Raw genomic sequence first — 288,358 nt, 5'->3', positions numbered from 1 at the left:
ACCTCCTACAAGGTCCCCTCATATGGTGGTTCCCCTGGTCAGTCCAGAGGAGCCTATGCAATTAGGAGGGACATCATTTCGGGGGAGGGGACCGGTGGTGCGCCATAAGACAGGAAGGTGTTTCTTCTGCGGGAGAAAGGGACATTTTATTGGGGGGTGTCCATCCCGTCCCTTGCAGAGTGAAGAGTCGTCGGAAAACTGTTGATCCCAGGTTGTGTGGTGGACGGCAATCTGGGAGTAGGTATTTCGTCCCTAGGTTCGTCTCAGTTTCTCGTACCGGCGGAGGTGGTGGTGGGTACGAGAACTGAGAGGATATCTGTTCTTCTGGATAGTGGGGCCGGGGCTAATCTGGTTGATGCTCGGTTTGCCCGGGTTCAAGGTATGCGATTGAGTGAGTTGGCTAAACCCATCCCCATATTCTCGATCGATGCCAGGCCTCTCGGTCAGGGAAGTTTTTTGCAAGCTGTGCATGACGTAAAACTTCAAATGGGGGCGATACATAAAGAACTGTTGTCTTGCTACGTGTTGGAGGGTCTTCCCTCTCCTATAGTGTTGGGCCTTTCTTGGTTAACTAAGCATAACCCGGTTATTAATTGGCAAACCAGAGAGATAAGCCAATGGAGTAAATTCTGTAATAAAAACTGCATGAACACGGTCATCAGTGCGGTTACTCCTTGGGTCTTACCTCCATTTCTGGCGGACTTTGAGGATGTATTCTCGGAGAAAGGGTGTCAGGAACTACCTCCTCATCGCGAGTATGACTGTTCTGTAAAACTGCTCCCTGAGGCCAAGTTACCTAAAGCTAGGTTGTATAACCTTTCTGGTCCTGAGAGGCAGGCCATGAAGGATTATATTTCAGAAAGTCTGGCTAAGGGGCATATTAGACCTTCATCTTCACCGGTGGCTGCGGGGTTCTTCTTTGTTAAGAAGAAAGATGGAGGCCTACGCCCTTGCCTGGATTTCCGTGAACTTAATCGGATTACGGTCCGAGATCCGTATCCGCTCCCACTTATTCCCGATCCCTTTAATCAGATCGTGGGCGCCAAATGGTTCTCTAAGTTGGATCTCAGGGGGGCGTACAATCTGATTAGGATGAAGGAGGGGGATGAGTGGAAGACGGCGTTTAACACTCCGGAGGGGCATTATGAGAACCTTGTCATGCCATTCGGTCTGACTAATGCCCCGGCGGTGTTCCAACACTTTGTTAATGACATTTTTCGCCGCCTGGTGGGACAGTTTGTTGTCATATATCTGGATGATATCTTAATTTACTCGCTGGATCTGGTGTCTCATCAGGAGCACGTTAGGCAGGTGTTACAGATCTTGCGGGATAATAAACTGTATGCCAAATGGGAAAAGTGTGTGTTCGCCGTACAGGAACTCCAGTTTTTAGGCTTCCTGGTTTCAGCGTCCGGTTTTCGTATGGACCCTGGGAAAGTGCGGGCAGTTCTTGAGTGGGATCGGCCAGAGAATCTTAAGGCACTACAACGTTTCCTGGGGTTTGCTAATTATTACCGGAAGTTCATTCGTAATTTCTCGTCCATGGTTAAGCCTCTCACAGACATGACTAAAAAGGGGACGGATTTCTCTAGGTGGTCTGACAAGGCTTGTCAAGCATTCTCCTCCTTGAAAAAATGTTTTGCCTCGGCACCCATAATCATTCAACCTGATGCGTCACAGCCGTTCATTGTAGAGGTAGACGCTTCCGAGGTAGGGGTGGGAGCAGTATTGTCACAAGGTTCGTCCCCTGGTAAGTGGCATCCGTGCGCCTTTTTCTCTAAAAAATTGTCGTCCGCTGAGAGGAATTACGATGTCGGCAATAGGGAACTCTTGGCCATTAAGTTAGCTTTTGAGGAGTGGCGCCATTTTTTGGAGGGAGCAGTCCATCCGGTCACCGTCATCACCGATCACAAGAACCTGCTATATCTGGAGTCCGCGAAACGTCTGAATCCCAGACAAGCTAGGTGGTCATTGTTTTTTACCAGGTTTAATTTTGTCGTTACATATCGTCCTGGGTCAAAAAATGTAAAGGCGGATGCCTTATCTCGTAGTTTCCCTGGGGCCGGGAATACGGACGACCCGATTCCTATCCTTCAGGAGGGGGTGGTGGTTTCGGCAGTATGCTCTGAGCTGGAGGAGGAGGTATTGGAGGCTCAGGGGGACGCCCCTGTTGGACCTCCGGGGAGACTGTTTGTTCCAGATCAGTTGCGACAAAAGGTGATCGAGGCACACCATAACTCAGTTTTTGCAGGACACCCGGGGAGTAGAGCAACTGTGGATCTCCTCTCGCGTCGGTTTTGGTGGCCTAACTTACATAAGGAGATGGTAACTTTTGTCGCGTCCTGTGGGGTTTGTGCGCGCTCTAAGACCTCACATACCCGTCCGTCTGGGGCCCTCTTACCTTTGAAGATCCCGGAGCGTCCTTGGACTCATCTGTCTATGGACTTTATTACGGACCTCCCTCCGTCTTCGGGTAAAACGGTCATACTCGTTGTAGTGGACAGGTTCAGCAAGATGGCACATTTTATCGCTCTTCCGGCTCTCCCTAATGCTAAAACTCTTGCGCAGGTGTTCATTGGGGAGATTGTGAGGCTTCACGGGGTACCCTCCGAGGTGGTGTCTGATCGGGGGTCTCAGTTTGTGTCCAAGTTCTGGAAGGCGTTTTGTGCACGGTGGGGCATGCATTTGTCGTTCTCATCGGCTTTTCATCCTCAGACCAATGGTCAGACGGAACGTATGAACCAAAGCTTGGAGACATATCTCCGGTGTTTTGTGTCAGAGAACCAGGAGGACTGGGCTTCTTTCTTACCTCTGGCAGAGTTTGCTCTTAATAATAGGCGGAGCGAGTCCACTGGTAAGTCCCCGTTTTTTGGGGCATATGGTTTTCACCCCCAGTTTTGTACTTTCAGTTGGGGGGGCTCTTCGGGGGTTCCTGAGGAGGAACGATTTTCCTCATCACTCGCTTCAGTATGGAGAGGGGTGCTGAAGAATCTGAATACTATGGGGAACCGATACAAACGTATGGCTGATAGGAGGAGAGTGTCTGGTCCGGACCTAAGTGTGAACGATCGGGTATGGTTGTCTACCAGGAATATAAAACTTAAGGTTCCCTCCTGGAAACTGGGTCCCAGGTTCATCGGGCCGTACAGAATCAGTTCTATTATTAATCCGGTGGCATTCCGTCTTGACCTCCCCCCTACGTTTAAAATTCACAACGTGTTCCACAGATCGTTGCTTAAGAGGTATGTGGCGCCGGTGGTACCGTCACCTTTACCTCCCCCTCCAGTGGTGGTCAAGGGTAACTTGGAGTTCCAGGTATCGAGGGTCATCGATTCACGCTTTAATCGCCGGTCCCTTCAGTACCTGGTTCATTGGAAAGGGTATGGTCCTGAAGAGAGGATGTGGGTTCCTGCGTCAGATATTAACGCAGACCGATTAGTTCGGGCCTTCCACACGACTCACCCGGATAAACCTAGCCCTGAGGGTCCGGAGGCCCCTCGTAGAAGGGGGGGTACTGTCACGGGTGTGTCGCCACGAAGATCGTCATGATTACACAGCCTGACTTCTCGCAGCTGACTTTTTGGTGCTTTGTGTTTTTCGGCAGTGAGGGAGTTAATTCTCTCTCTCTCTGTGCTAGACGAGGTCCAGCCTCGCCCAGCTGCAATCAATGCTGCTGTAGTGAGACTCCTTCAAATGCCTGCTGGTCTGTTAGGGAAGTGTCGGTGAAAGCATTTCATGCAGACTAACAGAGCGGATCGTGGTATTTGGAGTTTCAGAGATAAGTGTATTCGGAGAGTTTTTTCCCTTCCTCGCTTTATCAGTTATCTCCTAATCTGTTGTTGTTCCCTCTGTTGTAGTTGTGTAGTTTTTGTATGCAAGGTGGTTTTGGTTTTTCCCTTGTACTGTCTCGTTCGTCTAAGTACTGTGTGTGGGCATATTATTACTTGTCCCCTTTTGTTGTGATCGGGGTCCTTCTCAGGACTAGATTACTTAGGTGCAGGGATCCTCAGGAGGTAGGGGTTACGCTGGCGGCCTGGACCTCTGTACCTTTAACAGTACCTCCAGGTTGAGGGATTAGTCAGGGCCCCAGCTTAGGGTCAGCTTAGGCCCCCTACCTCCAGTATACAGAGACAGCGTGACACCTGCTGCTCCCTACTACCACCCTCCCCCACATCTACCCCAGTGAGCAGCTGCTCAGTGAGCAGCAGACTCCTTTCCATATTGTCAATGGACAGTATGACTGAAGAGAAGGTAACGTGTAGGCTACACCTGGGAGTCATAGTGAGTAAATACTGGACTTTCCAGGCTGGGGCAGGGGAATTACTGGAAGAGCAGTGGTCAGTGAAGGGCAGAAAAAAAGTAATGGAGTTTTCAGGCCCAGCAACTGTACTGCTTTAAAGTCATTTACAAGTGAAGCACCACCACCAGGATATAAAATGATTCTGCCTCTATGTAAAACAGATGAAGATGTGAGTAATAAGTGTTGTGGCTGCTATCTCTTGTACAGGCGTTACACCAGTTTCATCAGTGTGAGGAGCTAGCCACGGACTAAAGACTATTGGACCAATGGACGTAGAGCAGAGAGCACGTCTCTAAGGGATACAGACTTTTTCCAGCACTGAGCACTGGTTATGTCAGTCTTATTGTTGTGTTTTATTGGAGATTTGCTTGCTCATGAGATTGAGGTGCACGGGTCTCTCCTGGAGAGCGTTCAGCATCGGGAATCACTGTTTCCATTCAGTAATAGTAAGCAGAGAAAGACATGCAAGCTGGATCTTATGTATCTGTGACACCCCAGGGGTCTGGTTGCCACAGTGATAGAGATATTACGTCTGAGAGCAGGTGGGAGGTCCTTTGGTCAGGGATCCTGTGCATGCCACACCTCCTGCCCAGTCTTGGGAGGGGAAGGACTTCCCCTATATAAACCTGGGGCTGAGGCAGGGTAGGGAGTTCTGAGAGGAGAAGACAGGGAGCAGAGCTGCTCTATGGGCTCTGCTCCACAGGCAGGCCCTGTCCAGGGGCCTGAGCCTGGAGTCCAGGAAGAGTAGAGACAAGAGCAGCATAGGAAGCAGCAGAGTCACAAGGAGTCAGGGGCTGGCAGCTAAAGAGCTCGCCCTGACTAAGAAGATTCTTTACCGGACCCGGAGTCCGAGGCTGTGGGGACTAACTTCTACCCAGCAGCAGAATCCGTCAGGCAGGGGATTTCAGGTCCTCTGGCCCAGAAGCCCGAAGGCACGGTCACACGCGTGGGACCAGCACCGCCATCGTGGAGCGGAAGCCATAAGAAGGCCCCGAGTCACCGGCCATACGGGTGAGCACCACACGGTACACTCAGGGACGTGGGCTACTTACATCAGCTTCTAGCAAGGTAGCCAGAAGAGTACAGTCAGTTTGTGAGGCCTACAACTACGCCTGGCCAGGGGAGATCCCATCTGCTCAAAGACTGACCAGGCCCCGTTTGCTAGCAAGTACTCCGGGAGGGTCTATCGTTGTTACCAGTAAAGACCCTGAACTACACCGTACCGTCTCTGAGTGGTTCCTGCTACCCCCATCATCCACGTCGGCTGCCCTGAGGCCATACCCCTCCCGTTGGGGGTTATACTATCACGCTGCACAATCCTACCACCGGCCTCAGCGGTCTGCCCTGCAGCAGCAGCTCCCTGGCTGCACTCAACGGGTGGCGTAGTCATCAACTATTTACTACTAATAGACTGCCGTCTAGTTTGACTCCCTGGGCACGGACCGGGTCACCGCCACGAGACTACAACCCTCCACTGATCCGGCTCCGGGTAGGCTCCCGCATGCGCAACGCAGCGCGACACAGGCCCAGGGGCGCGTCAACTTTGGCGTAGTCGGCAGGATTTCGTGCCCGCAACCACCGGGTACTGCGTGCCTGAAAAAGAGACTTTTCAAACTTACCAGTGGTGAAGATTCCCGCCATCTGTGAAGATTCCCGCCATCCGTGGAGTTTTCCCGCCATCCGGCGCCATCTTCTGCCTTCTTCCCGCCATCCGAGGAGTTTTCCCGCCATCTGGCGCCATCTTGGAGACGCCGCGCGGGAAGAAGATGGGCGTGGACTCCGAAAGCGCGCGAGAACTGAAGCCCCGCCTCACGTCCGGACGTTGCGTAAGGTCCTGGAAGGAGCCCAGCAGACGCCGACGTCACAGGAGCGCGACGCCAGGTCCTCTACCCCGACGATTGACTGCGGAGCCGCGGCCTACGGAAGAGGATCTCCGGAAGGTAGGCCACGGTCCACTAGGGGGGAGGAGGACACCAGGAACGGACAGCAAGATGGCGGACCGGCAGCAGACTAAGCTGCCCAGCATCGGCAGTGCCCCAGTCGTCGCCGGCCCCGACCAGCGCCGGGAGAAGACGCGTGACGCAGGAGCGGTCGCGGGAGCAGGTAAGAGGAGTCTCCCTGTCCCGGACGCTGCCAGCGTCAGCCTGCTCCCGGGCCCCCTGGTGGAGCCGCCGATTCCGGGCGCTGCAGACACCGACCTGCTCCAGCCCCCGCAACAAGCCCTGCGGCCAAGCCCTCCAGCCCTGGGCACTACCACCACCAGCCCGCGCCCAGGCCCAAAGTTGCACCCTCTGACCCCGGGCGTCATCAACGGCGACCCTCTCCACGCCTGGTCGCAAGGCCTGAACTCCCCAGGTGCAAAAGGACTGTACGCCCTCCACGTTAACCAAGGAGGAGCTGCAGTACTACCAATACGAGGAAAGCCAAGAGGACCGGACGGGTCTGAAGCCTACACACAAGAAGGAGCAGGAGGATGCCGTTACTGAAGTACGGTAAAGTGGAACTGTACATAGTTACCCGTAGGGGTACTTGTGTTGCTAATTAAAATATGGTCCCCGTTGGGACAAGTGTGAACTGTTCCCGTGTGTCCCCTATCCTTAACCAGGCTGAGGACTGTGAGCAGCCATCCCATCTCCCCACAGGCTGAGGACTGTGAGCAGCCAATCCTTATCCCCACTGGCCGAGGACTGAGAGCGGCCATATCTTGTAAATATTATGTGTTTCCAGTTATTTATAGGAGTCCTTGGTGGATTTACCGGGAATCCTTTGTACAGTTAGTGGAGCGTAACCCAGGATGGACTAAAAGACTGTTAAGGACTCGGGGTAGGACAGACCCCTACCTGGTTACGTCTCCCTGTTTTGGTGAAATGGACACCTTGCTTTCTTCAAAGACTGCACCCGGTTACGGACACGCCGTGACCAGCTTTATGCGTTTCCTTATTGTAATGTTATTGTTTATACTTTGTTATGTTACAAAAATATGTTTAGTCCCGGAGTACTAAATTTCACTAGGGGGGAATGTGACACCCCAGGGGTCTGGTTGCCACAGTGATAGAGATATTACGTCTGAGAGCAGGTGGGAGGTCCTTTGGTCAGGGATCCTGTGCATGCCACACCTCCTGCCCAGTCTTGGGAGGGGAAGGACTTCCCCTATATAAACCTGGGGCTGAGGCAGGGTAGGGAGTTCTGAGAGGAGAAGACAGGGAGCAGAGCTGCTCTATGGGCTCTGCTCCACAGGCAGGCCCTGTCCAGGGGCCTGAGCCTGGAGTCCAGGAAGAGTAGAGACAAGAGCAGCATAGGAAGCAGCAGAGTCACAAGGAGTCAGGGGCTGGCAGCTAAAGAGCTCGCCCTGACTAAGAAGATTCTTTACCGGACCCGGAGTCCGAGGCTGTGGGGACTAACTTCTACCCAGCAGCAGAATCCGTCAGGCAGGGGATTTCAGGTCCTCTGGCCCAGAAGCCCGAAGGCACGGTCACACGCGTGGGACCAGCACCGCCATCGTGGAGCGGAAGCCATAAGAAGGCCCCGAGTCACCGGCCATACGGGTGAGCACCACACGGTACACTCAGGGACGTGGGCTACTTACATCAGCTTCTAGCAAGGTAGCCAGAAGAGTACAGTCAGTTTGTGAGGCCTACAACTACGCCTGGCCAGGGGAGATCCCATCTGCTCAAAGACTGACCAGGCCCCGTTTGCTAGCAAGTACTCCGGGAGGGTCTATCGTTGTTACCAGTAAAGACCCTGAACTACACCGTACCGTCTCTGAGTGGTTCCTGCTACCCCCATCATCCACGTCGGCTGCCCTGAGGCCATACCCCTCCCGTTGGGGGTTATACTATCACGCTGCACAATCCTACCACCGGCCTCAGCGGTCTGCCCTGCAGCAGCAGCTCCCTGGCTGCACTCAACGGGTGGCGTAGTCATCAACTATTTACTACTAATAGACTGCCGTCTAGTTTGACTCCCTGGGCACGGACCGGGTCACCGCCACGAGACTACAACCCTCCACTGATCCGGCTCCGGGTAGGCTCCCGCATGCGCAACGCAGCGCGACACAGGCCCAGGGGCGCGTCATATCCATAAGGCCAGACACAAAATTGGTAATCAGGTAAATCAATCAATCCATTACTCTTGTTAGTCTCTCAGAGGCCTCAATTGAGTCATTGTTTCATATGAGACTGTACGTTCACTCTTGTGGTATGTTCATTTGTAAATGCCTGCTGAGTATATATTGCATCAGCCCACTGCAGTTTACTAATTACACAATTTAGGACAAATATGCTGGTTAGTTGAACAGTGAAGTATCACCTCCCCCCAACTTCTCCAATCCTGTGGAGGAATGTCCTGAATGGAAACTGTGGGTATAAAGTCTCTGACTCCCACTCCAGAGGGTCTCTTCAGTAACAGTCCAAAACACCATGGCTCCATCTGGTGGAATACAGGTCTGCTCTAGTGTTGAGCCACCCCCGTAGTGTTCGGGTTCGGTTCGTCGAACACCGGGATGTTCGAGGAACTGTTCGTCGAACTGTTCGTCAAACACCTTAGAACACCGTCGAACACCGTTAAAACCAATGGCAGGCAAACAAAAACACATAGAAACACATAGAAAACACCTTCAAAGGTGTCCAAAAGCTGACAAACTGCTCAGAAGACGCTCTCTTTAAAAAAGCCGGCCGGCAATTCAGCAGCGGCATACACCGGTACCCGACAATTTAGACAAGAAGGAATAGAGCATCACACATAGATTAGATAGATAGAAACATGTCAGTCACATATATATGAAGTACAGTGACAGTGTTGGTTACTGTACTTGTCATTTAGTGTAAAGGATTTATTAAAAAAAATATTAGTGTTTTCATGCACCGTCTCTTTAAAAAAGCCGACCGGCAATTCAGCAGCGGTACCCGACAATTTACAACAGAAAGAATAGAGATTCACACATAGATTAGAAAGATATAAACATGTCAGTCACATATATATGAAGTACAGTGACAGTGTTGGTTACTGTACTTGTCATTTACTGTTAAAATAAAGGATTTAGTCTCTAGCGGAGGTTAAGCAGACGGCTGTGGCAGATATTTGAAGCCTGGGAAGGGGGTAATACCCATGGAGCTTCCCAGGCTACTAATATCAGCCCCCAGCTGAATACCTAGCCTTTACTAGCTATTAAAATGGGGGACCCCCCCAAAAAATGACGTGGGGTCCCCCCTATTTTAATAGCTAGCAAAGGCTAGGCAGACAGCTGGGGGCTGATATTAATAGCCCAGGAAGGGTGCCATGAATATTGGTCCCCTCCCAGGCTAGAAACACCAGCCGTCAGCCGCCCCAGAAATGGCGCATCCATAGGATGCGCCAATTCTGGCACTTAGCCTCGCTCTTCCCACTGCCCTGTAGCGGTGGCAGTGGGGTAATAGGGTTGGGGTTGATGTCAGCTTATAATGCCAGCTGACATCAAGCCCAGGTTAGTAATGGAGAGGCGTCTATAAGACACCCCCATTACTAACCCCATAGTCAAAGTTAAAAAAAAACACAAACACCCAGAATAAAGTCCTTTAATTGAAATAAAGACACAATTCTTTATTGTTCTAAATTAAACCATACTTACCATCACGCCTATTCCAGGGCCCTGGTGCGGTGGCTCACTGGGTAATAAAGGGGTTAGGGCCTGCTTGGTATTATCAGCTGGCCCTAAGCCCGAAATTCATGGGGTCACGCCAATATTAGACATGACCGCCATGAATTTCTAGTAAAGTATTTAAAAAAAAACACAACACCCAAAATAAAGTCCTTTAATTGAAATAAACACACAATTCTTTATTGTTCTAAATTAAACCATACTTACCATCACGCCCATTCCAGCTGAAGCCAACGATCTCCTGCAATAAAAGAAAAATAATAAAGCAACATCATCCTTACCTTTCGATGGTTCCCAGGACAGCTCCAGCTCTGCTACATCGAGATGACAGGCTGGATCTGTCACGCTCTCTCTGTATACTGGAGGTAGGGGGCCTAAGCTGACCCTAAGCTGGGGCCCTGACTAATCCCTCAACCTGGAGGTACTGTTAAAGGTACAGAGGTCCAGGCCGCCAGCGTAACCCCTACCTCCTGAGGATCCCTGCACCTAAGTAATCTAGTCCTGAGAAGGACCCCGATCACAACAAAAGAGGACAAGTAATAATATGCCCACACACAGTACTTAGACGAACGAGACAGTACAAGGGAAAAACCAAAACCACCTTGCATACAAAAACTACACAACTACAACAGAGGGAACACGAACGGGAAAGGAGATAAATGCTAAAGCGAGGAAGGGAAAATACACTCCAAATACACTTATCTCAGAAACTCCAAATACCACGATCCGCTCTGTAAGTCTGTATGAAATGCTGCGAGAAGTCAGGCTGTGTAATCGTGACGATCTTCGTGGCGACACACCCATGACAGTACCCCCCCTTCTACGAGGGGCCTCCGGACCCTCAGGGCCAGGTTTATCCGGGTGAGTCGTGTGGAAGGCCCGAACTAATCGGTCTGCGTTAATATCCGACGCAGGAACCCACATCCTCTCCTCAGGACCATACCCTTTCCAATGAACCAGGTACTGAAGGGACCGGCGATTAAAACGTGAATCGATGACCCTTGATACCTGGAACTCCAAGTTACCATTGACCACCACTGGAGGGGGAGGTAAAGGTGACGGTACCACCGGAGCCACATACCTCTTAAGCAACGATCTGTGGAACACGTTGTGAATTTTAAACGTAGGGGGGAGGTCAAGACGGAATGCCACCGGATTAATAATAGAACTGATTCTGTATGGCCCGATGAACCTGGGACCCAGTTTCCAGGAGGGAACCTTAAGTTTAATATTCCTGGTAGACAACCATACCCGATCATTCACACTTAGGTCCGGACCAGACACTCTCCTCCTATCAGCCATACGTTTGTATCGGTTCCCCATAGTATTCAGATTCTTCAGCACCCCTCTCCATACTGAAGCGAGTGATGAGGAAAATCGTTCCTCCTCAGGAACCCCCGAAGAGCCCCCCCAACTGAAAGTACAAAACTGGGGGTGAAAACCATATGCCCCAAAAAACGGGGACTTACCAGTGGACTCGCTCCGCCTATTATTAAGAGCAAACTCTGCCAGAGGTAAGAAAGAAGCCCAGTCCTCCTGGTTCTCTGACACCGGAGATATGTCTCCAAGCTCTGGTTCATACGTTCCGTCTGACCATTGGTCTGAGGGTGAAAAGCCGATGAGAATGACAAATGCATCCCCCGCCGTGCACAAAACGCCTTCCAGAACTTGGACACAAACTGAGACCCCCGATCAGACACCACATCGGAGGGTACCCCGTGAAGCCTCACAATCTCCCCAATGAACACCTGCGCAAGAGTTTTAGCATTAGGGAGAGCCGGAAGAGCGATAAAATGTGCCATCTTGCTGAACCTGTCCACTACAACGAGTATGACCGTTTTACCCGAAGACGGAGGGAGGTCCGTAATAAAGTCCATAGACAGATGAGTCCAAGGACGCTCCGGGATCTTCAAAGGTAAGAGGGCCCCAGACGGACGGGTATGTGAGGTCTTAGAGCGCGCACAAACCCCACAGGACGCGACAAAAGTTACCACCTCCTTATGTAAGTTAGGCCACCAAAACCGACGCGAGAGAAGATCCACAGTTGCTTTACTCCCCGGGTGTCCTGCCAAAACTGAGTTATGGTGTGCCTCGATCACCTTTTGTCGCAACTGATCTGGAACAAACAGTCTCCCCGGAGGTCCAACAGGGGCGTCCCCCTGAGCCTCCAATACCTCCTCCTCCAGCTCAGAGCATACTGCCGAAACCACCACCCCCTCCTGAAGGATAGGAATCGGGTCGTCCGTATTCCCGGCCCCAGGGAAACTACGAGATAAGGCATCCGCCTTTACATTTTTTGACCCAGGACGATATGTAACGACAAAATTAAACCTGGTAAAAAACAATGACCACCTAGCTTGTCTGGGATTCAGACGTTTCGCGGACTCCAGATATAGCAGGTTCTTGTGATCGGTGATGACGGTGACTGGATGGACTGCCCCCTCCAAAAAATGGCGCCACTCCTCAAAAGCTAACTTAATGGCCAAGAGTTCCCTATTGCCGACATCGTAATTCCTCTCAGCGGACGACAATTTTTTAGAGAAAAAGGCGCACGGATGCCACTTACCAGGGGACGAACCTTGTGACAATACTGCTCCCACCCCTACCTCGGAAGCGTCTACCTCTACAATGAATGGCTGTGACGCATCAGGTTGAATGAGTATGGGTGCCGAGGCAAAACATTTTTTCAAGCAGGAGAATGCTTGACATGCCTTGTCAGACCACCTAGAAAAATCCGTCCCCTTTTTAGTCATGTCTGTGAGAGGCTTAACCATGGACGAGAAATTACGAATGAACTTCCGGTAATAATTAGCAAACCCCAGGAAACGTTGTAGTGCCTTAAGATTCTCTGGCCGATCCCACTCAAGAACTGCCCGCACTTTCCCAGGGTCCATACGAAAACCGGACGCTGAAACCAGGAAGCCTAAAAACTGGAGTTCCTGTACGGCGAACACACACTTTTCCCATTTGGCATACAGTTTATTATCCCGCAAGATCTGTAACACCTGCCTAACGTGCTCCTGATGAGACACCAGATCCGGCGAGTAAATTAAGATATCATCCAGATATATGACAACAAACTGTCCCACCAGGCGGCGAAAAATGTCATTAACAAAGTGTTGGAACACCGCCGGGGCATTAGTCAGACCGAATGGCATGACAAGGTTCTCATAATGCCCCTCCGGAGTGTTAAACGCCGTCTTCCACTCATCCCCCTCCTTCATCCTAATCAGATTGTACGCCCCCCTGAGATCCAACTTAGAGAACCATTTGGCGCCCACGATCTGATTAAAGAGATCGGGAATAAGTGGGAGTGGATACGGATCTCGGACCGTAATCCGATTAAGTTCACGGAAATCCAGGCAAGGGCGTAGGCCTCCATCTTTCTTCTTAACAAAGAAGAACCCCGCAGCCACCGGTGAAGATGAAGGTCTAATATGCCCCTTAGCCAGACTTTCTGAAATATAATCCTTCATGGCCTGCCTCTCAGGACCAGAAAGGTTATACAACCTAGCTTTAGGTAACTTGGCCTCAGGGAGCAGTTTTACAGAACAGTCATACTCGCGATGAGGAGGTAGTTCCTGACACCCTTTCTCCGAGAATACATCCTCAAAGTCCGCCAGAAATGGAGGTAAGACCCAAGGAGTAACCGCACCGATGACCGTGTTCATGCAGTTTTTATTACAGAATTTACTCCATTGGCTTATCTCTCTGGTTTGCCAATTAATAACCGGGTTATGCTTAGTTAACCAAGGAAGGCCCAACACTATAGGAGTGGGAAGACCCTCCAACACGTAGCAAGACAACAGTTCTTTATGTATCGCCCCCACTTGAAGTTTTACGTCATGCACAGCTTGCAAAAAACTTCCCTGACCGAGAGGCCTGGCATCGATCGAGAATATGGGGATGGGTTTAGCCAACTCACTCAATCGCATACCTTGAACCCGGGCAAACCGAGCATCAACCAGATTAGCCCCGGCCCCACTATCCAGAAGAACAGATATCCTCTCAGTTCTCGTACCCACCACCACCTCCGCCGGTACGAGAAACTGAGACGAACCTAGGGACGAAATACCTACTCCCAGATTGCCGTCCACCACACAACCTGGGATCAACAGTTTTCCGACGATTCTTCACTCTGCAAGGGACGGGATGGACACCCCCCAATAAAATGTCCCTTTCTCCCGCAGAAGAAACACCTTCCTGTCTTATGGCGCACCACCGGTCCCCTCCCCCGAAATGATGTCCCTCCTAATTGCATAGGCTCCTCTGCCTGACCAGGGGAACCACCATATGAGGGGACCTTGTAGGAGGTGGAGTCATCACAGGTGGTCGAGTTATCCCGCACCTCTCCCGAAGCCGTCTGTCAACGCGAATAGCCAGGGCCATAGCGGCTTCCAGTGACGCGGGAGAGTCATACTGTGCCAACACATCCTGTAATTTGTCGGATAAACCTTGACAAAACTGGCTCCTAAGAGCCGGGTCATTCCACTGGGTGTCCGTGGCCCACCTACGGAACTCCGAACAGAATTCCTCCGCCGGACGATCTCCCTGCTGGATCCTACGTAACTTAGACTCAGCAAGGGAGATCCGATCTGGGTCATCATATACGAGTCCCAGAGCAGCGAAAAACCTATCCACTGACTGGAGAGCCAGGGAGCCCGGGGGAAGAGAGAACGCCCAAGATTGTGGGTCCCCTTGTAGGAGCGAGATGACAATTCCCACCCTTTGTTCTTCACTCCCCGATGACCGAGGCCGCAGCCGAAAGTACAATTTGCATGCCTCCCGGAAAACAAAAAACTTGTCCCGCCCCCCAGTGAACCTGTCAGGGAGAGCTACTTTAGGTTCTGGTCCGGCTTGCTCCTGAGGATGCAAAACCTTGGACCTAACGTCCGCCAGCTCCATGGACAAACTCTGCAACTGCCGAGCTAGACCGGCTACTGGATCCATGGTAGCTGGAGAAAAACTAAGTGGGTCGGTGAAAATGTCACGCTGTCTCTGTATACTGGAGGTAGGGGGCCTAAGCTGACCCTAAGCTGGGGCCCTGACTAATCCCTCAACCTGGAGGTACTGTTAAAGGTGCAGAGGTCCAGGCCGCCAGCGTAACCCCTACCTCCTGAGGATCCCTGCACCTAAGTAATCTAGTCCTGAGAAGGACCCCGATCACAACAAAAGAGGACAAGTAATAATATGCCCACACACAGTACTTAGACGAACGAGACAGTACAAGGAAAAACCAAAACCACCTTGCATACAAAAACTACACAACTACAACAGAGGGAACACGAACGGGAAAGGAGATAAATGCTAAAGCGAGGAAGGGAAAATACACTCCAAATACACTTATCTCAGAAACTCCAAATACCACGATCCGCTCTGTAAGTCTGTATGAAATGCTGCGAGAAGTCAGGCTGTGTAATCGTGACGATCTTCGTGGCGACACACCCGTGACAGGATCGCAGCAGAAAGCTGCCATCCAGCCTGTCATCCCGCACACACTGAGAAGCGCAGGCATGCTTGCGCTCTTCATTGTCAGGCTGTGACGGCATCCAGATGAGCCGAGTCTCTCACGCTCACCGCATGCGCAGGAGAATTCTCCCACGCTGTCAGTGACGTGCATGAGGTGAGCTGAGTTCATTGTTGGCTCAACTGGTGCGTACTGTGCTGTCGAGACTACCCAGGAGAAGCAGTTGTTTGAAGAGGGTGGTGTAGATGATGAGGTCCTTGACCCATCATGGCGTGAGGGACAGGAAGGTGGTGGGAGCAGCTCTGAGGAAGAGATTCCCCGAACGGCCCAAAAAGGAGGGAGAGGGAGGGGGCAGACTTGGTTGCCTGTAGCCTCCACTTCGGCACCCATTAGGAGCATGGCTCTTCCAAAATCCAAAGCGGGCGCTCCCAAGACTTGCAGTGCCTGGTCCTTTTTTGACACAGTTGCAGATGACATTTGCTTTGTCAAATGCAAGCTGTGTAATCAGAAGGTGAAAAGAGGGAAAAGTGTCAGCAACCTCAATACCACAAATATGTGGAAACATGTGCGGACCAAGCACGTGGTGGAGTTACAAAAACACACTGAAGACCTAGGCCAACCTACAGCGCCACCTACCACCTCTTCAGCTCGTGTTGTAGCCTCTTCCTCCAGCTCACACACAGCTGGTTCGGCTTCCTCACAGGATCGCCATGGAAGAATCTCTGGCACTGTTGTACAGAGACACAGTGTAATTCCACCCACAGCACCACTTTCCCAGTCATCCTCACACTCCCAGGCCAGTCTACAGCCATCGTTAGCACAGGCATGGGAGAAAAGGCGCCCATACTCGGCAAACCACCCCCGAGCAAAGGCTCTGAATGCTGGCATTGCTAAACTACTGGCCCTTGAAATGCTATCATTCAGGCTGGTGGAGACTGACACATTCCGTAACTTTATGGCATTGGCAGTCCCACAATACAACGTGCCCAGCCGCTTTTATTTCAGCAGGCAAGCCGTCCCTGCCCTGCAACATCATGTGGAGGGAAAAATTAAACATGCGCTACAAAACGCCGTCAGTAGCAAGGTCCACCTGACCACCGATGCGTGGACCAGTAAGCATGGACAGGGACGATACCTTTCCCTCACTGCCCATTGGGTAAATGTTGTGGAGCCGGGTACAAATCTTGAGAGTGGCGCTGTACGTGTTCTGCCAACTCCAAGGATTGCAGGAATCCAGTCTGTACACATTGACTCCTCCTCATGCTCCAGTTCCTCTGAATCAGCGCTGCAGGAGCCGTCACGGTCTACCTCCACATCGACCCGTGAACGGTTACCTGTTATGATGACCGATATGAGCACAGCCGTGGCCAAACGTCAACAGGCCGTATTAAAATTAATTTCTTTGGGGAATCGAAGCCACACAGCGCAGGAGCTCTGGAATGCCATCAAGCAGCAGAGTGACGTGTGGTTTGTGCCAGCGAATCTCCAGCCAGGCATGGTAGTGTGTGACAATGGCCGAAATCTGGTGGCAGCTCTGGGCCTAGGCAACCTCACTCACATCCCATGTCTGGCACTTGTGCTCAACTTGGTCGTGCAGAGTTTTTTGAGCGACTATCCGGATCTTGATGCATTGCTTCACAAGGTCCGCATAGAGTGCGCTCACTTGCGGCGTTCGAGCAATGCAAGATCACGCATTGCAGCTCTGCAGCGCCGATTACGTCTTCCGGAACATCGCATCATATGTGACCTACCCACCAGGTGGAATTCAACGTTACATATGTTGGAGAGGTTGTGTGAGCAGCAGGCAGCAGTAATGGAGTACCAGCTGCAGCAGGCGCAAACAAGTCGCAGTGCGCGCCGTTCACACTTCACCACCACTGAGTGGGCCTCTATGAAGGACATTTGCCACGTTTTGCGTGCCTTCGATTATTCCACGCGGATGGCGAGTGCAGATGATGCACTAGTCAGCATGACTATCCCCCTTATCTGCCTGCTTGAAAAAACACTGCAAGCACTAAGGGACGAGGTTTTGGAAGAGGTGGAGGATGAGGAGTCACAAATGCCATCTGCTTCTCTACAGTCTGCGCAACGTGGTTCCTCACAAAGGCCTAGGCAGGGGACACTTTGTGAGGAGGATGAGGAGGAGTCAATGGATGAGGAAGACATCTGTCCAGAGGAGGGAGGTACACAATGCTCTAGTAGTCAGTATCTAGAGCGAGGGTGGGGTGATGCAGAGCAGGCAGAGATCACGCCTCAAGCAGGGGACAGCGTTTCTTGGCCAGTTGGCAGTCTGCAGCACATGGTTGATTTCATGCTGCAGTGCCTGAGAAACGACCGCCGCATCGCCCACATTCTCAACACGGCTGATTATTGGGTGTCCACCCTCCTAGATCCTCGCTACCGGGACAACTTACAAAGCCTCATAACACCGTTGAACCGGGAGCATAAAATGCGGGAGTACCAAGACGCACTGGTGCATTCCATCATGTTCTCCATTCCAACCGAGAGCAGTGCTGCTAGTGCTTTACAAAGGAGCTCAGTGCGTCGAGGCAGTGGAGGAAGCTCTGCACAAAGAGGGAGCAGAAGCAGCACCTCAGCACAAGGCAAGACCAGTATGGCCGAAATGTGGCAAAGTTTTGTGTCCCCGCCGCCACAAATGTCTACACCATCACAGACGGCTCCAGTCAGCAGGAGGCAACGTTTCCGTCAGATGGTGACAGACTACATGTCTTGCCCTCTTAGTGTACTCCCAGACGGCTCTTCTCCCTTCAAGTTTTGGGTCTGTAAGCTGGATACATGGCCAGAGCTTAGTCAGTATGCATTGGAGGTGCTAGCTTGCCCTGCTGCTAGTGTATTATCGGAACGCGTCTTTAGTGCCGCAGGTGGTGTACTAACAGACCGTCGCATGCGACTATTCTCCGATAACGTTGACCGGCTTACTTTTCTCAAAATGAACAAGGCCTGGATCTCTCATGAATTTGCCAGTCCTCTTCCAGAATAAATAATTGGTTGGCAACAGTATCCAGGTCTCCTGTTCTGTTCATGTTTCTACCACCTGAACTGTAATCCCTGAGCTCCAACACCGCCAGTTGGCGCTCGGAAGTGCCGTCTGCACAGTCAACACTTGCTGCCGTGTTATTGGGGTTCAGTAACGTCAGCTGTTCCCCTGCTGTGCGGACGGCAATTTCTCCTGCTCTGTCCACATTCTCACTACTACAGATTTGAAAGTTTCTCCAATTACACCTCTGGCTCCTCTGTTTTCAGTATTATCCCTGAGCTCCAACACCGCCAGTTGGCGCTCGGAAGTGTCGTCTGCACAGTCAACACTTGCTGCCGTGTTATTGGGGTTCAGTAACGTCAGCTGTTCCCCTGCTGTGCGGACGGCAATTTCTCCTGCTCTGTCCACATTCTCACTACTACTGATTTGAAAGTTTCTCCAATTACACCTCTGGCTCCTCTGTTTTCAGTATTATCCCTGAGCTCCAACACCGCCAGTTGGAGCTCGGAAGTGCCGTCTGCACAGTCAACACTTGCTGCGGTGTTATTGGGGTTCAGTAACGTCAGCTGTTCCCCTGCTGTGTTCACGGCAATTTCTCCTGCTCTGTCCACATTCACTGTGCTACTTATTTAAAACTTGCTCCAATTAGGCCTCTGTCTCCACTCTGTTTTTATTATTTACCTTGGGTTCCAGCACAGCCAGCTGGTTCTCGGCAGTGTCTTTGGCACGGGTACTCCCTCCTGCCCAGCCTGGTTCCAGCACGCCAGCTGTTTCCGGGTAGTGTCAACGTCACTTTGCCTCCAATGCGTTGTCCTGTCGTGTTGCGGTCGGGTTAGCCGACTCTATGGTGCCTGCAGTTTAGGTGACTCCTATGTGGGCTGCGGGATCTGGCAATGAAGGCTGGTTCCATAGTGCCAATAGGACAAGCACCCCCTGTAGGACTGTGGGTTTTGGTAACTGCGGCCGGCTCGCGGACTTGAACTTTTTTTTACATGGGTACCTTCTGCTACCCATCCGGGTTCCAGTACCGTCAGCTGGTTCTCGGCAGTGCCTTTGGATTAGGTGCCTCCTTCTCGGTATCCAAGTTCCACCAACGTCTGCTGGTCCTTGGTAGTGCTTTCTGGCACAGGTACCTCCTGCTTAGTAACCGAGTTCCAGTAACATCAGCTGGTCCTCGGTAGTTCCATTGGCTCTTGTACCTTCTGCTACCCATCCGGGTTCCAGTACCGTCAGCTGGTCCTCGGTAGTTCCATTTGCTCTTGTATCTTCTGCTACCCATCCGGGTTCCAGTACCGTCAGCTGGTTCTCGGCAGTGTCTTTGGCACGGGTACTCCCTCCTGCCCAGCCTGGTTCCAGCACGCCAGCTGTTTCCGGGTAGTGTCAACGTCACTTTGCCTCCAATGCGTTGTCCTGTCGTGATGCGGTCGGGTTAGCCGACTCTATGGTGCCTGCAGTTTAGGTGACTCCTATGTGGGCTGCGGGATCTGGCAATGAAGGCTGGTTCCATAGTGCCAATAGGACAAGCACCCCCTGTAGGACTGTGGGTTTTGGTAACTGCGGCCGGCTCGCGGACTTGAACTTTTTTTTACATGGGTACCTTCTGCTACCCATCCGGGTTCCAGTACCGTCAGCTGGTTCTCGGCAGTGCCTTTGGATTAGGTGCCTCCTTCTCGGTATCCAAGTTCCACCAACGTCTGCTGGTCCTTGGTTGTGCTTTCTGGCACAGGTACCTCCTGCTTAGTAACCGAGTTCCAGTAACATCAGCTGGTCTTCGGTAGTTCCATTGGCTCTTGTACCTTCTGCTACCCATCCGGGTTCCAGTACCGTCAGCTGGTCCTCGGTAGTTCCTCAGCCTTCTTGTACTTTCTGCTACATTTCCAAGTTCAAGCTTTTTGAAATGGTTCTTGGTAATCACTCTGGATCTCCCTGACGAGGACCCTGAAGACCAACCCGAAGAAGACGATGACCCCGAAGACGACGACCCTGAAGACGAGGACCCTGAAGACCACCCCGAAGAAGACGAGGACCCTGAAGACCACCCCGAAGAAGACGAGGACCCCGAAGACGAGGACCCAGAAGACCAACCCGAAGAAGACGAGGACCCCGAAGACGAGGACCCGGAAGACGACCACCCTGAAGACCACCCTGAAGAAGACCAAGAAGATGACCCTGAAGAAGTTGACCAAGAGGACAAAGAAGAGAAGACAAGTACCAAGATACAGAAGAACAAGAGACAGAAAACCAAGAAGCAGAAATACAAGAAGCTGCAGAACAAAAAGCGGAAGAACATTAAGCATAAGATTAAAATTCAGAGCAAAAGATAATATCTAAATTATAAGCAGAATATGACTAAGCAGTGTATGGGGGTGAGTCCGTTCCTCCTCGTGGTGCCCCTGGAAAAGACCTGCTGCTGCAGGCCAAACTGAACGCGGACAAATCCTGTTGTGAATCTTTTGTGACGGGCAGAACGAAAGGTGTAATGTCCAACCTTTTATAGATAACAACTACAGGAATGCCTGTCACAAATAAGAATATGATGAAGAAGAAGAATATGAAGAAGATGAAGAAGTAGAATATGAAGAATGTAAAAAAAAGAATAATACGAAGAAGGTGAAGAAGAAGAAGGTGAAGAAGAAGTGGATGAAAAAGATGCTGAGGATGATGAAGGAGAAAGTGTGGGAGAAGTAAAAAAGAAGGTGAAGAGCATGGAAGTAGTGAAACATAAATATCTGACAAAATATAAAAATACTTAACATAGTTAATATTTCCGTAACTCAGAACATCTTAAAAAAATAGTAATTCCTGCTATTCCATTTGATTGGGCTAAACCTCTATGCCTTTATTGTCTCCCCTACCTCCCCCAATACATTCTACATTATTCTTAGTTGTTTTCCTTCATGTAGAATTAACCTACAAGGAAAGAAAGGGTTTATTTTAATTCCGATATTTATGTCCCATTGACTTGCATTGGTTTCCGGTATCGGAATCGGCGATATCCGATACTTTTTCGGTATCGGTCCGATCCAATCCGATCCGATATTTCCCGATATCGGAAGGTATCGCTCAACACTACCTACAACGAAAGAAAGGGTTTATTTTCATTCCGATATTTGTGCCCATTGACTTGCATTGGTTTCCGGTATTGGAATCGGCGATATCCGATACTTTTTGAGTATCGGCCCGATCCATTCCGATCCGATATTTCCTGATATCGGAAGGTATCGCTCAACACTAATCACAATTAATGAGTGAAATGGGTCTATAATTTGTTACTAATTCTAGATCTCCTTTGGGCTTAGGAATTAGGGAAATAGTAGCCTGTAGCATTTCTGGAGGAAATTCTGTTTATAGATGCTTTATTAAAGATCTTAGCTACAGTGCATTGTGAAAGTATTTGGCCCCCTTGAACTTTTCTACCTCTTGCGACATTTCTGGCTTCAAACATAAAGATATAAAATTCTAATTTTTGGGGAAGAATCAACAACTACTGGGACACAATCGTGAAGTGGAACGAAATTTATTGGATATTTTAAACTTTTTTAACAAATTCAAAACTGAAAAGTGGGGCGTGCAATACTATTCGGCCCCTTTACTTTCAGTGCAGCAAACTCACTCCAGAAGTTCAGTGAGTATCTCTGAATGATCCAATGTTGTCCTAAATGACTGGTAATGATAAATAGGTCCTGGGACCTGTATTGTTCAACATCTTTATCAATGATTTAGTGGAAGGAATTGAGGGTAAACTGATTAAATTTGCTGATGACACAAAGCTAGGAGGGATAGCTAATACTAGAGAAGAGAGAGAGAGGATTCAAAAAGACCTAAATAAACTGGAGCAGTGGGCAGCAACCAACAGAATGGTTTTTAACAGGGAAAAATGCAAAGTACTACATCTGGGCAATAAAAATAAAAAAAGCATATACAGAATGGGAGGAATAGAGCTAAGCAACAGTACATGTGAAAAAGACTTAGGTATACTAATAGATCATAGACTGAACATGAGTCAACAGTGTGATGCAGCAGCAAAAAAGGCAAATACAATTCTGGGATGTATTAACAGAAGCATACAGTCTAGATCACGTGAAGTCATTATCGGTCTTTACTCCTCTTTGGTCAGACCTCATCTGGAATACTGTGTACAGTTTTGGGCACCACATTTTAAAAAAGACATAGACAAACTGGAGCAAGTTCAGAGAAGAGCGACCAGAATGGTGACTGGTCTGCAAACCATGTCCTATGAGGAACGGTTGCAGGATTTGAGAATGTTTAGCTTGCAAAAAAGAAGACTGAGAGGAGACTTAATAGCTGTCTACAAATATGTCAAGGGCTGTCACATTGTAGAAGGATCATCTTTATTCTCATTTGCACAAGGAAAGACTAGAAGCAATGGGATGAAACTAAATGGGAGGAGACACAGATTAGATATTAGAAAAAACTTTTTGACAGTTAGGGTGATTGATGAGTGGAACAGGCTGCCACGAGAGGTGGTGAGTTCCCCTTCAATGGACGTCTTCAAACAGAGGCTGGACAGACATCTGTCTGAGATGATTTAGTGAATCCTGCTTTGAGCAGGGGGTTGGACCAGATGACCCAGGAGGTCCCTTCCAACTCTACCATTCTATGATTCTATGAATAGAATCCACCTGCGTGTAATCAGGTCTCCGTATAAATGCACCTGCTCTGTGATAGTCTCAGGGTTCTGTTCCAAGTGCAGAGAGCATCATGAAGACCAAGGAACACACCTAGCAGGTCCGAGATACTGTTGTGGCGAAGTTTAAAGCGGATTTGGATACAAAAAGATTTCCCAAGTTTTAAACATCTCAAGGAGCACTGTGCAAGCGATCATATTGAAATGGAAGGCGTATCAGACCACTGCAAATCTACCAAGACTTGTCCGTCCCTCTAAACTTTCAACTCAAACAAGGAGAAGACTGATCAGAGATGCAGCCAAAAGGCCCATGATGACTCTGGATGAACTGCAGAGATCTACAGCTGAGGTGGGAGAGTCTGTCCATAGGACAACAATCAGTCATACACTGCACAAATCTGGCATTTATGGAAGAGTGGCAAAAAGAAAGCCATTTCTCAAAGACATCCATAAAAAGTCTCATTTGAAGTTTGCCACAAGCCACCTGGGAGACACACCAAACATGTGGAATAAGGTGCTCTGGTCAGATGAAACCAAAATCGAACTTTTTTGCCACAATGCAAAATGTTATGTTTGGCGTAAAAGCAACACAGCTCATCACCCTCAAAACACCATCTCCACTGTCAAACATGGTGGTGGCAGCATCATGGTTTGGGCCTGCTTTTCTTCAGCAGGAACAGGGAAGATGGTTAAAATTGATGGGAAGATGGACGGAGCCAAATACAGGACCATTCTGGAAGAAAACCTGTTGAAGTCTGCAAAAGACCTGAGACTGGGATGGAGATTTATCTTCCAACAAGACAATGATCCCAAACATAAAGCAAAATCTACAATGGAATGGTTCAAAAATAAACGTATCCAGGTGTTAGAATGGCCAAGTCAAAGTCCAGACCTGAATCCAATCGAGAATCTGTGGAAAGAGCTGAAAACTGCTGTTCACAAACGCCCTCCATCCAACCTCAATGAGCTCGAGCTGTTTTGCAAGGAAGAATGGGCAAGAATTTCAGCCTCTCGATGTGCAAAACTGATAGAGACATACCCCAAGCGACTTGCAGCTGTAATCACAGCAAAAGGTGGCGCTACAAAGTATTAACTCAAGGGGGCCGAATAATATTGCACGCCCCACTTTTCAGTTTTTAATTTGTTAAAAAAAGTTTACAATATCCAATAAATTTCGCTACACTTCACAATTGTGCCCCACTTGTTGTTGATTCTTGTCAAAAAAATTAGAATTTTATATCTTTATGTTTGAAGCCAGAAATGTGGCAAAAGGTAGAAAAGTTCAAGGGGGTCAAATACTTTCATAATGCACTGTAAATATGGCGTTAATAAAGGAGCAAAGAGTTTGTAGTACTCATTAATATACCCATTTGGTCCAGGGGATTTTTTTGGTTTAAGTGAATTAATTACCTCATGTATCTCCTCTTCTGTGAAACTATTGTTAAGATTAGTCAATTGTGTCTGAGTTACTGAAGGGAGATTAATTTGTGATAAGAATGCACTTATTATTTCTTTGGAAGGTTGGAATGTCTGTGGGTCAAAGTTTAAATTGTATAGATTATCATAGTAATCGGCAAGAGAGTCAACAATGTCTTTTGGATGAATAGCTGTAGAGCCATTTAGTTTTTTCATTTTGTTGATTCTATGTTTGAATCTGGCAGTTTTAACACTTTGTGCCATAATTCTTGTAGGTTTGTTATAAGAAGTGTAAAAATTTGCTTTTATTCTTTTTGTAAAGCTGTCATATTGAGAAAATAATGCATTTCTTAGGTCTAGTCTAATCTTGAGGATTTCCTTATGAATCGTTGAGGATGGGGTAGTGAGATTTTGCTGAATTTTTTCTTTCTCAAAAAGCTTTGACTGAATTTTTTTTTCCCCTATTCTCTTTTTTATTTTTGGGTGAAATTTGTATTAGTATTCCCCTCAGAACTGCCTTATGTGCATTCCATAACATAAATGGGCATATGTTTTCTATGTTATTTTCTTTAAAGTAATTCTCAATGTTGTTTTCAATATATTTTTTATATTTAGGGGAATGTTGGAGAAAAGAATTACCGTATTTTTCGGACTGTAAGACGCACCGGACCATAAGACGCACCTAGGTTTTAGAGGGGGAAAATAAAAAAATAAAAATTTAAGCAAAAAATGTGGTCATGATGCACTTTTAAGGGGGAGGGGGTCTTCTGCTGACACTGGTATAGGGGTAATGTCCCCCAATTCTGACAATATCCCCCATCCTGGTATATATGCCGCCCCCCTTCCTTTTATATGTGGTCCCCATCCCCATCCTGGTGTGCCTGGCATCCCTCCATCCTGGTATGCATGGCACCCCTTATCCTTATCCTGGTATGCATGGCACCTCTCATACCTATCCTGGTATGCATGGCACCCCTCATACCTATCCTGATATTCATGGCACCCATCATCCCTGTCCTGGTATGCATGGCACCCCTCATCCCTATCCTGGTATGCATGGCACCCCTAATCCCTGTCCTGGTATGCATGGCACCCCTAATCCCTATCCTGGTATGCATGGCACCCCTAATCCCTGTCCTGGTATGCATGGCATCCCTCATCTCTGTCCTGGTATGCAGGCACCCCTAATCCCTATCCTGGTATGCATGGCACCCATCGTCCCTATCCTGGTATGCATGACACCCTTCATCCCCGTCCTGGTATGCATGGCACCCCTCATCCCTGTCCTGGTATTCTTGGCACCCCTAATCTCTGTCCTGGTATGCATGGCACCCCTAATCCCTGTCCTGCTATGCATGGCACCCCTAATCCCTGTCCTGGTATGCATGGCACCCCTAATCCCTGTCCTGGTATGCATGGCACCCCTAATCCCTGTCCTAGTATGCATGGTCCCCCTAATCCCCATCAGGCTGCACATTAAAAAAAAAATAAACACTCCTACTCCCCTTTCTTCTCTCTCCTCCAGCGCTGCGTCCTGTCTGCCTGCACTGATCTCTCCATGTGAGTCGCACATGACGTCACTGCCATGCGCGGCTCACAAGGAGAGATCAGCTGCCGGAAGTCACTGCTCCCCACGCCGGGTCTGTGTGCGCGGGGAGCAGTGACTTCACTCTCCTTCATAGCCGGCACAATATGAAGAAGGGAATAAATACCATATAAATACCATAAATAGGTTGTGGGGCCTATTTATATGGTATTTATTCCCTTCTATGTGTCTATTTAGTCATATTAAGTATTTAGTTTAGCACTCTAATTTATATATATCCACTGAGATTTACTTATTTATAATTCTAGCTGCTGCTATACATATTTATTGCACTATGCACTTCAAAACATAGTCTGGATTTGACTTCAATCTGATTCCTATTGATTTATGCCCCACAGTTAATGAATTTGGGTATTTATTATATATTCTTGAGTCTGTTTTCTAATTTATGTGTATTTTTATTTATATTTGTATTTTTTTTTTTTTTTAAATCTATTAAATAAATATTTTAAAATAATTTTATGGTTATTCATTGTTTATTGAGTGTGTTTTGTATTTATGATAAATTAATATTCCATTATATATATGGTATAGTATTCTTGGTTAGTTGTGTTAAACAAATTATGTTGACTTTACTATCTTTTATTTCCCTCCAGGTTAAAAATCGTCTCTTAGGACTGTTAAGACCTTTCACATTTAATGTAAGCAGTTTTATGTCCATATTGAAAGAGAATAATATTAAACCACTGATTAATATATTAAAAAGTATGTTAGGATGTTAAAGAGTTATTCTTGAAAGGTTAGATTGTAATAAATTTACTATTAAACTTACTTATACTATATATATTTACCTATCACTTATAGTACACAAATATAGAAGAAATGCAGTAAAATATACGATTGAAGTCTACCTAAATAAAATACATAAACACATAAAAGTTCTCCAGGAGGAAACTTAAGGCCCCGTCACACTTAGCGACGCTGCAACGAATCCGACAACGATATGACCTGTCAGGGATCGTTGCTGCGTCGCTATGTGGTCGCTGGTGAGCTGTCAAACAGGCAGGCTCACCAACGATCAGGGGAGCAGCGACATCGTGGAAAGAATCTTTCCACGATGTCCTGCTCCTGGTTACCAGCCTGCTGAAGCAGGAACAGGCTGGTAACCATGATTAACAGCGGGTTACTAGGGGCACACGCGCACCTAGTAACCCGTTGTTTATCATGGTTACCACTCTGCCACGGTGAGGGGGAGGTTACCGCTCACTTTAGCAGGCTCGTAACCATGATAAACAACGGGTTACTAGGTGCGTGTGTGCCCCTAGTAACCCGATGTTTATCATGGTTACCAGCCTGATCGCTGCTCCCGCTGGTCACACACAGCGATGTGTGCTGACCAGCGGGAGGGCAACGACCAAAAAATGATCCAGGACACTTTGCAGCGTTCAGCGACCTCACAGCAGGGGCCTGATCGTTGCAAAGTGTCACACATAGCGACATCGTTGGTGAGGTCGCTGTTGCATCACCAAAACCGTGACACAGCAGCGATCTCGCTAGCGATCTCGCTATGTGAGACGGGGGCTTTACTCTTCAGGAAGTTCCTTCCTAATTGGGAAAAAAAGTTTGTGGGATTAAACTCCCAAGTCACATCTCCAAAAAAAAAAAAGAAGATATATTTTTAAACCAAAAAGAAAAACAGTTAGAATTCCGTGAAAGGAGACAGTCTTGCGAAGAAAATAAAAAAAAATAAAAAATAAACCTTCAATAAGATGCGTAATGGTAACAACTGGAAACCTAAAGAAGAAAATGTAGATGATCTTTTCCCTCTTAAGTCAGACTGGAGAATAACGACTGGAGGAAGGATGTTCGCTGTCTCCAATTTATAATAAAAAGTTTCTTCCTTCTTCATGCAAAAATATTGGGACTATTTTCCCTTTATAGGAGACCAAAAGTTTTGTAGGGAATCCTCATCTGTAAGTTATCCCCCTTTGGCGCAAATCACTGATGATATCTTTAAAGGACTTTCTGAGTTGAATTGTGTCCTTTGATAAATCCGCAAAAAGTTTAATATGATTGTATGGCTCAGGAAACTCTTTTCTTTTAGATAGTTTTACACTTTTTCTTTAGCATTATAAAAGTGTAGGCGAAGAATTGTGTCTTTTGGCACTTCAGAAAAAATTGACGATGGGCGAGGCAAGCGATGGATCCTATTAATTGTTAAGTCAAGTTCTGTAAGGGATGGGATGGACTTGGAAAGAAGGTTTTTAACATAGTCAGGAAGATTGTTCTGAGTAACTTTTTCAGAGATCCCTCTCAGCTTAATGTTATTCCTTCTATTCCTATCTTCGATATCTGCTAGTTTGGTACGAAGGTAGTGAATTTCTTTTGTGTGTCCTGCTGCTGATTGTCTAAAGTCATATACTTTTTTTGATCAAAAATAGTTCACTAAGTACCCTATATTTATTATGCAACTTTGCTTTACATTTATATTTAATGATGGTAGGGTATGAGATATATTTTTGTCTTTTGTAGGTTTTGCTTCTTTTTGCTAGTGTGAACATGCTCCTATTTCTTGCATGTCTACCATCTTAGACCTCAGTTCACATTGTTTGGTTTCTTGTCTTGTTTGCATTCTGTGCAATTTAAGGGTGTGGCATCCCCTTTGTTGAGCTGATTAGTATATATGTAGCTTACCACGGGCCTGGGTGGTCTGGAGTTGGGACCCGGTCCTATTTGTCTACCCTTTTATATGCATTACTTCAACTTTGATATACAGTAAGGTTTTTAATATAGGCAGTATAGGTACCGTCCCAATTTAGGGTCACCTTGCCGCTGGTGGGACGGCTTGTATACTTTTTTTGATCAAAAATAGTTCACTAAGTACCCTATATTTATTATGCAACTTTGCTTTACATTTATATTTAATGATGGTAGGGTATGAGATATATTTTTGTCTTTTGTAGGTTTTGCTTCTTTTTGCTAGTGTGAACATGCTCCTATTTCTTGCATGTCTACCATCTTAGACCTCAGTTCACATTGTTTGGTTTCTTGTCTTGTTTGCATTCTGTGCAATTTAAGGGTGTGGCATCCCCTTTGTTGAGCTGATTAGTATATATGTAGCTTACCACGGGCCTGGGTGGTCTGGAGTTGGGACCCGGTCCTATTTGTCTACCCTTTTATATGCATTACTTCAACTTTGATATACAGTAAGGTTTTTAATATAGGCAGTATAGGTACCGTCCCAATTTAGGGTCACCTTGCCGCTGGTGGGACGGCTTGTATACTTTTTTTGATCAAAAATAGTTCACTAAGTACCCTATATTTATTATGCAACTTTGCTTTACATTTATATATAATGATGGTAGGGTATGAGATATATTTTTGTCTTTTGTAGGTTTTGCTTCTTTTTGCTAGTGTGAACATGCTCCTATTTCTTGCATGTCTACCATCTTAGACCTCAGTTCACACTGTTTGGTTATGTGCCCACGATGCAGAAATGCTCTGGATTTTTCCTGAGCGTTTCGGCATCTCCCTCGCAGAAAAAAATGCATGCGGATTGTACATGCGGATTGTACATGCGGCTTGTACATGCGGATTGTACATGTGGATTGTACATGCGGATTTTACATGCGTTTTTCCTTCCAGGGACAAGCGGATGTGAAGCGTTCTTCACATGCATTTCCGCATGCGGGTTGACAAGCGCTTTCCAAGCGATTTTAGCATCACTTGGAAAGTGCTTGACAACTTGGTCACACTATATAAATCCATACAATTGGCATGGATTTATATAGTGTGACTGAAAGAATGTTTAAAAATAAAAAATAAATCTATACTTACCTTCTGATGGCCCCAGCAGTCTTGCTTCGCTCCGTCCTGGCTGCCGGCAGATCGCGGTACACTGAAGGACCTGCCGACATCAGCGTCGCGTGACCTGTCACATGACTAGGACGTCAGTGCAGGTCCTCCAGTCTTTCGCGATCTGCCGGCAAGGGAGGACGAGCGCAGCAGGGGCCATCAGAAGGTAAATATAACATTTATTTTTCCTTTTATTCTTTTTTATTTTTACAGTTTCTATGGTACCCGGGTCTGGATGAGAGTCTCCTCTCCTCTAGACCTGGGTACCATCCGCACATTGAATGCATGCATTCCACATGTGCTTATCTAGTGAAGCTGAATACATGCGTTCTAATGCAAGTCAATGGCGGCGAAAACGCCGCGCTTCCGCAAAATAATTGGTAGTCCTGCGTTTATTTCCGCAATGATAATCCGCAGCGGAAATTTCCGCAGCATGTGCACAGCACATGCGGATTATCATTGGGGAACATTGCAGGCCTTCTACCATGCGTTTTTTAAGCGGTTCTGCAGCGTTTTTGCCGCTGCAGAAACGCTTAAAAAATGCATCGTGGGCACACAGCCTTAGAGAAAGAAGAATTATTAATGATAGATTCATTATCAGATTCGGACAAAGTAGCTATTCCCTTTATACTCTAAGATTCTGGTTCTTTGCGCTTGTTGTTTGGAGGATTAGTCGCATCCATTTGCATAAAACCAGTTGTATCAAAAGTTGGAAAAGTAAAAATTGGTTGCCTAATGTTGCTGCTAGTTGTATTCTCATTTGCGTCTTTAGCTATTTTTGGATTCTCCGAGATAGTCTTAGATTCTTTAAATTTCTCTCTGATTAGTTGGAATCATTGTTTTGGAAGAATCAGTTTTTTTCTCAGAATAACTTTTATTTTTTCCAGATTTAATTCCTGGAGGACTTATATTTCTGACTATATTATTGGAATTACCTATGACCGATTAGGATGCATATTTCTGAGAGTATTTCTCCCTTTGTGGACGACTCTTGCTCTCATATGTAGGGGGCTTGCTGGTAGATGCAAAATTAGTTTTATCATTAACTATCCATTTTAGGATTTTATAACCTCTGGTTCTTTACCCACTCCAGTCAGGCTGAGTGAGAACCCGTCAGCTGTAACGGAAGCGGACATGCCTGCTGTTTTTGACAGATCTCAGAGAACAAGCGCATCACATATTTCTCAATCCACTGTAACATCTCCGCCTGCACCTCACTCATGGTCCAGCAGTTTGTCTGGTTCACCGTACTCTGCCCTCTATTAGCACTGCAGCCAGCCCTCTGTCCCACAGTTGTGGTCACGTAAAAGATTGTTTCCTCCTACACATGACAAAGCTAAGAGGTTGAACTCTACCATCTCCAAACTGTTGGCCACGGAAATACTGCTTTTCCGCCTGGTAGATACAGACGGTTTCCGAAAGCTGATGGCCGTCGCACTCCCCCAGTACCCGTTGCCCAGTCGCCATTACTTCTCTAAGAAAGCTGTGCCTGCACTACACCAGCATGCCGCAGACAACATCACCCGTTACTTGACTAAATCTATGTCTGCCAGGGTGCATTTCACCATAGACACCTGGACGAGTAAGCATAGCCAAGGGCGTTACATCTCGCTGACTGGGCGCTGGGTGACGCTGGTGGCTGTGAGGGCAGACGGGGAAGGGGCTGCTCCGCAAGTCTTGGAATCCCCAAGGCTTGCAGAACAAATCTCTGTATTTCCCACTTCCTCCACTGCTTCTGCTTCCTCCACTTCCTCTAAGGCCTCCCCCTGCGCACTCAACCTCTGCCTTAATGAGACACACGTTCCAACAGTGCAGAGCGTATCCAAACCACCTCTGTACTGCGCAGCCAGGGCTCACTGCAGTCAGGCAGAGATAAAATTAATATGCCTTGGAGATCGCCATCATACAGTTAAGGAGCTGAGTTTGAGCAATGGCTGTCTCCGCTGAACCTTGAGCCAGGGAAGGCCGTGTGCGATAAAGGTGCGAACCTGGTGGCGGCCCTACGCCAAGGCAAGCTCACACACGTGCCTTGCATGCCTCACATCCTCAACCTGGTGGTACACAGATTTCTCCGCTACTATCCTGGCCAGAATGAGCTGCTGCAGAAAGCACGGAAGCTGTGTGCTCACTTATGCCGTTCGCACCCCTCAGGTCATCGACTTGCATCGATACAGAGGTCTTTGTCCATGCCAGTTAACAGGTTGATATACAATGTGCCGACACGGTGAAATTCCACTCTGCACATGTTGCAAAGACTGTGGCAGCAGCAATGAGTCCTGACGCAGTATTTCATGTTGTATAGCGAGAGCCAACACAGTACGGACGTGGGGCATATCACATTCATGGAGTGGGCACAGATTAAGGACCTGTACACCCTTCTGCACAGTTTTGAAATGGCTACTAAGATGGTTAGCGTTGACGATACCGTCATCAGCATTACTATTCTGGTCATCTACATGCTGGAGCAGACTTTGAATAGCTTGTGGCAGGAGGTGGTTTTCCCAGAAGAAGAGGAGGATGCAAAAGGTATAACAATGTCTCAAAGATCCAGACTGTCATCACACAGGGGGGTGCCAAGGGTGGATGGATTACTGCTATCGAGGGGGGCTGGTGATACAAGTCAAACTGTTAGTGAAGGTGCAAGAGGCGAGGAAGAAATGGAGGAGGAAGAGGTGATGGGCGAGCAACAGTCAGGAGATGAAGAGGATAATCATCTCCTCTCTGTTGTTCGTGGTTGGCGGGAGGCGACGGAGGAAACAAGCATCAGTGTTACCCAGCCACCAACACAGCATGGCCTTGGACCTCAATGAAGAGCCCAACATATGAGTGCCACTATCTGCAACAGGATCCCCATATAGTTATGATTCAAAATAGTGCTGACTACTGGGTTGTTCAATCCACGCTATAAGTGTAAATTTTGCCAGATGCTTCCCACCCTGGAAATGGACCCATGAATGCTGGAGTATCGAAACACACTTTTACACAACCTTAAGAGAGGTTTTCCCCAAGACAGCAGTGAGGCGTACTGTGTGCATCGCACCTGTAGACTTTCAACCTCCGGCATGTCAATTCAGCAATGCCAAAACAATAGCAGCAGCAGTGTAAGTAGCAGTAGCAATTTCTGTGAATCATTTCACACATTTTTTGCACCAGCTTGGGCACCAGCACAACAGAGTCCAAGTCTGACACTTGGTGAACTACTGGAGAGGATGGTGCAGGAGTATCTAGTGCTCAATATCAATACTATTAGGGAGGGTTTGGACCCTTTTACATTTTGGTCTTCAAAAATGGATGAGTGGCCTGAGCTCGCCTGTCACGCCTTGGAGGTTTTATTATGCCCAACAGCCAGAGTTCTCTCAGAACGTGTCTTCAGTGCTGCTGGTGGTGTCCTGACGGATAAACGCAGCCAGCTGTCCCATGAAAGTGTAGGCCGCCTAACTTTCATCAAGATGAACAAGTCATGGATCTCCAAGGACTTTTGCACCCCAATCACAGACTGTACAGAGTAGGCGATGTTCTAGTTTTTAGTGTGCTGCATTGATCTCGTGTAATTGCAGTCTGTGATATCTTTAGCATGGCTTCTGTGCCTGCTGTTGCTGCTGCAGATGTTAACACTAATTTTTGGAAATGTGAACACTCCTGGTTGGGTCTCCATCTGCTGGGTTGGCTGTAGTGGAAGAGGTGTCGGTCCCCATTATACTATTTCCACTCTACTGAAATTGATGCCACTTTGGTGGTGTCAGCCCCTAATTTAGGGAAATGTAAACACTCCAGATTGGGTCTCCATCTACTGGGTTGGCTGTAGTGAAAGAGTTGTCGGTCCTAATTATACTATTTCTACTCTGGTGAAATTGATGCAACTTTGGTGGTGTCAGCCCTTAATTTTTGGAAATGTGGAGACTCCTGGTTGGGTCTCCAATCTGCTGTGTTGGCTGTAGTGGAAGAGGTGTCAGTCCCCATTATACTATTTCTACTCTAGTGAAATTGATGCCACTTTGGTGGCGTCTGCCACTCATTTTTTTAAATTTGAAGACGCCTGATTGTGTCTCCATCTGCTGGTTGGCTGTAATGGAAGAGATGTCGGTCCCAATTTTACTATTTCAACTTCACTGAAATTGATGCCACTTTGGTGGTGTCAGCCCCTAATTTAGGGAAATGTGAACAGTCCTGATTGGGTCTCCATCTGCTGGTTGGCTGTAATGGAAGAGATGTCGGTCCCAATTTTACTATTTCAACTTTACTGAAATTGATGCCACTTTGGTGGTGTCAGCCCCTAATTTAGGGAAGTGTGAACAGTCCTGATTGGGTCTCCATCTGCTGGGTTGGCTGTAGTGGAAGAGGTGTCGGTCCCCATTATACTATTTCTACTCTACTGAAATTGATGCCACTTCGGTGGTGTCAGGCCTGAATTTAGGGAAATGTGAACACTCCTGGTTGGGTCTCCATCTGCTGGGTTGGCTGTAGTGGGAGAGATGTCGCTCCCCATTATATTTGTAACCTGGTGAAATTGATGCCACTTTGGTGGTGTCAGCCTCTAATTTAGGGAAATGTGAACACTCCTGATTGGGTCTCCATCTGCTGTGCTGGCTGCAGTGAAAGAGGTGTCGGTCCTAATTATACTATTTCTACTCTGGTGAAATTGATGCCACGTTGGTGGTGTCAGCCCTTTATTTTTGGAAATGTGGAGACTCCTGGTTGGGTCTCCATCTGCTGTGTTGGCTGTAGTGGAAGAGGTGTCGGTACTCGTTATACTATTTCTACTCTTCTGCAATTGATGCCACTTTGGTGGTGTCAGCCCCTAATTTAGGGAAATGTGAACACTCCTTATTGGGTCTCCATCTGCTGGGTTGGCTGTAGGTCCCCATTATACTAGTTCTACTCTACTGAAATTGATGCCACTTTGGTGGTGTCAGGCCCTAATTTTTTTAATTTGAAGACTCCTGATTGGGTCTCCATCTGCTGGGTTGGCTGAAGTGGAAGAGGTGTCGGTCCTAATTATAACATTTTTACTCTGGTGAAATTGATGCCACTTTGGTGGTGTCAGCCTTTAATTTTTGGAAATGGGGAAACTTCTGCTTGGGTCTCCTTCATGTGTGTTGCCTGTCGCAGTAGGCCTTCCAGACCATCAGGCTTCCACTTACTTTCAGTCAACTGCCTTCCTTAAATTTTTGTACCAATACTAATCTATGAAATTCATATTTCTGCCTTCTGAGTGTGGCTGAGCATAAAAGCAGGTTGAGCTGTTGCATGTGTTATCAGGGCTCTCAGCACAGCAGGCCTACACCGATTCCTCACCCACCTTGTCTGAATTTGAAGTTCAATTCAAAGCTGTAAATGCTGGCCCAGACCCTGATACCTCATGCATGGCCCATGACTGATTGCTGCTGTGTCATTATAAAATTTGCACTGTGGGTCAATTGAGGCCACTTTCCTGGTGTCTGCGCCTAATTTGATCTGTTTTGGCAGCTTTTGGGCCCGTTTGAAAGTGTTGTGTATGCGTTTGGTTTTGCCTCCCCTTGAATCCAATGGTGTTCAGCTATGTTCGGCGAATATTAGATGAATAAATCGGTGAATATTGCAAAATCGGTGATCGTAACCGGAACCGAATATTGAAGTATTCGCTCATCTTTAATGGAGAGTAGTCATCATGGTGGAGACAGGGGAATGTTGATTGTAGGGAGCTTGGCACATATGGCAGACTTTATGTACTTCGGCCTTTACCGTGACCCTCGTGTTACATTCATCTTGGCCAAAAGAGAGAACTGGGTGTTCACCCTGATAGACAAATGGTACAAGGAGAACCTTGCATTTCTCCTTCCTGAGGTAGAGAGGCCTACTAAAATGGTGCTTTATCAGAAGGCCATTGTGGAAAATATGTTGAAAAAATTCCCATCAGACAATGCTAGTAACAGGGGGCAAGCTTCCTTGCCCAACCAAGGAGGAAAGGCAAGGGAGACACACACACACACACACCAGGTACAGATGAGGCAGGGGTACACTGTCAAAGGCCTGGGCCAATTTCATGACACCCTACCAGTGTCCATGCCCTGATGACCGGGTATTTATGACAAGGAGGGAAAGGTTTTTAAAGATGATCAAGCAGTACCTGGCTGACAGGCTCACTCTGATAAAAATGAACAAAGCCAGGATTAGCCCTGACTTTTCCACACCACCAGATGACAGCAGCACATAAAGAATTTTTAATCTTCAATATTTGAATGAGGCCTGCCAGTTGTTGCCTTCTAGAGTCAATGAATGACCCTGCTTATAGTAGTTTTTTCCTTTCTTTGCACTTTGAGTGTAGAAGTGCCACTACACTTTGTTCACAATATTTTAATGAGGCACTACAATTGGTGCCTTCAAGGGTGTATGGATGACCCTGCTTGTAATTTTGGGCAGGATTTGCACTTAGGGCATAGCCTTTATGAGTCTAGGAGTACCACGACATCGCAATTTGAACAGAATGTGTATGAGGCCCTCCTTTATAATATAATAATTTTATTTCTATAGCGCCAACATACAGTACAGACCAAAAGTTTAAAGATTTTTCTGTATTTTCATGACTGTGAAAATTGTACATTCACACTGAAAGCATCAAAACTATGAATTAACACATGTGGAATTATATACTTAACAAAAAAGTGTGAAACAACTGAAAATATGTCTTATATTCTAGGTTCTTCAAAGTAGCCACCTTTTGCTTTGATGACTGCTTTGCACACTCTTGGCATTCTCTTGATGAGCTTCAAGAGGTAGTCACCGGAAATGGTCTTCCAACAATCTTGAAGAAGTTCCCAGAGATGCTTAGCACTTGTTGGCCCTTTTGCCTTCACTCTGCGGTCCTGCTCACCCCAAACCATATTGATTGGGTTCAGGTCTGGTGACTGTGGAGGCCAGGTCATCTGACGTAGCACCCCATCACTCTCCCTCTTGGTCAAATAGCCCTTACACAGCCTGGAGGTGTGTTTGGGGTCATTGTCCTGTTGAAAAATAAATGATGGTCCAACTAAACGCAAACTGGATGGAATAGCATGCCGCTGCAAGATGCGGTGGTAGCCATGCCGGTTCAGTATGCCTTCAATTTTGAATAAATCCCCAACAGTGTCACCAGCAAAGCACCCCCACACCATCACACCTCCTCCATGCTTCACGGTGGGAAACAGGCATCTAGAGTCCATCCGTTCACCTTTTCTGCGTCGCAAAAAGACACCGTGGTTGGAACCAAAGATCTCAAATTTGGACTTATCAGACCAAAGCACAGATTTCTACTGGTCTAATGTCCATTCCTTCTGTTCTTTAGCCCAAACAAGTCTCTTCTGCTTGTTGCCTGTTCTTAGCAGTGGTTTCCTAGCAGCTATTTTTACCATGAAGGATTGCTGCACAAAGTCTCCTCTTAACAGTTGTTGAAGAGATGTGTCTGCTGCTAGAACTCTGTGTGGCATTGACCTGGTCTCTAATCTGAGCTGCTGTTAACCTGAGATTTCTGAGGCTGGTGATTCGGATAAACTTATCCTCAGAAGCAGAGGTGACTCTTGGTCTTCCTTTCCTGGGGCGGTCCTCATGTGAGCCAGTTTCTTTGTAGCGCTTGATGGTTTTTGTAACTGCACTTGGGGACACTTTCCAAGTTTTCCCAATTTTTCGCACTGACTGACCTTCATTTCTTAAAGTAATGATGGCCACTCGTTTTTCTTTACTTAGAATTTGTATTATGGCAAGAAAAAAACAGCTAACAGTCTATTCAGTAGGACTATCAGCTGTGTATCCACCAGACTTCTGCACAACACAACTGATGGTCCCAACCCCATTTATAAGGCAAGAAATCCCACTTATTAAACCTGACAGGGCACACCTGTGAAGTGAAAACCATTTCCGGTGACTACCTCTTGAAGCTCATCAAGAGAATGCCAAGAGTGTGCAAATAGGTCATCAAAGCAAAAGGTGGCTACTTTTGAAGAACCTAGAATATAAGACATATTTTCAGTTGTTTCACACTTTTTTGTTAAGTATATAATTCCACATGTGTTAATTCATAGTTTTAATGCCTTCAGTGTGAATGTACAATTTTCATAGTCATGAAAATACAGAAAAATCTTTAAATGAGAAGGTATGTCCAAACTTTTGGTCTGTACTGTATTTCACAGCACTTTTAATTGTAGAGGAGAATTGTACAGACAATAAAAGACATTACAGAATAACAATCACATAAATCTACAGATGTCAAGAGGAGTGATGGACCTGCTCGCAAGCTTACTATCTATGAGGAGATAGGGGAGACACGAAAGGTGGACGGTAACAATTGTTTGTATTGTAACTCTTTCGGCTAAAATTTCCCATAGACGAGCAACCAAGAATTAGGAATTGCTCAGTGAGTAACAAGCATCCGAGTATTTCAGTGCTTACTCCTCCCTAAAGAGCTTTCAAGTATCTCATTGATAAATTTCCAAAGTTGAGCGAAGAAAGGATAAAGGAAAGAGTCTTAATTGATTCATATGCTTCTCCAAGATAATGAGTTTCTCTGTTGCGGAGAAAGGAAAAGGCTGCATGGGTAGCATTTGCATTAGTGGTAACTAATTTTTTGGGAAACTCAAAAGCAGATAACTATGAAGCGTTGGTGGAAAGTCTCCTCAAAACCTATAAGGATCTGGGTTGTAACATGTCCTTTAAAGATTAATTTCTTACATTCGCTTCTAGACTTTTTTCCATCAAACTGTGGAGCAGTGAGGGACGAGAATGGTTAGAGATTTCACCCAGATATTGCAGCTATGGAGAAAAGATATCAAGGAAAATGGAATCCATCAATGCTTGCAGATTAGAGTTGGACAATTTTAAGAGTTGATCGGATGCAGAAGTACAAGAGACAAACAAAAGAGTTGTCACTGAATGAGGAGCAAATTTTGTAATGCAATTTCTGTAACTGTTTATAATTCACAATAGTGTTTACACAGATTTTAGTTACTTGAATTGTTGCCAAGTTTCCTCTAAATAAATATCAGAAAAATGGCATAACAAAATATTCTGCATCTTTATATTTGCAAAAGTAATTATGTTTCAAAGTCCTGAAACTTTTATGCATTAATTATATGTAGCAGTACAAGGAAAACTCTCGGATATCATAGAAACAAGAGACAACTAAAAAAATTCTTTGTCAGATTTGAATTCACGAGTTCAAAATCATTAAGAAATGGCTCATTTCATAAATGAACCTGACAACTTTTGAAAATATGTAAAAAACAGTGTTACATCTGAAAGATCCTTGAGCTAGTCAGGTGGAAGGTCCTCAGGATGTGCAGGTCCCGGTACCTTCCTCTTCTGCTCTACACCAATCGGTTAGAGAAGTGTGGTGCTGGAGGAGACAGAGAGCAGTTCTCTCAGTGACCAGGAAGGACACTGCCTGATTTTTTCCTCTGTCACTGGAAGCTGCCTCCAGTCTATAAGAAGTACTCATTTGTTAGCAAGATGTTTTTCTTGCTAATAGTGTGTCTTATAGTCCACAAATTATGGTAAGTTCTGAAGTAATTCCCTTTCTCATTTAATTATATGACTGTCTGGTATATGTTTTTGTACAATTTGTCAATAACATACCCCAATCAACGCTGTTGTCACAGTCCCCACCTCCAGACAAATCGAACATCACAAAGGAGCCAGAGAGCAGCCACAACCAAAGGCTTCCTGTTGATGTCCAATACGTCCGAAGGCGGGGACAGTGAAACTGGCACTGATTTTGCGCAGGGCTCAAGTGATGTAACAACCTCATGTGAGCTCCGGGAACGTGAGTCCTGACACCGCGGGAACGTGAGTCCCGACACCGCTGGAACGGCGCTGGCACGGGATCTGAGTATGAGTGTTTTCATTTCAATGAGGCCAAACATGGTGCAATTTTCAGTTAAAACATTTCCAAAATTCTGAATATGAAAAAGGCTTCTCCAGTGTATGGGTTCTCTGATGTTTATTAAGAGTTGATTTCCAAGTAAAACATTTCCCACATTAAGAACATAAAAAAGGCTTCTCCCCTGTGTGACTGCTCTGGTGACTAAGAGATTATTCCTTCACACAACATACCTCATTATGAACAGGAAAAAGGCTTCTCCCCTGTGTGAGTTCTCTGGTGCCTAACTAAATTTGATTTATCTACAAAACATTTCCCACATTCTGAACATGAAAAAGGCTTCTCCCCTGTGTGAGTTCTTTGATGTTTATTGAGAGTTAATTTCAGGGTAAAATATTTTCCACATACTGAACAGGAAAAAGGCTTCTCCCCTGTGTGGGTTCTTTGGTGCTTATTAAAGCTTGATTTGTGGTTAAAATATTTTCCGCATTCTGAGCAGAAAAAAGGCTTCTCCCCTGTGTGAGTTCTCTGGTGGCTAACTAGATTTGTTTTCCGGGTAAAACATTTTCCACATTCTGAACATGAAAATGGCTTCTCCCCTGTGTGAGTTCTCTGATGCATAACAAAATCTGATTTCTGGCTAAAAAATTTCCCACATTCTGCACATGAAAATGACTTATACCCTGTGTGATTTCTTTGGTGGATAACAAGCTGTGCTTTCCGGTTAAAACATTTCCCACATTCTGAACATGAAAAAGGCTTCTCCCCTGTGTGAGTTCTTTGGTGACTAAAAAGAGATGATTTCTTCACAAAACATTTCCCGCATTCTGAACATGAAAAAGGCTTTTCCCCTGTGTGAGTTCTTTGATGTTTATTGAGAGTTAATTTCAGGGTAAAACATTTTCCACATTCTGAACAGGAAAAAGGCCTCTCCCCTTTGTGAATTCTCTGGTGCCCAACTAAATTTGATTTATCTACAAAACATTTCCCACATTCTGAACATGAAAAAGGCCTCTCCCCTGTGTGAGTTCTCTGGTGGCTAACAAGATGTGCCTTCCGGTTAAAACATTTCCCACATTCTGAACATAAAAAAGGCTTCTCCCCTGTGTGAGTTATTTGGTGACTAACAAGAGCTGATTTATGGCTAAAACATTTCCCACATTCTGAACATGAAAATGACTTATCCCCTGTGTGATTTCTTTGGTGGATAACAAGATGTGCTTTCCGGTTAAAACATTTCCCACATTCTGAACATGAAAATGGCTTCTCCCCTGTGTGAGTTCTTTGGTGACTAAGAAGAGATGATTTCTTCACAAAACATTTCCCACATTCTGAACATGAAAATGGCTTCTTCCCTGTGTGAATTCTCTGGTGGCTAACAAGATCTGTTTTCTGGTTAAAACATTCCCCACATTTGGAACAAGAAAATCTATTCTCTGCTGGGTAAAGGTTTTGATATTTAAGAAAAGACTTTTCGAAGGGAAAACTATTTCCATATTCTGAAAGTGAAAATGGCTTCTTTGCTTTAGGAGCAATTTGTTTTTTAATGCTTATTTTGTGACTATGATTTTCCTTAGTAGTCAGCAATGAATCAGAAGACAGGACCTGTTTCAAAGGATCAGATGACAGATCTTTGCTGTGAAGGGATGATTGTACATTTGGAGTAATGGAATTCACTTCATTTGTATCCTGTGGGATCTCAAGATCATTTGATGTAAAATTTGAAGATGTCAGCTGTTCCTCTGATCTCCTGGTACAGTCATCTGCCAAGAATAAAAACAATTATTTATGAATAAAAATATCCTTCAATATTATATTTTTGAAAATTTCTACTTAACGTCTGTGAAATGGCAAGTTATGTAAAATATTGAATTATTCACCAAAACAATAACAGTTCACAGTCTAATAGAAAACCTCATAGGATGAACCAGTGGAGTATGATGTGTAAAACTGTTTGTTCATTCTGTCTCCCAAATATGGAATAAAAAGCCACCAAACAATGTTATGTAGTCAAAAATAATACCAATAAAAACTTCTACTCATCTCACAAAAAACAAGTCCCCACTCAGGTCCATCATCTGTCAATGGAAAAACAGATGTTTCCACATTATTAGTGGCTCAAAGGCTTTTGAAAAGCAACATGGCTTCCATAAACCAATCCAGCAATATCCACTCTCCAAAAAGCCAGATCTCCCCCTCGCTTTTGAGCCTTGCAGTGTGCCCAAACCACATTTAGCATCCATGTGTTTGGCACTACTATAGTGAGAGGAACCCACTTAATTTATGATGTGTCTCCTGGAGCAGAATCTGGGCACTATGTGATGGGTGTTAAAGTAGTATATTTGTAATTTTCACTCTCCATCATCCACTGCGTGCTAATTTCCGGAAAGCGACTGTGGAGTCAAAATAGTCACTACTCCTATAGATTATTTCACTGAGGGTTATAATTTCCAAAATGAGTCACTTTATGGGGATTTCTACTGCTCTGGTTTTCTGCCATTTTGTCATATTAGAGCTTCCGCAAATGGTTTGTCCCATTTCATCTGGATTTGCTCTTGGGACATCTGCTTCTGTCACCAGGAGCCGCCTTATTCATCCTGCAGGCGGCGCTGGTGATGGAGGAGACGTCAGAACCAGAAGTTGTAGGTGGCGCAGGCTCTGACTAACCAGGAAGATTAGGGTGCCTGGGACCTGTAGTACCATCCAGTCTGGCAGTATGGGTGTGTGTGCTGTCCAGCTGGAGTAATCTGCTCCCTCCTTCAGCCATTTGGAAAGCACCGCACCCTACTAAAGCTGGAAGCATATTGCTGGAAGCTGCCAGATACAGCCTTGTTCTCCTCTGGGTCAATCCTCTGTGCTCAGCTCCCGGCTTGTGTATTTGTTTCCTGTTGTGACCTCGGCCCGTTTACTGACTACTCTTGTGTCTTCTGATTTTGTATTTTCTCTGCTCTCCTGGTTCTGACCCGGCTACCTGACTATTCTTCTTCCCATCTCACACCACAGAACAGCCTGTAAATTTAGATTCTGACATTTTGGAAAGGCAATGGAGACCTTATTTTTAAAGACTACCAGGGAATTGCAGACTCACATAAGTGAGGCAGGCCGATCCCACCACAAATCATACAAATAGAATAAAGAAAACATGTTACATCCCCAAATATCAACATATGTATGAGGGGAGAACTCCAACACTAAATCAGAGTTGCACTCGTTTATGGTGGACCATTGGAGCTACTATGACTCCTGAGCAGAAGAGTAGAGAAAGAATTAGTGCCCCCATTTCAGGAGAGATTGTGCAGTAATCTGAATTCTTTAGGATTGAAAACATAATGTAATTTATGACGTGGAGTGAATCCATGAAACCAGGGCTGGAGCCATGCCAACACATCTCCTGCAGGCGTGAATAAATGTGCATTACAGCCATCAGCCACGCACAGCTTAGACATACAGTGGGGGAAATAAGCATTTGATCCCTTGCTGTCTATAATTTTAAGGGTAGGTTAATTTTAACATTGAGAGATAGAATATCCCCCCCCCCCAAAAAAAAAAAAAACAAGAAAATCACATTGTATAAATTAGATAATTTTTTTTTGCATTTTGCAGTGAGAAATAAGTATTTGATCCCCTACAAATCATTATGAGTTCTGGCTCCTACAGACCAGTTAGATGCTCCTAATCAACTCGTTATCTGCATTAAAGACAGCAGTCTTACATAGTCACCTGTTTAAAAGACTCCTGTCTACAGACTCAATTAATCAGTCAGACTCTAACCTCTACAACATGGGCAAGACCAAAGAGCTTTCTAAGGATGTCAGGGACTAGATCAAAGACCTGCACAAAGCTGGAAAGGGCTACAAAACCATAAGTAATACGCTGGGTGAGAAGGAGACAACTGTTGGTGCAATAGTAAGAAAATGGAAGAAATACAAAATGACTGTCAATCAACATCGATCTGGGGCACCATGCAAAATCTCGCCTCGTGGGGTACCTTTGATCATGAGGAAGGTGAGAGATCAGCCTAAAACTACACAGGGGGAACTTGTTAATGATCTCAAGTCAGCTGGGACCACAGTCACCAAGAAAACCATTGGTAACACATTATGCCTTAAAGGTTTAAAATCCTGCCGCGCCCGCAAGGTCCCCCTGCTCAAGAAGGCACATGTGCAGGCCCATCTGAAGTTTGCCAATCAACACCTGGATGATTCTGTGGGTTATTGGGAGAAGGTGCTGTGGTCAGATGAGACAAAAATTGAGCTCTTACAAATTAACTCAACTCGCCGTGTTTGGAGGAAGAAGGATGAGTACAACTCTAAGAACATCGTCCCAACTGTGAAGCATGGGGGGAAACATTATACTTTGTGGGTGCTTTTCTGCAAAGGGGACATGACGACTGCACCGTGCTGAAGGGAAGATGGATATGGTCATGTATTGCGAGATTTTGACCAAAAACCTCCTTCCCTCAGTAAGAGCAATGAAGATGGGTCGTGGCTGAGTCTTCCAGCAAGGCAATGACCCAAAACGTACAACCAAGGCAACAAGAGAGTGGCTCATATGGGACCATATGAGCACATTCAGCAGCACAGAAGCGAGAGAAGGTAGATCAGCCAATAAGATATCAAGGTTCTAGGAAGCCAACAGCATCATTACCCTCCGATTTCTCTTACTGGCCCATCACATTATTTTTCTTCAACTGATTTTCTAACTTGTCAGCACATTCTACATACGCTGTCATTTAGCTTTGTAGTTTACAGATCTGGGAACGTACCGGTCAGTGTCTTCTAATCCCAGGGGGTAGGTGGATCTCCCAGGTTGTAAGTTCTATAGAAAAGGGCTTTCAATGCTCAAAGCCATTGCAACAGTTTTGGGTGTAGGACAATTTTGTGGTCTTGTGGCAAAATAGTCATCACATAATTGTTATACGGCTGGACTACACCACCGATAAAGCAGCCACAGCCAGTGACTGAGAAGAATCTGTGACTTCTCTGCATTTAGTGGTTACTACTCACCTGGATAGTCATATGTAGGAGTCTCCTCTGTACACCGCTCATCACCCCTCACATATGTCTCTGTAGTATTAATATGGGGCAGATCTTCACCCTGAAACAAATATTGTAAAAGTCACAGACAGATGGAGAAGTCACCTCTATGATCATCTCTAATCCTGCCATCTCCACCGTTCTCATTACACAAGTATAAAACATATAATACTGGTGGATAAAACAAGACTGAACACAAGACCTTCACAGTCGTCTACACATCATAGGGGAGATCTCATGACACCTTCTCTCCATCTACCTGATGATCCTGAGGAACATTGGGATCTTCTTGTTTACAGTCCTGTGGAGGAAGAGGATGGGGACATCTCTCTGGTGTTGTCCTCTTACTGGATAGATCTGCAGGAAACACATACAGGGACTGAATTCATTCTTTACATACAGATATTTATAGGCTGTGTGTATTTAGTCCTGTCTATTACCTGATGTGAGGGGCTGGGGAACCTCCATCATGACGTCCTTGTACAGATCTTTGTGACCTTCTAAATACTCCCACTCCTTCATGGACAAATAGACAGCGACATCCTGACACCTTATAGGAACCTGACACATACAATGATACTGTCATCCCCCCTATCTCATCATAGCATTAATGTATAATGTCCCAGCATTCCCAGCAGTGTCACCTCTCCAGTCAGCAGCTCAATCATCTTGTAGGTGAGTTCTAGGATCTTCTGGTCATTGATGTAGTCATGTATCAGGGGGTGAGGTGGAGGCCCTGTGATTGGGCTCAGGGGTCTTCCCCATCCCTCAGACACAGGGGCCTGACAGCGCTCACTAGAGGTCTTCTTCACTACTGTGTAATCCTGGTTATGGAGAGACACATTAATAAATCTCACTCCAGACATTTCCAGAGTCCTCACCTCTCCAGTTCTGTCCATCTGTTATTCCCATAGATAAGAATGATGTAATGTGATGTCATCAGAAGCTCTCACCTCTCCAGTAAGACGGAAAAGGATCTCTAGGGTGAGGTGTAATATTTTCTCTGCCACCATGTCTCTTACCCATCAAAGATGGACATGGACAATCAGGAAGATTCTCTTCTATAGAAAATCTTCACTGAGAGGATCCGATATTGTAGGGACCTGAATGAGAAGAAGGGGAGTCGCTGTAACATCATACAATTACTGCAGATAATAAGGGGAAACATATGAGGGGATTTATTATTTTACAGTAGTTTTCTTCTTTACATCTACTAATAAAACCTATATATTTTAGGCTACACACAACAAGTAGGTTCTTCCTCGTCTCGGCAGCTGAATACGTTTCTCATAGACTCATCTTCCATAACGCTAATTCTCGTCTCATTTACAGACACTGGAATCGGCATTATCTATACTGCAGGAGATATTCATTACACGTGACATGAAAAATAACTACTTCATAACGAGGATGACATCATCTTCTACTACGGCTCTACAAACATATTTGGCCAGAGTTCTTCACTGACTACATCACCACCCGTCTATATGAATGTTTCCCGTCTTCCCCGGACTGTAATCTTCTATCACATTAGATCTCATGTCTGATTCACACACAGAAGTTTGAGGCATTTCTAAATCTTTTTTGTTTGTACAAACACCACAGAGAGAAATTATTTGATATCAAAGTCTCCATGTACAGTGTTTATGGGGTTTATTTCTGGCCTTAGGCTTTCCTATATTACAAGAAAAACACCAGAAAAAAGCAGATAATAAAATGTTTCAAAAGAAAATTGGCACCAACAATTCTGTGTAAAAAGAAAAAAACATGCAAAAAGCAAAAGACACATTTTATTTTTTAACACGTTAAAACATTTGATTTTTAAAAAATACTGTATTTTTTGGTCAATAAGACGCACCTAGGTTTTAGAGGAGGAATATAGAAAAAAAAAATTAAGCAAAACATGTGGTCATGATGCACTGTTAAGGAAAGGGGGTCTGCTGACACTGTTATAGGGGCAATGTCCCCCAATTCTGTTAATATCCCCCATCCTGGTATATATGGCCCCCTCCTTCCTGTTATATGTGGCCACCATCCCGGGCACTCCTCATTCCCATCCAGATATGAATGGAACCCCTAATCCCCATCCTGATATGCATGGCACCCCTCATCCTCATATGCATGGCACCCCAATCCCCCATCCTGGTGTGCATGGCACCCCTTGATTCATATCCTGGTAGGCTAGGCACCCAAATACCCCATCCTGGTATGCATGGCACCCCAATCCCCCATCCTGGTATGCATGGCACCCCTTGATCCCCATCCTGGCATGCATGGCACCCCTCATCCTGGTATGCATGGCACCCCTCATCCTTGTATTCATGCCCCCCCTCATCCTGGTATGCACGGCACCCCTTGATCCCCATCCTGGTATGCATGGTACCCCTTATCACTCTTCCTGATATGCATTGCACCCCTCATCTCTCTTCATGATATGCATGGCACCCCTCATCCTGGTATGTATGGTACCCTTCATCCCTCTTCCTGATATGCATAGCACCCCTGATCCCCATCCTGGTATGCATGGCACCCCCTGATCCCCATCCTGGTATGCATGGCACCCCCTGATCCCCATCCTGGTATGCATGGCACCCCCTGATCCCCATCCTGGTATGCATGGCACCCTCTGATCCCCATCCTGGTATGCATGGCACCCCTGATCCCCATCCTGGTATGCTTGGCACCCTCTGATCCCCATCCTGGTATGCTTGGCACCCCCTGATTCCCATCACGCTGCACACACAAAAATAAACAATTATACTCACCTCCTCTCTCCTCCAGCGCTGCGTCCTGCTCGGTTGCCGACACTCTCACTGTGTGAGCCGTGCATGGCATTACTGCCATGCGCCGTCACACAGTGTGAGATGCTGTGCCGGAATAGTCACTGCTCCCCGCGCCAGAACTGTGTGCTTGGGGAGCAGTTACCATTCACTCTCCTTAATAGCACGCACACTGTACCCGCAGCGCGGCTCCTGCTGCCACTCTGCGGTCTGTGTGCCCGATATTAGAGACCATGAATATGCACTACAACCCATGGGAGTGGATTCTAGTGAATATTCATGATCTTTAATGGCAGGCAGACAGACCGTAGAACGGCAGCAGGAGCCGCGCTGCGGCTACAGTGTGCACGCTATTAAGGAAAATTAATATTAATTGCTCTCCACGCCCATGGGCGTGGGGAGCAATGCATATTCATATTCTTTAGCAGCGGGCACAGCGTAGGCTGCAGCAGGCGGCTGCTGCCTCCTGTGATCCGCTCATCCCCCGCTGCCGCTCCCCCCACAGCCGCTCCCCCCACAGCCCACAGCCATAGGTATAGAGTATGGGCCACAGTTCAGACTATAAAACGCGCTTTCCTCCAAAATGTTGGTGGAAAAAGGTGCGTCTTATAGTCTGAAAAATACGGTAACTCTTGAGCACCAGAATATCGATGAACACCGCAGAGATGGCATAGGTGCAGCGGCACCTAATAATGGTGTTTGGGCCTGCAATGTATGAAAGTCTATTAGGTCGGGCAAGAGGAAGCGTCCAATAAGTTACGTTTTAACACCCCTATACACACAAAGAGTAAAGTGGCATGAAAGCACTGATTTTGGGTGGTTTGATCGACTATATAAAGTATTTGGGGGCCTCCTGACAGATGATGTCAAGGTAGAGAAGGATCTGGCATCATGAATTTCAGAGGCTAATCCGTTTGTTCTTCCTGTAGATAATCCTCACCTAGAGGAGTCTGGAGGCGACTCTCTCATACAGACCACAGGAAAGCTGGAATATTTCTGTGTATGGGGGAGTCGGGAGAGATAGCCAACTGCGAAATGACGGTTCAGCCAACACTTATCTCATGTGTATGGGGCAATTAGTATTACACTGACAGGCAGTGATGATACACCACACTACAGTAGTGCAGTGCATCACCTGAATAATCAGAGGCTTGTATGCTGTATGATTGCACTAATCAGAGTTGTTTAAAAAATGTTTAAAGTGAAAAAAAAAATCAGTTTTAGCAACAAGAAATATCCGTAACATTGTGCAATGAGTCTGTTATCCCTATGTTAATTAACTCACGTCCATAATAACTATATTATACTCAATTATCCTATACACATTCTATACACAGTGGTGTAGATAGAAATCACAGATCCCATAGTTTATGGGAGGTATGTATCACTGAGGTGGTTATTCTCTGTGATATAAACCATAAGCATTGCTCTAGTGCACATAGTAGTAAGAGGCTTGTTTGTGCATCCAGGTCAGGTTTACGGGCAGCCGAACAGATGTGCGGGTCTGGCTGCCCGCACACCCTACCCCTGGGTGTAGTTCACATTGTAAAATGTATTCTGTTTCTCTCACACATGGTCTGTGTGTGGACGTAAGAAGGCCTCCTGCGTGATGTCTCAAGACTGAGCTGGTATACTGGATGCTATCCAGCCTGTGTGACCTGGACTGTTTCTAAAGTGCCATTGTTGGAACTGTTTACTTTGTTTTGCCTGCATTGAAAGGCTGTTTATTTTCTTTCCTTGTGGCATGGTTTATGAAGCACCAATAAGCTAGCCTGGATGTTTAAATAGAAACTGTTCCTGTGATACCTCACCACGCACCCAAGTGAGTAGTTTTACCACATTTGGTGTTAGAATTGCGGGCAGCGTTCTCAGGGAACATGTGTGACTGCTACAGAGGTGCTGCATTTCCTGGGTGAAGGCAGTCATAAGCCAGAGAGCAATGTCAGACAGCATGGAGGACCTGATTAAACACCTGGTGCAAGCCCAGCAGCAGTAGCACCAACAACAGTAGCTGGCACAATAGGAGACAAATAAGCTGCTTATGCAACAGATCCAGCAACAGCAGCACCTAAAACAGCAGCATCAGTTTGAATTGCTCGCAGAGGCGGTTTGTGGCACGGCGGCAGCTCCAACTCCAAGGTCAGCTGATAATTATTCCATCCGTAAGGCTGTGAGGAGAGTTTTGGAGAAAATGACCCCGGGTGACGACATTGATACCTTTTTGAAAGTTTTTGAAAGGGTCGCCGAGAGGAAGAAACTCCAGTGAGAGCAATGGGTGGAAATGCTGGCACCTTACTTACCAGGGGAGCCCCAGAAGGCGTTCTATGACTTAGCCTTACAAGATGCCAAAGAATATGTGAAACTGAAAACTGAAATTTTGGTGAGCCTGTGAGCGACAATGACTGTCAGGCCACAACGGGTTCAACGCTGGGCGTACCACCGAGACAAACCCCCTTGCTCCCACATGTTTGATCTGCTGCATCTGGCCCAAAAATGGTTGCAGCTGGAGTCCTATACCCCTGCACATATGGTAGAGCATCCTGTGTGATGTCTCAAGACTGAGCTGGTATACTGAATGCTATACAGCCTGTGTGTTCTGGACTATTTCTAAAGTACCATTGCTGGAACTGTTTACTTTGTTTTGCCTGCACTGAACGGCTGTTTATTTCCTTTCCTTGTGGCATGGTTTATGAAGCACCAATAAACCAGCCTGGACATTTAAATAGAAACCCTAACCCTGTGATACCTCAACACGCACCCAAGTGACCAAAGATAGGGGGAACTGGTCTCAGTAAGCGCTCTTCAACAACCATATAACCCAAAAGAGGAAAAGGAATCAGGAGCGTGTCAAGATGAAATTAGAATTTTATTACAGAAAAGGTATAAAAACAGGCAATTTCCAATGGAATAAAATAAAGGGAGGAAGACGGTGACACCAAGTACTACATAAATCAGGGAGTATACGTCAGTAAGGCAGGGAACTGTGTGTCATAGACGGAGAACCAGGGTCTAAAGAATAATCGATATTAAGTAGGCAAAGCCTAATGCAAATGCAACATGGTTCCTCAAACAGTACACCCAAAAGGATCACAATAGGTACACAACACGATCCTATAAGATAATAAAGTGCCAATGCATCAATCAGGGAAGCAGCAATACATGTAACGTGCTTAGTGCATCATAAAGACAGTAATGTATATAACCCAAGCTCCTACACTAGAAATGCTCGCAAGGTGGCTATAGAAGATATACACAATAGCTATATATGGATAATCCAGTCCTAAAGCAGTTTATAAAGTACATGTGCATAGCTCAAATAGCAATATCAGTATTGGCCACATCTAAGATAGCACCAATCAAAGGTAAATGTATACATAGGCTGCTGTACAGATCTAGTATGTTAGCAATATGATGATTGAGGGATCAAGAGATTAATAGATATGTGTGTGTCCAAAACAGATCAGACAGTTCTTGGGGTTGTACTCATTCTTCATCGTCCTCGAAACATGGCGAATGGAGTGGATACCAAAAAGTTCTATATTGGTCTCATCTGACCACATGACCTTCTCACATGCCTCCTCTGGATTATCCAGATGGTTATTGGTAAACTTCAAACGGGCTTAGACATGTGCGTTATCAGGGGGACCTTGCGTGCCCTGCAGGATTTTAATCCATGACGGCGCAGTGTGTTACTAACAGTAATGTTTGAGATTGTGGTCCCAGCTTTCTTCAGGTCATTGGCCAGGTACTCCCATGTAGTTCTGGGCTGATTTCTGACCTTTCTCAAGCCTATCCCAGCCTTGTGCAGGTGTACAATTTTTTCTTTGGTGTACTTAGACAGCTCTTCGGTCTTGCCATAGAGGAGAGGTTGAAGTGTAATTGATTGTTTGGACAGGTGTCTTTTATTCAGGTAAAGAGTTCAAACAGGTGCAATTAATACAGGTAATGTGTGCAGAGTAGGAGGCTTCTTAAAGAAAAACTAACCGGTCTGTGAAACAGAATTCTTTCTGGTGGGTAGGTGATCAAATACTTATTTCATGCAATAAAGTGCAATTTAATTATTTAAAAATCATACAATGTGATTTTCTGTTTTTTATTTTTAGATTCTGTCTCTCACAGTTGAAGTATACCTACGTTAAAAATTACAAATTATAGACTTCTCTATTCTTTGTAGGTGGGAAAACTTGCAAAATCGGCAGTGTATCAAATACTTATTTTCCCAATGCATGCATGCATGTATATATACAAACTGTGGGGTTTAGTACTCACTCGGCTGCGGTTGAGGTAGGCACAAGGCGCGTTTTCATTAGAAATCCAGGTTGGTATATTTTGCTTGCATCAGACCTTCCAAGACCTGAATTGGAGGTAAGTTAGCAGCTGATCTCACCCAGCTCTTTCAGCTGCTCCTAAAACCCAGCCCCATAATCCGGGCCCATTAAACACTTCTCAGCAATATGTGTGCTGGAGCCTGCTTTTCAAAATCCTACATCCCTGAGGTTGGGCACCTCGGGGACATATACCTCCCATCCACGACCTGTCCGGCTGCAACCTTACATACCCCCCTTCTGCACAAACCGGGGGGCTTGGCACCTTCTGCCAACATACAATAGACCCTTGATAGGGCATCAGCATTCCCATGTTGTTTCCCAGGCCTATGCTCCACCTGAAAACTAAAATCCTAACTCATGGGAATGAGCTATGTCTAACACACTGCGTCTATAGGGCCCTGGCACCGACAACTGCTCTATTACCTGAACCCTTGGCTTGGTTACTCTGTACAGCAAATCCCCATTCACAGCAAAATGAGGGAACCGACTGTCGGCCCCCGGCTCCTGAGGCACTCCATTTAACACGGTAACATTTTGGAAGGCCACTTTCAGAGTTAAGTCCCTGAGTTGGGCGGTTCCGAAGTTTCCCTCGGACACTTCCAGCTCAGGGATATTGGCTTCAGGGGACGCAGTCTCATCCTCATCGCCAACAAACAAACACATGGGAAACTCGTCTGTTACGGCCTGTGGTGAGGTTTCTTCAGGGGTGATCTGGCGGTGGTCCGAGCAACCAGGTGTCCCCGCTTTCCCCTACATGTCCCAGAATAATGCAAAGTCCCGTCCGATTATTATCGGGTGCAACAAGTCTTTAATGACCCCCACTTCCTGAGCTGTGGTGCCACAGTCCGTGTTTACATCCACCCGAGCAACAGGGTAGTTTTTAGCATCCCCATGGACAAACTGGACACCCACCACCTTCCCAGGAACCAACCGATGAATGAGTGTGGCCCTTATCAGGGTCATCAAACTTCCTGAGTCCAACAGTCCAGACACTTGCACCTCTTTTACGGACACTGAGCACGCCTGAGGGCCCTCGCCATGTTGAGGAACCGCGATGCAGGCGGGGTAGGCCAAATAGGAGCAACGCCAGCCTATGTTGTAGTCCATTGGAAAAGAGTTCATGGGACACCGGGCAGCTATATGGTCAAAGATATGACACCTCCAACAGAGGATGGTATGGGACTGATTACCCAGCTGTGATTCAGCAACCTCCTGGGACTTTGGACGCCCACCCAGTGAGGATTTAGTCCCCTTCTTTTGGGAGCCATCCCCCCCTTTGTGAACCCCAGAAAGGTGACCTAACCCCGGCTTGATCAGTCAGGGAGCCCTCTACCGCCCGGTACCTCTCCACTAGGCCCACCAGGTCATCTGTATTTTGGGGATCTCTCTGGGCAACCCAGGACTGAATCGACTTCTGCAGAGAGTGGATAAACCAATTTATGACCACTCTCTCAACTATCTAGGCTGGGGAACAAGTCTCTGGCTGTAGCCACTTCTGAACCATGTGCAGAAGGTCACACATTTGTGACCAGGGAGGTTTGTCCCTGTGGAAGTCCCAGAGGTGGACTTGCTGTGCCCTGACTGCCAGTGTTACGCCCAGCCGTGCCAGGATCTCAGACTTAAGTTTGCTATATTCCTTAGCGTCTTGCAGGGCCAAATCAACGTACGCCTTCTGTGGTTCCCCTGTCAGATATGGCGCTAGAACCTCCGCCCACTGCTCCGGTGGTAGTCTCTCACGGTCCGCCACTCTCTGAAACACGGCCAGGAACACGAAACGTCATCCCCCGGAGACATCTTTTGCAACGCCCCTCTCACAGTTTTCCTCACCTGGGTCTCGTCACTTCATCACCTAAGTTGGAAGAGTGGCTACAACAGATCCCAGGAGCAACATCTGAACACTCTGTCCAGAAAAGCGCAGTACTGGGGACAAGTAAGATCATGCGCAGAACCCTCCAACTCCCAGAACTTAACAGCTCCTCCGTGCTGCCGGATAACTGTTGCTGGCTGGCGGCCTTCACCCAGGACATATATGGTTTCCTGTAGCAGTCACACTGCCTCTTGGGATTCGTGCGTTTGCTTCTAGCACCAATTATAGGGTTTAGTATTCACTCAGCTGCGGTTGAGGTAGGCACAGGGAGCGTTTTCATTAGAAATCCAGGATGGTTTATTTTGCTTGCATAAAAAGCTCAGGACACAAACACAAAATAGCCTTTTCCTGGCACAAAACAAGGTATAACAAAACAAAATTCAAAAATAACAAGTCCATACAAAACGGCCACAGACGTTTAAATGAAGTCCTTTTCTCTGCCTTCAGCAGAGTCTGATCAGCACATGCAAGGTCTGCTCACCTTGCAAAACACACAGACAGACTGAGACAGACACAGCTGTCTTAAATCAGTCCTTCCAAAATCTGGACTGGAGGTAAGTGAGCAGCTGATCCCACCCAGGTCTCTCTGCTGCTCATAAAACCCGGGCCTATTAAAAACTTCTCAGCACTATGTGTGCTGGAGCCTGCTTTTCTGAGTTCTACATCACCGAGGCTTGGCACCTTGAGGACACGACCTGTCCAGCTTACAACACACACACACACACACACACACACATATATATACACTGCTCAAAAAAATAAAGGGAACACTCAAATAACATCCTAGATCTGAATGAATGAAATATTCTCATTGAATACTTTGTTCTGTACAAAGTTGAATGTGCTGACAACAAAATCACACAAAAATCATCAATGGAAATCAAATTTATTAACCAATGGAAGCCTGTATTTCGAGTCACCCCCAAAATTAAAGTGGAAAAACACACTACAGGCTGATCCAACTTTGATGTAATGCCCTTAAAACAAATCAAAATGAGTCTCAGTATTGTGTGTGTCCTCCACGTGCCTGTATGACCTCCCTACAACGCCTGGGCATGCTCCTGATGAGGTTGTGGATGGTCTCCTGTGGGATCTCTTCCCAGACCTGGACTAAAGCATCCGCCAACTCCTGGACAGTCTGTGGTGCAACGTGACGTTGGTGGATAGAGCAAGATATGATGTCCCAGATGTGCTCAATCGGATTCAGGTCTGGGGAACGGGCGGGCCAGTCCATAGCTTCAATGCCTTCATCTTGCAGGAACTGCTGACACACTCCAGCCACATGAGGTCTGGCATTGTCCTGCATTAGGAGGAACCCAGGGCCAACCACACCAGCATATGGTCTCACAAGGAGTCTCAGGATCTTATTTCGGTACCTAATGGCAGTCAGGCTACCTCTGGCGAGCACATGGAGGGCTGTGCGGCGTCTCCCGACTATGTCACGTCTGTCACATGTGCTCAGTGTGAACCTGCTTTCATCTGTGAAGAGCACAGGGCGCCAGTGGTGACTTTGCCAATCCTGGTGTTCTGTGGCAAATGCCAAGCATCCTGCACAACCCCAATCTGTGGACGTCAGGCCCTCATACCACCCTCATGGAGTCGGTTTGTAACAGTTTGTGCAGACATATGCACATTTGTGGCCTGCTGGAGGTCATTTTGTAGGGCTCTGGCATTTTAAGGGTAGGTTAATTTTAACATTGAGAAATAGAATATCCAAAAAAAAAAAATAAAGAAAGAAAATCACATTGTATAAATTAGATGAATTTATTTGCATTTTGCAGTGAGAAATAAGTATTCGATTCCTCTGGCAAACAACACTTAATGCTTGGTGGCAAAACCCTTGTTGGCAAGCACAGCAGTCAGATGTTTTTTGTAGTTGATGATGAGGGATGCGCACATGTCGGGAGGAATTTTGGTCCACTCCTCTTTGCAGATCTTCTCAAAATCATTCAGATTTTGAGGCTGTCGCTTGGCAACTCGGAGCTTCAACTCCCTCCATAAAGTTTTCTATGGGATTATGGTCTGGAGACTGGCTAGGCCACTCCATGACCTTAATGTGCTTCTTTTTGAGCCACTACTTTGTTGCCTTGGCTGTATGTTTTGGGTCATTGTCTTGCTGGAAGACCCAGCCACGACAAATTTTTAATGTCCTGGCGAAGGGAAGGAGGTTGTCACTCAGGATTTTACGGTACATGGCTCCATCCATTCTCCCATTGATGCAGTGAAGTAGTCCTGTGCCCTTAGCAGAGAAACACTCTCAAAACAAAACACTTCCACCTCCATGCTTGACAGTGGGGATGGTGTTCTTTGGGTCATAGGCAGCATTTCTCTTCCTCCAAACACGGCGAGTTGAGTTAATGCTAAAGAGCTCAATTTTTGTCTCATCTGACCACAGCACCTTCTCCCAATAACTCACAGAATCATCCAGGTGTTCTTTGGCAAACTTCAGACGGGCCTGCACATGTGCCTTCTTGAGCAGGGGGACCTTGCGGGCACTGCAGGATTTTAAACCTTTAAGGCATAATGTGATACCAATGGTTTTCTTGGTGACTGTGGTCCCAGCTACCTTGAGATCATTAACAAGTTCCCCCAGTGTAGTTTTAGGCTGATCTCTCTCCTTCCTCATGATCAAGGATACCACATGATGTGAGATTTTGCATGGTGCCCCAGGTCAATGTCGATTGACAGTCATTTTGTATTGCTTCCATTTTCTTACTATTGCACCAAGAGTTGTCTCCTTCTCACCCAGTGTCTTACTTATGGTTTTGTAGCCCATTCCAGCTTTGTGCAGGTCTACGTTCTTGTCCCTGACATCCTTAGAAAGCGCTTTGATCTTGCCCATGTTGCAGAGGTTAGAGTCTGACTGATTAATTGAGTCTGTGGACAGGAGTCTATTATACAGGTGACTATGTAAGACAATTGTCTTTAATGTAGATAACGAGTTGATTAGGAGCGTCTAACTGGTCTGTAGGAGCCTGAATTCAATGGTTTGTAGGGAATCAAATACTTATTTCTTACTGCAAAATGCAAATACATTTATCTAATTTATACAATGTGATTTTCTTGATTTTTTTTGGATATGCTATCTCTCAATGTTAAAATTAACCTACCCTTAAAATTATAGACTGTTCATGTCTGTCAGTGGGCAAACTTACAAATACAGCAAGGGATCAAATAATTATTTCCTTCACTGTAGCTCATCACCCCAAGAACACCATCCCCACAGTGAAACATGGTGATGCCAGCATCATGCTGTGGGGATGTTTTTCAGCAGCAGGGACATGGAAAATGGTCCGAGTCAAAGGGAACATGGATGGTGCAAAATACAGGGATTTTATTGAGCAAAACCTGTTTCAGTCTGTCAGTGATTTGAGACTGGGATGGAGGCTCACCTTCCAACAAGACAATGACCCAACACATACTACTAAAGCAACACTCGAGTGGTTTAAGGGGAAACGTGTATATATTTTGGAGCATTCTAGTCAAAGCCAAGACCTTAATCCAATTGAGAATCTGTGGTCAGACTTGAAGATTGCTGTTAAGGACAGGAGAGTGGTAGCCGTGGCACTGCTGAGGAAATGGCACGTGTGCCCATTGGGAGGGCTCTGTGGGCCCCCTACGGTACATGTGCCATAGGTTCACAACCACTGGCATAGAACATCCATCCATCCCTGGGCTACAAGACAAGACCTTAGTCTCGATCCTATCCCTTTGACGACATTCCACAAAACTCCTGACTAAACATTGTGGCTTCTTTTTCTCCTTCACTGGGATCAGTCAGCCCTGTCAAAGCTAAGTGTACATTAGTGGAGGTATTTTTTTCAGGCCGAACTCATCACGTGGGACTGAATGTGAAACTCCCTGTGGTGACTGCTCCACTGGATCTACTTCCACACAATGGGCCTAGGGGCTGAGAAAACTATGGATTAAGGCCCCTGAGATAAGGTCACTGAATGAAAGCATTGATTCCTGAGGATGAACTGACGAGCAAAAAAAATCACTAATAAAACACAACAATAAGATCAATGGCACAGGTGCTCCGTGAGGGAAAAAGTCTGATAGTCTTTAGAACCAGGGCTGTGGAGTCAGAGTGGTGGAGTCGGAGCCCATAATGGTGGAGTCGGAGTAGGTATGAAATGGACTGACTCCGACTCCTAAAGTATATAATAAATTGGTTACAGTAGTTCAATGCACTTTGTGGGGAATATTTTTTCATAAGAATTTGGGAAAGTTATGAAATGTCCTATAAATGTCTGTCCTATTCCTGATATAATAGTCTAGACTTTTAGCTGAGATTAATCTGTGCTACAGTAATTTTATCACTTAAACATGAGCCATGTATGAGGGAGTCAGTGTCATGGAAATTGAGGAGTCGGAGTTGGAGGTTTGGCTTACCGACTCCACAGCCCTGTTTAGAACAAGGCCAGTTCCTCACACTTCTTCCCCACATTTTCAGCACGGACACGAAAGTAAGTGGTCTCACCTTTATGGCAATGAAACTTTGTATCATCCAGTTTCCTCAAAGCATATTCCATGTCACCCTTGTGAATAAACTCCACAATCCCCATTCCACCCTGGTGTACATCAGCATACTAGACATCTCCAGCTTCTCTCAAATGATCTTTCCGATCTTGCCAACTCCCCAATGGGGGGGGAAGCCCTGAGACAAGAATTCTGTATTTAGTTTGCTGGGGCAGGTGTCTGTTCCTCCCGCAGGGTCCTCCATATCCACCCCTTGATCTCCGGTTTGTCCTGGGAAACTCAACACGTACCCGATGAGAACCAAATTTGTATCCATTGCTACCAACCCCAGAGTGCTGACCACCAGCTAGGGGGATGGTCACTTGGCGGCCAGGTAAATATTGTTCTGGGGGGACAATATGTGGGCTGTCCAGGGTGATGGGAGAGTCAGTTTCCCGAAGTCTCTGGGCCTCCTCCCTAATGTCATTTACCTCACCCAGGTCAAATTCCTTCATGGTAACAGTCATTACATTTTGTGTATTACTCACCACTGGGGTGGGGGGTTAGTCTGCATGTTGAGATTGCTCTGCTCATTCTTGGCTGATGAAGTGTGAACCAGTCCTTGGCTTCAGGTTACGACATTGGGCCAGTGTCACACCAATCCTGCTCCTAGGTCAGGGGTCTCAAACTCGGCTGGGTATATGGGCCGCACATGGAAAAAATTTGAATTTGGGGGGCCGCATTCTTTGTTCAATGTGACATTTTTAGTGATACCATTTTTTTTGTATACACCTTTTGAACATTTTTGCCGTGTTTATTTTTTTATGGCTTGGGTCGTTATGGATGTGGCGATAATAAACGTGCACTTTTTTGTGTTTACTTTAGTTTACATATAAAACAGCATTTTTAGTGCCCAATATTTTTTCATGCTTTATTTTATTTTTTATTTTTTTTACAATTTTATTTCCCCCAATTGGCCACATATAGTAATATTGTCTTACAATTAGGATCATATAGTAATAATGGAAAACATCTTGTAGTAATGTTCCCCATCCAAGTCCCCATCTTGTAGTAATGTGCCCCATCCAGGTCCCCATCCTGTGGCTATGTGCCCCATCCAGGTCCCCATCCTGTGGCAACGTTCCCCATCCTGGTGCCCATCTTGTACTAATGTGCCTCATCCAGGTCCCCATCTTGGGGCTATGTGCCCCATCCAGGTCCCCATCCTGTGGCAATGTTCCCCATCCAGGTCCCCATCTTGTGGCTATGTGCCCCATCCAGGTCCCCTCTTGTGGCTATGTGCCCCATCCAGGTCCCCATCCTGTGGCTATGTGTCCCATCCAGGTCCCCTCTTGTGGCTCTGTGCCCCATCCCGGTCCCCATGTTGTGGCTCTGTGCCCCATCCCGGTCCCCATGTTGTGGCTCTGTGCCCCATCCAGGTCCCCATGTTGGGGCTCTGTGCCCCATCCAGGTCCCCATGTTGGGGCTCTGGTCCCCATCTTGTGGCTATGTGCCCCATCCAGGTCCCCTCTTGTGGCTATGTGCCCCATCCAGGTCCCCATCCTGTGGCTATGTGCCCCATCCAGGTCCCCATCTTGTGCCTATGTGCCCCATCCAGGTCCCCTCTTGTGGCTCTGTGCCCCATCCCGGTCCCCATGTTGTGGCTCTGTGCCCCCTGTGCTGTTCTTCACACACATAAAATAGAAAAAAAAAAAAGATGATTCTCACCTGTCCTCCGTTCCCTCGGCGGCCTTCCTGCAGATGTGGCCCGCAGGCACCACAGAGTCCGACCCCTTGACGATCCCGACCTGGTCCAGGAGGAGCCGCCGACAGCAGCGCTGCATTGCCGCACAGAGATTGTCTCCCAGCACAGCATTCTCAATGTCAGCCGCCGGCCAATCAGAGACCAGCAGCTGACATCTGCATATGGCAATGACGTCATACTCGCTGCGCCGACACGCAGATATCAGCTGCTGGCCTCTGATTGGCCAGCGGCTGACATTGGAAATGCAGTGCTGGGAAACAGTCTCTGTGTGGCAATTCAGCGCTGCTGTCGGCGGCTCCTCCTGGACCAGGTCGGGATCGTCAAGGGGTCTGTGCCTGGGGGCCGCATAAAGCAGCCTCAGGGGCCGCATGCGGCCCGCGTGTTTGAGACCCCTGTCCTAGGTTGTGATGTGGGCTAAAACATTCCCGGCATTCCCTGTCAAAGTGTCCCATACATCCACAATTATGGCAGCCTAAGTCCCCCTCGCCTTGACGCAGACCGTACTTGGGGGCTTGGGAAACTTCCTCATCTTTGTGAAGTTTGAAATCCCCACAGTTCCTCCTCTGGCCGATCCATGGGTCTCGTTGGCTGTACTTCCACATAGCCCTTGTCGATTATCAGACCATTCATCAGCCAATCTTGCAGCCTCATCCAGGCTGAGTGGTTTTCAATCCGCCACTATTTCTTTTAAGTCACCCGGGAGTTTAGACAAATTGCTCCAGCATGAATATATCCAAGACATGTTCTGCTTCCCGAGCCCTCAGTCCTTCTATCCACCGAGTGCATGCCATATGTAGTGTGTTAGCAAACTCCCGAGGCATGTGTGCACCGAGCTTCTCAGTCTCCTGAAACTTCCTTCTGGTAGTTTTCAGGTGTGACGGTATACCTCTCTAGTAATGCGCTCAATGTGTAAAAATCTGGGCCAGTCACTAACTGACACCTCATGCAGCAGGCAGACGTTCTTAAATAACCGGAGATGTTCATCAATATCCGAGGTGTCCTCACTGAACTGTGGTATATCCCTGTACCTTAAAGATGCAGGCCCCTCTCTCCTGTTATCCACTGTCCTCTGTGCTGGGGAGTGTGGGAGTACTGCTAAATGAACACCCAGATATTTGCTTAGCACTGCCGCCCACTCTATCTCCATGGCCCGCTCTCCTAGCACGTCCAGCATCCTCCTCAACTCAGTCAGTCAACCCTCCACCATCTGGATGACAGGCCTGGGCTGTGGTCCCTCCACAGATATGCCCTCCTCCACGTCTGAAATGACCTCCTCCTGTGGTTGTTCCCGGTCCCAGTCGTCCAAGCATTGTATAAGGGTCACCCGGCTGTCCTCCGGCAACCACTCTAGCTCTCACTCAGAGCAAAGGGCTCTCAGCAATTCCTTCCTGAGCCTCTTGTAGATTGAGTCTGCCATCTCTTCTGCCAAGACATCATTCAGTAAATTTCCCTGGCATCCTGTCCAGATATAGGTGATCCCACTGTTGCCACCACTTGTGAAGATTTGAGGTTGTGCATTGTAAAGATTCATCTAGGCAGGTTAACGGTTCATCAATATTGTATTCCTTACATCAAGGTTTTTACAACAACTCCAGGTAAATGGCCAGAATACAATTGTCTCAGTCCACAAGATCCCTTCCCTGGGACGGTAGTTCCATTGCCTTCGTACCAGGCGATAACCACTGTCTCCCAACTTTTTGTTGGCCTACAGCTTAAATATCTCCAGCCAGTATAGTCTGTATTCATATTCCATGATCCTCCAGACGACAGATAAAACGAAAGAAGCACAGGTATCTAGTAGCAACAGTCCATTAAGAAAGTTTAAATCCAAACGACAGATCCCACAACTGTAGCACGTTTATCCAGCCCAGTCGGTACTGATCTCCAAAACTCCATAGACCATCCATCCATCCTTGGGCTACAAGACCTCACTGAACAATGTGGCTTCTTTTTGTCCTTCACTGGGATCAGCCCCCTCAAAGCTAAGTGTGCATTAGTGGAGGTATTTTTCCTCAGGCTGAACTCATCACATGGGTCTGCATTTGCGACTTCCTGTGGTGATGGCTCCCCTGGATCTACTTTCCCCATCCACACAATGAGCCTAGTGGCTGAGAAAATAATGGCTTAAGGCCCCTGAGATACGGTCACTGAATGGAAGCATTGATTCCTAAGGCTGAACTGGCAAGTAAATAAATCACTAATAAAACACAACAAGATCGATGGCACGGGTGATCCATGCTGGAAAAGTCTGATAGTCTTTAGAACAAGGACGGCTCATCACATTGTCCTATTTGTTGTTTGCTTCATAACAAATAAAACCAAATGTTCACAGTTGTCAGCATGTTCTTAACATGAACTGATACAAATCCTCAAAAAAACAGTGAAATTTTAGGCTGTGAGGGAGCAAAACATGAACAATGCCAAGGGGGCAATTACTTTCACAAGCCACTGTGTGTATAAGATGCATAATGGGGGCATCATACTGTGTGGGGCATCATACATGTTGCATAAGGGGCATCATACATCCTGCATAAGGGGCATAATGGGGGCATTACACTGTGGGGGGGCATCATACATCCTGCATAAGGGGCATAATGGGGGCATTACACTGTGTGGGGACATCATACATCCTGCATAAGGGGCATAATGGGGGCATTACACTGTGTGGGGGCATCATACATATTGCATAAGGGGCATAATGGGGGCATTACACTGTGGGGGACATCATACATCCTGCATAAGGGGCATAATGGGGGCATCATACATCCTGCATAAGGGGCATAATGGGGGCATTACACTGAGTGGGGGCATCATACATCCTGCATAAGGTGCATAATGGGGGCATTACACTGTGTGGGGGCATCATACATCCTGCATAAGGGGCATAATGGGGGCATTACACTGTGTGAGGGCATCATACATGCTGCACAAGGGGCATAATGGGGGCATTACACTGTGTGGGGGGCATCATACATCCTGCATAAGGGGCATAATGGGGGCATTACACTGTGTGGGGGCATCATACATACTGCGTAAGGGGCATAATGGGGGCATTACACTGTGTGGGGGCATCATACATCCTGCAAAAGGGGCATAATGGGGGCATTACACTATGTGGGGGCATCATACATCCTGCATAAGGGGCATAATGGGGGCATTACACTGTGTGGGGGCATCATACATACTACATAAGGGGCATAATGGGGACATTACACTGTGGGGGGCATCATACATACTACATAAGGGGCATAATGGGGGCATTACACTGTGTGGGGGCATCATACATCCTGTATAAGGGGAATAATAGGGGCATTATACTGTGTGGGTGCATCATACATCCTGCATAAGGGGCATAATGGGGGCATTACACTGTGGGGCCAGTAAAGGGGCCCTGTACTATGAGAACAATACGTTTCCTCCCTTCCTGTCTCCATAGTTGGGTCGTATGTATCTATTACAGGAAACAGAACAAAAACCTTATGATTCTTATAAAAGGGCAACACAAGACCCCAAAAGAGTCTCCGTGCTGAAGGGGTTAATGCCCCCTGCGCCCAGTAATGGGGTCTCCACATACCTCCACCTGCAGAGCCGCCACCACATATATGGCTGCTCTGTGCGCACAGGAGCTGTGATGAGGTCACAGGAGGGGAGGAGTCAGGGGTCACATGATCAGGGGCCTCAGTGGATGCAGGACTCTGCTGTGCTGGTTGTCATGGTGCTGGATGAGCTGAAGTTTATGTGTGGGGTCAGGAGGGGTTTACAGTGTGGATGTAGCAGAGCCGCGTGTGTACGAGGTGTACGGAGCAGAGCCGTGTGTGTACGAGGTGTACGGAGCAGAGCCGCGTGTGTACGAGGTGTACGGAGCGGAGCCGCGTGTGTACGAGGTGTACGGAGCAGAGCCGCGTGTGTACGAGGTGTACGGAGCAGAGCCGCGTGTGTACGAGGTGTACGGAGCGGAGCCGCGTGTGTACGAGGTGTACGGAGCGGAGCCGCGTGTGTACGAGGTGTACGGAGCGGAGCCGCGTGTGTACGAGGTGTACGGAGCGGAGCCGCGCGTGTACGAGGTGTACGGAGCGGAGCCGCGCGTGTACGAGGTGTACGGAGCGGAGCCGCGCGTGTACGAGGTGTACGGAGCGGAGCCGCGCGTGTACGAGGTGTACGGAGCGGAGCCGCGCGTGTACGAGGTGTACGGAGCGGAGCCGCGCGTGTACGAGGTGTACGGAGCGGAGCCGCGTGTGTACGAGGTGTACGGAGCGGAGCCGTGTGTGTACGAGGCGTACGGAGCGGAGCCGCGTGTGTACGAGGTGTACGGAGCGGAGCCGCGCGTGTACGAGGTGTACGGAGCAGAGCCGCGCGTGTACGAGGTATACGGAGCGGAGCCGCGCGTGTACGAGGTGTACGGAGCAGAGCCGCGCGTGTACGAGGTGTACGGAGCGGAGCCGCGTGTGTACGAGGTGTACGGAGCAGAGCCGCGTGTGTACGAGGTGTACGGAGCGGAGCCGCATGTGTACGAGGTGTACGGAGCCGCGTGTGTACGAGGTGTACGGAGCAGAGCCGCGTGTGTACGAGGTGTACGGAGCGGAGCCGCGCGTGTACGAGGTGTACGGAGCGGAGCCGCGCGTGTACGAGGTGTACGGAGCGGAGCCGCGTGTGTACGAGGTGTACGGAGCGGAGCCGCGTGTGTACGAGGTGTACGGAGCAGAGCCGCGTGTGTACGAGGTGTACGGAGCAGAGCCGTGTGTACGAGGTGTACGGAGCGGAGCCGCGCGTGTACGAGGTGTACGGAGCAGAGCCGTGTGTGTATGAGGTGTATGGAACAGAGCCGTGTGTGTACGAGGTGTACGGAGCGGAGCCGCGCGTGTACAAGGCATACGGAGCCACGTGTGTACGAGGCGTACAGAGCGGAGCCGCGTGTGTACGAGGCGTACGGAGTGGAGCAGCGCATGTACGAGGTGTACGGAGCAGAGCCACGTGTGTACGAGGTGTACGGAGCGGAGCCGCGTGTGTACGAGGTGTACGGAGCAGAGCCACGTGTGTACGAGGTGTACGGAGCAGAGCCGCGTGTGTACGAGGTGTACGGAGCAGAGCCGTGTGTGTACGAGGTGTACGGAGCAGAGCCACGTGTGTACGAGGTGTACGGAGCAGAGCCGTGTGTGTACGAGGTGTACGGACCAGAGCCGTGTGTGTACGAGGTGTACGGTGCGGATCCGTGTGTACGGAGCCGAGCCGTGCGTGTACGAGGCGTACGGAGCGGAGCCGCGCGTGTACGAGGTGTAGGGAGCGGAGCCGCGCGTGTATAAGGCGTAGGGAGCGGAGCCGCGCGTGTACGAGGCGTAGGGAGCGGAGCCGCGCGGGTACGAGCTGTAGGAAGCAGAGCCGCGTGTTTACGAGGTGTACAGATCGGAACTGTGTGTACGGAGTGGAGCCATGTATGTGCAAGGTGTACGGAGCGGCCAATAGCAAAGCCCTCGAGGTGTGATGAACATACGAGCCCCTAAAATGACCCCATTTCGGACACTGTACCCACGAGGGAAGTCATCTGAGGGTTTAATGGGCGTTCTTACGTTCTTATCCCACAGGTGTCTCACTGATTTCTTTACCACTCGGTTGTGTGTAAATAATATTACATTTCCTCAGAGCCGCAGCGAGGGCTTCAACAAGGGGTGGACACACCGCCGATGCAGCCGCACCCCGGCCCAGAGGTGAAGGGGGGCCCATGCAGGAAGAAGGGTAGTGCTCTTGATGATTTTTGATACCCTGGGCAGAGTGCGGCCATTGAAAAATGGGGCATGTCATGCAGGAGAGGCCGCTGGCCAATGAACGCTTCCCCATCAGACTGATAAGAGTGCTCATTGACTGCTGTGTCTGTCCTCCTGCAGGGTCTTACAGTGGGTCTTCTGTCTCCTGCTGTTCCTTTCCCAGCAGAATTTCCTCTAAGAGTAGAGGGTTGGGGAGGAGAGTCCACAGCATTGGACATCACACAAGGGCAGGAAGGTGAAATCAGTCCTGTCTGCTGTGTCCTCCTCCTCCACAGTGGGTTCTGCAGCCCTCTCCAGAAGACAGCAATATCATAAAAGATTAGTATATGAGTGTATGTATATGTGTGCAGGGCTGGCACCAGGAATTTCAGGCCCCATGCTGGCAAAAACTTTTTAGGCACCCTGGAGACTCCGCCCAGGCTCCACCTCCACTCCTCGAACCTTCCACAGTCACACCGCCCACTCTTGGAAAAACTCCACTTCTGCACCACATCCTTATCAATCACACATTAAGGGTATGTGCCCACGCTCAGGAGGCGCCTGCGGCCCCGAAGCTGCGGGATAGCCGTGCGGCTTCTGCCCTCATTTTATGCAATTGAGTGGTGCAATTTTTTTTTTTAGTACATGTGGAGTTTCCTCATAGAAGTTAGACTGTGGAGAAAGTCCACATGTAGACCCGCAAGAGAAATTGACATGATGCGGGTCTGAAAGACGCGACGCATGCCAGTTTTCGTGGGTCATCCATTGGTGCACAGAGTCGCATAGTGGACATGGGATTTCTAGAAATCCTATCCACTATGCTGTAACACCTGGCCGCTGCAGGTTTGTTGTTGCATAAGCTGCAGTGTCAAACCCACAGCAGCTCCTGACCATGTGCACATACCCTGACAGTTCCCATAGAACACCAGATCACATACAGTGCCTTATGAAAGTGTTTGGCCCCCTTGAACTTTTCTAACTTTTGCCACAGTTCTGGCTTCAAACGTAAAGGTATAAAATTCAAATTTTTTTTCGGAAGAATCAACAACAAGTGGGACGAAATTTATTGGATATTTTAAACTTTTTAAAAAATTAAAAAAGTGGGGCGTGCAATATTATTCGGCCCCTATACTTTCAGTGCAGCAAACTCACTCCAGAAGTTCAGTGAGTATCTCTGAATGATCCAATGTTGTCCTAAATGACTGGTAATGATAAATAGAATCCACCTTGTGTAATCAAGTCTCCGTATAAATGCACCTGCTCTGTGATAGTCTCAAGGTTCTGTTTCAAGTGCAGAGAGCATCATGAAGACCAAGGAACACACCAGGCATGTCCGAGATACTTTTGTGGCGAAGTTTAAAGCGGATTTGGATACAAAAAGATTTCCCAAGTTTTAAACATCTCAAGGAGCACTGTGCAAGCGATCATATTGAAATGGATGGAGTATCAGACCACTGCAAATCTACCAAGACCCGGCCGTCCCTTTAAACTTTCATCTCGAACAAGGAGAAGACTGATCAGAGATGCAGCCAAAAGGCCCATGATTACTCTGGATGAAATGCAGAGATCTACAGCTGAGGTGGGAGAGTCTGTCCATAGGACAACAATCAGTCGTACACTGCACAAATCTGGCCTTTATGGAAGAGTGGCAAAAAGAAAGCCATTTCTCAAAGATATCCATAAAAAGTATCGTTTGAAGTTTGCCACAAGCCACCTGGGAGACACACCAAACATGTGGAATAAGGTGCTCTGGTCAGATGAAACCAAAATCAAACTTTTTGGCCACAATGCAAAATGATATGTTTGGCGTAAAAGCAACACAGCTCATCACCTTCAAAACACCATCCTCACTGTCAAACATGGTGGTGGCAGCATCATGGTTTGGGCCTGCTTTTCTTCAGCAGGGACAGGGAAGATGGTTAAAATTGATGGGAAGATGGACGGAGCCAAATACAGGACCATTCTGGAAGAAAACCTGTTGGAGTTTGCTAAAGACCTGAGACTGGGACGGAGATTTATCTTCCAACAAGATAATGATCCCAAACATAAAGCAAAATCTACAATGGAATGGTTCAAAAATAAACATATCTAGGTGTTAGAATGGCCAAGTCAAAGTCCAGACCTGAATCCAATCGAGAAACTGTGGAAAGAGCTGAAAACTGCTGTTCATAAATTCCCTCCATCCAACCTCAATGAGCTCGAGCTGATTTGCAAGGAAGAATGGGCAAGAATTTCAGCCTCTCGATGTGCAAAACTGATAGAGACATACCCCAAGTGACTTGCAGCTGTAATTGCAGCAAAAGGTGGAGCTACAAAGTATTAACTCAAAGGGGCCGAATAATATTGCACGCCTCACTTTTCAGTTTTTAATTTTTTTAAAAAGTTTAAAATATCCAATAAATTTCGTTCCACTTCACGATTGTGTCCCACTTGTTGATTCTTCCCCCAAAAATTAGAATTTTATATCTTTATGTTTGAAGCCAGAAATGTGGCAAAAGGTAGAAAAGTTCAAGGGGGCCAAATATTTTCACAAGGCACTGTACATAGCAGCAGCTTTTGTTTTGGACACAAGATTTTGTAAGCTGCCGCCACGACAAGGTAGACTCTTCTGGCAGGGCCCTACTCTACTCTAACCTATTAAACATTTCTTAAAATATCCAGTACTCTATTTAGGTATATTTTTCTTTAAAGGGAATGTGTCACATACATTTTTTCAAATAATATCACATACAAAGGGACAAAAACCGTCACACAATGGCTGGACCACATATTACCACCACATAGTAACCGAACACCACATACAAGGAACAAATACCACCACACCATGACCAGACCACATATTACTACATACAAGCAATACTATATACAAGGAACATAGAATTAAACCTCATACTCTTGTTCATGCATATTTGTATCCCACCCTGTATATAAACCGTTTATTGCAGGAAATTTGTGTGAAAACCACCGATGTTAGGAAATACACCCACATCTGATCTGGTGCAAAGCATAATATCCTGGCAAAGGATCATAGAGCCGCAGATATACCGAGCATTATCAATCATATCAACGGGAGGCAAATAGATGCATCATTGTAAAACAGACGAAAACAAGTATGTACAAAACACTTGTGAAATTACTGTAGAACATTGCAATGGTGAATCAGATTAGATGGAGCGTACAAATCCATGCTATCCAGGAGTTGGATGTATAACAGATCAATTGCAATGGGATACGTCTGCATAGAGTCTGATGCAAAACTTGATCGTGAGGCTATAGGTATAGCAAGCATTTCTATCTGTATCAATGAAAAACAGATTGTCATGGAAATATTGAAAATCTTTTCTTCTCCCCTGTCATAAATATTAAGAAGTCTCTCTCCCAGACTCCTCTTCCCTCCTCCCCTATAGTACTTGTCCATGGGAGAAGAGCTGACACTTTGGCCAGTGGCCTCTATGCAAATCAACACACACATGAGAAGGGCCTTGTAAGCAAATGCTGGCCCAAAAGGTGCTACCAAACCCAATTAACACAGGCTTGTGATAGATTTACAGCTAACTGAGAAGGTTGTATTCCCAGTGCTTCAAAGGGAATGTAACAAAGGCCTGTAGACGGCCCAAGCCAATATGGAATAACTAAAGTTCCATATGTCCGATAATAATGGGGCCTATATTTTTGATGGCAGGATCAGCTAAGGAATAATATGGATATTTTCCCGTCTCTGTAAGCCTCTCTGGGGAGCTGTGCCGCAAAAGTAACAAAATAGCAGACGGCAGCTATACCGTGTGTGGTCTCTGGAGAAAGGTAAAATCACAACAGAACATATGGAGTCACTTTTGGGCCTCTACGATCACCCCACGATAAGTTATCGCAAAAAAAAAGATATCTAATAAAAATATAAAGGCTAGAGACTAGCCCCCGTTATGTCATCACAGAGGGTATGTGGGCAGGTCTCCCATTAGGCATAAAAGAATCCACGGAGGATAGATCAGCACTTATGTTGGAAGTTACATATTTTGTGTAGCACGGGTCACATTCGCTGAACAGGATCGGAGTGCTTCCCTCCAACTATACTGAGTCGTCCCTGCGAGCTGTATAGAGAAAGTTGAGAATTGGAAGACAACAGTAATGTGTTGCCTGACAAAGGTTTTCTATAGAGTGTCATGTCCGCTTTATGAGATGTTACTATCCCTGTCAGGAAAATATCCAGAAATGGAGTGGAAATCAAAGGTTCACTGACAGTGGATTTTAAATTTAAGGAATAAGAATTCAAATACAAAACAAATTGTGACACTAACTGGGGGTCACCTCTCCATACCAAAAGTACATCATCAACATATCTACCAAACCAAAAACTGTGCTCAAAAAATGGATTATCATCAGAAAAAATGTAGATTTCTTCCACCACGACATGTACAGCATAGCCAAAGATGGTGAGAATTTGGAGCCCATGGGGACTCTAAGTACTTGTAAATAATATTTAGAATCAAACATAAAATTGTTGTGGGACAACAAATATTTTATGTTATAATGAACCATTTTAAATTCACAGAATATCCACTATATTTATTTAAATGGTGTTGAACGGCAATGATGGCCAATGCGTGAGGGATGGAGGAATACAGGTTGACAACATTGCTGGTGACAAACCTATATTCTTTCTGCCACACGAACCTGTCAAAAACCCTCAGGACAGACGTAGTATCTTTCACATAGCCTGGATACAAATGTTCACCAGCCATTGGCTTAAATTCTCATTCAATGAACCCATACCCAAGATAATAGGGCGAAGGGGGGGGGGGGAGATACCCTTTTGTGTTTTGGGGAGCCCATGAAAAATGGGATAATCGGGTAACTGCCAGCGCTGAATTTTGTTATTAAACCCCGACAAATAAATGCCTTCCTCCAGAATAGTGGACAACATTGTTTTATACAAATTGTTAGGATTCATAGAGACCACCGGAGCAGATTTCATATATCAATAGTTCTAATAGCACATACTCCGGGGCATCAAAACATTGTGTCCATAGAGAATAATGATCTCACACATTTTTCTTTCTTTGGTCTTGAAAAAGTTAATTATCCGATAAGGGGTGGAAACAGACAGAAACCCCTTAATATGCGTGAAGCCTTCTGGATCTGACGTGTAAATACTAAATACCCTTCGGGTAATGAATTTCCGCAATGACCTGTTTTACATCTATTGATGAAATTCATACTGGTTTATTCCCAGCAGACATCTATATGGTGACATTCCAGGTTTTCTGAATTTATTTTGTGTTTTTCCGGTTATTATTTGCCGGTGTACTTATTTGCCTTTCTGTATATTGCGCTATCATTGCTGATTCATCTTCGCAGAACGCACATAAATGATGCAAATATCTTAAAGATTTTTCAGCAATGACGGAGTATTTCCATTGCAATGTTCTGCAGCTTATCTTCCATTTCTCATATATTTATTTTTGTCAGTTTTTTCACAATATAATTCAATGATTTGTTTTTCGTTGATACAGATAGAAATTCCCGCTACATCCACAGCTTCACGATTAAGTTCTGCATCAGATATTTGTTTTTGTCAGTTGTATTATAATGTAATGACCTGTTTTTCGTTGATACAGATAGAAATGCTTGCTCCATCTATAGCCTCACGATCAGGTTCTCCATCAGACTCTATGCAGACGTCTCCCATTGCCATTGATCTGTTATACATCCAGCTCTTGGATATCATGGATTTGTACGCTCCATCTAATCTGATTCGCCATTACAATGCTCCACAGTAATCTGATTCGCCATTACAATGCTCCACAGTAATCTGATTCGTCATTACAATGCTCCACAGTAATCTCACCAGTGTTCTGTACTTGTTCTCGTCTGTTTTACAATGATGCATCTATTTGCCTCCCGTTGATATGACAGATAATGCTCGGTATATCTGCGGCTCTATGATCCTTTGCCAGGATATTATACTTTGCACCAGATCAGATGCGGGTGGATTTCCTTGTGAATTTTCTACTATGTAATCAATTTTGATTTGCATATTTTTTTTCCCCTTTATATGTTCATTGTTATAGGTTTATAGTTTCTCCATACTGGTTATTGTGCATATTATTTGATATTATATCTTTACGTGTGTCAGATCGATAAGAACAATATTTGTATTCACAATTTAGACACTGATGCGTTTTCTCTGTTTATTGGACATTGTTATTGCGATACTCTATACTGAATCTATCATCCATCTCATGCATACATGTTCCTGTCCCTCTATAATCAGTACATCCTCGCACCTTCCGTTGCTATAGTTGATGGCATTTGTGATGTTCGGACCCTGTGATCTCACACCTGTACACTTAATCCCGGTGTTGTGTTCCTATATGGGATAATCCCCTGGCAGCTAACACCAGTGGTCTTCACACAAATGTCCTGCAATAAACAGTTTATATACAGAGGGGGATACGGATATGCATGAATAAGAGTATGAGGTCTAATTCTATCTTATTTTTCACCATCATGGTGTTTTGCATTTCTGGCTTGTTGTGTGATGCTAATTGATTTCTCATTTCGTGTCATGTGACTCCATTGTGCCTGTATATATATATATATGACTTCATTGTCCTTTTCTCATCTGCTATAACTAAGGACACAACCCTAGCGCCAGAAACACATAAGAATTTTACATTTTTTGTTTTTTTAAATGATCCAATATATTTTTCTCATATTTTACCTGTTGGGGTGCTGATTTTCTCCTTTTCGTTTTCTTCATATGTCTGTGCTCACCAGCCGGACCGGCACCCTTCAGTGGACTATCTTCACCCTGTTTGGATTCTGCGTTGCAGCTCCCTAACCCTCCCTCCTGTTTCTTCACAATATTTTAACATGTATCCTAGGCCTCGATGTTCCCCATACAAACTTGCTGTTAGAATTGTTGAGACGGGAGAAAAAGGTCTGAGGAACGCAGACCGGAACGGACTGAAATATATAAAGAAGATCTGGTAAAATGTCCATTTTGATCACACTAATACGACCACACCAGGACAAGGGTTTCAAGTTATAATTCATTCGATTTTTAACCATTTGTTCAAGGATGGGGGATATCATTTAAACAATACAGATCATCCAAGTTCCCCAGAATTTGTATACCCAGGTACTTAATTGTGTCTTTTTGCCACTTAAAGGGAAAGTTAGAAGTTAGTTATTTTGTCAGTTCAGGGTTAAAAGTTATGTTCATGGCTTCTGTTTTAGAGTAGTTGACTTTAAAATTGCTTACATGGCCGAGTTATTCGAACTCCTTTATTATAGAGGGAAATGAGATCATTGGGTTTGAAACATAGAGCAACAGGTCGTCTGCATATAGAGCTAGTTTATAGTGATGTGAGCCTATAGTAACTCCACTAATATCTGGATTTTTGTGTAATGCTACCACGAAATGTTCCATCACCAATGTGTATAGGAGAGGTGATAAGGGACACCCTGGTCTCGTCCCCTTTTTAATAGAAAATGTGTCATATAGAAGGCCGTTTACCCTATCGATTTAGGGTCAGTGTAGAAGGATAAAATTTTAGATAACAAGAAAGAGTCCAACCCAATTTGTGGTAGGGCGCTCTTCAAGAAAGTCCAATGCACTGTGTCGAACGCTTTTTTAGCGTAGACAGAAACAAGGCACATTGGGAGCCCCTGTTTTTTGCATGTGAAATTAACATTTTATTTTTATTATCACGAGCTTCTCTGCCCTTAATGAAGCCAACCTGATCGTTGCTGAGGGTAGATAGGGGGAGAGCCGTGTTGTAATTACTTTAGAGAATATTTTGACGTCTACATTATTTAATGATATTGGATGAATATTAGGGCAGGTATTTGGTTCTTTTCCAGGCTTTGATAAAATCGTTATGTGAGCCTTAAGTGATTGGAGGCCAAAGGGGGAGTCTTCTGAGATATTATCAAACACTTTGGCTAAAAATGGTAATAACGGGGGGGAAAACATCTTATAAAATCTATTATTGAATCCATCTGGCCCAGGGCTCTTCCCGATAGGAGAAGCCAATAAATCATTCCCTATCTCTTGTTCAGTGAAAGCTTTGTCTAGTATCTCCTGCTCAGGGGTCTGTAAGGAAGGAACGGCAGTGTCCATAATAGATTTATCAATTTTTGTTTCAAGAATATTAGGTGGCATGTCGTGGTATTGTCCATGAATATTATATAGAGAACTATAAAAGAAACGAAATGCTTCCGCTATGTCAATGGGGTTATAAGTTTCTGGCCCGGGTGCCCCTTTTATTTTGGATACATATGTCCTTTGCATCTGAGGATGTAACCTTCTTGCCAATGAGAGACTACATTTATCTGTGAATTTGTACGAGTACCTTCACATGTGATCTTGGCATTTTGTATACGTTTGATCTAGTAAAGACCTTCCGTCCTTTCTTTTTTTCATTCAGATCATTTTTATTTAACAAAACAAAGAAAGACCAACATTTCTTTTTTTAAATAAACTTTGTGACAAAAAAAAGAAAAAGAAAGAAAAACCAGTAACAATGCAAGAACCGGTTTACAATGATATAAAACCCAATATCGCTCTATAGTACAATGGTTTGGAATAGTAATTTTACATTTGTACATAAATATCTGAATAATTCCTGACTGATTATTTTTTTCCCTATTGAGACATCAAAAGAAAAAGAATATATCTAAGAAGGGGCAATTGTGTGGACTGAGAAAATTATTATTTGCTGACACCTTGGATATAAGGATATAAATTCCTGGTTTACTGTAAGGAAATGGACAAACAATCCAGGATAGTATTTCTGTGAAGGTTCTTTGAAGCAATACCTGGTGTATTTAACCATTAATCCCATATGTGTATAGATTTCTTGAGAGCGTTCCTTTAATATAAGATCCACTTTCCAAGCATAGAGTGTTATTTATCCTGGATTTTAGTTCTGTTATGGTTAGGGGAGAATTGTTTATCCAATGTAGTGCCAACAACTTCCTGGCTTGGAATAATATTCTTGAGCTAGCTACTGCCATATGGGAGTCTGGGTCTACGTCCTCTCCCAGGAGTCCTAGGATACAGATTTTAGGTTCCAACTGAAGTTGTATCCCAAATACAGATAGTACAAGAGCGATCACCCCCTTCCAGTAGTCGCCAATATTTACACATTCCCACTTCATATGCATCAGGTGGGCATCAATTTGACCACATCTAGGACATGTGTCATCCGTTTGTATTCCAATTTTAAATAAAATACTTGGGGATCTATATACCCTATGAATGAGAAGAATTCGGGACAATCTTTGTGACTCTGACAATGAAAGTTTCGGTGTCAAATCCAGTATTTCCCCCATTGCTCCTCAGATAACGGACCCACATCGTCCTCCCATTTTGTCTTAACTATCAAAGGATATTTATCCAAATGTAGGGCCAGTAACTGCCTATAAATAAGGGTTAACAGACCTTTTGTATCCACTGCTTTAGCAATGGTATCTATTGGGTGATGTCTATCAATCAGTATGGCGTTTATTCTAGTACCCCTATCCTCCCACTCACTAATATTATTTAGTTTATGTAGCTCTGGTAAGTTAGAGTTGTGCCATAAAGGAGTATAGTTTGTGTACTTTCCAATCCCCAGAATATTTTTATCCCTATCCCACACCTTATATATTAACTTTAGTGTACGACATTTTGTCATTTTCTCGAGGAGGCCCTATATCTAGTACCGAGAATGGAAGCTTTCACTTGGTTCCTTCCATAAGTAGGTGCCCTGAAATTACACAATATTTATCCCATCCATGAAACTACTTTAGCTCCATTCTAGTGTTAAGCCGGTCTGCATATACCTGGAGGGAAGCAGATCATTTATGTTGTTTGTCAAGGAGATCAATCCGCTCAAGCAAATGGGGACTTTAGCTGTTCTCTCCTTTTTTTAGCTTTTGTCTAGGTTTTATTATTATCCCTCTGAGGACGCATGTGAGTGCTTCCCATTTAAATGGTAAGGCAGTTTCATCATGCTCATATATTTGAAGGAGTCTATAGTCTCAAGAAGGTCTGAGACACAGAGTGAGACTTTCGGCAGATTATCATTTAGGTTCCAACATCTGAAGCCTTGGTGGAGTCCGGCGTAGTCAGATCTATAATATAAAGGGAGATGCGAGTCTCTGTCTGAAGCCTTTATAGACAGCGCAAGCGCGACAAGCCTGCGCAGTCCGGCTCCAGACAGAAGCAGGCATGGAGCCGATACAGGTAAGAGGAGCGTATATGGTGCCAGAGATCACAGTATGCGTAGACACAGAACGCATACCGCGATCTCTGGCGCCATACTTACCTGACCGGGAGGAGCGTTGCCGCGGCGCCTTTCTTTGCCGGAGACCGGGGCAGGAGTGAAGGCGTCAGAGTCAGCATATGCGCATAGCGCTATCTGGCGCCATTTGCTGAAGACACATTTGCAGTGTGTCTTCAGCAAAATGGCGCCAGACAGCGTGGTATGGGCACGCGCTACTCCGGCGCCGCACTCCTCCCCCGGCCTCCGGCAGAACAGAACACTGGGCTGCGCTGGAGCACAGGGAAGAAAGGTGAGTATAAGTGCTTATTTTTTTGTATGTGTGCAGAGTGAAAGGAATGAGGGGTGCCATACATACCAGGATTGGGGGGCGAGGGGGCCACACATCAGGATTGGGGGATGAGGGGTACCAAGCATACCAGTATTGGGGGATGAGGGGTACCATGCATACCAGTATTGGGGGATGAGGGGTACCATGCATACCAGGATGAGGAATTGGGTGCCATGCATACCAGGATGAGGGGTACCACGCATACCAGGATTGGGGGGATGAGGGGTGCCATACATACCAGGATAGGGATGAGGAGTGCCATGCATACAAGGATTAGGGGGGTGAGGGGACCATGCATACCAGGATTGGGGGGGGGTGAGGGGTGCCATGCATACCAGAATAGGGATGAGGGGTACCATACATACCAGGATAGGGATGGGGTACCATGCATACCAAAATAGGCATGAGGGGTACCCTACATACCAGGATAGGAATGTGGGGTACCATGCATACCAGGATGAGGGATGGGGTGCCATGCATACCAGGATAGGAATGCGGGGTACCATGCATACCAGGATAGGGATGGGGTACCATACATACCAGGATAAGGATGAGGGGTATAATACATACCAGGATAGGAATGCGGGATACCATGCATACCAGGATGAAGGGTACCATGCATACCAGAATAAGGATGAGGGGTACCATGCATACCAGTATAGGGATGAGGGGAGCCATGCATACCAGGATGAGGGATGAGGAGTACCATACATACCAGGATAGGAATTGGGGATACCATGCATACCAGGATGAGTAATGGGGTGCCATGCATACCAGGATAGAAATGCGGGGTACCATGCATACCAGGATAGGGATGAGGGGTACCATACATACCAGGATAGGAATGGGGGGTACCATGCATACCAGGATGAGGGGTACCATGCATGCCAGAATAGGGATGAGGGGTGCCATGCATACCAGGATTGGGGATGAGGGGTGCCATGCATACTAGGATTGGGGATGAGGCGTGCCATGCATACCAGGATTGGGGATGAGGCGTGCCATGCATACCAGGATTGGGGATGAGAGGTGCCATCCATACCAGGATGGGGATGAGGGGTGCCATGCATACCAGGATAGGATGGTGGGGACAGGTTGGAGGCAGCACATACCAGCATGGGAGACCATATACCAATAAAAATGCTCGCCACCCGGGCGTAGAACGGGTTCAATAGCTTTTTACAATGGCAATGGCAAGGTTGGCAAAACTAGGACTATTCAGCCTGGAAAAGAGAGACAGTATAGAGACCTTGCCCGGGATTTGTTCAAAAGGAGGGATATTACGGTAACAAGAGGGCATTCACTAAGACTGGAAGAGAAACGGTTCCAGCACCAGCATAGTAAGGGGTTCTTTACGGTAAGAGCAGTGAGAATATGGAATTCACTGAGTGAGGAGACAGTAATGTCGGATTCACTAAACCAGTTCAAGCAGGGACTGGATGCATTTCTAGATACCAGGCAGATTTCAGCATATACTTAAAAATAAAATAAAATAGTAGGTTGATACAGGGATTTATTCTGACTGCTGGTTTCAGAGTCGGGAGGGAATTTTTCCTCAGGTGAAGATTGGCCAAATCATTTGGGGTTTTTGCCCTCCTCTGGATCAACTTTAGCAATTACAGAACTAACAGGTCGAACTTGATGGACGCAAGTCTTTATTCGGCTTTACTAACTATGTTACTATGATCTGACCATACAGCAGTTCCTACCTGAGATGTAGGTTGCCATGTAGGCAAGTGACGGCTAATTAAGAAAAGGACTATATGGCTATGCATATTGTGTAAAGGAGAATAACAGGTATAATCCTTTACGTCTGGATGTAGTATCCTCCATACATCGCCCAGTTGAGATCAAAGCACAATTAGCAAAGCTTTTGTTTGTGTTTTAGATTGGTGACTCCAGCCCAGGGACAGGTCTAAAGAAGGATCCAAGACAAAATTAAAGTCACCTCCAATGAAGATAAGGTCCTCCACAAAATATTTTAGTTTGTTTAAGTAATGACGTCATGTCTTAATTTGGTCACAATTAGGGAGATAGAAGTTTGCCAAAGTCAAAATTTTGGAGTATATGGGAGATCTTAACAAACACGAACCTCCTCTCCGTGTCAGACAGTGTTCCTACAATAGTATGCAGCAGTGATCTGTGGCGGCCTATACTCAGCACCTTAGACTTCAAAACTGCATTTTTCTGGGACGCCAAGATGAATAATATCTATTAATAATCTGAGGTACAGTATATGATCGCCTCTAAAGTGTGACTCCTGAAGAAAGAGAAAATGTACGTGCTGTTTATGTCTGTGATAAAACACTTGAGCTCCTTTCTCTGGAACATTAAGTCCTCTGACATTCAATGAACAAGTTTTGAGTTGTGCCATATTATATGAAAAAAAGGGGGAATGGAAGAGAGAAAGATTAAGAGAAAAGAGGAATTATAGACGGTAGATAGTAACGTCTACCTCTCAGTGTCTAAGAAGTATAGATTATGAATATATCAAAACAGTAGGAAATTGCGAAACAAGCAGATCCCAATGCAAGTCCCTAACTGGGGGTTGTCTTTACAGGCGCAAGTCAAACTTTCAGTTCTAGGGTTCCTATTAGGGGGAACCATGGAATATAAAGCAAGTAATGTAATACAGCCTGATATTACAGTAGTATCATGTGAACTCAACTTATATGCCGGTCTAAGATCTTATATGAACTTAGACATTCTATATAGTGGAAGAGTGGCACCTAAAACTCTATTTAGATATATCTAATTATATGCTTAACCCCTTTACAACCCAAGGTGGTTTGCACGTTAATGACCAGGCCAATTTTTACAATTCTGACCACTGTCACTTTATGAGGTAATTACTCTGGAACGCTTCAACGGATCTCCCTGATTCTGAGAATGTTTTTTCGGGACATATTGTACTTCATGATTGTGGTAAAATTTCTTCGATATCACTTACGTTTATTTGTGAAAAAAACGGAAATACGGCGAAAATTTTGAAAATTTTGCAATTTTCAAAATTTGAATTTTTATGCCCTTAAACCAGAGAGATATGTCACACAAAAGAGTTAATAAATAACATTTCCCACATATCTACTTTACATCAGCACAATTTTGGAACCCAAATTTTTTTTTGTTAGGGAGCTATAAGGGTTAAAAGTTGACCAGTGATTTCTCATTTTTCCAACAAAATTTACAAAACCATTTTTTTAGGGACCACATCACATTTGAAGTCACTTTGAGAGGTCTTTATGACAGAAAATACCCAAAAGTGACACCATTCTAAAAACTGCACCCTCAAGGTGCTCAAAACCACATTCAAGAACTTTATTAACTCTTCAGGTGCTTCACAGGAATTTTTGGAATGTGGAAGAAAAAAATGAACATTTAACTTTTTTCACAAAAATGTTACTTTAGGCCCAATATTTTTTATTTTCGCAGGGGTAACAGGAAAAAATGGACCCCAAAATTTGTTGTGCAATTTCCCCTGGGCACGCAGATACCCCATATGTGGGGAAAAGACCACTGATTGGGCGCACGGTAGGGCTCGGAAGGGAAGGAGCGCCATTTGACTTTTTGATTGTAAAATTTGCTTGAATAATTAGCGGACGCCATGTTGCGTTTGGAGAGCTCCTGATGTGCCTAAACAGTGGAAACCCCCCACAAGTGACCCCATTTTGGAAACTAGACCCCCCAAGGCACCTATCTAGATGCATAGTGAGCACTTGGAACCCTCAGGTGCTTCACAAATTGATTCGTAAAAATGAAAAAGTGGAAAAAAAATACTTTTTCATTATTACGGATCAATTTGTAAAGCACCTAGGGGTTCCAAGTTCTCACTATGCATCTAGATAGGTGCCTTGGGGGGTCTAGTTTCCAAAATGGGGTCACTTGTGGTGGAGCTCCACTGTTTAGGCACATCAGGGGCTCTCCAAACGCAACATGGTGTCCGCTAACAATTTGAGCCGATTTTCCATTCAATATGTTAGCGGACACCATGTCGCGTTTGGAGAGCCCCTGATGTGCCTAAACAGTGGAGCTCCCCCACAAGTGACCCCATTTTGGAAACTATACCCCTCAAGGATTCTATTAAGGGGTATAGCGAACATTTTGAACCCAGAGGTACGACACAGAATTTGATAACATTAGGTCATCATATTGAATAAGTTGTCACTGCTCTTGAGCGCAAGTGCTCGCTACTTGAGGTTGCATCGGGTACTCAGGTATGCACCATGCATCACGGGTGCTCAAGTAAATGCTCGAGTCCCTGCCCGCATGTTTCACGGTTATTAGACACCCACAAAATACATGCGGGGATCGCTCGTGCATGGCATGCAATCCCCGCGAGGTTTTTTTGGCCGCAAAGCATATGGGGCGGAGACTCGAGCACCCGCGATACTCAGTGCATACCCGAGCACCCGATGCAAACTCAAGTAGCGAGCACTTGCGCTTAACACTAGTCGCCATATCGTCATCTTTTTTTTTTTTTTTACATTGGAAAAAAGAAACAACCCCAACCCTAACATTAGCACAACCCCAACCCCAGCCCTAGCGTTTATTTTTTACAGCATTCCTCATGCGGTATAAGTGATGAGATTACTTTATTCTTTGGGTCAGTGCGATTACAGCGATACCAGAATCATATCGGGTTTTTATGATTGACAGCTGTCACACACTAAAAGACACATTTTTTAAAATCTAGTTTTTGCATCGCCATATTTTGGCCTACAGAGTCATGTGACGGCTCGTTTTTTGCGGGATGAGTTGACGTTTTTATTGGTGCCATTTTCAGGCACGTGACATTTTTTGATCGCTTTCTATTCCTATTTTTGGGAGGCAGAATAAACAAAAACCAACAATTCAGGAATTGTGTTTTTTTACATTTTTTTATTCTGCTCCGCGTGTGGTAAAATTGATATGGTAGCTTTATTCTTCGGGTCAGTACGTTTACAGCGGTACCACATTTATATAGTTTTTCCATGTTTTGGCGCTTTTACACAGTAAAAGCTATTTTATAGAAAAAAATATTTTTTTGCATCGCTTTATTCTGAGAGCTATAACTTTTGGATTTTTCAGATGATGGAGCTGTATGGCGGCTTGTTTTTTGCGGGATGAGATGACGTTTTCAGCGGTACCATTTTTATTTATATTCATCTTTTTGATCGCGTGTTATTCCATTTTTTGTTTGGCAGTATGATGATAAAGCATTGTTTTTTGCTTTGTTTTTTTTTTTTTTTTTTTACCGTGTTCACTGAAGGGGTTAACTAGTGGAACAGTTTTCTAGGTCAGGTCGTTACGGACGCGGCGATACCAAATATGTATACTTTTATTGTTTGTTTTTGTTTTTTTCATAATAATATTTATTGATGGGTACATTATATTTTTATTTTTAGTGGATTATTTTTTTTATATTTTTACAATTTTTTTTTAATTTTTTTTTCACTTTCAGACACTTTTTTTTACTTTTTTACTTTGTCCCACTATGGGACTTTCACTTTTTTTATTCTGATCGCCGGCATGGCACAGGAATGCAGCACCATCCCTGTGCCATGCAGGCTGTCAGCGCTGGACAGGGAGAAGATTGTTTGGAGATGCATTGCGCATGTCCAAGCAATCTTCCTGCTGTCTGGTGACCCGGATGTTGTCATGACGACATCATGTTGTCATGACGACATCGGGTCGTCATGGCAACACCCGGGAAGCCGCTTCAGACAGCGCTGGAAGCCGGAAGAGGAGGTGAGTATCGCCGATCACCTCCCCTTGCCCCCGCAATGCCGCGATCAACTTCGATCCCAGCATCGCGGGGGTTAATGTGCTGGGAGCGGTGCAGGACTGCTCCCTGCACATAGTATCGGGTGTCAGCTGTAACAATCAGCTGACACCCGGCGGCGATCGCGCCCGCACAGCCTGTGTGCGTGCGCAATCGCCATGACGTACTAATACAGGTCAGGCTCTTAAAGCCCAGGGCACTGACGCGTATTAGTATGTCATGGGCTTTAAAGGGGTTAAAGAAGTAAGTAAGCATCTGCAAACTGTCTCTCATCAGGGAAGACAAGATTCATTTCAGGAGCTCATATGATTGGCAGGTTCCTTTCCCATCTGGCTGCATCACCATCAAGTTCATGATCCATTGAACGCCTTCTGTGACGTGCTGGAACGCTCTGTGGCAATGGTGGAGCAGGTGGCCAGTCAGATATATGGAATGTCCAGGGCATCACAAATAGGTCTCATGTTGCTTGGATCTTTGAAAATATACAGCTGGAATGGGTACCCCCAGGAGTACATCAGGCCATTTTCCCGGATGGCATCAAGTAGTGGTTTCAATACCCTTCTTTTAGCAAGTGTCATTCAGGATAGATATGTGAGCAATTATATGCGTTTTCCATTGAAATCACCAGGACCCAACTCCTCTGCTTTACTCACAATGGCCTCTTTTACAGTGAAAAAATGTATGCGACAGATAATGTCCCTTGGATGCTCAGGATCTGGGCCATGATTGCCTATTGTACGGTGCGCCTTATAAATCTCCACCTCCTTATCAATAGGATCACCAAGGATACTATGAATAATGATCGCAGTGTTGGCATAATCACTTGTGCATTGATGCTTTCAGGTATACCCCTTATCCAGATATTATTGTGATTTAAACAGATGGTTTATTTACTGGTTGTGAAGATCGTGTCTTAGTTTCTGAGCATTATGATGGCCTCTAACTTGGACAACATTATCCTCTAATCTCTGTACCTTGTCAGTAAGCTGTGACAGGATAGAAGTGAGGGGAAGTATTTCAGTATTGTATGTGGTCTCCAGCCTCTGAATATATTGCTCCATATCTTCTTTAGTAGGGATAGACGCAATCTGATATACAAATAAGTTATGTTGTTCCCCATATCAGAATAACCTGTGGCTGTGGGGTAAATGTCCCTGTGAAGCAAGCACTGCTCAGCATGGGGGCTTTGGTGAGAGTACAGGGAGATTTATGGAGCTGTTTTCTTGTGAGGCCTACATTAAGAGAGAAGTTGGTGCAGGACTTACTGTCTGGAGCTGTCTGGCATCATGAGGGTTAAGGATGCTTCTTTTTCCAAGCTGAGCTCAGGCAGTAAGAGCTCCGGAGCAGTAAGATAAGACCTTCCATAAGAAACGCTGCATACCAGACATGCTGACGGAGGTGGAGGACCTCAGATTAACCTCTGATCTCTTCTTTCTTTTCCATATCGAAAGTCATGTTTGAGGCTGTAAATTGCTTATAATTCCCCAAGGAGCATGGTCTGAAGAGAGTGCTTTCAGTGTGTGCATTCTCTTGGTGCTATGTCCAGGCCATGTCCTTCCTGTTGATGTACAATGCGTCTAAAGGTGGCGTTGATTGGGGGCAGGATTGTGTGATGTAACAATCTTGTATGATGCAACATCCTTACGGAAACGCGAGTTGTGACACCAATGGAACAGCGCCAGAACAGTAAGTGCGTATGAGTGTTTTTATTTTAACAAGACCAAACATTAGGAATGAGAAGGAGTTGTCCTAGTAGTGGACAACCCCTTTATGAAGATACAATTTTCGGTTAAAAATGAAAAAGGCTTCTCCCCTGTGTGACCTCTGAAGTTTAAGAGTTGATTTCCGTGTAAAACATTTCCCGCATTAAGAACATGAAAATGGATTCTCGTCTGTGTGAGTACTTTGGTAACTAAGAAGTGATGATTTCTTCACAAAACATTTCCCACATTCTGAGCAGGAAAAAGGCTTCTCCCCTGTGTGAGTTCTCTGGTGCTTAACCAAAACTGATTTCAGGATAAAACATTTCCCACATTCTGAACAGGAAAAAGGTTTCTCCCCTGTGTGAGTTCTGTTGTGCTCAACCAAATCTATTTTTCGGCTAAAACATTTTCCACATTCTGGACAAAGAAAAGGCTTCTCCCCTGTGTGAGTTCTCTGATGTCTGATACAACATGATTTCGCTGTAAAACATTTCCCTCATTCTGAATATGAAAAAGGCTTCTCCTCTGTGTGAGTTCTCTGGTGCTTAACCAAATCTGATTTCCGGCTAAAACATTTTCCACATTCTGAACAGGAAAAAGGCTTCTCCCCTGTGTGAGTATTGATATGCTCAACCAAATCTGATTTCCGGCTAAAACATTTTCCACATTCTGAACAGGAAAAAGGCTTCTCCCCTGTGTGAATTCTCTGATGGCTGATAATACTTGATTTCGCTGTAAAACATTTTCCACATTCTGAACAGAAAAAAGGCTTCTCCCCTGTGTGAGTTCTCTGGTGCTTAACCAATTCTGATTTCCGGCTAAAACATTTTCCACATTCTGAACAGGAAAAAGGCTTCCCCCCTGTGTGATTTCTCTGATGGCTGATAAAACTTGATTTCTCTGTAAAACATTTTCCACTTTCTGAACAAGAAAATGGCTTCTCCCCTGTGTGACTTCTGTGGTGATTAACAAGATCTGATTTCTGGTTAAAAAATTTCCCACACTTGAAACAAAAAAATCTAGTTTCTGCTGTGTGAATGCTTTGATGTTTAGGAGAAGACTTTTCGAGGGAAAAACTATTTCCATATTCTGAACATGAAAATGGCTTCTTTGCTTTAGGAGCAATTTGTTTTTTAATGCTTATTTTGTGACTTTGATTTTCCTTAGTAGTCGGTAATGAATCAGAAGACAGGACCTGTTTCAAATGATCAGATGGCAGATCTTTGCTGTGAATGGATGATGGTATATCTGGAGCAATGGCATTCACTTCAATTGTATCCTGTGGGATCTCAAGATCATCTGATTTAAAAATTGAAGACGTGAGCTGTCCCTCTGATCTCCTGGTACTGTCATCTGCCAAGAATAAAACCAATTATTATTTATGAATAACATATCCTTAAAGTTTATATTGTTGAATATTGCTACTTAAACTCTCCGTAAAAATGTACTTTATGTAAAAGTATCATTATTTAGCAAGAAAACATCACAGAAAAAATCAGCCTTACCAACACCAAATCAGATAACAAATGCATTAGCATTTTAGTGTTGGTTGGGTGTACAGGGGTGTCTGTCCATGTGGGGTGCACTTATATAGTGCTGGGCAGCCTTCCTACCCAGTATGGACATCATCAGTATCCTAAGTCAGACACTGTGCATCAAAACTACCTGTGTGACTATGCAAGCTTCATCTGTGTGCATCTTTAATACTAGGCAACCACTCCCTCCATGAATTGGTACGATTGTGAGTGGTTGCTCCATAAGTATTTTGCACCTGCGCGGCCCCCACCTTTATCATGGGGGTCTGCGGCATCCTGCTAGTGCATTTGTTATATGATTTGGTGTTAGTAAGGCTGTATCTTTTTCTGTGATTTTTTTTTTTATTTTGCCCTATGTTAGCCGTCATTATTCACCAAGACAATAACAGTTCACAGTCTAATAGAAAACCTCATAGGATGAACCAGTGGAGCGTGGTGTTCAACTGTTTGTTAATTCTGCCTCCCAAATATGGAATAAAAAGCCACCAAACAATGTTATGTAGGTGAAATAATACCAATAAAAACTTCTACTCATCTCACAAAAAACAAGCCCCCACTCAGGTCCATCACCTGTCAATGGAAAACCAGAGGTTTCCACATTATTAGTGGCTCAAAGGCTTTTGAAAAGCAACATGGCTTCCATAAACCAATCCAGCAATATCCGCTCCCCCAAAGTCAGATCTCCCCCTCACTTCTGAGCCTTGCAGTGCGCTCAAAACACATTTAGCATCCATGTATTTGGCATTACTACAGTGAGAAGAACCCACTTAATTTATGGTGTGTGTCTCCTGGAGCACAATCTGGGCACTATGTGTTGGGTAATGAAATTATATATTTGTAATTTTCACTCTCCATCATCCACTGTGTGCTAATTTCCAGAAAGTGCCTGTGGAGTCAAAATAGTCACTACTCCTATAGATTATTTCACTGAGGGTTATAATTTCCAAAATTGAGTCACTTTATGGGGATTTCTACTGCTCTGGTTTTCTGACATTTGGTCACATTAGGGCTTCTGCAAATAGTGGGTCCCATCTCCTCTGGGATCTGCTCCTGCGACGTCTGCTACTCTCACCAGGAGCCGCCTTATTCATCCTGCAGGCGGCGCTGGTGATGGAGGAGATGTCACAACCGGAAGCTCTGGGCGGCGCAGGACTTGTCCAGCCACTAAGATTAGGATGACTGGGACCAGTAGTTGTCACGGGTGTGTTGCCACGAAGATCGTCACGAGTACACAGCCTGACTTCTCGCAGCTGACTTGTTGGTGCTTTGTGCTTTCTCGGCAGTGAAGGAGTTAATTCTCTCTCTCTCTGGGCTAGCTGAGGTCCAGCCTCGCCCAGCTGCAATCAATGCTTCTTTAGTGAGACTCCTTCATATTCCTGCAGGTCTGTTTGGGAAGTGTCGGTGAAAGCTTTTCATTCAGACTTACAGAGCGGAGCGTGGTGTTTGGAGTTGCTGAGATAAGTGTATTTGGAGTGTATTTTCCCTTCCTCGCTTTATCATTTATCTCCTTTCCCGTTGGTGTTCCCTCTGTTGTAGTTGTGTAGAAGTTGTATGCAAGGTGGTTTTGGTTTTTCCCTTGTACTGTCTCGTTCGTCTAAATACTGTGTGTGGGCATATTATTTCTGGTTCCCAATTGTTGTGATCGGGGTCCTTCTCAGGACTAGATTACTGAGGTGCAGGGATCCTCAGGAGGTAGGGGTTACGCTGGCGGCCTGGACCTCTGTACCTTTAACAGTACCTCCAGGTTTAGGGATTAGTCAGGGCCCCAGCTTAGGGTCAGCTTAGGCCCCCTACCTCCAGTATTCTGTGACAGTGTGACATTTTCACCGACCAACTTAGTTTTTCTCCAGCTACCATGGATCCAGTAGCCGGTCTAGCTCGGCAGTTGCAGAGTTTGTCCATGGGGCTGGCGGACGTCAGGTCCAAGGTTTTGCATCCTCTGGAGCAAGCCGGACCAGAACCTAAAGTAGCTCTCCCTGACAGGTTCACTGGGGGGCGGGACAAGTTTTTTGTTTTCCGGGAGGCATGCAAATTGTACTTTCGGCTGCGGCCTCGGTCATCGGGCAGTGAAGAACAAAGGGTGGGAATTGTCATCTCGCTCCTACAAGGGGACCCACAATCTTGGGCGTTCTCTCTTCCCCCAAGCTCCCCGGTTCTCCAGTCAGTGGATGGGTTTTTCGCTGCTCTGGGACTCGTATATGATGACCCAGATCGGATCTCCCTTGCTGAGTCTAAGTTACGTAGGATTCAGCAGGGAGATCGTCCGGCGGAGGAATTCTGTTCGGAGTTCCGTAGGTGGGCCACGGACACCCAGTGGAATGACCCGGCTCTTAGGAGCCAGTTTTGTCATGGTTTATCCGACAAATTACAGGATGTGTTGGCACAGTATGACTCTCCCGCGTCACTGGAAGCCGCTATGGCCCTTGCTATTCGCGTTGACAGACGGCTTCGGGAGAGGTGCGGGATAACTCTAACCCCTGTAATGTCTCCACCTCCTACAAGGTCCCCTCATATGGTGGTTCCCCTGGTCAGTCCGGAGGAGCCTATGCAATTAGGAGGGACATCTTTTCGGGGAAGGGGACCGGTGGTGCGCCATAAGACAGGAAGGTGTTTCCTCTGCGGGAAAAAGGGACATTTTATTGGGGGGTGTCCATCCCGTCCCTTGCAGAGTAAAGAGTCGTCGAAAAAACTGTTGATCCCAGGTTGTGTGGTGGACGGCAATCTGGGAGTAGGTATTTCGTCCCTAGGTTCGTCTCAGTTTCTCGTACCGGCGGAGGTGGTGGTGGGTACGAGAACTGAGAGGATATCTGTTCTTCTGGATAGTGGGGCCGGGGCTAATCTGGTTGATGCTCGGTTTGCCCGGGTTCAAGGTATGCGATTGAGTGAGTTGGCTAAACCCATCCCTATATTCTCGATCGATGCCAGGCCTCTCGGTCAGGGAAGTTTTTTGCAAGCTGTGCATGGCGTAAAACTTCAAGTGGGGGCAATACATAAAGAACTGTTGTCTTGCTACGTGTTGGAGGGTCTTCCCACTCCTATAGTGTTGGGCCTTCCTTGGTTAGCTAAGCATAACCCGGTTATTAATTGGCAAACCAGAGAGATAAGCCAATGGAGTAAATTCTGTAATAAAAACTGCATGAACACGGTCATCGGTGCGGTTACTCCTTGGGTCTTACCTCCATTTCTGGCGGACTTTGAGGATGTATTCTCGGAGAATGGGTGTCAGGAACTACCTCCTCATCGCGAGTATGACTGTTCTGTAAAACTGCTCCCTGAGGCCAAGTTACCTAAAGCTAGGTTGTATAACCTTTCTGGTCCTGAGAGGCAGGCCATGAAGGATTATATTTCAGAAAGTCTGGCTAAGGGGCATATTAGACCTTCATCTTCACCGGTGGCTGCAGGGTTCTTCTTTGTTAAGAAGAAAGATGGAGGCCTACGCCCTTGCCTGGATTTCCGTGAACTTAATCGGATTACGGTCCGAGATCCGTATCCACTCCCACTTATTCCCGATCTCTTTAATCAGATCGTGGGCGCCAAATGGTTCTCTAAGTTGGATCTCAGGGGGGCGTACAATCTGATTAGGATGAAGGAGGGGGATGAGTGGAAGACGGCTTTTAACACTCCGGAGGGGCATTATGAGAACCTTGTCATGCCATTCGGTCTGACTAATGCCCCGGCGGTGTTTCAACACTTTGTTAATGATATTTTTCGCCACCTGGTGGGACAGTTTGTTGTCATATATCTGGATGATATCTTAATTTACTCGCCGGATCTGGGGTCTCATCAGGAGCACGTTAGACAGGTGTTACAGATCTTGCGGGATAATAAACTGTATGCCAAGTGGGAAAAGTGTGTGTTCGCCGTACAGGAACTCCAGTTTTTAGGCTTCCTGGTTTCAGCGTCCGGTTTTCGTATGGACCCTGGGAAAGTGCGGGCAGTTCTTGAGTGGGATCGGCCGGAGAATCTTAAGGCACTACAACGTTTCCTGGGGTTTGCTAACTATTACCGGAAGTTCATTCGTAATTTCTCGTCCATGGTTAAGCCTCTCACAGACATGACTAAAAAGGGGACGGATTTTTCTAGGTGGTCTGACAAGGCTTGTCAAGCATTCTCCTCCTTGAAAAAATGTTTTGCCTCGGCACCCATACTCATTCAACCTGATGCGTCTCAGCCATTCTTTGTAGAGGTAGACGCTTCCGAGGTAGGGGTGGGAGCAGTATTGTCACAGGGTTCGTCCCCTGGTAAGTGGCATCCGTGCGCCTTTTTCTCTAAAAAATTGTCGTCCGCTGAGAGGAATTACGATGTCGGCAATAGGGAACTCTTGGCCATTAAGTTAGCTTTTGAGGAGTGGCGCCATTTTTTGGAGGGGGCAGTTCATCCGGTCACCGTCATCACCGATCACAAGAACCTGCTATATCTGGAGTCCGCTAAACGTCTGAATCCCAGACAAGCTAGGTGGTCATTGTTTTTTACCAGGTTTAATTTCGTCGTTACATATCGTCCTGGGTCTAAAAATGTAAAGGCGGATGCCTTATCTCGTAGTTTCCCTGGGGCCGGGAATACGGACGACCCGATTCCTATTCTTCAGGAGGGGGTGGTGGTTTCGGCAGTATGCTCTGAGCTGGAGGAGGAGATATTGGAGGTTCAGGGGGACGCCCCTGTTGGACCTCCAGGGAGACTGTTCGTTCCAGATCAGTTGCGACAAAAGGTGATCGAGGCACACCATAACTCAGTTTTTGCAGGACACCCGGGGAGTAAAGCAACTGTGGATCTCCTCTCGCGTCGGTTTTGGTGGCCTAACTTGCATAAAGAGGTGGTAACTTTTGTCGCGTCCTGTGGGGTTTGTGCGCGCTCTAAGACCTCACATACCCGTCCGTCTGGGGCCCTCTTACCTTTGAAGATCCCGGAGCGTCCTTGGACTCATCTGTCTATGGACTTTATTACGGACCTCCCTTCGTCTTCGGGTAAAACGGTCATACTCGTTGTAGTGGACAGGTTCAGCAAGATGGCACATTTTATCGCTCTTCCGGCTCTCCCTAATGCTAAAACTCTTGCGCAGGTGTTCATTGGGGAGATTGTGAGGCTTCACGGGGTACCCTCCGATGTGGTGTCTGATCGGGGGTCTCAGTTTGTGTCCAAGTTCTGGAAGGCGTTTTGTGCACGGCGGGGGATGCATTTGTCATTCTCGTCGGCTTTTCATCCTCAGACCAATGGTCAGACGGAACGTATGAACCAGAGCTTGGAGACATATCTTCGGTGTTTTGTGTCTGAGAACCAGGAGGACTGGGCTTCTTTCCTACCTCTGGCAGAGTTTGCTCTCAATAATAGGCGGAGCGAGTCCACTGGTAAGTCCCCGTTTTTTGGGGCATATGGTTTTCACCCCCAGTTTTGTACTTTCAGTAGGGGGGGCTCTTCGGGGGTTCCGGAGGAGGAACGATTTTCCTCATCTCTCGCTTCAGTATGGAGAGGGGTGCTGAAGAATCTGAATACTATGGGGAACCGATACAAACGTATGGCTGATAGGAGGAGAGTGTCTGGTCCGGACCTAAGTGTGAACGATCAGGTATGGTTGTCTACCAGGAATATTAAACTTAAGGTTCCCTCCTGGAAACTGGGTCCCAGGTTCATCGGGCCGTACAGAATCAGTTCTGTTATTAATCCGGTGGCATTCCGTCTTGACCTCCCCCCTACGTTTAAAATTCACAACGTGTTTCACAGATCATTGCTTAAGAGGTATGTGGCGCCGGTGGTACCGTCACCTTTACCTCCCCCTCCTGTGGTTGTCAATGGTAACTTGGAGTTCCAGGTATCGAGGGTCATTGATTCACGCTTTAATCGCCGGTCCCTTCAGTACTTGGTTCATTGGAAGGGGTATGGTCCTGAGGAGAGGATGTGGGTTCCTGCGTCGGATATTAACGCAGACCGATTAGTTCGGGCCTTCCACACGACTCACCCGGATAAACCTGGCCCTGAGGGTCCGGAGGCCCCTCGTAGAAGGGGGGGTACTGTCACGGGTGTGTTGCCACGAAGATCGTCACGAGTACACAGCCTGACTTCTCGCAGCTGACTTGTTGGTGCTTTGTGCTTTCTCGGCAGTGAAGGAGTTAATTCTCTCTCTCTCTGGGCTAGCTGAGGTCCAGCCTCGCCCAGCTGCAATCAATGCTTCTTTAGTGAGACTCCTTCATATTCCTGCAGGTCTGTTTGGGAAGTGTCGGTGAAAGCTTTTCATTCAGACTTACAGAGCGGAGCGTGGTGTTTGGAGTTGCTGAGATAAGTGTATTTGGAGTGTATTTTCCCTTCCTCGCTTTATCATTTATCTCCTTTCCCGTTGGTGTTCCCTCTGTTGTAGTTGTGTAGAAGTTGTATGCAAGGTGGTTTTGGTTTTTCCCTTGTACTGTCTCGTTCGTCTAAATACTGTGTGTGGGCATATTATTTCTGGTTCCCAATTGTTGTGATCGGGGTCCTTCTCAGGACTAGATTACTGAGGTGCAGGGATCCTCAGGAGGTAGGGGTTACGCTGGCGGCCTGGACCTCTGTACCTTTAACAGTACCTCCAGGTTTAGGGATTAGTCAGGGCCCCAGCTTAGGGTCAGCTTAGGCCCCCTACCTCCAGTATTCTGTGACAGTGTGACAGTAGTACCATCCAGTCTGGCAGTTAATCTGCTCCCTGCTTCAGCCATTTGGAAAGCACCGCACCCTACTAAAGCTGGAAGCATATTGCGGGAAGCTGCCAGATACAGCCTTGTTCTCCTCTGGTTCAGTCCTCTGTGCTCAGCTCCCGGCTTGTGTATTTGTTTCCTGTTGTGGCCTCGGCCCATTTACTGACTACTTTTGTATGAATTTGTATTTTCACTGACCTCCATGTTCTGACCCGGCTATCTGACTATTCTCCTTGCCATCTCACACCACAGAACATTAGATAACACCATGGCCCAAGCTTAGGGGTCTCTGTCTAAGTCCAAATCCATGTAGAGGGGTTAAAGGATGATGAGCAAGGCAAACCCTGGGATCTGGAAAATGGAGTAGATAGCACCAAGCCTGTTTGTGGTAGCCATCTTTTGAACTGCCAGGTGACAACGAACAGAAGAATTCCAAAGTTATCACCATATAAAGTGACACGCGTCAGATTTGAAAACTGGGCCCAGATAGGAACACAAAACTGGCTGCAGGAAGGGGTTAAATCAGAGTATTTTGGGTACTAACTACTATAGTCAAAACTGAGTGTATAGATCCTAACACATCTACTGAAATAATCAATCTCAACAGTCTCCATCAGTAAGTAGTGAGTAACTAGTGGTGAAACCTCTCTGGGGTAATTAGAGTATGGGGCTCGGTGGCTCTTCGTAATCTAAACTATCGTAAGGGACAATATTTTCTGTCAGATGATTTTCAAGAAGAAATATTAGACATTCAAAGAAAACTTTTTATAATAATGCAGAGATGAGGTGTCTTAAATTTATCTTAGAGATATATCGTGGCACAGGTGTAATGTTTTTTTCTGTTTAGTTTATCACAATCTAGTTTGAAGTTAGTCGGTTTTAAAAGAAACTGAAAAGTCAGGATAAAGGGAAACTCTGCTGTTATTGTACAGACATTCACATTTGGCCGTCACTGCAAATTTAATGTTGTAGATCATAAATGTGAAGTTTGGCCAGAAAGACTGGACCTGGTCTTGTAGGGACCATATGAGCACATTCAGCAGCGCAGAAGGGAGAGAAGGTAGATTCATCCAATAAGATATCAGGGATCTAGGAAGCCAACAGCATCATTACCCTCCGCTTTCACTTACAGTCCCATCATATTTTTCTTCAAGTGATTTTCTGGCTTTGTGGTTTACAGATCTGGGCAGGTAACGTCTTCTAATCACAGGGAGTAGGTGGATCATCCAGGTTGTAAATTCTATGGAAAAGGGTTTCAATGCCCAAAATCATTTGAACAGTTTTGGGTGGAAGAGAATGTTGTGGTTTAGAGGCAAAATGGTGATCACATGATAGTAATACAGCCGGACTACACAACCGATAAAGCAGCCACAGCCGGTGACTGAGAAGAATCTGTGACTTCTCTGCATTTAGTGGTTACTACTCACCTGGGTAGTCATATGTAGGAATCTCCTCTTTACACCGCTCATCACCCCTCACATATGTCTCTGTAGTATTAATATGGGTCAGATCTTCACCCTGAAACAAATATTGTAAAAGTCACAAACAGATGAGAAGTCACATCTATGATCAGTTCTAATCCTGCCATCTCCACCGTTCTCATTACACAAATAGAAAACATATAATACTGGTGGATAAAACAAGACTGAGCACAAGACCTTCACAGCCGTCTACACATCATAGGGGAGATCTCATGACACCTTCTCTCCATCTACCTGATGATCCTGAGGAATATTGGGATCTTCTTGTTTACAGTCATGTGGAAGAAAAGGATGGGGACATCTCTCTGGTGTTGTCCTCTTACTGGATAGATCTGGAAGAAACACATACAGAGACTGAATTCAATCTTTACATACAGATAATTATAGGCCGTGTGTATTTAGTCCTGTCTATTACCTGGTGATGTGTGGGGCTGGGGAACCTCCATCATGATGTCCTTGTACAGATCTTTGTGTTCTTCTAAATACTCCCACTCCTCCATGGAGAAATAGACGGTGACATCCTGACACCTTATAGGAACCCGACACATATAATGATACAGTCATCCCCCCGATCCTTTCATAGCGTTACTGTATAATGTCCCAGCAATGTCACCTCTCCAGTCAGCAGCTCGATCATCTTGTAGGTGAGTTCTAGAATCTTCTGGTCATTGATGTCCTCATGTATCAAGGGGTGAGATGGAGGCCCTGTGATTGGGCTCAGGGGTCTTTCCCATCCCTTAGACACAGGGGCCTGACAGCGTACACTAGCGGTCTTCTTCACTAATGTGTAATCCTGGTTATGGAGAGACACATTATTAAATCTCACTACAGACATTTCCAGAGTCCTCACCTCTCCAGTTCTGTCCATCTGTTATTCCCATAGATAAGAATGATGTAATGTGACGTCATCAGAATCTCTCACCTCTCCAGTAAGCCGGAAGAGGATCTCTAGGGTGAGGTGTAATATCCTCTCCGCCATCTTGTCTCTGTCCATATTCATCTTTGATGGGTCCATAAGGAAAATTCTCTTAAATAGAAGATATTCACTGAGAGGATCTGATATTGTAGGGACCTGAATGAGAAGATGATGAGCCTATGTAACATCATAAAAATCCTGTGTAATAATACAATTACTGGAGATAATAAAAAGGAAACATATGAGGAGATATATTATTTTACAGTATTTAGTTTTCTTCTTTACATATAGTAATAAAACCTATATATTTTAGGCCACAGACAACAAGCAGTTTCTTTCTTGGAGTCTGTAGCTGAACACATTTCTCAAAGACTCATCTTCCTTATTGCTAATTCTCGCCTCATTTACCGACACTAGAATCAGCATTAGCAATACTGCAGGAGATCTTCATTACACGTGACATGAGAAATAACTACTTCATGATGAGGACGACATATTCATCTTCTACTACGGCTCTTGAAACATATTTAGCCAGAGTGCTTCACTGACTACATCTCCACCGGCCGTCTATATGAATGTTTCCCGTCTTCCCCGGACTGTAATCTTCTATCACGTTAGATCTCATGTCTGATTCACACACAGAAGTTTGAGGCCGACACATGGTAAGGTTTTTATTATACATAGCAGGCCTATCCTGAATGGGTGCACCTTGCCATGGTGGGATAGCTTTCATGCTATTTTTGATCAAAAACAGTGTTGCGAAGAACCCTATTTTATTTAAATGCACTTTTGCTTTTTACTTATTTATTTATTTACAGCAGGGTTTATGACCATTTTTCTTCTTATAGGTTTTTTTTCTGATTAATGGCCCTAGTAAACATACATTTATGTGCTGCATGGATACCAACTAAAACCAAGCTCAAATTCTGTGTTTTTTCACGAGCACCATAGTGGCCGTGTGGGAAGACGCTATGGATGATACACCCCTAACTATCCAACTATCATTTGGTAAAAATCTCATAGGTCCTGGATTCATTAGTACCTGCACGAAGAATGGGGCTAAGTGAGTATTTATTAAAGGGAATCCACTCAACCGACTACCCCATGGCTGATTAAAGGGAATCTGTCACCCGCTGGGACTTATCTAACCTCTAATATGGGGATACAGGTGATAGAAATGTGAATCTATACTTACCTGTATGCCTCATATTAGAGGTCTGTTTGCTGTGAAATGGCTTTTTATTCAGTGAAGATTCCGATGCTTGCGGGCCGCGAAGAAGTTCCCTGTGACGTGCAGTTAGCATGTTCAGGTCCCGCGCACTTCACTTTTTACGGAAGGTGCAGCTGTACTGTGTACTATGCAGTCATAGTACTGCAGGGATCTTGTGTGCAGGTGCCGGTGAATCACGGTGAATTCCCGGCGCCTTGGCTCAAGATCTCTGCAGTACTATGGCTGCATAGTACAGAGTACAAGTGCGTCAGTACCATAAAAAGCGCGCAGGCGCGGGATCTGGACATGGCGAGTGCACGTCACAGGGCACTGTGACATGCAGGGAAGGGGGGAAATATTTTAATCAACACAGTAGGCGGGGATTTCTTCCCGTCTCCTGGCCAGCAAGCATAGGAATCTTCACTGAATAAAAAGCCATTTCACAACAAACAGACCTCTAATATGAGGCATAGATGTATAGATTCACATTTCTACCACCTGTATGTCCATATTAGAGGTCAGATAAGTCCCAGGGGGTGACAGATTCCCTTTAATCAGCCGTGGGGAAGTCATAAAACCAGATATGTATCAAGGTATTGTAAGGTGGCTAATGGCCGCGTAGTCGACGAGAGGTATGTGTCACAGAGATGGCTGGTCTCTGTGATGTAACCCGGAGTGTTTCTCTAGGGCACATAAGCACTAAGAGGATCGTTTGGTGCACCTGGGAGCCGGGTTATGGGTAGCTAGGAGAGAATGGGTGGGTCCAGCTACCCACATACCTCACCTCTGGGTGTGGTTAACAGCCTATAAAATGGAGGCAGTTGTTTGGCACATGGTCTGTGTGTTTGGAGGGAGAAGACCTCCTGTGTATGTTTGTCTTCAGACCAAGCCAGGACACTGGACGCTACTCCAGCTTGTGTGCCACACAGGCCTGGCTGAGCAGAGACCTGCTAAGGACATTTACTTTGTTTGCCTGATCTAAAGGCTATTTGCTTTTCTGTTTGGCTTCTGGGTTTATGAAGCAATAAACCCACACGAACTTTTAAAGGAACATGCCTCACGTTTTCCTCCTGTCGCACCCAAGTGAGTAAAACCTCTACAATTGGTGTTAGACGTGCGGGCAGTGTTCTCAGCAGAGATGTGTGACTGCTACAGGAAAACTTGCATGTCCTGGGTGAAGTCTGTTGCAAGCCAGCAAGCATCGCCATTGTAGCAACAGGAGACCAACAGGCTGTTGCTACAGCAGATCCAGCAGCACCAGCAGGAACAATGGCAGCAGATGCAGCTTCTGGCAACCGCCATCCAGGGCAGGAAGAATGCCCCAAACCTAGGTCCGGCTGATGACTCCCACGTCCCGAAGGCAGTAAAACGGGCTTTGCAGAAAATGACCCCTGGGGATGACATTGAAGGTCGTTGAGAGGGAGAAACTTCCGCCAGAGCAGTGGGCAGAGGTACTGGTGCCATACTTGATGGGAGAGCCCCAGAAGGTGTACTATGATTTAGCTTTGCAGGACGCCAAAGAGTATGCCAAGCTAAAAACTGAGATTCTCTTGCACTTGGGGGTGACAATAACTATCAGGGCACAGCGGGTTCAGTGCTGGGCGTATCACCGGGACAAACCACCTCGCTCCCAAATATTTGAACTGTTGCACCTGGTTCAGAATTGGCTGCAGCCGGAATCCTCTACGCCTGCGCAGATGGTAGAGCGGGTGGTGATGGACCGGTTTGTGCACTCCCTGCCGAGGCCCATACAGACTTGGGTTGCCCAGGGTGATTCCCAGAATGTGGATGAACTGGTCAGACAGGTCGAGAGATACCAGGGAGTTGAAGATTCCTTGGGAAGGCAGCCCACTCCATACTGGGGATCCAAAGTCCCTACGGGTGACGTTGTTTGCTGGAGGTGCCGCGGCCCAGGCCATATAGCCGCCCGTTGTCCCCTGATCCCTGAGCCGATGGATTGCAGCATAGGATGCCGTTGTTCATATTATGCTTATCTGGCCTGCAGTGTAAACTGTTCACCTAGCGAGGGGCCACAAGCATATCACGTGAAGGTGAACGGACGGGAGTTAATGGCACTGCTAGATTCCGGGATTCTGGTGACCCTTATGAGGACCACCCTTCCTCACCAAATGATCCCGGGGAAAAAAGTTGGCATTCAGTGCATTCATGGTGAGGCTAAGGATTACTCCATTGCCAGAGTGGACATTGAAACGGCCCACAGTACTGAGTCCCACGAGGTTGGCGTCGTTCAGAACTTATTGCACCCTATTATTATAGGCTGGGACTTTTGTTTGTTTTGGGATCTGTGGGGGAAGGGTTCCCGGCTTGCTGGCTCAGATAAGAAACCAGTTAACCTTGATGAGGTATCACCACATCCAGAGTCTGACAGGATTCCCTTTTGTGTCCTTGTGGAGGATAAGGAGGTAGCGCCCCCAGAGTCTGCCATTCCGGAGTTAGGAGTGACCAGTGAGAATTTTGGGTCTGCCCAGCATAGAGACCTAACTCTGAAGGAAGCCTTTAATAATGTCACTGTTATAAATGGGGTTGCACAGGAGCCAGGGGCTGACACAAGATTTCCCCATTTAACAGAGTACGGCAATAGAGCAACAAGCTAGCTCAACAGTAGTAAATACAAATGAAGTCCAGCAAAGCCAGGAGGGCGGAGCCGGATTAAATAGGCAAAATGGTCATGTGACCAGCAAACTAAATAAAACCTAACAGGAGAGTTGTAACAGTGGGAGTGGTTAACTGGCACATAGGGCAAGACCTGCAATACTTAAATATACTCGCTAAGGCCTTTGTCAAGGAGATTGTCAGACTACATGGTGTTCCTACTGACATTGTTTCTGATAGGGGACCTCAGTTCGTGGCTCGTTTTTGGCGTGCCTTTTGTGACAGGTTGGGAGTTCATTTGTCGTTTTCATCCGGATATCATCCTGAGTCTAATGGCCAGACAGAAAGGAAGAACCAGGATGTTGAGCAGTTCTTGCGTTGTTTTGTGGCAGACAATCAAGAGGGGTGGTCTGAGTTTCTGCCACTTGCTGAATTTGCTCTTAACAACCATACATCCTCTTCTGCTGGGTGTTCGCCTTTTTTTTGTTGTTCTGGGAGACATCCGTCTTTTTGGTCATTTTCCAAATTGGTTTCGGCTGTGCCTGAGGAGGAGAGTTTTTCCGGTGATTTGGAGAGAGTTTGGACGGATGTGCGTGGTAATCTTCAGGAGGCTAACAAAAAATCTAAGAGGTACTTTGATAGGAAACGGCAAGAGGTTTTGTTTGCTGTTGGTGACATGGTTTGGTTGTCCTCTAAGAATCTGCGATTGAGGATTCCTTCTAAAAAATTGGGTCCCAAGTTCGTAGGGCCCTTTAAGGTACTTCAGATAGTTAACCAATCTGCTGTTAGGCTGGAGGTTCCTACGTCCTGGAGGATTAATCCGGTGTTTCATGTTTCTCTGTTGAAAAAGCTGATGTGTCGGATGGTGACGCCTCTGCCACTGTTCCTCCGGTGGTGGAGGACGGGGAATATGAAATTTTCCGCATCCTAAATTCTAGACGGTATAGAGGGAGTTTGCAGTATCTCGTCGCTTGGAAGGGTTTCGGACCTGAGGATAACTCATGGGTGAGGGCGGATGATGTTTCTGCCCCCAGACTTGTCCGAGCGTTTCACAGGAGGTTTCCTGGTAAGCCTGGACCTAGGGGATCCGGAGGATCCTCTTAGAAGAGGGGGTACTGTTACAACTCTCCTGTTAGGTTTTTTTTAGTTTGCTGGTCATATGACCATTTTGCCTATTTAATCCGGCTCCGCCCTCCTGGCTTTGCTGGACTTCATTTGTATTTACTACTGTTGAGCTAGCTTATTGCTCTATTGCCGTACTCTGTTAGTTTTGCTAGGTCTTATGACCTCTTTGCTTTTTGTTGTGTGTTTGTCTTTGACTGCTACTATTTCTGCTAGGAGGTGTCCAACTAAATCCCAGTCCTTAGATCTTGTAGGGATCCCTCCCCCACATCTATAGGACTGCGTTCAGACTAGCCGAGGACTTTAGCGGGTCTGATCGCAGGATCAGGTTCCCCGTTACATCGTAGGGATCTAGTTTAGCACTATTGTAGGGACAGATCTCCTGCCTTTCCTTAGTCTCTGTAGCAGATCATAACACCCACCTCTCACTTTCGAAGTCACCTCGTGCCATTTGGCCATTATTGAAGTGCCGTTCGAGAGAATTGATATAGACTTGGTCGGTCCCCTGGTTGAATCTGCTCGTGGGCATGAATATACAGTCATATGAAAAAGTTTGGGCACCCCTATTAATCTTAAGCTTAATGTTTTATAAAAATTGGTGTTTTTGCAACAGCTATTTCAGTTTGATATATGTAATAACTGTTGGACACAGTAATGTTTCTGCCTTGAAATGAGGTTTATTGTACTAACAGAAAATGTGCAATCGGTATTCAAACAAAATTTGACAGGTGCATAAGTATGGGCACCTCACCAGAAAAGTGACATTAATATTTAGTAGATCCTCCTTTTGCAAAAATAACAGCCTCTAGTCGCTTCCTGTAGCTTTTAATGAGTTCCTGGATCCTGGATGAAGGTATTTTTGACCATTCCTCTTTACAAAACAATTCCAGTTCAGTTAAGTTTGATGGTCGCCGAGCATGGACAGCCCTCTTCAAATGATCCCACAGATGTTCAATGATATTCAGGTCTAGGGACTGGGATGGCCATTCCAGAACATTGTAATTGTTCCTCTGCATGAATGCCTGAGTAGATTTGGAACGGTGTTTTGGATCATTGTCTTGCTGAAAGATCCATCCCCTGCGTAACTTCAACTTTATCACTGATTCTTGAAAATTATTGTCAAGAATCTGCTGATACTGAGTGGAATCCATGCGTCCCTCAACTTTAACAAGATTCCCGGTGCCGGCATTGGCCACACAGCCCCAAAGCATGATGGAACCTCCACCAAATTTTACTGTGGGTAGCAAGTGTTTTTCTTGGAATGCTGTGTTTCTTTGCCACCATGCATAACGCCTTTTTGTATGACCAAACAACTCAATCTTGGTTTCATCAGTCCATAGGACCTTCTTCCAAAAAGAAATTGGCTTCTCCAAATGTGCTTTTGCATACCTCAGCCGACTCTGTTTGTGGCGTGCTTGCAGAAACGGCTTCTTTCGCATCACTCTCCCATACAGCTTCTCCTTGTGCAAAGTGCGTTGTATAGTTGACCGATGCACAGTGACACCATCTGCAGCAAGTTGATGCTGCAGCTCTCTGGAGGTGGTCTGAGGATTGTCCTTGACTGATCTCACCATTCTTCTTCTCTGCCTTTCTGAAGTTTTTCTTGGCCTGCCACTTCTGGCCTTAACAAGAACTGTCCCTGTGTTCTTCCATTTCCTTACTATGTTCCTCACAGTGGAAACTGACAGGTTAAATCTCTGAGACAGCTTTTTGTATCCTTCCCCTGAACAACTATGTTGAATAATCTTTGTTTTCAGATCATTTGACAGTTGTTTTGAGGAGCCCATGATGGCACTCTTCAGTGGAGCTTCAAACATGAGAACAACTTGTAAGTGGCCACTTTAAGTAGCTTTTCTCATGATTGCATACACCTGGCTATGAAGTTCAAAGCTCAATGAGGTTACAAAACCAAAAAATGTGCTTTAGTAAGTCAGTAAAAAGTAGGTAGGAGTATTTAAAATAAGAAAATGATAAGGGTGCCCATACTTATGCACCTGTCAAATTTTGTTTGAATGCAGATTGCACATTTTCTGTTAGTACAATAAACCTCATTTCAAGGCAGAAACATTACTGTGTCCAACAGTTATTACATATATCAAACTGAAATAGCTGTTGCAAAAACACCAATTTTTAGAAAACATTAAGCTTAAGAATAATAGGGGTGCCCAAACTTTTTCATATGACTGTATATTGGTTATCCTGGACTATGCCACACGCTATCCTGAAAAGATTCCACTGAGAAACTCCTCTGCAAAGCGTATAACCTGCACGTTGGTCCACGTGTTTTCCCAAACAGGCTTACCAAAGGGAGATACTCACAGACCAGGTAACTCCCTTTATGAGTAAGGTGATGAGGGAGTTATGCAATGTCCTGCAAATCTCCCAAGTGAGGATTTCAGTATACCATCCTCAGACAGATGGCCTTGTCGAACGGTTTAACAAGACTCTGAAGAGTATGCTGAGGAAGGTCATAGAAAGGGACGGCAGAAACTGGGACTGTCTCCTACCATATCTGTTCTCCATCCGAGAGGTTCCACAGGCCTCTACAGGGTTCTCGCCATTCGAACTCCTGCATGTCCGACATCCGCGGGGTCTCCTGGATGTCGCAAAGGAAACCTGGGAAGCAGAGGTCACGCCCCACAAGAGCGTTATCGAGCACGTCGCTCTGATGTAGGAGATGATTGCGAAGGTGATGCCAATCGTAAAATAACATCTCCTCCAGGCACAAGAAGTTCATGCCAGAGTCTACAACTGGTCAGCCAGAGTGAGGCAACTCAATCCGGGAGACCAAGTCCTTGTGCTAATTCCTACGGTGGAAAGTAAGTTCTTGGCTAAGTGGCAAGGGACATATGAGGTGTTGGAAAAAGTGGGTGAAGTGAACTACAAGGTTCATCAACCGGGACGACGTAAACCATACCAGATATACCACGTCAACCTCATCAAGCCGTGGCAAGACAGAGAAGCTGTGGATGCTAAATGCTTGCTGGGCAACCCAGAAGGTGACGTTGGCGCAATAGCGGAAACGCTAATGAAGGCTGAGAAACAGCAGTGTCGGGAGTTGCTGCAGAAGAACCAGGATCTGTTCTCGGAATTGTCGGGCTGCACAAGGTTCATAGAACACGAGATTCTGACGGAGCCACATGTGCGGGTGAACTTGAAGCCCTATCGGATACTGGAGGCGCAACGAGAGTTAATCTCCAAAAGAGGTGGCTCGTATGCTGAAGCTCGGTATCATTGAAGAATCCAAGAGCGGTTGGTCGAGCCCGATCGTCTAGGTCCCAAAGCCCGATGGTGAGTGGAGATTCTGCAACGACTATCGGAAGTTGAAAGAGGGCTCCAAATTTGACGCATATCCCATGCCACGCGTCAATGAGATGATCGAGAGGCTTGGGCCAGCAAGGTAAATAACCACCTTGGATCTGACGAAGGGATATTGGCAGATCCCCATGGCACAGGGAGCCAAAGAGAAGACTGCGTTTTCTACGCCGGACGGATGCTTCTAGTATATCCAGATGCCGTTTGGACTGCAGGGGGCCACTGCAACCTTCCAGAGAGCCATGGATCGCATCCTTGCATCCCATAAGAAATATACCGCAGCATACCTGGACGATATTATTATCTTTAGACCAGACTGGGAGAGTCATCTGGAAGAAGTCCAGGCTGTGTTTGATGCTCTGAGGAAGGCAGGGTTTTCAATAAACCTGAAGAAATGTGCCATGGGGAAAATAAGAAGCCAAGTACCTCGGATATGTAGTGGGTAGAGGCAAGATAAAACCCCAAATTACTAAAGTGGACCGCTGTAGAAAAAGCAAGTCAGAGCCTTCCTGGGAAACGTCAGATACTACAGAAAATTCATCCCAAACTTCACCATGATGGCCGCACCCCTGACTGACCTCCTTTAAAGGGACAAAATCAGCCATGGACAAGTGGACTGCAGAGGAGGAGATGGCCTTTCAAGAGATGAAACTGGCTCTGTGCAGGCAACCGGTCCTGGTTGCCCCGGACTTCAAGAAGGAGTTTATACTCCAGACAGATGCCTCAGATGTCGGTTTAGGAGCAGTCCTTTCCCAGGAGATACACAGGGAGGAGCACCCTGTCCTCTACCTGAGTAGAAAGCTGTCCTCCTGAGAGAAAAATTATTCAGTCATAGAGTAGGAGTGCTTGGCCATAAAATTGGCAGTGGACACCTTACCGTACTGGTAGGTCGAAAATTTAAATTAGTATCCAACTATGCCCCACTCAGATGGATAAGGGAAACAAAGGGAAAAATGCCAGGGTCACCCGCTGGTTTATAGCCCTACAGGACTTCCACTTCCATGTAGAACATAGAGCAGGGAAGCTACATGGTAAAGCCGATGCCCTCTCCAGAATCCCTTGTCTGGTAGAAGAAGGTCCCAAGCCCCACGGCTTAAGGCAGAGGGGGGATACATGTAAGGTGGCTAATGGTCGCGTAGTCGATGGGAGTTATCACAGAGATGGATAGTCTCTGTGATGTAACCCGGAGTGTTTCTCTAGGGCACATAAGCACTAAGAGGATCGTTTGGTGCACCTGGGAGCCGGGTTACGGGTAGCTAAAAGAGAATGGGCGGGTCCAGCTACCCACATACCTCACCTCTGGGTGTGGTTAACAGCCTATAAAATGGAGGCTGCTGTTTGGCACATGGTCTGTGTGTTTGGAGGGAGAAGACCTCCTGTGTATGTTTGTCTTCAGACCAAGCCAGGACACTGGACGCTACTCCAGCTTGTGTGCCACACAAGCCTGGCTGAGCAGAGACCTGCTAAGAACATTTACTTTGTTTGCCTGATCTAAAGGCTATTTGCTTTTCTGTTTGGCTTCTGGGTTTATGAAGCAATAAACCCACATGAACTTTTAGGGTATGTGCACACGATGCAGAAATGCTCAAGATTTTTTCCTGAGCGTTTCTGCATCTCTCTGGCAGGAAAAAACACATGCGGATTGTACATGCGGTTTCCTGCCAGGGACATGCGGAAATGAAGCGGTCTTCACTTTCATTTCCGCATGCGGGTTGACAAGCGCTTCCCAAGCGATTTTAGCATCACTTGGAAAGTGCTTGTCAACTTCACACTATATAAATCCATGCAACCGGCAGTGAAGACTTTAGGACCTTCCGACGTCAGCGTCACGTGACCCGTCACATGACTCTGACGTCAGCGAAGGTCCTTCATTCAACCGCGAAGTGCCCGGGAACCAAGCAGGAGCGCTGCGCGGGCCGTCAGAAGGTGAGAATATATATATTTTTTATTTTATTCCTTTTTTTTCAATGGTACCTGGGTCTGGATGAGAGTCCTCTCCTCCACACCCGGGTACCATCCGCACATTAGACCGCATGAAAAGCGCATCAACATATACAGTGATGCGGCTTCCATGCGGTCTAATGCAAGTCAATGGCGGCAAAAGAGCAGCGTTTCCGCAAAATTAATTGACATGCTGCGGATTTTTGAGCGCAGCGTTTACGCTGCGGAAAAATCCGCATCATGGGCACAGCACATGCGGATTTCAATTGGGGAACATTGCTGCCCTTCTACCATGCGTTTTTCATGCGTTTCCGCAACTGCAAAAACGCTGCGGAAACGCATTAAAAACGCATCGTGTGAACTCAGCCTTAAAGGAACATGCCTCATGTTTTCCTCCCGTCGCACCCAAGTGAGAAAAACCCCTACGATATGTATAAAGGAAAGGGTATGGTACTCAGAGAATGTTTCAATAATCCGCCTCAATGCGTTTCCCCAATAGATTCATCAGGAGGCTTGATACAGTGATGATAATTCATGATGTTCAGCATAGTGTGCCTAATAGCCAGGTGTCCATGTTTAAATAGCCCACTTCATCCAAAACCCCTCCCAGACTAGGAGGCCCATTTCCATTCCTAGAGGAGAATTGTCACAGGATATACAGAATGGAGTCTGTCTACAATAATGTACTGCACCTACGCTACTTCTCATGAGCTAGAGGTTCGATAATGTCCATCACCTAGTGTGCATGTCGGGAAGTGACGTGCTTTACACTGAAAAGCCAGATAAACTGATTGCCGCCGCGCCACTCATACCTGTGACTGTGCATGCCCATAGTTATCATTCCACGCAGGAGCGCCTCTAGGATCATTGTCCACAAATGCACATGCCCAGATGTCTGCATTCCACTCCAGAGCGCACATGGTATTGATTGCATTCCACCAACAGAAAAATCCTCTCTCTGAGATCAGCGTCATGGGAGACTAAAAACAAGTATTGCACATCCTCACATCATGCAACAGGCATGTAGATCTACTTTATCACTACAAAATATATGGGATGGTGGCCCACAGTATATTCCTAAATGGTCATATTTGACCCCTATTGCATAATTAGAGACTAACAAGTGTGGTGATCCTTGTGTATTACTAAACAGTGTTATGCACACGCCCGGGCTGACTGGCGTGTGCGTGATTTAGTGATTCCACTGTACCATGAACCAGAGAGTGCCTGGAGGGGCGTAACTAAGCGTCAACCCGATCCGACCAAGGTAGCACGATGGCTAAAGATGTCGTGCACCAGGGAGGAACCGAGCAGAGGGACCAGGTGCTACTCCAGGCCAGACTCCGGACACGGCTGTTGACCCACACCGGGGAATACAGGAACAGGCAGGTTAGGCTGGCACACAGACAGGTGGGTATTGGTAGGCACGGCTAGCATGCAGACAGGTGGGCACTGGCAGGCACAGCTGGAGTGCAGACAGGAGGATACTGGCAGGCACAGCTGGTATGCAGACAGGAGGGTACTGACAAGTACGGCTGGCGTGCAGACGGGGAGGTACTAGCAGGTTGGAGCACAGGCTGGATAGGGTCCAGTACAGACTGGGATTCAGGAACAGAACCGCAGATGAGGTAGACAAGCAGAGCAGAGAGGAACCGCTGGAGAGGTGGGCAAGGCGGAGCAGAGAGGTACCGTGGGAGCGGTGAGCAAGCAGGGCAGGGAGAAACCGCCGGAGCGGTGAGCAAGGCAGAGCAGGCAGGAACCGCCGGAGCGGTGAGCAAGGCAGAGCAGGCAGGAAGAGCCGGAGCGGTGAGCAAGGCAGAGCAGGCAGGAACCGCCGGAGCGGTGAGCAAGGCAGAGCAGGCAGGAACCGCCGGAGCGGTGAGCAAGGCAGAGCAGGCAGGAACCGCCGGAGCGGTGAGCAAGGCAGAGCAGGCAGGAACCACCGGAGCGGTGAGCAAGGCAGAGCAGGCAGGAACCACCGGAGCGGTGAGCAAGGCAGAGCAGGCAGGAACCACCGGAGAGGTGAGCAAGGCAGAGCAGGCAGGAACCGCCGGAGCGGTGAGCAAGGCAGAGCAGGAAGGAACCGCCGGAGCGGTGAGCAAGGCAGAGCAGGAAGGAACCACCGGAGCGGTGAGCAAGGCAGAGCAGGAAGGAACCACCGGAGCGGTGAGCAAGAAGGAACAGCCTGAGCGGTGAGCAAGGCAGAGCAGAGAGGACAGGGCTCTGTTCACACTGAACAGACTGGAAGGGTGAAGCAGAACCAGATACACACAAGGTACTTGCAATGAAGTAGCGAGTGGACTCCAAACTCACAACAGAAGTACAGAGACAAAGAGTAGGAGTTAGGTGCAGGTTCAGAGACTGGAGGAAAAGGGAAGATACGGACACAGAGACAAACAGGCTAGGAGAGTGTTCAGACAGGAACTGACACTGCAACAATATACAGGAGCGAGTCTGGGTATATGGCCCCCAGAGAGGCGGTCAAACAGGCTAGGAGTGTTCAGACAGGCCTGGGAAGTTATTGTGGGAGTAGATCCCACAGCACCCTCAGGTCCAGGTCGGTCAGGGTTTTCGGAGTACATTAAAGCTAAGGTCACTCTGATTGTCACAAGTTCCTATTACTGGTGTTATCCCATCTTTTTCTTGCTCTCTTGGTTAGGTATGGAGGAGTGTCTGTCTCTCCTTTGTTTCTGCAAACAATCGTGTGGAATCCAAAATGTACTGCGGGTACCTTTTTCCATGAATCTGGTGTTCATGTCTATTGCCTGTATATTAATATCTGTGACATTAGAGCAGTTTCATCTCAACTGTAAAAATTGGCCCTTGGATATTGCTTTTTTTTAAGGAGGATGGGGTGGTGGGTATCCCACTTCAATAGTTTATTAGTGCTTGTAGGTTTATGGTAGTGGAGTGTCCTTAGGGTCCCATCTCATACTTTCTTGGTTGGTACATCCAGGAAAAGGAACTGGTAATAATTTAATTTATTCTCTAACAAATTCAAGAAATTCTTCACTCGTCTCTGACCAGATGATAAAAATAGTGTCAATATATCTATACCACACCCCAATATATGGATGCCACCACATATGATCATCCCAGAATATTGTGGTTTCTTCCCACCAGCCCAGGAATAGGTTAGCATACAAGGAGGTACAGAGACTCCCCATCGCAGTACCCCTGAGCTGGTGGAAGTACTTCCTGTCAAAAAGAAAGAAGTTATGAGTAAGAGTGAATTTTAGAAGATCCTCCATGAAGTCATTATGTCTGCTACACTCTATTGATCTTGATTTCAAGAAATGTCTTACTCCTCTGATATCATCCTCATGCGGTATATTACTGTACAAAGCCTCGATATCTAGTAATGCCAGCTCCCCTACATGCATGTATACATGCTCGAGGGTCTACATGTAGGGGAGCAGGAAAAGGGAAACCAATCCCAGAGGGATTATTCCAACTGCAAAACCTCAGGTGGTACTTTGGGAACATTATACTGTGGAGGGGGGGCATCATACATACAGCATAAGGGGGGGCATTACACTGTGTGGGGGCATCATACATACTGCATTAGGGGCATAATGGGGGCATTACACTGTGTGGGGGCATCATACATCCTGTATAAGGGGCATAATGGGGGCATTACACTGTGTGGGGGCATCATACATCCTGTATAAGGGGCATAATGGGGGCATTACACTGTGTGGGGGCATAATGGGGGCATTACACTGTGTGGGGGCATCATACATCCTGCATAAGGGGCATAATGGGGGCATTACACTGTGTGGGGCATCATACATCCTGCATAAGGGGTATAATGGGGGTATTACACTGTGGGGGGCATCATACATCCTGCATAAGGGGTATAATGGGGGCATTACACTGTGGGGCATCATACATCCTGCATAAGGGGCATAATGGGGGCATTACACTGTGTGGGGGCATCATACATCCTGCATAAGGGGCATAATGGGGGCATTACACTGTGGGGGCATCATACATCCTGCATAAGGGGTATAATGGGGGCATTACACTGTGTGGGGCATCATACATCCTGCATAAGGGGTATAATGGGGGTATTACACTGTGGGGGCATCATACATCCTGCATAAGGGGTATAATGGGGGCATTACACTGTGGGGCATCATACATCCTGTATAAGGGGCATAATGGGGGCATTACACTGTGGGGCATCATACATCCTGCATAAGGGGCATAATGGGGGCATTACACTGTGGGGGGCATCATACATACTGCATAAGGGGTATAATGGGGGTATTACACTGTGGGGGCATCATACATCCTGCATAAGGGGTATAATGGGGGCATTACACTGTGGGGCATCATACATCCTGTATAAGGGGCATAATGGGGGCATTACACTGTGGGGCATCATACATCCTGCATAAGGGGCATAATGGGGGCATTACACTGTGTGGGGGCATCATACATCCTGCATAAGGGGCATAATGGGGGCATTACACTGTGGGGGCAGTAAAGGGGTCCTGTACTATGAGAACAATACGTTTCCTCCCTTCCTGTCTCCATAGTTGGGTCGTATGTATCTATTACAGGAGACAGAACAAAAACCTTATGATTCTTATAAAGGGGCAACACAAGACCCCAAAAGAGTCTTCGTGCTGAAGGGGTTAATGCCCCCTGCGCCCAGTAATGGGGTCTCCACATACCTCCACCTGCAGAGCCGCTACCACATATATGGCTGCTCTGTGCGCACAGGAGCTGTGATGAGGTCACAGGAGGGGAGGAGTCAGGGGTCACATGATCAGGGGCCTCAGTGGATGCAGGACTCTGCTGTGCTGGTTGTCATGGTGCTGGATGAGCTGAAGTTTATGTGTGGGGTCAGGAGGGGTTTACAGTGTGGATGTAGCAGAGCCGCGTGTGTACGAGGTGTACGGAGCGGAGCCGCGTGTGTACGAGGTGTACGGAGCGGAGCCGCGTGTGTACGAGGTGTACGGAGCAGAGCCGCGTGTGTACGAGGTGTACGGAGCGGAGCCGTGTGTGTACGGAGCGGAGCCGCGTGTGTACGAGGTGTACGGAGCAGAGACACGTGTGTACGAGGTGTACGGAGCAGAGCCGCGTGTGTACGAGGTGTACGGAGCAGAGCCGTGTGTGTACGAGGTGTACGGAGCAGAGACACGTGTGTACGAGGTGTACGGAGCAGAGCCGCGTGTGTACGAGGTGTACGGAGCGGAGCCGCGTGTGTACGAGGTGTACGCAGCGGAGCCGCGTGTGTACGAGGTGTACGGAGCAGAGCCGCGTGTGTACGAGGTGTACGGAGCAGAGCCGCGTGTGTACGGAGCGGAGCCGCGTGTGTACGAGGCGTACGGAGCGGAGCCGCGCGTGTACGAGGCGTACGGAGCGGAGCCGCGCGTGTACGAGGTGTACGGAGCGGAGCCGCGCGTGTACGAAGCGTGCGGAGCGGAGCCGCGCGTGTACGAGGCGTGCGGAGCGGAGCCGCGCGTGTACGAGGCGTGCGGAGCCGCGCGTGTACGAGGCGTGCGGAGCGGAGCCGCGCGTGTACGAGGCGTGCGGAGCCACGCGTGTACGAGGCGTACGGAGCAGAGCCACGCGTGTACGAGGTGTGCGGAGCCGGGGGTGTACGGAGCCGTGTGTGTATGGAGGAGAGCAGTGTGTGTGCAGAGCCATGTGTGTACGCTGTATACAGCTGTATACTCCCAGGTTCGATCGGAGACCCCGCGGCTCTTTATCAGACTGTAGAAGAACTGACACTGGACACTCGGTAAAACTGCGCTCGGACGTCTCTTGTTTCTCGCACAGATATTGATAACATAAGATGGAGTCAGACGAACCCTCCTACAAAACCTGATAACAAAGTCATTACTACAGGACTGGATGAGAAAGGGATTTATTCTACAAGAAACGCTGGGGCCACAAATGAGAGAATCTGGGCCTCGTGGCTGGATACTCCGGACCCCCAGCGTGTTAGGAGCAGACGGGGTCTTGGTCCCTGGAGCTTCTCTGCTCGGTATAATGAGACTCTGATCTTGTTCTTATAAAGAGGGTTGGAGTAAAATAGAAGCTGCCTGAATATGAGGACCTTGTCTGATCTCTATGTCCTTGTGTACAGAGCTATGGAGATAGCGCTATTCTCTGTATAATAGATGTGATGTCGCTGGAGCCCTAATATTCCTGTACAGGGGTCTCTGTAGAGATAATCTTACCCCAGCATTATGGATTGGGTGAAGGGAAAAGGGATTGGGGGCATTTTATTGTAATTTGCCTGTAATAAAAACTGTAATAAAATATAACTGATAAATAAAAAGTGTTTTGTTTTCCCCCCATGTTGTCTGTAGGAGGTAAAGAGCCGAGGCTGAAGATGCTTTATCTACAAAAGGCCCCACTATCAGTATTCGGTCAGTATCTTTTCTCAGGAGTGGGAGCCAAAACCAGGAGTTGGTGATAAATGCAGAATTGGTGACTTGTTTCCATTATACCTTTTCTCTGATTGCTCCTCACATGGTTTTGGCTCCCACTCCTGAGAAAAAATACTGACCAAATACTGATAGTGGGGCCGTGGCCAAAGAGGGAGGATTGGAAACTCCGAATGTCCTTGTCTATTTGGGGATTGGGAGTTAGGAAAAGGGGCAGGAGAACATTTTGGGTTTTGTTTTGGGGGCAAGAGATGCAATATTTGTCCATATAGTGTAAATATATGAATACAGTTCGGTCCAGAAATATTTGGACAGTGAATCTTCGTGGTGATTTCAGCTCTGCAGGCCGCTAATCTGGATTTAAAATGAAACTGAGATGTAATTGAAGTGGAGACTTTCAGGTTTAATTAAAAGGATTAAACAAAAATCTCCTGTGAAACGTTTAGAAATTACAACCATTTTTCTACGAAGCCTCCTCATTCCAGGGGTGCAAAAGTAATTGGAGAAATTAACTTTACCATAAATAAAATGCTCATTAATACTTTGTAGAGAATCCTTTGCAGCAATGACGGCCTGAAGTCTGGAAGCCATGGACGTCACCGAACGCCGGGTTTCCTCCTTTGTGAGGCTTTGCCGCCTTTACTGCAGTGACTTCAGTTGTTGCTTGTTTGTGGGTCTTTCTCCCTTATGTTTTGTCTTCAGCCTGTGAAATGCAGCTCGATGGGGTCGAGATCTGGTGACTGACGTGACCATTGCGCCATTACAGAATATTTCACTTCTTTACAGTAAAAAACTCCAGGGTTGCTTTCGCACTATGTTTTGGGTCATTGTCCATCTGTATTGTGAAGAACTGATCATGTGACTGCCTTCCATGTGATCTTCTCTGCCCAGCCACATGACCGTGACTATAATGATGTGATCGTACATCACTTCCCATTCTGCCACCACATTATTCATTATCATGTGTTTTTTTTTATGTGCCGAATCCGTCAGCACCTCCAGTATTGGCGCGTCAGCGGTGAGATGACTGCTTCCTCTCACGTGTTGGTCGCATCACATGAAAACAGCACCATCAATCATGCGCACAGGCACCTTGTTTTTAGAGGGCGGGCCATCTGAAGATAGCGTCTGAAGTCACTACCGCTTCTTGGATGATGTTCCATTCATTTTGTATGTGTAGGAATCCACATGCGTTACAACTTTTTTGATTGGGTCCTACATGTAAATAGCCTGGTTGTTCAGTCCACCATCTCCCCATGACGAAGCCAGGTGCAAAACGCGCGTCGGGTGTGTTTTTCCCTTTTGACTAGTGAGGTTACTTTATGCCACTGTGCATTTCTTACACTTTAATATTAATATAATATAATGATGGTCTGTTTCAATTCCATGAGAGCTCTTTTCCGCATTATGGTTTCACAGCAACAGTTTCCAAATACAAATGCCACACCTGGAATCAGCTCCAGACCTTTTACCTGCTTAATTGATGATGGATTAATGAGGGAAGAGCCCATGCAGTCAATGAAAGAGCTTTTGAGATAATTGTCCAATTACTTTAGTCCCATGAAAAAGATACTGCTCCATATTAAAGAGCTGTAATTCCTAAACCCTTCAATTAGGATGTGAATACCCTCAAATTAAGGCTATAGCCCCACTATCAGTTTTTGGTCAGTATTTTTTCTCAAGAATGGGAGCCAAAACCAGGTCACATGACCGTGAATCGCCAATGGGTTGGCATGACAACCTGGGGTTTGCAGGAGACCCCTGCGGTTGTCATTGCCAGGATGCTATGAACGCCGCCTAGCGGTCGGCGCTCATAGCCAGTGAGCATTTCTGCTACACACAGGTGATCTGATGATCGCAGCTTCTACTCTCCCATAGAGACTATTGAAGGAAGTGAAAAGTAAAAAAAAAATGCTTTTAAAAATATTTAAAAAATATAAAAGTTTAAATCCCCCCCTTTCACCACATTCAAAATAGAATAACAAAAAAAATAAAATATACAGATATTTTGTGTCGCTGCATTTAGAATCATCCAATCTATCAATATATGGGCAGCTGACCAGTGCTCAACGGCCAGTGGCGGCTGCCCCATAGTTAGCCCGGCTCCCGAAGTAACAAAGAGGGGTGGAAAGGTAGGGTAGCATGGTGGCTCAGTGGTTAGCACTGCAGCCCTGCAGCTCTGGGGTCCTGGGTTCAAATCCCACCAAGGATAACATCTGCAAGGAGTTTGTATGTTCTCCCCGTGTTTGTGTGGGTTTCCTCCGGGTTCTCCAGTTTCCTCCCACACTCCAAAAACATACTATAAAATAAGTAGAGGGGAGAGAGCGCAGATTGTAAGTGCAGTATCAAGACTCAAATATATATTAAATAAGTGCTGGTTGCACTCACCTTTATGATGTCATAATAAACTTGTCAATAATTCCAAAATAACCATAAGAAAGAAAAATGAGCTGCACTCACCAGTCCTTAAAAGCAGAATCTTTATTCCCTGAGGATAAAAAGTCCGGCAAGCAGGGAGAGCGGGGAAGAAAAAAGCCAACAACAGCTGTTTCACGTGAAGACGCTTCTACAGGTCTGTGTTACAAACCTTTTAGTAGCCATTTGTGCATGATGGGAGGATGACTTATAGCGTTTTGATAAAAGACTATCTCGTGTAAATTTTTGTGCTTTCTCAAGTGCGGTATTTAGTTCATGTCTAGGATAACCACGAGCAAGAAAGTTGTTTTTCAACTCAGAAGCCTGATCAAGAAAGGTTTGGTCAGAAGTATTCAATTTACGCAGACGGAGAAATTGGCTGTATGGAACCCCAGATTTAGTCTGCACTGGATGAGCACTATTATAATGTAACAAAGTATTACCAGCTGAAGGTTTTTTAAATAATTATGTGTGAATGGTATTATTTTCAATTGAAATGGAAACATCCAGAAAATCAAGAAAAAGTCCTCCAAAATTCGCAGTAAAATTCATATTAGCTGTATTTGTGGTGTTCAAAAACTGAACAAAAGCCGTAAAATCTTCTGCGGTACCCGACCAAGCGATGAAAATATCATCAATATATCTTAAAAAAGATCTAATACACTTAACAAACGGATTTTTGCAGGAAATAATAAATTGCGTTTCACAAAAAGATAAAAAAAATATTAGCATAGACACACGCTGCGGGTATTCTGGCGGTACCATTGGTTCTGGGACTGAAAACAGTTATTTGAGAGCACAAAATCAAGGCTTTCTAAAATGAGGAAAATTACTCACTTTTATTAGACTGCATCAGGAATTTTTTTACTGCCTCCAACCCTAGTGCTTTGGGGATGCGAGTGTATAAACTGGTAACATCTATAGAACATAGAGAAAAATCAGGTTGCCAGTTAACCTCCTTTAGACTTTTAGAGCAACCAGAAAACTATCAGTGTCCTTTATGAATGAAGGTATTTTTTGTAGAAACGGTTTTAAAAGCCAATCTATATATCTCGAGAGAGGCTCCAAAAGGGAGCCCACCCCGGAGACAATAGGGCGGCCTGGGGGGATTTTGGTACACTTATGGATTTTTGGTATAGTATACCAATAAGGCCTCAATGGGAATTCTGGCAGAAGCTTTTCAGCAGTAGATTTAGATAGAACGCCTTTCTCTACGTATTTTCTTAATAAAGATCTCAATAAATTTTTATTTTTAAATGTGGGGTCACTAGGTAAAGGTGTAGAAGTATTGGAATCTGCCAATTGCGACAATGACTCTGCCACATAAAAATCTTTATTAAGTAATACTATTTTACCACCTTTATCTGCTTTACGTACAACATCCTTCCAAGATTTAATTTCATTCAAAGCCGATTTCTCATTTTGTGACAAATTAGAAAGCGGGAGTACATAAATCAATGATTCAACCTCCCGGATAACACGATCCTGAAAGGTGTCAATAATATTACCAGTAGTGTTGAGCATTCCGATACTGAAATATCGGGTATCGGCCGATATTCGCGGTATCGGAATTCCGATACTTAATTCCGATACTTTTACAATATCGAATACCGGAATCGGAAGTTCCCATAATGCCTGGGCTCTGCCGTTTCTCTGAAGGATGACAAGCTGGATGGCAGCGCTCAGCTGCGATCCAGCCTGTCATCAGAATGCCATCCCAGCGTGGGAGAATTCTCCTGATTGTTTAAAAGCCGGCGCGCGGTAAAAAGCCGCCGGCTTTTAAACAATCACACAGCCCCATACTGCTTCCCCGCAGCCTCCCACCCCGATCCTCCGCTCCCCTCGCCACCTCCCATCCCGATCGTAAGTTAGGACCGGGCGGGGAGTGCAGCACAAAGGAGCGGGGAGCGAAGGACCCGGACGGGGAAGCCGGCAGTGAAAAGACTTCACCGCCGGCTTTCCCGTTCTGTGCTGCGCTTTCCCGCTAGTTATTTCAAATGAACAGCTGCGGTATCAGGTGATGCCGATCAGCTGTTCATTTGAAGTTGCCGCGGTGCCCTCAGAGGGTTCATGTGAGTTCATGCTTGACTGCATTGCATGAACTCACATGAACTTTCCCACGGCCGCACAGGTCAGCCTCACCTCCCAGACCATCAGCCCGTCATGATTGGTGTGTGTGGGTGTCTGTGCGATGTCTGCGGGTGTGTGCGGTGTCTGTGTGATGTGTGCGGGTGTGCGCGGTGTCTGTGCGATGTCTGCGGGTGTGTGCAGTGTCTGTGCGATGTCTGCGGGTGAGCGCGGTGTCTGTGCGATGTCTGCGGGATGTGTGCGGGTGTGTGCGGTGTCTGCGAGTGTGTGCGGTGTCTGTGCGATGTCTGCGGGATGTGTGCGGGTGTGTGCGGTGTCTGCGAGTGTGTGCGGTGTCTGTGCGATGTCTGCGGGTGTGCGCGTGCAGGCAGACATAGGTCGATGTGACACTACTACTCCCATCGGCCTATGTCTGTCCCCCGTCCACTCCTGCCAGCAGGATCAGCTCGATGGGAGCAGTAGTTCCCATCAGCCTGATCCTGCTATATAAATTGCCCTACTGTGTCCCCAATAAATGTTAAATACATGTCATTGGTGGCCAGTGGTTACCTACAATAAATTAGTTCATACATTACCTGTCCCCGCCGATCGCCACCTAAAATAAAGTAAAAAATAAAAAACTACACCTATACTCACCTAGACACCTAATTCCCCGAAGCCATCGATCTCCTGTAATAAAATATAAAATAATAAACCACAACCTTATCCTTACCCCTCCGTAGTAGTCCACGAGTGTCCCACGAAGATCTCCAGTTCAGAGCAGCCACATAGAATGTGACCGCTCTGAACCGCTGCCGCCGCTAGAATGACAGGGCCGTAAAGCAGCCCCGTCATTGCATAAGCGGGTTCGCCGGAGTTCAGGCAGCGCTGCTCCGGTCAGCTCCTTTACGGCCCTGCTGTATCGTGAGAAATTCCCACGGTACAGCAGTGCCGTAAAGGAGGTCTCCGGAGCTGCGCTGCCTGAATGCACTCCGGTGACCTCAGTCAGTGGCTCCCGCTGCCGGGAGCGGACGTATTCCCGGCAGTGTGAGCTTACAGCAGCCATGCACAGCTGTCACCATCTCCAGATGTGACAGCTGTGCATGGGAGATCAGCGCAGGAACGTGGACAGGTAAGTATTTTTTTTTAGTAAACTAAGAATTAAATAAAATGGTCTGTTTTATTTCAAATAAATTATTTTTTTCTGGGTGTAGTGTGTGTTTTTTCTTTTTAACACTTTGTAGGTTAGTAATGGGGGAGTCTTATAGACGCCCATCATTACTAACCTGGGCTTCATGGCAGCTGGCGCTGACATGAAACCCAGCCCTATTACCCCCTGCCACCGCACCAGGGCAGCGTGGAAGAGCGAGGCTAAGTGCCAGAATTGGCGCATCCTATGGATGCGCCATTTCTGGGGCGGCTGACGGCTGGTGTTTCTAGCCTGGGAGGGGGCCAATATTCATGGCACCCTTCCTGGGCTATTAATATCAGCCCCCAGCTGTCTACCTAGCCTTTGCTAGCTATTAAAATAGGGGGGACCCCACGTCATTTTTTTGGGGGGGTCCCCCATTTTAATAGCTAGTAAAGGCTAGGTATTCAGCTGGGGGCTGATATTAGTAGTCTGGGAAGCTTCGTGGGTATTACCCCCTTCCCAGGCTTCAAACATCTTCCCCAGCCGTCTGCTTAACCTCCGCTAGAGACTAAAATTATGGGGGATCCCACGCCAATTTTTTTTTAAAATAAATCCTTTATTTTAACACTAAATGACATTTGAGGAGTTAATAAAGATGCAGTCCCTAAATTATTATTTTTTTAATTAATTTTTCCCAAAAATTTTGACGTGGGCTTTGCTATATTTTTGTATGCCAGCCAGGTACAGCATCCAGCTTCTATGAACGCGCCATTTTCCGGGGTGGCTGCGGACTGCAATTTGCAGCGGGGGGGGGGGGCCCAGAAAGCTTGGGTCTCCCTGCGCTGCGGATTCCAGCCCCCAGCTGCCTAGTTGTACCTAGCTGGACACAAAAATAGGGCGAAGCTCCACGTATTTTTTTTTTAAATTATTTCATGAAATTCATGAAATAATAAAGAAAAAAAGGGCTTCCCTATATTGTTGTGTCCGGCCAGGTACAAATAGGCAGCTGGTGGTTGGGGGCAGCCCGTTCCTGCCTGCTGTACCTGGCTGGACACAAATATAGTGCAAAGCCCCACTTCAATTTTTTTTTAATTATTTCAGGAAATTCATGAAATAATTAAAAAAAAATTGATGTGGGGCTGCGTCCTATATTTGTGTCCAGCCAGGTACAGCAGGCAGGAACGGGCTGCCCCCAACCACCAGCTGCCTATTTGTACCTGGCCGGACACAACAATATAGGGAAGCCCTTTTTTTAAAAAATTATTTCATAAAATAATTAAAAAAAAATTGACGTGGCGCTTCGCACTATATTTGGGTCCAGCCAGGTACAGCAGGCAGGAACGGGCTGCCCCCAACCACGAGCTGCCTATTTGTACCTGGCCGGACACAACAATATAGGGAAGCCCTTTTTTTCTTAATTATTTCATGAATTTCATGAAATAATTAAAAAAAAAAATACGTGGGGCTTCGCCCTATTTTTGTGTCCAGCCAGGTACAGCAGGCAGGAACGGGCTGCCCCCAACCACCAGCTGCCTATTTGTACCTGGCCGGACACAACAATATAGGGAAGCCCTTTTTTTCTTAATTATTTCATGAATTTCATGAAATAATTAAAAAAAAAAATACGTGGGGCTTCGCCCTATTTTTGTGTCCAGCCAGGTACAACTAGGCAGCTGGGGGCTGGAATCTGCAACGCAGGGAGGCCCAAGCTTTCTGGGCCCCACCCGCTGCAAATTGCAGTCCGCAGCCGCCCCGGAAAATGGCGCGTTCATAGAAGCGCCATCTTCTGGCTCTGTACCCAACTCATCCAGGGCCCTGGTGCGGTGGCTCACTGGGTAATAAAGGGGTTAAGGCCAGCTTGGCATTATCAGCTGGCCCTAAGCCCGAAATTCATGGGGTCATGCCAATATTAGACATGACCACCATGAATTTCTAGTAAAGTATTTAAAAAAAACACAACACCCAGAAAAAAGTCCTTTAATTGAAATAAAGACACAATTCTTTATTGTTCTAAATTAAACTATACTTACCATCACGCCCATTCCAGCTGAAGCCAACGATCTCCTGCAATAAAATAAAAATAATAAACCAACCTCATCCTTACCTTCCCATGGATCCCACGACAGCTTCAGCTCTGCTACATCGAGATGACAGGCTGGACCGCAGCAAAACGCTGCCATCCAGCCTGTCATCCCGCAGACACTGAGAAGCGCAGGCATGCTTGCGCTCCTCAGTGTCTCTCTGTGACGGCATAAAGATGAGCCGAGTTCATGTCCAATGAACTCAGCTCACCTCATGCACGTCACTGACAGCGTGGGAAAATTCTCCTGCACTCAGCGCTTCAGCGTGAGAATTCTCCCACGCTGTCAGTGACGTACATGAAGTGAGCTGAGTTCATTGGACATGAGCTCACCTCATGCACGTCACTGACAGCGTGGGGAAATTCTCACGCTGAAGCGCTGAGTGCAGGAGAATTTTCCCACGCTGTCAGTGACGTGCATGAGGTGAGGTCATGTCCAATGAACTCGGCTCACCTCATGCACGTCACTGACAGCGTGGGAAAATTCTCCTGCACTCAGCGCTTCAGCATGAGAATTCTCCCACACTGTCAGTGACGTGCATGAGGTGAGCCGAGTTCATTGTCGGCTCATCTGGATGCCGTCACAGAGAGACACTGAGGAGCGCAAGCAAGCCTGCGCTTCTCAGTGTCCGCGGGATGACAGGCTGGATGGCAGCGTTCTGCTGCGGTCCAGCCTGTCATCTCGATGTAGCAGAGCTGGAGCCGTCGTGGGAACCATGGAAAGGTAAGGATGAGGTTGCTTTATTATTTTTCTTTTATTGCAGGAGATCGTTAGCTTCAGCTGGAATGGGCGTGACGGTAAGTATGGTTTAGTTTAGAACAATAAAGAATTGTGTGTTTCTTTCAATTAAAGGACTTTATTCTGGGTGTTTTTTTTTTAACTTTCACTATGGGGTTAGTATTGGGGGTGTCTTATAGACGCCTCTCCATTACTAACCTGGGCTTGATGTCAGCTGGCATTATAAGCTGACATCAACCCCAGCCCTATTACCCCACTGCCACCGCTACAGGGCAGTGGGAAGAGCGAGGCTAAGTGCCAGAATTGGCGCATCCTATGGATGCGCCATTTCTGGGGCGACTGACGGCTGGTGTTTCTAGCCTGGGAGGGGGCCAATATTCATGGCTCCCTTCCTGGGCTATTAATATCAGCCCCCAGCTGTCTGCCTAGCCTTTGCTAGCTATTAAAATAGGGGGGACCCCACGTCATTTTTTTTGGGGGGTCCCCCATTTTAATAGCTAGTAAAGGCTAGGTATTCAGCTGGGGGCTGATATTAGTAGCCTGGGAAGCTCCGTGGGTATTACCCCCTTCCCAGGCTTCAAACATCTGCCCCAGCTGTCTGCTTAACCTCCGCTAGAGACTAAAATTAAGGGGAACCCCACGCCAATTTTTTTTAAAATAAATCCTTTATTTTAACACTAAATGACAAGTACAGTAATCAACACTGTCACTGTACTTCATATATATGTGACTGACATGTTTCTATCTATCTAATCTATGTGTGATTCTCTATTCCTTCAATTCTAAATTGTCGGGTACAGATGCTGAATTGCCGGCCGGCTTTCTTAAAGAGACGGTGCAAGAAAACACTATTATTTTTTTATATAAATCCTTTACACTAAATGACAAGTACAGTAACCAACACTGTCACTGTACTTCATATATATGTGACTGACATGTTTCTATCTATCTAATCTATGTGTGAAGCTCTATTCTTTCTCTTGTAAATTGTCGGGTACCGGTGTATGCGCTGATGAATTGCCGGCTTTTCGCATACATTATACATTATTCTTAGTTGTTTTACTTCATGTAGAATTAACCTACAAGGAAAGAAAGGGTTTATTTTCATTCCGATATTAGTGTCCCATTGACTTGCATTGGTTTCCGGTATCGGAATCGGCAATATCCGATACTTTTTGAGTATCGGTCCGATCCAATCCGATACGATATTTCCTGATATCGGAAGGTATCGCTCAACACTAATTACCAGGACTAGTGGGAGGTAGAAAAGAAGACGAGATGCCGCCAGTGAAGGCTACATTCTCATTACCGGCAGGTAAATCAGACAACACATCAAAATCAGCATCAAAATCAGCAGGTGGAATAGTATTCAAATTAGCCAAAACATTAGCCGATTATATAGTAGATTACAGGGTTTTTTTAACGGAAGTTACAATAAAATGTCCCCAATCCCTTTTTTTCTTTCTCCTAATCCATAATTCTGGGGTAAGATTATCTCTACAGAGACCCCTGTACAGGAATATTAGGGCTCCAGCGACATCACATCTATTATACAGAGAATAGCGCTATCTCCATAGCTCTGTATATAAGGACATAGAGATCAGACAAGGTCCTCATATTCAGGCAGCTTCTATTCTACTCCAACCCTCTTTATAAGAACAAGATCAGAGTCTCATTATACCAAGTAGAGAAGCTCCAGGAACAAAGATCCCGTGTGGCCCTAACACGCTGGGGGCCCGGAGTATCCAGCCACGGGGCCCGGATTCTCTCATTTGTGGCCCCAGCGTTTCTTGTAGAATAAATCCCTTTCTCATCCAGTCCTGTAGTAATGACTTTGTTATCAGGTTTTGTAGGAGGGTTCGTCTGACTCCATCTTATGTTATCAATATCTGTGCGAGAAACAAGAGACGTCCGAGCGCAGTTTTACCGAGTGTCCAGTGTCAGTTTTCTACAGTCTGATAAAGAGCCGCGGTGTCTCGACCGAACCTGGGGGGTATAGAGATGTATACAGCATACACACGGCTCTATACACACACGGCTCTATACACACACGGCTCCATACACCTCATATACATATGGCTCCACTCCGTACACACAGAGCTCCGCTCCGTACATGCATGGCTCCATAGACACAGGGCTATGTACATACAGGGCTCCATAAACACACACGGCTCCGCTAAGTACACCTGGTACACACGCGGCTCCGCTCCGTACACCTGGTACACACGCGGCTCTGCTCCGTACACCTCGTACACATGCGGCTCTGCTCCGTACACCTCGTACACACGCGGCTCCGCTCCGTACACCTCATACACACACGGCTCCGCTCCGTGCACCTCGTACACACGCGGCTCCGCTCTGTACACCTCGTACACACACGGCTCCGCTCCGTACACCTCGAACACACACGGCTCCGCTCCGTACACCTTGTACACACACGGCTCCGCTCCGTACACACACGGCTCAGTACATGCACGGCTCCGTAGACACAGGGCTCCATAAACACACGCGGCTTCGCTCCGTACACCTCGTACACACGCGGCTCCGCTCCGTCCGCCTCGTACGCGCGCGGCTCCGCTCCAAACGCCTCGTACGCGCAGCTCCGCTCCGTACGCCTCGTACGCGCGCGGCTCCGCTCCGTACGCCTCGTACACACACGGCTCCGCTCCGTACACCTCGTACACACGCGGCTCTGCTCCGTACACACGCGCCTCTGCTCCGTACACCTCGTACACTCGCGGCTCCGCTCCGTACACGTCGTACACACGCGGCTCCGCTCCGTACACCTCGTACACACGCGGCTCCGCTCTGTACACCTCGTACACACGCGGCTCTGCTCCGTACACACGCGGCTCTGCTCCGTACACCTCGTACACACGCGGCTCTGCTCCGTACACCTCGTACACACGCGGCTCTGCTCCGTACACCTCGTACACACGCGGCTCTGCTCCGTACACCTCGTACACACGCGGCTCCGCTCCGTACACCTCGTACACACGCGGCTTCGCTCCGTACACCTCGTACACACGAGGCTCCGCTCCGTACACCTCGTACACACGCGGCTCTGCTCCGTACACACGCGGCTCTGCTCCGTACACCTCGTACACTCACGGCTCTGCTCCGTACACCTCGTACACGCGCGGCTCCGCTCCGTACACCTCGTACACACGCGGCTCCGCTCCGTACACCTCGTACACACGTGGCTCCGCTCCGTACACCTCGTACACACGCGGCTCCGCTCCGTACGCCTCGTACACACGGGGCTCCGCTCCGTACGCCTCGTACACACACGGCTCCGCTCTGTACGCCTCGTACACGCACGGCTCTGCTCCGTACACCTCGTACACACATGGCTCTTCTCCGTACACCTCGTACACACATGGCTCTTCTCCGTACACCTCGTACACGCGCGGCTCTACTCCGTACACCTCGTACACACATGGCTCTGCTCCGTACACCTCGTACACACACGGCTCCGCTCCATACACCTCGTACACACGCGGCTCCGCTCCATACACCTTGTACACACGCGGCTCCGCTCCGTACACCTCGTACACACGCGGCTCCGCTCCGTACACCTCGTACACGCGCGGCTCCGCTCCGTACACCTCGTACACACGCGGCTCCGCTCCGTACACCTCGTACACGCGCGGCTCCGCTCCGTACACCTCGTACACACGCGGCTCCGCTCCGTACGCCTCGTACACACGCGGCTCTGCTCCGTACGCCTCGTACACGCGCGGCTCTGCTCCGTACACCTCATACACACGCGGCTCTGCTCCGTACACCTCGTACACACACGGCTCTGCTACATCCACACTGTAAACCCCTCCTGACCCCACACATAAACTTCAGCTCATCCAGCACCATGACAACCAGCACAGCAGAGTCCTGCATCCACTGAGGCCCCTGATCATGTGACCCCTGACTCCTCCCCTCCTGTGACCTCATCACAGCTCCTGTACGCACAAAGCAGCCATATATGTGGTGGCGGCTCTGCAAGTGGAGGTATGTGGAGACCCCCATTACTGGGCGCAGGGGGCATTAACCCCTTCAGCACGGAGGCTCTTTTGGGGTCTTGTGTTGCCCCTTTATAAGAATCATAAGGTTTTTGTTCTGTTTCCTGTAATAGATACATACGACCCAACTATGGAGACAGGAAGGGAGGAAACGTATTGTTCTCATAGTACAGGACCCCTTTACTGCCCCCATTATGCCGGATGTATGATGCCCCCACACAGTGTAATGTCCCCATTATGCCCCTTATGCAGGATGTATGATGCCCCCACACAGTGTAATGCCCCTTATGCAGGATGTATGATGCCCCCACACAGTGTAATGCCCCCATTATGCCCCTTATGCTGTATGTATGATGCCCCCACACAGTGTAATGCCCCCATTATGCCCCTTATGCAGGATGTATGATGCCCCCACACAGTGTAATGCCCCCATTATGCCCCTTATGCAGGATGTATGATGCCCCCCACACAGTGTAATGCCCCCATTATGCCCCTTATGCAGGATGTATGATGCCCCCCACACAGTGTAATGCCCCCATTATGCCCCTTATGCAGGATATATGATGCCCCCACACAGTGTAATGCCCCCATTATGACCCTTATGCAGGATGTATGATGCCCCCACACAGTGTAATGCCCCCATTATGCCCCTTATGCAGGATGTATGATGCCCCCACACAGTGTAATGCCCCCATTATGCCCCTTATGCAGGATGTATGATGCCCCCCACACAGTGTAATGCCCCCATTATGCCCCTTATGCAGGATGTATGATGCCCCCCACACAGTGTAATGCCCCCATTATGCCCCTTATACAGTATGTATGATGCCCCCACACAGTGTAATGCCCTCATTATACCCCTTATGCAGGATGTATGATGCCCCCATTATGCCCCTTATGCAGGATGTATGATGCCCCCACACAGTGTAATGCCCCCATTATGCCCCTTATGCAGGATGTATGATGCCCCCCACAGTGTAATGCCTCTTATGTAGGATGTGTAATACCCCCATTATGCCCCTTATGCAGGATGTATGATGCCCCCCACAGTGTAATGCCCCTTATGCAGGATGTATGATGCCCCCACACAGTGTAATGCCCCCATTATGCCCCTTATGCAGTATGTATGATGCCCCCCACAGTGCAATGCCCCTTATGAAGTATGTATGATGCCCCCACACAGTGTAATGCCTCCATTATGCCCCTTATGCAGTATGTATGATGCCCCCCACACAGTATAATGTTCCCACAGTACCGCTTGAGGTTGGAATAATCCCTCTGGAGTTGGGTTTCCCTTTCCCTGCTCCCCTACATGTAGACCCTCGAGCATGTATACATGCATGTAGGGAAGCAGTCTTCACTAGATATTGAGGCTTTGTACAGTAATATACCGCATGAGGATGGTATCAGAGGAGTAAGACGTTTCTTGAAATCGAGATCAATAGAGTGTAGCAGACATAATGACTTCATGGAGGATCTACTAAAATTCACTCTTACTCATAACTTCTTCCTTTTTGACAGGAAGTACTTCCACCAGCTCAGGGGTACTGCGATGGAGAGCCTCTGTGCCCCCTCATATGCTAACCTATTCCTGGGATGGTGGGAGGAAACCACAATATTCAGGGATGATCATAAGTGGTGGCATCCATATACTGGGACATAGTATAGATATATTATCTGCTCGGGGACGAGTGAAAAGTTTCTTGAATTTGTCAGGGAACATAACATCAATAAAGTGGACCTTAGATTTATATCAGAGTTGCCTTTCCTAGATGTACTAATCAAGAAAGATTGCAATGGGACCCTAGGGACACTCATATATCATAAACCTACAAGCACTAATAAACTATTGAAGTGGGAAAGCCACCACCCCATGCTCCAAATAAAAAAGAAAAGAAAAACAATATCCACGGCCTATTTTTATGGTTGAGAGGAAACTGCTGTAATGTCACAGATTTGAATATACTGGCCATAGACATGAACACCAGATTCATGGAAAAAGGGTACAGACACTCCTTCATACCTAACCAAGAAAAAGATGGGATAACACGAGTAATAGGAGTGACCGTATCTTTAATATCCTCAGAAAACACTAGTATGTACTTGTAGTCAACCCGGACCTGGGGGTGCTGTGTGATCTACTCCCACAATAACTTTCAGAAAGGGTTGGTCAATTAGGGACCGTTTAGTGCAAGGGGACTTGTCTAGATAGAAGAATCTGCTGTTTCTTTAGATGTGGAGAATGTTGTACATAGATTTACATGGTCTCATCCAATTACATCTCGAGTTCCTCTACAGGTAAAACCTTTTTCCAGAGCCAGAGGGATTATTTCAACTGTAAAACTTCAGGACTTGTATATATGGCCACATGCACCTGTCCCCTAGATTATGTAGGCACGACCAAGAGGCAATCTAGGAGGAGGGTGGGGAGCACTTGAGAGATATACTCCATGGTCGAGACACATGAACAGGGCACATTGAGGTGAAACCAGAGACATCTCCTTTTGTATCATTGAGGTGGTTAAACCCAATGTGAGAGGAGGTGATCTCAGTAGATGTATCCTCAAAAAGGAAAGTAAGTGAATTTCCAGACTTGATTCATAAACCCCTAAGGGACTCGATAAGCAAATTTCCTATGCCTGTTTTGTGTGAATACAGTCCCATTCTGGATTACATTTTTGGGTTTTATACTCTAACCATTGTTACTCAGTTCCCTGTGAATCGGGTTCACATATTGTTTTACTTCATCGAGATATCTGAGCTCCTATATCAGAATTATTTCTTATCAGTTATATCACACACATATACTATTTAGTAATTAACAAGTGTGGTGATCCTTGTAGATCTCTAATTATGCAATAGGGGTCAAATTTGACCATTTAGGAATATACTGTGGGCTATCATCATCTCATATTTTATGTAGTGATGAAATAGATCTACATGCCTATTGCTTGATGGGAGAATGTGCAATACTTGTGTGACGATACAGCGTAAAATCTTAATTAGCCAGACGATTAGATTTGTTAATCCAAGACAAATACATTATTGTGTTTTATTAGAGATTGCTGGCTGTGTTTTACTAATGTTCTGCTTGCTCGTCCGTTTATGTACACTAATTTAACTTGTAAAGTGTCCAGCATTCCACTAATCTCATTAGTATCTCAGGAGCCTCTAACCATTGTTCAAGAAATTGTCCAGGCCCATTGTGTAAGTGTTGAAAGAAGATCCGGCGGAGCCTTCACCTCAGGGAGTCTCACATGTAGACCCAGTTGATGAGGTCACCTGAGAAAGATACCTCCACTAATGCACACTTAGCTTTGGGGGGGGGGGTGAGAGCAGTTCTGCCATTCAGGGGGCTGAGCCCAGAGAAGCAGAAGGGACATGTGTTTCTATAGTAGTCACACTTGAAACAGAGATTGGAGAAAGACTTTACAAAGAGAATGAGAGACATCCTTCAGGACAGCAGATGGATTGCATGGCATTTTCCAAAGAGGTGCAGTGTTCTATTCTAAATGATTCTATTCTAACGGTATCAGCCCTGACTGGAAAGATACAGATCTCCTCCATTTGACCATCAGAGAGACCATGGATACGTTTTGGGGAGACCAGGAGAGGACAAAGAAATCACCTGGCCCCATGGATATATTGTTTGGGGTTGGCAGGAGGGACCCACCAGTGTCTTCGCAACTTGTTTTTAGTCTCCCATGATGCTGATCTCAGAGAGAGGATTTTTCTGTTAGTGGAATGCAATCCAATACCATATGTGCTCCGGTGTGGAACGTAGACATCCTGGCATACGCAATCGCAGACAATGATCCTAGATATGTTCCGGCGTAGAACGCATAACTATGGGAATGCGCAGTCACAGATACCAGTGGGGCGGTGGCAATCAGTTTATTTAGTGTTTCAGTGTAAAGCATGTCAATTCCGGACATGCACACTAGGTGATGGACATTATCGGACCTCTAGTGCATGAGAAGTAGCGCAGGCGCAGTACATTATTGTAGACAGGCTCCATTCTATATATCCTATGACAATTCACCTCTAGGAATGGGAATGGGTCTCCTAGTCTGGGAGGTGTTTTGGATGAATTGGGATATTTATACATGGACACCTGGCTATTAGACACACTATGCTGCACATCATGAATTATCATCCCTGTATTAAGCCTCCTGATGAAGCTGTTGGGGAAACGCGTTGAGGCGGATTATTGAAACATTCTGTGTACCATACCATTTCCTTTATATATACCTTGATACGTATCTGGTTCTATTTAATGTATCAGTGTATTTTATACAGTTGAAACCAGAAGTCTCCATACACTATATAAAAAGACACATATGATGTTTTTCTCAATATCTGACATGAAATCAGAATAAACCTTTCCCATTTTAGGTAAATTAGGATTATCATAATTTTTAATATTTCCCAAATGCCAAAATAATGAGAGAGAGAGAATGTTTTAAGGCATCTTTATTACTTACTGCAAAGTCAAAAGTTTACATACATTTAATTAGTATTTGGTACCATTGCCGTTAACCCCTTTGTAGCCCAAGGCGTACTAATATGTATCTGTGCCCTGGGACTTAAGAGCCTAATACATATTAGTATGTCCTAGCTTTAATGCGGTCCCTCAACCAAAGTCGCGGTGATCGCATTAAATCTCCGGCGCCATCTTACTTCAGGGTAGATGGCGCCGTCATCCCAGGTTGTTTGCGCCGCCTCACCCACACACACAGGATTGCTGTGATTGGCTGTTCAGAATTGAACAGCCAATCACAGCATTTCTCACGGTTTCCGGCAATCAGATTGCTGGAAACAGTGATGTGCAGCCTAGGATCGGTGCTCATAAGAGCATCGATCCTAGGCTGTTGCTAAGAGACCCCAGCCCTCTCCCCAACCCGCTATGATCGGTGTGATCGCCAGTCACATCGATCGCACCGATCATACCGCGACTGCGCGGTGACCGGCTTGTGATCTACCTGTCACCGCCCCATGACCCCTTGTGATGTCAGCTGAGGCCCCAGAGCGCTCTGATTGGAGCGATCGATGATGACCTCGATCGCTTCAATCAGAGTACCTGAACACAGGTGACAAGGCGGTCACAGGGCGGTGACCGGCTTGTCACCTGCCTGTCGCCTCCCTGTGACCCCCTGTGATGCTGCCCAAGCCTTAGCCATCTCTGATTGGTGCGATCAATGTCATCATCGATCGCGCCAACCAGAGTGCCTGACCGGGAGGTGACCGGCTGGTGACATACAGAGCGGTCACGTTTGATCACCTCTGTGCTGGGCCTTGTGTTACCACAGGAGCACCTGTGACACCACAAGACCTTCTCACGTGCTCCAGTTGCTGCTGCTCCGGCGTCCTGCTGCGGTCTCCTGCGTCCTGGGTCTCCTGCTGCTGCAGATCTTGCTCCAGAACCTGCTGCTGAAAGAAGAACAGAGAAGACTTTGGTAAGTCCATCCCTGTTCTCCCCTCATCCACCCCAACCCCCCTCCCCCTTTTTACCCACCCTGCCCCCAGTTTTTTAATTTTTTGTGCCTTCTGCAGCGGCTGAGCGCTGACCCGTGACTACGTCACTGATCAATGTCGTGCTCGCTGCTTTTCAATTCATTTTTTTCATCCCTGTCAATTCTTTCTCTGCCCCCCTCCCCTCACTTTGTACCACCTCCGTGCGTGCATCCAGCAGCCACCGAGAGTTGATCGGTGACGCAAATCACTGATCAGCACTTGTGCTCGCTACTTTGCCTTTTTTTCAACTAACCTTTTTTCTTTTCTAGAGGGCGGTCGCGCTGTCCGATTTTGCGCCGTGCTGGGCCACAGAAGCCTGTGACACCACAATCGCCGCTCCTGCTCCAGAAGACATCTGATAGACGACATCTGAAAGTCGACAACTGTAAGTAGGATTTTTTGATCCCTTCTCATCCACCCCAATCCCCCTCTCGCCCTTCCCATCCCCCTTTCTGCCACCAAGTGCTGATCATCACTTCATCGCTCGACTGTTGTCCGTTTTTGTTTTTTTTTGCGCTTCCTGCAGCGGCCGAGCGCTGATCAGTGACCACAGATCACTGATCAGCACTCGTGCTCGGTGTTTTACACAACCTCGTCCTTTGCACCACATCCGCGCGCACACCCAGCAGCTGCCGAGAGTTGATTGGTGACATAGTTCACCGATCCACACTCGTGCTCGCTGTTTGCACCACCTACGGTAGTTCCTTTTTTCTCTTTTTTTTTTTCAGAAAAAAAAGTTCACACCAAGCGCACTGACACACATACACACGCTCTAAATAAAGTACTGACACACAGGCACCACATACATAACTAAAAAAAAAATGTCCCGCTCATCCCAAACTCACTATTCAGTGGAGGAGGCATACCCTTTTCTTGCCTCCGACACTGACAGCGAGGGCGAGGATCCCACCTTTCTTTATTTTTCTGACTCCTCGTCATCCTCCTCTTCCTTCTCAGGTCAAATAAATAGAAAATGAAAAACCAGCACTTATTCCAATCGCATACCTTTGTGCAGTCCAGTGAGCGTCAGTCACAAATAGCCAGGGATCGCTAATCAGCAGGTGCTCTGCCCAAAGAAAGATTTTTCCTTTGATATCCTGTTATCAGATAGATTATGGCACTCCAGCAAGCCATTGAATATGAAGATCCTTTATTCTTTACTCACAATTTTAAAACATGGAGTCGGGAAAGCGGGAGTCCTTCAGGTTCTGCTGTACCGCCACTCAGACGCCCCAGGAGAAAAGATGAACCAGTGCCCCCCCCCCCACTACTGACCCCATGTGGACCTCGGCCTCCAAAAATTATGAGCCACTGATTCCTGATTTTGTGGCGGAATCAGGAATCAAGTTTGACACCACCAGCCTCACAGAGCTAGACTTTTTCAAAGACTTTTTCTTTGAGGATTTTGTAAACCTCTTTGTGGGCCAAACTAATTTATACACTCATCAATTTTTGGAACAAAACCCCTCTTCATCATTTTCTAACTGGTCTCCTGTAGACGCAGTAGAAATAATGACGTTTTGGGGCCTGGTCCTTCATATGGGGATCCTGAAGAAGCCAGAACTTTGGCGATATTGAAGTGTTGACGTTTTGTATAACACTCCAGTGTTACAAATGGTCATGACCCGGAAACGTTTTCAGGCCATCCACAAGTTCTTGCATTACATCGATAATGCAAGGTGTCCGGCACGCAATGACCCGAACTTTGATCATCTTTTCAAAGTTCGATCGGTCATCGTCCACTTCAACAACAAGTTTGCTGAAGTGTACGTGCCCCAAAGGGACATCTGCGTGGATGAGTCCTTAATGGCTTTTATGGAGCGGCTTGGATTCCGGAAGTACCTGCCCAGTAAGAAGGCCAAGTACGGAATCAAGCTGTATAAACTTTGTGAGAGTACCTCAGGGTACACTCACAAGTTTAGAGTTTATGAACGGAAGGACTGCCGGATTGAATCCCCTGAATGCCCCCCTGTTCTGGGAGTGAGTGGGAAAATCGTGTGGGACTTGGTGCACCCACTGCTGGATAAAGGTTATCACTTGTGCGTGGATAACTTTTATACCAGTGTCCCTCTCTTCAAGTCCCTCTCTGCGCGACGTACCGCAGCCTCCAATACTGTCTGCAAAAATAGAGAGGCCTCCCAAAGATGCTAATTGGGAAGCTGCTCAGAAGGGGTGAGAGCAGTTCCCAATGTAGCGATCAACCTCTGGTGGTCAAGGACAAGAGGGATGTCCTTTTCTTGACCACCATACATGGTGATGGCAGCACCGTCAGCATTGTACAAGTTTCCACTACACAGGTCGTCAAACCAGACTGTGTAGTGGGGTACAACAAGTACATGGGGGGGAGTTGATCTCTCTGATCAAGTCCTCCAGCCGTACAGTAGTGCTTTAAGAAAGGCCAAGGTGTGGTACAAGAAGTTGGCCGTGCACATTATACAGATGGCAATGCACAACGCTTTCCTTCTGTCACAATGTGCAGGCCAGACTTCTACGTTGTACCTTCAGTTCCAGGAGGTAGTTATCAAGGCCCTGATATTTTGCACTGGTGACGGAGCGTGCCCCAGTACTTCCGGAACTGAAGGTCCTCGAATTGTACCAGACCAGCATTTCCCGGGGCAGATACCTTTTTTTCCGCTGTGAGGGAAGTCACAAAAGAAGTGCCGAGTGTGTTTATAAAAGGTGAATACGCCAGGACACCATTTATCAATGTGACACCTTCCCCGACAAACCTGGCCTGTGCATGAAAGAATGCTTCAAAAGGTACCATAGTTCCATGGACTACTAAATTAATTTCTGACGTATGACAACCTGACGAACACTACACAACTAACATAGTGTTCGCCAGTTTGTCATACATCAGTTGTGTAGTGTTCGTCAGGTTGTCCTACACAACTGACGTATGACACTACATTATAAGATTCACAAATCGGGTATCCGTTCCAAAAGGGGGCACTTGTTGGCCATTTCCACTGTTTAGGCACATCAGGGGCTCTGAGAACGTGACATGACGCCCTCAGACAATTCCAACAAAGTCTGCATTCCAAAGCGTCACTCCTTCCCTTCCGAGCCCTGCAGTGCACCCAAACAGTAGTTTTCTCCAACACATGGGGTATCAGCGTACTTGGGAGAAATTGCACAATAACTTTTGGTTTCCAATTTCTCCTGGTACACTTGTGAAAATAAAAAAAAATTGGGGGTTAAACTAAAATTTTAGTGAAAAAGAGTTAAATGTTCATTTTTTCCTTTCACGTTCAATTAATTGCTGTGAAGCACATGAAGGGTTAATAAAGTTCTTGAATGTGGTTTTGAGCATCTTGAGGGGTGCAGTTTTTAGAATGGTGTCACTTTTGGGTATTTTCTGTCATAAAGACCCTTCAAAGTGACTTCAAATGTGATGTGGCCCCTAAAAAAATGGTTTTGTAAATTTTGTTGTAAAAATGAGAAATCGCTGGTCAACTTTTAACCCTTATAGCTCCCTAAGAAAAAAAAAAATTGTTTCCAATATTGTGCTGATGTTAAGTAGACATATGGGAAATGTTATTTATTAACTATTTTGTGTAACATATCTCTCTGATGCAGTGGTGTACCGCCAATGGGGGCAGACCACGCCACTGCTATGGGGCCCGTGGCCGGAGGGGGCCGTGAGGGCCCCAAACAGCATGGGAACGAGGAGGATAGGTGAGTAAGAGGTTGCAGTGGCAGAGGAGCGGGTTGCGCAGTGGAGGAGCGGTGCACATGCTGCAGCCACCACGTGTCCCCGCTGCTAAAGGGCCATGAATATTCCCTCTTCTCCACTCCCATAGGCGAGGAGAAGACGGAATATTCATTCTCTTTAGTAGCGGGCACGGAGGAGCGCTGAGCCGCATCTCCTGCTGTCAGTGGAGAGGAGTGAATGTGCTGGCAGCAGCTCACCTCGGCTTCTGAGAGCGCGCGCTGCTCAGATGCCGACATGACCTGCAGCAGACAGGATGCAGCGCTGGAGCAGAGGTGAGGGAAGGAAGGTGAGTATAAGTGTTTATTGTTTTGTGTGCAGTGATTGGGGGGTTGAGGAGGCCACACATACCAGGAATGAGGGATTGAGGAGGCCACACATACCAGGAATGAGGGATTGAGGAGGCCACACATACCAGGATACTTGGATTGAGGAGGCCACACATACCAGGAATGGGGGATTGAGGAGGCCACACATACCAGGAATGGGGGATTGAGGGGGCCACACATACCAGGATACTTGGATTGAGGAGGCCACACATACCAGGATTGGGGGATTGAGGAGGCCACACATACCAGGATTGGGGGATTGAGGAGGCCACACATACCAGGATTGGGGGATTGAGGAGGCCACACATACCAGGATTGAGGGATTGAGGAGGCCACACATACCAGGATGGGGAAATTTACCAGTAGCTGCTGCATTTCCCACCCTAGGTGTATACTCAAGTCAATAGGTTTTCCCATTTTTATGTGGTAAAATTAGGGGCCTCGGCTTATATTCGGGTCGGCTTATTTACAATATTTGGTATTTTAAAATCAGTGAGTACGTGGTGCCCATAATACTGCAGGACTGTGGCGTGCATTATACTATATGGGGGCTGCATTTTACCCTATGGGGTGTGTAATATACTGTATGGAGGACTATGGGGAGTGCATTATATTCTATGGAGGACCATGGGAAGTTCATTATACTATATGGAGGATTCTGGGGGGTGCATTATACTATATGGAGGTTTATGGGGGGAGCATTATACTATATGGAGGATTATGGGGGTGCATTTTACTATATGGAAGATTATTGGTGGTGCATTATACTATATGGAAGGCTATGTGGGGCCATTATAATATTTTGAGGGCTATGTGGGGGGCCATTATACTGTATGAAAGCAATTATACAGTGTGAATGTTTGTGTGGGGTCATTATACTGTTTGGAGGGCTGTGTGGGGGCCATTATACTGTTTGGAGGGCTGTGTGGGGCCATGATAGTGTATGGAGGACTCTGTGGGGTTCACAGTTGGGGGATTATACTGTGTTAGGGTCACCATACTTTGCCGTGGGAGTTGAAGTGGGGTACAATAGTGTCATTATACTGTGCATGTGGAGGAATTCATCATAGGGGTATCATACTGTTTGGGGGGCACTTTTGTTGGCATCATACTTTATGGGGGCAATGAAGGAGGAATCTACGACTTCAGAAGGAGGTAAATTACTATGTAAAGGCTGGAAAGTTATGAGATCTGCTCTTCTGTGACGCAGACAAATATTTTTTTTTTTTGTAGAGGGGGGGGGCCCAATTAGAGCTTCTGCTATGGGGCCCCATGACTTCTATGTACGCCCCTGCTCTGATGTAAGGGCATGAAAATTCAAAGTTTGAAAATTGTGAAATTTTCAAAACTTTCCCCAAATTTCCATTTTTTTTCACAAATAAACACAAGTGATATAGAAGAAATGTTACCACTTTCATGAAGTACAATATGTCATGAAAAAACAATCTCGGAATCAGGGAGTTCTTACCTCATAAAGTGACAGTGGTCAGAATTGTAAAAATTGGCCTGGTCATTAACGTGCAAACCACTCTGGAGGGTATAGGGGTTAAACTGAATGATTTGGGTCAAGCATTTGGGATATCCTTCCACAAGCTTCTCACAATAGTTCGGTTGGAATTTGGGCCCTTTCCTCAATACAAAACTGGTGTAACTGATCCAGATTTGTAGACCGCCTTGCTCGCACCTGCCTTTTCAGCTTTACCCATAAATTTTCAATAGGATTGAGATCAGGGTTTGTGATGGCTACTCCAAAACATTGACTTTGGCAGCCACTTTGTTACCATTTTGGCAGTATGCTTCGGGTCATTGTCCATTTGGAAGACCCTTTTTCGCCCAAGCTTTAACTTCCTGGCTAATGTCTTGAGATGTTGCTTCAGTATTGTCAAATTATATTTTGTTCTCATGATGCCATCTATTTTGTGATGTGCATCAGTCCATCCTGCAGCAAAACAACTCCACAACATGATGCTGTCACTCCCGTGTTTCACAGTTGGGATGGTGTTCTTAGGCTTCCAAGCTTCTCCCTTTTTTCCTCCAAATGTAACAATGGTAATTATGCCCAAAATTTTAGTTTAATCAAACCACAGGACATGCCTCCAAAAATGAAGGTCTTTGTTCCTGTGTGCATTTGCCAACATTAATCTGGCTTTTTTATGTTTCTTTTGGAGTAATGGCTTCTTCCTGGCAGAGTGGCCTTTCAGCCCATGTTGATACAGCACTCGTTTCACTGTGGATATTGACACAGTCTCACCAGCTTCCGCCATCATCTTCACAAGGTCTCTTGCTTTTGTCCTTGGGTTGATATGCACATATCGGACCAAAAGCACGTTCATCTCTGGGACACAGAACCCGCCTACTTCCTGAGCGGTATGATGGCTGGACATTCCCATCTTGTTTGTACTTGCGTATATTTGTTTGTACAGATGAACGAGGCACCCTCGGGTATCTTGAAATTGTACCCAAGGATGAGCTGGACTTGTGCAAGTCCACAATTCTCTTCCTGATATCTTGGCTGATTTCTTTAGACTTTCCCATGATGCTACACAAAGAAGCAGTGTGTTTCAGGTGTGCATTAACATACATCCACAGATGTGTCTCTAAATAACTAAGATGTTGCCAAAAAACCTATCGGAAGCTTCCAAACACATGATATATGTAGCATCGGTGTCTCTGGTTCCTGCTCGGTAGAGACGTCGATCCACTCACCACCGCGGCTACGGTCCGGTGTCCCCTGCTACATCCTCTTGTCTCACTGCAGCGTCTTCCCAGGGTGCGTGCCCCGCGCACATATCCCCGGGCACTGTACTTAGGGCCCGCGCGCTCCCTCCCTCGGAAAGGGGCCGCGTGCCCCGTCCTAAAAAGTCACCGGCCAATGGCCAGAGGACTGCCCCTATTTAGGGCACCTCCTCCAAAACGGACGTGCCTGTGCAAAGTTGTGGTTTGTGTTCTAAACACTCTCTCCAGCCCTCAGATCCCAGTGCTGCCTGCCTATCAGCCGTGTCCGCCTGTCAGTCTGCCAGCCAAGCCTGCCCATTTACCTGCATTGTATATCAGCCGTGCTCTTCTGTCGTGCCTGTCGGCTTTGGCTATCAGTCCCGTGGGAGTCGCCTGCTCTCCCTCGAGGTCGGTCCCAGTGTGGCACCTGGTCCACCTTCCCGGTCCCTCCTTGGTTCACGGAGTCGATTAAGCCACCGTGTAGCCAGGGTCGGTCTGGGTAGGCACTTAGTTACGCCTCTCTGGTCCCTCCTCGTATCTCAGCACAGAGGTTCCACCACCTGGACCCGTAACAATATGATCATATGGGCAGTCCAAAATTGTTTAAAGGCATAGTAATCTTAGTGTATGTAAACTTTTGACTTTGCAGTAAGTAATAAATATGCCTTAAAACATTCTCTCATTATTCTGGCATTTGACAAATATTAAATATTATGGTAATACTAATTGACCTAAAACAGGAAAGGTTTATTCTGATTTCATTTCAGATATTGAGGAAAAACATGCATACAGAGAAGGAAATAATTATTTGATCCCTTGCTGTTTTTGTAAGTTTGCCCACTGACAAAGACATGAACAATCTGTAATTTTAAGGGTAGGTTAATTTTAACATTGAGAGATAGAATATCCAAAAAAAAAATCAAGAAAATCACATTATATAAATTAGATAAATTTATTTTAATTTTGCAGTGACAAATAAGTATTTGATTCCTCTGGCAAACAACACTTGGTGGCAAAACCCTTGTTGGAAAGCACAGCAGTCAGACGTTTTTTGTAGTTGATGATGAGGGTTGTGCACATGTAAGGAGGAATTTTGGTCCACTCCTCCTTGCAGATCATCTCTAAATCATTCAGATTTTGAGGCTGTCGCTTGGCAACTCGAAGCTTCAACTCCCTCCATAAGTTTTCTATGAGATTAAGGTCTGGAGACTGGCTTGGCAACTCCATGACCTTAATGTGCTTCTTTTTGAGCCACTCCTTTGTTGCCTTGGCTGTATGTTTTGGGTCATTGTCTTAATGGAAGACCCAGCCATGACCCATTTTTAATATCCTGGCGGAGGGAAGGAGGTTGTCACTCAGGATTTTACTGCACATTTCTCCATCCATTCTCCCATTGATGCAGTGAAGTAGTCCTGCGCCCTTAGCAGAGAAACACCCCCAAAACATAATGTTTCCACCTCCATGCTTGACAGTGGGGACGGTGTTCTTTGGGTCATAGGCAGCATTTCTCTTCCTCCAAACACGGCGAGTTGAGTTAATGCCAAAGAGCTCAATTTTTGTCTCATCTGACCACAGCACCTTGTCCCAATAACTCGCAGAATCATCCAGGTGTTCATTGTGCAGGCCTGTCTGAAGTTTGCCGTGTGCCTTCTTGATCAGGGGGACCTTATGGGCACTGCTGGATTTTTTAAGCCTTTAAGGTGTAATGTGTTACCAATGGTTTTGTTGGTGACTGTGGTCCCAGCTGCCTTGAGATCATTAACAAGTTCCCCTGTGTAGTTTTAGGCTGATCTCTCACCTTCCTCATGATCAGGGATACCTCACGAGGTTAGATTTTGAATGGTGCCCCAGATAGATGTCGATTGACAGTCATTTTGTATTTCTTCCATTTTCTTACTGTTGCACCAACAGTTGTCTCTTTCTCACCCAGCGTCTTACTTATGGTTTTGTAGCCCATTCTAGCTTTGTGCAGGTCTATGATCTTGTCCCTGACATCCTTAGACGGCTCTTTGGTTTTGCCCATGTTGTAGAGGTTAGAGTCTGACTGATTAATTGAGTCTGTGGACAGGAGTCTTTTATACAGGTGACTATGTAAGAAAGCTGTATTTAATGCAGGTAACGAGTTGATTAGGAGCGTCTAACTGGTCTGTAGGAGCCAGAACTCATATTGGTTTGTAGGGGATCAAAACAACCAATAACCGAAAGGCTCAAATATTATAGCATAGGTGTATCAGAAATTCAAAAAAACACAAAGAACATATAGTATACACCCTAAAATGTAACTCTTAATAGATATTTTAAAAGATAGTATCAATAAATCAAGGATAATCAGATAAAAGTATGGGGGAGGGATAGCAGTGGGATAGCACAAATGGCATTCAAACTCGCCCTATAGGGCCCTAAGGGAGGAATGCCCTACCTGACAGCGGAGTAATCACCCTAATGTGTCCCCGCTCCACGGAGGCTGTCCCTTACCTGTCCCTAAAGTACCCCTATACAGACATAAAAAACAAAAACCAAAGGCATCCCAATAATAGGAGACCAAACCGTCATTTCATAAAAATTAATGTGCTGTAAACGTAGAAAAAAACATGCATCAGTTATGATCAGGTGGGTATAGGATATCGGTAGTTCTCCATAAATATAATCAAAATAACTTATTGCAAAAACATCACCATCAATCAGTGTCAGTATGTCCCACAATATCAATATTATAGTTGTGATCAGATGGAAATAGAGGAAAACCCTATATCCCTATCTATAAATTTCTTACTGGAAAACTATAGGTCATAAAGAAAATTAGACTACAGATAACTTCTGTTAGTCTCTAATACAGTGCTGTGCAAATTAATTGGGACAAAGCATTTTTTAAGTAAAATCGTCAGTTGGTTACCAGTCAGTGATTCAAACCAGTTTTAACTGCTTTGAACATATGTTTTGGGGCTTTTTTACAGCTGATGGTACAGGGAGCTTATTTCCTGTTGATGGTATGATGAATTCATCCAATACATAGTCGTTTTAAAACGTTTTATTGTGCCATTCATACGTAAATTTGAAGGGACATTCCAACAAGATTTGGCTCCATGCCACAATTCCAAGTGTGTGAAGAAATTCCTGGAAGAAAATAAAGTAAAAGTGCTAGACTGGCCTGGCAATTCACCAGACTTAAATCCTATAGAAAATTTGTGGAGCATTGTGAAAAGACGTCTTGGCAAAATGGACTGTACAACCAAAGTACGCATGATAAACAGTGCCATACAAGTGTTGTTCCATGATGAAGAATTGAAGAATTTACGCAAAAATTTGGTAGAATCAATGCCAAAACACATTGAAAATCTCATATCTGCTAAAGGACGACATATTTCTTACTAAAATTAGTATGTAACAGTGCATTATAACATTTTCTTATTAAAAACTCAATGTGTTTTTTTGCTTTGTCCCAATTAATTTGCACAGTACTGTATCTTTGAAAAAGTTTCTTTATGACATACGGCGTACTGGGCTTACAATATATATCTCCATGACCATTCATGATATGTCCCTTAAATTCCCCCCTTTTGTTTTAGTGACCGTTGCTATTATATACACTATTTACCAGTTATTTCTCAAAGAACATTCTTATGTTTAGTATTGTGACTTTATTTGACTCTCATTTGGGGTGTTATAATTTGTTTTCTTTTCAGCGTTTGGTATAGCTTTCAATGTAATGTACCTCATCCTTTCTTGGGATAGCGGTCCCTATTTGAGTACTGGTGGCACGCATTTGCATTCCACTGAGATCGCGCGGCGGAAGTGACGTCTTTTGTTTGCCGCGGGCGGAAGTACTGGTGACACGCATTTGCGGTTCACCGAGATCGCGCTGCGGAAGTGACGTTTTTTCCATTGCCGCATGCAAAAGCTACAAGCGGTTAGTTTCTGCTGGAACGCACTCAGCTTTCCAGTGGTACCTCGCGACGGAGACCTTCCACCTGCGCCGGACACAGTTAACAGCTGTTTCAGCTCTAACCTAATACAGGGGGTTTATTAAGACTGATGAGTCGCCGGGTCTCCTGGCATGGTGACTCACCAGATGGGACATACTCATTTTTCCATTCAGCCCGATCTATTATGGTGTACTCCTGTGACTGTCCCCTGATGAGCCCCAACTGGGACTTTGACATATATTGGGATTATGAACCAACTGGCATCAGATAAGTCTGCAATTTAGCAGTTTGTTAATATATGATGGTTGTGACATGAATTTATTGAGAACACTGGTGAATACTGGTGGCCACTATATGACTGTTTGAGTGATCTACAGGTATCGTTCGGTCACTGTTTGTAATAATTGAGACGCATTAAAAGTTGGCTATCTCAAATTTTCTTTATGACCTATGGTGATCCAGTAAGAAATTTGACCTATAGTTTTCCAGTAAGAAATTTATAGATAGAGCAACTATAATATTGATATTGTGGGACATACTGACACTGATTGATGGTGATGTTTTTGCAATAAGTTATTTTGATTATATTTATGGAGCACTACTGATATCCTATACCCTCCTGATCGTAACTGATGCATGTTTTTTTTCTACGTTTACAGCATATTAATTTTTTATGATACGACTGTTTGGTCTCCTGTTATTGGGATGCCTTTTGGTTTTTGTTTTTGTTTTTTATGTCTGTAAAGTGCAATATTACTCAAAAAAGTAGTAAAAGGTGGGGTAACTGAATACTGCTCACCTTGCAGAAGTCTTGAGATTAAGCATTAGATAGTGATATGACTCCTGTGACTTACAGAGTCTTCATTTGGCTTGTAGCACACTTTGCCAGGAAAATCAGGTCTCCATATAGGAATATCCTTGCAGAAGTCTTGAAATTCACATACCAATAGAACTTTTGAGGCTTATGGAGTCTTTATTTGGCATGCAGCACGCTTTACCAGAAGAATCAGGCTACCATATAGGAAGATCCTGTTAAGGCAGTTAACCAAATAGGTGTGTTCTGGTTAAAGTATTGCGGCGCTTCCAGATAAGATCCAGTAGGTTTTTTCATCCAGAATTTATTTTTCAAAAGAATATAAAATATAGAATAGCAAGATACAACGCGTTTCGAGTCATTGCAGAGTCTTCCTCAGGTATAATTTTATAATCATATATCTAGAACTACCCTTCCTTAAATACACCTCTAAACTGAAAAGGTGAAAGAGTGACCTGCCTGGTTCCTTAATCACGTTAATTGAACAAGTTTGTGCGAATAATTGGTGTGACAGTCTGAATTTGTATCTGCTCTAGTAAAAACCGTTAAAAAGTGCCAACATATTTGAAAATGTAAATAATATATATAAAATAAAATACAAATAACAAAGAAAGGATCATACATTTTCTATTCTATCATTTAAACCATCTGGATGTAAACACCGCATACGATAAATCCAGAAGGATTCTTTTCTATTTAATATTTGAGTTCTATTCTGAGTGGAGGTTGGTATATGTGCTACAGGAGTTATTTGTACTTGGAATTTCCATCCGTGGGTATGCAATAAGTGACGTGATAGGCTGTGAGTTAAAAGTCCTATTTTAGCCTTATAGCGATTGTCCACTAAGGCGGTTTTGAAGTTTTCTAGTAGTACGACCTACATATTGTAGGCCGCATTTACAGGTGATAATGAATATAACATAAATGATGTTTTTTTGTACTGTAGGTATATTGATGACTTAGTCATCCTGTGGAAGGGTGATCAGAAAACGGCAGAACAACTTGTTCATGAACTGAATCATAACACATGGGGTATTCATTTTTCATGTAGTATGAGTACAAATAAAATTAATTTTTTAGACTTAGAAATCAGTTTTTAAAAAAACTCAATAATAACAAAATCATTTTTTAAGCCAGTAGATTCAAATGGATATCTGGAATTCAACAGTGCACATTTTCACAAATGGAAAACAAATATTCCCTATAGCCAATTTCTACATATAAGGAAAAATAATACATTATTAGAGGATTATAATACACAAGCAAAAATCCTCATAGACAGGTTTTAAAATAAAAAAATACCCGAATAAACTAATTTCTGCAGCATATGAAATCAATAGGAAGAAAATACAGAAGGATTGCCTTATGGCTATGAGTAATTAGGTAAAACCAGAAATAGATATCTCCTCACAAGAGAATAAATATAAATTTAATTTTATTACAGCTTTTAATAAGGAAAATGCCAGTATTAGAAAAATACTTGGCAAACATTGGCATATTCTGCAACAAGATCCTCTCCTAAGAGAATCCCTACCTGACCATCCGGGGATTACCGTATTTTTCGGACTATAAGACGCACCGGACCATAAGACGCACTTAGGTTTTAGAGGAGGAAAATAAAAAAATAAAAATTGAAGCAAAAAATGTGGTAATGATGCACTTTTAAGGGGGAGGGGGTCTTCTGCTGACACTGGTTTAGGGGTAATGTCCCCCAATTCTGATAATATCCCCCATCCTGGTATATATGCCGCCCCCCTTCCTTTTATATGTGGTCCCCATCCCCATCCTGGTATGTGTAACGGGTCTGGGAGGCGGAACCTCTGAGCTACTATACAAGGGGGCGGTCCTTGTAAGGGAGCGGGTGGCAACCAGGGAAGACGGGCTGGAGGACTCAGCAGGTGAACGGGACAGTCTCTGAGTGAACGGGACAGTCTCTGAGTGAACGGGCTGGAGGTCACGGCAAGTGACCGAGGCAGTCTCTGGATGAACGGGCTGGTGGTCACGGCAAGTGACCGGGGCAGTCTCTAGGTATAGGGTTGGTACGACCTGTGGCGGCTGAAGATAGACGTGAGCTCCCAAGTGAGCAGGCGAGAGTCTCTGGATGAACGGGTGGTCACAGCATGTGACGGCGGAGCCTCCAGGAAGACCAGCAGACAGGCAACAGATGAGCGCTCCCAGGTGAGCGGGCAGAAGTTTCTGGACAGGCGGGTGGTCACAGCACGTGACGGCAGAGCCTCCGGGTAGGCAAGCAGACAGGTAGCAGATGAGCGCTCCCAGGTGAGCGGGCAGAAGTCTCTGGACAGGCAGATGGTCACAGCACGTGACGGCGGAGCCTCCAGGTAGGCTAGCAGACAGGTAGCAGATGAGCGCTCCCAGGTGAGCGGGCAGGAGTCACTGGACAGGCAGGTGGTCACAGCACGTGACGGCGGAGCCTCCTGGTAGGCTAGCAGGCAGGTAGCAGATGTGCGCTCCCAGGTGAGCGGGCAAGCTGGTCCATAGACAGACTGACAGGAGTTGGAAGGCAGACCGTCGGACCTCAGGCAAGCAGGCAGGTAGCTGAAGTGCGCTCCCAGGTGAGCGGGCAGGCTGGTCCTTAGACAGACTGACAGGATTAGTAAGGCAGACCGTCGGACCTCAAACTAGCAGGCAGGTAACAAGTAATCAGGCAGGATTCTGGCAGGTAACTGGCAGGAAACTGGCAACGGGACCTGAGGGCTGAAGCACAGGTGAGACACAGGTGCAAACAACATTGCTCGGGCACCTCCATTTTGGAGGAGGTGCCTTATATATGGTAAAGTCCTCCGGCCATTGGCCGGGGACTCCTTAGGACGGCGCGCGCGGCCCCTTTAAGAGGGAGGGAGAGCGCGCGCGCGCGCCCTAAGCACAGTGGCCGGGAAGGAGCGCGCGCTGCAGGCAGAGCGGGAGAGGGACGCCGGGCACGGAGCAGAGCGGTGAGGGGAACAGCGTCCCTGCCTAGCAGAGGGCAGGGACGCCGGCACTACAGTATGCCTGGCATCCCTCCATCCTGGTATGCATGGCACCCTTCATACCTATCCTGGTATGCATGACACCCATCATACCCAATCCTGGTATGCATGGCACCCATCATACCCAATCCTGGTATGCATGGCACCCCTCATCCCTGTCCTGGTGTGCATGGCACCCCTCATCCCTGTCCTGGTATGCATGGCACCCCTCATCCCTGTCCTGGTATGCATGGCACCCCTCATCCCTGTCCTGGTATGCATGGCACCCCTAATCCCTGTCCTGGTATGCATGGCACCCCTCATCCCTGTCCTGGTATGCATGGCACCCCTCATCCCTGTCCTGGTATGCATGGGCCCCCTAATCCCCATCAGGCTGCACATTTAAAAAAATAAACACTCCTACTCACCTCTCTTCTCTCCTCCAGCGCTGCGTCCGGTCTGCCTGCACTGATCTCTCCATGTGAGCCACGCATGATGTCACTGCCATGCGCGGCTCACATGGAGAGATCAGCTGCCGGAAGTCACTGCTCCCCACGCCAGGACTGTGTGCGCGGGGAGCAGTGACTTCACTCTCCTTCATAGCCGGCACACAGCGGAGCCGCGCTGCGGCTGCTGCCGGCTGTCTCCTGTGCACGCTCATTAAAGGGCATGAATATTCACCCCCTCCCCACGCCCATAGGCATGGAGAGAGGTTGAATATTCATGCCCTTTAACAGCGGGCACAGGAGATAGCCGGCAGTAGCCGCAGCGCGGCTACACTGTATACCGCTATTAAGAAGCATGAATACTCAGTGCTCCCCACGCCTCATGGGCGTGGGGAGCAGTGAATATTCATTTTCTTTAGCAGCGGGGACAGTGTAGGCTGCAGCGGGCTCCTCCACCGATACCGCTCCCCCCCACACCCCACATAAATATACACCCATTGTACACCCATATACAACATTCTGACTATAAGACGCACTCCCCATTTTCCTCCAAATTTTTGGAGGAAAAAAATACGTCTTATGGTCCGAAAAATACGGTACCTTTCGAAGGGGAAAAACCATTCGGAATCTGATAGCTCCTAGCAGACTTAAAAATATTCCTATTCAGTTTGAACAAAGAGGAACTAATACAGCTATAACAGTGGGAGTGGGAGTATTTAAATGTAGAAAGAAACTCTGCTGTTGCTGTAGATGTATTACACATGGCTGTAAGGAGATTATATCTTACAGTACAGGTGAAAAGTTTTTAATTAAACAACATCTTTCTTGTCAAACAGTCTATGTTATATACATTATCACCTGTAAATGCGGCCTACAATATGTAGGTCGTACTACTAGAAAACTTCAAAACCACCTTACTGGACATCGCTATAACGCTAAAATAGGACTTTTAACACACAGCCTATCACGTCACTTATTGCATACCCACGGAGGGAAATTCCAAGTACAAATAACTCCTGTAGAACATACACCAGCCTCCACTCAGAATAGAACTCAAATATTAAATAGAAAAGAATCTTTCTGGATTTATCGTATGCGGTGTTTATATCCTGATGGTTTAAATGATAGAATAGAATATGTATGATCCTTTCTTTATTTTTTTTTATTTTTTTTTATATATATATTATTTACATTTTTAAATATGTTGGCACTTTTTAACTGTTTTTACTAGAGCAGATACAAATTCAGACTGTCACACCAATTATTCGCACAAACTTGTTAAATTAACGTGATTAAGGAACCAGGCGAGTCACTCTTTCACCTTTTCAGTTTAGAGGGGTATTTAAGGAAGGATAGCTCTAGATATACGATTATAAAATTCTACCTGAGGAAGACTCTGCAATGAGCCGAAACGCGTTGTATCTTGCTATTCTATATTTTATATTCTTATGAAAAATAAATTCTGGATGAAAAAACCTACTGGATCTTATCTGGAAGCGCCGCAATACTTTATCCAGAACACACCTATTTGAATAAGGGCCTATAGGGTGAGTTTGAATGCCATTTGTGCTATCCCACTGCTATCCCTCCCCCATACTTTTATCTGGATTATTGTCCTTGATTTATTGATACTATCTTTTAAAATATCTATTAACAGTTACATTTTAGGGTGTATACTTTATGTTCTTTGTGTTTTTTTTTGTAGGGGATCAAATACTTATTTCTTACTGCAAAATGAAAATGTATCTAATTTATACAATGTGATTTTCTTGATTTTATATGGATAGTCTCTCTCTCAATGTTAAAATTAACCTACCCTTAAAATTATAGACTGTTCATGTCTTTGTCAGTGGGCAAACTTACAAAAACAGCAAGGGATCACAAGGGCTTCTGAGGTACAGCCAGCAGTGAGTGGGGTCACCATTGTTGAGGGTGCCAATCTCCGCAGCTAGGCAGTATCAGCTTTGTTTAGGTGCGGGATAGGGTTAGGTAGTGACTGTACCAATTATTCAGCAGCATCATTGTTTACATCTATTTATATACATCCACAACAAGCCATTCAGCTTGTAATTTTGCTAGTTTTAAGAACATACAGTACAGACCAAAAGTTTGGACACACCTCATTTAAAGATTTTTTTTGTATTTTCATGACTATGAAAATTGTACATTCACACTGAAGGCATCAAAACTATGAATTAACACATGTGGAATTATATACTTAACAAAAAAGTGTGAAACAACTGAAAATATGTCTTATATTCTAGGTTCTTCAAAGTAGCCACCTTTTGCTTTGATGACTGCTTTGCACACTCTTGGCATTCTCTTGATGAGCTTCAAGAGGTAGTCACCGGAAATGGTCTTCCAACAATCTTGAAGGAGTTCCCAGAGATGCTTGGCACTTGTTGGCCCTTTTGCCTTCACTCTGCGGTCGAGCTCACCCCAAACCATCTCGATTGGGTTCAGGTCTGGTGATTGTGGAGGCCAGGTCATCTGGCATAGCACCCCATCACTCTCCTTCTTGGTCAAATAGCCCTTACACAGCCTGGAGGTGTGTCTGGGTCATTGTCCTGTTGAAAAATAAATGATGGTCCAACTAAACGCAAACCGGATGGAATAGCATGCCGCTGCAAGATGCTGTGGTAGCCATGCTGGTTCAGTATGCCTTCAATTTTGAATAAATCCCCAACAGTGTCACCAGCAAAGCACACCATCACACCTCCTCCTCCATGCTTCATGGTGGGAACCAGGCATGTAGAGTCCATCCATTCACCTTTTCTGCGTCGCACAAAGACATGGTGGTGGGAACCAAAGATCTCAAATTTGGACTCATCAGACCAAAGCATAGATTTCCACTGGTCTAATGTCCATTCCTTGTGTTCTTTAGCCCAAACAAGTCTCTTCTGCTTGTTGCCTGTCCTAAGCAGTGGTTTCCTAGCAGCTGTTTTACCATGAAGGCCTGCTGCACGAAGTCTCCTCTTAACAGTTGTTGAAGAGATGTGTCTGCTGCTAGAACTCTGTGTGGCATTGACCTGGTCTCTAATCTGAGCTGCTGTTAACCTGCGATTTCTGAGGCTGCAGACAGGGATAAACTTATCCTCAGAAGCAGAGGTGACTCTTGGTCTTCCTTTCCCTATGCGGTCTTCATGTGAGCCAGTTTCTTTGTAGCGCTTGATGGTTTTTGCAACTGCACTTGGGGAGAGTTTCAAGTGCTGCTTTTTTCTTGCCATAATACAAATTCTAACAGTCTATTCAGACTTTTCAGAGATTTTTACCACATCATAGTTGGATAGTTAGAGGCGTATCATCCATAGCGGCAGCCCACCCTGCCACTATGGTGCCCATGAGAAAAACAAGAATTTGAGCTTGGTTTAAGTTGGTATACATGCAGCACATAAATGTATGTTTACTATGGCCATAAATCAGAAAAAAAAATACAAGAAGAAAAATGATCATAAACCCTGCTGTAAATAAATAAATAAAAAGCAAAAGTGCATTTAAATAAAATAGGGTTCTTAAGAATACTGTTTTTGATCAAAAATAGCATGAAACCTATCCCAGCCATGGCAAGGTGAACCTATTAGGGATAGTCCTACTCTGTTTAATATTAAAAACTTTACTATATGTCAAAGCCTCAAACTTCTGTGTGTGAATCAGACATGAGATCTAACGTGATAGAAGATTACAGTGCAGGGAAGACGGGAAACATTCATATAGATGGCCGATGGAGATGTAGTCAGTGAAGAACTCTGGCCAGATATGTTTCTAGAGCCGTAGTAGACGATGAAGATGTCCTCATGATGAAGTAGTTATTCCTCATATCACGTGTAATGAAAATCTCCTGCAGTATTGATAATGTCCATTACAGTGTTGGTAAATGAGACGAGAATTGGCTTTATGGAAGATGAGTCTATGAGAAACGTGATCAGCTACAGACTCCGAGGAAGAAACTGCTTGTTGTCTGTGGCCTAAAATGTATAGGTTTTATTACTAGATGTAAAGCAGAAAACTAAATACTGTAAAATAATATATCTCCTCATATGTTTCTGTGGCATCCCGGTACCCGTTCTACTGCTGCTAAATGAGATAGTTGTAGTGTGATAGTAGACTTGTTCCACTGTGGGCACTGTGAGTTAGGGGATATAATACATTGCATTGTAAATTGGACTTTCCTGCCATCTACTGGCCAATATGTGTATATGAAAGGCAAGTGATTATTCTCCTCACAATAAGCTGCCATAGACACGGCTGGGAGGAGTCTCTCAGCTCAGGGCTCGCACACTGACTGAGCACTGGTACAAATCAGTAGTGGGGGGTTCAAGCTGCCTAACGAAGATATAGGAGACAGACACTATTTCTCACAGAAGAGTTTCCATGCCAGTCCACGCTGGGGGACATTTTTCTCCACATAATCTCCTTCACAAAACACAAGGCTCTTCCAGTCAGGAGAGATACCGCTGTTCGTGTGCTCTCCTGCACGCTGGTTATCCTGTTTGCTTCTAGCCGGGACCAGATCCACGTGGCTGCCACACCATCGACTACCCCCTGCGAAAGGGAACGGTGGGCTAAAAACTGTGAGCACACCCAGACTTTAGTGTGTTTCCACGGAGAGCCAATCTGTGAAGGTCCCTCCATCAGTGTAATATTTCTTAGACTGCGCATAGCATTTCCTCTACTAGCAAGTCAAGAGAACTCTGCTCCAGCCGCCCTGAGAGGCCATAACCTCGCTTGTCTCATGTGGAGAGAACCATTACTTTCATATGCACAAAATACTGTAACCTTTGCCTTCAAGAGAGACTGTACCCCGTTACCTCCTTCAGTAAAATTGTTATATTTTACAAGTTCACCTGCGTGTCTGGCTGCGTGTGATTGCACAAACATCACGGGCACTCCAAACTTGCACCCAGACACCACAACTACAGGAGTGCCCCCTGGGGGTCCTATACCATCCACAAGTGCCACCTCCCGCTTTTGACAATTGCTGTGGACACTAGGGAAGTGTTTAGGGGTCCATAAACCCACTTCAACTACTGTGACATCATTATCTGTTGCCTTTGAGACTACATTTCCCCTTATTATCTCCAGTAATTGTATTATTACGCAGGATTTTTATGATGTTACATCGGCTCATCATCTTCTCATTCAGGTCTCTACAATATCAGATTCTCTCAGTGAAGATCTTCTATATAAGAGAATTTTCCTGATTTACCCATCAAACATGGATATGGACAGAGACAAGATGGCTGAGAGGATATTACACCTCACCCTAGAGATCCTCTTCCGGCTTACTGGAGAGGTGAGAGATTCTGATGACGTCACATTACATTATTCTTATCTATGGGAATAACAGATGGACAGAACTGGAGAGGTGAGGACTCTGGAAATGTCTGGAGTGAGATTTATTAATGTGTCTCTCCATAACCAGGATTATACAGTAGTGAAGAAGACCTCTAGTGAGCGCTGTCAGGACCCTGTGTCTGAGGGATGGGGAAGACCCCTGAGCCCAATCACAGGACCTCCACCTCACCCCCTGATACATGAGGACATCAATGACCAGAAGATCCTAGAACTCACCTACAAGATGATTGAGCTGCTGACTGGAGAGGTGACACTGCTGGGAATGCTGGGACATTATACAGTAAAGCTATGAAGGGATTGGGGTGATGACGCCATCATTGTATGTGTCAGGTTCCTATAAGGGGTCAGGATGTCGCTGTCTATTTCTCCATGGAGGAGTGGGAGTATTTAGAAGGACACAAAGATCTGTACAAGGACGTCATGATGGAGGTTCCCCAGCCCCTCACATCACCAGGTAATAGACAGGACTAAATACACACGGCCTATGATTATCTGTATGTAAAACATGAATTCAGTCCCTGTATGTGTTTCCTCCAGATCTATCCAGTAAGAGGACAACACCAGAGAGATGTCCCCGTCCTCTTCTTCCGCAGGACTGTAAACAAGAGGATCCCAATGTTCCTCAGGATCATCAGGTAGATGGAGAGAAGGTATCATGAGATCTCCCCTATGATGTGTAGACGTCTGTGAAGGTCTTGTGTTCAGTATTGTTTTATCCACCAGTATTATATGTTTTATACTTGTGTAATGAGGACAGTGGAGATGGCAGGATTAGAGATGATCATAGATGGGACTTCTCCATCTGTCTGTGACTTTTACAATATTTGTTTCAGGGTGAAGATCTGACCCATATTAATACTACAGAGACATATGTGAGGGGTGATGAGCGGTGTAAAGAGGAGATTCCTACATATGACTACCCAGGTGAGTAGTGACCACTAAATGCACAGAAGTCACAGATTCATCTCAGTCACCGGCTGTGGTTGCTTTATCGGTGGTGTAGTCCGGCCGTATTACAGTCGTGTGATCACCATTTTGCCTCTAGACAACAACATTCTCCTCCACCAAAAACTATTCAAATAATTTTGGACATTGAAAGCCCTTTTCTATAGAACTTACAACCTCAACAATCCACCTCGCTGACCATTACCTGCCCAGATCTGTAAACTACAAAAAATAAAATAAATAAATAAAAAGATTATTATTATTAACTACAAAACCAAATGACAGCGTACGTAGAATGTGCTGACAAGTTAGAAAATCACTTGAAGAAAAATATGATGGTTCTGTTAGAGAAAGCGGAGGGTAATGATGCTGTTGGCTTCCTAGATCCCTAATATCTTATTGGATGAATCTACCTTCTCTCCCTTCTGTGCTGCTGAATGTGCTCATATGGTCCCTACAAGACCAGGTCCAGTCTTTCTGGACAAACTTCACTTTTATGATCTACAACATTAAATGTCCAGTGAGGGACAAGTGTGAATTTCTGTACAATAACAGCAGAGTTTCCCTTTATCCTGACTTTTCAATTTCTTTTAAAACTCATATTTCTTCTTGAAACTCATCTGACAGAAAATATTTGCCCTTACCATAGTTTAGGTTGCCAAGAGCCACCGAGCACCATACTCTAATTACCCCAGAGAAGTTTCACCACTAGTTACTCATTTTTTACTGATGAAGACTGTTGAGTTTGGTCATTTCAGTAGATGTGTTGTTGTCTATACTCAGTTTTTGACTGCAGTAGTTAGTGCCCAAAATACTCCTGATTTAACCCCTTCCCACAGCCAGTTTTGTGTTCCTAATCAGGCCCCATTTTTTCAAATCTGATGTGTGTCACTTTATGTGGTGATAACTTTGGAATTCTTCACAAAGGATAATAGGAAACAAATGGATCTTACAAATTATTTTGCATCTTCTCTTTATTCCGACAATACCCTATATACGGTTGTACACTACTGTCTGGGCACAAGGCAGGTTAAGAAGGAAAGGAGCGACATTTAGCTGTTTGAATGCTGATCTTGGTGGATTAGTTTGCAGACACAAAGTATCGTGGTCACTTGGTAGCTCAAAAGATGGCCACCACGAACAGGTTTGGCACTATCTACTCTGTTGCTTTGCTCATCATTCTTTAACCCCTCTACATGGATCTGGAGTTACACATAGACCCCCAGGCTTGGGCCATGGTGTTACCTGTTCTATGGTGTGAGATGCCAAGAAGAATAGTCAGGTAGTTGGGACAGAACCAGGAAGGCAGAGAAAATACAAAATCAGAAGACACAAGTAAACGGGCCGAGGTCACAACAGGAAACAAATGCACAAGCCGGGAGCTGAGCACAGAGGACTGAACCAGAGGAGAACAAGGCTGGATCTGGCAGCTTCCGGCAATATGCTTCCAGCTTTAGTAGGGTGCGGTGCTTTCCAAATGGCTGAAGCAGGGAGCAGATTACTCCAGCTTGACAGCACACACACCCATACTGCCAGACTGGATGGTACTACTGATCCCAGCAACCCTAATCTTACTGGCTGGACAAGTCCTGCACCGCCCAGAGCTTCTGGTTCTGACGTCTCCTCCATCACCAGCACCGCCTGCAGAATGAATAAGGCGGCTCCTGGTGACAGAAGCAGACATCGCAGGAGCAGGTCCCAGAGGAGATGGGACACACCATTTGCAGAAGCCCTAATATGACATAATAACAGAAAACCAGAGCAGTAATAATCTTTATTTTTTTTATATATATATAGCGCCAACATATTCATCATCGCTGTCCCCATTGGGGCTCACAATCTAAATTCCCTATCAGTAGTATGTCTTTGAAGTGTGGGAGGAAACCAGAGAAACACGGGGAGAACATACAAACTCCTTGCAGATGTTGTCCTTGGTGGGATTTGAGCCCAGGACCCCAGCACTGCAAGGCTGCAGTACGAACCACTGAGCTATCGTGCTGCCCTAAGCCGGGCAGCACGGTGAAATCCACATAAAGTGACTCCATTGCTCCATTGTGTAATTTTAATTCCCTCAGGGAATTAATCTAAAGGGGTAGTGACTATTTTGAGTCTACCGGCACTTTCCGGAAATTAGCACGCAGTGGATGTTAGAGAGTGAAAATTGCAGTTATGCCATTTTATTGCCCAACACATAGTGCCCAGATTGTGCTCCAGGGGAGACACACACCGTAAATTAAGTGGGTTCTTCTCACTAAAGTAATGCCAAATGGATGCTAAATGTGCTTTGGCCACACTGCAAGGCTCAGAAGCAAGGGGGAGATTTGACTTTGGGAGATCGGATATAGCTGGATTGGGTTATGGAAGCCATGTTGCTTTTCAAGAGCCTTTATGGAAACCTCTGTTTTTTCCCTTCTTCCATGAGAGCACCACCTGAGAGAGGGTATCCGCCCACCAAGGGTACACGCGGGAGTGCAGTGGTATTATGCACCCCGTGGCTGAGCGCGCCAGCAAGTGGGACTTCCGGGGCTGCGCACATGCAGGGCACGTTTCAAGAGGTTCCGGCGCGCCCTGCTGATGTAGCGTGCCGGGACCAGGACTACACACGCGCAGGGCGCATGTCAGTTTCTGGCGCACCCTGCTGACGTTGCGCGCCGAAATGCTGGGCCATGGGGCTGCGCACACGCAGGGCACGTGTCAGGAAGTGACACGCCCTGCGGCAAGAGCCGCAGTCACCAGAGCAGCAGCAGCAGGGGCCACCAAAGCAGCCTCAGCAGCAACAGCAGCTCAATCAAGGCCACAGCAGTGGCAGTCGGACAAGCGGCAGCAAGACCAGCCGGAGGAGCAGGGCAGGTCGCGAGTCCACCACCTCCAGCCGGGAGCAATCATATGCATTGATCCAGCCTTAATCTCCGGTACCCTGAACGGCAGAGTAGTGAGTGATCTACGTGAAAGTTCACCATAGTAGATGGGTCCCTTTTTTTTCTATGTATTTTTTCTACTAGGAAACCCCCAAAAAGTGTAGTGCCAAGAGGAATAACAAGGAGTGTGCGCTGTGCGGGGTTAATTTTCCCAGCATACTAAAAAGCTTAGCCCGAGTTGTATCCGAGAAACCATATCACAGGAAACACCTAATTTTGCTATGGATTTAAAATCTTTAGTCCAGACGGAGGTTAGGGACTCCCTAAAGACGTTGGCTACACGTAAAAAGAGTAGGAAGCTGAGACGTCATACATCAGACTCAGAAGAATCTGTAGTATTCCAGGGCAAGGGGAAGTCTATTTCCTCTCCTACCTACTCGTCATCCTCATAATCATCATCTTCCTCAGTTAGCGATACAGGAGGTAGGCCGTGTTTTCCAGTGCAAAACACGGATAAGCTGATTAAAGCCATCAGAACAACTATGGGCATAGCCGATACCAAGACCTCTAGGACTGTTCAGAACATCATGTTTGGGGGTCTTGATCAGAAGAAGAGGCGCACATTCCCCGTCAATGAGAGGATCGTTCATCGACAGGGAATGGAAAAGACCTGATAGGAGAGGGCAGTTACCATCACCTTCAAAGAGAAGATACCCGTTTGAGGAAGAAGAGTCAACCAGGTGAGGTAAAACCCCAAAAATTGACGTGACAGTATCAAAATTCTCTAAAAAAAAATCCACCCTGCCGTTTGAGGATTTAGGAGCTTTCAAAGATCCTCTTGATAAAAAAGCGGAAACCTTATTAAAACAAACCTGGGAGTGACCAGCGGGAGCATTGAAACTGGCAGTCGCAGCCACTTGCACAGCCAGGTAAATGATGGTCTGGTTGCAGCAGCTAGAAGACCAGATTAAAGGGGACATTCCAAGGGAAAAAATCCTGGCCTGTCTTCCGCTAATGCAGGGGGCGGCTGCCTTCCTCGCGGACGCGTCGGCAGATTCGGTAAGGCTGGCCGCCAGATCAGTGAATTTATCCAACGCAGCTCGCAGAGCTCTGTGGCTCAAGAGCTGGTCAGGTGATGTACAGTCTAAGATGAAACTGTGTTCAATCCCGTGTGAAGGGGAGTTTCTTTTTGGCTAAGCTCTGGATGACATACTGGATAAAGCCGCAGATAAGAAACACTGGTTTTCCAGTGTGTTGATGCCTCAGTACAAGACTTCCTTTCGTAAAAGGAAGTATAGCATAGGTACATTTTCCAGAGACCAGGGCAGATGGAAGGTCAAGGAGTGGAGGCTTCATGTTCGGAGGCCCTTCCTCTGAGAACAGAAAAACCCCTAAGTGATGGGCCTCCGCAGGTAGGAGGCAGACTGTCCCACTTCTGCCTACCTGGGAAAAAATTACATCCAGTGCCTGGATATTAGGGATTATAAAGACAGGACTAAGACTGGAATTCAGATCCATTCCCCTGCAGACGTTCATGATTTCTTCTCCCAGGATGCCCAGAGAGCAAACAGCCCTGGAGCAAGAGGTATTAAACTTAGTGGAAAAGAAGGTTCTGAGAGAGACTAATAAGCGAGCAGGGGAAAGGATTCTATTCGCCCCTTTTTCTGATAAAGAAGCCGGATGGCTCCTTTAGGATCATAATCAACTTGAAGGGCCTAAACAACTTTCTAATCTACAGACCCTTCAAGATGAAATCTATAGTAGAGACCAAAAGTTTGGACACACCTTCTCATTTAAAGATTTTTCTGTATTTTCATGACTATGAAAATTGTACATTCACACTGAAGGCATCAAAACTATGTATTAACACATGTGGAATTATATACTTAACAAAAAAGTGTGAAATAACTGAAAATATGTCTTATATTCTAGGTTCTTCAAAGTACCCACCTTTTGCTTTGATGACTGCTTTGCACACTCTTGGCATTCTCTTGATGAGCTTCAAGAGGTAGTCACCGGAAATGGTCTTCCAACAATCTTGAAGGAGTTCCCAGAGATGCTTAGCACTTGTTGGCCCTTTTGCCTTCACTCTGCGGTCCAGCTCACCCCAAACCATCTTGATTGGGTTCAGGTCTGGTGACTGTGGAGGCCAGGTCATCTGGCGTAGCACCCCATCGCTCTCCTTCTTGGTCACATAGCCCTTACACAGCCTGGAGGTGTGTTTGGGGTCATTGTCCTGTTGAAAAATAAATGATGGTCCAACTAAACGCAAACCGGATGGAATAGCATGCCACTGCAAGATGCTGTGGTAGCCATGCTGGTTCAGTATGCCTTCAATTTTGAATAATTCCCCAACAGTGTCACCAGCAAAGCACCCCCACACCATCACACCTCCTCCATGCTTCACGGTGGGAAACAGGCATCTAGAGTCCATCCGTTCACCTTTTCTGCGTCGCACAAAGACACGGTAGTTGGAACCAAAGATCTCAAATTTGGACTCATCAGACCAAAGCACAGATTTCCACTGGTCTAATGTCCATTCCTTGTGTTCTTTAGCCCAAACAAGTCTCTTCTGCTTGTTGCCTGTCCTTAGCAGTGGTTTCCTAGCAGCTATTTTACCATGAAGGCCTGCTGCACAAAGTCTCCTCTTAACAGTTGTTGTAGAGATGTGTCTGCTGCTAGAACTCTGTGTGGCATTGACCTGGTCTCTAATCTGAGCTGCTGTTAACCTGCGATTTCTGAGGGTGGTGACTTGGATAAACTTATCCTCAGAAGCAGAGGTGGTCTTCCTTTCCTGGGGCGGTCCTCATGTGAGCCAGTTTCTTTGTAGCGCTTGATGGTTTTTGCAACTGAACTTGGGGACACTTTCAAAGTTTTCCCATTTTTTCAGACTGACTGACCTTCATTTCTTAAAGTAATGATGGCCACTCGTTTTTCTCTACTTAGCTGCTTTTTTTCTTGTCATAATACAAATTCTAACAGTCTATTCAGTAGGACTATCAGCTGTGTATCCACCAGACTTCTGCACAACACAACTGATGGTCCCAACCCCATTTATAAGGCAAGAAATCCCACTTATTAAACCTGACAGGGCACACCTGTGAAGTGAAAACCATTTCCGGTGACTACCACTTGAAGCTCATCAAGAGAATGCCAAGAGTGTGCAAAGCAGTCATCAAAGCAAAAGGTGGCTACTTGGAAGAACCTAGAATATAAGACATATTTTCAGTAGTTTCATACTTTTTTGTTAAGTATATAATTCCACATGTGTTAATTCATAGTTTTGATGCCTTCAGTGTGAATGTACAATTTTCATAGTCAAGAAAATACAGAAAAATCTTTAAATGAGAAGGTGTGTCCAAACTTTTGGTCTGTACTGTATAATATCAGCCATAAAGATGTTGTTCCCGGGTTGTTATATGAGTGTCCTCGACCTGAAGGACGCCTATTACCACGTCCCAATCCATACAGGATACCAGCAGTATCTGAGAGTAGCTGTGTATATCCTCAATCATGTGAGGCAATTTCAGTTCACAGCTCTGTCCTTTGGCCTCTCCATGGCTCCAAGAATCTTTACGAAGATCATTCTGGAGGTAATGGCGCATTTGAGAGAACAAGATACTCTAGTTGTCCCTTACCTGGATGACTTCTTGGTAGTATGCAAATCAAGAGAGCATTGAAAACTCGCATTGACAAGAGTCAGAGCCAGCCTGATCAATCTTGAATGGATACTGAATCTAGAGAAGTCAAGCCTGGAGCCTTGGACGGTTCCGTCTTTTTTAGGGCTTATCTTGGACTCCGAGGGATAGACTTGTCTGCTACCGGAAGACAAGAAAAACAGAATTACGTCCCTAGCCTCAGGAGTAGTCAGGAATCCATCCATGACCCTAAGGAAAGCAATGTCTCTTTTAGGTACAATGACATCATGTATCCCAGCAGTCCCGTGGGCTCAGATACACTCCCGATATCTGCAGCAAGATATACTAGCAGCGGAGAAACAACTCAGGGGACACTTGGACAGGAAGATGACACTTTCCAATACAGCCATCATCTCAATCGCATGGTGGCTGGATTGGGAGAACCTGTCACAGAGAGGTCTTTGGTCATATTAGGTCAGGGACATAATTACAGAGTACTCAAGCTGAGATGGCTGGGAGCACATCTGGGAGATCGTGTAATACAAGGAGTCTGGTCGGACAGCGAGAAAGCCTTCTCCTCAAAACATGAAGGAGCTGTCGGCGGTAAATAGTGCAGTGATGAAGTTCAATTCCCAACTACAGGGACAACACATCCGAATTATGTCAGACAACAGTCACCTATTTCAATCATCAGGGGGGCACGAGATCCCGACCTCTCCTGTTAGTGAAAGAGCAGATTCTACAGTTTGCAGAACAACATGAATTTATGCTCTCAGCTCTGCATATAAGAGGCAAAGAAAACTAAAGATCAGATTTTTTCTGTCACCCATGACTGCACAACGAGAGAGGGGATCCGCCCTTCAAGGACAGGAAACCTTCAAGATAAAAAGGGCGGCTTTCTGCTGCGATCCAGCCTGTCATGTCAGTGTAGCAGAGCTGAAGCCGTCCTGGGAACCATGGAAAGGTAAGGATGAGGTTGGTTTATTATTTTACTTTTATTGCAGAAGACATTGGCTTCAGCTGGAATGGGCGTACTGGTAAGTATGGTTTAATTTAGAACAATAAAGAATTGTGTCTTTATTTCAATTAAAGGACTTTATTCTGGGTGTTTGTGTTTTTTTTTAACTTTGACTATGGGGTTAGTAATGGGGGTGTCTTATAGACGCCTCTCCATTACTTACCTGGGCTTGATGTCAGATGGCCTTATAAGCTGACATCAACCCCAACCCTATTACCCCACTGCCACCGCTACAGGGCAGTGGGAACAGCGAGGCTAAGTGCCAGAATTGGCGCATCCTATGGATGCGCCATTTCTGGGGTGGCTGACTGCTGGTGTTTCTAGCTTGGGAGGGGGCCAATATTCATGGCACCCTTCCTGGGCTATTAATATCAGCCCCCAGCTGTTTATCTAGCCTTTTATAGCTATTAAAATAGGGGGGACCCCACGTCATTTTTTTTTTTTGGGTCCCCCATTTTAATAGCTAGTACAGGCTAGGTATTCAGCTGGGGGCTGATATTAGTAGCCTGGGAAGCTCCGTGGGTATTACCCCCTTCCCAGGCTTCAAACATCTGCCCCAGCCGTCTGCTTAACCTCCGCTAGAGACTAAAATTACGGGGAACCCCACGTCAATTTTTTTTTTAATAAATCCTTTATTTTAACACTAAATGACAAGTACAGTAACCAACACTGTCACTGTACTTATTATATATGTGACTGATATGTTTCTATCTATCTAATCTATGTGTGATGCTCTATTCTTTCTGTTCTAAATTGTCGGGTACCGGTGTATGCCGCTGCTGAATTGCCGGCTTTTCATGTTTCACGGTGAGCACTTTTCCCATCAATTTGGGCAATCACTGTAATGCCACAACCACCATGGCTGTGACATTACAGTGAGTGGCAGACAATCCCTGCATGATTGGTGCTCTAAATAGCGCCAAACATGCAGGCTGGGGACCCCAGCTCCTGCTCGAGCATCTCGAGTACTGAGATGCTCGGGCGAGTACCAAGCAGTGGCGAGCATGCTCGCTCATCACTAATAACAGTATTACTGTGAAAAAATCCAGTTACGCTTTTGGTGCACGAACAGTTATCGAACATAACCTCGAACAGCCGAATTTTTTGCAAATCGTTCGTGTTCGTCGAACGACTCGAACACCGCCCAAAACAGCTTGAATTTGAGATTGGCGAACAGTTTGAGTCTAACACCGCTCATCTCTACTTTTCGCAAACAAACGAAACAGAAAAACAAGGATCTTCTGCTCCTTAAATCCAACAGAAAGACCCTATGCAGTAGATGCATTACAAATACCCTGGAGCTTTGGCCTAGCCTATGCTTTCCCCCCCGTTAATGTTAATGCCAACGATTTTGAGGAAGATCCGGGAGGAACAGGCAAGGGTCATACTAATCTCCCCATTCTGGCCCAAGAGACCCTGGTTCACCTGGATAAAGAGGATGTCCCAGTCAGATCCATGGGTCCTTCCAGATGCTCCAGATCTCCTTAAGCAAGGCCCAGTCTTCCATCCTCAGAGGTCGGGCATTTGATGGCCTGGAGTTTGAAAGGTCGTTACTAATCCAGGAAGGGTTTTCTCCAGGTCTAGTCACTACTCTGCTCAAAAGCAGGAAGCCTGTGAGGACTAAGATCTATGGTAGGACATGGGCAAAATTCCTATCTATTTTGGCGCACTCTGCTAAGGTTAAAATTCCTATTAAAGCTATTCTGGAATTTCTTCAAAGTGTCTTAGATATGGGGTTGGCTACCAGTACCCTTTAGGTGCAAGTATCAGCACTTGGAGCTTTATATAACTATAATTTGGCAGCAGATAGATGGGTTATCAGGTTTAAAAAGGCGTACGATAGATCCAGACCTATTGCTACCCCGAGAATGCCTCCCTGGGATCTAAACCTGGTCCTGGAAGCCCTGACTAAGTCTCCTTTTTGAGCCCTAAGGAAGCGTGAAAGAAAGAACTCTCACTCTGAAGACAGCGATACTGATAGCGCTAACATCAGCCCATAGAGTTAGTGACTTACAAGCTCTGTCAGTAAATCATCCTTTTACACAGGTCACTGTAGATGGAGTTGCGTTAAGACCAGACCTGGCCTATTTTCCGAAGGTGGCCTCCAAATTCCATAGAACACAGGAGATCATTCTCCCCTCATTGTATCCTAACCCAAAAGATTTAGAGGAACAGAGGCTTCATACTCTAGATGTTAGACTGGTTTTGGTTCAGTATTTGGAGGTAACAAGGCCTTGGAGGAGAAGTGATGCCTTATTTGTCTCCTTCCAGGGAGCTAGTAAGGGACTTAAAGTTACAAGGGGAACTATAGCTAGATGGATCAGGGACGCCGTTAGCTTAGCATATTCCCCTAGTAATGTGCCGGTTTCAGAGAACCTGAAGGGCCATTCCACAGAGCTGGTGCAGCCTCCTGCACTGAGAAGGCGGAAGTGTCCATTGATAACATATGTAAGGCAGCAACATGGTAATCTCCTTCTACCTTACCATTACCGGCTTGATCTTTCTTCATCTGCTGATCTATCCTTTGAGAGAAAGGTGTTGCAAGCGGTGATCCATTCCTAAGGTGTCTGTTCTATATAAATCTCAGGTGGTGCTGTCATAGGAGAAGGGGAAAAAAATCATAGTTACCTACCAGTAACGGGATTTTACAGAGCCCATGACAGCACCCTTGTATACCCCCCCCCCCCTTTTTTTTGATCACTTATGGTGTTCTCTATATATGGGTGTATAGTCAGAAATGTTTTATTGGTGGTTGTTGTGTACTAGCATACTGTCTGGAGGTCCTCTAAAACAAAACTGATGCGGAGGAGAGGTACCGCCTTTTTTATTAAGCAGGTTTCCTGTCCTTGGTGGGCGGATACCATCTCTCAGATGGTGCTATCATGGGCTCTGTAAAATCCTGTTACCGGTAACTATGATTTTTTTCTATTTACAGACGATGGACCTGAGTGGGGCTTGTTGTTTGTGAGATGAGTAGAAGTTTTTATTGGTATTATTGTTGCCTACATAACTTGCTGGCTTTTTATTCCATATTTGGGAGGCAGAATGAACAAACAGTTGAAAACCACGCTCTACTGGTTCATCCTATGAGGTTTTCTATTAGATTGTAAAATGTCAGTGTCTTGGTGAATAATTAATTCAATATATTTACATAACTTGCCATTATTATAGACAGTTTAAGTACAGTAGAAATTTAAAAAAATATAAAATCCAAGGATATTTTATTGAAAAATAATAGATTTTTATCTTGGCAGATGACTGTACCTGGAGATCAGAGGGACGGCCGACATCTTCAATCTTTAAATCAGATCTTGAGATCCCACAGGATACAATTGAAGTGAATGCTATTACTCCAGATATACCATCATCCCTTCACAGCAAAGATCTGTCACCTGATCCTTTGAAACAGGTCCTGTCTTCTGATTCATTACCGACTACTAAGGAAAATCATAGTCACAAATTAAGCATTAAAAAACAAACTGCTCCTAAAGAAAAGAAGACCTTTTTAGAATATGGAAATAGTTTTCCTCTCAAAAAATCTCTTCCTAAACATCAAAAAATTCACACAGCCGAGAATAGATTTTCTTGTTCCAAGTGTGGGAAATATTTTAACAAGAAATCAGATCTTGTTAGACACCAGAGAACTCACACAGGGGTGAAGCCTTTTTCATGTCCAGAATGTGGGAAATATTTTAAACAGAAATGCCATCTTGTTAAACACCACAGAACTCACACAGGGGAGAAGCCATTTTCATGTTCAGAATGTGGTAAACATTTTAAACAGAAATACAGTCTTGTTATACACCAGAGAACTCATACAGAGGAGAAGCCTTTTTCATGTTCAGAATGTGGTAAACATTTTAAATGGAAATACAGTCTTGTTATACACCAGAGAACTCACACAGGGGAGAAGCCTTTTTCATGTCCAGAATGTGGGAAATATTTTAAACAGAAAGTGCATCTTGTTAAACACCACAGAACTCACACAGGGGAGAAGCCATTTTCATGTTCAGAATGTGGTAAACATTTTAAACAGAAATACGGTCTTGTTATACACCAGAGAACTCATACAGAGCAGAAGCCTTTTTTCTGTTCAGAATGTGGTAAACATTTTAAATGGAAATACAGTCTTGTTATACACCAGAGAACTCACACAGGGGAGAAGCCTTTTTCATGTTCAGAATGTGGTAAACGTTTTAAACGGAAATGCCATCTTGTTGAACACTACAGAACTCACACAGGGGAGAAGCCTTTTTCATGTTCGGAATGTGGTAAACATTTTACACAGAAGTACAGTCTTGTAATACACCAGAGAACTCATACAGAGAAGAAGCCATTTTCATGTTCAGAATGTGGGAAATATTTTACACGGAAAGCAACTTTTAATAAACATCAGAGAAGTCACACAGGGGAGAAGCCTTTTTCAAAATTCAATTTTTATTGAAAGGTTAAATAATTTTCAATTACAAAAATACAAAAAAAAAAGAATAACCAGGACAATATCAGCATCAGTATATCATAGAATATAAGTATAAGGTCCAATAAAACATCAAGTTATAGGAAGAAAAAGGAAGGAAAGGAACATTTTACGCCAACAGTATTACAATTATGAAGTTACTAAAATCCAATGGAAACTATACATAGTGCAGCCAGGCCCGAACCAATGCAGAGCACAATCCGGACGGAGAAGACACGCAGCAGAGAAAAGGGTGGGTCACATTAGTGTGATGTAAGACGGTAGGCATCGGATTCCTGGAATTCAATCCAGTCTCTCCAAGTCTCACAGTATCTATCACAATCAGTGGGGGATCGGGCAATCAAATGTTCCATCCTATTTAGAAGAGCTATGTCACAGAACCACTCCTCCAGAGTAGGTGGAGAAGTACTTTTCCAGTGACGAGGAATGATATTCTTAGCAGCCTATATAAGGTAGCTTACTAAAGACCTTTTGTATTTGGTGAGACTAGTTGGAATCATAAAGAGCAAAAGAGATTCAGGAGAGTCGGGCAGAGAAGCATTTTTCATGTTCAAAATTTGGGAAATCTTTTAACCAGAAAGCGCATCTTGATAGCCACCAGAGAACCCACACAGGGAAGAATGCAGCAACTACACCCAATTAGTCTCTGTACAGACAGGCCCTAGCTGCACAACTAAAAATAACACCTCAGACCTAACTCCCTAATAAGTCGTTGAGGAGTTTCTCTTACCTCCTGAGGAATCAGGGGGGGAGGGGGGGGGCAGCAATACACTGTCAACAAGGGGAAAGAAAAGTGTGAAGATATGAAAACCCTGAGTGAGAAACTAAGACACATTCATATAGGGCACAGAAGGCAAGCTAATGAGAACCAAAAATAAAAGGAACAAGTATAATCTCCCAGAAACCTAACATTGTTAGAATGAAAAGGTACTGGGAGGGAAAGAAAACAGACAAGGAGGATTGTTTCACCTTTGCGGTGAAACTTACAAAATTCATCCTCACCCACAATTATTTGAATTTGATAACATTTATCTACAGGAGACTGGTACAGAAATGGGAAGTAAAATGGCTCCATAGTACGCAAATCTTTTTGTGGCCAAGCTTTATAGTGACTTCTTGTCCTCATGTCCCATCAGGACTCTTGCCTACTACTGTTACATTGACGATATTTTAATCATCTGGACAGAATCTCAGCAACAGCTTAAGACATTCCATGAACACTTTAATCAATTTCATCTCACCATCAACTTAACACTCAACTACTCCTGTACTGAAATTAACACCTTGGTGGCCTCAGAAAGGCCTTTTTGAACGAGAGCTACCATACAAGAACAATTGTAAACCAGATTGCAAGAGCCACCATAATATTATGGAATCATCTCCTACATTTCAAAACTAAACAAGAAAGCAATCTGGTGTCTCTAGTAGTCACCTACAATCCAAATCTGGAGATGCTAATGGGAGCTGCATGGAAATTACAACCATTATTACAAAAAGATGCTGATTACAATCTATATTTCCAGACCCAGCACTTCTGTGATTTAGGCAGCCCCCAAATCTAAGAAGCATCATTATCAGAAACTCCCTGTCCTCTCCAACAGCTACAGGAACTTTTCCCTGCAGCCAGAAAAAAATGTAAAACCTGTCTATTTATAATGACCACTGACAAGATAAGGATTCCCAACTCAAATCAGGAGACAACCACAAGATCCCAGGTACTTTCAGCTTCATCACTTCTAATGTAGTGTACTTAATTATATGTACCAAATGTCCAGCTGGCGGTCTGTACATAGGGGAGACAGGGCAAAAACTTAGAACAAGGATGAATTTTCATCGCCACACAATAAAAGAAAAAAGAATAGATCTACCTGTGGCCAAACATTTTTTATCCCTGATCACAGCATCATGGACATGAAATTACTTGTATTAAAAGGGAACTTCAAATCTCAGAGAGACAGAAAAATGTGGAATTACAAACTTATGACAATCTTTGACACACTCACAGATCAGGAGTTAATGTGTCACATGGATTTATGTCAACTAAGAAACGTGCTCCTCAGACCGTTTTGGGCGTCACAATCATGGACCAGACCTCAATCACAGGACAATAAAACTTTCACACTCCTTATCAATGAACTGTTCCAATATTCATGGCCACAACTGCTTCTCCCTCTCCCATGCTAATAGTTCTGCTTCACGCAACTTGTCTTATCTATTGCATTATTCCTGTGCCCTGTTGTGTATAAATATATGACACTTCAGATTTTGTGTTATACTGTGTCTGAAAAGAGACCTGAGTAGTCTTGAAATTTTGCAATTTACCATCTTTTCAGTTAGCCAAAGGTATCAACTACTGAAGACTCTCAAATTTTAATATTTTTCTCCAAACAGCAATTTTAAGATCTCTCCACAGGTGTTCAATGGGATTTAGATCCAAGCTCATTGGCGGTCACTTCACAACTCTCCAGCACTTTGTTTCCATCCATTTCTGGGTGTTTCTTGATGTATGTTTGGGGTCATTGCCATGCTGGCAACCCATGACCTAGAACGCAAACCCAGCTTTCTGAGACTAGGCACTACATTGCCACACAAAATCCTTTGGTAATCTTCAGATTTCATGATGACTTGCACACAGTGAAGGCACCCAATGCCAGAGGCAGTAAAACCACTCCAAAACATCTTTGAACCTCCACCATATTCCACTGTAGTTACTGTGATCTTTTCTTTGCATGCTTCGTTCTGTTTAAACAGTAGAACGATGTGCTTTTACCGAAAAGCTCTATATTGGTCTCCTCTGTCCACAAGACGCTTCCCCAGAAAGGGTTTTAGCTTACTCATGTACATTTTGGCAAACTGCAGTGTAGCTTTTGTATGCCTCTGTGTCAGCTGTGGGGTCCGCCTTATTCTCCTGCCATAGCGTTTCATTTAATTCAAATGTTGACGGCTGGTTCACGTTGGCACTGAAGCACCCTGAGCATGCAAGACAGCTTGAATTTCTTTGGAACTTTGGTGGGGCTACTTATTCACCATCTGGACTACCCTTTCGTCAGTTTTTCTTCTGTCCACATCCAGGGAGATTAGCTACAGTGACATGGGTTGTAAATGTATTGATTATGTTGTGCACCATGGACAAAGGAACATCCGGATCTCTGGAGATGGACTTGAAAAATATCAAGAATTTCAAGATTAGAACAATTTTGGTTCTCAAGTCCTCAAACAGTTCTCTTCTTCTCTTTCTGTCCTCCATGCTTAGTATGGCACACGCTTGCACACAATGCAAAGATTGAATCAACTTCTCCCTTTTTATCTGGTTTCAGGTGTGATTTTCATGTTGCCCACACCTGTTACTTGCCACAATTGAGTATGAACGAGTTTCACATGCTTGAAACGAAGTTGTTTACCCACACCCCACAATTTTGAGAAAAGGTGCCAACAATTTTGACCGGTCCATTTTTTCTGGTTTTGTGTGAAATTATGTTCACTTTGCCTTTTTTTATCTGTTTTTTTTTGTGTTATTCACATACACATAAAGGAAATAAACATGTATAACAAAATATGTGTAATTGCAATAATTTTCTGGGAGAATTACGTCATTTTCTGGAACAATTTCAAGGGAGCCAACACTTTGACCATGACTTGTTTTTGTTGCAGCATTTCATCCTCTACATGTTCAGCTATATTAGAAGGCTTGTAGCAAATTCCAATTAACAGCGTTACATTATTGGCATTTCCTTGTACATTTACCCATACTGACTCTACATTGTCGAAGCTCCCCTCCAATGTCGTCATTTAGCACAGGTCTTAAGTTGGATTTAATGAAAATACCCACCCCTCTACCTTTTTATCTTTCCTAACCTTTTGAATGTAGTGTAATCCTCTGTTTATCACTCAGTCGTGACTTGCCAGCCAGGTTTCCGTAATGCCCACCACATCGTAATCTGTGGCTGACATTAAGAGTCTCTAATTCATTAATTTTGTTTGCAAGACCTCTTGCATTTGCCAGCAGACATTTAATACTATTAACTATTTATTACTCCTTCTTGCCTCCTTACTTTCCTTGAATGTCCCAGCCCCCTAAATCCTCATTGACCCCTACTGTCTCTCTCTCTGTCTACTCTATCCCCATATTTTCACAAAAAACCTCCCTCCCCCCAGATCCCAGTTTAAAAGCTCCTCCATCCATCTGACCATTTTTCACTGCAGCACATCTGCACCCCCCCAGTTGAGGTGCAGCCTGTCCCTATCGTAGAGCCTGTAGCCAGCAGAAGTAGGCCCAGTTCTCCATGAACCCAAACCCTTTATCCTGCCACTTATTTATCTCCTTAAGTTCCCGCTAACTTTCTAGTGACGCTAGTGGAATCGGCTGTATTTCTGCAAACACTACCTTAGAGGTCCTGTACTTCAACTTCTCTCCTAATTCCCTGTGACCTTCCACCTTCCTCTAACTTTGTCATTGGTACCAATGTGTACCATGACTGCTGGGTTTTCCCCAGCCCCACCCAATAATCTGTTTATCTGATCGCAGGAAGATCCCCCATATTAACTTGGGAGCTACCTTAAGGACCATAATATTTCCACTTAACGAGATAGTGCAGACAGCGCCTGACCCACCTGGAACTAAGAACTCGCTCTACCTCATACTCCCGACACCCTTCCAAATCCACCTTATTTATGTCTTGAGGTCCCCTCAAATTTTTTTAAAAGAGAAAAATGGAAAGAATTATGATTTTCCAGGTAATAAGTTGCAACTTAACTGTCACATGATTTAAATTTGTAATAATTTTATAAGGACCTACAAATTTAGGTGCAAACTTTCTATATGTGACCTTTAAGCGCAGATATTTTGAGGGCAACCACACAAAATCCCCCACCCTAAAGATAGAAGCTTTCCTACGTCTGCAGTTAGCACCACTTTTGGCCTGGTCACTAGCTACCAAAAAATCCCTTTTGTCCTCCCTCCAGACCTTAATTAATTGGGACAAAATCTCTCCTCCACTGGCAGGGATGATTGTAATCCTGAAATATTCCCAAACTCTAGATTAAAACTACAGCAGCTAAAAAAAGGCAAGGTCCCGGTAGCCTTTGAGGAACGGTTATTTAGAGCACGCTTGATAAGGGGCAGAGATTCCACCCAGTCTTCCTGATTAGAGGAGACAAAACATCACTAATACTGCTCTATTTCCTGGTTCATCCTTCTGGTTGACCATTAGTCTCGATATAAAAACTGAGAGAAAAAAGCAGCTTATTACCCAATCTGGAGCAAAAACTAGCCAGAAATTGAACCGCTGAATCAAAAATTATATTTTTGGGAACACCATGAAATTTAATCTATGAGAAATGAACAAAGTTGCTAAGATCCTAGCAGTTGGCAACTTTTGAAGCAGGACCAAAAGAACCTTTTTGCTCAAATGTTCCACCACCACCCACACGACAGTAATACCACCAGAGTTAAGCAAATCATTGACAAAGTCCATGGACAAGTGGGTCCAGGGCTGCAACGAAACATCGTTAGGGAAGAGATAACACACTGAGCTTGATGAGAGGCTTTAGCCTTGGAACAGACTTTGCATTTCCAAACATACTCTCCAATATCCTTAAGAGCATTCTGCCACCAAAAGGACCTAGAAAGAGATCTCCAAGTGGCAGACGAACCCGCGTGCCTAGCTAAAAAGGAATCATGTTCTTCATCAAAAAGATCTACACGTAAAGAGGGCAGTACATAAAGCTTGTTCATAGGTAAACCTTCCTGCACATCCTGAATGCGCTGCCTAAGATCTTTACCCACCCCTCTGTGACTGGAGAGGTGGATGGCCGTATATGACCCTTAGGGCTCATACCCATATGTGTGTAAAAAACGTTTCGATATATGGACCGGAAAATCGGATGAGTGTCATGCGATTTTCATGAGGACAATGCGATTTTTCGCACCTAGCATCCATATGACATCCGTATGCAATGCGTTTTGCTTTCTCTGCAACTATTATTCGATAATCATTTACAGTGTTATATGCTACAGAATAGTAATCTATCCGTAAAAATTGGATGCCATATGGATGGTCCATGTGCCATCCGTTTTTTTTCTCGCGCCCATTGACTTGCATTGGCGAGTCTTGTCCGATATATGTGGCAAATTGCAGCATGCTTCGATTTTTTGTGCAGATGAGCAGGGACTCATAGATTAACATTGATCAGAGTGCGATCCAATTTTTTATCGGATTGCACTCATCCGTTTTTCACGCAGATGAGTATGAGCCCAATGCAAGAAAAACAGACTAGAGCAATCCGATAATAAATCGGATTGCACTCTGATCAATGTTAATCTATGAGGTACATCTCATCTGTGATTTTTTTTTCTCAGCTGAAATCGGACTGAGAAAAAAATCGCAGCATACTGCGTATATCGGATGAGACTCACCAATGCAAGTCAATGGGACCAGCCATATGCCATCCAATTTTTATGGATACATTATCATTCTGTAGCACAGAACACTGTAAATGGTCTTGTAAATGATGGCAGAATAATAGTTGCAGAGAAAAAAAACGCATACGGATGTCATACGGATGCTAGGTGCAAAAAATCGCATTTTCCTCTCATGAAAATCGCATGGAACTCTTCCGTTTTTTCGGTCCAGAATACGGAATTTTTTTGTTCACACATGTGGGTATGAGCCCTTAGCCGGAGTCTTCTGAATATAGTTTTTCAAGGCCGCCCTCCCTGGAAGGGGTTAAACATACGAGATTTCTGCATTTTAGCTCCTGGTATGAAGTGGATAGCACAGTCATATGCCGCCATATAGTAGACGTCAGGTAACTGGTAATAATCACCTCATGTGTCGTCTATTTGTCTCCAAGCAGGAAAATCCCACGTTACATCCACACACAAAACTGTAGAAAAGGGGTAATTGTGCCAGTAGTGAGGGGCAAATAATGCCGGAAATGTCACTGACTGCGGAGAAGTTTCTCCACCGGCTCTGCAGGTGGAGGTATGTGGAGATTTCCCATTACTGGGCGCAGGGGGCATTAACCCCTTCAGCACCGAGACTCTTTTGGGGTCTCTGTGTGGTGTGAACAGTGAGGTAACAGCTGTGGACAGAATGCGGCTTATCTGGTTCCCGTCCACATTAGATACATTCAGACGACTGCAGGATGAAGGACAGAAGCCCAGAGAAGTCCTCACACAACGCCATTATTCATCTCCTAGTTCTATCACAGAATACTGTATGTGGCAGGTACTTGATGGATCTTCTGCTTTCTGGACCGGTTCCTCCTGTAAGTCCTATTAACCCTTTCTCCCCAGAGCCTGTTTGTTCACCTTCCTGAGCAGCATCACTTTATGAGGTAATAACTCTGGAGCTTCAGCGGATCCCAGTGATTCTGAGATTGATTTTTCTTGACAAATTGTTCTTCATGTTAGTGGTAAATTTAGGACGATATTTTTTGCTTTTATTTGTGAAAATATCAGAAATTTGGAGAAAGTTTCACAATTTTCAAATTTTTTATTTTTATGCCATTAAACCTAAGAGTTCTGCGACACAAAATAGTTAATAAATAACATTTCCCACATGTCTACTTTACATCAGCACCATTATTGAAACATATTTTTTTTATGTTAGGAAGTTAGAAGGGTTAAAAGTTTATCATCAATTTCTCATTTTTCCAATGTGTGGTGAGCACCTTGAACCCCCAGGTGCTTCATGAGCCGTGAAAATAACAAAAAACTAATTTTCCTCACAAAAATGTTTTTAGCCCCAATTTTTTTATTTTCACAAAAGTTACAGGAGAAAATCGACTCCAAAATTGGTTGTGCAATTTCTCCTGAGTAAGCTGTTAACCCTTATGTGGTGGAAAACTAATACATTGCGCGGCTCTGAAGGGAAGGGACGCCATTTTGGCTGGAATAGATAGCGGACGCCATGTCTCATTTGAAGAGCCCCTGACATGCCAAAACAGCAGAAACCCCCTCAGGTGACCCCATTTTGGAAACTACACCTCTAGAGGAATTCAACTAAGGGAGTAGTGGGCATTTTAACCCTCAGGCGATTCACAGAATTGTATAACATTGAGCTGAGCAAAAGAAATATTACCATTTTTCCACTAAAATGTTACTTTGGCTCTAAGTTTGTAATTGGAGAAAACAAACAATAAAATTTATTATGCAATTTCTCCTGAATACGTCAATACCCCATACTTGGTCAAAAACTACTTTTGAGGCACCGTGCATTAGCTCAGAAGGGAAGGAACTCCATTTCACAGTGCAGATTTTTCTGTTATGGTTTGTGGGTGCCATGTCACATTGGCAGAGCCCCTGAGGTTCAAGAATACCAGCAGAATCACCCTTAAGTGAATAGAAGAATGGTAGCACTTACCATAAGTATGCGGGATCTGCAATATTTATTTGGATAAAGACATAAAGGAACAGCGGTGCAGGAGGAGTGCGGGAGAGAACGTTACTGGACTACGGCCGTTTCACGCTTTATTTCGCTTCTACGGGTCTACATCCATATAATGTACAGCGGACCTGTAGAAGCGCAATCAAACGTGAAATGGCCGTAGTCCAGTAACGTTCTCCTCCGCACTCCTCCTGCACCACTTCTCCTTTATGTCTATCCAAATAAAGATTGCAGATCCCACATACCTATGGTGAGTGCTACCATTCTTCTATTCACTTACTGCATATACATGGACTCTGGGTATTAGCACCGCTGACCCTAGGCTGATCCTGCAGCAAATCTCTCCTGAGGACGTCTGCTCTGGATGAACAAGTCCTGGTGCTAGCTTAACTCTTTCATAGACCCCCCCTTAAGTGATCCCATTTATAAACGACAACTCTCAATGAAGACATCTATGGGTGCAGTGCTCATATTGACACCAGAGGTGTGTCACAGAATAGTATGCACCATCACTGCAATGCATCACACCAGTGTTACACTGACATAAGCCTCTTAGACCATGCTACTGGCATCTTACAAAAAAATGAAGGTTCTTAGCACATAAATTGGCAAATTTATGTATGCCCATCAACCACTGCAAGGTGACCTCCGCATGATGGGTAACTATCCTCCTAAACATGCTTCTTTTAGGCTACAAGCCTAAGAACCTTAATTTTTTGTAAGTACATTTTATTTAGCAATAATGCAGTTTAGCTCTTATGTTCTCAGTGTTTGCATGCGTCTTGGCCCTTACAGTGTGCTGCTGTGGTTTCTTATTATATGTTATGCCGTCATTGCAGCGTGCACCTGTTCACACTATATGGAGGTGCTGGTCAGGTTTTTTGTTTTCTTGCAGTTTACCATGGAGTTTTGACTGCCTCCTTTTCTGACTCTGCACTCCACCCATCAGCCCAAGGGTGCTTTTAATTAGTGTTGGTTTCTACCTGCCCACTTAAAATTGTAGGCTTATAGCACAAGAGAGGCACGTTTAGGAGGATAGTTACCCATGCTACTGGCATCATCTAAGCAGACCACTGTTGCTGGCAGACTGGATGTCATCATGACGACCTCGGGTTGATTTGATAACCATAGGGCCCTCTCGATGACATTCTGGGGGCAATGATTGGACAGGAGAGGGAATCCCTTACCTCTCCTAGCCTACTAAATATTGCGATTGATATCGATCGCAGCATTTAGTGGGTTAAACCACTAGGTGCAGGCACTGCACCTGGCTATGAGAATTGTGGCTTGGCTATCATGTAGCCAAGACCCCGGCAGCGATCACGCTGTCACAGCTTCTGTGCCACGCATGATAGCCATGTCGTACCTATACAACATCAGTCGGGAACCCCATCCGATCATGATGTATAGGTACGTCAAATGTCATGACGGGGTTAAGGATTAGGTGATAACTAATCGCAGCCTTCAAACTAGTTCTTTGTTCTCCTTTTAATGCATGGGGTGATACAGCATTCAAATGTGCCAAAACAATAAAACTGTTCTCCAGCAATGTGATAAAGATGGCCTTTGTCACATATTTCAGAGTGCAGTCTGTCCTAGTCACGTGTCAGGATGGGTTGCAGAATGAAGAAACACAGCTTGAGAAGTGTCTCAACTTTCAGAGAAGCAGCATCATGAACAAACAAATCTCCGACAGCCAAAGAGCAGGGCTGTGACATGAGAAAAAATAAATCCCCCCGCTGACTGAGCACAACAGGGGTTTTTCTTCTGCTTCATCCTCCTCTATGCTTAACTGTATACCCGTTCTGCTCTGTCTGCCTGACGGCGTTACAACAGGGAATGGCGACGGACTGCGCATGTAGAACTGAGTCTGGAGAGAAAAAAACCCTGTTGTGCTCAGTCAGCGGGGAGGTTATATTTGTTCTCATGTCACAGCCCTGCCCAGTGGCTGAGTGACGTATGGTTGTTCAACAATTACCCCACGCTGCTCCTCTGACAATTGTTGCCTCTCTTGAGCTGTTTCTTAAGTCTGCAACCCATCCTGACACATGAAAAGGATGGGTTGCAGTTTGAAATATTTGATGAAGACCATTTGTAAGCTTCGTTTATACGATACGGTTTCCCTTAATAGTGAGATCTTAGTATTATGTATACCTATCCATGTACTATAGATTTGAGTTACTGCAAATCATGTTGGCTAAACATACTCATCAAAATTGCTAAGAGGAGTATTTTTACCCCTCTGTAAAATATGTAGCATGACCTCTTCCAGAGCCTGTCCTATGGAACAGTGGGGGTACCACCAGTCAGACCCTCAGCCAAAAGAAACTTATGTCACTTTACAATAAAGCTGTAAAAAATGTTTCATCCCATATGATCTCTGCAATTAATCAGGCTGCATGGGGCACATGAAAGGCCGGAATACACCGGGAATCACTGGCAGGACCTAACACCTTGGTTGTATAAGCGAATATCATGGATGTTTTTGTTGTTGTTTTTAACAGGTACTCCTAAAGACAGAACAATTGTCAGCAAGATCTGAACGACTTAGTGCAGGTCTACTGGTGAGGACTTTGCTGCAGATAGTTTCTGCAACAAATCACACTGTGTGAACGCACCCTGATAATGATCCAACTGGCAGTTACTGTTCTTTAACCCCTTTCCGACGAGGTCAGTAATAGTACGTAGCTGCGCCCTGTGACTTATGGACCAGCTACGGACTAATACGCATAATGCGATCGCGCCCGCGCTCAAGCGCTGCGGGGCGATCGCCGCCGTGTGTCAGCTGATTGTCACAGCTGACACCCGGTGCTATGTGCCAGGAGCGGTCAAACATTACTGCTGTCACTTTAACCCCCGAAATGCTGCAATCAAAGTCGATCAAAAAACAAAATACTAGAGCTCCAAATCATGTCTCTATTAAAATGAGGCATAAATAAATTGTTTAAATTGTAATTTTATTAGGTATAAATATAAAACATACAAAAAATAAGCAAAGGTATCAGAACATGTAGCAATCAAATAGCAAAGCATATGACAGAATAGATTTTAAGTATATAGTGTTTTATAATCATCCCTAGAGGAGTATAAATGCCAATAAATATAAAGGAGCAGGATGTAAAAAAGTATTAGAAAGTGCTAGTGCATAGATATCAGTACTCAATATATATGATAGCAGCAAAATTAAACAAAGTGCAAAGTGCCAATGTGTGTCAGAACATAAATAAGTAATGAATAAATAAGATGCAAGTGCCTAAATTCATTTACATTTAACACATACTATCAGCTAGTCAAGATATTGCACATAGGGAAGTCTGAAAAAAAGAGCAAATTTATCAAGTCAAGCATAATGCCACTTACATATTGTAGTTGAGGAGCCTTGCTATCTGGCCACCACCCCCGAGGGTGGTGGCCGGATAGCAATCAATCAATCAACATTGATTTGATTTCTTCCTCAGGTCATCATGTGATAAATAAATGTTCACTGTTTTTCTACACCTTCTCATCGTGGTTGTAATCATGACAGCACCCGCCACAATGCCTTATTTTCTGATTTTTTGCCTCGCAACAGCTTCTATAAAGGGAATTTTGAGGAGAAGTTGCCTAAGAAGATCAAAGGGAGGCTATTGGAGAGCAATAAAAAAAAAAGGTCCCAAAGTTCCACCAATTGAATGTAAGGAGGGTGCAATGAGCCACCTCCTGTAGGAAGGTCTTAACCTGTTTGTGAAATGCTAGTATATCATGAAAGAGTATGGAAAGGGCAGAAACCTGTCCCTTCAAGTAGGAAAACTTTAGCGTAATATAAGATCTTCGTATAGTGGAGGATCTGGAAGTGGAGGGCTTTGTGGCCTTAAAATGGGTGTGTGAGGACAGTCTAGGTTTGAATGAGGGCTGCCTGGAGTTAGAGGGTCGAGAGGAGTTTGTCGTCTCTGTAGGAATAGGAGTCACGAGAGGAGAAAAACCTCTGGGAGCACCTATATGGCAGTGAGCATAGAGGGAGCCGGGCTAAACACATGGGAGGTATTTGTCACAGCGCAAACACAGACATTAAGTAACTAGAGCCACAGGAGGCTGCATGTGGGGCTCCTAGGAAGAGGACATGGTGCCTGGAAAATTGAAAATAGGCCCAAAATGGCACCTATTGCTACCAGTAAAGGTGCAGGCATGAAAGCATGCTACTGTGTCCTCAAATGGCAAAGGTGACAGATGGCACCTGGGTCTTCTGTTTGGATGCTTACTTAGGAAAGGAAGAGTGTGAGAACAGGAGAAGAGAGTCAGCAAGAGAGTCTGCAGCAGAAAACCCAGGAAAATAAGGCTCTTCCCAAGTAAACCCAGTGAAAACTGCTTGAAGGGAGAAAAATGCCAGTCTCTTATTCCACCCCCCACCCTCCCTTCGCCTCCGTCATACCACTCTACCACTGCACCCAAGCCAGGTGGGGGAGGTGGGAGTGGTATCATGCCACCCTATAGGCGGAACAAGATTTCTGACCTAGCCGCAAGAAAATAAACAGCACAGCCAAAGCAATGAAAGAAACTTTAAAAATTCCCCGAATAATTCATTTAGAAACAAAGCAAAAATGCAATGGTATTGATCAGCCAAGATCGCAAGGAAAATGCACACATGGGATGCAGCAGACCCCCTTACTAGAAGAGGTAACACAGGTGCAGAATACTGATGAACAACCATTCTCAGCCTCCTCATCCATTGAGGGGGCGATTGCCTTGCATTAGAACTGCACATAGATGAACTTGCAATATTGTGCAAGTCACACACATGTAGTACAGTGCCTAGCCAGCAGCCAGGACCTGGGTGGGCCCCGTACCACCGATAACACTTCCTCGAACTTCACAAAAAAGCACATGAACCCCGGAAAAAAGCCGCCGAGAAGCATCAAGAAAGTACAGAAAGAGAGAAAAGAATGGCCCAACGGGAATAGAAAGTTGGGAGACCCTCAATGGACAGACTCAAGCAAGCCAATAGAAATAAAGAGAAGGGGAGGGGGAGTTTGAAGGGATTATACTCATCTACTGTATCTGATGTCATTGGATGCTCACAGGGTCACCGCTTCCGTGACCTCACATGGATTGTGGAGACACCAGCACTCCACTGCGGTAGCAGTCATGGTGGACAATGGCCAGTGATGAAATGTAATTCGCAGGGAGATACACTACAGTGAAGTGAAAGGGATGGTGAAAAAAAGATGGAGGAAATCCGCACCACCTGGGAAAAAAATTGTGTAGAAGATTCAATGCAATTTGTGCCTAACTACTATGGACACTGGGCTAAAATTGAGCTGCACAGTGTCTGACTAGGGAATGTAGCCCGTTATGTGGAGCAACATTTTTTTAATGCAGTTTTGAGCCTCCAGGTGACACTGTGTGTACCCACGGTTCTGTGTCCCCCAATACTATTAACAAGAAAAAACATTTTTTGTTCAAAACATGACTCACTCCTCACCTCTCAGCCCCTTCAGGCAGATATCCATGTAAATAACATTAATCCCTTACTTCAGATAACCAACATCACCCCCTTTCCTGTGACGTCCCCACCCCGCCACGTAAGTAACCTCACCCCTTCCCTTCACATAAACACCACCTACCTGCAGCCTCATGCAAGTAACATCCCCTTTCCTGCGAAGCCCCCAGCATGCAGCACCATGCAAGAAACAGCCAGCAGCTGCTGCCCTGTACAGTCTCCAACATGCAGCCCTATGCAAGCAACATCACCCCTTCCTGTGCAAGCCACCCAACATGCAGCATTGTGCATGCAGTATCAGCACAATCCCTGTGCAAGACCACCGACATGTAACATCACCCCCTTCCCTGTGCAAGCTCCAAATTTGCAGCTCTTTACAGGCAGAATTGCCCCACTGCCTGTGCAAGCCCTCCCATATGCAACAATAGCCTTTCCCTGTGCAGCCCAGTCAACATGCAGCCCCGTGCTTACATCCTCCTCCTCCCTGTGCAAGCCCCCCAACATGCAGCATCAGAATATCCCTTATAAAAGTCCACTGACTTGAAGCCCCATGCAAGAAATATTAACCACTTTTCTGTGCTCTCAAAATACAGTCTCGGACGACTCACACATAGGACGCAGTCAGACAGCCGTATAAATCATGCATAGTGTAGCGTCGGCGTCCCTGCCTCCTGCTAGGCAGGGACGCTGTTCCCCTCACCTCTCCGCTCCATGCCCGGCGTCTTCCTCCCGCTCTGCTGGCAGCGCGCGCTCCTCCCCGGTCACTGTGCTTAGGGCGCGCGTGCACTCCCCCTCTCTTAAAGGGGCCGCGCGCGCCGCCCTAAGGAGTCCCCGGCCAATGGCCGGAGGACCTCTCCATATATAAGGCACCTCCTCCAAGATGGAGGTGCCCGAGCAATGTTGTTGCAAAGCCTTCACTCTGCTTCAGCCCTCAGGTCCCGTTACCAGTCACCTGCCAGTTTCCTGCTTGTTACCTGCCAGTCACCTGCCAGATTCCTGCTTGTTACCTGCCAGTCACCTGCCAGATTCCTGCCTGTTACCTGCCAGTCACCTGCCAGATTCCTGCCTGTGACCTGCCAGTCACCTGCCAGATTCCTGCCTGTTACCTGCCAGTCACCTGCCAGATTCCTGCCTGTTACCTGCCAGTCACCTGCCAGATTCCTGCTTGATACCTGCCTGATATCCGCTTACCTGCTTGCAAGCCTGCGGTCCGACGGTCTGCCTTCCGACACCTGTCAGTCTGTCTATGGACCAGCCTGCCCGCTCACCTGGGAGCGTCCACCTGCTACCTGCATGCTAGCCTACCTGGAGGCTCTGCCGTCACTTGCCGTGACCACCTGCCTGTCCAGAGACTCTTGCCCGCTCACCTGGGAGCGCTCACCTGCTACCTGCCTGCTAGCCTACCTGGAGACTCTGCCGTCACTTGCCGTGACCACCTGCCAGTCCAGAGACTCTTGCCCGCTCTCCTGGGAGCGTCCACCTGCTACCTGTCTGCTAGTCTACCTGGAGGCTCTGCCGTCACTTGCCTTGACCACCTGCCTGTTCAGAGACTCTCGCCCGCTCACATGGGAGCGCTCAACAGCCACCTGCCTGCTGTCCTTCTACCCAGAGACTGTCCCTGTCACTTGCCGTGACTACCCGTCCTTCTACCCAGAGACTGTCCCTGTCACTTGCCGTGACTACCTGCCCGTCTTCCCTGGGAGCCACCCGCTTCCTTACAAGGACCGCCCCCTTGTATAGTTGCTCAGAGGTTCCGCCTCCCAGACCCGTTACAGTTTGCTCGGGCCATGGAACCCGGTGGCACCCAAGCTCCCTCGCTCTCGGACCTATGTCATGAACTGTCCCGTCAGAGGTCCCAACAGGAGTCCATCCTGAGTCACCTGCGGAATGTCAACTCTCGCCTGGACAATCTGACTGCTCCACCAGCAACCACCGCTAGTGTCTTGACTCGCAACCCGGCAGCGCCGCTGCCCACCAATACCATGGTATCCTGACCCCGGCTTTCTGCACCTCCTCGCTTCGGAGTTGACCCCGCTCAAGCTCGGGGCTTCATAAACCAGTGCACCCTGCACTTTGAACTCTTGTCCCACCAGTTTATCTCCGACCGGTCCAAAGTAGCCTTTATCATGTCCCACCTCACGGAGGAGGCTCTGGCTTGGCTAAATCCTCTATGGGAGAGAGGAGACCCCCTGGTGTCCGACCTGCCAGCCTTTCTCACGGCTTTCCGGAAAGTCTTCGACGAACCCGGACGGAGGACCTCATCCGCATCGTCTCTGCTACGCCTCCATCAAGGAAATCTCACCGTGGGCCAATATGCCATACGGTTCCGTACCCTTGCTTCGGAGCTGGCCTGGGATAACGACACCCTGGTGTCTGTCTTCTGGGAGGGTCTGTCCGGCTGTATTAAAGATGAACTCGCCGGTCGGGACATTCCGACCCATCTCGACGACTTAATAACACTTGCCACTCGGATTGACATCCGGTTCCAGGAGCGCGCCAAAGAGGTCACCCGTGAGAGGAGGTTTCCACGTCTAGCCCCTACCTTCCAGAAACCCGTCACTCCCTCCGTTACTCCCCAGGCACACTCACCTGAGCCTATGCAGGTCGACCAGACCAAGATGGTCAAAACCCGTCAAGACTTACGCCGTGCCGAGGGGAGCTGCTTCTACTGTGGCAGTAAGGAGCTCCGGATCCGTTCCTGCCCAGAGAGGTCGGGAAACGCCTGTGTCTAGGATCGCTCAGAGAGGTCACCCTAGACAAAAGTAAACCCTCTCCATCCCTGATGCTGTCAGTCTCTATCATCTGCGGAGAGAACCGCTATTTTGAACTGGCTCAACTTGACTCAGGAGCTGCTGGAAATCTCATCTCTCAATCCCTGGTAGAAAAATACCACATTCCCACCAAACCTCTGGCCGTACCTTTATCTGTCGCCGCCGTGGATGGGGGTCTCTTACCACATCCCATCCAACTCATCACCGAATCTCTAACTCTACAGGTGGGAATGCTGCATTCTGAGAGCATCTCCTTTCATGTTCTGCCTGGACTCTCTCACGCACTCTTGCTAGGCCTACCTTGGCTCCAGAAACATGCACCCGTGCTTGACTGGCAGACCGGAGAAGTCCTTCGCTGGGGACAGGACTGCCATAAGACTTGTCTAGTTCCCGTTCATCCTGCTCGTCCTTCTCCTACCCCAGTCAATCTACCCGGTCTACCGGTTCCCTATTGGTCTTATGCGGATGTCTTCAATAAAAAAGAAGCAGAGACATTACCCCCTCATAGACCATACGACTGCCCAATCGACCTGATACCCGGCTCTACTCCTCCCCGTGGGCGTATCAACCCTTTGTCCGCTGCAGAGACCCGGTCCATGTCAGAATATATTGAGGAGAATCTGGCCCGGGGATTTATCCGGAAATCTACCTCCCCGGCGGGAGCAGGCTTCTTCTTCGTCAAAAAGAAGGATGGCTCACTCCGTCCATGTATAGATTATAGAGGTCTTAACCAGATTACAGTGAAGAATAAATACCCCCTCCCGCTCATTCCTGAATTATTTGACCGTCTGAGGGGGGCTAGAATCTTCACCAAACTGGATCTCCGTGGGGCGTATAACCTGGTCCGTATCCGTCAGGGGGATGAGTGGAAGACGGCATTCAACACCCGGGACGGCCACTATGAGTACCTTGTAATGCCCTTCAGTCTCTGTAACGCTCCTGCCGTCTTTCAAGAGTTGGTCAATGACATCTTCCGTGACCTTCTCTACTCCTGCGTGGTGGTGTACCTGGACGACATCTTGGTCTTCTCTCCGGACCTTCCTACTCACCGGAGGGATGTTCGTCAGGTCCTGCTCAGGCTCAGGCAGAACCACCTCTATGCTAAATATGAGAAGTGCATCTTTGAGCAGACCTCTCTTCCATTTCTGGGCTACATAATCTCTCAGACCGGCCTACAAATGGATCCTGAGAAACTGTCTGCCATCCAGAAGTGGCCCCGACCAGAGGGGTTGAAGGCTATTCAGCGGTTCCTGGGCTTCGCCAACTATTACCGCCTCTTCATACCGCACTTCTCTTCCCGGACTGCCCCTATTTCTGCGCTCACCCGTAAGGGTACTAATCCCAGAGAATGGCCGCCCGAAGCTGAGGAGGCCTTTCTTTCCTTAAAACAGGCTTTCTCCTCCGCCCCGGTGCTGCATCGTCCGGACGGCAACAAACAATTCTTCCTAGAAGTTGACGCTTCCTCCTCCGGAGCCGGGGCGGTACTTACCCAAAAGTCATCTTCCGGAAGAATGGTAACCTGCGTTTTTTTCTCCAAACTCTTCTCCTCTTCTGAGCGCAATTATTCTATTGGAGACCGAGAATTATTGGCCATTAAGCTGGCACTGGAGGAGTGGCGTTACCTGCTCGAGGGGGCTCTTCACCCGGTAAAAATTTACACAGACCACAAGAACTTGGCCTATCTCCAGAACGCCCAGAGACTTAACCCGCGCCAAGCCCGGTGGTCCTTGTTTTTTGCCCGCTTTGATTTCGTTCTTCATTTTCACCCGGCTGACAAAAACATCAAAGCTGACGCCTTGTCCCGATCCTTCCTGGTGTCTGATCTTGAGGAGGAGCCTAAACACATCATCGATCTCGCCAGAGTAATGCAGGTGGCCCCCATGAGTCTAAATCGTCTCCCTCCCGGTAAGACGTTTGTAACGGTACCTGATCGGGAGAAAATCCTACACTGGGGTCACTCGTCTAAGCTAGCTGGGTACGCCGGTCAGAAAAAGACCCTCCAGCTTATTACCCGGCACTACTGGTGGCCTACCCTGCACAAGGACGTTATAGACTTTGTTTCTGCCTGTGTGTCCTGCGCCCGCAACAAGGTTCCGAGACACCTGCCAGCCGGTCGCCTCCTTCCTCTTCCAGTACCTACTGCCCCCTGGCAGCATATAGCTATGGACTTCATAACTGATCTCCCTGTCTCTGCCGGTTGTACGGTCATTTGGGTGGTTGCTGACCGTTTTTCCAAAATGGCTCATTTCATTCCCCTGCCAGGCCTCCCGTCTGCACCCGAGCTGGCTAAAGACTTTATCCGCCACATCTTCCGTCTCCATGGCCTGCCCCTCCACATCGTGTCGGATCGTGGGGTTCAGTTCACCTCACGCTTCTGGAGAGCCACATGTAAGCTGCTAGACGTCACCCTGGACTTCTCCTCCGCTTACCACCCACAGTCCAATGGTCAAGTGGAGCGGATCAATCAGATCCTGACCAGTTACCTCCGGCACTTCGTTAATGCCCACCATTCAGACTGGGTGGATCTCCTACCTTGGGCCGAATTCTCTTACAATAATCACGAGAGCGAATCTTCCTCCAAATTCCCTGTTTTTTGTAGTCTTCGGTCAGCATCCTCGGATCCCATTTCCCGTCTCCACCTCGGTGGACAATCCGGCTGCGGAATCTCTCGTTAGCAAATTTTCCTCCATTTGGGAGAGTACCCGATCCGTACTCCTTCAGTCGTCCGAGCGGATGAAAAAACACGCTGACAAAAGACGCCTGGATCCTCCACAATTCCGTCCTGGAGATAAAGTCTGGCTCTCGTCCAAGTATGTCCGGCTCAAGATTCCTTCCTACAAGTTAGGGCCTCGGTTCATCGGCCCACTGGAGGTTATCAAACAGATCAACCCGGTGGCCTATAAATTGAAACTCCCGGCCAACTTGCGGATCCCTAACTCCTTCCATGTATCTCTCCTCAAACCCGTGGTACTTAACTCTTTTTCCAAGTCTACAGGTACGCCTCCTGCTCCGGTTTCCGCTGAAAACGAGTTTGAGTTAGAGAACATTCTGGCCACCAAAAGGGTAAGAGGAAAGACCTTTTTTCTAGTAGACTGGAAGGGGTTTGGTCCTGAGGAGAGAACGTGGGAGCCCCGGGAGAACATCCATGCCCCTCTCATCCTTGGTAAATTTCTGTCTGGCCTAAAAAAGGGGGGGCCTAAAGGGGGGTACTGTAGAGTCGGCGTCCCTGCCTCCTGCTAGGCAGGGACACTGTTCCCCTCACCTCTCCGCTCCGTGCCCGGCGTCTTCCTCCCGCTCTGCTGGCAGCGCGCGCTCCTCCCCGGTCACTGTGCTTAGGGCGCGCGCGTGCGCTCCCCCTCTCTTAAAGGGGCCACGCGCGCCGCCCTAAGGAGTCCCCGGCCAATGGCCGGAGGACCTCTCCATATATAAGGCACCTCCTCCAAGATGGAGGTGCCCGAGCAATGTTGTTGCAAAGCCTTCACTCTGCTTCAGCCCTCAGGTCCCGTTACCAGTTACCTGCCAGTCACCTGCCAGATTCCTGCTTGTTACCTGCCAGTCACCTGCCAGATTCCTGCTTGTTACCTGCCAGTCACCTGCCAGATTCCTGCCTGTTACCTGCCAGTCACCTGCCAGATTCCTGCCTGTTACCTGCCAGTCACCTGCCAGATTCCTGCCTGTTACCTGCCAGTCACCTGCCAGATTCCTGCTTGATACCTGCCTGATATCCGCTTACCTGCTTGCAAGCCTGCGGTCCGACGGTCTGCCTTCCGACACCTGTCAGTCTGTCTATGGACCAGCTTGCCCGCTCACCTGGGAGCGTCCACCTGCTACCTGCCTGCTAGCCTACCTGGAGGCTCTGCCGTCACTTGCCGTGACCACCTGCCTGTCCAGAGACTCTTGCCCGCTCACCTGGGAGCGTTCACCTGCTACCTGCCTGCTAGCCTACCTGGAGGCTCTGCCGTCACTTGCCGTGACCACCTGCCAGTCCAGAGACTCTTGCCCGCTCTCCTGGGAGCGTCCACCTGCTACCTGTCTGCTAGTCTAGCTGGAGGCTCTGCCGTCACTTGCCGTGACCACCTGCCTGTCCAGAGACTCTCGCCCACTCACCTGGGAGCGCTCACCAGCCACCTGCCTGCTGTCCTTCTACCCAGAGACTGTCCCTGTCACTTGCCGTGACTACCCGTCCTTCTACCCAGAGACTGTCCCTGTCACTTGCCATGACTACCTGCCCGTCTTCCCTGGGAGCCACCCGCTTCCTTACAAGGACCGCCCCCTTGTATAGTTGCTCAGAGGTTCCGCCTCCCAGACCCGTTGCACATAGATCGAAATGCAATGATTGGACTGGCTGGCAGCTCTCCCGACACGAGCGTGACAACTTCATGTATTCCTATAGAGCTGTCACACTTGAGTAGGGAGAGTCGCCGTTTAACATTGCACTCCGATATACGTCCGATTAATATGGCTGTCAGACTGCGTCCTTAGTCCCATATTTAAAAAACAGAAAGACATTGTTCCCATCTCCTTACAGCTCCATGATGCAACGCCTTCCTCCTCTCATTGTCAGTATAGAGAAGCCTCATCTCCAGCCTTCTATCTCCAGCGTTAACACGCCGTTTGAACCCATTTTCTGCAACACTCACGGCTTGTTCTACCGACTCCGGCACGTGTCTATCACCTCTAGTTGCAGTTGTGACTTCTTCAAAGGACCCCTGGAAGCAGCACGCGTATATCTTCATTTGGACTACCATTTTCTCTTAGACAGGTAGGAATCACTCTTTTGGTATTTTGAGTGGTTTGCAGCGCATCTCTTTTCTTTTTAGCATGCACAAAGTTATCTTCACATGAGTATGATCAGGTCACTTACCAAGGGACCCGACACGTGTTTCACCACAGACGAAGCTGTGGTGAAACATGCGTCGGGTCCTTTGGTGGGTGAGCTGATCATTCTCATGTGAAGATAACTGTATGTGCATGCTATATGAAATCCCTTATATTACTTAGCAATTGAAAGACACTTAGTAGGAACATTCAATATCCCATCTTCCTTTTATTCATACAACATCTTGAACCTCAACAAACAAAATCTGTATATCACCGAAGGTAGATGCAGCATTAGAAGTATGGGGTGTACTCACTAACAAAATAAGTTCTATGCTAACTGCGCTCTATAAAAGCGCCTATAGAAACTTTAGAGCAATAAAATCCAGATTTTGAACTTAAAAATTGGTAACTTTTGGGTATTACATCAATTGGAGATTTGTATAAAAAGGAGGAATCAACCTCCTTCTCTTCATGTACAATTAAATATAATCTACCATATAAAGACTACTGTACAGTGGCATGCAAAAGTTTGTGCACCCCTGGTCAAAATGACTGTTATTCTAATCTCTTAAAGGGCTAAAGTTAAAGATGACACATTTCCTGTGTGTTTTAGGCAAAAATATATATACTGTATATAGTCATTTTTTTTTCAATTTAACAATTACAAAAATGAAAATGGGTTGATGCAAAAGTTTGGGCACCCTTGAAAATTTGTGTGCTCAGATAACTTTGACCAAGGTTTCAGACCTTAATTAGACTGTCAAGGTTATAGCTTGTTCACTATCGTCATTAGGAAAGGCCAGGAGACGCAAATTTCGCAGCTTTATAAAAATCCAGCCTTTTCTAACCTTGTGCTAAAAAACAGCAGCCATGGGTACTTCTAAGCACCTGCCTAGTACACCAAAAATAAAAATGGTGGAGGCGCACAAAGCAGGAGGCTTTAAGAAGATAGCATAGTGTTTTCAAGTTGCCCTTTCCTCAGTTAAGAAATGACAGTTAACAGGAACAGTGGAGGTCAAGATAAAGTCTGGAAGACCAAGCAAAATTACAGTAAGAACTACTAGTAGTATTGCTAGAGAGGCAAATCAGAACCTCTGATTGACTGCAAAAGATCTTCAGAAAGATTTAGCAGACTCAGGAGTTGTGGTTCATTGTTCTACTGTTCAGAGACACATGCACAAATATCACCTTCATGGAAGTTTCATCAGAAGAAAACCTGTTCTGCATCCTCACCATAAAATTCAACATCAGAAGTATGCAAAAGAACATATAAAACAAGTCTGATGCATTTTGGAAACAAGTCCTGAGGAACGATGAGGTTAAAATAGAACTCAAAATCCACAATAGACTACCCCTAAAAAGGCGCAAGATAAAGGTTTCACAACTGCCCTGATATGAACACCACTGAACATATGTGGCTAGACCTCACAATCGCAGTGCATGCAAGACGACCCAGGAATCTCACAGAACTGGAAGAATTTTCCAAGGAAAAATGGATGAAAATCCCTCAAACAAGAATTGAAAGACTCTTGGCTGGCTACTAGGTAGTAACCATGCACAGTGCCCAAACTTTTGCATGGACCCATTTTACTTTTTGTAATTTTTAAAAAGTAAAAGATGACATCACTGTCCCCAACTTCGGACAAATCAAACATTAAGAGGGAATCGGAGAGCAGTCAAACCCCTGGCTTCCTGTTGATGTCCAATACGTCCAAGGTGGGGACAGTGAAGCTGGCGCTGATTGGGCGCAGGGCTCGTGTGATGAAACAACCTTACGAACCCCGGGAACACGAATACCGACACCGCCACAACGGAGCTGGCAAGGAAGGTGAGTATGAGTGTTTTTATGTTAACGAGGTCAAACATGAGGAATGACAAGAGATTGTCCTAGTAGTGGGCAACCCCTTTAAAAAGTTTTTGTACATTTTTATGTTAAAACATATCCAACATTCTGATCATGAAAAAGCCTTCTCCCCTGTGTGACTTCTCCGATGTTTATTAACAGTTGATTTCCGTGTAAACCATTTCCCACATTGAGAACATGAAAATGGCTTCTCCCCTGTGTGAATTCTCTGGTGTTTAACAAAATCTGAGTTATTGCTAAAACATTTCCCACATTCTGAACATGAAAAAGGCTTCTCTCCGGTGTGGGTTCTCTGGTGCCTAACCAAAGCTGATTTATCGTTAAAACATTTCCCACATTCTGAACATGAAAAAGGCTTCTCCCCTGTGTGAATTCTCTGGTGTTTAACAAGATTTGATTTATGGTTAAAACATTTTCCACATTCTGAACATGAAAAAGGTTTCTCCCCTGTGTGGGTTCTCTGGTGGCAATTAAGATTTGATTTTTGGTTAAACCATTTCCCACATTCTGAACATGAAAATGGCTTCTCCCCTGTATGGGTTCTCTGGTGTCTTACAAGATCTGATTTCTGGTTATAACATTTCTCACACTTGGAACAAAAAAATCTATTATCTGCAGTGTGGAATTGTTCAAGTTTAAGAAAGGACTTTTCGAAGGGAAAACTATTTCCATATTCTGAACTTGAAAATGACTTATTTGCTTTATGATCAGTTCGTTTTTTAATGCTTATTTTGTGACTTTGATTTTCCTTAGGAGTCGGTAATGAATCAGAAGACAGGACCTGTTTCAAAGGATCAGATAATAGCTCTTTGCTGTGAAGGGATGATGGTAAATCTGGAGTAATGGCATTCACTTCAATTGTATCCTGTGGGATCTCAAGATCATCTGATTTAAAAATTGAAGATGTCAGCTGTCCCTCTGATCTCCTGGTGCAGTCATCTGCCAAGGATAAAAACAATTATTATTTTAGAATAAAATATCGTTGAATTTTATATATTATGACATTTCTACTTAAACTGTCCGTAAAAACGGCAAGTTATGCAAAAATATGGAATTATTCACTAAGACACTGAGAGATTACAGTTTAATAGAAAACCACATATAATGAACCAGTAAAGCGTGGCGTTCAACTATTTGTTCATTCTGCTTCCCAAATATGGAATAAAAAGCCACCAATGTTATGTAAGCTAAAATGATACCAATAAAACTTCTACTCATCTCATAAAAAACAAGTCCCCACTCAAGTCATTCATCTGTCGGTGGAAAAACAGGTTTCCACATTATTAGTGGCTCAAAGGCTCTTGTAAAGCAACATGGCTTCCATAAACCAATCCAGCAATATCCGCTCTCCCAAAGTCAAATCTCCCCCTCACTTCTGAGCCTTGCAGTGTGCCCAAACCACATTTAGCATCCACGTATTTGGCATTACTATAGTGAGAAGAACCCACTTAATTTACGGTGTGTGTTTCCTGGAACACGATCTGGGCACTAAGTGTTACATAGTTACATAGTTTATAAGGCCAAAAAAAGACAAGCGTCCATCCAGTTCAGCCTATTTCTTGTGCACTGCAGCTATTCCGCAGTTGATCCAGGGGAAGGCAAAAAGGCCAATTTACATCATTGAGGAAAAATTCACTTCCTGACTCCAATCTGGCAGTCAGATTAAATCCCTGGATAAATTAACTATCCCTAAGCATAAGATGTAATTTTATTGTTCTCAAGAAAGGCAAGAAAATGTTGGGTAATAAAATGGCAAATGTACAAGATTCATTCTCCAACATCCACTACGTGCTAATTTCCGGAAAGTGCATGTGGAGTCAAAATAGTCACTACTCCTATAGATTAATTCACTGAGGGTTATAGTTTCCAAAATGGAGTCACTTTATGGGGATTTCTACTGTTCTGGTTTTCTGCCATTTTGTCATATTAGGGATTCTGCAAATGGTGTGTCCTATCTTCTCTGGGATCTGCTCCCATGAAGTCTGCTTCTGTCACCCGACGCCTTATTCATTTTGCAGGTGTCGCTGGTAATGGAGGAGAAGTCAGAACCAGAAGTTCTGGGCGACGCAGGCTCTATCCAGCCACTAAGAATAGGGCGTAAGATAACACTAAGAAAATGGAGTAGATAGCGCCAAGCCTGTTCGTGGTGGCCATCTTTTGAGCTGCCAGGTGACCATGAACAGTGCCTCCAATACATTGTGTCTGCCAACTATTCCAGCAAGATCTGCATTCATATAGCTAAATGGCGCACCTTCCCTTCTTAACCTGCCATGTGCCCAGACAGTAGTGTACAACTGTATATAGGGTACTGTCAGATTCAAGAGAAGTTGGAAAATAATTTGTAAGGTCCATTTGTTTCCTATTATCCTTTGTGAAGAATTCCAAAGTTATCACCATATAAAGTGACAAACGTCAGATTCGAAAAATGAGGCCTGATTAGAAACACAAAACTGTCTGTGGGAAGGGGATAAATCTGAGTATTTTGGGCACAAAATACTGTAGTCAAAAACTGTGAGTATAGACAATAACAAATCATAAAAGTTAAGTTTGGTCATAAAGACTGGACCTGGTCTTGTAGGGACCATATGAGCACATTCAGCAGCACAGAAGGGAGAAAAGGTAGATTCATCTAATACGATATCAGGATTCTAGGAAACCAATAGATCATTACCCTCCGCTTTCTCTTACAGGCTCATCATAATGTTTTTCCTCAAGTGATTTTTTAACTTGTCAGCAAATTATACGTATGTTGTCATTTGGCCTTGTAGTTCACAAACCTGGGCAGGTAACGGTCAGCATCTTCTAATCCCAGGGGGAGGTGGATCCTCCAGGTTGTAAGTTCTACAGGAAAGGTCTTTCAATGCCCAAAGTTATTTGAACAGTTTTGGATGGAGGAGAATGTTGTGGTCTAGAGGCAAAATGGTGATCACACGATTGTGATACAGCCGGACTACACAACCGATAAAGGAGCCACAGCCGGTGACTGAGAAGAATTTGTGACTTCTCAGCATTTAGTGGTTACTACTCACCTGGGTAGTCATATGTAGGAATCTCCTCTTTACACCGCTCATCACCCCTCACATATGTCTCTGTAGTATTAATATGGGTCAGATCTTCACCCTGAAACAAACATTGTAAAAGTCACAGACAGATGGAGAAGTCCCATCTATGATCAGCTCTAATCTTGCCATCTCCACCGTTCTCATTAAACAAGTATAAAACACATAATACTGGTGGATAAAACAAGACTGAGCACAAGACCTTCACAGCTGTCTACACATCATAGGGGAGATCTCATGACACCTTCTCTCCATCTACCTGATGATCCTGAGGAACATTGGGGTCTTCTTGTTTACAGTCCTGTAGAAGAAGAGGACGGGGACATCTCTCTGGTGTTGTCCTCTTACTGGATAGATCTGGAGGAAACACATACAGGGACTGAATTCATTCTTTACATACAGATAATATAGGCCGTGCGTATTTAGTCCTGTCTATTACCTAGAGATGTGAGGGGCTGGGGAACCTCCATCATGACGTCCTTGTACAGATCTTTGTGTCCTTCTAAATACTCCCACTCCTCCATGGAGAAATAGACAGTGACATCCTGACATCTTATAGGAACCTGACACATACAATGATAGTCATCCCCCCGATCCCTCCATAGCGTTACTGTATAATGTCCCAGTATTCCCAGCAGTGTCACCTCTCCAGTCAGCAGCTCAATCATCTTGTAGGTGAGTTCTAGGATCTTTTGGTCATTGATGTCATCATGTATCAGGGGGTGAGGTGGAGGCCCTGTGATTGGGCTCAGGGGTTTTCCCCATCCCTCAGACACAGGGTCCTGACAGCGCTCACTAGAGGTCTTCTTCACAACTGTGTAACCCTGGTTATGGAGAGACACATTAATAAATCTCACTCCAGACATTTCCAGAGTCCTCACCTCTCCAGTTCTGTCCATCTGTTATTCCCATAGATAAGAATGATGTAATGTGACGTCATCAGAATCTCTCACCTCTCCAGTAAGCTGGAAGAGGATCTCTAGGGTGAGGTGGAATATCCTCCTTCCTGAATAGGAAGATGATGAGCCGATGTAACATCATAAAGATCCTGTTGAATAATACAATTACTGAAGACCATGGGGGAAAACATATCAGGAGATAGAACGTGTAGTTGTTGTATTCTCCAGTCTTGTATGGATGGAACACCAGTTGAATTGCTGACTATGACATCTCCTTCATGCACTTTTCTGTGTTTGTTATGCCAGAACTGTTGGAGGATTATTAAAGGTGATAGTTTTCCCACCAATTAGAGGGGACACCTGTGGATATCGGTGTTTTTGTACCTGCTAGAGTTCTGGTGATTTACTAGTTAAAGTGCTCTTGTGGCAAAGTGGACGTTGGACAAACATCACGATCAATTACAATCAGACTGAAGGAACATCGTCCTCTATTCGGCTCTATGATTCTAGGATGAAATCCACTGCGGCCGCTGCTAAAAAAAATTGAAAAAGAGCAGAAGTTTGGTGAGACCACCGTGGCCAGACATTTCTCGGAGATAAAAGTTCTGATGTGCGATGGTCGGTGTTAGAAGAGGTTCTATAAGACAGTGTTCCCCAACTCCAGTCCTCAAGGCCCACCAACAGGTCATGTTTTCAGGATTTCCTTAGTATTGCTCAGGTGATGTAATTATCACCAGTGAAATCCTGAAAACATGACCTGTTGGTGGGCCTTGAGGACTGGAGTTGGGGAACACTGCTGTAAGACCCAATACGACCGGCCAATCACAGTAATGCCAGTATCCAACATGGCTACCGGATTACTGTGTATGGCGCGCAATCCCCGCATATTTATTGGCTGTGTAACAGCAGCAATTATTGTGCTGGACGGAACTAGGAGAGGAATAATGGCGCTGTGTGAGGACTTCTCTGGGCTTCTGTCCTTCATCCTGCAGTCGTCTGAATGGATCTAATGTGGACGGGAACCAGCTATGCCGCATTCTGTCCACAGCTGTTACCTCACTGTTCACACCACACAGAGACCCCAAAAGAGTCTCCGTGCTGAAGGGATTAATGCCCCCTGCGCCCAGTAATGGGGAATCTCCACATACCTCCACCTGCTGAGCTGCCACCACATATATGGCTGCTCTGTGCGCACAGGAGCTGTGATGAGGTCACAGGAGGGGAGGAGTCAGGGGTCACATGATCAGGGGCCTCAGTGGATGCAGGACTCTGCTGTGCTGGTTGTCATGGTGCTGGATGAGCTGAAGTTTATGTGTGGGGTCAGGAGGGGTTTACAGTGTGGATGTAGCAGAGCCGTGTGTGTACGAGGTGTACGGAGCAGAGCCGCGTGTGTACGAGGTGTACGGAGCAGAGCTGCGCGTGTACGAGGTGTACGGAGCAGAGCCGCGTGTGTACGAGGTGTACGGAGCAGAGCCGCGTGCGTACGAGGTGTACGGAGCAGAGCCGCGTGCGTACGAGGTGTACGGAGCAGAGCCATGTGTGTACGAGGTGTTCGGAGCGGAGCCGCGTGCGTACGAGGTGTACGGAGCGGAGCCGCGTGTGTACGAGGTGTACGGAGCGGAGCCGCGTGTGTACGAGGTGTACGGAGCGGAGCCGCGCGTGTACGAGGTGTACGGAGCTGAGCCGCGCGTGTACGAGGTGTACAGAGCAGAGCCGTGTGTGTACGAGGTGTACGGAGCAGAGCCGCGTGTGTACGAGGTGTACGGAGCGGAGCCGGAGGTGTACGGAGCGGAGCCGCATGTGTACGAGGTGTACGGAGTGGAGCCGCGCGTGTACAAGGGGTACGGAGCGGAGCCGCGCGTTTACGAGGCGTACGGAGCAGAGCCGCGCGTGTACGAGGCGTACGGAGCGGAGCCGTGTGTACGAGGTGTATGGAGCAGAGCCGCATGTGTACGAGGTCCCAATTTAGGGTCACCTTGCCGCTGGTGGGACGGCTTGTATACTTTTTTTGATCAAAAATAGTTCACTAAGTACCCTATATTTATTATGCAATTTTGCTTTACATTTATATATAATTATGGTAGGGTATGAGATATATTTTTGTCTTGCTTCTTTTTTGCTAGTGTGAACATGCCTCTGTTTCTTGTATGTCTGCCATCTTAGACCTCAGTTCACATTGTCTGGTTTTTTGACTTGTTTGCATTCTGTGCAATTTAAGGGTGTGGCATGCCCTTTGTTGAGCTGATTGGTATATATGTAGCTTACCACGGGCCTAGGTGGTCTGGAGTTGGGACCCGGTCCTATTTGTCTACCCTTTTATATGCATTACTTCAACTTTGATATACAGTAAGGTTTTTAATATAGGCAGTATAGGTACCGTCCCAATTTAGGGTCACCTTGCCGCTGGTGGGACGGCTTGTATACTTTTTTTGATCAAAAATAGTTCACTAAGTACCCTATATTTATTATGCAATTTTGCTTTACATTTATATATAATTATGGTAGGGTATGAGATATATTTTTGTCTTGCTTCTTTTTTGCTAGTGTGAACATGCCTCTGTTTCTTGTATGTCTGCCATCTTAGACCTCAGTTCACATTGTCTGGTTTTTTGACTTGTTTGCATTCTGTGCAATTTAAGGGTGTGGCATGCCCTTTGTTGAGCTGATTGGTATATATGTAGCTTACCACGGGCCTAGGTGGTCTGGAGTTGGGACCCGGTCCTATTTGTCTACCCTTTTATATGCATTACTTCAACTTTGATATACAGTAAGGTTTTTAATATAGGCAGTATAGGTACCGTCCCAATTTAGGGTCACCTTGCCGCTGGTGGGACGGCTTGTATACTTTTTTTGATCAAAAATAGTTCACTAAGTACCCTATATTTATTATGCAATTTTGCTTTACATTTATATATAATTATGGTAGGGTATGAGATATATTTTTGTCTTGCTTCTTTTTTGCTAGTGTGAACATGCCTCTGTTTCTTGTATGTCTGCCATCTTAGACCTCAGTTCACATTGTCTGGTTTTTTGACTTGTTTGCATTCTGTGCAATTTAAGGGTGTGGCATGCCCTTTGTTGAGCTGATTGGTATATATGTAGCTTACCACGGGCCTAGGTGGTCTGGAGTTGGGACCCGGTCCTATTTGTCTACCCTTTTATATGCATTACTTCAACTTTGATATACAGTAAGGTTTTTAATATAGGCAGTATAGGTACCGTCCCAATTTAGGGTCACCTTGCCGCTGGTGGGACGGCTTGTATACTTTTTTTGATCAAAAATAGTTCACTAAGTACCCTATATTTATTATGCAATTTTGCTTTACATTTATATATAATTATGGTAGGGTATGAGATATATTTTTGTCTTGCTTCTTTTTTGCTAGTGTGAACATGCCTCTGTTTCTTGTATGTCTGCCATCTTAGACCTCGGTTCACATTGTCTGGTTTTTTGACTTGTTTGCATTCTGTGCAATTTAAGGGTGTGGCATGCCCTTTGTTGAGCTGATTGGTATATATGTAGCTTACCACGGGCCTAGGTGGTCTGGAGTTGGGACCCGGTCCTATTTGTCTACCCTTTTATATGCATTACTTCAACTTTGATATACAGTAAGGTTTTTAATATAGGCAGTATAGGTACCGTCCCAATTTAGGGTCACCTTGCCGCTGGTGGGACGGCTTGTATACTTTTTTTGATCAAAAATAGTTCACTAAGTACCCTATATTTATTATGCAATTTTGCTTTACATTTATATATAATTATGGTAGGGTATGAGATATATTTTTGTCTTGCTTCTTTTTTGCTAGTGTGAACATGCCTCTGTTTCTTGTATGTCTGCCATCTTAGACCTCGGTTTCACATTGTCTGGTTTTTTGACTTGTTTGCATTCTGTGCAATTTAAGGGTGTGGCATGCCCTTTGTTGAGCTGATTGGTATATATGTAGCTTACCACGGGCCTAGGTGGTCTGGAGTTGGGACCCGGTCCTATTTGTCTACCCTTTTATATGCATTACTTCAACTTTGATATACAGTAAGGTTTTTAATATAGGCAGTATAGGTACCGTCCCAATTTAGGGTCACCTTGCCGCTGGTGGGACGGCTTGTATACTTTTTTTGATCAAAAATAGTTCACTAAGTACCCTATATTTATTATGCAATTTTGCTTTACATTTATATATAATTATGGTAGGGTATGAGATATATTTTTGTCTTGCTTCTTTTTTTGCTAGTGTGAACATGCCTCTGTTTCTTGTATGTCTGCCATCTTAGACCTCAGTTCACATTGTCTGTTTTTTTGACTTGTTTGCATTCTGTGCAATTTAAGGGTGTGGCATGCCCTTTGTTGAGCTGATTGGTATATATGTAGCTTACCACGGGCCTAGGTGGTCTGGAGTTGGGACCCGGTCCTATTTGTCTACCCTTTTATATGCATTACTTCAACTTTGATATACAGTAAGGTTTTTAATATAGGCAGTATAGGTACCGTCCCAATTTAGGGTCACCTTGCCGCTGGTGGGACGGCTTGTATACTTTTTTTGATCAAAAATAGTTCACTAAGTACCCTATATTTATTATGCAATTTTGCTTTACATTTATATATAATTATGGTAGGGTATGAGATATATTTTTGTCTTGCTTCTTTTTTGCTAATGTGTACGAGGTGTACGGAGCCGAGCCGCGCGTGTACGAGGCGTACGGAGCGGAGCCGCGCGCGTACGAGGCGTACGGAGCGGAGCCGCGCGCGTACGAGGCGTACGGAGCGGAGCCGCGCGCGTACGAGGCGTACGGAGCGGAGCCGCGCGCGTACGAGGCGTACGGAGCGGAGCCGCGCGCGTACGAGGCGTACGGAGCAGAGCCGCGCGCGTACGAGGTGTACGAAGCGGAGCCGTGTGGGTGTACGGAGCGGAGCCGTGTGTGTGTACGAGGCGTACGGAGCGGAGCCGCGCGTGTACGAGGCGTACGGAGCGGAGCCGTGTGTGTGTACGAGGCGTACGGAGCGGAGCCGCGCGTGTACGAGGCGTACGGAGCGGAGCCGCGCGTGTACGAGGCGTACGGAGCGGAGCCGCGCGTGTACGAGGCGTACGGAGCGGAGCCGCGCGTGTACGAGGCGTACGGAGCGGAGCCGCGCGTGTACGAGGCGTACGGAGCGGAGCCGCGCGTGTACGAGGCGTACGGAGCGGAGCCGCGCGTGTACGAGGCGTACGGAGCGGAGCCGCGCGTGTACGAGGCGTACGGAGCGGAGCCGCGCGTGTACGAGGCGTACGGAGCGGAGCCGCGCGTGTACGAGGCGTACGGAGCGGAGCCGCGCGTGTACGAGGCGTACGGAGCGGAGCCGCGCGTGTACGAGGCGTACGGAGCGGAGCCGCGCGTGTACGAGGCGTACGGAGCGGAGCCGCGCGTGTACGAGGCGTACGGAGCGGAGCCGCGCGTGTACGAGGCGTACGGAGCGGAGCCGCGCGTGTACGAGGCGTACGGAGCGGAGCCGCGCGTGTACGAGGCGTACGGAGCGGAGCCGCGCGTGTACGAGGCGGAGCCGCGCGTGTACGAGGCGGAGCCGCGCGTGTACGAGGCGTGCGGAGCCGCGCGTGTACGAGGCGTGCGGAGCCGCGTGTGTACGAGGCGTACGGAGCGGAGCCATGCGTGTACGAGGCGTACGGAGCGGAGCCATGCGTGTACGAGGCGTACGGAGCGGAGCCATGCGTGTACGAGGCGTACGGAGCGGAGCCATGCGTGTACGAGGCGTACGGAGCCGCGCGTGTACGAGGCGTACGGAGCGGAGCCGCGCGCGTGTACGAGGCGTGAGGAGCGGAGCCGCGCGCGTGTACGAGGCTTACGGAGCGGAGCCGCGTGTGTGCGGAGCCGCGTGTGTACGAGGTGTACGGAGCGGAGCCATGTGTGTACGAGGTGTACGGAGCCGTGTGTGTACGAGGTGTACGGAGCGGAGCCATGTGTGTACGAGGTGTACGGAGCGGAGCCGCGCGTGTACGAGGTGTACGGAGCGGAGCCGCGCGTGTACGAGGTGTACGGAGCGGAGCCGCGCGTGTACGAGGTGTACGGAGCGGAGCCGCGCGTGTACGAGGTGTACGGAGCGGAGCCTCGTGTGTGCGGAGCCGCGCGTGTACGAGGTGTACGGAGCGGAGCCGTGTGTGTACGAGGTGAGCGGAGCCGTGTGTGTACGAGGTGTACGGAGCGGAGCCGTGTGTGTACGAGGTGTACGGAGCGGAGCCGTGTGTGTACGAGGTGTACGGAGCCGCGCGTGTACGAGGTGTACGGAGCGGAGCCACGCGTGTACGAGGTGTACGGAGCGGAGCCGCGCGTGTACGAGGTGTACGGAGCGGAGCCGCGCGTGTACGAGGTGTACGGAGCGGAGCCGCGCGTGTACGAGGTGTACGGAGCGGAGCCGCGCGTGTGCGAGGTGTACGGAGCGGAGCCGTGTGTGTACGAGGTGTGCGGAGCCGTGTGTGTATGAGGTGTACGGAGCGGAGCCATGTGTGTACGAGGTGTACGGAGCGGAGCCATGTGTGTACGAGGTGTACGGAGCCGCGCGTGTACGAGGTGTACGGAGCGGAGCCGCGCGTGTACGAGGTGTACGGAGCGGAGCCGCGCGTGTACGAGGTGTACGGAGCGGAGCCGCGCGTGTACGAGGTGTACGGAGCGGAGCCGCGCGTGTACGAGGTGTACGGAGCGGAGCCGCGCGTGTACGAGGTGTACGGAGCGGAGCCGCGCGTGTACGAGGTGTACGGAGCGGAGCCTCGTGTGTGCGGAGCCGCGTGTGTACGAGGTGTACGGAGCGGAGCCATGTGTGTACGAGGTGTACGGAGCGGAGCCGCGCGTGTACGAGGTGTACGGAGCGGAGCCGCGCGTGTACGAGGTGTACGGAGCGGAGCCGCGCGTGTACGAGGTGTACGGAGCGGAGCCGCGCGTGTACGAGGTGTACGGAGCGGAGCCGCGCGTGTACGAGGTGTACGGAGCGGAGCCGCGCGTGTACGAGGTGTACGGAGCGGAGCCGCGCGTGTACGAGGTGTACGGAGCGGAGCCGCGCGTGTACGAGGTGTACGGAGCGGAGCCGCGCGTGTACGAGGTGTACGGAGCGGAGCCGCGCGTGTACGAGGTGTACGGAGCGGAGCCGCGCGTGTACGAGGTGTACGGAGCGGAGCCGCGCGTGTACGAGGTGTACGGAGCGGAGCCGCGCGTGTACGAGGTGTACGGAGCGGAGCCGCGCGTGTTCGAGGTGTACGGAGCGGAGCCATGTGTGTACATGGTGTACGGAGATGAGCCGTGTGTGTACGTAGCAGAGTCGTGTGTGTACGGAGCAGAGCCGCAAGTGTACGAGGCGTACGGAGCGGAGCCATGTGTGTACGAGGTGTACGGAGATGAGCCGTGTGTGTACATAGCAGAGTTGTTTGTGTACGGAGTGGAGCCGTGTGTGTACGTATTGGAGCCGTGTGTGTACGGAGCGGAGTCGTGTGTGTACGAGGTGTACGGAGCGGAGCCGCGTGTGTACGAGGAGTACGTAGCGGAGCCGTGTGTGTACGAGGTGTACGGAACGGAGCCGTGTGTGTGTACGAGGCGTACAGAGCGGAGCCGCGTGTGTACGAGGTGTACGGAGCGGAGCCGCGTGTATACGAGGCGTGAGGAGCGGAGCCGCGTGTGTACGAGGAGTACGGAACGGAGCCGAGTGTGTGTACGAGGCGTACGGAGCGGAGCCGCGTGTGTGTACGAGGCGTACGGAGCGGAGCCGCGTGTGTGTACGAGGCGTACGGAGCGGAGCCGCGTGTGTACGAGGCGTACGGAGCGGAGCCGCGTGTGTACGAGGCGTACGGAGCAGAGCCGCGTGTGTACGAGGTGTACGGAGCGGAGCCGCGCGTGTACGAGGTGTACGGAGCGGAGCCGTGCGTGTACGAGGTGTGCGGAGCCGCGCGTGTACGAGGCGTACGGAGCGGAGCCGCAGGTGTACGGAGCGGAGCCGCGCGTGTACGAGGCGTACGGAGCGGAGCCGCACGTGTACGAGGCGTGAGGAGCGGAGCCGCGCGTGTACGAGGCGTGAGGGGCGGAGCCGCGAGTGTACGAGGTGTACGGAGCGGAGCCGTGTGTGTACGAGGTGTACGGAGCGGAGCCGTGTGTGTACGAGGCGTGAGGGGCGGAGCTGCGAGTGTACGAGGCGTGAGGAGCGGAGCCGCGCGTGTACGAGGCGTATGGAGCGGATCCACGCGTGTACGAGGCTTACGGAGCAGAGCCTCGTGTGTACGGAGCGGAGCCGCGTGTGTACGAGGTGTACGGACCGGATCCGCGTGTGTACGGAGTGGAGCCATGTGTGTACGAGGTGTACGGAGCCGTGTGTGTACGAGGTGTATGGAGCGGAGCCGCGTGTGTACGAGGTGTACGGAGCGGAGCCGCGCGTGTACGAGGTGTACGGAGCGGAGCCGCGCGTGTACGAGGTGTACGGAGCGGAGCCGCGCGTGTACGAGGTGTATGGAGCGGAGCCGCGCGTGTACAAGGTATACGGAGCGGAGCCATGTGTGTACATGGTGTACGGAGATGAGCCGTGTGTGTACGGAGCAGAGTAGTGTGTGTACGGAGCAGAGCCGCAAGTGTACGAGGCGTACGGAGCGAAGCCATGTGTGTACGAGGTGTACGGAGATGAGCCGTGTGTATACATAGCAGAGTTGTTTGTGTACGGAGTGGAGCCGTGTGTGTACGGAGCGGAGTCGTGTGTGTACGAGGTGTACGTAGCTGAGCCGTGTGTGTACGTTTCGGAGCCGTGTGTGTACGAGGTGTACGTAGCGGAGCCGTGTGTGTACGAGGTGTACGTAAATGAGCCGTGTGTGTACGGAGCATTGTCGTGTGTGTACAGAGCGGATCCATGTGTATAGAGCCGTGTGTATGGAGCAGTATGTGTACAGAGGGGAGCCGTGTGTGTACGGAGCCATGTGTCTGCGGAACAGTGTGTGTATGGAGTCGTGTGTGTATGAGGCATACGGAGCAGAGCTGTGTGTGTACAGAGCCGTGTGTACGCTGTATACAGCTGTATACCCTCAGGTTCGGTTGCAGACCCCGCGGCTCTTTATCAGACTGTAGAAGAACTGACTCTGGACACTCGGTAAAACTGCGCCCGGACGTCTCTTGTTTCTCGCACAGATACTGATAACATAAGATGGAGTCAGACGAACCCTCCTACAAAACCTGATAACAAAGTCATTACTACAGGACTGGATGAGAAAGGGATTTATTCTACAAGAAACCCTGGGGCCACAAATGAGAGAATCCGGGCCCCGTGGCTGGATACTCCGGGCCCCCAGCGTGTTAGGAGCAGACGGGGTCTTTGTCCCTGGAGCTTCTCTGCTCGGTATAATGAGACTCTGATCTTGTTCTTATAAAGAGGGTTGGAGTAGAATAGAAGCTGCCTGAATATGAGGACCTTGTCTGATCTCTATGTCCTTGTGTACAGAGCTATGGAGATAGCGCTATTCTCTGTATAATAGATGTGATGTCGCTGGAGCCCTAATATTCCTGTACAGGGGTCTCTGTAGAGATAATCTTACCCCAGCATTATGGATTGGGAGAAGGGAAAAAGGGATTGAGGACATTTTATTGTAATTTACCTTTAAAAATAAAACTGTAATTAAAAATAACTGATTAAAAACAGTGGTTTGTTTTTCCACCATTTTGTCTGTAGGAGGTAAAGAGCCGAGGCTGAAGAAGTTTTATCTACAGAAGTCTACAAAAGAGGGAGGATTGGCAACTCCGAATGTCCTTGTCTATTTTGGGATTAGGAGTTAGGAAAAGGGGCAGGAGAACATTTTGGGATTTGTTTTGGGGGGTAGGGGCAAGAGATGCAATATTTGTCCATAAAGTGTAAGTATTAGTAATGAGCGAGCATGCCTGCCATTGCTTGATACTTGATCGAGCATCGCAGTGCCCGGGTATGTTTACTACTCGATCAAGTATAAAACCCATTAACGCGATGCGGCAGGCAAATCACAGTAATTCCAATAGCCAAAATGGCTACGTCATTACCGTGTATGGCAGGCAATCCCCGCGTGTTTTTTGGCGGTCTAACAGCTGCGAAACATGCGGGAGGGGGACTTAAGCACCCACGATATTCGATTGAGAACCTGAGCACCCTGATGCTCGATCAAGTATTGAGCAATGGCAAGCATGCTCGCTTATCACTAGTAAATATATGAATACAGTTAGGTCCAGAAATATTTGACCAAATCTTCGTGATTTCAGCTCTGCAGGCCACTAATGTAGATTTAAAATGAAACAACTGAGATGCAATTGAAGTGGAGACTTTCAGGTTGAATTAAAAAGGATTGAACAAAAATATCCTGTGAATCGTTTAGGAATTGCAACCATTTTTCTGCAAATCCTCCTCATTTCAGGGGCTCAAAAGTAAATGGACAAATTAACTTTGCCATCAAATGTTCATGTTGAATACTTTGTAGAGTATCCATTGCAGCAATTACTGCCTGAAGTCTGGAAGCCGTGGACATCACCAAATGCGCTGGCGTCACTATCCCCGCTTTCTGTCGAATTGAACATGAAGAAGTGTGGGCTGCAGCTGATCTTTGACTTCCTCTTTGTGTTCAATTCGTACAAAGGCGGGGACAGTGAAGCCAGCTATGATTGGGGTCCTGGCTCACGTGTCACAACAACCGCATGGGAGCCCAGGGATTGCGACTGCCAACACCACTGGAATGGCGCCAGCATGAGAGGTGAGTAGAAGCTTTTTCATTTTATCTGGGCCAAGCATGGGGTATGACAAGGAGTTGTCCAAGTAGTAGACAACTTCTATAAACCTATGAAATGCAGCTCAATTGGGTTGAGATCTGGTGATTGATGACCATTGCAGAATATTCCACCTCTTTGCTTTCACGCTATTTTTTGGGTCATTGTTTATCGGTACTGTGCAGCACCATCCAATCAACCTTACTGCATTTGGTTGAATCTGAGCAGAAAGTATCGCCGTGTACACACAGAATTCATCCAGCTGCTTCTGTCTTCAATCACATCATCAATAAACACTAGTGATCTCACACCATTGGAAGCCATGCATGCTTGCACCATCACACGGCCTCCACCATGTGTTACAGAGGATGTGCCGTGAATTGGATCATGAGCCGTTCCAAGCCTCCTCCATACCTTCTTCTTCCCATCATTCTGGTACATGTTGATCTTCGATTCATTTCTCCAAAGAATGCTTTTCCAGAACTGGACTGACTTCTTTAGATGTTATTTGGCAAAGTCTGGTCCTTGTATTTTTAAGTCTGATTAACAGTTTGCACCTTGTGGTGAACTCTCTGTATTTGCTTATTTACTCTCATGAAGTCTTTTCTTTTATGGTGGACCAAGACACTGAAACACCTTCTTCCAGAAAGTGTTATTCACTTAGGTTGATATTGTGGAGGGGTTTTCTTTACCATGTAAAGGATTCTGCAGTCATCCACTACTGTTTTCTTCAGTGGACGTCAACACCTTTTTAGTTCCAAAGCACACCAGTGCATTTTTATTCGCAGAATGTACCGTACTGTTGATTTGGCCACTCCTAACATTTCTGCTCTTTGGTGGATTTGATCTTTTCACTTCCATTGAGAGCTCCTTTCTGTGTTATGGGTTCATAGCAACAGCTTCCAAATACAAAAGCCACACCTGGAATCAGCCCTAGACCTTTTACCTTTTTAATTGATAATAGATTCATGAGGGAAGAGCCCAAAAAGCCAATGAAAGAGCCTTTGAGATCATTGTCTAATTACTTTTGATCCCTTGAAAAAGATGCAGCTCCATATTAAAGAGCTGGAATTCCTAAACTCATACTCAAATTAGGATGTAAATACCCTCAAGTTAAAGCTGAGAGTTGGCACTTTATTAAGACCAGATTGATTTTATTTTTGTATCTTGAATATGTTTCGGTAAACAGTGAAAATGCCCAAACTTGTGTCAGTGTCCAAATATTTTCTGGACCTAACTATCTAAAGGGTGCTATTGAAGTGAAATTCTCACCAGATGTTGGTAACAACCCATCCAATCCACGCAGGCAAAGAAATTAAACCAAAGTTGGCCATAAATTAAAATATGTATTATAATGAGAAATGACACAGGGAAAAAGTATTTAACTTGCTTACTGAAGTTTATTTAATACTTTGTACAAACGCCTTTGTTGTTGATGTCAGCGTCAAGATTCCTCCAGTATGGAGAAACTAATCGCATTGCTCAGTAGCGATTTTGGCCCATTTGTCTACACTAATACTCTTAAAATCCTGAAGGTCCTGTGGGTTATCTTCATCATCTTGGTAGATGGCAGCAGATTTTTATCAAGAATGTCTCAGTACATTTGTCCATTCATCCTTCCTTCAATTATATGAAGTTTGCCAGTGCTATATGCTGAAAAACAGCCCCACACCATGATGTTCCCACCTCCAAACTTTGGTTTTGTGTTTTTGGGTGATATGCAGTGCCTTTTGGTGTCCAAACATGGTGTATATTATGGCATCCAAAGAGTTCAATTTTGGTCTAATCTGACCAGACTATGTTGTTGAGCAAACTTTAAACATGGTTGGATATGTTTTTGTTCAGCAATGGTTGTTGAGTGCATTACTTATAGTTTTCTTTGACACAATTGAACCTGCTTTGCAGTCTAGCTAGATCAAATGCAGAAGTTCTTCTGATTTACTAAGGAGGTACATAACATTTATAGAAAATCTCTTGGAGTATTTCCAAGGGTGCATCATCTTTAATATAATTGTTTAGCCACAATTATTGCCTTATATGATCAGAGGCAGAATATACAGTAAGTTCCTTAAAAGTCACATAGCATAGGTGTGGTGCAGGAAGCCAGCGCCATTTTGAATATCTTCATATAATATTGATATCTTTAACAATTCCAGTTCTTTCTGTTGCTCTCCTCAGATAATTCTTGGCTCTTTAACAATTTTTTGGATAATTCTTTTCACTCCTCTGCCTGAAACCTGGTTGTGGCTGGTTTATGGTGAAATGATGTTCTTTCAAATACTGGATTATTGCCGCAACAGTACTGTACGGTACCGTACTTTAGTAGTTCAGAAATTCTTCTGTAACCAATGCCACCAATATGTTTTGCAACAATAAGGATGCAAAAGTCTTGAGACAGCTCACTGGTTTTACTCATCATTAGATATTTCTTGTATGGCATTCTGGTGAGAATTTCATGTCAATAGCACCTTTAGAAATATACTTACATAGAAATTTGGTGAAGTGTTCAATACTTATTTCACCCGCTTTATAACAATGTGAAATATTGACTGTACATTGAAGATTGCTTTTTGGATTAAAGATAGTAGCAACTTCATATATTTTTAATTCTAATATACTATATTTTTCAGACTATAATACACACCTAATCATAAGACGCATCCAAGGTGTGAAGACCCAGGGTCTTCCGTGAGCAGAACACTACTCAGACAACACAGGGTAATGATAAACAGTGTGGCAATAATTTATTGAACCACCAGCAATCACATATAGAACAGTCCCAGCAAATTCACGAGATAGTGCAAAGTACAGATTCTCACCCTTCCACTGGCCCGCCGGATATAGAGCCATGTGATATGTGGCCAGGTGACCTGATGTTCCACCTGGATTCTTCAAATAGTCTCTGAGAGTTCAGCAATGGAGCAGTTCTGTATTTTTACAGCCAGGGCTGTGGTCCCTTAGGCTGTCATCTTGTGATGTCACACAGAACAGACACAGAGACCCCCTTTTAATAGTCCACATTTGTCCTTTCAAGCCATCATTCATAGGTCAAGGGTCGTGATATTAATTCACAATGCTCAACTATCCACAGCTCATCCCCCATAGTGTTGACTGGCAAACACCCTGCAATGGTATTTAACTTATCTAGCAAACATCCATTGTTCCAAGGCCCTGTATTGTAAAAGTGGCAGACAATACTTTGTAAGAGTTGATATGAGTTGAGAATAGCAGCCATTCATCAATTACCACCTCAAGTGATCAGTATTCAGGGTTATACAAACAATTGTCAGTGTTGAGCAACCAAAGAAGAACACAGGTTTAAAAGTCAACACAACAATAAGGGGGTATGGTTCCTGGCCATGAAATGTATGTCTGGCATAATTAAAAAGCTGTGTCATCATACAAGGTTTAAACAGCAGGAAGAAGGAAAACATTTTTTTCTACTAATTAAATATTTCTCGATGGTGTAAAGTGGAGGAGTGTGTAACGACTCAGCGCCACTGGAAATTCTGGCCACTTGAATATTGCAATTTATTGTTAGTGTTCAGCATCCCTTTTTGCAGCATTCTGCTGTTTTGATCCTTATATTTTAATGATAGTCTAATAAAATGTGCTTTTATATTAATGGATCGCTTCTGTGCTCAGACTAATTATTATGGGAGGGTATTATTCCACAGGGCTCATGTCTCATTGTTTGAGCATTTAATCAGTTTACGTAGTTGGTATAGCAGGGGATCTCTTGTAAATCAACATCTAGCTGGCTTTAGTACAATATGCAATTAGTGCAATTAGCATAGTATCAAACATTGTTTCACCCTGAATCACTGTCCTTGAATAGCCAAAGAAACACACATACAGTCACAAGTCAACACAAACACAATAGTGTATTTCTCTTGGCTTAACAAATCTAGATGTCTGGCTGATTAAGATTAGAAGTTGTTTCATCAAAATCAGGAAGGACAAGGTCTCATTGTTCTCCTCTGTCACAGAAAGCTACCTCCAGTCTATAAGATGCACTCACTTATTATCAAGATTTTTTTCTTGCTAAAAGTGTGTCTTATAGTCGAAAAACAAAAAGTTTTAAAGTAATTTCCCTTTCTCATTTGATTATACAACTGTCTGTTATATGTTTTTGTACAATCTGTCAATAACATATATAGTTTCTCCACCGTCTTGAGTTATTTTTGATGGTCAACAAAATGCGATTTTCCAGTAATTCATTTTTCACACTTAAGGTATAATAATGGATTCCCTCTGTGTGGGATTTTTGATCTTTAACAGGGTTGTCCAGTACTTGGACAACCCCTTCTCATTCCTCAAGTTTGGTCCTGTTAAAATAAAAACAATTATACAAACCTCCCATGCCTGTGCAGTTTCAGTCGTGTAAGCACTTCTGTTTCCGAGGCTCATGTGATGTTGCTACGTCATGTGAGCCCTGCAGCCAATCAGCACTGGCGTCATTGTCCCCACATTCGGACACATCGAACAAAAAGAGCAAGCAAGAAAGCAGCAGCAGCCCTGGCTTCCTGTTAATGTTCAATACGTCCGAAGGCGGGGACAGTGAAGCCGGTGCTGATTAATCGCAGGGATTGTGTGATGTAATAACTTCACTTGAGTCCTGGGAACACGAGTGCAGACACCCCTGGAACAGCACCGGCATGGAAGGTGAGTATGAGTGTTTTTCTTTTTACGAGGCCACACATGAGGAATGACAAGGGTTTGCCCTAATAGTGAACAACCCCTTTAAGAAAATACAATTTTCAGTTAAAACATTTCCATCATTCTGAACATGAAAAAGGCTTCTCCCCCGTGTGAATTCTCTAATGTTTATTTAGAAATGACTTCAGTGTAAAACATATCCCACATTAAGAACATGAAAAAAGCTTCTTCCCTGTGTGAATTCTTTGATGACTAATAAAAGAAGATTTCTTCACAAAACATTTCCCACATTCTGAACATGAGAATTGCTTCTCCCTTGTGTGGGTTCTCTGGTGCCTAAGAAGGTGTGAGCTCTGGTTAAAACATTTCCCACATTCTGAACAGGAAAAAGGCTTCTCCCTTGTGTGGGTTCTCTGGTGGATATCAAGATACGCTTTCCGGTTAAAACATTTCCCACATTCTGAACAGGAAAAAGGCTTCTCTCCTGTGTGGGTTCTCTGGTGGCAAACAAAATGCCCTTTAATGTTAAAACATTTTCCACATTGTGAACAGGAAAAAGGCTTCTTCCCTGTGTGGGTTCTCTGGTGGTCAACAAAAGTGGATTTCTGGATAAAGCATTTCCCACAGTCTGAACAGAAATAAGGCTTTTCCCCTGTGTGAATTTTCTGGTGCCTAACGAAAGTTAATTTGTGTTTAAAACATTTCCCACATTCTGAACATGAAAAAGGCTTTGCCACTGTGTGAGTTCTCTGGTGCTTAACAAAAGCTGATTTATAGTTAAAACATTTCCTACATTTTGAACATGAAAAAGGTTTTTCCCCTGTGTGAGTTCTCTGGTGGTCAACCAAAGCTGATTTCTGGTTAAAACATTTCCCACATTCTGAACAGGAAAAAGGCTTCTCCCCTGTGTGAGTTCTCTGATGCATAACCAAAGTTGATTTGTGTTTAAAACATTTCTCACATTCTGAACATGAAAAAGGCTTCTCCTCTGTATGAGTTCTTTGGTGCCTAACCAAACTTGATTTCTGGTAAAAGCGGTTGCCACATTGTGAACAGTAAAAAGGCTTCTCCCCTGTGTGAGTTCTCTGGTGGCAAACCAAATCTGATTTCTGGTTAAAACATTTCCCACATTCTGAACATGAAAAACGCTTCTCCTCTGTGTGAGTTCTTTGGTGCCTAACCAAATTTGATTTCTGGTAAAAGCGGTTTCCACATTCAGAACATGAAAAAGGCTTCTCCCTTTTCTTCGCTGTGTGAATATTTTGATGTTTAAGAAAATTTTTTTCAAGTGGAAAACAGTTTCCATATTCTGAACGTGAAAATGGCTTATTTGCTTTAGGAGCAATTAGTTTTTTTAAGCTTATTTTGTGACTTTGATTTTCCTTAGTATTCGGCAATGAATCAGAAGACAGGACATGTTTCAAAGGATCAGATGACAGATCTTTGCTGTGAAGGGATGATGGTATATCTGGAGTAATGGTATTCACTTCAATTGTATCCTGTGGGATCTCAAGCCCATCTAATTTAAAAACTGAAGAAGTCAGCTGTCCCTCTGATCTCCTGGTACAGACATCTGCCAAGAATAAAACCAATTATTATTTTAGAATAAAATATCCTCAAGTTTTATATTTTTTTAACATTTCTACTTACACTGTCCGTAGAAACGGCAAATTATGTAAAACTATTAAATTATTCACCAAGACAATGACAGTTCACAGTCTAATAGAAAACCTCATAGCATGAACCAGTAGAGCGTGGTGTCCAACTGTTTGCTCATTCTGCCTCCAAAATATAAAATAAAAAGCCACCAATGTTATGTAGGTGAAAATAATACCAATAAAAACGCCTACTCATTTCACAAAAAAAAAATCCCCACTCAGGTTCATGATCTGTCAATGGAAAAACAGAGGTTTATACATTATTAGTGGCTCAAAGGCTCTAGAAAAGCAACATGGCTTCAATAAACCAATCCAGCAATATCCACTCTCCCAAAGTCAAATCTCCCCTTCACTTCTGAGCATTGCAGGGTTCTGAAGCCACATTTAGCATCCATGTATTCGGCATTACTATAGTGAGAAGAACCCATTTAATTGATGGTGTGTGTCTCCTGGAGCACAATCTGGGCACTATGTGTTGGGTAATAAAATGGCATATTAGCAATTTTCACGCTCCAACATTCACTGTGTGCTAATTTCTGGAAAGTGGGTGTGAAGTCAAAATAGTCACTACTCCTATAGATTAATTCACTGAGGGTTATAATCTCCAAAATGAAGTCACTTTATGGAGATTTCTACTGCTCTAGTTTTCTGCCATTTTGTTATTTTAGGGGCTTCTGCAAATGGTGTGTCCCATCTCCTCTGGTATCTGCTCCTGTCACCATGAGCCACCTTATTCATTCTGCAGGTGGTGCTGGTGATGGAGGGGACATCGGAACTAGGGTTGAGCGAGTATATTCTGTCCGAGTATGCTCGGGCCGAGCTCCGAGTAGTTACAGCTGCTCGGTGATATGGTTGAATCGCTCCCGCGTGCATGATTTGCAACTGTTTAACAGCTTTATTACATGTGAGGAATGTGTAAGAAATAGACATTCCTCACATGTAATAAAACTGTCAAACAGTCACAAATCATGCACACGGGAGCGATTCAACCATATCACCGAGCAGCTATAAATACTCGGAGCTCGGCCCGAGCATACTCGGCGAAAGGGTTAATTGAACATACTCGCTCAACACTAATCGGAACCAGAAGCTCTGGGCGGTGCAGGCTCTGTCCAGCCACTAAGATTAGGGTGCCTGGGGTCAGTAGTACCATCCAGTCTAGCAGTATAGGTGTGTGTGCTGTCCAGCTGGAGTAATCTGCTCCCTGCTTCAGCCAATTGGAGAGCACCACACCCTACTAAAGCTGGAAGCATATTTCCGGAAGCTGCCAGATCCAGCCTTGTTCTCCTCTGGGTCAGTCCTCTGTGCTCAGCTCTCGGCTTGTGTATCAGTTTCCTGTTGTGACCCCGGCCCGTTTACTGACTACTCTTGTGTCTTCTGATTTAGTATTTTCTCTGCCCTCCTGGTTCTGACCCAGCTAACAGACTATTCTTCTTTCCATCTCACACCACACAACAGCAGATAGCACCGTGGCCCAAGCCTAGAGGTCTCTCTAAGTCCAGATCCATGTAGAGGGGTTAAAGGATGATGGGCAAAACTGTGACTATAGACAATAACACATCTACTAAAATGATCAAACTCAACAGTCTTCTTAAGGAATAAAATGAGTAACTAGTGGTGAAATCTCTCTGGGATAATTAGAGTATGGGGCTCGGTGGCTCTTGGCAATCTAAACTATCGTAAGGAACAATATTTTCTGTCAGATGAGTTTCAAGAAGAAATATTAGACATTCAAAGAGAACTTTTTATAATAGTGCAGAGCTGAGGTGTCTTAAATATAGACCACGAGCATTCATAAGAGGTAATGGAGATCTTTTTTGAAAGACTACCAGGGAGTTACAGACTCACATAAGTAAGGCCGGCCGATCCCACCACAATGAAAAGATCATACAGAATGAATGTGTAAAAAAGACATAGAATAAAAAAACATGTTACATCCCCAACAACAACGTATGTATGAGGGGAGAGCTCCAACATTAAACCAGAGTTGCACTCATTTATTTTGGACCATTGGAGCTACTAGGAGTCCTGACCAGAAGAGTACAGAAAGTATTAGCGCCCCCATTTCAGGAGAGATTGTGCAGTAATCTGACTTCCTTAGGATTAAAAACATAATGTAATTTATGACGTAGAGTGAATCCATGAAACCAGGGTTCGAGCCATGCCAACACAAATTGACACTTGTCCCTCACTGCACATTTAATGTTGTCGATCATAAAAGTGAAGTTTGGCCAGAAAGACTGGACCTGGTCTTGTAGGGACCATATGAGCACATTCAGCAGCACAGAAGGTGGATTCATCTAATAAGATATCAGGGATCTAGGAAGCCAACAGCATCATTACCCTCCGCTTTCTCTTACAGGCTCATCATAATATTTTTCTTCAAGTGATTTTCTAACTTGTCAACACATTTTATGTACACTGTCATTTGGCTTTGTAGTTTACAGATTTGGGAAAGTAAGAATCAGTATCTTCTAATCCCAGGGGGTAGGTGGATCTTCCAGGTTGTAAGATCTATAGAAAAGGGCTTTCAATGCCCAAAGTCATTTGAACAGTTTTTGGTGGAGGAGAATGTTGTGGTCTAGAGGCAAAATGGTGATTACACGATTGTGATACGGCCGGACTACACCACTGATAAGTTCGGCACTCCATACATGAAAATATAAGAAATATTGTATCTAGACTAATGTCACTTTGAAAAATGAAGGTTTTTTGCGCATAATTTGGCCATACAGGCTTACAGCCCAAGAGTGGCATATCCAGTGGTAGCGTAGCGTAGTTTCCCATCATACGAAGGTGACCTTGTCGTGGTTGATGGGCACACATAAATTGGCCAAATTATGCGCAAAAAACCTTCATTTTTCAAAGTGACATTAGTCTAGATACAATATTTCTTATATTTTCATGTATGGAGTGCCGAAGTTCTTTTTGCAATTGAGATTACTCTTTTCTTCAGAGCACCCGAATAGACCAGTGAGCGACCCCTCTCTTTTTTCTATTAATCATTTTTGGGATCCCGCTCCTGGAGCATTGCAGCAGGTACGTGTTCACACTATTAGAAGTTTGACAGCCTTTTTTCTGACCATGTGTCCCTCCCATTCAGTCACAGGTGGTTTTAACTAGCTCTACCAGCCCATACATTGTAGGTTAAAAGCCCAAGCAGAGACATATTGTCCATACAGGCTTACAGCCCAAGAGTGGCATATCCAGTGGTAGCGTAGCGTAGTTTCCCATCATACGAAGGTGACCTTGGTCGTGGTTGATGGGCACACATAAATTGGCCAAATTATGCGCAAAAAACCTTCATTTTTCAAAGTGACATTAGTCTAGATACAATATTTCTTATATTTTCATGTATGGAGTGCCGAAGTTCTTTTTGCAATTGAGATTACTCTTTTCTTCAGAGCACCCGAATAGACCAGTGAGCGACCCCTCTCTTTTTTTCTATTAATCATTTTTGGGATCCCGCTCCTGGAGCATTGCAGCAGGTACGTGTTCACACTATTAGAAGTTTGACAGCCTTTTTTCTGACCATGTGTCCCTCCCATTCAGTCACAGGTGGTTTTAACTAGTTCTACCAGCCCATACATTGTAGGTTAAAAGCCCAAGGAGAGACATATTGTCCATACAGGCTTACAGCCCAAGAGTGGCATATCCAGTGGTAGCGTAGCGTAGTTTCCCATCATACGAAGGTGACCTTGTCGTGGTTGATGGGCACACATAAATTGGCCAAATTATGCACAAAAAACCTTCATTTTTCAAAGTGACATTAGTCTAGATACAATATTTCTTATATTTTCATGTATGGAGTGCCGAAGTTCTTTTTGCAATTGAGATTACTCTTTTCTTCAGAGCACCCGAATAGACCAGTGAGCGACCCCTCTCTTTTTTCTATTAATCATTTTTGGGATCCCGCTCCTGGAGCATTGCAGCAGGTACGTGTTCACACTATTAGAAGTTTGACAGCCTTTTTTCTGACCATGTGTCCCTCCCATTCAGTCACAGGTGGTTTTAACTAGCTCTACCAGCCCATACATTGTAGGTTAAAAGCCCAAGCAGAGACATATTGTCCATACAGGCTTACAGCCCAAGAGTGGCATATCCAGTGGTAGCGTAGCGTAGTTTCCCATCATACGAAGGTGACCTTGTCGTGGTTGATGGGCACACATAAATTGGCCAAATTATGCGCAAAAAACCTTCATTTTTCAAAGTGACATTAGTCTAGATACAATATTTCTTATATTTTCATGTATGGAGTGCCGAAGTTCTTTTTGCAATTTACACCACTGATAAAGCAGCCACAGCCGGTGTCTGAGAAGAATCTGTGACTTCTCTGCATTTAGTGATTACTACTCACCTGGGTAGTCATATGTAGAAATCTCCTCTTTACACCACTCATCACCCCTCACATATGTCTCTGTAGTATTAGTATGGGTCAGATCTTCACCCTGAAATAAATATTGTAAAAGTCACAGACAGATGAGAAGTCCCATCTATGATCAGCTCTAATCCTGCCATCTCCACCGTTCTCATTACACAAGTAAAAAACATATAATACTGGTGGATAAAACAAGACTGAACACAAGACCTTCACAGCCGTCTACACATCTTGGGGAGATCTCAAGACATCTTCTCTCCATCTACCTGATGATCCTCAGAAAAGTTGGGATTTTCTTGTTTACAGTCCTGTGGAAGAAGAGGATGGGGACATCTCTCTGGTGTTGTCCTCTTACTGGATAGATCTGGAGGAAACACATACAGGGACTGAATTCATTCTTTACATACAGATAATTATAGGCCGCGTGTATTTAGTCCTGTCTATTACCTGGTGATATGATGGGCTGGGGAACCTCCATCATGACGTCCTTGTACAGATCTTTGTGTCCTTCTAAATACTCCCACTCCTCCATGGAGAAATAGACGGTGACATCCTGACACCTTATAGGAACCTGACACATACAATGATACAGTCATCGTCCCTATCCCTTCATAATGTTACCCTATAATGTCCCAGCATTCCCAGCAGTGTCACCTCTCCAGTCAGCAGCTCAATCATCTTGTAGGTGAGTTCTAGGATCTTCTGGTCATTGATGTCCTCATGTATCAGGGGGTGAAATGGAGGTCCTGTGATTGGGCTCAGGGGTCTTCCCCATCCCTCAGACACAGGGTCCTGACAGCGCTCACTAGAGGTCTTCTTCACTACTGTGTAATCCTGGTTATGGAGAGACACATGAATAAATCTCCCTCCAGACATTTCCAGAGTCCTCACCTCTCCAGTTCTGTCCATCTGTTATTCCCATACATAAGAATGATGTAATGTGACGTCATCAGAATATCTCACCTCTCCAGTAAGCCGGAAGAGGATCTCTAGGGTGAGGTGTAATATTTTATCAGCCATCTTTTCTGTGTCCATATCCATCTTTAATGGGTAAATCAGGAAAATTCTCTTATATAGAAGATATTCTCTGAGGGATCTGATATTGTAGAGACCTGAATGAGAAGAAGATGAGCTAATGTAACATCATAAAAATCCCATGTAATAATAAAATTACTGGAAATAAGAGAAAAACATGAGTAGATTTATTATTTTACAGTATTTAATTTTTTCTTTACATCTAATAATAAAACCTATATATTTTAGGCCACAGACAACAAGCAGTTTTTTCCTCGGAGCCTTCAGCTGAATACGTTTCTCAAAGACTCAACTTCCATAATGCTATTTCTCGTTTCATTTACCGATACTGGAATCAACATGAACAATACTGCAGGAGATATTCATTACACGTGTCATGAGAAATAACTACTAAATGATGAATCTACTACAGCTCTAGAAACATATTTGGCCAGAGTTTGCCACTGACTACATCTCCACCGGCCGTCTATATGAATGTTTCCCGTCTTCCCCGGACTGTCATCTTCTATCATGTTAGATCTCATGTCTGATTCACACACAGAAGTTTGAGGCTTTTATAAAAGCTTTTTTATTTGCACAAATATCGCGGACAGAAATTATTTGATACCAAAGTCTCCATGTACAGTGTTTTATGGGGTTTATTTCTGGCCTTAGGCTTTCCTATATTACAAGAAAAACACCAGAAAAAAGCAGAAATTAAAATGTTTCAAAAGAAAATTGGCACCAACAAATCTTGTAATAAAAAAACATGAAAAAGCATTAGATACATCTTATTTTTTTAAATGTTAAAAAAAAAAAAAAAAAAAAAACCTGTTTTGGGCATCAGAACATAGATGTACACCTCAGGCACGGCACAGGTACGGTTGCAACAAAAAAAACTGGCAGCTTAACCACTTGTTGCTGTCAAAAGCAAATCTCAGAATGTTTGACAGAGTTTGGCCCAATACCCCTCCTTCCCCAAGTACTCGATAGCATGGGGATGCCCAGTTACTACGATACTTAAATGCCTAATAATGGTGTCTGGGCCAGCAATATACGAAAATCTATTAGGCCGGGCCAGAGACAGCGTCCAATAAGTTACATTTTAATGTCCCCATTAGACTAAAGTGGCATGAAAGCACTGATTTCGGGGGGTTTGGTAGACTATATAATGTGTTTGGGGGCTTGCCGACAGATGATGTCAGGCAAAGAAGAATCTGGCATCCTAAATTTCAGAAGCTAATCCGTTTGTTCTTCCTGTAGATAATTCTCCGCTAGAGGAGTCTGGAGGTGACTCTCTCATACAGACCACAGGAAAGCTGGAACATTTGTGTGTATGGGGGAGTTGGGAGAGATAGCCGTCTGCCAAATGACCGATCAGACAACACTTATCTCATGTGTATGGGGCCATTAGCATTACACTGATAGGCAGTGATAATACACGGCAGTACAGTCGTAAAGTGCATCAACAGCACCAGCAGCACTACCATCAACAACAGTCGCCATAACAGTAGACAACAGCAGCAGCAGATGATTTACTCACAGAGGCGGTTCGTGGCACGTCAACGGCTTTGACTCCAATGTCAGCTGATGATTTCTCTGTCCCGAAGGCGGTGAGGAGAGCCTTGCAGCAAATTTCATCGGGTGGTGACATAGATGCCTTTTTAACCGTTTTTGAAAGGGTCGCCTATAGTTAGAAATTCCTGCCAGAGCAGTAAGTGGAAGTCCTGGCGTCAAACTTAGCGGGGGAGTCACAAAAGGCCTACTATGATTTAACCTTACAGGATGCCAAAGAATATGAAAAATTGAAAATGGAAATTTTGGCGCACTTGTGAGTGGCAATGTCTGTCAGGGCACGACTGGTTCACCGCTAGGCATATCACCATGAAAAACCCCCTTGCTCCCAAATGTTTGATCTACCTCACCCAAAAGTGGTTACAGCCAGAGTCCGCTACACCAGCACAGATGGTGGAGCGAGTTGTAATGGACCGGTTCGTGCACTCCCTTCTGAGCCCGATGCAGACGTGGGTTGCCCAGGGAGATCCCTGGAACAACTTGGTGGGACTGGTCGAAAGATATCGGGGGGGGTCGATGGGTCCGTGGGAAGGCAACCCATTCCATACTGGAAAGTGGATGTATAAAAGGGGATGGGGCGTCCAAAGTCCAAGGGAGCGGTGGAGGTCATGCAAAAGGTATCAGGGATGTAATTTGCTGGAGAGGTCACGGCCCAGGTCATATAGCTGCCCAGTGTCCCCTGACCACCGAGCAAATGGACTGTAGCATGGGATGCCGGTGTTCATTCTAAGCATATCCAGCTTGCAGTGTGGACTGTTCTCCAGGCAAGGGGCCCCAAACTTGTCCTGTAAAACTGAATGGCCTGCAAATGACTGGACTACTAGACTCAGGGAGTTTGGTGACCCTCGTGAGGGCCACACTCCTTCTCCAGTTGATTGCCAGGAAGAAGGTGGGCATCTGCTGCATCCACGGGAATGCTAAAGACTATCTGGTGGCCAGAGTGGTCATTGAGATGGCCAGAGGTACTGAATCCCATGAGGTCGGCGTGGTCCAGGATTTATTGCACCCAATTATCGTTCGGGACTTTGTGTTGTTTTAGGACTTGTGAGGGAGGGGCGGTGACCTCGATTATTTGGGTAAGAAATGGGTTGGCCCTAAAAAAGTCTCACCAACCCCAGAGTCTGACGAGTTTCCCTTCTGTGTAAAGGGCCAGAGAAAATTTGGGGTTCACCCAATATAGGAACCTAACTCTAAAAGAAGCATTCAATAAGGTAACCATTATAAATGGCATATCACAGGAGTCGGGGGCTGACACCAGGTGTCCCTATTTCATGTTGAGTGGGGACTTATTGTACCGGGTTACTAAGGTGAGGAAGGAGATAGACTAGCAATTGTTGGTACCAGGACCCTATAGACAAAGGGTGTTGGACAGGGCCCATTCACATGTCTTGAGTGGCCATCTGGGGGTGGACAAAACTCAAGAACGGGTCATGCAAAGGTTCTATTGGCCCAGATGTCACCGTGAAATCCTAAGAAATTGCAAGTCCTGTCCCACCTACCAGTTAAACGTTATCACCTCTCCCTTCCAAAATCCTTTTGTGCCACTATCCATCTAGGCAGTGCAACAGAGAAACCACATTGAAATTCTATGTTGGCTGGACAGACCACAAGGTGACACTAAGAGTGTCACCGTGGCAGAAACAATTTCACCAGAAACAACAGTGCCGAGAACTGCTTCAGCGGAACCAGGACCTGTTTTCAGAGTTGCCAAGATGTACGCAGGTTGGTGAACATGGAATCCTGACGGGATCACATGTGCAGGTGAACCAAAAGCCGTATAGAATCCCCAAAGCCCGCTGCAAGGTGATTTTAAAGATAGGGGGCTAAATTTGACGCATATCCGATATTGCGCAACTATAAACTCATAGAGAAGCTAGGACCAGCCAGATACATCACCTCCCTGGACATAATGAAAGGTTACTGGAAAATTCTCTTCTCTCAAAGTGCCAAGTAGAAGACAGCCTCTTACAGTGACCGGACGATTGCTTCCAGTATAGCAGAAGCCCATTCAGGCTGCAAACAGACCCAGCTACCTTCCAGAGGGCCATAGACCTGCCCTTAGCCCCTCACAAAAAGTATGCCGCAGCATACTTCGACGGTATTGTGATATTTAGCCCGGATTGGGAAAGTCATCTGCAGGAGGTCCAGGCCGTGCTGGATGCAATGAAGAAAGGGTGGTTTGTCATAAACCAAAGAAGTGTGCCATCGGGTAAAAGGAGGCAAAATACCTGGGCTATATTGTCGGAAGAAGCAAAGTAAAGTTGCAAGTGAATAAGCCGGAGGCAGTCCAAAATTGGCGGAAACCAGTCTCCAAGGAACAGGTGTTCGGACATTTCTGTGAATGGTGGAATACTATCAGTGGTTTATCCCGAATTTTGCCATGATAGCCGTACCCCTGACCGACCTTCTTAAGGGGACAAGTCGTCAATGGCCAAATTGTCTCCTGAAGCAGTCATGGCATTCTCTGAGTTGAAGCTCAGGGATACAGGTCTTCATCTTTCATGTGAAACAGGCCTGGAAATCTGCATAGTAACGCAGATGCCCTGTTTAAACTTCCCTGTTTGATAACTGAAGGTGCGAAAACCTACAGCTTTGGGCAGAGGGGGGTAAATGTGACAAAGTCACTGGCAAAGTACTGGAGGGGAGATATGTAGCACTGAGATTGTTAGCTTCAGTAATAAAAAAATAGGAAAAATGTTCCAGCACACGAAGTGATAAGGGGTTAGTCAGCAATCTTTAGTGCTAGGGTGATTAAACACCTATAGAGAGGGAGGAGGTCAAAGGATAAATTCCCAGCCTTTTAGAGCATTTGGTGTCGGATGGACCTGGAGGTGAAAGCTCTGAGCTGCTTTGTCATGTGAAGGAAAGCTAAACATTGGGTTTGTTTCTGAAGCGGGTTGTTACCCGTAGCAACAGGTAACCCGTTGTTACCGGTTGTGTTTTGTTTTCCTGTTAGGCCGGGAAGGCCGTGTTTGTTTTTGCTAACATTACCGTGGTTTATGCAGCACTCTTAATAAACCCAGTAGAAGATTTAAAGAGACTGTGTTCCTGTATCTATCTCTATATGTGTTAGCGCCATGCCGGATCCCCGCTCTAAAAGGCAGGGATTCCGGCGTGTCAGGTCACTCACCCGCTCCGCAGCTGGCGCTTTCCTCCCCCATGCTCTGCCTTTTTCCAGCAGAGCTTCTGGTCGAGTCCTTAGGGCAAGCGCGCGCACTTGCCATTACGTCCCCAGCCAATGGCTGTGGGACATTACATACAGTTGTGCTCAAAAGTTTACATACCCCGGCAGAATTTTTCCTTTCTTGGCCTTGTTTCAGAGAATATGAACGATAACAAAAAAACTTTTTTTCCACGCATGGTTATTGGTTGGGTGAAGGCATTTATTCTCAAACTACTGTGTTTTCTCTTTTTAAATATTAATGACAACCCAAAACATCCAAATAACCCTGATCAAAAGTTCACATACCCCAGTTCTAAATACTGTGTATTGCCCCCTCTAACATCAATGACAGCTTGAAGTCTTTTGTGGTAATTGAGGATGAGGTTCTTTATTTTCTCTGATGGTAAAGCTGCCCATTCTTCTTGGCAAAAAGCCTCCAGTTCCTGTAAATTCCTGGGCGGTCTAGCATGAACTGCGAGTTTGAGATCTCCCCAGAGTGGCTCAATGATATTGAGGTCAGGAGACTGAGATGGCCAATCCAGAACCTTCACTTTGCTCTGCTGTAGCCAATGAGAGGTCGACTTGGCCTTGAGTTTTGGATTGTTGTCATGTTGGAACGTCCAAGTATGTCCCATGCGCAGCTTCCGGGCTGATGAGTGCAAATTTACCTCCAGTATTTGCTGATAACATGCTGCATTCATCTTTCCTTCAACTTTTACCAAGTTTCCTGTGCCTCTGTAGCTCACACATCCCCAAAACATCAGCGATCCACCTCCGTGCTTTACAGTAAGAATGGAGTTGCTTTCATCATAGGTCTTGTTGACCTCTCTCCAAATGTAACATTTATGGTTGTGGCCAAAAAGTTCAATGTTGGTCTCGTCACTCCAAATTACCTTGTTCCAGAAGTTTGGAGGCTTGTCTCTGTGCTGTTTGGCGTATTGTAGGCAAGATACTTTGTGGCTTTCTTCTGGCAACTCAACCATGCAGCCCGTTTTTCTTCAAGTGCCTCCTTATTGTGCATCTTGAAACATCCATACCACTAGTTTTCAGAAAATCCTGAATTTCAGCTGATGTTACTTGTGAGTTTTTCTTTGCATCCCAGACAATTTTCCTGGCAGTTGTGGCCGAAATTCTTGTTGGTCTACCTGACCGTGGTTTGGTTTTTACAGAGCCCCTGATTTTCCATTTGTTAATCACAGTTTGAACACTGCAGACTGGCATTATCAATTCCTTGGATATCTTTTTGTATCCCTTTCCTGTGTTATACAGTTCAACTACCTTTTCCCTTAGATCCATTGAAAATTGTTTTGCTTTCCCCATGACTCACAATCCAGAAACGTTAGTGGATGGATGAAGGATGCAAGAGTCTGTCTAGATCCCAGAAACGCACTCAGCTTTTATGCAGACACTCTGATTACAAGAAAACAGGTCACAGGTGAGGATGTTACCTTTAGTAGCCATTCAAACCCATTTGTGTCAAATTCTGAGCATGTTATCAGGCCAAAATCACCAGGGTATGTGAACTTTTGATCAGGGTCATTTGGATGTTTTTGGTTGTCATTAAGATTTAAAAAGAGACAACACAGTAGTTTGACAATAAATGGCTTCACTCAATCAATAACCATGAGTGGAGAAAACGTTTTTTTGTTATCATTCATATTCTCTGAAACAAGGCCAAGAAGGCAAAAATTCTGCCGGAGTATGTAAACTTTTGAGTTCAACTGTATACCGTATATTGCTTCCTCCCTGCTGGGGAGGTGCCTGAGCAACCTTCCTGTTCTACAGTCTATGTTGTAAAGGTTGTGTACTACTTTATGCTACCAAGCCTGCTGCACTCCGGTGCAAACCAAGCCTGCTGCACTTTAGTGAAACCTTGCCACACTCCGGTGCTACCCACCCTGATGCTCTCCGATGCTATTCTGTGTGCCACTCTTGTGCACCATCCTACCTGACCACCTGGGCCACCTCCCTCGGGTCGCGGAGTCATAGAGCCGCCGTGCATCCAGGGTCAGATTGGGTCAAAGCCCCTCCAGGCACTCCTCGGTCCGTGGCACAGTGGTTCCACAAACCACGTTCGTGACAGTTTGCTCAGGCCATGCACTCCGCTGGACCCTGGATCCCGTCCGATCAGACCATGTACCAAGAGCTCTGCCAACAGAAAGGCGTGCAGAAGAAGTTGTCAATGCAGTTACAGTCCCTGACTACCAAGTTGGAGGCCATAAACATCTCTCCAGAGTCCCCCCATTTTTAAGGAGCCATATCTTCTTTGGAACCTTCTCAGTCTGTTTGCTTAGCTCGAGGTTCAGGCCCCCAACTCGCCCCCGACTCGCCGCTCCACCACGCTTTGATAACAATCCGAAGCTCTGCCGAGAGTTCATCAATCAGTGCTGGCTACATTTTAAACTTCTTCCTCACCTCTTCCCTTCGGACCGAACAAAGGTAGCATTCATTATGTCGCACCTTGGAGGCAAGGCCCTGACGTGGTTGAACTCATTATGGGAGAGAGAGGACCCGATCATCTCCAATTTTCCGGCATTCTTGGAGTCTTTTCACTAAACATTCGATGAACCCAGGCAGACCACCTCTTCAGCTTCCGCTCTTCTCCGTTTACGTCAGTCCAATTCATCTGTGGGACAATATGCGGTACGCTTCCGCACTCTGGCATCTGAACTCGACTGGAAAAACAAAGCTTCGATGGCGACGTTCTGGGAGGGGCTTTCTGGAAATATTAAGGATGAGCTAGTCGGTTGAGACCTACCAACTACCATCGAGGACCTCTGAGAGCGTACCTAAGAGGTGGCACATGAGAGAGGATCATGCTGCCTGGCTCCAACCTTCCAAGGGCCGCTTGTTCCTCCGTCATCCCCTGTCGAGGCCTCACCTGAACCCATGCAGGTCGACCGCTTTGCACTCGCCAGTGACAGAGGGATCGCCGCGCTAAAGGCCAGTGCCTGCATTTGGAGAAATGGGCCACTTCATTCGCACCTGTCCTGTGAGGCAGGAAAACACCAGCGTCTACGGTTGGTAGGAGAAGCCTCCCGAGACAGAAAAGACACCTCTCTACCCCTGACCCTTACTGTGGCTGTGTCAACCAGTGAATCTCAGTTTATGGAGACTGCGTATTTGAATCCCGGGGCAGCAGAAAATGTTATCCTCCTGGCTGTAGTGGATCGCATCCAAATCCCAGTTCATCTGCTCCAAAACCATCTGGCAATAACATCTGTCAATGGGAGAACTCTTCGGGAGACGGTTCGTCTGGCTACTGAGCCACTTGAAGTTCATATCGGGGTGCTTCATACTGAGAAGATAGTCTTCTATGTTCTTTCCCACATGTCTCACGCCTTTCTCTTAGGCTTACCATGGCTATGACAACATGAACCTGTGTTGGACTGGAGGACTGGAGAGGTGCTCCACTGGGGACATTCCTGCCATGAGAAGTGTCTGAACAATGTACGTCCAGCTAGGGCGCTGTCTTCTCCAGCTTTGCGGCCTGGTCTGCCGTCCAACTATTGGGCCTTTCCTGATGTATTCGACAAGTAGGAAGCAGAGACTTTGCCGCCTCACAGGTCGTATGACTGCCCTATTGACTTGATTCCCGGATCTACACCCCCAAGAGGCCAAATTTATCCACTGTTTCCAGCTGAGACTCAAGCTACGTCAGAATACATTCAGGAGAATCTGGCCAGGGTTCGGAAGTCCTCTTCTCCTGCTGGGGCCGGATTTTTTTTTGTTAAAAAGAAAGATGGACCGCTCCGACCCTGTATAGACTATCGGGGCCTCAACCAAATCACGGTGAAAAATAAATACCCTATCCCACTAATCCCTGAGTTGTTTGACCAATTAAGGGGTACCAGGTTCTTCACCAAATTAGATTTAAGAGGCACCTACAATCTAATCCGCATTCGCCGGGGAGATGAGTGGAAGACAGCCTTCCGCCCTCTTAAAGGGTCAGCGTGTGCACTTGCTATTATGTTCCCAGCCAATGGCTGTGGGACATTACATATACACTACCGTTCAAAAGTTTGGGGTCATTTAGAAATGTCATTATTTTTGAAAGAAAAGCACATTTTTTTTCAATGAAGCTAACATTAAATGAATCAGAAATTCACTCTATACATTGTTAATGTGGTAAATGACTATTCTAGCTGCAAACGTCTTGTTTTTATTGCAATATCTACATAGGTGTATAGAGGCCCATTTCCAACAACCACCACTCCATTATTTTAATGGTACATTGTGTTTGCTAACTGTGTAAGAAGGCTAATGGATGTTTAGAAAACCCTTCACAAGTATGTTAGCCAAGCTAAAAACGGTTTGGTTGATTTGAGAAGCTATAAAATTGACCTTCCTTTGAGCTAGTTGAGAATCTGGAGCATTACATTTGTTTGTTCTATGAAACTCTCAAAATGGCCAGAAAAAGAGAACTTTCATGTGAAACTCGACAGTCTATTCTCGTTCTTAGAAATGGAGGCTATTCCATGCTAGAAAGTGCCAAGAAACTGAAGATTTCCTACAAAGGTGTGCACTACCCCCTTCAGAGGAGAGTAGAAAGAGAAGTGGGAGGCCCCGCTGCACAATTGAGCAACAATACAAGTACATTAGAGTCTCTAGTTTGAGAAATCGACGCCTCACAGCTCCTCAACTGGCAGCTTCATTAAATAGTACACGCAAAACGCCAGTGTCAACGTCTACAGTGAAGAGGTGACTCCAGGATGCTGGCCTTCAGGGCAAAGTGGCAAAGAAAAAGCCATATCTGAGAGTGGCTAATAAAAAGAAAATATTAATATGGGCAAAAGAACACAGACATTGGACAGAGGAAGATTGGAAAAAAGTTTTATGGACAGACGAATCAAAAGTTTGAGGTGTTTGGATCACACAGAACATTTGTGAGACGCAGAACAACTGAAAAGATGCTGGAAGAGTGCCTGATGCCATCTGTCAAGCATGTTGGAGGTAATGTGATGGTCTGGGGTTGCTTTGGTGCTGGTAAAGTGGCAGATTTGTACAAGGTAAATCAGATTTTGAAAAAGGAAGGCTATCACTCCATTTTGCAACGCCATGCCATACCCTGTGGACAGCACTTGATTGGAGCCAATTTCATCCTACAACAGGACAATGACCCAAAGCACACCTCCAAATTATGCATGAACTATTTAGGGAAGAAGCAGGCAGCTGGTATTCTATCTGTAATGGAGTGGCCAGCGCAGTCACCAGATCTCAACCCCATTGAGGGGTTGTGGGAGCAGCTTGACCGTATGGTACGCAAAAAGTGCCCATCAAGCCAATCCAACTTGTGGGAGGGGCTTCAGGAAGCATGGGGGGAAATTTCTCAAGATTACCTCAGCAAATTAACAGCTAGAATGACAAAGGTCTGCAATGCTGGAATTGCTGCAAAGGGAGGATTCTGTGACAAAAGCAAAGTTTGAAGGAGAAAATTGTTCTTTCTTATAAAAATCATTATTTCTAACCTTGTCAATGTCCGGACGATATTTTCTAATCATTTTGCAACTCATTTGATAAATAAAAGTATGAGTTTTCATGGAAAACACAAAATTGTCTTTGTGACCCTAAACTAATGTATACTGCTTCCTCCCTGCTGGGGAGGTGCCTGAGCAACCTTCCTGTTCTACAGTCTATATTGCAAAGGTTGCATAGCACTCCATGCAAACCAAGCCTGATGCACTCCGGTGCAAACCAAACCTGCTGCGCTCCGGTGCAAACCAAGCCTGCTGCACTCCGGTGCAAACCAAGCCTGCTGCACTCCGGTGAAATCCAAGCTTGATGCACTCCGGTGAAATCCAAGCCTGATGCACTCCGGTGAAATCCAAGCCTGATGCACTCCGGTGAAATCCAAGCCTGATGCACTCCGGTGCAATCCAAGCCTGCTGCACTCAGGTGCAATCCAGCCTGATGCTCTCCGGTGCTATCCTGTTGTTATGATCTGCAACATGAACTAAGGAAAGATAGGGGAAAGCTGTCCCTACAGTAAGACTAAGCTGAATCCCTACGAAGTAGCGGGCTGCCTGTTCCTAGCTAACAGACCCGCCTCAGTCCTCGGCTAGTCTGAACGGAGACCTATAGCATAAAGGGAGGGGTCCCTAAAAAAACTAAGGACTGGAACAAATGGGACACCTCCTAAACAGAGAAGTTGTTGCAAAACACAAAAAGACAAACTGACAAAAAGGTACTAGAGGTCCCAGAAGGACCAAGCGAACTGACAGAGAAAGGCACCGAAGCACCTGGCTAGAGAAACAGTCAAACACTGAAGTCCAGCACAGCCAAAAGGGCGGAGCTGGAATATAAAGGCAGATGATCACGTGTCCACAAAAAACAAGATGGAAAAAACAAACAGGAGGGTTCTAACACCTGTGTGCTGCTAATGGGCACCATCCTACCTGTCCTACTGGGTCCTGGGTGCAGCTGCTGGGCGGCCATTGGCCTGTTCTGGAGTATCACCTAGGCCTCCGCCCTCGTCTATTCTCGGATCGCGGAGTCGTAAAGCTGCCGTGCGTCCAGGGTCAGATTGGCGAGGCCCCTAGTTACACCACTCCAAGCACTCCTCGGTCCGTGGCACAGTGGCTCCACAAACCACGTTCGTAACAATATGCAGCCAAGTGAACTGATCTACTACTATATATATTTTAATTTTTTTTTTTAATATTATAAATAGAAGGCAGCACTCTAAAACTTACAAAATTGAAATAAAGATGGACTTTATTATGCCCAAATGGCAACTTTTTGGTTCATATAACCTCTCTCAAGCCAATCGTTGTCAATTGGGCTTAATAAATTCCACCTCTTTTATTTTTGGGGGGCTACTCAGCAATGAGAGTTGACTGTCTTTGAGGGAGCTATCAGTTTACATGTTATCTCTGCTTCCCTTGGAAGCATTGAGTGTAGGACTATACCTTGGCATCCTCTAGGATTATATCTGCATATTGTTGCCTGGTCAACCTCACCTAGGGGTAAAAACATTTCTATCGAATATTTACATGATATCTCAGCTCTATTGCATTAAGTATCTGAGCATTATTTGGACCATAATATTTTTATGATGATGTTTAAACTTGAATGTATAAATTTCTGAATACTACCTGCTGCAGTTATCATTGAGATTCACCTGAGGCCTTTATGCGGCAAATGTTATGCGTATCCATTGTGGAAGCTGTATAAACACCAAATATCTATCTGGGACTCTCAGACTTTGAGGTCCTACAATGACTTGACTTCACTTCAGGAGATGGGGTGTCATGACAACATCCGGGTCACCAGACAGCAGGAAGATACTTTGGTCATGTGCAGTGCATGACCAAAGTGTCTTCTGCATCTGCAGCGCTGACAGCCTGTATAGCACAGGGATGGTGTTCTATCTCTATACAGGTGATCAGAGTAAAAAAAAGAGAATGTTCCATAGTGGGACAAAGTATAAAAGTAAAAAAAGTGTTAAAAAATGAAAAATAAATAAATAAATAAATAAATAAAAAAAATAAACTACCAAAAATAAAAATATAATGTACCCATCAATAAATATTTTTATGAAAAAAAATAAAATAAAAGTACACATATTTGGTATCGCCGGGTCCGGAACGACCTGACCTATAAAACTGTCCCACTAGTTAACCCCTTTAGTGAACACGGTAAAAAATAAATATAAAAAACGAAGCAAAAAACAATGCTTTATCATCATACCGCCAAACAAAAAATGGAATAACACGCGATCGAAAAGACAAATATAAATAAAAATGGTACCGCTGAAATCGTCATCTTGTCCCGCAAAAAAACAAGCCGCCATACAGCTCCATCAACCGAAAAATAAAAAAGTTATAGTTCTCAGAATAAAGCAATGCAAAAAATTTTTTTTTCTACAAAATAGGTTTTATTGTGTAAAAGCACCAAAACATAGAAAACTATATAAATGTGGTACCGCTGTAAACGTACTGACCCGAAGAATAAAGCTGCCTTATCAATATTACCACACGCGGAACAGCATAAAACCAAACAAACAAAAAAACAATTCCTGAATTGTCGGATTTTGTTTATTCTGCCTCCCAGAAATCAGAATAGAAAGCAATCAAAAAATGTCACAAGCCTGAAAATGGTACCAATAAAAACGTCAACTAGTCCTGCAAAAAACGAGCCATCACATGACTCTGTCGGCCGAAATATGGAAAAATTATAGCTCTCAAAATATGGCAATGCAAAACCTAGATTTTGCAAAACAAAATGTGCCTTTTAGTGTGTGACAGCTGTCAATCATAAAAACCCCATATGATTCTGGTATCGCTGTAATCGGACCGACCCGAAGAATAAAGTCGTCTAATCACTTATACCGCACGAGAAACGGCGTAAAAAATAAATTCTAGGGTTAGGGTTGGGCTAGGGTTAGGGTTGTGTTGGGATTTTTTTCAAAAGTAAAAAAAAAAAAAAGATGACGATATGGTGACTAGTGTTGAGTGCAAGTGCTCACTACTTGAGTTTGCATTGGGTGCTCGGGCATGCACTGAGTATCGCGGATGCTCGAGGGACATGCTCGAGTCTCCGCCCCATATGCTTCGCGGCCCAAAAAAACTTGTGGGGACTGCCTGCCATGCACGAGCGATCCCCGCATGTTTTTTTACGGGTGTCTAATAACCGTGAAACATGCGAGCGGGCACTCGAGCATGTCACTCGAGCAGCCGCGATACATGGTGCATACCTGAGTACCCGATGCAAACTCAACTAGTGAGCACTTGCGCTCAAGACTAATGACAACTTATTCAATATGATGACCTAATGTTATCAAATTCTGTGTCGTACCTCTGGGTTCAAAATGTTCACTATACCCCTTGATAAAATACTTGAGGGGTGTAGTTTCCAAAATGGGGTCACTTGTGGGGGGTTTCCACTATTTAGGCATATCAGGGGCTCTCCAAACGCGACATGGCGTCCACTCTCAATTCCAGCCAATTTTGCATTCAAACAGTCACACAGTGCTCCTTCCCTTCTGAACTCTGCCATGCGAACAAACACTGTATTTTCCCCACATATGGGGTCTTGGCGTACTCAGGAGAAATTGCACAAAAGTTTTTGGGGTCCATTTTCTCCATCTACCCTTGTGAAAATAAAAAAATTGGGGCTAAAACATCATTTTTGTGGAAAAAGTTAGATTTTTTTATTTTCACGGCTCCATGTTATAAACTTCTGTAAAGCACCTGGAGGTTCAAAGTGCTCACCACACATCTAGATAAGTTCCCTGAGGGGTCTAGTTTCCAAAATGGTGTCACTTGTGGGGGGTTTCCACTGTTTAGGCACATCAGAGGCTCCCCAAACGCAACATGGCGTCCGATAATTATTCAAGCAAGTTTTACATTCGAATAAGTCAAATGGCGCTCCTTCCCTTCCGAGCCCTGCCATGCGCCCAAACAGTGTTTATTCCCCACATATGTGGTATCTGCCTGCTCAGGGGAAATTGCACAACAAATTTTGGGTTTCATTTTTTCCTGTTACCCCTGTGAAAATAAAAAAAATTGGGCCTAAAGTAACATATTTGTGAAAAAAGTTAAATGTTAACTTTTTTCTTCCACATTTCAAATATTCATGAAGCACCTAAAGGGTTAATAAACTTCTTGAATGTGTTTTTGAGCACCTTAAGAGGTGCAGTTTTGGGTATTTTCTGTCATAAAGACCCCTCAAAGTGACTTCAAATGTGATGTCCCTAAAAAAATGGTTTTGTAAATTTTGTTGGAAAAATGAGAAATCGCTGGTCAACTTTTAACCCTTTTAGCTCCCTAATAAAAAAAAAATTTGGTTCCAAAATTGTGCTGATGTAAAGTAGACATGAGGGAAGTGTTATTTATTAACTATTTTGTGTGACATACAGTATAGACCAAAAGTTTGGACACACCTTCTCATTTAAAAAAAATTCTGTATTTTCATGACTATGAATATTGTACATTCACACTGAAGGCATCAAAACTATGAATTAACACATGTGGAATTATATACTTAACAAAAAAGTGTGAAACAACTGAAAAAATATCTTATATTCTAGGTTCTTCAAAGTAGCCACCTTTTGCTTTGATGACTGCTTTGCACACTCTTGGCATTCTCTTGATGAGCTTCAAGAGGTAGTCACCGGAAATGGTTTTCACTTCACAGGTGTGCCCTGTCAGGTTTAATAAGTGGGATTTCTTGCCTTATAAATGGTGTTGGGACCATCAGTTGTGTTGTGCAGAAGTCAGGTGGATACACAGCTGATAGTCCTACTGAATAGACTGTTAGAATTTGTATTATGGCAAGAAAAAAAGCAGCTAAGTAAAGAAAAACGAGTGGCCATCATTACTTTAAGAAATGAAGGTCAGTGAGTGCGAAAAATTGGGAAAACTTTGAAAGTGTCCCCAAGTGCAGTTGCAAAAACCATCAAGCACTACAAAGAAACTGGCTCACATGAGGACCGCCCCAGGAAAGGAAGCCCAAGAGTCACCTCGGCTTCTGATGATAAGTTTATCCGAGTCACCAGCCTCAGAAATCGCAGGTTAACAGCAGCTCATATTAGAGACCAGGTCAATGCCACACAGAGTTCAAGCAGCAGACACATCTCTACAACAACTGTTAAGAGGAGACTTTGTGCAGCAGGACTTCATGGTAAAATAGCTGCTAGGAAACCACTGCTAAGGCCAGGCAACAAGCAGAAGAGACTTGTTTGGACTAAAGAACACAAGGAATGGACATTAGACCAGTGGAAATCTGTGCTTTGGTCTGATGAGTCCAAATTTGAGATCTTTGGTTACAACCACCGTGCCTTTGTGCGACGCAGAAAAGGTGAACGGATGGACTCTACATGCCTGGTTCCCACCGTGAAGCATGGGGGAGGAGGTGTGATGGTGTAGGGGTGCTTTGCTGGTGACACTGTTGGGGATTTATTCAAAATTGAAGGCATACTGAACCAGCATGGCTACCACAGCATCTTGCAGCGGCATGCTATTCCATCCGGTTTGCGTTTAGTTGGACCATCATTTATTTTTCAACAGGACAATGACCCCAAACACACCTCCAGGCTGTGTAAGGGCTATTTGACCAAGAAGGAGAGTGATGGGGTGCTACGCCAGATGACCTGGCCTCCACAGTCACCAGACCTGAACCCAATCGAGATGGTTTGGGGTGAGCTGGACCGCAGAGTGAAGGCAAAAGGGACAACAAGTGCTAAGCATCTCTGGGAACTCCTTCGAGATTGTTGGAAGACCATTTCCGGTGACTACCTCTTGAAGCTCATAAAGAGACTGCCAAGAGTGTGCAAAGCAGTCATCAAAGCAAAAGGTGGCTACTTTGAAGAACCTACAATATAAGACATATTTTCAGTTGTTTCACACTTTTTTATTAACTACACTGTGTTCCAAATTATTATGCAAATAATATTTTCTCAGATTTTCCCAAATTACCTATATGAATTGCAGTCATTGTAATTTTCCAGTCAAATAACTATTAGAGTACAATTGAAAGGTTTTTGTACAAACTGCCTATGATAACTGCCTTTATTCTAGGTGATGTTACATTTGCACATAGGACCGCTTGTTCAAAAGGAGCTTCTGAACTCTCTCGTCCATTGAATTTGTCAGGTTTTGGATGGTTTCTGCTTTAATTGTTTTGCATGAGGACAGAATACCCTCCCAGAGCTGTTGCTTAGATGTGAACTGCCTCCCGCCATCATAGACACTCCTTTTGATGATGCTCCAGAGGTTCTCAATGGGGTTGAGGTCAGGGGAGCATGGGTGCCACACCATAAGTTTGTCCCCTTTTATGCCCATAGCAGCCAGAGATGCAGATGTGTTATGTGCAGCATGAGACGGGGCATTATCATGCATGAAATGATCTCGATGGTCCAGATGTATGGAGTGGAGGATGGCTGGTTGATGTACCATCACCTAGAATAAAGTTTTGAGTTGAAAACTGTTTGATTTCAGTTTGTAATAACCTGCTAACGCTTATAATTTCAAAAATTACCATTTTTTTGTTCTTTATTAAAATGAAAAGGTTGAAAACTCTGCTGTGCATAATAATTTGGAACATGCATTTTAAGTGCAGTTTGAGTTTTTTATTTTTTTTAAAATATACTGTTATCATAGGCAGTTTGTACAAAAACCTTTCAATTGTACTCTAATAGTTATTTGAAAATCTGAGAAAGTATTATTTGCATAATAATTTGGAACACAGTGTACATAATTCCACATGTGTTAATTCATAGTTTTGATGCCATCAGTGTGAATATACAATTTTCATAGTCATGAAAATACAGAAAAATCTTTAAATGAGAAGGTGTGTCCAAACTTTTGGTCTGTACTGTATCTCTCTGATTTAAGGGCATAAAAATTAAAATTTTGAAAATTGCTATATTTTCAAAATTTTCGCCAAATTTCCGTTTTTTTCACAAATAAACGCAAGTGTTATTGAAGAAATTTTACCACAATCATGAAGTACAATATGTCATTAAAAAAACAATGTCAGAATTAGTGAGATCCGTTGAAGCGTTCTAGAGTAATTACCTCATAAAGTGACAGTGGTCAGAATTGTAAAAATTGGCCTAGTCATTAACGTGCAAACCACCTTGGGTAGTAAAGGGGTTAATTAATCCGCTTTGACGCGGTTCTCCCACAGGTTCATCAGAAGGCTTGATACAAGGATGTTAATTCATGAAGTTCAGCATAGTGCGCCTAATAGCCAGGTGTCCATGCATAAATATCTCACTTCATCCAAAACCGCTCCCCAGACTAGGAGATCTATTACTATTGGTGAATTGACATAGGACATATAGAATGAAGTGTGTCTACAGTAATGTACTGTGCCTGCGCTACTTGTCATGAACGACCCTTTCTGAAAGTTATTGTAGGAGTAGATACCACAGAACCACGCAGGTCCGTGTCGGCCACAATTATATCCTAGTCTTTTCTGGAGTATATTAAAGATATGGTCACTCTATTGTCGTCAGTTCCTACTACTTGTGTTATCCCATCTTTTCTTGGTGTCTTGGTTAGGTATGGAGGATTGTCTGTCTCTTCCGTTTTTCTGCAAACGATCGTGCGGAATCCAAAATGTACTGTGGATACCTTTTTCCCTGAATCTGGTGTTCATGCATGTCTATTGCCTGTATATTAATATCTGTGACATTAGAACAATTCCTTCTCAACTGTAAAAATTGTCCCTTGGGTATTCCTTTTTTTAGTGGGATGGGGTGGTGACTATCCCACTTCAATAGTTTAATAGTGCTCATAGGTTTATGATAGATGAGTGTCCCTAGGGTCCCATCCCGTTCTTTCTTGATTAGTACATCCAGGAAAGGCAACTGGTTATAATTAACCTCTGATATAAATCTCAGGCCCACTCTATAGATATTGAGTTCCCAGACAAATTCAAGAAATTGTTCACTCGTCCCAGACCAGATGATAAAAATGTCAATATATCTATACCACACCCCAATACATGGATGTCACCACTTATGATCATCCCTGAATATTGTGGTTTCCTCCCACCAGCCCAGGAATAGGTTAGCATACAAGGGGGCACAGGGGCTCCCCATCACAGTACCCCTGAGCTGGTGGAAGTACTTCCTGTCAAAAAGAAAGAAGTTATGAGTAAGAGTGAATTTTAGAAGATCCTCCATGAAGTCATTATGTCTGCTACACTCTACTGATCTCGATTTCAAGAAACGTCTTACTCCTCTGATACCATCCTCATGCGGTATATTACTGTACAAAGCCTCGATATCTAGTAAGGCCTGCTCCCCTACATGCAAGTATACATGCTCGAGAGTCTACATGGAGGGGAGCAGGCAAAGGTAAAAACATTTTCTAGAGGGATTTTTCCAACTGTAAGGCTACGTTCTCATGATCAGGAACCAGCAGCGCTTTGGATGCAGAGTTATTTGGCTGCGTCCAAAGCGCTGAGTTCTAATCACGCACTTCAGTACGCATTTGTTCACTGAACCATGCAGATTTAATGCATCCTATACAATGTATTGTGGAAATTTCTGTTGCGGAGACTGGCATCTCTGCAACAGAAATTGACATGCTGCGGCTCGTAGACCCATGCCGCAGGTCAGTTTGCGCAGAGTCTAACAGAAGCACAGTGGGCATGGGATTTATAGAAATTCCATCCACTCTACTTCTACTGTAGAATGCAGCATGTTGGACGCAGCGCAGGTGAGCTTCGTCCAAAACACTGCTAGTCCGGATCATGGGCAAGTACCCTTAAACTTCAGGACTTATTCTAACTGCAGGACCTCAGGCAGTACTGTGGGAACATTATACTGTGTGGGGAGGGATAGCGGTACTGTGGGAACATTATACTGTATGTGGGGGGATGGCGGTTCTGTGGGAACATTATACAGTGTGGGGAGGGATGGCGGTACTGTGGGAACATTATACTGTGTGGGGGCATCATACATACGGCATAAGGGGCATAATGGGGGCATTACACTATGTGGGTGCATCATATATACTGCATAAGGGTCACAATGGTGGCATTACACTGTGTGGGGGCATCATACATACTGCATAAGGGGCATAATGGCGGCATTACACTGTGTGGGGGCATCATATATACTGCATAAGGGGCATAATGGGGGCATTACACAGTGTGGGGTCATCATACATCCGGCATAAGGGGCATAATGGGGCATTACACTGTGTGGGGTCATCATACATCCTGCATAAGGGGTATAATGGGGGCATTACACTGTGGGGGCATCATACATACTGCATAAGGGGCATAATGGGGGCATTACACTGTGTGGGGGCATCATACATCCTGCATAAGGGGCATAATGGGGGCATTACACTGTGTGGGGGCATCATACATCCTGCATAAGGGGTATAATGGGGGCATTACACTGTGGGGGCATCATACATACTACATAAGGGGCATATTGGGGGCATTACACTGTGGGGGCAGTAAAGGGGCCCTGTACTATGAGAACAATAAGTTTCCTCCCTTCCTGTCTCCATAGTTGGGTCGTATGTATCTATTACAGGAAACAGAACAAAAACCTTATGATTCTTATAAAGGGGCAACACAAGACACCAAAAGAGTCTCCGTGCTGAAGGGGTTAATGCCCCCTGCGCCCAGTAATGGGGGTCTCCACATACCTCCACCTGCGCGCACAGGACCTGTGATGAGGTCACAGGAGGGGAGTAGTCAGGGGTCACATGATCAGGGGCCTCAGTGGATGCAGGACTCTGCTGTGCTGGTTGTCATGGTGCTGGATGAGCTGAAGTTTATGTGTGGGGTCAGGAGGGATTGAGGCCTCTTTCACACATCAGTATCTCCGGTAGGAGTGGTGACAGTTTCCACACGTACCGGAGACACTGACACATGGAGATCCATTCAAATCTATGGGTCTGTGTACATCTCCGTGTTTTTTCACGGACTGTGTGTCCTTGTGCTCCACACGGAGACATGTCCATTTTTTTTCATTAGGGAGCTATAAGGGTTAAAAGTTGACCAGCGATTTCTCATTTTTCTAACAAAATTTACAAAACCATTTTTTTAGGGACCACCCTTCAGGTGCTTCACAGGAATTTTTGGAATGTGGAAGAAAAAAATGAACATTTAACTTTTTTCACAAAAATGTTACTTTAGACACAATTTTTTTTATTTTCACAGGGGTAACAGGAAAAAATGGACCCCAAAATTAGTTGTGCAATTTCCCCTGAGCACACAGATACCCAATATGTAGGGAAAAACCACTGTTTGGGCGCACGGCAGGGCTCGGAAGGGAAGGAGCGCCATTTGACTTTTTGAATGTAAAATTTGCTTGAATAATTAGCGGACGCCATGTTGCGTTTGGGGAGCCCCTGATGTGCCTAAACAGTGGAAACCCCCCACAAGTGACACCATTTTGGAAACTAGACCCCTCAGGGAACTTATCTAGATGAGTGGTGAGCACCCTGAGCCCCCAAGTGCTTTACAGAAGTTTATAACATGGAGCCGTGAAAATAAAAAGCACTTGCGCTCAACCCTAGTCGCCATATCGTCATCTTTTTTTTTTACTTTTGAAAAAATCCCAACCCTAACCCTAGCCCAACCCCAACCCTAATCCTAGCCCAACCCCAACCCCAACCCTAACCCTAACCCCAACCCTAACCCTAACCCCAACCCTAACCCTAGCCCAACCCTAACCCCAACCCCAACCCTAACCCTAACCCCAACCCTAACCCTAACCTAACCCCAACCCTAACCCTAGCACAACTCTAACCTCAACCACAACCCTAACCCTAGCAGAACCCTAAACCGAGAGTTTATTTTTTACACCATTCCTCGTGCGGTATAAGTGATTAGACGACTTTATTCTTCGAGTCGGTGCGATTACAGAGATGCCAGAATCATATTGAGGTTTTATGATTGACAGCTGTCACACACTAAAAGACGCATTTTTTTTGTAAAATCTAGTTTTTGCATCGCCATATTTTGAGAGCTATAATTTTTCCATATTTTGGCAGACAGAGTCATGTGACAGCTTGTTTTTTGCAGGATGAGTTTTTACTGGTGCCATTTTCAGGCACGTGACATTTTTTGATCGCTTTCTATTCCGATTTTTGGGAGGCAGAATAAACAAAAACAAACAATTCAGGAATTGTTTTTTTTTTTTTTTATTATTCTGTTCCGCGTGTGGTAAAATTGATAAGGCAGCTTTATTCTTCGGGTCAGTACGTTTACAGTGGTACCACATTTATATCATTTTTTTATGTATTGGAGCTTTTACACAATAAAAACTATTTTCTAGAAAAAATAATTTTTTTGTATCGCTTTATTCTGAGAGCTATAACTTTTTTATTTTTCGGCTGATGGAGCTGTATGGCTGTTTTTTGCAGGACGAGATGACGTTTTCAGCGGTACAATTTTTATTTATATTCGTCTTTTTGATCGCGTGTTATTCCATTTTTTGTTTGGCGGTATGATGATAAAGCATTGTTTTTGCTTCGCTTTTTTATTTATTTATTTTTTACCGTGTTCACTGAAGGGGTTAACTAGTGGGACAATTTTATAGGTCAGGTCGTTCTGGATGCGGCGATACCAAATATGTGTACCTTTATTGTTTGTTTTTTGTCATAATAATATTTATTGATGGGTACATTATATTTTTATTTTTGGTGGATTATTTTTTTTTAATATTTTTACAACAAAAAATTCTATTTTTTTTTTCACTTTGACACTTTTTTTTACTTTTATACTTTGTCCCACTCTGGGACTTTCACTTTTTTTATTCTGATTGCCTGCATAGCACAGTAATGGAGCACCATCCCTGTGCTATGCAGGCTGTCAGCGCTTCACAGGGAGAAGATAGTTTGATCATGCACTGCGCATGACCAAAATATTTTCCTGCTGTCTGGTGACTCGGATGTTGGCATGACGACATCGGGTCGTCAATGGCAACATCCGGGAAGCCGCGACAGCGCTGGAGCCCGGAAGAGGAGGTGAGTAATGCGATTATCTCCCCTTGCCACCGAAATGCTGCGATCAACTTCGATCGCAGCATTGCGGGGGTTAATGTGCCGGGAGTGATGCGGGACCGCTCCCTGCACCTAGTACCGGGTGTCAGCTGTGACAATCAGCTGACACCCGGCGGCGATCGCGCCCGCACAGCCTGTGTGCGATCGTGATGACGTACTAATACATATCAGGCTCTTAAAGCCCAGGGGGCAGATGCGTATTAGTACGTCTTGGGCTTTAAAGGGGTTAAAGTGTTAGTTCATTTTTAAAAAATGAAATAAATTAGCTGCCATGTGTACATCCAGTATGTGTGGTTATTTGTTTGGCCAGATCCTTTTAAATTTTTGCACCAAAACAAAGTGCAATATTGTTTGGATTTCCCTTCCATGGCCTTGTAACTTTCTGCTAGCATTTATTTTATTTCTGCTTCTTGCATTGCACCATATGTGAAGTGAATTTGATGCCTTTGAATTTTTACCCTTATGGATAAATTTTCACATATATAATCCAATGTATTAACTGTATGTTGCAAGGCGAGTGTAAGTTTTCTTGGCTTTTGGGGTTTTGGATCCATAATATCTGTGCCAAAATTAAACATTACATGTATCAACCATTAGGTGGCCATGTGTTGCCCGGTATTGTTCTCCATGCATATGGCAAACATTACTTAATACTACCCCTTTGTGTGAATGTTTGTTTTTTTGTGTTATCTGTTTGAGTAAACACGGACCATTTATTGCCCCTGCCAAGCCCACACATACAATGTGTTATAATAATTGTAATAAAGTCATTGCTTATTTTATTATTTATTGTATATAAGGCATTTTAGATGTAAAATGACATTCAGTTGAAATAAGAATGAGGAGTGTATCTTCTAAAGTTTGTGAATATCTGCTGATCTCCTGAAAATAGTGTTTTCACTTTCTTATCTCTTTAATTAGATGCTTAGTCAAAACTAGAGGGTCTTCATATCTTTTCTGTCCATATGTTCTTTATCTCTTTCTGTAAGTTTCCAGAAGTAGAATACACGCCTTTCAGTGTCTACTTAAACTCAAACAAATTGACAATGGGGTAGACATTTGATTTTGTGGCTATCAATTTGTCTCCTTGCTACAAAATAACTAAACAACAAATTATCTTGCGAATTCAGGTGTGGACGATTTCTAATTGGTAAGGAAGAAAACTCCACTGACATTTTGGTGCGTTGACCGGGAATCCAACATCTTTCCCTCACCGGTGAGGACTGCAAACTGTGGACGGGGGAGTTTTGTAACTCTTGTAGTAAGTCCTCCACCTTCAAATTTGGTGTCAACAGAGGCATTGTCAGTTATCCCGGACTGAGGGAGAGTGACGGATTTAGTATAGTTCAAAGATCTCTGGGAATCGTCTATATCTGAATACAGGTAAGACCATTCAATTTGGTAACTTTGTTAATCCAGTATTGATGTTATTCTAGAAATTGATTTGGCGACTGTGATTGTGAACATTTGCAATTGGAGTTTGTAGGCTCCTGTAAGTTGGAAGTTGTTCACATGCAATTGGGGTTGTAAAACTCCTGTAAGTTGCGAAACTCCATAAATGTGATTGGAGTTTGTTAGTTGTTGTAAGAAATTTTGTAGAATGGGTACACAGCCAATGTGAGAAGGCTACTGTGGAATAAAAAACTCTGTGTGCACGTTAAATTTATCTAGATGGTGAGGGTCGAGGACCCCCGGGGATTAAAGAATCCACTGGATTAACCCAATATAAGAGCTCAATATAAGATTACTTTTTACCGGTATTTTGCTTTGTCTTCTGTAGTTTGTTGAATTTTGATTCCTGTTGAATGTGCAGTTTTCATTCGTTTGTTTTTTGTAGAACTAAAACGCCATAAATATGTTTTATGTTACATATGAGACTCCTTGAATGATCTCTTGAGTGAATGTATAAGGATTGAAATATAAAATCCTGAGTGTATAAGGGAGTCCACTTAGGTGTGGTTGACAGTCATTTGTGGACTGGAGACAACTCATAGGTTATTGTGATGTTTAAAACACCAAGGTACACGCCATCTGATCCCTAAATAGAGAATATTTGCTGTTGTATTGTTATGTGTTTTTCTCTTAATAACACTGAGGAGTTCATAGAGTCCGCGCCGGTGGTGCTCTGAATACCTGATTTTAAGAACGGGAACGTCTCTGGAAATAAAGAGGCGGTGTCAATAGACTTTATCTCAGCACTTCAGCTCTAGGAGTACGAGGGAACTTTTATCTCTTGTCTTATATGTTTTTCTTGTCTATTACACACATACACAGAGACATATATTGTATGTCCAGTCTCTAACTGTGGAAATTGTTGTATATTGTGTGCTTGTACTGTTATAAACCTTTATTGGACGAAGGTGGCAGGATATAGAGATTCAAGCTGGTATATACCTAGGACATAGTGTAATCAGCGAGGATTATTTAGATCCTGGGTATTAGTAACAGTAATAAGAAACCAGTAGAATCTTCTATCTTATTAATGACATATGAATTCCACTGATATTTGTCAGACTTCTTACAAGTGGGTAGACATCTATTGTGCAAGGATTTACCTTGTACATATATCTCATCTTGTTGTTTTACCTTCGTCCTTATGGGACGTAGATCCACAGCTATATTTTAATGTCTTGCCCTCAATTGTAAGGTAGGATTGTTATTATGAATTTCATCTGAAGGCTGGAAAGTTGTTAAGATTGTATCAAGAAAGTAACCCTTGAATGAAACTGGATACGGTCCTTTTTCATAATGATACATGGAAATAACAGTCTTCAGATTAAATATCCATTGTGTTCCTGTTGGCCAAAAACTTATAGGCCTAACTCTTACAATTTTTCACTCTAGTTGTGTATGTTTCTAAAAAATAGACCATTCAGGTGCCCCTTTAATCTTGCACAACCAGGAATAACATACCACCGAAGCTGAACAAACAGTCTTGAGTTTGGGATATAAGTTGTGAACATGGGAAATGTTTCAGGCAATAGTGTGGATTGTGGTTGTGTCTGGTGTGACAACAAAAAGGGAACACTAGAAGGGGATATTAAGTATATGCAAAAAAAATAGACCCTGAATGTGTGAAGTACCTTGATAAATGGCATAAAAAGTTTAGATTTTATGATAAACTTACTTTGACAAAATGTGAAAATTTGGTACAAGAGATACAACAATGTAATGAGAAGGAGAAAAGAAAGTATGGTCTTGCCAGTGTGAATAAATGGTTAAGTGAAGCAAGAAAAAGAGAAAATGGTAAACAAAAGAAAAAACAGGAGAAAAGGACTGAGATGATGCCCTTGTGTGATAAGGAAGATGTATGGCTGCGAATAGACCCCCACCTTATCACGCTTCCTCTCCTGCCCCGCAAGTGCAACCACCCTCTGCTCCAGAGTCTGGAGACATTCCTCCTACCATAGAGTTAACTCAGACCGGGGATTTAAGTATTCCAGACCTGGATGTAGTGTCTCCTATAAGGTTACACCATAGTTTGACCCGTAGTGGTACTGTCTATAGCCATTGGAGTGTGACTAGTCCCAAACTCCTTAGAATAGATGAGGCACAGAGTTACCCCATGATTGAGGTCCCCAATGGTCAAGGAGGAATGGTCCATGTGTACAAACTTTGGACTGACAAGGACATTATAGATGCCACTCAGAATATTCTTTACTAGTGATGAGCGAGCATGCTCGCCACTGCTCGGTACTCGCCCGCCCATCTCAGTTCTCAAGATGCTCGGAGCTCGCCGAGCACTTTATAGATGCTCGGGCGGGAGCTCGGGTCCCCGTCCTGCATGTTTGGCACTATTTAGAGCACCAATCATGCTGAGATTATCTGCCACTCACTGTAATGTCACAGCCATGGTGGTTTTGGCATTACAGTGATTGCCCAAATCGATGGGAACAGTGCTCACAGTGAAACATGAAAAGCCGGCAATTCAGCAGCGGTATACATCGGTACCCGACAATTTAGAACAGAAAGAATAGAGCATCACACATGGATTAGATAGATAGAAACATGTCAGTCACATATATAATAAGTACAGTGACATTGTTGGTTACTGTAGTTGTCATTGTTAAAATAAAGAATTTATTAAAAAAAAAAAAAAATTGGCATAGGGTTCCCCTTAATTTTAGCCTCTAGCGGAGGTTAAGCAGACGGCTGGGGCAGATGTTTGAAGCCTGGGAAGGGGGTAATACCCACGGAGCTTCCAGGCTACTAATATCAGCCCCCAGCTGAATACCTAGCCTTTACTAGCTATTAAAATGAGGGACGCCAAAAAAAATGACGTGTGGTCCCCCCTATTTTAATAGCTAGCAAAGGCTAGGCAGACAGCTGGGGGCTGATATTAATAGCCCAGGAAGGGTGCCATGAATATTGGCCCCCTCCCAGGCTAGAAACACCAGCCATCAGCCGCCCCAGAAATGGCGCATCCATAGGATGCGCCAATTCTGGCACTTAGCCTCGCTCTTCCCACTGCCCTGTAGCGGTGGCAGTGGGATAATAGGGTTGGGGTTGATGTCAGCTTATAATGCCAGCTGACATCAAGCCCAGGTTAGTAATGGAGAGGTGTCTATAAGACACCCCCATTACTAACCCCATAGTGAAAGTTTAAAAAAAACACAAACAGAATAAAGTCCTTTAATTGAAATAAAGACGCAATTCTTTAATGTTGTAAATTAAACTCTACTTACCGTCACGCCCATTCCAGCTGAAGCCAATGATCTCCTGCAATAAAAGTAAAATAATAAACCAACCTCATCCTTACCTTTCCATGGTTCCCAGGGCGGCTTCAGCTCTGCTACATTGACATGACAGGCTGGATCGCAGCAGAACTCTGGCATCCAGCTTGCCATGCCGCAGACACTGAGAAGCTCCTCAGTGAAGCTCCTCAGTGAAGCTCCTCAGTGTCTGGCTGTGACGGCATCCAGATGAGCCGAGTTCATGTCCAATGAACTCAGCTCACCTCATGCACGTCACTGACAGCGTGGGAGAATTCTCCTATGCACGCAGTGCCGGCTAATGATGTCACCGCTTGAGCAGGAGAATTCTTCCACGCTGGGACGGCATTGAGATGGCAGGCTGGATGGTAGCAGAATGCTGCCATCCAGCATGCCATCCTTCAGAGACACTGAGGAGCGCAGGCACGTTGTCAGAAAATACTGCCATTTCTGGCCTCCATTAAAAATTTCCTTTAGTGTGTAAGTGAAGCAATTCACAGCAGTTTACTGTTCAAACTACTTACCTACAGGCCAGGTATTTAAAACTGTGTTTTCTGCATCACACAGATTAAATATACGTTTTCAGAAAATACTGCCATTTCTGGCCTCCATTAAAAAAAATGTTTCAGTGTGTCAGCAAAGTTTTTGACACTGGTTTGCTGTTCAAAACAGTTGCCTACAGGCCAGGTATTTAAAACTGTGTTTTCTCCGTCACACGGATCACATATACGTTTTCAGAAAATACTGCCATTTCTGGCCTCCATTAAAAATTTGTTCCAGTGTGTCAGTGAAGCAATTGACACCAGTTTGCTGTTCAAAATAGTTACCTACAGGTCAGGTATTTAAAACTGAGGTTTGTCCGTCACACGGATCACATATAAGTTCGCTCCAAATTCAGTCATTTGTCGTGAGCGTGGAAGATATTGTCCTCCATTTAAAATGGGCAAGGCACGTGGCAAGGGACGGGGAACTGGACGTGATGGTAATGATGGTGCATGCAGAGGCTGAGGCCGTGGGCAAGCTGAAATTGTGCCACAACAAACACCCACATCTTTTCGCTTGACCTTCCTGTCCCAATTAATAGGGGACTGCAGCACACGACTACTGAACCCAGAGCAGTGTCAAAAGGTTATTGGTTGGATAGCAGATAATGCTTCCAGTCACTCAGCCACCACCACCACCACCACCACCATGGTCAAGTCTCAGTAGCCGTGAGTCTGGACCGCATATTCCTCACCCTGAACCTCCTTCCTCCCACCGTGCCCAGAGACAACTGATCCCATACTTGGACACTCCGAAGAGCTGTTTACTTTCCCATTTATAGATTCGGCCCTCTCGCCCGGTCCACTTGAAGTGGGGCAAGAGGAGATCGCATGGAGCGATGCTCAAATATTTGAGCAGCCACGGTCACACAAAGGTGACGGTGGGAAAGTGTCACAAGAGGTGAACGATGATGAGACACAATAGGCAGAAAGTCAGGATTAGGACCAGAGTGCAGAAGTGGAAGATGAGGTGGTGGATGATATAGTAACTGACCCAACCTGGCAGGAGGACATGCAGAGCGAGGACAGCAGCACACAGGGAGAGGGAGGCAGAGGACCCCAACAGGCAGGAAGAAGCATTGTGGTGGCCGCAGAAAGAAGGCAGGCAACCGTGGCAGGGGTGGCAAAACGACCAACTTGACCACCACCAGCATGATCAGGCACATGGCAGAAAAGCACCTGACTTTGCAGGCCGAACCCCAGGGTCCAGGAACAGTGTCTGCGGGTGGCACCATTGCTTCTTCCGCTGTTGTGCATGCAAGCCAATCCTCTGTCCATGGTGCATGCGAAGATGCCTCCTGCCCTGCACCTGTCGTTGCACACTCTCAAGTAGCAGCATCAGGTAGCACGTCCACGTCCGAGCGCAGCATTTAGTTGTCCATACCCCAGTCCTTGGAACGCAAGCGCAAATACGCAGCCAACGCCTCACAGGCCACAGTACTAAATTTCCACATTTCACGACTGCTTGCGCTCGAAATGTTGCCTTTTAGGCTCATGGAGACAGAAGCATTCCGCAACCTGATGGCGCGGCCTTCCCTCAGTACTTGGTCCCGAGCCGCCACTATTTCTCCCAGTGTGCCGTCCCCGCATTACACAAGCACGTGTCCCAAAACATTAGCCATGCCCTCAACAACGCAGTTACCGGGAAAGTCCACCTAATCACGGACACGTGGACAAGTGCTTGTCGGCAGGGATGGTACATCTCGCTGACGGCAAATGGGTTAACATAGTGGATGCCGGGACCCAGTCGGACCTTGGGACGGAACACGTCCTCCCGACGCCGAGGATTGCGGGCCCTAGGTCAATCAGGGTTGCCCCCACAGTCTACAGCTCCTGCACCTCATCCTCTTTAGCCTCCTCCTCCTCCTCTTCAGTCTCCATCTCTGAAATGACCACATCAGTCATAAGCTGGAAGCACTGCAGCACTGCCTCAGCCAAGCGGCAACAGGCTGTGCTGAAGCTAATATGCTTAGGTGACAAACCGCACAATGCTGAAGAGTTGTGGACAGCTCTGAAAGAGCAAGCAGATCTGTGGCTGACACCGCTGAACCTACAGCCAGGCATGGTCGTGTGTGACAATGGCCGGAACCTGGTGGCGGCTCTGAGGTGAGGCGAGCTCACACACGTACCATGCCTGGCCCATGTGCTAAACCTCATGGTTCAGCGGTTTCTCAAATCCTACCGGGAGCTGCCGGATCTGCTTATTAAAGTACGCCGCCTGTGTGCCCATTTTAGAAAGTCACCTACAGCTTCCGCCCTTGCCATGTTTCAGCAGCGTTTGCAGCTTCCGGCTCACAGACTGGTATGTGTTGTCCCCACGCGTGGGAACTCTACACTGCAGATGTTGGGAAGGATTTGTGAGCAGAAGAGGACAGTTGAGTACCAGCATCAACAAGGCCATCGGTATTCAGTTCAGACTCCAAACATAAGACCTCAGGAGTGGACATTGATGTCAGACATATGTACCATCCTTCAAAACTTTGAGGACTCCAACAAGATTGTGAGCGGCGATGATGCCATAATTAGCATCACCATCCCGCTTCTCTGTCTTCTGAAACACTCTCTGCTCACAATCAAAGAGGATGCATTGCAGGCGGAACAAGATGAGATGGAGCAGGGTGATTACACACAGCCCAGCCTCATCTCATCCCAATGTGGATTTGATGACAATGAGGAAGAGGAGGAGGAGGAGGAAGAACAGGAGCTAGTTTCATGCACTATAGATGGTACTACCTGCACAGCTGTCATACCGTCTGTTCAGCGTGGATGGCCAGAGAGGGGGAGGAGGAGGAGAGCATGGTCAGTCATCCTCTTGGTGAGGACACGGAAGTCTTCTCTGTTAGCAGTCTGGCACGCATGGCTGAGTATACGTTGCGCTGCCTTTCCCATGACCCTCGCACTCTAAAAATTTTGGGTGACAGTCATTACTGGTTGGTGACACTTCTAGATCCACGCTACAAGGAGAACTTTATATCTCTTATTTTTGAGGCGGACAGGTCTACAAGAAGGGGGCAGTACCAGAAGGCCCTTGTTGCGGAACTATTAAAAAAATTCCCATCTGAAAACGCTGGTGGCAGAGGTCATAGTTTGTTGAACAACCAAGGAGTACAGGCGAGAGAGACACAAATGTAATCCAGCAGAGGCAGGGGAACACTGTCAAAGTTCTGGGACAGTTTATTCAGACCCTTCCATCGCACAGGCCCCAAGTGCGGGGTACTTTCACAAGGAGTGCAAAGTTTGGGAAGATGCTGAGAGAGTACCTTGCCGACCGTACCAACGTCCTCCGTGATTCCTCTGTGCCTTTTAATTATTAGGTATCCAAGCTGGATACGTGGAATGAACTGCCTCTCTATGCCTTGGAGGTCCTGGGCTGCCCTGCCGTTAGCGTTTTATCAGAGCGGGTTTTTAGTGATGCTGGTTGAATTATAACTGATAAGCGCATCCGCCTGTCAACTGAAAATGCTAGCAGGCTGACTGTTATAAAAATGAACAAGGGCTGGATTGGGCCAGACTTCTCAACACCACCGAATGATAGCAGCGTAACATGAACTCAAATTCAGTGTCTTTGTTTGGGAGGTGTATTCCCATGCACCTCCTCACACCCACACATGGGTATACGCTTCCTAATTTTGGCTATGTGCTCTTGTCCTCCTCCTTCTCCTCAACCTCCACCACCATATCACCAGGGTGACCGTGATCAGTGATGCAACACCCACATAATTATTTTAAAGGGTGTTTATGCCCGTAAAAAGAAAAAATTATACAGTATGTTCATGTGTTTTTTTACTAAGACCCTCCTCTAGGTCTCTTCAAAGGGGTATTGGGTTGCGTCCAAATTTTTGGCAGCCCTTGCAGTCACTGCATACGCAATAACAGTATAGGAGACCCACTTGTTAATAATGGGAACAACAAAGCATAGCTGGCTGACGGCTCTCTAACAATAGCGAGGGCCGACTGCTGGCCTTTTAAGAATAGTAAGGGCCGTCTGATGGCCCTATAAAAATAGGCTTTATGACTTTCAGAGTCATAAATAAAACAGGATGTGTCTGATGATGTGTCACCCACCACATTGCCAGATAAGGTTGTAAAATGTTAAAATGACATTTCACGGTGAATGCATTGGTCTTAAAAAATAACGTAAAAAAACCCAAAACAATAGGATCTTTCTTTAGTATAAAATAATTTTAACCCCAATATTTAACCCCAATATAATCACATTGTTCAGCTCCTGCACCTCCTCCTCCATCTCCGAAATGACCACATCAGTCACAAGCTGACAGCACTGCCTTGGCCAAGCGGCAACAGGCTGTGCTGAAGATAATATGCTTAATACTTAGGTGACAAACCGCCCAGCGCTGCAGAGTTGTTGAAAGCTGTAACACAGCAGCCTGATCAGTGGCTCTCACCGCTGAACATACACCCAGACATGGTCGTGTGTGACAATGGGCGGAACCTTGTGACGGAGAAATGACAGCCAGAGTAGATACAGTTTCCCTCTATGCCAGTCCTTTCACCGAGCTAAAGAATATGGCTGTGGTGAAATACAAGTCCCACTAAGAAGCTGTTTCAGATTGAAAAACACTGTGCCCACCAAAGGATTTGATTCTGAGAGCTCACCTTTCTCCCCCGCTCAAGAGCCCCATAGCAGCTGCAAAGTTAGCGCTATCATGAACTCTCCTGAGGTAGAAGCCAGGGCACACCAGAGGATTCTCTGGTGGGACCGTCCAACCCTGCCGAGAAGCAGTCCTGGCTAAGAAAAGTGTGGGGAAGGTTCCTGAACACTCTATGGCTGCTATTTTATGTGGATCGGACGTGCTTGTGCATGTTATTTCTCAAACCGCATTGCAGATCAGGCCATTGTCCAACTCTGTATTCATCAAATTAAATGCGCAAAGAAAGATGTTTGTGTGTCAAAGCACCACCGACAAGTGCGAGTTGATGTTGGACGGGCTGCCATTGCTTCTGCAACAAGCTGCATTAGAGAACTTCCTGGGAGAAATGACACCCAGAGTAGATAAGATTTCCCTCTATGCCAGTCCTTTCACCGAGCTAAATACAACTCTCAGCAAAAAAAAGCTGTGTACTGGCTCCGTACCGTCCCTGGCCACATTTACCTGTCCACGAGTTTGTGGTTAGGCGGTCCTTCCCAGTAAGTGCACTGGGGAGGGCAAGGGTAATGTTGTGGGACCCGTGCTTGTGGAAGGCAGAGACTAAACCGGGAGAAATAGTGGGGGCTAGGGACCGAGTATTGACACCCAGCTGCCGCTGGCATGAGATTGTGAAAAGCTTCTATCTCCACGAGCCTAGAAGGCCATATTTCAAGTGCAAACAGCTGTCCAGAAATCTGGCAGTTTAGTATTGTGGCTTGTGGGTGGCTGCATACTTGCGCTTGCATTCCAAGTAACAGAAAACTAAGCAGATGGTGGCCTCTATCATCATCATGGCCTCATCTCAGGACTATGAACTCTCCTGAAGGAGAACCCAAGGCCCACCGAAGGAGTCTCCGGTTCTCTGGTGGGCCCGTCCAACCCTGCCGAGAAGCAGTCCTGGCTAAGAAAAGTGTGGGGGAAGGTTCCAGGGCACTCTATGGCTGATCCATTTAATGTGGATCGGACATGCTTATGCATGTTATTTCTCAAACCGCATTGCAGATCAGGCCATTGTCCAACTCTGTATTCATCAAATTAAATGCGCAAAGAAAGATGTTTGTGTGTCAAAGCACCACCGACAAGTGCGAGTTGATGTTGGACGGGCTGCCATTGCTTCTGCAATAAGCTGCATTAGAGGACTTCCTGGGAGAAATGACACCCAGGGTAGATACGGTTTCCCTCTATGTCAGTCCTTTCACCAAGCTAAATACAACTCTCAGTGGTCCTTCCTAGTAAGTGCACTGGGAAGGGCACGGGTAATGTTGTGGAAGGCGGAGACGATACCGGGAAAAATAGTACCGGCTGGGGACAGAGTATGGATAACCGGTCGCCGCCGCCATAAGATTGTGGACAGCTTCTGCCTCCACGAGCCTAAAAGGCCACATTTCAAGTGCAAGCAGCTGTCAAAAATTTGGCAGTATAGTATTGCAGCCTGTGGGAGGGTGGGTGGCTGGCTGCATACTTACGCTTGCATTCCAAGGAATGGGGTAGGGACAACTGAACGCTGCACTGTGACAAGGACGTGGACAGTGATTGTTGCAAGTCTGCAACGACAGGTGCATGGCGGGAGGCATCTTCGCATGCGCCCAGGATCACTTATGATGGGCACACTTTTAGGCAGTGACCTGGGAGTCAGAAATGCTTCCAGAGGTCTTCCCCATGCTGTTCCCATGTCTTTTCAGCACTGTATGCATGTGTCTGATGATGTGTCACAAGCCACATGGTCAGATAAGGTTGTAAAATGTTAAAATGACATTTCCCAGTGAATGCATTTGTCTTGGTTGAAAGCAATGCAAAAGTGCAAAAACGCATCAAAAACGCTACGTGTGAACATAGCCCAAGGTGTGGAGGAGTATTTTTGTTTTTGGTTATTTATTTTGCCTTATATACAAGTCATTACCCTGGAAAGGAAGTTCCTTAACATATTTCCCAGGAAAATACATTTTGGTTTCGTTTTTGTATGTTTTATTGTGAGTCCGTAAAAGTGGCATAATACCTCTGACAACATTGTTTACAGCAGTGACCTGGGAGTCAGAAATGCTTGCAGGGGTCTTTCCCATGTCATTTGAGCACTGTTCCCATCGATTTGGACAATTTTTAGACCCTTTGCAGACCGCCGGGGGGAGCCGCCTGAAAAATACTCGAATTTCCCATAGACTTCCATTGGACTCGTTGCTCGGATCGAGCACCCGAGTATTCCAATTTGCTCTACCCGAGCAACGAGTACCCGATCATTTTAGTGCTCGCTCATCACTAGTCCTTAATGATTAATTTCTTACATTCTAGACTTTTCTTACACCAAACTGTGGAGTAGTGAGAGACAAGGATGGTGAGAGATGCATCTGTATATTTACAAAAATAATAATGTTTCAAAGTATTGAAACTTTTATCATTAATTATATGTAGCAGTAAAAGGAAAACTCATTGTCCAATTTAAATTCAGGTCAAACTCATTAAGAAATGGCACAGTTCATAACGGAACCTGACAACTTTTAAAAATATGTAAAACAGTTTTACATGATCTGAAAGGTCCATGAGCTAGGTTCTTCAGCTGCTAAGTCAGGACGTGCAGCCTCCGGACAGGTCCCGATACCTTCCTCTCCTCCTCTGCACCAAACAGTTAGATAAGTGTGGGGCTTGAGGAGAGAGCAGTTCTCTCACTGATCAGGAAGGACACGGTCTCATTGTTCTCGGTCACAGGAAGCTATCTCCAGTCTATAGGATGCACTCACTTATTAGCAAGATTTTTTCTTGGTAAAAGTGTGTCTTTTCAAGTAAAACATTTTCCACATTAAGGATATAAAAAAGGCTTCTCCCCTCTGTGACTTCTCTGATGTATATCAAGATGCGCTTTCCAGTTAAAACATTTCACACATTCTGAACAGGAAAAAGGCTTCTCCCCTGTGTGAGTTCTCTGGTGACTAAGAAGATGTGATTTCTGGTTAAAACATTTTCTACATTCTGAACAGGAAAATGGCTTAATCCCTGTGTGAGTTCTCTGATGTCTAACAAGATATGATTTCTGGTTAAAACATTTCCCACATTCTGAACATGAAAAAGGTATCTTTCCTGTGTGAATTCTATGATGTTTGATAAGACTTGATTTCTCTGCAAAATATTTCCCACATTCTGAACATGAAAAAGGCTTCTCTCCTGAGTGAGTTCTCTGGTGCTTAACAAGATTTGATTTCTGGTTAAAACATTTTGCACATTCTGAACAGGAAAAAGGCTTCTCCCCTGTGTGAGTTCTCTGATGTGTAACAAGATCTGATTTCTGGTTAAAACATTTCCCACATTCTGAACAGGAAAAAGGCATCTTCCCTGTGTGAGTTCTCTGATGTCTATCAAGATGCGCTTTCTGGAAAAAACATTTCCCACATTCTGAACAGGAAAAAGGCTTTTCCCCTGTGTGAGTTCGTTGTTGATTAAGAAGATTTGCTTTCTTGTTAAAACATTTCATACACTTGAAACAAGAAAATCTATTCTTTGCTGTGTGAATTTTTTGATGTTTAAGAAAAAACTTTTTGAGGGGAAAATTATTTCCATATTCTGACCGTGGAAATGGCTTCTTAGCTTTAGGATCAGTTTGTTTTTTAATGCTTATTTTGTGACTTTGATTTTCCTTAGTAGTTTGTAATGAATCAGAAGATAGGACCTGTTCCAAAGGATCAGATGGCACATCTTTACTGTGAAGGGATGATGGTATATTTGGAGTAATAGCATTCCCTTCAATTGTATCCTGTGAGATCTTAAGCTCATCTGATTTGAAAATTGAAGATGTCAGCTGTCCCTCTGATCTCCTAGTACAGTCATCTGCTAAGTAAAAAAAAATTAAATTTGAATAAAATATTCTTGAAATTTATATTTTTGAACATTTCTACTTAAACTGTTGGTACAAATGGCAAGTTATGTAAAAATTTTGAATCATTCACCAAGACAATGACAGTTCACAGTCTAATAGAAAACGTCATAGCATGAACCAGTAGAGCTTGGTGTTCAACTGTTTGTTCATCATGCTTCCCAAATATGAAATATGAGAAAATGATACCAATAAAAATTTCTACTCATCTCACAAAAAACAAGCCCCCACTCAGGTCCATCATCTGTCAATGGAAAAACAGAGGTTTCCACATTATTAGTGGCTCAAAAACTCTTGAAAAGCAACATGGCTTCCATAAACCAATCCAGCAAAATCCGCTCTTCCAAAGTTAAATTTGCTCCCTACTTAACTCAAATGGAAAGCACTACACCCTACTAAAGCTCATGCATAATGCCAGAAGCTGCCTGATACAGCCTTGTTCTCCGCTGGTTAAGTCCTCTGTGTTCAGCTCCCGTGTTGTGTATTTTCTTCTTCGTTTCTTCTTGTGATCCCAGCCCATTTACTGACTACTATTGTGTCTTCTGAATTTGTATTTTCTCTGCCCTCCTGGTTCTGATTCGATAACCTGACTATTCTTCTTGTAATCTCACACCACAGAACAGCAGGCAACACCAAGTCCAAGCCTAGGGGTCTTAGTGTAAGTATAGATCCATGTAGAGGGGTTAAAGGATGATGGGCAAAACTTTGACTATAGACAATAACACATCTAATGAAAAGATTAAAAAAAAAAAAAAAAAAAAAAAAAAAGAGTAACTAGTGGTGAAACCTCTCTGGGATAATTAGAGTATGCTTCTTGGTAGCTCCTGGCAATTTAAACTATAGTAACGGCCAATATTTTCTGTCAGATGAGTCTCAAGAAGAAATATACATTTAATGAGAACTTTTTATAATAGTGCAGAGCTGAAGTGTCTTAAATTAAGAACTCGGGCATTTGGAAGAGACAATGGAGACCTTTTTTGAAAGACTACCAGGGAGTTACAGACTCACATAAGTGAGGCAGGCCAATCCCACCACAATCAAACTATCATACATAATGAACCTGTAAAAAAAAAAAAAAAAAAGACAATAAAAAAAACACGTTACATCCCCAACAAGAATGTATGTTTGGGGGAAGGGGGAGGACTCCAACACTAAACCAGAGTTGCACTTATTTATGGTAGACCGTTGGAGCTACTACGAGTCCTGACCAGAAGAGTAGAGAAAGTATTAGTGCTCCCCATTTCAGAATAAATTGCATCTAAAATTCTTTAGGATCGATAATATAATTTATGACGTGGAGTGAATCCATGAAACCAGGGCTCGAGTCATGCCAACATATCTCCTGCAGGCATGAGTAAATTTTATTACAGCCATCAGCCACTCACAGGTAAGAGATATATCATGGCACAGGTGTAATGTTTTTTGTATACTTTATCTATTTGAAGTTATTTGGTTTAAAAACAAATTGAAAAGTCAGGGTAAAGGGAAACTCTGTTGTTATTCTACAGAAATTCACACTTGGCCCTCACTGCACGTTTAATGTTGCCGATCATAAAAGCGAGGTTTGGTCATAAAGACTGGACCTGGTCTTGTTGGAACCATATGAGCACATTCAGCCGCACAGAACGGAGAGAAGGTAGATTAATCTAATAAGATATCAGGATTCTAGGAAGCCAACAGCATCATTACCCTCCACTTTCTCCTACAGGCTCATCATAATATTTTTCTTCAAGTGATTTTCTAACTTGTCAGCACATTCAACGTACGCTGTCATTTAGCTTTGTAGTTTACAGACCTGGGCAGGTAAAAGTCAGGATCTTCTAATTTCAGTGGGAGGTGGATCTTCCAGGTTGTAAGTTTTATAGAAAAGGGCTTTCAATGCCCAAAGTCATTTGAACAATTTTTGGTGGAAGAGAAGGTTTTGGTCTAGATCCAAAATGGTGGTCACACGATTGTGATATGGCCAGCCTACATGACCAGTAAACTATCCACAGCCTGTGACTGAGAAGAATCTGTGACTTCTCTTCATTTAGTGGTTACTACTCACCTGGGTAGTCATATGTAGGAATCTCTTCTTTACAGAGGTCATCACCCCCTTCATATGTCTCTATAGTATTAATATGGAACAGATCTTCATCCTGAAAAAAATATTGTACAAGTCACAGACAGATGGAGAAGTCACATCTATGATCAGCACTAATCCTGCCATCTCCACCGTTCTCATTACACAAGTATAAACCATAAAATACTGGAGGATAAAACAAGATAAATAGGGGAGATCTCGTGACACCTTCTCTCCATCTACCTGATCCTGAGGAACATTGAGATCTTCTTGTTTACAGTCCTGTGGAAGAAGAGGACGTTGACATCTCTCTGGTGTTGTCCTCTTACTGGATAGATCTGGAGGAAACACATACAGGAACTGAATTCATTCTTTACATACAGATAATTATAGGCTGTGTGTATTCAGTCTTGTCTATTACCTGGTGATGTGAGGGGCTGGGGAACCTCTATCATGATGTCCTTGTACAGATCTTTGTGTCCTTGTAAACACTCCCACTCCTCCATGGAGAAATAGACGATGACGTCCTGACACCTTATAGGAACCTGACACATACAATGACAGAGTTATCCCCCAATCCCTTCATAGCTATACTATAAAATGTCTCAGCATTCCCAGCAGTGTCACCTCTCCAGTCAGCAGCTCAATCATCTTGTAGGCCAGATCTAGGATCTTTAGGTCATTCATATTCTCATGTACCAGGTGATGAGGTGGAAGCCCTGTGATTGGGCTCAGGGTTCTTCCTAATCCCTCAGACACATGGTCCTGACAACGCTCACTAGAGGTCTTCTTCACTACTGTGTAATCCTGTTTATGGAGAGACACATTAATAAATCTCACTACAGATATTTCCAGAGTCCTCACCTCTCCAGTTCTGTCCATCTTTCATTGCCATAGATAAGAATGATGTAATGTGACATCATCAGAATCTCTCACCTCTCCAGTAAGCCAGTAGAGGATCTCTAGGGTGATTTTTAATATTTTCTCAGCCATCTTGTCTGTGTCCATAACTATCTTTGATGGATAAATCAGGAAAACTCTAATATAGAAGATATTCACTGAGAGGATCTGATATTGTAGAGACCTAAATGAGAAGTTGAGCAGATGTAACATCAAAAAATCCTGTGTAATAATACAATTACTGGAGATAATAAAGGAAACATTTGAGATTTATTTTTTACAGTATTTAGATTTCGTCTTTATATCTACTAATAAAACCTATATATTTTAGGCCACAGACAGCAAGCAGTTTCTTCCTTGCAGTCTGCAGCTGAATACTTTTCTCATAGACTCCTCTACTTTATTGCTAATTCTTGTCTCATTTACTGACACTGGAATCAGCATTAGCAATACTGCAGGAGATATTAATTACACATGACATGAGAAATAACTATTTCATGATGAGGACGACATCTTCATCTTCTACTACAGGTCTATAAACATATTTAGCCAGAGTCTGTCACAAACTACATCCCCAACGGCCGTCTATATGTTTCCTTTCTTCACCGGACTGTCATCTTCTAACAAGTTAGATCTCAGGTCTGATTCACACACAGAAGTTTGAGGCATTTCTAAAAGCTTGTTTGTTTGCACAAATACCGTGGACAAAAATTATTTGATAGCAGTCTCACCAAGACAGGAGTTATTTGATGCCAAAGTCTCCATGTACAGTGTTTTATGAAGTCTATTTCTGGCCTTAGGCTATCTTATATTACAAGAGAAACTCCATAAAAAAGCAGATATTAACATTTTGTTAATTATTTTAAAACAGATGTTTATCATGTTAAAAAGTAACTCTTTTGGGCACCAGAACATAGATGTGCACTGCAGGGATGGCACAGGTGCGGCTGCTACACAAACCCTGGCAGTTTAACCACTTGCTGCTGTCAAGAGCAAACATGGCATCTAAGATGGTTTGACAGAGTTCTCCCAAGTACTTGATAGTATGGGGCTGCCTAGTTACTACGATACTTAAATAACCAATAATGGTGTCTGGGCCTGCAATGTAGAAAAGTCTATTAGGATGGGCCTGAGGCAATGTCCAATAAGTTACTTTTTAATGCCCCATACACATTAGACTAGAGTTGCATGAAAGCACTGATTTCCGGGGTTTGGTAGACTATATACATTATTTGGGGGCCTCCCAACAGATAATGTCAGGGCAGAGAAGGATCTGGCATCCTGAATTTCAGAGGCTAATCCATTTGTTCTTCCTGTAGATAATCTTCCAATAGAGGAGTCTGGAGGCGACTTTCTCATATAGACCACAGGAAAGCTGGAATATTTGTGTGTACGGAGAAGTCAGAAGAGATAGCAGTCTGCCAAATGACCGCTCAGCCAACACTTATCTCGTGTATGGGGCCGTTAGTATTACATACATACATACATACATACAGCTGACACCTATCGGGCGGCAATATTCCCTTATTCCCTTGTTCTCCTGTGTGCCCATCTAGCTCAGAATGAGGGCTCCCAGACAGTATGATTGCCCCCCAAACTCCTGATATTTAAAAACAAACAAAAAAACACACCACACACACACACGGCTGAATGGTGGATCAGGGACCCTTCAACTCCCTGATTCACTGTTCTATTCAATGGTATCACCATCATGGGAATGTGGATATCACTGAAATTGTGATGATGGGTAAGGAGAGCGTGCTCGGTGCCGAGCCATCTCAATTCATGGGCACCATACAGGCCGCATGGGCGGCCACTATGGATGATACGGTCTTACCAACTATTGTGTGGCAAATATCTCATAGATACTGGGTTCATTATTATCTGAACCAACAATGGGGCTAAGTGAGTATTCATTCATTAGCTGTGGGGTACTCCGTGGGGTAGATGGTACCATATTGTGTGTGAAGGGGACAATACTGTGGGAACTCCCCCCTAAAATAAAATACTAAACCTTTTTTTAAATATATGGATTGAAAACGGGGACTAGCAACATATATATTTACTTATACTAAAAACTAGCAAAATTACCTGCTGAATGGCTTGTTGTGGATGTACATAAACAGATGTAAGCAATGATGCTGCTGAACAATTGAAACAGTCACTACTGTACCCTATCCTGTACCTAAACAAAGCTGATATTGCCTAGCTGCCGAGGTTAGCACCCTAAGGAACGACAATGGCGCCCACGCTCACTGGTGGCTGTCCTTCAGAAGCCCTAGTTAACTCTGACATACCGTTAGGTCCATATATATTTGGACAGAGACAACATTTTTCTAATTTTGGTTCTAGACATTACCACAATGAATTTTAAACAAAACAATTCAGATGCAGTTGAAGTTCAGACTTTCAGCTTTCATTTGAGGGTATCCACATTAAAATTGGATGAAGGGTTTAGGAGTTTCAGCTCCTTAACATGTGCCACCCTGTTTTTAAAGGGACCAAAAGTAATTGGACAGATTAAATAATTGTAAATAAAATGTTCATTTCTAGTACTTGGTTGAAAACCCTTTGTTGGCAATGACTGCCTGAAGTCTTGAACTCATGGACATCACCAGACGTTGTGTTTCCTCCTTTTTGATTCACTGCCAGGCCTTCACTGCGATGGTTTTCAGTTGCTGTTTGTTTGTGGGCCTTTCTGTCCGAAGTTTAGTCTTTAACAAGTGAAATGCTTGCTCAATTGGGTTGAGATCAGGTGACTGACTTGGCCATTCAAGAATATTCCACTTCTTTGCTTTAATAAACTCCTGGGTTGCTTTGGCTTTATGTTTTGGGTCATTGTCCATCTGTAGTATGAAACGACGACCAATCAGTTTGGCTGCATTTGGCTGGATCTGAGCACACAGTATGGCTCTGAATACATCAGAATTCATTCGGCTGCTTCTGTCCTGTGTCACATCATCAATAAACACTAGTCACCCAGTGCCATTGGCAGCCATGCATGCCCAAGCCATCACACTGCCTCCGCCGTGTTTTACAGATGCTTTGGATCATATGCTGTACCACGCCTTCGCCATACTTTTCTCTTTCCATCATTCTGGTAAAGGTTGATCTTGGTTTCATCTGTCCAAAGAATGTTCTTCCAGAACTGTGCTGGCTTTTTTAGATGTTTTTTAGCAAAGTTCAGTCTAGCCTTTTTATTCTTGATGCTTGAGTGGCTTGCACCGTGCAGTGAACCCTCTGTATTTACTCTAATGCAGTCTTCTCTTTATGGTAGATTTGGATATTGATACGCCTACCTCCTGGAGAGTGTTGTTCACTTGGTTGGCTGTTGTGAATGGGTTTCTCTTCACCATGGAGATTATTCTGCGATCATCCACCACTGTTGTCTTCTGTGGGCGCCCAGGTCTTTTTGCATTAATGAGTTCACCAGTGCTTTCTTTCTATCTCAGGCTGTACCAAACTGTAGATTTTGCCACTCCTAATATTGTAGCAATTTCTCGGATGGGTTTTTTCTGTTTTTGCAGCTTAAGGCTGGGTGCCCACGTAGCGTTTTTCAAGCGTTTATGCTGCGGAATTTCCGCAGCATAAACGCTTGTGAAACGCTAGGTAATCCGCACCCCATGGTCTCCAAGGGGATTCCGCATGTTCTATGCTCATGCTGCGGATTTTTCCGCAGCGTTTATGCTGCGTACAAAAATCCGCAGCATGTCATTTAATTTTGCGGAAGCGCAGCGGAACTCCCGCCATTGACTTGCATTGAGACGCATAGAAACCGCGACTGTACATTTGTACAAGCGGCTTCTATGCGTCTCTATTTGCGGATGGTACCCAGTTCTGGAGGAGAGAAGACTCTCATCCAGGCCTGGGTACCATTGTACCTGTGAAAAAAGAATAAAATAACAAAGTTTATACTCACCTTTCCGAAGGCTTTTCTCTGAATGCCGGCATCGCTTGAGGACCAGCGGTGACGTCACAGTCATGTGACCGCAGGCCCTTCACCGCTCTGTCTCGCGATATGCCGGCATCCAGGAACCAGACAGGAACGAGCGCTGCAGCCACGCCGGGCATCGGGGGTGAGTATAGCTTTATTTGTTTTAATTTTTACGGTTCACACTGTATAAATCCATGCTGTTTGCATGGATTTATACAGTGTAACCTAGTTGTCAAGCACTTTCCAAGTGATGCTATCGCCTGGAAAGCGCTTGTCAATCTGCATGCGGAAACGCATGTGAATCCGCATGTATTCTGCAGGAAAAACGCATGCACAATCTGCATGCGTTTTTTCTGCCAAGGAGATGCAGAAATGCTGCAGAAATTTTCTGCTTCATTTCTGCATCGTGGGCACATAGCCTAAGGCTGCGTTCACACATTGTGTATTTTCGCGTGCTTTTTCAAAATACGCAATGTGCCTTGTGTCTGCCAGCAAAGTGAACGGGAAATTCACTTTGCCGTTCAGACACTGTGTTATTTTACGCAGCGCGAAAGCACAGCTGCGTAAAGAATTGACATGTCAATTCTTTACGCAGCTGCGTCCTGCGCTTTCTCCTATTGTGCCCATTATAAGCGATGGAATTACGCAGCGGTGTTCACACACTGCGTAATTCCATCGCTTTTTTACGGAGGCGCAGGATGGATACTCACCTACCCGAAGTCAGGGGAGAGGCGTCCGGTCCGGTCCGCTCCAATCCCGCGCTTTCAGCATCTGCCGGTGAGCCGATCAGCTGTTAGCTAACCGGCTTGTAACCGGACGGTCAGCTGATTACAAGCCGGTCAGCTGACAGTCTGCTGATCGCTTCACGGCAGATGCTGCAAGCGCGGGATGGAGCAGACGTGTCTCTCATCCATCGGGTAGGTGAGTATCCATAGTCTGAACATACACTGCTAGGGACACACACGACACATAGACACAGACAGTACACACACGACACACAGACACAGACAGTACACATGTCACACTGAAATGAAGTGTGACATTACACATGTCACCCTTCATTTCACACTGCGTTTTTTGCTGCGCTTTTTTATGCAGTGTGTGAATGGAGGTGCTTTTTTTACCTGCGTAAAAAAACCGCAGGTAAAAAAAGCAGGAAAATACGCGCGCGTAAAAAACCGCAGGGAAATACGCGATGTGTGAATGCACCCTAAAGATGGCTTGTTTCACCTACATGGAGAGCTCCTTGGACCGCATGTTTACTTCACACCAAAACCTTCCAAATGCAAGCACCACACCTCAAATCAACTCCAGGCCTTTTATCTGCTTAATTGAGAATGACATAACGAAGTGATTGCCCACACTTGTCCATGAAATAGCCTTGGAGTCAATTGTCCAATTACTTTTGGTCCCTTTAAAAACAGGGGGGGCACATGTTAAGGAGCTGAAACTCCTAAACCCTTCATCCAATTTTAATGTGGATACCCTCAAATGAAAACTGAAAGTCTGAACTTCAACAGCATCTGAATTGTTTAGTTTAGAATTCATTGTGGTAATGTCTAGAACCAAAATTAGAAAAATGTTGTCTCTGTCCAAACATATATGGACCTAACTGTATATAAAAAAAAATGTCTCAAGGTATATACAGGGTGGTCCAAAAGTAGGTGGACAGAAAGTGTAATAAGGTTATGAAGGGGGAGAGTTATCAAACATGGTGTAAAGTGAAACTGGCTCAGTTGCCCTTAGCAACCAATCAGATTCCACTTTTCATTCCTCACAGACTCTTTGGAAAGTGGAAGGTGGAATCTGATTGGTTGCTAAGTTATCTAGTTTTCACAGATAGATCTCCCCCAAAATCTGTTTTCTTTTCAGATAATTCAGATAACACATAATGGCTAATAATTTAAATACAGATCAAAGAAAATGGATTTTAACAGAGTATTGGAAATCTCAAAATGCTGAAACCGTTAGAGCAAATTGGGTTGAAACATTGGGTACCCAAGCCCCAAAGAGACAAACCATTTACTGCATTCATGACAAATTCAATGCCACTGGCTCAATCCTTAAAGCTCCAAAAACTGGTCGACCCAAAACAGTCTGTACAGAAGATAATAAACAACTTGTTGCTGAAACATTTGTTCAGAGTCCAAAAAAGTCCACCAGAAGAGCCTCTTTGGAATTGGGATTTTCACGAGCTTCTATCATGCAAATCCTGAAATCTATTGGGTGGAAAGCTTATCGTCCACGTCTAATTCATGGTTTATTGGAGGATGATCCAGACAGGAGGCTGCAATTTAGTGAGATTATGCTTAACGAAATTGAAGAAAATCCAGTAATTTTATATAACATTATGTGGAGTGATGAAGCTTCTTTCAAATTATCCGGCCATATTAACAGACATAATTGTATTTACTGGTAGAATGAGAACATGCATTTAACATTAGAGCAACAACTAAATGAGCCTGGTGTCAATGTTTGGGGTGGTATTTCAAGTTTTGGTGTTTTTGGACCAATATTTTTTGATGGAACAGTCACAGGAGATAAGTATATCGAAATTCTAATGAATCAATGACCTTTATTTCCAACAAGATGGGGCCCCTCCACATTATTCAAGAGTGGTAAGAGAGTATTTTGATGAAACATTTCCTAATAAATGGATTGGCCGAAGAGGCCCACTTGATTGGCCGGCACGTTCACCAGACTTGACCCCAATGGATTTTTTCTTTTGGGGAGTAGTCAAGGACAAAGTTTATAATCGAAAACCAAAAAGTGTGAGTGATTTGAAAAATTACCTAAGAGATGCATTTCAAGAAATTAATACCCAAAGAGACGTGTGCAAAAAAGTTTGTTGAAGCGACAGGCAGACTTCAAAGCTGTGCAAATTGTAATGGAAAACAGTTTGAGCACCTGCGTTGATAAAATTTAAGGGCTTTTGTATTATTGTTCAGAATATCGAATTGTCAATGTTATGCTTGTGTTAGTAAATATAATTTTATATATAAATCAAAATAAATGTTATTATTTTCTGTCCACCTACTTTTGGACCACCCTGTATAAAGGAAAGGGTATGGTACTCATCAGAGAATGTTTCAATAATCTGCCTCAGCGTGTTTCCCCAACAGGTCATCAGGAGGCTTGATACAGGGATGATAATTCATGATGTTCAGCATAGTGTGCCTAATAGCCAGGTGTCCATTTTTAAATATCCCACTTCATCCAAAACCCCTCCCAGACTAGGAGACCCATTCCCATTCCTAGAGGTGAATTGTCATGGGATATACAGAATGGAGTCTGTCTACAATAATATACTGCACCTGCGCTACTTCTCATGAGCTAGAGGTCCAATAATGTCCATCCCCTAGTGTGCATGTCCGGAAGTGATGCTCTTTACACTGAAACGCCTGATAAACTGATTGCCGCCACGCCACTCGTACCCGTGACTGCGCATGTCCGTAGTTATGTGTTCCACGTGGGAGAACTTAATGGCCTATATGTGTCCGGATCAACACCCTTGTCAGTAGATAAAGTAACATAAGGTTAGAGGGTTTCTGTTTGCCTGTGTGTTGTATCCTGTCACCTGATTACAGGGGCATAATGGGGGCATCATACATACTGAAAAAGGGGCATAATGGGGGCATTACACTGTGTGGGGGCATCATACATACTACATAGGGGGCATAATGGGGGCATTACACTGTGGGGGCATCATACATCCTGCATAAGGGGCATAATGGGGGCATTACACTGTGTGGGGGCATCATACATACTGCATAAGGGGCATAATGGGGGCATTACACTGTGTGGGGGCATCATACATCCTGCATAAGGGGCATAATGGGGGCATTACACTGTGGGGGCATCATACATCCTGCATAAGGGGCATAATGGGGGCATCACACTGTGTGGGGGCATCATACATCCTGCATAAGGGGCATAATGGGGGCATTACATTGTGTGGGGGCATCATACATCCTGCATAAGGGGCATAATGGGGGCATTACACTGTGTGGGGGCATCATACATCCTGCATAAGGGGCATAATGGGGGCATTACACTGTGGGGCCAGTAAAGGGGTCCTGTACTATGAGAACAATATGTTTCCTCCCTTCCTGTCTCCATAGTTGGGTCTTAATCTATTACAGGAAACAGAACAGAAACCTTATGATTCTTATAAAGGGGCAACACAAGACCCCAAAAGAGTCTCCGTGCTGAAGGGGTTAATGCCCCCTGCGCCCAGTAATGGGGTCTCCACATACCTCCACCTGCAGCGCCGCCACCACATATATGGCTGCTCTGTGCGCACAGGACCTGTGATGAGGTCACAGGAGGGGAGGAGTCAGGGGTCACATGATCAGGGGCCTCAGTGGATGCAGGACTCTGCTGTGCTGGTTGTCATGGTGCTGGATGAGCTGAAGGTTATGTGTGGGGTCAGGAGGGGTTTACAGTGTGGATGTAGCAGAGCCGCGTGTGTACGAGGTGTACGGAGCAGAGCCGTGTGTGTACGAGGTGTACGGAGCGGAGCCGCGCGTGTACGAGGCGTACGGAGCAGAGCCGCGCGTGTACGAGGCGTACGGAGCAGAGCCGCGTGTGTACGAGGTGTACGGAGCAGAGCCGCGTGTGTACGAGGCGTACGGAGCGGAGCCGCGTGTGTACGAGGCGTACGGAGCGGAGCCACGTGTGTACGAGGCGTACGGAGCGGAGCCGTGTGTGTACGAGGTGTACGGAGCGGAGCCGCGTGTGTACGAGGTGTACGGAGCGGAGCCGCATGTGTACGAGGTGTACGGAGCGGAGCCGCGTGTGTACGAGGTGTACGGAGCGGAGCCGCGCGTGTACGAGGTGTACGGAGCGGAGCCGCGCGTGTACGAGGTGTACGGAGCGGAGCCGCGCGTGTACGAGGTGTACGGAGCGGAGCCGCGCGTGTACGAGGTGTACGGAGCGGAGCCGCGCGTGTACGAGGTGTACGGAGCGGAGCCGCGCGTGTACGAGGTGTACGGAGCGGAGCCGCGCGTGTACGAGGTGTACGGAGCGGAGCCGCGCGTGTACGAGGTGCACGGAGCGGAGCCGCGCGTGTACGAGGTGCACGGAGCGGAGCCGCGCGTGTACGAGGTGCACGGAGCGGAGCCGCGCGTGTACGAGGTGCACGGAGCGGAGCCGCGCGTGTACGAGGTGCACGGAGCGGAGCCGCGCGTGTACGAGGTGCACGGAGCGGAGCCGCGCGTGTACGAGGTGCACGGAGCGGAGCCGCGCGTGTACGAGGTGTACGGAGCGGAGCCGCGCGTGTACGGGGTGTACGGAGCGGAGCCGCGCGTGTACGGGGTGTACGGAGCGGAGCCGCGCGTGTACGGGGTGTACGGAGCGGAGCCGCGCGTGTACGAGGAGTACGGAGCGGAGCCGCGCGTGTACGAGGCGTACGGAGCGGAGCCGCGCGTGTACGAGGCGTACGGAGCGGAGCCGCGCGTGTACGGGGCGTACGGAGCGGAGCCGCGCGTGTACGGGGCGCACGGAGCGGAGTCGCTTGTGTACGGGGCGCACGGAGCGGAGTCGCTTGTGTACGGGGCGTACGGAGCGGAGCCGCTTGTGTACGGGGCGTACGGAGCGGAGCCGCGTGTGTACGGGGCGTACGGAGCGGAGCCACGCGTGTACGAGGCGTACGGAGCGGAGCCGCGCGTGTACGAGGCGTACGGAACGGAGCCGGGCGTGTGCGAGGCGTACGGAGCGGAGCCGGGCGTGTACGAGGCGTACGGAGCGGAGCCGGGCGTGTACGAGGCGTACGGAGCGGAGCCGGGCGTGTACGAGGAGTACGGAGCGGAGCCGGGCGTGTACGAGGCATGCGGAGCCGGGCGTGTACGAGGCGTACGGAGCGGAGCCGTGCGTGTACGAGGCGTACGGAGCGGAGCCGCGCGTGTACAAGGCGTACGGAGCGGAGCCGCGCGTGTACGAGATGTACGGAGCGGAGCCGCGTGTGTACAAGGTGTATGGAGCGGAGCCGCGTGTGTACGAGATGTACGGAGCGGAGCCGCATATGTACACCCTCATCCCCATTCCTGGTATGCATGGCCCCCTCATCCCCAATCCTGCTATGTATGGCCCCCTCATCCCCCATCCTGGTATGCATGGCCCCCTCATCCCACATCCTGGTATTCATGGCCCCCTCATCCTGGTATGCATGGCCCCCTCATCCCCAATCCTGCTATGTATGGCCCCCTCATCCCCCATCCTGGTATGCATGGCCCCCTCATCCCACATCCTGGTATTCATGGCCCCCTCATCCCCCATCCTGGTGTGCATGGCCCCCGCAGACCCAATCCAATCCTGGTATGCATGGCCACCTCAGCTCCAATCCTTGTATGCATGGCCCCTTCAGACCCAATCCTGGTTTGCATGGCCTCCTCAGATCTAATCATAGTATGCATGGCCTCCACAGACCCAATCCTGGTATGCGTGGCCCCCTCATCCCCAATCCTGGTATGCATGGCCCCCTCCTCCCCAATCCTGGTATGCATGGCCCCCTCAGACCCAATCATGGTATGCATGGCCCCCTCAGACCCAATCCTAGTATGCATGGCCCCCTCAGACCCAATCGGGGTATGCGTGGCCTCCTCAGACCCAATCCTGGTATGTGTGGCCCCCTCAGCCCCAATCCGGGTATGTGTGGCCCCCTCAGCCCCAATCCGGGTATGTGTGGCCCCCTCAGCCCCAATTCTGGTATGCGTGGCCCCCTCAGCCCCAATCCTGGTATGAGTAACCCCCTCCGCCCCAATCCTGGTATGCCTGGCCCCCTCAGCCCCAATCCTGGTATGCGTGGCCCCCTCCCACCCAATACTGGTATGCGTGGTCCTCTCACACCCAATACTGGCATACAGTACAGACCAAAAGTTTGGACACACCTTCTCATTTAAAGATTTTGCTGTATTTTCATGACTATGAAAATTGTACATTCACACTGAAGGCATCAAAACTATGAATTAACACATGTGGAATTATATACTTACCAAAAAAGTGTAAAACAATTGAAAATATGTCTTATATTCTAGGTTCTTCAAAGTAGCCACCTTTTGCTTTGATGACTGCTTTGCACACTCTTGGCATTCTCTTGATGAGCTTCAAGAGGTAGTCACTGGAAATGGTCTTTTTTTTTCAGTATGTCAGCAAAGTTTTTGGCACCGGTTTGCTGTTCAAAATAGTTACCTACAGGCCAGGTATTTAAAACTGTGGTTTTAGCCATTTGTAGTGAGCGTGGAAGATATTGTCGTCCATTTAAAATGGACAAGATGCGTGGCAAGGGAAGGGGAACTGGACGTGATGGTGATGGTGCATGCAGAGGCCGAGGCTGTGGGCAAGCTGAAATTGTGCCACAACAAACACCCTTCTCGCCTGACCTTCCTGTCCCAATTCCTAGGGGACCGCAGCACACCACTACTGAACCCAGAGCAGTGTCAAAAGGTTGTTGGTTGGATAGCGGATAATGCTTCCAGTCACTTAGCCACCACAATCACCCTGTCTTCCACACGGTCAAGTCTCAGTAGCCGTGAGTCTGGACCGCATATTCCTCACCCTGATCCTCCTTCCTCCCACCATGCCGAGTGCCCAGAGACAAATGATCCCACACTTGGACACTCTGAAGAGCTGTTCACTTTTCCATTTATACATTCAGGCCTCTCGCCCGGTCCACTTGAAGCGGGGCAAAAGGAGATTGCATGTAGCAATGTCAGAATATTTGAGCAGCCACGGTCACACGAAGGCAACGGTGGGAAAGTGTCACAAGAGGTGGACGATAATGAGACACAAATGCCAGAAATTCAGGAGGAGGACCAGGGTGTGGAAGTGGAAGACGAGGTGGTGGATGATATAGTAACTGACCCAACCTGGCAGGAGGACATGGAGAGCAAGGACAGCAGCACACAGGGGGAGGGAGGCAGATCACCCAACAGGCAGGAAGAAGCAGTGTGGTGGCCGCAGACAGAAGGCAGGCATCCGTTCCCCGTAACACCAACACGAAGGAAGTTGCCAGTTAGGTCTTCCCGAGTCTAGTTGTTTTTTAAAGACTCTGTCGATAACCCCAAAAAGGCCATTTGCACCACCTGCCAGGCCAGCCTCAGCAGGGGTGGCAAAATTAGCAGCCTGACCACCACCAGCATGATCAAGCACATGGCAGCAAAGCACCCGACTTTGTGGGCCGAACCCCAGGGTCCAGGAAGAGTGTCTGTGGGTGGCACTATTGCTTCTTCCGCTGTTGGGCATGCAAGCCAATCCCCTGTCCATGGTGCATGCGAAAATGCCTCCTGCCCTGCACACTCTCAAGAAGCAGCATCAGGAAGCACGTCCTTGTCCCAGGGCAGCGTTCATTTGTCTATACCCCAGTCCTTGGAACGCAAGCGCAAATACACAGCCAACACCCCACAGGTCACACTACTAAAATTCTCACATTTCACGACTGCTTGCTCTCGAAATGTTGCCTACTAGGCTCGTGGTGACAGAAGCATTCCGCAACCTGATGGCAGCGGCCGTCCCTCGGTACTCGGTCCCCAGCCACCACTATTTCTCCCGGTGTGCCGTCCCTGCATTACACAAGCACGTGTCCCAAAACATTAGCCGTGCCCTCAACAGCGCATTTACTGGGAAAGTCCACCTAACCGCGGACACGTGGACAAGTGCTTGTGGGCAGGGATGGTACATCTTGCTGATGGCACACTGGGTTAATATAGTGGAAGCCGGGACCCAGTCGGACCTTGGGATGGAACACATCCTCCCGACGCCAAGGATTGCGGTCCCTAGGTCAATCAGGGTTGCCCCCACAGTCTACAACTCCTACACATCATCCTCCTTAGCCTCCTCCTCCTCTACAGCCTCCATCTCCAAAATGACCACATCAGTCACAAGCTGGAAGCACTGTAGCACTGCCTTGGCCATGCGGCAACAGGCTGTGCTAAAGCTAATACGCTTAGGTGACAAACCACACAATGCTGAAGAGTTGTGGACAGCTCTGAAAGAGCAGGCAGATCTCTGGCTCACACCGCTGAACCTACAGCCAGGCATGGTCGTGTGTGACAATGGCGGAAACCTGGTGGCGGCTCTGAGGCGAGGCGAACTCACACACATACCATGCCTGGCCCATGTGCTTAACCTCGTGGTTCGGTGGCTTCTCAAATCCTACTCAGAGCTGCCGGATCAGCTTGTTAAAGTATGCGCCGCCTGTGTGCCCATTTAAGAAAGTCACCTACAGCTTCCGCTGCCCTTGCCATGTTCCCACGCGTTGGACCTCTACACTGCAGATGTTGGGACGGATTTGTGAGCAGAGGAGGGTAGTTGTTGAGTACCAGCATCAACAAGGCAGTCGGTATTCAGTTCAGACTCCACACATAAGACCTCAGGAGTGGACATGGATGTCAGACATATGTACCATCCTCCAAAACTTTGATGACTCCACCAAGATGGTGATCTCGCTTCTCTGTCATCTGAAATGCTCTCTGCTCACAATCAAAGAGGATGCATTGCAGGCGGAGCACGATGAGATGGAGCAAGGAACCATACAGGGTGATTACACACAGCCCAGCCTCATCTCATCTCTCATCCCAATGTGGATTGGGTGACAATGAGGAAGAGGAGGAGGAGGAAGAACAGGAGCTAGTTTCATAGGCTATAGACGGTACTACCTGCACAGCTGTCATACCGTCTGTTCAGCGTGGATGGCCAGAGGACTGAGAGGAGGAAGAGAGCATGGTCAGTCATCCTCTTGGTGAGGACACGGAAGCCTTTTCTGTTAGCAGTCTGGCACGTATGGCTGAGTTTATGTTATGCTGCCTTTCCCATGACCCTCGCGTTCTCAAAATTTTGGGTGACAGTCATTACTGGTTGGTGACACTTCTAGACCCACGCTACAAGGAGAACTTTATATCTCTTATTCCTGAGGCAGAACTATTAAAAAAAATCCCATCTGAAAACGCTGGGGGCAGGGGTCACAGTTCGTTGGACAACCAAGGAGTACAGGCGAAAGAGACACAACTTCAATCCAGCAGAGGCAGGGGAACAGTGTCAAAGTTCTGGGAGAATTTTCTCAGCCCCTCCCATCGCACAGGCCCTGAGGCGCAGAGTACTCTCACAAGGAGTGCAAAGTTTGGGAAAGATGCTGAGGGAGTACTTTGCCGACCGTACCAACGTCCTCCGTGATTCCTCTGTGCCATATAATTATTGGGTATCCAAGCTGGATATGTGGAATGAACTGGCTCTCTATGCCTTGAAGGTCCTGGCCTGCCCTGCCGCCAGCGTTTTATCAGAGCGGGTTTTTAGTGCCACTGGTGGAATTATAAGTGATAAGCGCATCCGCCTGTCAACTGAAAATGCTGACAGGCAGACTCTTATAAAAATGAACAAGGGCTGGATTGGGCCAGACTTCTCAACACCACCGAATGATAGCAGCGTAACATAAACTCAAATCCAGTGTCTTTTCTTGAGAGGTGTATTCCCATGCACCTCCACACCCACACATGGGTATACGCTTCCGGATTTTGGCTATTTGCTCTTGTCCTCCTCCTTCTCCTCATCCTCCACCACCATATCACCAGGGTGACCGTGGTCCGTGATGCAACATCCACATAATTTTTTTAAAGGGTGTTTATGATCAGGGCCGGCGTCAGCACCCGGCGCACCCGGGCAAGTGCCGGGCCCTGAGCAGGCAGGGGGGCCCACTGGCGGTCGCGCACCCCGCCGGGCTATGGGCGGAGGAGAGCGGTGTCAGCGCCCGCCCTTCTCCGCCGCTTGCTCAGGGCCCCGGCAGTCGGATACTTACCTCTCCCCGTGCCTCTGCAGATCCGCTGTCTTCCTGCTCTGCGCTCCCTGTGACGTCTCAGGTCAGAGGGCGCTGTGACATCTTTCCACCAAGCCATCACAGGGAGCGCAGAGCGGGACGACGCCGGCAACGCTGGAGTCCGGACCCGAGCAGCGGGCAGCAGGTGAGGAGGAGGGAGGTGAGTATTTTGATTTTTTTTTTAATGTATGGAGGCATGGGGCATAATATGGGGGGTAACATTCTGCATGGGGCATAATATGGGGGGGGGTGACATCTTGCATGGGGCATTATAAAGAGAGGGGGGGTGACATCCTGCATGGGGCATTATAGAGAGAGGGGGGGTGACATCCTGCATGGGGCATTATAGAGAGGGGGGGTGACATCCTGCATGGGGCATTATAGAGAGAGGGGGGTACATCCTGCATGGGGCATTATAAAGAGAGGGGGGTGTGACATCCTGCATGGGGCATTATAAAGAGAGGGGGGTGACATCCTGCATGGGGCATTATAAAGAGAGGGGTTGGTGACATCCTGCATGGGGCATTATAGAGAGAGGGGGTGACATCCTGCATGGGGCATTATAGAGAGAGGGGGTGACATCCTGCATGGGGCATCACAGGGAGCGCAGAGAGGGACGACGCCGGCAACGCTGGAGTCCGGATCTGAGCAGCGGGCAGCAGTTGAGGAGGAGGGAGGTGAGTATTTTATTTTATTTTTTTTAATGTATGGAGGCATGGGGCATAATATGGGGGGGGGGTGACATCCTGCATGGGGCATAATATGGGGGGGTGACATCTTGCATGGGGCATTATAAAGAGAGGGGGGGTGACATCCTGCATGGGGCATTATAGAGGGGGGGTGACATTCTGCATGGGGCACTATAGAGAGAGGGGGTGACAGCCTGCATGGGGCATTATAAAGAGGGGGGTACATCCTGCATGGGGCATTATAGAGAGAGGGGGTGACAGCCTGCATGGGGCATTATAAAGAGGGGGGTACATCCTGCATGGGGCATTATAAAGAGAGGGGGGGTGACATCCTGCATGGGGCATTATAAAGAGAGGTGGGGTGACATCCTGCATGGGACATTATAAAGAGAGGGGGTGGTGACATCCTGCATGGGGCATTATAGAGAGAGGGGTGACATCCTGCATGGGGCATTATAGAGAGAGGGGTTGACATCTTGCATGGGGTATTATAGGGAGAGGGGGTGACATCCTGCATGAGGCCTTATAAAGAGGGGGGTACATCCTGCATGGGGCATTATAAATAGAGGGGGTGACATCCTGCATGGGGCATTATAAAGAGAGTGGGTGACATCCTGCATGGGGCATTATAAAGAGGGGGGGGTGACATCCTGCATGGGGCATTATAAAGAGTGGGGGGTGACATCCTGCATGGGGCATTATAAAGAGAGGGGGTGACATCCTGCATGGGGAATTATAAAGAGGGGGGTGACATCCTGAATGGGGCATTATAAAGAGGGGGGTACATCCTGCATGGGGCATTATAAAGAGGAGGGGTGACAGCCTGCATGGGGCATTATAAGGTGGGGAACAGCCTGCATGGGGCATTATAATGGGGGGGACAGCCTGCATAGTGCATTATGTGGGGGGAACAGCCTGCATGGAGCATTATAAGGTGGGGGGGGACAGCCTGTATGGGGCATTATGTGGGGGTAACAGCCTGCATGGAGCATTATAAAGGGGGGGACAGCCTGTATGGGGCATTATGTGGGGGGTAACAGCCTGCATGCAGCATTATATGGGGGCCAGTATCCTGTATGGAGCTTTATAAGGGGACCAGTATCCTGTATGGAGCGTTATATGGGGGCCAGTATCCTGTATGGAGCTTTATAAGGGGACCAGTATCCTGTATGGAGCGTTATATGGGGGCCAGTATTCTGTATGGAGCCTTATATGGGGGCCAGTATTCCGTATGGAGCCTTATATGGAGGCCAGTATTCTGTATGGGGGCCAAGTATTCCATATGGAGCCTTATATGGGGGCCAGGATTCAGTATGGAGCCTTATATGGGGGCCAGTATTCCATATGGGGCCTTATATGGGGGCCAGTATTCCATATGGGGCCTTATATGGGGGCCAGTATTCCGTATGGGGGCCAGTATTCCGTATGGGGCCTTATATGGGGGCCTGTATTCCGTATGGGGCCTTATATGGGGGCCAGTATTCTGTGTGGAGTGATTCGCTGGTTTCTGAGCTACTGTGGAATTTACAATAGATATCGCTCATGTAATGTAAGAAGTGAAATCTTTGCATTGTACTATATATATATATTTCTCTGCGGTATCTGTGCATCATGAATCGTGGCATGTATTAAAGGGGCCCACTGAAACTCTTTCGCCCGGGGCCCAGAAAAACCTGGAGCCGGCCCTGTTTATGATGCCCATAAAAAAAATTTTTTATACAGTATGTTCATGTATACCCCCCAGGGGTAAATGTTTATCGGCCCATACACTTAGTGCATGGCATTATAAGTATAGGAGGTCCGCTCCTTTCTAATAACATTTTTTTATGAGGCCCTCCTCCACGTCTCTTCCAAGGGGCTTTGGAGTGCCTCCCAAATTTTGGGAGCCCTTGCATTCACTGCATAGGCAAACAATAGGAGACCCACTTCCTAATAATGGGAACATTGTTTTCAGGAGACCCTCCTCTAAGTCTCTTCAAAGGGGTATTAGGGTGCGTCTAAATTTTGGGCAGCCCTGCCACTCACTGCATACGCAATAACAGTATAGGAGACCCACTCTTTAGTAATGGGAACAATAAAACATAGCCGGCTAATGGCTCTCTAAGAATAGTGAAGGCCGACGACTGGCCCTTTAAGAATAGTAAAGGCCGCCTGATGGCCCTATAAAAATAGGCTTTGTGACTTTCAGAGTCCCTCCATCATAAATGAAACATGATGCGTCTGATGATATCTCACACACCACATGGCCAGATAAGGTTGTAAAATGTTAAAATGACATTACCTATTCTATGGGGCAGCTCAGATCACCATTTTTTTTCTCAAAAATGATTGGAGAATAATAGTTGCAGAGAAAATAAATGCATTGCATACTGATGTCATACGGATACACGGGCGAGAAAATATCGCATTACACATGGATTACCATACGGAGAACTCGTGCGACTCTCATCAGTGAAAATCGGAACGATTTTGTCTACGTGTAGTGTGACTCCGGCCTGAAGCTTCTGTTCTGCTCCTATAGTCTCAGAGATTAACAAGAACACATCCATCACAATAAGACTTTATACACACAAGACTTGTGTTATTGCGGAAATTTATACCTCAAACTGTGTTTTCATTTGAACTTTATGTCTATATCCATATATAGATGTACTGTATATGTATATATATAGATAGCTGTATATTTACATATATCTATGTGAGGACACAGCATTTCTTCTTAATTCTGCCAAACGCAATGTTAGTCAGTGGGCACAGGGACAGGAGCTATTGTCAGTGACTCTAGTTGTAGATGTAATTAATTGTTGGAATCTTGAATGGCTGCTGTGTACGGATTATAGCGCCCCCTACAGCTTATTGTCCTGCTCTCCTTGTGGAACAAAGGCACATGCTAACTGACCCATTGATCATTGTTAGTTTCCTGTCTACCTATTGTATTAGTGCATTCAAGGTTGTTCTCATGCAAATATTGAAGGACTGGCTATGAACACTTGGACAATGAGAGACGACCTTCTCCCAATCCTGTTGGAAAATACCTGACTACAAGCTGTGACCAAGAAAAGTAGGATCTGCCTCTTTTCCCACACACTCTACAGCAAGCCACCGACCAGCTGGAGGAACACAGATCTGCTCCACTGACCATCACTGAACCCTCAAAGACACTGGAGAATCCAGGTTGGGGACAATCAGGTCACCTGGCCACATACCTCACTGCACTCACTCAGCTTCCTAAGCTTGCCGCTACCTCCTCCCTGGTTGCCGGCCAGAAGTTGGGGTAGTCGGCCCTGGATGCTCCAAAGTCACAGCTGCTCAGAGCCAGTGGAAAGGTGAGACTATGTCATGTGCACCATCTCATGTACTTGCTGGGGCTGTACTGTATGTGACCGGCTGGTGTTGGTGCAATAAATTATTGCCGCACTGTGTTACCCTCACCCTGTCTGGTCTGAGTAGTGTCCTGCCCACGGGAAAGGAGAGCGGGCGTTCAGTGGGGTGAGCCCTGGTCCATATGGTTTTCTAAAGATGAGACCACCCACTGACCCTCATGTCTCCACACTATCTATTTATTATATTTCAAAATGTTTATGAATTTCTCTATAAAATGATCTATGACAATGATTATATAATGTACATTGTGGACCATTCAGCCTCAGATGCAGAGTGTGAACATTGCCAAAAATCTATATTGTACATTTAACTGAAATAAATGATACAATTCATCAGAAATGTTAACCATTTAAACGGTTTTCGAAAAGTTCCAGATAAATATGAACAAAATGTAAATGTTCATTGATAAGACGTGAATTCAGCGGGTCGGTCCTGAGGGAGTTTACATCCCAGGTAGGAATTCAGGGGATCTGGGAAGGGATTTCGCACCATATGAACAACACTGGATGGATGGGCCCAGATAACCCGGCATCCAGGCTGGAAAAGATCCATATGCTGGTTTTCTTCGATTCCTATATGAAAGAAATAAAAACAAATATTTTCTAACGCTTTTCTATTTTTTTTTTATAATTATTTGATATTAACCCCTTTACCACTTTGGGCTTCTCCATTTCGTTTTTTGCTCCCTTTCTCTCCAGAGCCATAAATGTTTTATTGTTCCGTCAATGGCCATGTGAGGGCTTGTTTTTTGCAAGACGAGTTGTACTTTTGAACAACACCATTGGTTTTACCATATTGTGTACTGGAAAACAGGAAAATAATTCAAAGTGTGGTGAAATTGCAAAAAAAGTGCAATTTCACAATTGTGACTCACCGGCGCCTGCGCACAAGTTTCCTGCTCCACCTGGCTACACAGATGGCAGGAAGAAGAGCGCCGTCCATACAGGGCAAATTGCGCAGGCGCGGGATCCGGCCGGGAACTGCACGTCACAGGCCCCTGTGACGAGCAGGGGAGGAGGGGGGATAAGGAAAGGAAGCTAATAGGCGTGAAGCTTGCCAAAACTAATTTAATAAAAAGCTATTACACAGCAAGTAGACCTCTAATATGGGACATACAGGTGAGTATAGATTCATACTTCTATCACCTGGATCCCAATATTAGAGGTCAGATAGGTCCCAGGGGTGACAAATTCCCTGTAACATGTTAACAGCCATGGATGGATTGCAACTGCACCTGTGGCAGTTAGGGGCACGTGACAGCTGTACTGATCAGCTGTCATGTCCCTGGAAAGGTGCGGTGTCATCGCCGGAGTCCATATGCCTCGTACACATGCGCGCTCTGCTCCGTAACCTAATACACGTGTGGCTCCACTCCGTAAACCTTGTACACGCGCGGCTCTGCTCCGTACATTTCGTACACGCGCTGCTCCGCCCCGTACAGCTCATACACGCGGCTCCGCTCCGTACACCTCGTACACACGCGGCTGGGCTCCGTACATCTCGTACATGCGCAGCTCCGTTCCGTACGCCTCGTACACGCGCGGCTCCGCACGCCTCGTACACGTGCGGCTGCGCTCCGTACGCCTCGTGCACGCACGGCTGCGCTCCGTACGCCTCGTGCACGCGCGGCTCCGCTCCGTACGCCTCGTGCACGCGCGGCTCCGCTCTGTACGCCTCGTACACGCGCGGCTCCGCACGCCTCGGACACACGCGGCTGCGCTCCGTACACCTCGGACACACGCGGCTCCGCTCCGTACGCCTCGTACACACACGGCTCTGCTCCGTACACCTCGTAAACGCGCGGCTGCGCTCCGTACACCTCGTACACACGCGGCTCTGCTCCGTACACCTCGTACACACACGGCTCCGCTCCGTACACCTCGTACACACACGGCTCCGCTCCGTACACCTCGTACACACACGGCTCCGCTCCGTACACCTCATACACACGCGGCTCCGCTCCGTACACCTCGTACACACGCGGCTCCGCTCCGTACGCCTCGTACACACACGGCTCCGCTCCGTACACCTCGTACACACGCGGCTCCGCTCCGTACGCCTCGTACACACACGGCTCTGCTCCGTACGCCTCGTACACACGCGGCTCTGCTACATCCACACTGTAAACCCCTCCTGACCCCACACATAAACTTCAGCTCATCCAGCACCATGACAACCAGCACAGCAGAGTCCTGCATCCACTGAGGCCCCTGATCATGTGACCCCTGACTCCTCCCCTCCTGTGACCTCATCACAGCTCCTGTGCGCACAGAGCAGCCATATATGTGGTGGCGGCTCTGCAGGTGGAGGTATGTGGAGGCCCCCATTACTGGACGCAGGGGGCATTAACCCCTTCAGCACGGAGACTCTTTTGGGGTCTTGTGTTGCCCCTTTATAAGAATCATAAGGTTTTTGTTCTGTTTCCTGTAATAGATACATACGACCCAACTATGGAGACAGGAAGGAGGAAACATATTGTTCTCATAGTACAGGACCCCTTTACTGGCCCCACAGTGTAATGCCCCCATTATGCCCCTTATGCAGGATGTATGATGCCCCCACACAGTGTAATGCCCCCATTATGCCCCTTATACAGGATGTATGATGCCCCCCACAGTGTAATGCCCCCATTATGCCCCTTATGCAGGATGTATGATGCCCCCACACAGTGTAATGCCCCCATTATGCCCCTTATGCAGGATGTATGATGCCCCAACACAGTGTAATGCCCCCATTATGCCCCTTATGCAGGATGTATGATGCCCCCACACAGTGTAATGCCCCCATTATGCCCCTTATACAGAATGTATGATGCCCCCACACAGTGTAATGCCCCCATTATGCCCCTTATATAGGATGTATGATGCCCCCACACAGTGTAATGCCCCCATTATGCCCCTTATGCAGGATGTATGATGCCCCCACACAGTGTAATGCCCCCATTATGCCCCTTATGCAGGATGTATGATGCCCCCACACAGTGTAATGCCCCCATTATGCCCCTTATGCAGGATGTATGATGCCCCCCACACAGTGTAATGCCCCCATTATGCCCCTTATACAGGATGTATGATGCCCCCACACAGTGTAATGTCCCCATTATGCCCCTTATACAGGATGTATGATGCCCCCACACAGTGTAATGCCCCCATTATGCCCCTTATGCAGGATGTATGATGCCCCCCACAGTGTAATGCCCCCATTATGCCCCTTATGCAGGATGTATGATGCCTCCACACAGTGTAATGCCCCCATTATGCCCCTTATACAGGATGTATGATGCCCCCACACAGTTTAATGCCCCCATTATGCCCCTTATGCAGGATGTATGATGCCCCCCACACAGTGTACTGCCCCCATTATGCCCCTTATGCAGGATGTATGATGCCCCCACACAGTGTAATGCCCCCATTATGCCCCTTATGCAGGATGTATGATGCCCCCACACAGTGTAATGCCCCCATTATGCCCCTTATGCAGGATGTATGATGCCCCCACAGTGTAATGCCACCATTATGCCCCATATGCAGGATGTATGATGCCCCCACACAGTGTAATGCCCCCATTATGCCCCTTATGCAGTATGTATGATGCCCCACACATTGTAATGCATTATGCCCCTTATGTAGTATGTATGATGCCCCCTCACAGTGTAATGCCCCCATTATGCCCCTTATACAGGATGTAGGATGCCCCCATTATGCCCCCTGTGCAGTATGTATGATGCCCCACACATTGTAATGCATTATGCCCCTTATGTAGTATGTATGATGCCCCCACACAGTGTAATGCCCCCATTATGCCCCTTATGTAGTATGTATGATGCCCCACACAGTGTAATGCCCCCATTATGCCCCTTATGCAGTACGTATGATGCCCCCCACACAGTGTAATGCCCCCATTATGCCCCTTGTGCAGTATGTATGATGCCCCCCACACAGTGTAATGCCCCCATTATGCCCCTTATGCAGTATGTATGATGCCCCACACATTGTAATGCCCCTATTATGCCCCTTATGTAGTATGTGTAATGCCCCCATTATGCCCCTTATGTAGTATGTATGATGCCCCCACACAGTGTAATGCCCCGATTATGCCCCTTATGCAGTACGTATGATGCCCCCCACACAGTGTAATGCCCCCATTATGTCCCTTATTTAGTATGTATGATGCCCCCACACAGTGTAATGTTCTTCCAGTACCGCCTGAGGTCCTGCAGTTGGAATAATCCCTCTGGAGTTGGTTTTCCCTTTGGCTGCTCCCCTACATGTAGACCCTCGAGCATGTATACATGCATGTAGGGGAGCAGGCCTCACTAGATATCGAGGCTTTGTACAGTAATATACCGCATGATGATGGTATCAGAGGAGTAAGACGTTTATTGAAATCGAGATCAATAGAGTGTAGCAGACATAATGACTTCATGGAGGATCTTCTAAAATTCACTCTTACACATAACTTATTTATTTTTGACAGGAAGTACTTCCACCAGCTCAGTGGTACTGCGATGGGGAGCCCTTGTGCCCCCTCGTATGCTAACCTATTCCTTGGCTGGTGGGAGGAATCCACAATATTCAGGGATGATCATAAGTGATGGCATTCATATATTGGGGTATTGTACAAATATATAGTCTACATTTTAATCATCTGGTCAGGGACGAGTGAACAATCTTTTGAATTTGTCAGAGAACTGAACATCAATAGAGTCGGCCTGAGATTTACATCGGAGTTTAATTATAACCAGTTGACTTTCCTGGATGTACTAATCTAGATAGAACGTAATGGGACCCTAGGAACACTCATCTACCATAAACCTACAAGCACTAATAAACTATTGAAGTGGAATAGCCACCACCCCATCCCCATAAAAAGAGGAATACCCAAGGGTCAATTTTTATGGTTGAGAAGGTACTGCCATAATGTCACAGATTTTAATATACTGGCAATAGACCTGAACACCAGATTAAGGGATTATAGGGTACTCATGGTACATTTTGGATTCCACATCATCGTTTGCAGAAAAATGGGAGAAACAGACTCCTCCATACCTAACCAAGAGACCAAGAAAAAGATGGGGTAGCATGAGTAAGAAAAACTTATGACAATCAGAGTGACCTGGGATATACTTGTGGCCGACCCAGCTCGGAGGGTGCTGTGTGATCTACTCCCACAATAACTTTCAGAAAGGGTTGGTCAATTAGGGACCGTTTAGTGCATAGTTTCTACCAAAAAACTGCACCCAAGGGGACTTGGCTAGATAGAAGAATCTGTGGTTTCTTTAGATGTGGAGAATGTTGTACATGTAATTGGATGAGACCATGTAAATCTTTCTCGAGTTCCTCCACGAGTAAAAACTTTTTTCAGAGGGGTTATTCCAACTGTAAAACCTCAGGACTTGTATATATGGCCACATGCACCTGCCCCCTAGATTATATAGGTAACATGTAAGCAAATAAGAAAGGGTAGCACTCACCGGTCCGTAAAACGTACTTCTTTATTGTATGACATCGGTACACTATTCCTGGACCAATTGTCTTCCCCGTACAAAGTTGCCGGTTCTTGTTTTATTTTTTGTGTTTGGACAGATTATGTAGGCAAGACCAAGAGGGAGTCTAGGAGGAGGGTGGGGGGCATTTGGGTGACATATGCCATGGTCAGGACACCCGATTAGCGAGACACATGAATAGTGTACATCGAGGTGAAACCAGAGACATCTCCTTTTGTATCATTGATGTGGTTAAACCCAATGTGATAGGAGGTGATCACAATAGATATATCCTCAAAAAGGAAAGTGAGTGGATTTCCAGACTGGATTGACTAGACCCTAAGGGACTGAATGAGCCAATTTCCTATGCTTGTTTTGTGTGAATACAGCCCCATTCCGGATTACATTTTGGATTTTATACTCTATTCATTGCTACTCAGTTCCCAGTGATTGGAGTTCACATATTATTGTACGTCATCGAGATATCTGAGCTTCTATATCAGAATTATTTCTTATCAGTTATATCCTACATATACTATTTAGTAACTAGCAAATGTGATGATCCTTGTGTATCTCTAATTATGCAATGGGGGTCTAATGTGATCATTTAGGAATATACTGTGGGCCATCATCCCATATTTTATGTAGTGATAAAGTAGATCTACGTGCCTATTGCATGATGGGAGGATGTGAAATACTTGTTTTTAGTCTCCCATGACGCTGATCTCAGAGATAGGACTTTTCTATGTTGGTGGTATGCAATCCAAAACCATTATGCGATCCGGCGTGGAACGCATGCTTCCGGACATGCGCATTCGCAGATAGGAGACCGTGATGCACTCCAGCATGGAACGCACATGTCCGGTCACATTTGAGCTTTCTTCCGGCCTGTTGTTTTGTGCTGAATTGTGGGGAATACTTGAGAATTTATTTTTGTTCCATCTGTCTTTAGTTGATCCCACTGATACATCAGATAAGTCCTCAGAGAATTATAATTAGAGGAACCCATGGACACATTAGGATTTGTGAAGCTGACCTCCGCTCTCCTCTATTTCCTTTGAATTTATTGTGCGACCTGTATTTCAGAACAGTAGCTCTTGGTTTTTCATTTCCATGTGTAAATTGAATTTGACTCGTCTTTGATATCTCTTTCAAACTTAGTTTTTTCGATGTCTGAGATCCATCCTCCAGACTTTGTAAATTCTTTTACATATTTTGTTTGAGTTTTGTATCCAAAAAGGCGGAAAACTTTCACCTAGTTTTTTTTTCAAGAAACAAATATCAAACGCATTGTGACTTGGTTATCCTTTATAAATTTATCTTTATTAAGTTTTGAAAAGGAAATACAAATACAAACGCCGGGTACTAGTTGTGCAACAAGTAGTAGGTCAAACATGACCACATAACCATAACAATAACCAGTATTTCCAAAACATTTGAAAACAAAATGAAAGAAGTTAACACAATCCAAAGTAGAGTCGCTGGTAGAACATTGGTTCAATGTGTTTTAGGATATACCAGCGTGGTGACTCTGACTTAAACATTAAGTCATTACATATTCATGTTGGTTAACAAATAAGGGTTATAAAAGAAAAAACGAGTAGTTAAAACCAAAAACACAAATATACACAAAGACAAAGGGAAGTGGGGGAAGGGATGTATGGGTAAAAGGGTTAGGGTAACGTCAGAGAGGCTCCTGAAGTATAGTCTTTACCTTGACCTCATAGGGGAAAGTTATCAGCGGAAGATTTAAACTCCAGTAGGACCATGTTTTATAAAATTTATCATGGGAGTTATTGATCGTGTAGGTGAGCTCCTCCCTTAACATAATCTCATTTATTTTGGAGAACCATAGTGAGATTGTCGGGATAGTGTTACTTTTCCATAGCGAGGGAATACATGCTCTAGCAGACGTGATCAAGAGTCTCAGTATCGAGTTTTTATATGTTTTTAAAGGGATGTTGCTGTGATGGAGAAGGACGAAAGCTGGGTCATGTCTTGCTCCATCCACCAACGTCACGTTACAACACAGACTGTCCAGGAGTTTGCGAACCTCATCAGGAGAATTCCCAGGCGTTGTAGGAAGGTCATACAGGCACGTGGAGGCCACACACAATACGGAGCCTCATTTTGACTTGTTTTAAGGACATTACATCAAAGTTGGATCAGCCTGTAGTGTGTTTTTCCACTTTTAATTTTGGGGGTGACTCCAAATCCAGGTCTCCATTGGTTAATAAATTTGATTTCCATTGATGATTTTTGTGTGATTTTGTTGTCAGCACATTCAACTTTGTACAGAATAAAGTATTCAATGAGAATATTTCATTCATTCAGATCTAGGATGTGTTATTTCAGTGTTCCCTTTATTTTTTTGAGCAGTGCATTTAATAGAATGTATAGTGAGTAAACTATAATATGTGGGATGCACGTCAGAGTCGCTAAAAAAAATGTATTAGAAGACATTTATCTGATGCAATCAATCCCACAACATTAAACGTCTGTGGTTTCAAGACGCTTCACCATGACATATGATTCAAGCCGTGTTAGTTTCCTTGATACCATGGTGATCAAGGATACACAGGGCCACCTAACTGACCACTATTCCAAGCCCACCGATCTCAATGGCCTATTACACTTTTCTAGCAATCATCCAAGGTCGATGAAGAAATCTATACCTACATCACGATTTCAGAGGGTCAAACGGATTGTGTCCAGTGAAACTATCCGCAATCAGAGGTTACAAGAAATGTCGACCAAATTCACTGAACGAGGCTATCCACCTAGCTTCTTGCATCCCCAGGCGTCGAATTCCAGAACTGATCGTCCAAACAGGACAGAAGGACAGAATCCCCTTTGTTCACACGTTACACCCCTTCGCCTACATCTTACATAAAACCATTAGGAAACACAGGAACATCTTACAAACCGGTTATTCCACGATCCCTGCGTTCCAACAACCCTTCCTACCGTGTTTTAAGAGAGCAACCAATATTAGAGACTCTCTGGTATGTGCCGATTTGGGCGCAGCGTACCTAGGTCCTAAACAATGTTTTTTGCAGAATCCCAAAATGGGCACATTCCCATGTCTCCAATGTCGTCAATGCAACAATGTCCTCAGGGGTAGCATTGTTCATCACCCACAAACTGGCAAAATATACAACATCAAAGGGTACTTTACATGTGACAGTTCATATGTGGTATATCTTATTAAATGTGCATTCGGCCGAATCTATGTGGGGGAGACGGCACAGCCCATAATGGATAGGATTTCAAAGCACAAGTCCACAATTTGGTGCAAAAACCTAATGTTACCCATTCCCCAACAGTTTATCACGGCAGGACATAGTATTTCTCAATTCAAATACCAGTTATTGGAACAAGTTTTGACACCACGTCGGGGAAGCGACCGAGTGAGCCTTCTCAAACGTAGATAAGCCTACTGGATTCATGAATTACAGTTCTTAGAGTCGAAAGGCCTTAATAGGGACTATGAACTACTGGCTTTTTATATAAGGTTTTTTTATGATTGGAGTTTGGTTCTCATTGAACAATTGGTATAGAGAAACTTGTCACCCAGGGATCTTATGTGACCCTATGTTGAAATGTATTTGACATTTGGAAATGTGGTCTTCAATTTGAATAGGTCAATAATATACATGTTTTGATCTCCATATCCTACTCATATATTGTATCCTTTATTGCAGATTATTCCTCTCTGGCACACTCTTGTCCCCTCTCCTGGATCCTTCTCCACTCCAACAAAGGCTCTGCCTCATGCCCATTGGGTCTTATGCTCTATACTGGTGGAACCCACATTCTCTCTCCCTGGCACTCAAACTTCCGGCTCACTGGAACGCATTTACACCAGCCTGCGGAACGCACAGCTTCCTGGGAGCAACGCGTCACTTCCGGTGACGTCACACGTGCACTTCCGAAGTGCACACTACACAGCACTGCGGGATTGGTGGCAATTGGTCAGCTGATACCATCCTGCCCCTGACAACGCTCACAGCACCAGGAACTAGCGGTGGACACCGCGTTCCTCTAAGCCACTACGTGCAGTACCACCTTATAACCAGGAACTAGGGGTCACAGGTATGCTACGTCCAGCTCTATTCGGTCTATCTCTGCCTCCACAGTCCCTCTCAGCTGATAACTCTGAGTCTGCCACTCTCTGCTCTTTTCTGCAGACCCAAGTAACCAGTGTCACCATATCTCCACACTTTTGAATTCCTACCTTTGAATACCATCCAGGAGGCTAGTAGGTGTCGCCTCTCTTCAATTTGTATATATACTTGCTCTATACTATGATGTTGTATCCGCATTAATGGGGTTTGACGAAATATTATACACTGTTTAAGAGGGGTTTGGGAGAAATTGTTAATATTTTCTCAATATTTCCCTGACAGTGCGTCTATGAGAAACGTATTCAGCTGCAGACTCCAAGGAAGAAACTGCTTGCTGTATGTGTCCTAAAATATAAAGGTTTTATTACTAGATATAAAGAAGAAAACTAAATACTGTAAAATAATAAATCTCCTTATATGTTTCCTCTCATTATCTCCAATAGTTGTATTATTACACAGGATTTTTATAATGTTCCATCAGCTTATCTTTTTCTCCTTCAGGTCTCTACAATATCGGATCCTCTCAGTGAAGATCTTCTATATAAGAAAATTTTTCTGATTTACCCATCAAAGATGGATATGGACAGAGACAAGATGGCGGAGAGGATATTACACCTCACCCTAGAGATCCTCTTCCGGCTTACTGGAGAGGTGAGAGATTCTGATGACGTCACATTACATCATTCTTATCTATGGGAATAACAGATGAACAGAACTGGAGAGGTGAGAACTCTGGAAATGTCTGGAGTGAGATTTATTACTGTGTCTCTCCATAACCAGAGATTAATCACGGGGCCTCCACCTCACCCCCTGATACATGAGGACATCAATGACCAGATCCTAGAACTCGCCTACAAGATGATTGAGCTGCTGACTGGAGAGGTGACACTGCTGGGAATGATGGGACATTATACAGTAACACTATGAAGGGATCGGGGAGATGACGGTATCATTGTGTGTGTCAGGTTCCTATAAGGTGTCAGGATGTCGCCGTCTATTTTTCCATGGAGGAGTGGGAGTATTTAGAAGGACGCAAAGATCTATACAAGAACGTCATGATGGAGGTTCCCCAGCCCCTCACATCACCAGGTAATAGACAGGACTAAATACACACGGCCTATAATTATCTGTATGTAAAGAATGAATTCAGTCCCTGTATGTGTTTCCTCCAGATCTATCCAGTAAGAGGACAACACCAGAGAGATGTCACCGTCCTCTTCTTCCACAGGACTGTAAACAAGAAGATCCCAATGTTCCTCAGGATCATCAGGTAGATGGAGAGAAGGAGTCATGAGATCTCCCCTATGATGTGTAGACGGCTGTAAAGGTTTTGTATTTTTGGATTCAGTCTTGTTTTATCCACCATTATTATGTTTTATATTTGTGTAATGAGAACGGTGGAGATGGCAGGATTAGAGCCAATCATAGATGTGACTTCTCCATCTGTCTGTGACTTTTACAATATTTGTTTCAGGGTGAAGATCTGACCCATAGTAATACTACAGAGACATATGTGAGGGATGATGAGCGGTGTAAAGAGGAGATTCCTACATATGACTACCCAGGTGAGTAGTAATCACTAAATACTGAGAAGTCACAGATTCTTCTCAGTCACCGGCTGTGGCTGCTTTATCGTTTGTGTAGTCCGGCTGTATCACAATCTTGTGATCACCATTTTGCCGCTAGACCACAACCTTCTCCTCCGTCCGAAAATGTTCAGATTACTTTGGGAAATTGTGAAAGCCCTTTTCTATAGAACTTACAACCTGGAGGATCCACCTACCCCCTGGGATTAGATGATGCTGACCGTTACCTGCCCAGGTCTGTAAACTACAAAGCCAAATGACAGCGTACGCAGAATGTGCAGATGATCAGGCCCCATTTTTCAAATCTGACAGATGTCACTTTATGTGGTGATAACTTTGAAATTTTTCACAAAGGATAATAAGAAACAAATGGACCTTACAAATTATTTTCCAACTTCTTTTGAATTTGACAATACCCTATATACAGCTATACACTACTGTCTGGGCACATGGCAGGTTAAGAAGGGAAGGAGCGACATTTAGCTATTAGGAATGCAGATTTTGCTGGAATAGTTTGCAGACACAATGTATTGGGGGCACTGTTCATGGTCACATGGAAGCTGAAAAGATGGCTACCATGAACAGGCTTGCCTTAACTACCCCATTTACATATTTCACAAATTACTTTCCTCATCACCCTTTAACCTCTCTACATGGATCTGGACTTACACAGAGACCCCTAGGCTTGGGCCACGGTGTTACCTGCTGTTCTGTGGAGTGACATGGGAAGAAGAATAGTCAGATAGCCGGGTCAGAACAGGAGGGCAGAGAAAATACAAAATCAGAAGACACAAGAGTAGTCAGTAAACGGGCCGAGGTCACAACAGAAACAATTACACAAGCCGGGAGCTGAGCACAGAGGACTGAACCAGAGGAGAACAAGGCTGCATCTGCCAGCTCCCGTCAATATGCTTCCACCTTTAGTAGGGTGTGGCGCTTTCCAAATGGCTGAAGTAGGGAGCAGATTATTCCAGCTGGACAGCACACACACCCATACTGCAAAACTGGATGGTACTACTGGTCCCTGCAACCCTAATCTTAGTGGCTGCGCAGAGCCTGCGCCTCGCAGAGCTTCTGGTTCTGACGTCTCTTCCATCACCAGCGCCGCCTGCAGAATGAATAAGGCGGCTTCTGGTGTCAAAAGTAGACCTCACACAAGTCGAAGCAGGAGGAGAAGTAGACGTCCCAGAGGAGTTGGGACACACCTTTTGCAGAAGCAGTAGAAATCCCCATAAAGTGACTCCATTTTGGAAATTATAACCCTCAGTGAATTAATTTATAGGAGAAGTGACTATTTTGACTCTACAGTCACTCTCCAGAAATTAGCACGCAGTGGATGTTGGAGAGTGAAAATTGCAAATATGCTATTTTATTACCCAACACATAGTGCCCAGATTGTGCTCCAGGAGACACACACCGTAAATTAAGTGGGTTCTTCTCATTATAGTAATACCAAATACATGGATGCTGAATGTGACTTAGGCACATAAACTACTGCAAAGCTCAGAAGTGAGGGGGAGATCTGACTTTGGGAGAGTGGATATTGCTGGATTGGTTTATGGAAGCCATGTTGCTTTTAAAGAGCCTTTGAGCCACTAGTAATATGGAAACCTCTGTTTTTCCATTGACAGATGATGGATCTGAGTGGGGACTTGTTTTTTGTCAAATAAGTAGAAGTTTTTATTGGTATTATTTTCGCCTACATAACATTGTTTGGTGGCTTTTTATTCCATATTTTGGAGGCAGAATGAAAAAACAGTGGAACTCGCTCTACTGATCCATCCTATGAAGTTTCCTATTAGACAGTCATTGTCCTGGTGAATAAGTGAATTTTTTTTTATATAACTTGCCTTTTTTATGGAGAGTTTAAGTAGAAATGTTCAAAAATATAAAATTCAAGGATTTTTTATTAAAAATAATAATTGGTTTTATTCTTGGCAGATGTCTGTACCAGGAGATCAGAGGGACAGCTGACATTTTCAGTTTTCAAATCAGATAATTTTCAGATCCAACAGGATATAATTGAAATGAATGACATTTCTCCAGATTTACCATCATCCCTTCACAGCAAAGATCTGTCATCTGATCCTTTGATACAGGTCCTGTCTTCTGATTCATTACCGACTACTAAGGAAAATCAAAGTCACAAAACAAGCATTAAAAAACAAACTGCTTCTAAAGCAAAGAAGCCATTTTCACGTTCAGAATATAGAAATAGTTTTCTTCTCAAAAAGTCTTTTCTTAAACCTCAAAAAATTCACACAGAGAAGAATAGATTTTCTTGTTCCAAGTGTGGGAGATGTTTTAATCAGAAATCAGATCTTGTTAGGCACCAGAGAACTCACACAGGGGAGAAGCCTTTTTCCTGTTCAGAATGTGGTAAATGTTTTACAGAGAAATCAAATCTTATCGCACATCAGAGAATTCACACAGGGGAGAAGCCATTTTCCTGTTCAGAATGTGGTAAATGTTTTACAGAGAAATCAAATCTTATCGCACATCAGAGAACTCACACAGGGGAGAAGCCATTTTCCTGTTCAGAATGTGGAAAATGTTTTAACCAGAAATCAAATCTTAATATACATCAGAGAACTCACACAGGGCAGATGCCTTTTCCATGTTCAGAATGTGGAAAATGTTTTAACCAGAAATCTAGTTTTCTTAAGCACCAGAGAAACCACACAGAGGAGAAGCCTTTTTCATGTTCAGATTGTGGGAAATGTTTTGTACAGAAATCATATCTTAGTATACATCAGAGAACTCACACAGGGGAGAAGCCATTTTCCTGTTCAGAATGTGGGAAATATTTTACAGAGAAATCAACTCTTATCAACCATCAGAGAACTCACACAGGAGAGAAGCCATTTTCCTGTTCAGAATGTGAGAAATGTTTTTCAGAGAAATCAAATCTTATTGTACATCAGAGAACTCACACAGGGGAGAAGCCATTTTCATGTTCAGAATGTGGGAAATCTTTTGCAAAGAAATCAAATCTTACCAAACATCAGAGAACTCACACAGGGGAAAAGCCTTTTTCATGTTCAGATTGTGGAAAATGTTTTGGACACAAATCATATCTTAATAAACATCAGAGAACTCACAAAGGGGAGAAGCCATTTTCCTGTACAGAATGTGGGAAATATTTTACAGAGAAATCAACTCTTATCAACCATCAGAGAACTCGCACAGGAGAAAAGCCATTTTCCTGTTCAGAATGTGGGAAATGTTTTACAGAGAAATCAAGTCTTATCAAACATCAGAGAACTCACACAGGAGAGAAGCCTTTTTCTTGTTCAGAATGTGGGAAATGTTTTAACCAGAAACCAGATATTGATAAGCACCAGAGAACTCATACAGGGGAGAAGCCTTTTTCATGTTCAAAATGTGGGAAATGTTTTAACCAGAAAGCGCATCTTGATAGCCACCAGAGAACCCACACAGGGGAGAATGCCGCAACTACACCCAACTAGTGTCTGTAGAAACTAGAAAAAAAACCTAGCTGCACAACTAAAAATGCCACCACACACCTAACTAACTAATAAGCTATTGAGGAGTTTCTCATACCTCCTGAGGAACCAGAGAGGAGGCTGCAAAACACTCTCAACAAGGGGAAAGGAAAGTATGAAGTAAAATATGAAAACTCTGAATGAGAAACAAAAACACATTCATATAGGGCAAAGAAGGCAAGCTAAGGAGAACCAAAAATAAAAGGAACAAGTATAATCTCCCAGAAACTCATCACTGTTAGAATTAAAAGGTACTGGGAGGGAAAGCAAACTGACCGGGAGGATAGTTTCACCTTTGTGGTGAAACTTACAAAATTTATCCTCACCAACTGTGTACGTAAAACCCATCCATTTATAATGACCACGGACAAGATAAAGATTCCCAACTCACATCAGGACCACAAGATCCCAGGGACTTTCAGCTGCATCACAACTAATGTAATGTACTTAATTATATGTAGCAAATGTCCAACTGGGGGTCTGTATGTAGGGGAGACCAGGCAAAAACTTAAAACAAGGATGAATTCTCATCACCACCCAAAAAAAGAAAAAAAGAATAGATCTACTTGTGTCCACACATATTTACCGCCACAACTGCTTATCCCTTTCCGAAACTGATAGTTCTGCTTCACGTCACTTGTCTTATCTATTGCATTATTCCTGTGCCCTGTTGTGTATAAATATGTGACTCTTCAGATTTTGTGTTATACTATGCCTGATGAAAGACCTGAGTAGTCTAGAAAGCTTACTGACTAATGGCTAACTGAAAAGATGGTATCCTCCACTGAGGACTTTCAAATTTTAAAGTTTTTCTCCAAACAGCAATTTTAAGATCTCTCCACAGGTGTTCAATGGGATTTAGATCCGGATTCATTGCTAGTCAGAACTGTCCAGCACTTTGTTTCCATCCATTTTCTGGGTGCTTCTTGAAGTATGTTTGGGGTCATTGTCATGCTGGAAGACCCATGACCTAGCACGCAAACCAAACTTTCTGACACTAGGCACTACACTGTGCCCCAAAATCCTTTGCTAATCTTCAGATTTCATGATTCCTTGCACACAGTCAAGGTACCTGACCTGAGGCAGCAAAACAACCCCAAAACCTCTTTGAAGCTCCACCATATTTGACTGTATGTGTTTGTAAATTTATTGATTATGTTGCACATTGGACAGAGGAACATCCGGATCTCAAAAGATGGACTTATAACCTTGAAATTATTGATATTTTTCAACAATTTTGGTTCTCCAGTCCTCAGACAGTTCTCTTCTCCTTTTTCTGTTTTCTCCATGCTTAGTGTGCCACACATATGCACACAATGCAAAGATTGAATCAACTTCTCCCTTTTTTATCTGGTTTTAGTTGTGATTTTCTTATTGCCCACACCTGTTACTTGCCACAATTGCGTTTGAACAAGCTTCACATGCTTGAAACAGAGTTGTTTACCCACAATTTTGGCAAGGTGTCAATAATTTTGTCCGACCTATTTTATGTGGTTTTGTGTGAAATTATGTTCAATTTGCCTTTTTTTTCTCTGTTTTCTTGTGCTGTTTCAATAACCGCAAAGGAAATAAACGTGTATAATAAAACATGTAATTGCAATAATTTTCTGGGAGAATTACTTCATTTTCTGGCACAATTTCAAGGGATCCAACACTTTTGACCATGACTTGTTTTTGTTGCCTTTTTAATTTGTTGCAGCATATCATCCTCTTCATGTTTAGCTATATTAGGAGGCTTGTAGCAAAGTAGCTTTCCATTATTGCCATTTCCATGTACATTACCCATACTGACTTTACATCAGGGATGTAAAGCTCAAAACATGTAGAGGGCCAAAATGAAAAACTTGGACAAAGTTGTGGACCAACCAGTATACAGTATAATGGGCCCCACATAGTCCTCCATACAGAATAATGGGCCCCACAAAGTCCTCCATTCAGTATAATGGGCCCCACAAAGCTTTCCATACAGTAAAATGGATCCCACAAAGTCCTCCATGCAGAATAATGGCCCCACATAGGTGTGGTGGTTCTGGTGTCGTGGGTCAAATATAATCACCAAGAGTTGGGCATGTGTGCTGTACATTGTCGAAACTGCCCCCCATGTCGTCATTGAGCTTGAGGTCTTAAGTTGGTTTTAACGAAAATACCCACCCGTCTACCTATTTTTCTTTCCTATCCATTTGAATGTAGTGTAACCATCTATGTTTGACACCAAGTCATGGCTTTCATCCAACCAGGTTTCTGTAATCTGTGGCTGACCTAAGAGTCTAATTCATTCATTTTGTTTTCAAGACTTCTTTCATTTGCCTGCAGACATTTAATACTATTAGCACATTTATTACTGCTACTCGCCTCCTTACTTTCCTTGAATGTCTCACTCTGTCTATTCTACCCCCTTATTTGCACGGCTACCCTCCCTCCCCCAGATCCTAGTTTGAAAGCTCCTCCATCCATCTGACCATTTTTTTTCCCCAGCACATCTGCTTTCTCCCCATTGAGGTGCAGCCTGTAGCCGACAGAGAAGTCAGCCCAGTTCTCCATGAACCTAAACCCTTTCTTCCTGACAATTATCTCCTTAAGTTCCCGCTGACTTTCTAGTGACGTAGTGGTATCAGCAGTATTTCTGAAAACACCAAAATGCCCTTCAGTAGGGTTATCAATAAGGGAACAACAAAAACATTAAACTTTAGGAGGGCGAAGTTTGATCAGCTGATAGAAAACCTTCAACTTATTGACTGGGACAAAGTTCTTAATCAAGGAAATACGAATAGTAAATGGGAAACCTTCAAAAGAATTCTGAATACTCAGTGCGAGAGGTATATACCATATGGGAATAAAAGGGCCAGAAATAAGAGGAAACCAATATGGTTGAACAAGAACGTAAAAGGGGCGTTAAATAGCAAAAAAGAGGCATTCAAGAGATTAAAACAGGAAAACAGTAAGGAGGCACTAATGTGTTACAAGGAAAAAACGAGAACCTGTAAAAAAACAAATAAAAATAGCGAAGGAGGAAACAGAGAAACGTATTGCTAGGGAAAGTAGATCAAATCCCAAACTGTTCTTTACGTATATAAATAGTAAAAGGATTAAATCGGATAATATTGGAGCGATAAAAAGTGAGGAAGGCAAAATCATAGAGAAAGATGAGGATAAAGCTAATCTATTAAATTTTTTTTCGACAACTTTCACAAAGGAAATAGAACTAACAGGAGAAATGAGAAGTGACAAGCTTAATCCTCCACTAAGTATGACAAATCTAACCCAAGCTGGGGTACAGAAACGCCTCAGTAACATTAAAATAAACAAATCACCAGGACCTGATGGCATACACCCACGGGTACTAAGGGAACTAAGTAAAGTGATAGACCGTTATATCTTATATTTAAGGACTCTGAGACTGGGTCTGTACCACTTGATTGGCGACAGGCGAATGTAGTGCCAATATTCAAAAAGGGAGCGAAAAGTGACGCCGGAAACTATCGGCCGGTGAGTCTGACGTCCGTTGTGGGCAAAATTTTTGAAAGCTTCATTAAAGAGGCAATTACGGAGCATCTTGATGCTAATAATCTTTTAATCCCGAACCAACATGGATTCATGAGGAATCGCTCCTGCCAAACAAACCTGATTGACTTCTACGAGGAGGTTAGCTCTCGAGTAGATCAGGGAGAACCAATGGATGTCGTGTATCTCGACTTCTCAAAAGCGTTCGATAGCGTGCCACATAATAGGTTGGTATACAAAATGAGAATGATGGGGCTGGGGGAAAATGTCTGCAAGTGGGTAGCTAACTGGCTAAAGCATAGAAGGCAGAGGGTGGTTATAAATGGAATATACTCAGATTGGGTAAGCGTCACTAGTGGGGTACCACAGGGGTCTGTACTAGGCCCAATGTTATTTAATATCTTTATTAACGACATAGTCAACGGGATAAATAGTAAAATATCAATATTTGCAGATGACACAAAGTTATGTAAAACAATTAATACAAAAGAGGACAGTGCAGACCTACAGAGGGATTTGGATAAGCTGGGTAGGTGGAGCATTAAATGGCAAATGAGGTTTAACGAGGAGAAATGTAAGGTCATAC

At 45.7% G+C, this 288,358-nt stretch overlaps 5 protein-coding genes across 11 annotated transcripts; 1 reads left to right on the top strand and 4 right to left on the bottom strand.

The window, feature by feature from the left end:
* Window positions 1-39,796: 39,796 nt before the first annotated feature.
* On the bottom strand, window positions 39,797-93,955 carry LOC141182585 (uncharacterized). 3 transcript variants are annotated; one of them, XM_073660738.1, is made up of 7 exons: window positions 93,823-93,955; window positions 93,642-93,739; window positions 93,354-93,444; window positions 84,278-85,085; window positions 83,965-84,193; window positions 63,137-63,142; window positions 39,797-41,083 (listed from the first exon to the last, which is right to left on the bottom strand). In XM_073660738.1, the coding sequence occupies exons 1-7, from the start codon at window positions 93,953-93,955 to the stop codon at window positions 39,929-39,931; spliced, it is 2,520 nt and encodes an 839-aa protein (XP_073516839.1). In that variant the 3' UTR covers window positions 39,797-39,928. The 3 variants fall into 3 exon arrangements, with proteins under 3 accessions (XP_073516839.1, XP_073516837.1, XP_073516838.1); XM_073660736.1 differs by lacking the exons at window positions 63,137-63,142; window positions 83,965-84,193; window positions 84,278-85,085; ... (1 more) ...; window positions 93,642-93,739; window positions 93,823-93,955 and adding exons at window positions 44,698-44,788; window positions 44,987-45,084; window positions 45,168-45,288; ... (1 more) ...; window positions 45,681-45,830; window positions 63,503-63,562 and having other exon boundaries at window positions 39,797-41,454; XM_073660737.1 differs by lacking the exons at window positions 63,137-63,142; window positions 83,965-84,193; window positions 84,278-85,085; ... (1 more) ...; window positions 93,642-93,739; window positions 93,823-93,955 and adding exons at window positions 44,698-44,788; window positions 44,987-45,084; window positions 45,168-45,288; window positions 45,372-45,551; window positions 45,750-45,830 and having other exon boundaries at window positions 39,797-41,454.
* Window positions 93,956-123,311: 29,356 nt separating this feature from the next.
* LOC141182586 (uncharacterized) lies at window positions 123,312-285,874 on the top strand. Its single transcript, XM_073660739.1, has 7 exons — window positions 123,312-123,372; window positions 148,946-149,095; window positions 279,960-280,061; window positions 280,145-280,268; window positions 280,352-280,449; window positions 280,654-280,744; window positions 282,707-285,874. The coding sequence occupies exons 2-7, from the start codon at window positions 149,018-149,020 to the stop codon at window positions 284,233-284,235; spliced, it is 2,022 nt and encodes a 673-aa protein (XP_073516840.1). The 5' UTR covers window positions 123,312-123,372; window positions 148,946-149,017; the 3' UTR covers window positions 284,236-285,874.
* LOC141182591 (uncharacterized) lies at window positions 183,667-190,586 on the bottom strand. Of its 4 annotated transcripts, none has more exons than XM_073660746.1 (6): window positions 190,522-190,586; window positions 189,119-189,906; window positions 188,914-189,037; window positions 188,734-188,831; window positions 188,445-188,535; window positions 183,667-186,354 (listed from the first exon to the last, which is right to left on the bottom strand). In XM_073660746.1, the coding sequence occupies exons 2-6, from the start codon at window positions 189,371-189,373 to the stop codon at window positions 185,507-185,509; spliced, it is 1,416 nt and encodes a 471-aa protein (XP_073516847.1). In that variant the 5' UTR covers window positions 189,374-189,906; window positions 190,522-190,586; the 3' UTR covers window positions 183,667-185,506. The 4 variants fall into 4 exon arrangements, with proteins under 4 accessions (XP_073516847.1, XP_073516848.1, XP_073516845.1 ...); XM_073660747.1 differs by having other exon boundaries at window positions 188,914-189,298; window positions 189,428-189,906; XM_073660744.1 differs by having other exon boundaries at window positions 188,914-189,906.
* On the bottom strand, window positions 202,831-231,730 carry LOC141182587 (uncharacterized). Its single transcript, XM_073660740.1, has 7 exons — window positions 231,669-231,730; window positions 211,764-211,912; window positions 211,455-211,634; window positions 211,248-211,371; window positions 211,067-211,164; window positions 210,780-210,870; window positions 202,831-206,337 (listed from the first exon to the last, which is right to left on the bottom strand). The coding sequence occupies exons 2-7, from the start codon at window positions 211,839-211,841 to the stop codon at window positions 204,971-204,973; spliced, it is 1,938 nt and encodes a 645-aa protein (XP_073516841.1). The 5' UTR covers window positions 211,842-211,912; window positions 231,669-231,730; the 3' UTR covers window positions 202,831-204,970.
* LOC141182588 (uncharacterized) lies at window positions 246,409-259,015 on the bottom strand. 2 transcript variants are annotated; one of them, XM_073660741.1, is made up of 7 exons: window positions 258,947-259,015; window positions 250,793-250,940; window positions 250,484-250,663; window positions 250,278-250,401; window positions 250,100-250,194; window positions 249,842-249,932; window positions 246,409-247,751 (listed from the first exon to the last, which is right to left on the bottom strand). In XM_073660741.1, the coding sequence occupies exons 1-7, from the start codon at window positions 258,970-258,972 to the stop codon at window positions 246,727-246,729; spliced, it is 1,689 nt and encodes a 562-aa protein (XP_073516842.1). In that variant the 5' UTR covers window positions 258,973-259,015; the 3' UTR covers window positions 246,409-246,726. The 2 variants fall into 2 exon arrangements, with proteins under 2 accessions (XP_073516842.1, XP_073516843.1); XM_073660742.1 differs by having other exon boundaries at window positions 246,409-247,748.
* Window positions 285,875-288,358: the final 2,484 nt, after the last annotated feature.

The sequence above is a fragment of the Phyllobates terribilis genome, unplaced genomic scaffold (genome assembly GCF_046119375.1).
Source record: "Phyllobates terribilis strain yellow unplaced genomic scaffold, ASM4611937v1 Scaffold_35__1_contigs__length_13245226, whole genome shotgun sequence".
In the NCBI taxonomy this organism is placed as follows: domain Eukaryota; kingdom Metazoa; phylum Chordata; class Amphibia; order Anura; family Dendrobatidae; genus Phyllobates; species Phyllobates terribilis.
Note: the sequence above shows the minus strand (reverse complement) of the source record. Positions and strands in the feature narration are given on the sequence as shown.

What these genes read in the sequence shown, in the direction of transcription:
- LOC141182585 (XM_073660738.1), bottom strand. Translation starts at nt 93,955, where the DNA reads ATGTGTCGGGTTCCTATAAGGTGTCAGGATGTCACCGTCTATTTCTCC. An exon ending in ATATTCCTCAGGATCATCAG is followed by an intron (nt 93,445 to 93,641) that starts GTAGATGGAGAG and finishes TATTTGTTTCAG; the next exon opens with GGTGAAGATCTGACCCATAT. An exon ending in TCCTACATATGACTACCCAG is followed by an intron (nt 85,086 to 93,353) that starts GTGAGTAGTAAC and finishes TATTCTTGGCAG; the next exon opens with ATGACAGTACCAGGAGATCA.
- LOC141182586 (XM_073660739.1), top strand. Translation starts at nt 149,018, where the DNA reads ATGGATATGGACAGAGACAAGATGGCTGAGAGGATATTACACCTCACC. An exon ending in ATGTTCCTCAGGATCATCAG is followed by an intron (nt 280,450 to 280,653) that starts GTAGATGGAGAG and finishes TATTTGTTTCAG; the next exon opens with GGTGAAGATCTGACCCATAG. An exon ending in TCCTACATATGACTACCCAG is followed by an intron (nt 280,745 to 282,706) that starts GTGAGTAGTAAT and finishes TATTCTTGGCAG; the next exon opens with ATGTCTGTACCAGGAGATCA.
- LOC141182591 (XM_073660744.1), bottom strand. Translation starts at nt 189,373, where the DNA reads ATGGACAGAACTGGAGAGGTGAGGACTCTGGAAATGTCTGGAGTGAGA. An exon ending in ATGTTCCTCAGGATCATCAG is followed by an intron (nt 188,536 to 188,733) that starts GTAGATGGAGAG and finishes TGTTTGTTTCAG; the next exon opens with GGTGAAGATCTGACCCATAT. An exon ending in TCCTACATATGACTACCCAG is followed by an intron (nt 186,355 to 188,444) that starts GTGAGTAGTAAC and finishes TATCCTTGGCAG; the next exon opens with ATGACTGCACCAGGAGATCA.
- LOC141182587 (XM_073660740.1), bottom strand. Translation starts at nt 211,841, where the DNA reads ATGGATATGGACACAGAAAAGATGGCTGATAAAATATTACACCTCACC. An exon ending in TCTTCCGGCTTACTGGAGAG is followed by an intron (nt 211,635 to 211,763) that starts GTGAGATATTCT and finishes CTCCATAACCAG; the next exon opens with GATTACACAGTAGTGAAGAA. An exon ending in ACTTTTCTGAGGATCATCAG is followed by an intron (nt 210,871 to 211,066) that starts GTAGATGGAGAG and finishes TATTTATTTCAG; the next exon opens with GGTGAAGATCTGACCCATAC.
- LOC141182588 (XM_073660741.1), bottom strand. Translation starts at nt 258,972, where the DNA reads ATGTGGTGGCGGCGCTGCAGGTGGAG. An exon ending in TCTACTGGCTTACTGGAGAG is followed by an intron (nt 250,664 to 250,792) that starts GTGAGAGATTCT and finishes CTCCATAAACAG; the next exon opens with GATTACACAGTAGTGAAGAA. An exon ending in TTGAGCTGCTGACTGGAGAG is followed by an intron (nt 250,402 to 250,483) that starts GTGACACTGCTG and finishes TGTATGTGTCAG; the next exon opens with GTTCCTATAAGGTGTCAGGA.